This window comes from Microcebus murinus, chromosome 23 (genome assembly GCF_040939455.1).
Source record: "Microcebus murinus isolate Inina chromosome 23, M.murinus_Inina_mat1.0, whole genome shotgun sequence".
NCBI lineage: Eukaryota > Metazoa > Chordata > Mammalia > Primates > Cheirogaleidae > Microcebus > Microcebus murinus.
In genome coordinates, this window is record NC_134126.1 from 24,647,065 (window position 1) to 24,935,422 (window position 288,358).

Here is a 288,358-nt window from a genome sequence, read left to right on the forward strand (position 1 = left end):
AGCCCGCGCTCTTGGAAACGCACAGCCCTGGGTAACGGGGGAGTTTGGGGCCGGTGGAGCCCGGCAGCTCATGTCAGTTCTGTCCTCCCTCTCCGGGAGAGCTGCTTCGGCAGCGGGAGGCAAGGGACTTCTGTCGAGCAGAGGGTGAGGGGGCTCAGAGACACGTCACTCTCAAAAGGAGGAAGCAGGCGCAGCGAGGCGAGGCCCAAGCGCGGGCCCGAGGCACCTGAGGTGCAGCTTCGAGGTCCCCGGGTCCCCTGGTCCCCAGTCTCTGACCGCTGCGCTCCCTCCCGCCCACTCCCAGCCTGCTCCCGGCTGCGCAGCTGCCGACAGCTCCTGGGTGACAGGGAACGGCTGGCTTGTGCTGTCATCCTTCCTTCCTGTAGGGAGGGGTCTGGGAGCAGGAGCCAGGAAAAGGCTGGGCGGGGACCTTTTGCCACGCCGGGGCCCTTTTGCCACGCCGGGGCCCAGGTGGAGAAAAGGACGACCCAGGTCGAAGGTGGCGCAGGAGGACATGTCCCGGGCATTTTCTAGGGACGTCGTCTGGACCTTATCTGCCTCCTCGAGCTGTGGGTCCCGCTGCACCCTAAGTTCCCCTCCCCCACAGTCCTCCCAGGCTCCTTCCAGGGATCTGGTCAGCTCGAGGCCTGGCAGCTCTTGAAAAGCAGCGGGGTATTTGGTTTTGTTTTTTAAATTTTAATTTTTCCATGTTACAATGGAAAGAACACGGGCTTTGGAGTCCAAAGGCACTGGGCTCCAACTCGGTGGGCCGAATCACTAGCTTTTGTGACCTTTGGTGACACTTCACTGAGCCAGCGCTCCCTGACGACTCTTTTCCCAGGGGGCTGCTGCAAGGCTGGCAGGCGTTGGTGGAGGTGAAGTCGCCGGGGTCGCAGGAACCTGCACTTGACCTCAGCCAGTGAGGGCGAAGGACCAATTTCAAGGCCCAAGGCTGGGCCGGCCCTGGCCTCCCTTGCGGTTCCCAGCCCCGCACGTGGCAGTCAACCCGGGCGTTTTAAGAAACACCCACGCGGGGGGACGTCAGCAGAGGCCAGTTAGCCTCGAGACTTTGGGCCGGGGCGGGCCGGGGCCTGAGGGTGTTTTTTTGTAAAAGCTCCCCAAGGGGGTTCCGAAGTGCAGCCAGGATTGAGAACTGGAGATTTAAGGAAGAAATCGACCACCGTTTCGGGGAAGGAATAAACAAAGAGGCCTTCCTGGGGCGGGAAGGAAGGGGGCTGGTGGGGTCCCCTCTTGTCTGCAGGTGACCCGTCCACACCTGCATTCACATGCCCAGGGACAGGGCTGCACGCGCGCTCAGACACACGCGCAGGGCCCCACGCTCGCCCGCGCACACGCCCCCGCGCCCGTTCACGCAGTCTCGGACACTCACGCCCACGGACTTCTCTGGGCGAGTCCCGGCCGCGACCCAGGCAGGGCACGCCCGCCGGGGGCCGGGCTCCGCCGCTCCGAGGGTCTCAGGCCCGGCGGCCCGGGGCGCGCTGCTGCGGGTGACAGCGCGGCTCCTCGGAGCCGAGCCCCCGGCTCTCCGCGGAGCCCCCGCCGGGCCGCGCCGCGCTCGCTCCGGCTCTTTGTTATGCTAATTCCCCTTCCCAGCTGGTGCCAGCTGCCTGCACAATGAGCGCCCCGAGCCCTCGCCAGCCCTCGCTAGCCAGGGAGTGGGGGCGGGGCGGGGGGGCACCTCGCCCTGAGCGCCCCCCATTCGCAGCGCGGCGCGGCCCGGCGGGGTGGTGCGCGGCCCAATAGGCAGCCTCCCCCCTCCCCTCCCCTCCCCTCCCCCCGGCTGGCGGGGCCGCGCCCCTCGGGGCCTGCGGGGCATCCACTGATTCATCCCAGTCGCCGCGCTGCCCGCCCTCCAGGTGCCAGGGCTTGATGAAAAGTAAAAGGCTCCTCGGCGGCTCGAGGGCTGCGCGGATGAAAGAGAAGCAGCCGCCTCCCAGACCACACAGCTAATCCTCCCGTAAACCTCGAGCAAATAAGGGAAGAGGAAGAACAGGCCGGCTACAGATGTGGAGCGCAGCCTCCGGGGATCCCCAAATTAAAACTCGTGCAGGGGAAGCACTTGGACCACCACCAAATGACGCTAATTGGGTTATGGGACCATAATCTTGGCTGGTATGGAAAAAAAACAAAACAGTTATAGTCACAGCTGCGAGGACTGTCTTCATAAAAAGAAGAGGAAAGTCCGCTATTTTATTGCGCACAAGCGCGCGAGAGAAGAGGGTTCGCGGCTCTCCTGCCTGCGTGGTGCAGGCGGGCTGGTTGCTTGAAGGCGAGGACAATCTTGTGCCAGGTGGAGCAGCGTTGTGCCTGGCTGGCTCCGGGTGTGCAGAGCTAATGGGCCACGGGGGGAGGGGGGCGCGCTCCACTGGGGGGAGGGGCGGAGGAACTGCATTGAGGATGGGGAGCATGGCCTATCTGGAGGAATGCATTTCAGACAATAGGTTGGCAGCCATATGCAGAAAACAATCATTCTGGACCGGAAAATTCAGAGATTTATTTTCTAAGAAACATCCAGAAGCAGTTCCTGCGTTTCACTGGGGGGAAAAAAGGCATTCTGGCGAAGGAAAGGAAGGGGTGACATGAAGAAAGCTCAAGTGAAAATCTTCAGTAGATCCCTGGTGGTTAGAATCATGCATGTGAAGGCCAGAAGAGAGCAGTCTTTTAGAGGCCCTTTGAGCCCACCCTCATCACTTGACAGATGGAAAATTAAGACCCAGAGAAGTTAAGGGGTTTGTTCACGGTTAGACAGTTAGTGGGCGGCAGAGTTGGGTGAGAGTCTGTCTCCTAAATCCTAGAGGTCTCACCACTAACTTAGTTATAATTTTGTAGCTAAGAAGCCACAGTCATTTGACCAGAAATAAATACAGTAGACTCTAAAAGAAAAAAAAAAGGAAATTTTAGAATGATTGAGTTAAACCTTGTCTGATCTATAATGAGAATAAGAGTTAGAAACCAATTAATTATTGCAAATCCCATCCCAGGATTCTTCTTAGTATGTATCTGTTTATACATCCCTTAAAACACCCAGATGGACAGGTGACCCCAGGGTTTCTTTAAGAGTTCTTTCTGTGCAGAGACCCAATACTGTTTCCAAACAGAGAGATGTCCCTTGTGTATTAAGTCATCTCGGCTAAAACTAGCGAGGTCAAAGCTGGATTGGTTGAGAATTCTAACTCATCATCCTCACTGGTTGGAATCCTACTCCCTGGAAAATAAAAATATTTATTCCAGCTGCTTGGCTTCCAAACACCTAGAGGATAAGCTTGGGAGATGGCCAGCCTGGATCTCCTCGTGCAGGTTGAGGCCTCCTGGCTATCCAGTGCCTCTCCCAGCTGGCTCAAATGGCAACTATGGTTGCCAATCACAAATTCCAGAGCTCAGGAGGGTAGGAGGAGAACCTGTTGCAGAGAAGCCCTGGGCCCATTATGGTATAACATTGCATTTGCTTTCATTACACTCTGGGGCCCATTTCTTATTCTCAACCCATATGGCTTCATTTTGTTCTCATTTTAGGACCTACCCATCAGCAAGCCTCACCACAAGTGTACCTCACCTTATGGAAAAATACACACTCTTGAAAAATTGAGAGAGATGGAAGTGTAATGTTGTAAATTGGATCCTGTTTTTAAGCTATCAGCTGGGCTCTGAGTTTAATGGAAATGCAGAAAGGGATGAGAGTTCAAAGTAGGGATAACAAACCCCTCATTGATCTGCTTTTTAAACTTAGATCTTGCAAGTGGTAACAGTATCCTAGTTATTTTATGATAGGCCATGTCCTCAGTTATGATGATCCAGAAAATTCTGCTTTGGCCTCCGTTATCAGGTATAGGAACACAAGGTGTTTAGTCTAAATTATCCAATTTTTTTTTTACTCAATATTGTGTTTCTTTCTGAGTAAAAACTAGGTCTAAGAGAATCATTCAATACAGTAACTAAATGAACTTGAACTTTGGCAAATCCTGGGGATGAATCAGAAGTTAGCGGTCTTCAATCTTTTCACTTGCAAGGCACACCTCTTATTCCCTTTAGAACAGCCAATGTTCTGAAAGAGTCTGTCTTTTAAACAAATTGCATTTATTAAGGATAATGCCTTCATTTTCCTGGTCAGAGTATCTTCTTCGTTTGTGATAACTGTGTTAACCCAAAGCTGAAGTCCAGCCAAAGGTAGGGCATCTGACATGGGGTCAGCCTGTGCAATCACTTTCAGAAAATTTGATGATTCACAATAAGCTTTTTGAAATATTAAACACATTTCAGGGCCACCAATGACTACTTTTATAGCTAAGGGACTTGGACCCCAGGTTTGACACTATCCCCCTACTTAATTTCAAGGTCACTGTACAGAACCCAAGAGGCTGGACACTTTCCACCCAAAGGAGGATCAAGCACTGTCAGATCCCACCCTCATGGCATGTAGGGACAGTAGTGGGGAAATCACAAAGGCTCACTCATTGCACATCATGTGCACCGTGGCAAGGTCACTTCCCTGATATTAAATTAGCCTTTAATCCTGACAACCTTATGAGGTGGATACCATGTGCCATCCCATTTTACAGACAAGAAAACTGGGGCACCAGAATGTAAAGTGACTTGTTGGCCAAGTCCAAGGTTGCACTACAGTGACAGAGCTGAGATTTACATCCAGGCAGTCTGACTGCGACCCCCTACTCTCTTAACTCTCGGCTGTATTCCAGTCTCATGAGAAACCCACAACCTCTGTGCTTCTAAACTGAACAGGAGAGAGGAGCCTTGGGCTAATGTATATACCTAGTCACAAGATGGTTTGGTGGCTTTATTGAAAAGCACAGCAATGGATGGGCGAGGTGGTTCACACCTGTAATCCTAGCACTCTGGGAGGCTGAGGTGGGAGGCTCACTTAAGGTCAGGAGTTTGAGGCCAGCCTGAGCAAGAATGAGACCCCATCTCTACTAAAAATAGAAAAGTTAGCAAGGCATGGTGGCATGCACCTGTAGCCCCAGCTACTTGGGCGGCTGAGGCAGGAGGAGGCTAAGAAAGGAGGATTGCTCGAGCCCAGGAGTTTGAGGTTGCAGCGAACTACTTGGAGAATAAGAAACCCTGGAAGCTCCAGAGAGGGCAGATGAGCCATTTCTCTCTTCCTGCAAAAACATAAAGGAAATCCTTTAGTCCTTGAAATGTTTTTTTGCTGTCTTCATAAAGAGGTTTGACAAATGAAAAAAAAAAATTCTGTCTTCGTTTCTTTTTAGTCTTTAAATTTTCCTTAAAGAAAGAGAATTTACTTTCCACTCCATGTGGAGCACTGTATTTCTCAGACTTCCCCCACTCTACTGGGTCAGAGATCAACGTCCTAACCTTTTGCTGAAATACCTTGCAAAGGCTGTCATTCTTTGTCTTTTCGTTATCATGCACACTGGGGTGTTGTGAGTTTTGCAGATGGCGTAGATGACTGGCTGCTGCACCAGGTGCATTTCAGAGACATCTACTGGCCTCTTGGTTTTGAGGGTGCAAAGATCATACCACATCTGAGCTTAGTCCATTGCAATTGCCTTAAAGGGCATCTGCAGAAAAAAAAGCACTGTGTCTAGAAGTATCAGAACTGGTTCCTGTGTGAGCTGGCCAGAGGAGGCAGCGGAGGATCACATGTGTGGTGCATGCACTCATCTGCTCCCATGGAATGACCTGGAAGGAGGCAGTGACTGCCTAAGGTGAGGCTGGTCTGCATAGCACAGACCATGGGGTGTGTTAGGCCCCTTTCCCCCAAAGTTCTGACATTTGCCTGTTGTCTTGGGGACCTTGGCAGAAAGCAAGATCACAACTTACATCTCTGCAAGGTCCTTTCTATGTGCGTTCTCCTCCTCCCCCAAGATATGGCATTTTGTAAGATTTTATAATTTTAAATCAAGGGAATCGTTATACAAATGGAGCTGAGAAATTTCATGAGAAATAACTAACACATTGCCATACGTTCTATCAGTTTCATTGTGGTCAAAAGCAGGTGTTTCCACACTGTAAATAAGTAGTTTGCATTTTCAAAATTAACAAATTGGATCAACACCAAGGGGAAAAAAAAAACCAACCATAGACAGCCCACCAGAGAATTGTTTACCAAAGAAGATGAAGCTCATGGCGATGGTTTGCAAACACCACGACTAGCTTGTATAAATTCCCTTCGTTTAGTCATCATTCTTCAGCCTGTCACAGATATTGAAGGGAAACGCAGAAACAGGAAATTACAGACTATTTTAAACAGCATGTTTTATTAAACTCACTTGCTGATGCACTTTATGGCAGGATGCAAGATCCAAGTGTTCATAACTTACATCTTTGCAAGTGCTTTTCCTAAGTGAGTGCTCCCAGCTAAATTATGGCATGTACCCAGGGCTGGAAACAATCTCTAAACTAGTAACTGTTTCACCCCAGGTCATGTAGCTCTATCACATAACATGGAGAAGTTGTAGCCTGGTGAAGAGAATATACCTTGCTTATGCACCATAACTCTAAGAAAGCAATGGAGGCATCTGGTAGTAACTTAAAAGATGCTTAATGCATTTTATTTTAAACCACAGAATCAAAACACAGTGATCTTAAAATGAATTACTAGAAACCATACATTGTCTCTTCTTTTATTATTTAAATACTGATTTCATTCTTCTCTTCATGGGAGACAGTTCTGCATCTAATTTAAACCATCATTGCTTATGCCATGCTGAATCCTTGTCTTTGCAAAAGCCTAGTAAAATTGGCAGGGATGTGATAACCTTAACTACAAATGCAATGACTTCAAATTTAAGGGGCTGTCATAAAAATGGAATTTAACAACTAATTATTTGCAAAAATGTTTCCTGCTCACAGTAAGTTTGAAGGGCATAAAAGCCTAGCTGCATCACATAAGAATCCTTAAATCCTTGTCTAATATTTGTTTGTGAGGTTGATGTCTCTTAACAACCATGCCTTCTACAAGTTGTTCTCTGCTCTGCTGATACACAAGATACATCAAGAGGAGCTGCAATAGGAGTTCATAATTGGAGAGTCAGCTATGAACTCTAAAAAAATAAATACTTTCACTCAATAGCTTCAGCATTTATTTAACAAAGTGGCATGTAAAATGTTCTAAATTTCTATTGTCTTCACAAAAGATCATGCCAAAGATGCTTTACCTTAATTATAGACTGGCTGTCAGATAGTGGCTTCTACTGGTCTGGGGTTTTTCTGCCTTCCTCCCATGCCCCTGCAATCCCTAGGAGCCCCTCAAGGTGAAGTATAGAATAATAGGATTTTAAGAGTGGAAGCATATACTGATACCTTTGCTTTTTGCAAATGGCTTTGCCAGACCATCTGCTACAATTAGCCCCTTTAGGAAGGAAGGACCAGAGACAAAGGTTAATGATTTGGCTAATGACAGGCACCCATATATCCAGGGGACTAGCAATGAAAGGTATTCTTGGAGAAGGAGGGCCACTTTCTTAAGGGAAAGATTTATTATCTTTTGAAGGTCTGGATTCTGTCATATCAGGTTTTTCCTTAAAGCAGAGCACAGCAATGAGAGAAGGTATTATTTTCCAGGTGGGTAGACAGCAGCGTGGAGTGGAGGTTGTCTTAGCTTTTCCAAGTCTCTCAAGATAAAACTATAGAACCCAGTTAAGAGATTTAAGTTCTTATGAATGGGTGCCTTGGCAACTTTGGAAAAATCTAACTTAATATGTCATGAGTAGAACAACAATGCTGGGTGCACAGGAAGTGAGCATAGGAGGCCCTAAAGTTCTCACCTACTAACAACAAGAAAATTTTTGTAATTTGGATGGGTGTTTAGGGTTTTGTGTGTGTGTGTGTGTGTGTGTGTGTGTGTGTGAAGAAAAAGAATTTTTTTACTATGCTAGAAATGTCCTAGAAACAAAAACATGATGACTAAATATAATCGATTTTTATGCTGCTGGATTTAAAGGCACCACTCATCCTGCAAAACCAATTCTAATGGGTTCTCCTGAACAGGTGCATGGGCCCACAGCTCTGGTGTGTGCTGTTGAAAATCGCCACTTCCGTCATTTTACCGTTTTGGCCATCAAGCAAAACTGTATCTGGTAATGTTGGGGGCTTTTCAAAAGCAAAAAGATAAATCCTTTCTTTCATATTTAAATCTCCATGAGGTATTATACTCATAATAAGAATGCTACATTTGACAAATTAATTAGCTTTCAACTAGCTTCCCCACTTTATCAAAGAAAATATTAGCTTCTAAGAATAACATTAATACAGGATTGTACGGAATACTACTAACAAGAATCTGTAGCTGTTATAAACATTTACATGGGGTCATCTTCTTAACAATTCGACATTTCATAAAGGAATCAGCGAATAGGATTCAGTGTTTATGGTTTCATGTTATGCAATTTTTTTTCAGAGACTTTCTCAAAAATCTTTACATTCGTTCAGATATAACCTTACTGATCACCACATCATCCATTAACATCGTGCTTCTTAATCAACAGAAATTTAAACTTGTAAACTGGGACCATTCTAAAATACTTGCCAGATTGGCTTCTTAAAGTACTCTTTTATTTTGAAAACTCCTGTGTGGCCCCTGTCCGCTACAATTCCTAAACATTTTGAGTTTTTTAAAGGAGAATGATGGAAAAGAGAAAGATAGCCAATCAGCATTAAAATAAAAAAAAATCTTAATAATTTTGATCATTTTAATAAATATATATCAAGAAAACCTCACTTTATTACAACACATTCATATACAAGCATCTATCATCTAAGTTTTCAACATCAAATGTTTATCAAATATTGAAAATAAAGGTCAAAACATTACTAGACTATTTAGCTATAACACAAGAACATATTTTAAAAATTGGTCCTTGTGGACAATTGTCCAAATGATCCTACTCATACACTGTATGAATGAGACCTATATTTAATATTAATAGCAATAATAAAAAAAAAGCTTTATCTTGGAGAAACTGGGAGGACCTACTTATTTCCTCCATTTGGCATTTGGTTCCTGTGAAATATTGTTTAAAGTGGTCCAAGTCAATTAGTGACTTGGAAACTTGAATATAGTTAGTTTAGCAGGAATTGGCTGGAGTGGAAGGGAAGTTGGTAGGAGGGCCATTCTGAACACTTTTCAAGCACACAAATTAAAGATATTATTGAGAAAAATGTTGACCAAATACATAGTAACTATCACAGATTAAGTCCCATTTCTCCAAAATAACTTTCCCCAAACTAAAATCTTTACATTCTTTAAGATAAACCTCATTGATCACCACATCATTTATTAACATTGTGCTTCTTAATCAACAGCAAAAGTCATATATAAAAAACCACATGCTTTTATAATCTAAACGAGTGAAATGATGCAAAACAGATTAAAATATAATGCATGCCACTGGTTCATGAACTTCATTGGACAAGAAACCAAAACAAAATAACCCCAAACCCAGAAAACCCAAACCCCAGCAACAGACCGTTGCCATAGAAAAGCTCAAGCAGCTAGTGCTGGTTTCTAACAGCTCTCTACATCGTTTCCTCCATCCCTATCGAAAAATGCCAAACCCAAAAGCAATTGGGCATCAAAAATAAAGAATAGAGATGTCGAATCAAAGGTTGAACACAACAGTTCAAAGTTAACAGTTTCCAAACCATATCGATCCACCCTGTTTTTTTTTTTTATTCCTGTTTATCAAATCCCTGCTGTAACTCTGATTTATCCTTAATTTTCACACTGGCAAAAATTAAGTGAAAGTAAGGCACCAAAAATCGCCCTGTATAACACCTCTCTAAAAGCCTCATCACCCATCCCAGGCAAGCCGGGAACTTGCAAGGAATACCCCCTCCGCAGACTATTGACTGCCGCCCCTAGACAGGTGTGTTTCATTACGTTACATCCTATTTTCATCTGTCACAAAAGACTGTTAAATATAAATACTTAACAGCACCATGAAGCCATTTCATCTAGCTCCCTGTCTTCAGCCTTTTATTTAAAAAAAAAAAAACTGTATCATATAGAAGCAAACATCTTTGCTGGTTTATACTGATTTGCTTACCAAACGACTACCAAATGAATTGGCAAACATGTTGAAATTTTTTAGCTAGTGACAGGCTCCCTGGGGGGAAGCAATGGAACTATCACAAGGGCACACTGTCGCCCCCCCATCTAATCTATTGATCTTTTCTGTACGAAAACTAAGATATACTTTTAAGCATGAAGTCGACTGTTTTCTTGGTAAAATCACATTTATAAGTAGCTCGCTGATGCCTACTATGCAGATGTTTTATGCAATCTGCTCTCCAGGAGTTAAAATGACACGGCATGTTCATGGCATAATTTTATCAGTTGTACAAAACTATAAAATCCATTCAAAATAAAATTTATGAGAGCTAATTGATCATGCTGTGCATGCTTCAAAGTTTCGGTGAAAAGATGGCTTATATTTTACTTCCTTTGCTGCAGCACAGTTTGTTACTTGGTGAAGGCTCCTTCTTCCTTAAGGACTTTTTCCAAGACTCACTTACATTGTTTCTTTCATTATATCCAGTCTCAAAATAATCATAAAATTGGCCTTTGCACTCAAAAGCAAGGTCATTTCCCGCAGGTTCATGGCTGAGGGGGCCACCTTCTCTGTTGGTGTCATTATTTGCTTTCTCATCATTTAATTTGGCCTTTTCCTGAATACCAAGGGATCTGACATTAGTAACAAAGATTTCATTGGCGGGTATCTGGCCATCACTCTTGTAAATAGGTGCACTGCCTACATCAAAATCCACCTGGTGGGAACAACTTGGCAAAGGCAGAGGGGGAGAGGAAGAGGAAGATGAGGAAGAGGAGGAGGAGGAAGAGGAGGCAGCGGTGGAGGCACTTCCGACATTGGCATTGACAGAAAGGGGCAAATTTAGGTAGTGGCCGCCACATTCTTGGTAAAAGCAGCAGGCATGAAACTTTTCACACTCCTCCTTGGCCGTCCGTGGTCGCTTTCGGTAAGGACAGTCTTGAGCCATAAACCACTCCTGGGCAGAGGCGCCATTGAACGAGCAGGCAGGGAAGCACCAGTTATTCTGCATGATAATTTCTCCGTGGATTCTTTTCATCAGATTGTTTATAAGGACAGATCTTCGGAGGTACACTTCGGGATCATCGATAAACTTTAGCTTTTCTAAGGACATATAAAGGATGTGGGCTCGTTCTTCAAAAATCGAGATGGTCTAAAAACCAAAACAAGGAAGACAAAGCTTAGGAAATGGACTATATAAAAGTATCATCCCAGCACATTTCTTTCTTGGCAGTGACTGGGTGTGGGGATGCTGTGGTCTTTTTTCCCCAGGGTTCCTTCAGAAATGCTGTCCCCAGGGATGCTGACACCCCCCCTTCCTCACCTGGCTGGAGCTCCCACCCCCTTCCTGACTCACTGGGATTCCAGCCCCATGCAGACCCCAGCAAAGATGGGTCAGGTTTTCCATCTTTCCTGGCCCAGTGAGGGAGATGCTCAAACACAAGACTAGTCTAAGCTGTTAGGAGTCAGGACAGCAGTGACTTTGAGGGGCGGGGCAGAGAGGTGGGGACTAGAAGCAGGCACAAGGAAGGGTTCTGGTTGCTTGCTCATGTTTTGGTTGTTGACCTGGACATTAGTTACATTGGTATGATCACTTTGTGACATGTATCAAGCTGTCCTATGATACTTCTACTTTTTCTATGTGTGTGTATATGTATACACATGTACACACAGAGACATACAGTCACATGCTGTACACCCATAAATGTTTTTATAAAGATGTCAAAGTGCGAGTCATAATGAGAATGCTTCAAACCCTGGTCTAACCATCAAGAAGCATGAGTTTTGGCTTTCAGTGCTGTCTCTCTTTTAATGCCCTGGATTTCCCACTTGCAATGATGCTTGCTTAATAAGAGGACAACAGTAATGAAGGAGGCTCAGACCCTGACTGGTTCTGTCAGTTGAAGGACCAAAGTAGGCTTCCTTTTAGGGTAGGGCAGGAGAAGAGATGCAGAGAGGAAATGAGAGGACTCACTCCTGGGCTGTGTGATACTGTCACTGTGTGATAGTTGGTGCAAATCCAGTAGCAATTGGAAAACTGCTACGGCCACAACACAGGAACTACAAAGGAAATCAACTGCCTGTGTCCTGGGGACCCGTTCCTCCAGGTCATAAAGAGAGCAAACTGGCTGCATGACCCAAAGAGCTGTGAACTGAACCAGCCCAGACTGACCAAAGGCAGGAACTACCCATGCAGGGAAAATCTCAGCACCTGCTAGTGGATGCTGATGTCTTTTTATGAGCAAGGTAAAAGCAACATCTAAAGGATGGCGTGGCAGGGTGTGGGAGAGGGCGAGAAGAGACAGAGAAGAATTGAAACTCTCTCTGTGTTTCAGACAACTGTGGTTTGGGGTTATACCCCTCCTTGATTAAATCAGCAGATAGTTAAAAAAAAAAAAAAAGAAGAATCGATATTTTAAAAGCTTAGATGCCCAGATTCATAATTCCATACACTTTCTCCATCCTATTATTTTCTTACTATACATGCAAAAAAAGTTAGCTTTGGTCTTTTCTTGGGAGTGAATTCTATATTTCAGCAAACTTAACATACGTAATGAATGGCCAGTGAAGAGCACGTTCCTACTTGCATGCACACTTTCATGTCTACTCTTAAGAGGTCAGGAAAAGCCCTGTGTCACCAGCCCCATGCAGACACACGTGGAAGTAGCACTGGCCAAGGAAGCCAGAGCCCAGACTGGGGGCAGAAATGACTGGAAAGAACAAGTGCATTCCCCTGCTCATGAAAGTTCGGGAGAACCTTAACCCTAAATGCAACCTGAGAAATATTAAATCATAAGTAAAAAAAAAAATTCCTTGGATTATATAATTTTGTTATTTCTGGGTAGAAGAGCTCTTGCTGGCTTTCTCTTCAAGTACTTGTGAAAAATAACACAGGACCCAAAAAAGTGACAACGATTAATGTGGTTCTACTGAGAAGTGGTTCATTTTCATTGCTTGGGCGAAACAATTTAACTTCTGGAAATGGATCAAGCAACTGTTACTAAGTATCTTAAACTCAATAAAAATAATGACTATTAAAAAAACATACTTTATGGCTACAGCTGCTGAGTGGTGGGTGAAAATCCTCTTCTTCCACATACTTCCTCTTAAAGTATGTGATCTTGGATGTTGTTATAGGATTTGAAATTCCCCTGTAATGTGATCCTGTGGTAATAAATCAGATATGACAAATGACATGTGGTTTGCCAGAGGTTCTTTAAACAAAATACTTTTCTTTCCTTTCCTTATAGAGGATAACTTGGCTACGTATTTGCCTGTACATGTGGTGATTAAAAATAAACATTTGTCTTAATAGTTGCTATCATGCGGAATCCTATAACCTAGGTGAGGCAAAGATTTCTAGGCAATCATAGAGGAAAATGACATATTTCAGCATTTACTGAATACTCAGAATCTTAACTCAATGCACAGGCAAACAGCAAAATTCATAAAGGGGAGGAGTGTGATTACTCTGAAATATATTAATACTTATTCAAATTGTTTAATTAAACCCACGGTCACATACCACCACTGTTCAAATGTGTACATCTTAAACTGTAACCACTGATAATCAAACAACTTAAAAATATTGGCTCTAAGTTAGTAAACCAATGGTTGTCTGCACCTTGGAACTATAATATTCCCTCTTTCAAAACATGAAACTTAAATTTTTGACATTTGCAATTAAAATTTTGGGTAACGCAAGTCCTTTTCACTCTCCAAACAGTAACATGTAAACCACGCATAAAAGTAGGGTCTAATTTTTAAAGATCACAGTTATTAATCCTTTTTTTTTTAAAACAGACTTGATCGAGCATTTGTTTTGTGTTTTAGTTTCTTTTTGAAAGATAGCTAGTACCACACAAAATCCAAAGGAACTTAGTCTAGGAGAAGAAAGAATCAGGAAGAACATATTTCTATTTTCTCAGCTTTAAAAATTTTTTCCTACCATACCAAAGCCAGTTGTGTGCTTAATAAAAAGAAAAGGCACATACGTAGCTGCTGGCCCAAAGTGCAGATTCCTTTTTGTCTCAAGGGATAAAGATTTCATTTTTGAGCCCACCAGGACTCTGGAAACTCTGAGAGAACCATACAGTTCTACAGGGTAGAAAACCAAAACCCAAACTCAAGAGTTTCAATATCTGGTTTGGGTCTCTTATCAATAAAGACACGAGACTTACGTGCAAGTAGTAGCACAGGTAGATGCAGGGTTGAATGCAATTGAAAAATCACCTCTGGTCCTTTCCCCAGAGCCCTGGACTGGCTTAGGGGAGGGGCACAGGCAGTGTGGGATGTACCCAGAGCATTAGCCCTTTTCTCAGCTCAGAAGGGCACCCCAGACACTGCCTCCCGCCCACCAGCCTGGCCACAGAGGGCAGCGGGCAAGGTCAAGGGTAAAATACCTGTCAGTGGGGGACCAGCTCCCCGGTCTCCCTGCAAAGGAGTCTGTGCAGGGCCTGGGGGGCTCGGGCCTCCATAGCTGTCAGCCTCCCATAGTGTCTGGTACCCGGCAATTTCAGCAGCTCCTTCCGAGACAATGGGCTCGCAGAATCTATTCATGGACAGAACCAGAGTCATCTCTGACAGCCTCAGATCTGAAAAAAGAAAAAAAAAAAAAGAAAGGAAAAAAAAAAAAAAAAGAAAACAGAAAACAGCCCTAATGAAGAGCAAGCCTGGGGATGGCCTTGGCATCTTCATTCCTTTGCTTTGGGAAACTTTTACTCCCCGGCCCTCCCCTTCACCCTAAAGCGTTTTATTATTTTTCCAAAGGAAACCTCAGCAAACTCTCCTGCTGCTATTAGCTCAGCCTCTGTGTGCAGCAATCTGCATTTCATGGGCGGATCTTTAAAACCCCATTTCTTATTGTTCTCACATTCCCCTCAGCCCTCTTGCAGACAGCTGCTTTGCCTCCTGAACACATTTTCCTCCTGACCTTCCCGCAGAAAATGTACCGCTAAGAAGCCAAAACCCTTGCGCTTCCTTTCTATTAATAAGGCAAAAATCAATTTTCTAGGCAATCCCCTGGGAGTCTCTTTTGATGAAATCCACTAATCAATCAAAAGAAAAGGGCGGGGGAGGCAGAAATCTCCACCGTAATTCCAAGTGATGCTCTGAGGTTCGGGCTGATCCGCTGCCCCTACGCCCTCCTCCTGTCGTTTCCGCAGGCCAGTTCCTCTACAACATTCTGGGGCTCCCTCCACTTTCCTCTCCCAAAGCAAAGCAGAGAGAGAGAGAGACACTTGGTAGTTGTTTCCACCAGCCCTGATCGGCCTGAACTGGATCTGCCTCCAGTCAAAACACTGCGAGATGAAGACAGAAAATTGGCTCCAGTTTCAAGCCGTGAGTTGCAGTCCCACAGGAGCCAAGCACAACATCAACCGAGCAGGCAGAATATTAAACAGGAGCCAGGGCTCTGGGGCCAGAGGCAGCCAACAACTCTTTACACTGCAAAGCCCAGACACAAGGCAGGAACTTTCCAAGAAGCAACACATCACTGCCCTTCTCTTCGGTTCACTCCCTTCCCTTGGGCCTGCAGGGAGAGATGCTCTCTACTGGGTGATGCCCCCCCTCCCGGCCCAAAACTCAGGCATGGTGCCTCCCCCGCCCTCCCAGCCCAAAACTCAGGCAGCTGGGGCCACTTCCATTGGGGCTCAGTGTCTTTACTTGGTCCAGGGCAGGGCTCAAGGTAGGGTCAAGAGTAGCTTCAAGGGAGAAGAGAGTCTGATGTTAAAGTAAAAGGACTTAGGGGCCATTGGTGACCGCAGCCTCAATGCCTCGTTAACTGCCAATTCCCTCAGGAGACTCAAACCTCCACTATCTCACTTTGCGGTTTAAAGAACTGTCATAAAAGTGATGTCAGGCTTGCTTCCTGAAGATTGATTGTCTTTCACATATACACTAGGGGTCTAGTTCTTGCTTTCTTTTCCAAATTATACAGCTTGTAATGTTTTTGGGGAAAGGGCGAATCTATCATTGTCTTGTGGGAGACTATTATTAACCTACATGCTATCACAAGGGTCTACTTCCAGGTAAAAGGAGGAAGGTCACCAGGGTAAGATGAAATAGCTTCATTACAGTGACAATGTCCTTCTGGCTAACAGAGCAGCTCTTGGCAGCAATGACTCTATCTTTCATCCAGTCTTCTTTCTGAAGTCTCAAATTCTGTCCCAACCCCAATGAATAATGAAGCAAGACCTTATGACAGGCCAGGAAGGTGTCTTGGTCAGTAGGTGGAATTAGGATCCAGCTGATTTGGGCTGCTTAAATCACCTCCCCCTGCTCTAAGATGTTCTCCAAAGAGACATCAGAAGGACTTATTAGAAAATCTTATTACAAGAGAAAAAAAGGAGGTTAAATTAATTTTTCTCTTTGAATCATCAACCAATAAATTTTACCTACATTGCTTTAACAAACTAAGCCATTGTGCCTACCACTCCTCAAATTCCACATCCCAGCAAGGTAAAACATTTCATGATGATTTATTCCCAGGAAGACTCTCATGAAATGGTCCAATTTCCTAACCTGTTCTAAGAGACAATTGTATCAGATATTATTGCCAGGAGCACACGAATTACAGCTTTTTAATACAGTCGGTAGCCTTTTCTTATTGAGAGAAGCAACATTTTCCAGCTAGAAATTTACACTCACTTGTGTGCTGGATTCTGGGAATAAGATCCAAGCCTTTGCCTCTGTAGAATTTTATTACATATAAACAAAAGCAGGTTGACAAACTCGTGTCCCTTAAAAAAGAAAAGCATTTGCAGGCCCCTAGCAGCAATTACCTTTGTTTAATAGGACATTATATGGGCCCTGTGCCGTTTTATGTTAGGCAGAGTTTGTTTACATTTTAATGACTTTTTGGTAGTAGCTTTTTTTGGTTGTTAAGGACTTCAGTGTTTCTATTTGTTAGCATTGTTTCCAGCATATGAAATTCTATCACCATGCATTTGAACTTGAATCGTGGCATAATAGTTCTTATCTTAGCTGTTTCTTTTGTTTACAATATCTAATTTCAGTAAGTTTTTCTTTTTTAAACTGGAAACTGCTACACACAAAATCCTAAACTAGAAAGGCTTGAGTTCTTCAAGTGATTTATGTAAATCTGAATAAAACATGAATGGGTTGGGATTATTTGGGAGTGGGGAGGAGATTTTGCAACTGAGTCTTCCTAGTCTGTTTAGAATTTACACTGGGATGTTAACAAATTAAGAAGGCAAGTTTAATGCTCATGAAAAAATTGGACTGTGCAGTGTTAAGCACCCATGTTTAACATGAATCTTTATTTGTATTATATGTGGAGATCCAAACTGTCATTCTCTGTATGAGCAGATTTACATTATAATTCTGTGACTGAATTCAGAAGTTCAAGTTTACACATTCATGTGCTGTCAATATCAAATATAGACAAAGATGTATATTAAGGCAAATTTTGTTTTCTTAACACCAGAGGTGATCGGATTAAAAAAGAGAGTGTGAAAGTGTGTTTTGTCTATGCGTGGGTTTAAAAAATGTAAAAAGCCCTAACCCTTTATCCTTAGGTTCCTGCAAATCTGTTCTGCCGCCCAAGTAGATGTCGTGGAATGACAGCTCGAGCATTCCCAGAAGGCTGAGGGCTAAAATGTCAAGCCTTCCCAGCAACTGTTCACGGTAAAGTTACCAGGCATTTCTATACGATTTGGTTTTTCAAGAGAGAGTTGGGTTTGCTCTTTCCTCAGAGCCATTATGATGCTAATAGGAGTGGCTGGCACACAGAACTATGGATTCAGTGGCACCTTGAATCTAACAGTGGGCTCCTGGCCAGTCTTTACCTACCCCTCTTCCCACCTGTCTTTGGACATTAGAGAACATTTTATTCAGAGCATTATAGCAGTTAGAAGTCTGATTCCAAACCTGGAAGGCAGGGAAGTAAAGCACTGGTATTTCCAACACACCGCTGATGCTGCCAGTCTTAAATGTTCTGCCCAGGTGGCACCAAGCCCCTGACCTCCGCATGGTCCCTAACGTGATCTCAGCAGCTAGTACTCGAGGTGGAGGCGGTGGAAGGGTCTGGAAGGGCGGAACAAAACCCTTCGCCCCTTCTAGACAGACAGATGTCGCTTTTCTGCCGGTCCCTGCAGTACACCTGTCTGCCCTGGGAAGTGCGTCTCTCAGCTGCAGCCCCGCGAGGCCAAAGGCTTTAGGCGGGTCCCGGGGCTGGGCCTAAGGAGCGCCCAGGGGTGCCCCAGCCCCGCGGCGGCCCTCTCCAGCCAGGCCCAGGAGGGGGTGGGTCGGAGGTCTGGAGGGCCGAGCCCCTGCAGGCGGCGGCAGCCACCGCGTCCGGGCTGCGCGCAGACACAGCCCCGGGGATCGGGGACCGGTGCCGCCGCCCCTCGGCCCGTCTCCCGGGGGCTGGCCGCTGGCCGCAGGAGAAAGTAAACAACACCCCAAGTGTCCGGGAACAAAGGCAAGTTGTCTCCACGGTGCCGGAGCCGTGTGCCTCTTCTGAAGAATAAGAGCTATTATTACTCGTTTTGTCTTATCCTTTTTTTTTTTTTAAACCAAGTTTCCTTCTAAGGGAAATACACAGCAAAGGTAGGATTCCAAGGCAGTGACTCACGGCGGCGGGCAGGGCTCCGGCGAGGCCGACGGGCCCCGCGCTCCAGCCCGCGGCGATGCCCGCCGGCCCGCCCCCCTCGCCGGCCGAGCGCCCCGCGCGCCCGTGGGACCCCGCGGCGTGGACGCCCGCCCGGCCCCGCGGCCGCAGCCGGGCACTCGGGAAAGTTGCGAGGGCCGGAGAGGCGGGAGGGGAGGAAGGGAGGAGAGAGGCGGAGGCGTGGGCCGGGCGGGCAGCAGCCTCAGCCCGCCGGGGAGGTGAGCTGAGGACAGAGGAGCCGCCGCCGCCCGCAGCGCGGCTCGGCTGCCGGGGAGGAGGGTGCGGGGGCGGAGGTGGCGGGGGACAGAAGGTGTCAGCTCCCGCGTCTATTCCTTTTTCTTACAAACGCGCGCTCCTGACATCCACGGTCTCTCCCTCCCCACCTGCCCAGCGCCGCGGCGTCCAGACCTGGGGGCACCCCTTCTGCTCACCCCCGTCCCCTAGGGTGAGGGACTGAGCGGTCACCGAGGACCCCGAGGTCTCGCCCGAGCTGCGGTCCCCGCCCGCCCCTGGAGTCGGCTCGGCGCGCGCGGGTGGCGGCCCGAGCAGCCCCAGGGGAGGCGGCGGTTCCCGCCCCGGAGCGGGCGCCGCGGCGCGCCAGCCCCTGGAAAAGCCCGCGTCGCCTCCGTGTCCAGCTGTGCCCTGGCCCGCACGCCGCGCCCGCCCCGCTCCGGCCGCTGCGAGTCCACTCGGGGACCCCGGCGCTGCCCTCGCGCGGGGAGGCCGCGCGCGCAGGAGCCGGGGGCCTTGCCCTCCTCCCGCCCTGGCCCTGGTCCCCGCGGCCCGCGCGCACCGGCTCTTACCGCGGGGTCAGCGGGGCGGCGGCGGCCGCAGCGCCGGAGCTGCCGCTGGTCCGCCCGGGCTCGGCGCCAGCCCGGCCGCCGGTGCACACTCGCGCCGGTCCCGCCCCGGCGGCCCGGTCGGCGGTGGCCGCTGGAGCGCGGCGGGCGAGGGTCCCGGCAGGTCCCGCCGCTGCGACTGGGGCGCTGCGCCGCCGTCGCCGCAGACGGTTATGGTAATGAGCGGCTCTGTCTAGCGAGGAGCGTGTGAAACCCGTCAATCCTGTTTGCCATTTCCCCGTGGATTTCCGAGGAGAGGTTCTGCAGGATGCCCCCAGGGTGAGAGAGGGAACATGACAAGCGCGCCCGCTCTCCCGCCCTCCCTCTCCTCCCGCCGCCGCCGCTCCTCCGGCTGCACACGGGGCGCCTTCCCGCACCCCCACCCCAGCCCGCCCCCTGCCTCCTTCCCTCCTTCCCGCCCGCCCTCCTCCCTCGCCTCCCCTCCCCTCCCGGTGCCCGGGGACACGCGGGCCCAGCTCCAGCCCGCAGCCCAGACCCCACGCGCTCTGCGGCTCCCGCCCTAGCCCTGGGGGCTCGGCTCCAGCCGAATAATGTATTCGCTCTGCAACCTTCTGGGGTGTCTCGTCTTTTTTTATTTGGTTTAGTTTTGTTGTTGTTGTGTGTGCGTGTGATTAAAAAAAAAAAAAATCTGTGCCTTTCCCACCCTTTGCAAAAGACTTTCTTTTCCTTTGCCACAGCAAACGGAGATGAGAAACAGATGTCTTTGCAGGACCAAGCAGTTACTCTCCCCTCGCCGCCCGCCCCCGCCGGCTCCCCTCCTGAGCTGCATATGTAAGAAAAAGCAACCTTGGTCCTGCTGCAACTTGAATTGGCAACCCTTCCTCTGGGTGGGGATCCTCCAGAGAAAACCTCCAGGAAATAAAAAGTAATAAAGGAGGTTGTCTTTGCTCAAGAGAATGTAATCTGAGCCCCAGAATCAGAGTATTTTGCAAATAGTAATTTTCCCCTGCATTGGGCTCAATTGGAGTTTGTTTTTTAAAACATTAATTCATAACTTCTGTCTAGGGACCGCTCCGCAGCGGAGATGGGTCATTTCAGGTGCAGTGAAGGCAGAGGCTTGGAATAGACCTAATAAAACCGGGAGAAGGCACCTGCACGAAAGTGTCACAAAGACTATAATGTTTGTTTACTGCTACTACGCCAGATGCGCTAAATATAACACTTCTTTAAAACAGTGATCCTCCGACTGTGAAAAACCAAACCTCTGGCTGCCTGGCTCCCTAGGAATCCAGGACCTGCACAGACTGAAAATCAGGGAGGGAAGGAACAAGATCAAGGATGAGGATTAGCATCTGCAAATTGAACTCTATCTAATTTGCATGTTTATTTCTTAGAATTGTAATTAAATTTGTGTAATAAATGTTTTCCATTTCATTTGTACACTTAAAATCTGGGTGACTGACATGCAGTTAAGTGAATTTCCTTTTTTTTTTTTTTTAAAGCAAATGCAGTTTATTCAATAAAGCAGCAAACAAATATTAAACATAATTAGAACTAATCTGTTCCGAAGGTGTTTTTGTTGAACTTTGTACATTAAAGACTCTCAGAGGTTTTGAGGGTATTAGGAAGCTGAGAGACGGCAATTATGCTGAAAACAGACGAACCCAACAGCCTACCAGGAGCTTTATTCCATTTTTTCCAAAAGACATTCCAGGGTTGCATGCCTAAAGTTGGGAATTGGGCATCCATCTTGGCTGTATTCTGAACCATATTAAATTGCATTGGCTCATGCTCCACGTAGGTCATTATGATGACAATTTAAGAATTGTAAAGATGCCATTTTGTATAATCAATGGGAGTTGCATGCGTCCAGATTAAAGGTAGAATATAATTTTCATTTGAGTGGGGGAGCAGAGTAAGGACAGGCAAAGGGCATTTAAAGCAGTCAAAGTACTTAAAAATCTAAATCAGTATCTAAAACTGGTTATTGTCTAAGTCAAATAAAGAACTAAATGTGAGGGCTTGGAGGCATGGCTTATTATGGTTTTTATCTCCCTATATTAAAGTTTTATAGCATTTAAAGGACTATGGGGAAATCCCCACATACACTTGGCTGTGTCAAAATGCATAAAACCAAAAGGAGCAAATTAAGCATAAAATTGAGAAATAACATGAGACTAAGTATCAGCATGGGTGCATTGGCATCTTTGGAGCTTTGGCTCTGACAAATGAGCCTTCTGGGAAATTGGCATTGCCCTTGGGTGGAGAAGACTCTTGGCTTTAATGTTACAACAAAATGACATCACAACACAAGTCTCAAATCATCGTACCTCACAGCACACTTGCAGTTCTGAGTGTAACCTCAACCCTGTCCTGTTCGGATCCATTAGGTTAGCATATTTTACTGACAGCTTTCCCTGCCCTACTTTTAATCCCAAGCTTAATGTTTTCTGAGATTCAGTGCCCAACTGTTGACAACGTGAACCTGTGTCTACAAGTAGAAAAGGCAGTCAAAGGTCTATGGAATGAGAAATATCACTTAAAAATTTAAAGGAAGGGGTGGCTATGGCATGAGAAAAGAACTGACTATAAATCAACAATGAAATATTTGAAATAAGTGAATGTTATTTATAATGAGGTACAATATTCAACTGAGAACTATGATGTCATCGTTTTGGGGTGTGTGTGTGTGTGTGTGTGTGTGTGTGTATGAGAGACAGAGAGAGAGAAGTTCCAAGATAGAAGTTTGGTTGTAAAACTTAAAATACTTTGAGCTGCAAATTTACTGAAGGCAGAGATTGTTTTTCTTCAGTTAACAAAGAGAGTGCCAGACTTAAAACTGCTGAAACCCATTTCACAAAACCTTTTTCTCATTAGATAGGGAGATTTCACAAGTAAAATTTGACTTCTTCAGATTGCTGTGGACACCATGCCCATGTGGATTAATAAAAAGTCTGAATTACTGGCTTTTTCAAAAAAATGCAAGCTTTTTATAGCAAAAGAAGGCATCGACACTCAGTCTCCCCAGTTCCTCTTTTCCTGATCTCAAACCTTTCTTTATTAGACTTTCTTATTCCATTACTCCATTGAAACCCCATTCCAGCCCATGTCACCAGTGACTTCCACATTGCTAAATCCAAAGGTCGATTGACCCAGTTGCTCCCTCCCTCCTCCTTCACACACCTTGTATCCTGGCTTCCAGGACAACAAGCCCACCTGGTTTGCCTCCTACCTCTCTGGTTGTTCCTTCCCAGTCTCCTTTGCTGGTTCTTCCTCTAGGACCTCTGAATGTTGGAATGCCTCAAGCTCAGTGCTTGGACCTTGTCTCTTCTCTACAGCCACTCCCCTGTGGACCTTAGCCAGTCTCTTGGCTTCAAATCCTGTCTACATCCTGATGGCTCCCAAATTTATATCTGCAGCCCAGACTCTCTCTCCTGACTCCAGACTCTGTGTATATGTCTAATAGGTATCACAAGATACCCGTTACAGATCCAAAACTCAACACCCGATCGTCTCTGCTTACCCAACCAAGGCCACCCTTCATTGTCTGCATTAATAAACCAAACTATTTTTCTTGTTTCTCTGGCAAAAAAAACTTTTGAGTCATCCTGAGTCTTTTTTTCCCTTCATACTTTACATCTTAAACATCGGAAATTCCTTGAGACTTTACCTTTAAAATTGTTCTAGAATCTGATGACTTCATCTCTACTACCAGCACCCTGGTACAGCCATCATCATCCTCTCTCATCTGGGATGTTGCAATAGCCTTTTGACTGGTCTTCCTGCTTCAGTCTTTGGCCCTTTGTACAGCTCAGTGTCAGCTCAAGGGCAAATGTTGTCAATTTTTACTAAGACTCTCTGTAAGGCCCCCACCCCCTTTCACTCAAAGAAAAAGCCACATTCTTGCAATTGTCTGCAAAGACCTGAAGCCTGAGGTTTTTTTTTTTTTTTTTTTTTCATCTGACCTCATTCTGCCTCTAAACACTACTCCAGCCACTCTGGCCTCTTTTCTGTTTCTCCACTATATCACGTCTTGGTCACCTCAGGACATTTGTACGGGCTCTTCCCTCTTTTTGTTATGCTCTTTTCCCAGAGAGCTGCATAGGTGAATGTTCACGTCTTCCACATCTTTGCTCAAGTATCCCATTCTTAAGGAGCCCTGGCCAGTCTGCTTAAAATTCCAACATTTTGCCTTGATATCCTGCTTTATTTCTGTCTAGAGGATTGATTGTCTCCTAACAGCCTTTAGTTTATATGTATATTGTATTTATCACTTCTCCTGCTAGAAAGTAAGGTTTATGAGGGCAGGGATTTTCGTCTTTTTTGTATACCCCTGTATCTTTAGCATCTAGCACAGTACAAGTGCCTGGCATACTGAAGACACTTAATAAATAAATGTGTGATGATTGAATGAGCAATTGATCAATAGTTAGTTTTATGTATATACAAACCTAAACAAGGCTAAAATTGTGGTACTCTAGTCTAGTGTATGTAGAATGGTGAAATAGGCAGTTAGTTTTATTGCCTCATTTTCTTCTTCTAGTATTCTCTGGCCCAGTGCTCTCATCTGCCCTGCAGTATTGCAGGACCTGAAGACATCCCCAAGATTCTTGGCACCCAACTGTTCCATGTTGCCCTGCCTGCCTGAGAGTCTCCAGGACACGATTTTAACCAAGTGCACGCTGGTGCTCTGGATTAGCCTTCCTTGCCCCCAATATAGATTTCCATCATTGCCAAGATGCTTGCCCTAAGCTACAAACTTAACACAAAATTACAACGTGTGAAAAGCTGCTCCCCAGGAGCCTATAATGGCATTTCATGGCAAAGCCATCCTTTCAGAAGCCAGGAACTCCTCCACTTTCTTTCTTATCCTCCCTTCCAAACTTGCTCAGAAACACTTCAATAATTATGTGCATTTTATATGCAGGAATTGAGCTAGGCACTGCAGGTGAAGTAGAGATGAATAAGACACTGTTCCTAGACTTATGGAGTTGTCAATATAGTTAGTATCGTAAGACGAGCAGAGGAATAATGGTACTACTTAGTAAGTCATGGCGTAGTGGATGCCATGGGAGTTCAATGGTGGGACGATCACATCCAGCTGGGGGGAGCCAGAAACACTTATTTGAGAAAGCGAAACCTGAAGTTGACCTTGAAGACAGGTAGTGCTCAATGGGTGGAAATGGAGAATGTGTGAAAAGCATTTCAAGTGAAGGAAACAGTTTGAGGAAAGACAGGTAGGTTGGAAAGCAAAGGGTATCTTTAGAGAAGAGTGAGTGTTCTGGTCTTACTAAAGTGTATGCGAAGGTAGAAGGTAGATGAAGCCATATCATAATATACACTGAAAACCAAGATGAGTTTGATTTTAATTTAGTAAGCAATAGGGAGCATTAAACATTTTTGATCTGGAGAATGATCTGATCAAAGCCGAGCTCTAGGAAGAGTAATGTGCAGTGGAGACCTGTGTTGGGAACATTATGTAGGTAGGACACTCTTTTGGCAGTCTGGTGAGGAGTCATTAGTCTTCACTAGGTCTTCATTAGAGAAGTGGATTCTGAATGGGGAGACAAGTGTGAGGTGTCACAAAGTTGGAATCTTTAGGATAGAGTCACTGATTGTAAGGGAGGGAAAACTGAAGAATGCCCTGAGGTTACCTCTTGAGTTACCATGTGGCTAAGTAAACCCAAAACAAATGGGAATATTACCTTTTTTGTTTGTTTATCCTTTTCTTCTTCCAAGGAGAGTTTTCTCCCTATATACTGTTCCTGCCTTTGGCAGTAAGGGCCTAGGCAGTTTTTTCTTGACCAAAAACCCTAAACACATAGGTCCACACTGGGCCAGAGCACTAATTCAGAAGTAGGTTTGAAGGGAATGTGTTGTGTTGGCTCTGAGCATGAGATAGGTGTTCATGGAACAGACGGATGGAGATGTCCAGTTGTCACCTGAATATTCTCGTCTAGCCGAGGATAGAGTATGAGAGCAAATTATAACAATGTATGATTATTTCAATAAACATCAAGCTTGAAGTCTTAAGATTTAATGAAATTATTGAAGACGTTTCAAAGAATTAAAGAGTGAGGGCTGAGGTCATCATCCTGAAGAATCTGATAAATGCATTTGTTCAGAAATGAAAATAACATTTTGGGCTTCGTGTGTGACCTCTTTCAGGGATATCTGTATTTAATGGTGTACAAAGAGCCTTTTGGCTTAAACGTAAAGGAAGACATTGGGATGGGGTGGTGGAGTTTGGGTAGTGGGCATTCTCTTCTAACGGTCCTGCTATCACAACACGGAAGTAGCTATATGCTGTGCTTCCTCATGAGGCTGACTTTTACTTATTTATTGTCACAGGTGGAAAGTGACTTGCTGTTTTATGAGATAATCCTGAAATAATCCCTGAAAAGATGTAAACCATTGATAATGAGCTTGGAGTGGTATCTCTCAGGGATATTTGTATTTTAATAGAAGTGTCATAATGCTACAAAAACTTTAATGAAAGCAATAATTAATGACATGATTTCAGGTGTAGCACAAGCTGGTGTTATTTCCGAATGGAAATCACATAACATATGTGGCCCCTTGCTCAGGGGACTATTTGGAGGGACCTGTATTAATGAATGCATAGGAATGGTTTACAGTAAACATACCAATTATTTGTAAAGAGATGTTATTCTAATATACTTGGTAACTTTTTCAATTACAAATTTTCTATTGAAATACTTTTAAAGCTATTAATATTATATTAATTAAGAGTGTGGTAACCTGGCCTACATCTGCCTCACATTCATCTCAGGCGTCAGGGAAAAGGTGGGTCATAGTTGGGTGGGACCTGGATGACCCAAGAGGAGGAGGAAGGAAACCTCCCAGGCACTAAGGGGCAGCATCCATGAGTCCCACGTGTGGGCAAGAGCACAGAGTGCTCCAGGCACGAGGACACTGAATGAATCAAAACCAACGCTAAACTTTAAAAATCTTTATATCTGTGGGCAGGGCGTGGTGGCTCACGCCTGTAATCCTAGCACTCTGGGAGGCTGAGGCAGGCGGATTGCTGAAGGTCAGGAGTTTGAAACCAGCCTGAGCAAGAGCAAGACCCCGTCTCTACTAAAAATAGAAACAAATTAATTGGCCAACTAAAAATATATTTAGAAAAAATTAGCCAGGCATGGTAGCACATGCCTGTAGTCCCAGCTACTCGGGAGGCTGAGGCAGAAGGATCGCTTGGGCCCAGGAGTTTGAGGTTGCTGTGAGCTAGGCTAACGCCATGGCACTCTAGCCCAGGCAACAGAGTGAGACTCTGTCTCAAAAAAAAAAAAAAAAAAAAGAAAGAAAAATCTTTATATCTGGGTAGATGGCAGTGTTACTGTCAGAAGCACAAAGGTAAAATGAGGAGTTATTTGAGCAAAAGATGGTGAAAGAATGCTCTTCTGTGTGTGTGTGTGTGTGTGTGTGTGTGTGCATTCGTGTGGGTTTAAAATTTTTACATAATGAACTGAGATAATAAGTAAATAAGAAAAAATGGTGACATGAGTATTTTCTGGGAATAGTATCTTTTTTGCTCTATTTTCCTTTTCTTCTTCCAAGGAAAAATTTCCCCCTATATCCTTTCCTGCCTTTGGGAGTAAGGGCCTATACAGTTTTTTCTAGACCCCAAACCTAAACACATGGGTCCATGCTGTGCCAGAACATAAATTCAGAAGTATGCGTGACTGAGTAAAGAGGTGCAGCGTTTGATCTGAAACCCGAAGACAGGTTTTGGTGCAAGGGAGAGACTGTGCAGGGTGGTGTGAGGGGGCCCAGAGCTGGACAGTAGGGCATAGCCCAGGTTAAGCCTAAATATACCTCTCACTATGCAACAGGGAGAGGCTTCAAAAATCATACTTTTGTCTTCCTGTTTAAGAAAAAGATATAAGCCAGGGGAAATGAGATTTTAAAAAGAGGCAGTCTGTGGAGAAACTGTAGCTACTAATAATCTGATTTCAAAACTCCTTTCTCTCTTTGCTTCTTCTGTACGTTGTTATAAAACAGGAAGGCTGAACAGTTATATGAAGCTTAATATTAGGACAATGGGATACATTTATGATACTATGTCATCACAATAAAGAAGCATTTATTAAGTGACTAATAGTTGCATTGACACACAGAGAATTAATCCAACATAGTTTTTTCAGGAGCTGGAAGATTTATAGATACTGGCAGTATTTTCTTGAGTTCACTCTTTACCTTATACATATGTAATTTCTAGAAGTCTTTTTATCTCAATGTATAGCTATTTTTGTTTTTAGCATTTTCAAAAAGATTAGAGCCTCAAAGAAGAGTTTTGGTGGCTGACAAGGGCCAGAATATATTCTGATTAGGTAAAAACATGAGCTATGTAAGAAACTATAGAGATTGAAGTGTGGTCCTATTTATATTTATTAAATATCATTAAATTTATTTCAAATAAAATGCACTTTCTTCTTGACTAAAATAATTAGCACTGGGTTTAAGTGAAACGTGTGTACTTTTCCCAAGCTTTGATTTTCACAGGCCATTTTATAATAGAGAACTAAGATAAGGAAATTAGTGTTAGGAAGGCATAAATCCCTAATTAGAATGAAAATATAAGGGAAACATAGCATTTGCTAATCATTCCTCCCATCGGTAGGCATTAGCCTTGCCTTGATTTAGAGCTCTTTGATATAACGTCCATGTATAGAATGCACGTAGAGTGAACTGACTATATCAATAACTAGTGTCAGGAAAGGGGAGCTAAAAAATCATGTTCTGGCAGAGAGATACCTGGAGACAAATTAATCTTTGAGCATTTCATTTTGCATTCCTATCTTCTGTGTTGTATCAAATGTGCAGGCATATCAAAGTTCACAACAAAAACCACTTATACCATCAGGAAGATGTATTTGTTTTCAACAATGTAAAGGGAAAAGCATACAATTGGGGGGGGGAGAGACAGAGAGGGAGAAAGAGAGAGAGAGACAACCTGCAGTAGACATCACCTGAGTGGAAATTACACATCCTGCACACACAGGCAGGCTCTGCACACACATGCACAGAATTCATCTCTGACAATTTAATTGTTTAATGGTAGGACTAACAAGGAATCCTTTCTAAAGTAATGGCATATAAAGGCTTCCTAGTGAAGTTAATATTCCTGCTGCATTTGATGGGTGTTTCCCATTTGTGCAGTTCTGCCCTAACAGACTCCTGGTGTTTGACGAGGGGAGGAAGGAGGGGCGGTGTGGTGTCTGTATTCAATAGCAGAGTCTGGAGAATGCCTTAGCCTGTGACCTTAGCCATTAAAGCAATAAATCCGAGGCCACGATTGGCACCGGAGCAATGGCTCAGGTCGGTTGTAATGTCTTGGCTTGCAGTCCTCGGATCCGGTCTTCCTGGACTGGAGGCTGGATGTTCTGAGTACAAAGCCCTTGCTTGTCTGTTTTCTCTTAGTTCACCAGAATCAGGGTTTGGCAGCCATTTGTGCTGAGGTTGCGGGACTTCAGTTTGAACAGACTTCTAGATAATGACATGCATGATGCCTTAGAGCAGGCGTCCTCAAACTACGGCCCGCGGGCCACGTGCGGGTGTTTTTGCCCGTTTGTCTTTTTTACATCAAAATAAGATATGTGCAGTGTGCATAGGAATTTGTTCATAGTTTTTTTTTAAACTATAGTCCGGCCCTCCAACGGTCTGAGGGACAGTGAACTGGCCCCCTGTTTAAAAAGTTTGAGGACCCCTGCCTTAGGTGCTACGGTTTCAATTCTCATCCTGAGCTGCATCTCTTTTCATATTTCCTTATGGCTCACCTTGCTCATAGCTGTGCTCTAATTGGATCGCGGCAGCTGCCTGTTATAGCAGAACACATACCAGCATATACTGCTTAGAAGAATAACCGTCTCAAGACACACAAAGTTCTCAAAGCAGACCCTCCTAGCATGTGCTTTCCTTTTTTAGTTTCCATTCTCAAATCTACACATTTTACATTTTTTAACTCTAGTTACTTGGCTTTGAGGGGGAAAAAAATTCCTTGCCTGCAGCAGAGAAACCCAGTGGAGGTGGTTTGACCACAATGGAGAAGTTCTCTGCCCTGGAGCACGGTTTTCCTTCGGTCGTGGAATGACTCCCACCACTCTGTGTTGGCTCCTCTCTCCGAAGCACTATCTGTGTCTTTCAGTCTAGAAAAAGGCTTAGTAGGCAGAGTCGAAAATGACAGACTATTTTTAACACACACTTTCTATCCCACAGTTCTGCTTCTTACTTCTATTATCATTACTTATTCATAGACTTTTATTCCCAAATATCATTACCCTTTACGGTAATAGGATCAGCAAAGCAACCACTTAAAACAAAACAAACAAATGCAGGGATCCAAGTCTCCGCACGCAGAAACGAAACGTCTTCCCGGCTGGTGCCAGCTCTCTGCCTCTCCCCGACTACCTGGGGGAGAAGCAGTTCTTATCAGTCACCGAGAGGCTCTGCTGCCTCAGAGACGCCACTGTAACAAAGGGGCTTGGCAGTGGGGAAGGATTCTCGAAGTCACCAGCAGTCGAAGAGAACAGGAGAGAGGTAACGAAATTGGAGAGAAAACAAGGTAGAAAGTAGGGAGTGGAGGAAGGTAGGAAGCAGGGAGAACATGAAAAAGGATACGCAGCATGCCTTCCCTAAACCCAGTTTCAGCAGAAGAAAACTCACATAAAACACAGTGACTCTAAAGTGGGGGACATATAATCATTACCTGTCTAATAACAATAGCTACAATGGATTGAGGACCTACTATGTGCCAGATGCTCTATGTTATTTGATTTGTACAACTTTTAATAGTGGGTATGATTATCTCCATTCTACGGTTAAGGGGACTGAGACTTAGAAAGGCTAAGTGACTTTTCCAAAGCTGCATGATTTTAATTCAGTGGACCTGGAATGTACATTTAGATCTTATGAGTCCAAAGACTGTGTTTATATCCACTGCAATTGTTTTTTGTGCCGATTCCCGCTGTGTTATACTGCCTTGTATTTTATTCAGTCATTTGTCTCTCCACTCACATATTTATTTATTTATACTCCACCTTGTTCCAGAAATGATTTAAGATGGTGTAAATGCCTTGGAGTTATACACATATCTTAGCAGCTTGCACCGGGCTCCTTCGCTCGACGTTACTACGCGTTTGTTGATGGATTGAGCCGCAGAACCTCATTTGTCAAGAGTTCAGAATTCTTTCACTGTGAAGTCTCCATCCCTTTTTGTCTTTGAAAGTAGGCCAGCCAGAAACTGGATGGCGTAGATACACGGGCAAGAGACTGGACTAACTAATCTTCCAAAGTCTCTTCCAGATCTATGATCCTATGAAAGACTAGGTTATCATGAGTAGTGGGGATTATTTTCTCTTCAGTAATGAATTACAGAAATGTAAAAAGTGAGCTAACAGGGGGCAAAATAACAACTACTATGGAGTCACCTGATGAATCCTACCTCAGCCATGGGATCATCAATAGCGATCACTCACGTTGACAGCACGCACCTTTGACATAATGTATCGAAAATGCACTTTACCTCTGTGATCTTCCTCTCAAAGACCCATCACTGCAGCCTAATCATGTGAAAAAGATCAGCTATATTCCAATAGAGGGACGTTCTACAAAATACCTGGCCAGTACTCCTGCAAACTGTCAAGGTCATCGAAAATGAGGCAAGTCTGAAAGCTGTCACAGTTAAGAGGAGTGTAGGACCCTAACAAGGCAGGATGACTCACTATAATATGGCATCCCGGGAATAGAAAAAGGACATTAAATAAACTAAAGAAATCTGAATAAAGTATGGACTTTAATTATAATGTATCTATTGATATCAGTTCATTAGTTATAGCAAATGGACCATACTAATATGTTAAAAATAAGGGAAAACAAGTGCAGGGTATATGTACTATCTTCTCAATTTTTCTGTAAATCTAAAACTGTTCCAAAGAAATAAAGCCTATAAAAATATTTTGGCAAGCACAAACATACACATACATAGCATTTTCTTGAATTAATGCAATTTTGTTTCTAATTGATCTCTGGATTTTTATGACTGGCTTCTGAATATCTGAAGATAGGGCTAAGTTGCTAAGGAAGCACCCACTCAGTTCCTGGTTACCAGCAGCTAATTCTTGTTGAATGAATGAGTGTCATTGCAGCATACAGTTTCTTGGCTCTAGGATGCATATAACTTAGCATGGGTTTTAGACCTTTTAGTAGTGGCACCCCCGGCCCCGACACACACCCCTGGTCCAATATCAAGCTACTCCAAGGTCTTAGTCTCATTCTTAAGAACCCAACAAGAGTTACTGAATCACTCTAGAAGTTGATCAAATAATTATCTCAATTCAAAACTCTTAATACTGCATCCTGTTTGGATTACTATTAATATTTATTGGTAACTCCCGATGTTTTATATGTAGCAGTATCAATGACTTTGTCACTAACAGAAATCACAGATACTTATATCACATTATAGCTGTTGTAAATATCTTGAATTATTATTTACACTCATCACTACTTTGAAATTATGGTGGTTATTACATTTGCTACAGTATCTTAATATTTAAGGTATTAATAAAGATGCACATGTATTACTGTATCACAAATTTGAAAATACTTTTATAATTGTAGTATAATATAATTGGTTTCCTTTGTAATCCTATGGTATTTTAAAAATACGTTTGAAAACATTTTCTGAGAAGGGGTCCAAAGGCTTCCCCAGATTCCTAAGGAGGCTCATGGCACAAAAATTGTTAAGAGCCCCAGAAGTAGTGGAAAAAACACTGAACCAGGACTCATGAGTCCTAAATTGTGTAATCTCCATCAAATCCCTTGATTTCTAAGATCCTGTCTTATTTCGCTAGTGCCAACTCATCACTGTTATTATTTGTTATGTTTGGCTATTAGACTGAAATAACTTTTTACCAAGGTTTTAAATGCAGTTCATTGCCGGGAACATTTCTCACCCAGTGATTTAGACCATGCTTACATGAGCAAAATGAAATGGAAAATTGAGTCAATTCTCTGGATAATAATTCATGCTAATAAGTTTCTACATTTGCCTGCGACATTCAGATAATCAAAGAAAATGTGTTTTTAACTTGAATTATCAGCATAGCTATATCACAATTCTCAACTCCTCGCTGGATAAATAAATTCAAGTGCCAGAATTGAAGTTCTTTTTTTTTTTTTTTTTTGAGACAGAGTCTTGCTTTGTTGCCCAGGCTAGAGTGAGTGCCGTGGCGTCAGCCTAGCTCACAGCAACCTCACACTCCTGGGCTCGAGCGATCCTTCTGCCTCAGCCTCCCAAGTAGCTGGGACTACAGGCATGTGCCACCATGCCCGGCTAATTTTTTTTTATATATATATCAGTTGGCCAATTAATTTCTTTCTATTTATAGTAGAGACGGAGTCTCGCTCTTGCTCAGGCTGGTTTCGAACTCCTGACCTTGAGCAATCCGCCCGCCTCGGCCTCCCAAGAGCTAGGATTACAGGCGTGAGCCACCGCGCCCGGCCTTGAAGTTCTTAATAACACGAAGAGGAATAGGACTTTTTCAGGCCCTTATTCTAGAGTCACTCCCAATAAGCACATTGAGATAGTACATATATTTCAGAGACATTTGTGGTAGACTGTGCATCAAGACACATGCACACCATTGATTAGAAATTTCTTCTGTGATAGATAAGCATTTTTAACTTCATTTGTATCTATAGATCCCTAAACCAATTGAACTTCTATATAATACATAGGGTTTAGAACAGTGTTGTCTTTTTCAGATCCATAGTAGTTTTTCTGCAGAGAACATTTTTTCCTTTTTATTTAATTATTATTTAAATTTTAATTTTTATATTAAGGTTTTTTATATATTTATGGGGTACAAGTGCAGATTTATTACATGGGTATATTGCCTAGTGGTAGAGTCTGGGCTTTTTGTGTAACCCTCGCCCAATTAGTGTATGTAGTACCCACTAAGTACACAAAAAGCCTAGACTCTATCACTATGCAATATACCCATGTGACAAATCTGCACTAACAGGGAGAAAAATGAGTACATCTCCTGAGGTTTCATCCAGTTATGTATTTGAATGTTCCACTCTCTTCCATAACATCGGCATGTTTTCTAAGATATAAAAAGAAGCCAAGCCTTTCATGAGTTACCCTTGGATAAAGTTGACTCTCTACCTAAAGAGCGGCCATGCTTACACTGTGGTATCTCCTTCGCTCTGGAACACTGTGGTTTTCCTTATCACACAATTTGGGGAGGGTGTCCTTATTGCCAAGGACTTCATGCTTTTAAGAATATGTCCAAAGCAGGGAGATATTCCCTGGGATCAATCTTTAATTGAAATAAACTGAAGAAATACGTTGAACCCAGACCAAAGTTCCAATTCAAACTTAGGAAAGAATTTCCCCTCCATTACTTACTCCCCCCTGATTTTTATTGAAGATGTCCATATGCACAGTTTAAAATGTTAAAGTTCTATGATTCTTATAACTAAAACCAACAATTTCCACCCTACCTCTCCTCATCCCCAATTACTGCTATCCAGAAACAACCACTTAGGACACGTTTAGGTCTTGTGTGTGTGTTTACCTTCATGTTTTAAAATAACCTTTTTGGCCAGGCGTGGTGGCTCACGCCTGTAATCCTAGCACTCTGGGAGGCCGAGGCAGGCGGATCACTCAAGGTCAGAAGTTCGAAACCAGCCTGAGCAAGAGCGAGACCCATCTCTGCTATAAATAGAAATATATTAATTGGCCAACTAATATATATAGAAAAAAATTAGCCGGGCATGGTGGCGCATGCCTGTAGTCCCAGCTACTCGGGAGGCTGAGGCAGTAGGATTGCTTGAGCCCAGGAGTGTGAGGTTGCTGTGAGCTAGGCTGACGCCATGGTCCTCACTCTATCCTGGGCAACAAAGCAAGACTCTGTCTCAATAAAATAAAATAAAGTAACCTTTTTATAGCATTATTCCTTATATTTTTATGTATTGGTTATCATCTATTATTGACGTCCTACTTTGTAAGATGAGGCCTTAGATTTTTATCCCTCCCCTGATGTTTCCCTCCTTCTCACTTCATCTTCCTAATATAGTTGTATCATGATTTTTTATTAGTTCATTATTCAATGTTTGAATTCTTAACACTAAGTATTTTTTCACAAATAGACATGTAGTGACCTACAATGACATTTTTTTTTGAAAATATTTGGTTTTCCCTGGGATGAATAATTGCCAGGTTTTTGTTCATTTCATTTCCTATGTAGCTATCATTCGTTCACCTTAAAACTTATAACAAAGTTATTGCTCAGTTCTGCCTGTCAATTTTTATCTTTATTTTTATTTTTGCATCTTGAATGGTAAAGTCTTGAAAGCCAGGCTTTGTTGAGAGAGAAAATGTCAAATCTTCCCTTCACTTATCAAAACCAAAGCTTGGAGATCTGAATGTGAAATTCTACATAAGAGAGTTTGGAATATGAGCTAGAGCAATGTCCCTTTGCTGTAGAAAAGTGGATGGTACTTCCAGCTCAAGAATGGAGTGGGTGTCAAAAGCACAGACAACAAAGTAAGAATAGACAAATAGGATATAATTAAACCAAAAAGCTTCTTCACAGCAAAAGAAATAATAAACAGAGTGAACATACAACCCATAGAATGGAAGAAAATATTTGCAAACTATTCATCTGACAGGGGACTAATATACAGAATATACAAAGAACTTAAACAACTCAACAGATAAATCATAAATAATCCCATTAAAAAGTGGGCAAAGGGCATGAATAGACATTTTTCAAAAGAAGACATACAAATGGCCAATAGGTATATGACAAAATGCTCAATACCACTAATCATTAGAGAAATGCAAATTAAAACCACAATGAGATATCATCTTACTCCAGTCAGAATGGCTATTATTCAAAAGACAAAAAGTTACAGATGTTGGCAAGGATGCAGAGAAAAGGAAACTCTTATACACTGTTTGTGGGAATGTAAACTAATGCAATCTCTATGGAAAAAGAGTATGGAGATTTCTCAAAGAACTAAAAATAGAACTACCATTCAATCCAGCAATCCTACTACTGGATATATACCCAAAGAAAAGGAAAGCAATATATCAAAAAGATACCTGCACTTGTATGTTTATCACAGTACTATTCAACATATCAAAATATGGAATCAATGGATAAAGAAAATATGGTATATTTATACAATGAAATACTGTTCAGACATTAAAAATAATGAAATCCTGTTTCTTGCGGCAATATGGATGGATGGATGTGAGGTCATTATCTTAAGTGAAACAAGCCAGGCACAGAAAGTCAGATATTACATTATCACATGTTCTCACTCATAAGTGGGTGCTAAAAAATGTGTTCACATGGATGTAGAGTGAATGATAGACAATGGAGACTCAAGGGTGAGGGAGTGGCAAGGAGGTGGTAGATGATGAGAAATTACATAATGGGTACAGTGTACATTATTTGGGTGATGATGATGAATCACCCCATAAATTTATGCAAATAAAACAATGAAAAAAATATATAAAAAAGGATGGAGTGGGTGGAAGAAGGAAGATTCATAAGGTGCAAGATTAGGGTGAAGACCCTCCTAGATCCCTGAGAATGGACTTAGCATTCATACTCCTCTGCTTGGCTACCAGTAGGGGTGTGCATGTGAAATTATAGACAGTCCTAGAGAAACTTCGGGTGGGTTGAAGGAGACTCTGATAATATCTGCACTTGCACTTTGGGTTATGAAGGATAGAGATCTTTCTTCCCAGTTAAGAGTAGATAGGAATATCAATGCAAATTAGTGGCACCTTGAAGTTTTGTCTTCTATTAAAAAATTGCTATTTTAAGTAATAACTGGTCATTTAAAAAACTATTGTATGGGCCTGGTACTATGCTAAATGCTTTATATGGATTATCACTTTGTCTTTTCACAGTAGTCCTATGAAAAGACTTTATTTCACAGAGGCTAAGTGGGGATTAAAAGAAGATAAACACCTTGCCCATGATGGCCTACTAGTAAGTGTTGGAGCCAGATAGGACTCAGATTGGGCTTTCCAAGTTCTTAATGCCTTTGCAAGGCTGTCTCTACCCTGTAACCCCCAATTCTCTTCTATACTCGCCACAATCCCTTCTTCTATCCTTATCTTCTCCCCAAACAAAAGAGGGGAAACTCTACAATTCACCATTTATACTTGTTCAGAGATTGAATAATTGCAGTGTACTCGAAACTCATTCATACTAAACTGTTATCTCAACCAGGCACTTACTTGGATTTTTAAAACTTTATTGAAGTATCATGTACATATCATAAAATTTACCCATTTCAGCGTATAATTCAATGATCTTTAGCAAGTTTACTGAGTTGTGCAGTCACCCCCATAATACAGTTTTAGAACATTTTCATCAATCCCATAGATTCACTCATGCTCATTTATAGTATATCCATGTTCCCACTTTCAGCCCCAGACAACCAGTAATCTACTTTTTGTCTACATAGATTTGCCTGTGTGGAATCATACAGTATGTAACATTTTGTGTCTGGCTTCTTTCACTCAGCATAACATTACTGAGATGTAGCATGTTTCATTCCATTCATTCTTTTTAATTGCTGAATAGTATTTCATTATGTGGATATACCACCATATTTATCCAAATGATAAACAAATGATAGCTGATGGATATTTGGGTTGTTTCCACTTATTGGCTATTACAAATTATGCTGCTATGAACATTTGTTTTCTGGTCTTCATGTGGATATATGTTTTCATTTTTCCTGACTAGATACTTAGGAATAGATACTGGGTCATATGGTAAGTTTATGTTTAACTTTTTAAGAAACAGCCACTTACATTTTAAGCCTCATCTCTGAATGTGAATTTAAAGTGCTTTTGCTCAACTTAAAGAATTTCAACCACCAGTAAGCAATAGAGACATTTATAAAGTCGGAGGGAAAGTGGGCTGTCACTGGAGGGAATTCTGATTTCATTCTTTAAGGGTGATTTGTAGCATGCCTCTGGTTCTCACAGAAGGTGAGACATGCAATCTCTGGACCAGAGAGCCTATTTTTATTTTGGGAAAACTGGGAAAATTCTGCTGAGGTCAAGCCTGGCTTGCTGTAAGGGTTGAAGAAGACTTTTCTGCAAGGGCCAGTATTCTAGGAGATCTGCCAGGAAGCCTTCTCCCTCTGGACAAACTGATGGTCTGTAGATTGAATTCAGCCTGCAGATATATATTATTGGCCTACACACAGTTTTAAAGGTTAAATTTGAAATGTTTATAGGTTGATCATACATTCTCCATTTTACTCACATTTCCCCGTACTCACTACTGTCTAATAACAGGAACAAAGTTAGAGGACTCATGCTATCTGATTTCAAGACTCACTATCAAGTTACAGCGATCAAGACTGTGTGGTATTTGGTGAACATAACAGATAAAAGGAAACAAATGGAGTTCAGAAACAGACCCACTCTTATGCAGTCACTTGATTTTGATGAAAATGCAAAGGCAATTTAATGGAGAAAAGAGTCTTTTCAAGAAATGGTGCTAGAACTATTGGACACTCATATGCCAAAACTCTATCAAAAGAAAACAAAAGCTAAAAACCTCTTGTCTTTAAAAACACTGTTGAGAAAAGGGAAAGAAAGCCACAGACTGGAAGGAAATATTTGCAAAACACATATCTCCTAAAGGACTAGTAACTACAATACATATATAAAGTACGCTTTAAAAAAACACTTCAATAATAAAGAAACAAATAACCCAATAAGAAAATGGGCAAAATATTTGAACATACATTACACCAAAGAACATATACAGATGGCAAATAACCACATTAAAAGATGCTCAGCATTATTAGTCATGAGAGAAATGCAAATTAAAATCGTAATGTGTTACCACTACACCTATTAGAATGGTTTACATTAAAAAACATAACAAAAGCAACTTTCAATATCAAGTGCTAGCAAGAATGCAAAGCAACTCAATGCTTCATATATTTGATGAGAATGCTGCAAAATGTTATAGCCCCTTTGGAAAACAGTTTGGAATTTTCTAATAAAGTTAAACATACACTTACCATATGACCCAGAAATCCTACTCCTAGGCAGTTACCCAAGAGAAATGAAAACTTATGATGTTCACACAAAAGAATTGTACTTGAATGCTTATAGCTGCTTTATTTATAATCACCAAAACCTGGAAACAAATCAAATGTCCATTAACTGGTGAGCAGGTAGAAGAAACTAGAACATCCATACTAGGGAATACTACTCGGCAATAAAAAGGAGCAGGCTACTGACTGATACACCAGCATGGACGAATGTCCAATGCATTATGCAAAGCGAAAGAAACCAGATCCCAAATGCTACTTTGTGTTTTATTCCATTTACATGACATTCTCAAGAGGGAAAAAAATCAAAGAAGAATGATTGGTGGTTGCTCTAGGTTGAAAGTGGGGGAAGAGCTGGAATACAGAGGAGCATGAGGAAAATTCTGGGGAGAAGGAGCTATTCTATACCTTGAATGCAGTGGTGGTTATGACTGTATGCATTTGTTGAAACTCATAGGATTGTATACCATACACTAGAAATGGTGAATTCTCCTGTATGTAAATCAGACCTCAATGTGCCTCACAGAAGAGCCTATAGGGCTACTTTCACCATTAGTATTTATAAATAGTAACCTAATGGTTCCAGCTAACTTGAAAATATGGAGAAAGTATCTCTTTCTTTGGCTAATTATTAAGGATTCAATATGAGGAAAGGCAGCTTACCAAATTTAGCATGTACAGAAGACACTAAAAATTGTGGAGTATTCCTTTAGCACGAATCTAAATAAAGCTTTCCTGGTCATATTTATAGGCATGCTCACATTTTTACCTCTCTAATATAGCTGTTAGGAATATGAAATCTTCTCAATTTCCACTTCAACTATGAGCATTTTTCATTTAAGTTTTCTGGCATGCGTGCAGCATAAATTCTGTTGCATCCCTTTACACCTTTTGTTGTTTCTGACTGCAGCACTTGCAAATCATGTTTAATTTTGTTTTGCCCAGAATAACAATGAAATGCTAAAAAATATATATTCTATTCACACTTCACACTCTTATAGTAACAGAAGAGCCTTAATGCACTTCTGTCCTCTGAGGAAGCTTGTGGTAAAACAGGAGAAACATTATGAATAATTAAAAATATGATATTTACTCCAGGAGAAAGATAAATCTTTGAAAAATCTCTGCTGGCAGAAAGCTTCACACTCAGGTACCACATCCTTATAAATAAATTGCTAGTCTTTTCAGGTGTCAAGAGATTTCACAGTCAGATATTAATGAGATAAAGATGCTCAACTTGATCATTAAGGGTGGGAAGAATGAGGACTGAGTTAGTTCTTATCATGCTTCCTTGTTAGCTAACGTGTAGGTACCAGCTGCTTTGCATTGTGCCAAAACTAGAGCTATAAAAGGGTAAGCAGATCCTAGATGGAGGAGTTTTATTCTGAGAGATTTGATTTCAACATATTCAGACCTTAGGAAATTAATTCCATTTTTTTTCTCCATAGAGTCAGATCTCTGTGTCTTTTATGTGATTGGCCATTCGACCTATCCTTGTTTTGCATATTATTACAGAAGAATCTCTCTATTCTCTAGGTGAGGAATTAAGGTCAACTGCAAAAAGAAGTGGTCAGTTAGTCAATCTGTCCAATCAATGGGTATAGCAATGGCTGGGATTCAGTAGACCTAGGACCTAGCTCCACTGTGACATTAACCAGCTGTGTGACCCTGGATAAGTCACTTAACCTATCTGGGGCCTCAGTTTTCTTATGTGTACAATGATACATTTGAATCTGACAATCTGTAAAATCAACAATAGCTCTAAAATCATTGCGGATTCTGCCTGCAACATCAATTTTCAAATTATTTGAAAACAATGTATAAACCTATATTAAGTATAATTAAATCCTTGTTAATTCAGAATGCATTTCAAAACACTGCATTCTTTAGAATCATTACTATGAACAGCCTAGCAAAGTTCTGGTTAAATAGAAGTTTCAGACTAATGGAATCCTCATTAGATTAGCTTTTACAAGTGTTTCACACAAATATAAAATTCTAATTGTAATGAAAATTTTACCCTCATTTTAATAAAATAAAACCTAATTCTGTAATTAATCAGGAAAGGAAGAGTTGAAACTCCCTTATACATGGGTTGAAGTAGTTCACAGATAGCATTTTGACAATTGTCAACCCGTCCAGACTTTCCCTCATGTGAAATGCAGATTATCAGCTGGTGTTTATAAAAAATTTTGGACAAGAGAGAGTATTCTAATAGGCCCTAAGTAGGCATCTGCAATACATTCTATGCAGATTTTTAATATAGTCAATTGATTTAGAAGCCAACAAATTAATAAAAAAGGCAATGAATACAGTTAACCTCCTTTAATAGGATTATGCTAATTAGAATTTGTGATATTTGGATAAGGACCAAGTTGAAGTTTACATTTCCTTCCCTTCTATCTTCCTTCATTCCAGTCTTCCTTCACCAAACATTTATTGAATGGTTGCTATACCAAACTCTCTAGTTGCAAGGTATTAAAAAGCATATCAAACAAAAATCCCTGCCCTTAAGGAGGGTCATGATCTATCAGGGAAACATAATTTTATCATTATAAAATGATGTGAGAATTTAGTGATAAAGATATACAAAGGCTATTGGGGAGAATTTACTTACCTTGCCACTGTCACATGCACAAATTTGTGTGGAATGACCATTTCATATCAAATTTCAAAGAAAATCTTTCAACCACTCTTAAGCATTTTTGAAGCATTAGGTTTACATATAAATAACATACTCATCCATTTGTGAAAGCAGGTGCTAAAAAAAAAATAACTGAGGGCTGGGCATGGTGGCTCACGCATGTAATCCCAGCACTCTGGGAGGCCGAGGCGGGCGGATCGCTCAAGGTCAAAAGTTCAAGACCAGCCTGAGCAAGAGTGAGAGCCCATCTCTACTAAAAATAGAAAGAAATTAATTGGCCAACTAAAAATATATAGAAAAAATTAGCCAGGCATGGTGGCACGTGCCTGTAGTCCCAGCTACTCGGGAGGCTGAGGCAGGAGGATCGCTTGAGCCCAGGAGTTTGAGGTTGCTGTGAGCTAGGCTGACGCCACATCACTCTAGCCTGGGCAACAGAGTGAGACTCTGTCTCAAAAAAATAAATAAATAAATAAAATAAAATAAAAATGATTGAGGATGAAAGCAAAGATTTAGCTATTAGTGCATACACATTAAGGATTGTTGTACCTTTTTGGTGAATTGACCCTTTTATCATTATACAATGTCCCACTTCATTCCCAACCACTGTGGACCGTGTAATATTTTGACAGTCAGTTAATGGAGGGAAACAAATAAGTAAAATATCTGTTATAAGTAGAAATCTGAAAAAATATATTCTTTAATGTACTATAGAAAGCAGTTGCTTGGATTCTGCTTGAGTCTGAGCAGGTACGTGGTTAGTGATAACATGTATATGTAGAAATAGCTTTTTTATTATTAATAGTCTGAGATGCATGACTTCTAATTAGGCATGAAACAACAGTAAATTTTACACATTATTCATAATCTTATCAGATATTTACTGCCACCTAAATTGTTCCTGTAAAATCCATGTTTTATTATAAAATCCCTTTGGATACATTTTATTGCTTTCCCATGGTTTTGTGCTTTGTCTTAATATTATTTTTGAGCACCCCTTTGAGTTTATATTACAGCATTTAAAAATCATCAGTACTAAATAAATAAGCAGAATGCCTAACACAAAAGAGAGAAACTAATCTACATTGCTGTCTTTGGACCAAATCTTCCTTACCCAGTTATCTGGATATTCTGATGAGAATTAATTGAGCTCAAGGTTGTGCTGACACCTTGTGTCTAAATATATTTGAGAAAAATTTTGCAAATTTAAAAGACTTTGAACATGAAGCCTAATGGGTAGCTGTATCTACTTCACCATTCCTAAGGCACGAATTTTCTCTTGATTATATTCAACCACCCGTTTCACTTTCCATTTGCTTCCACACGATGCACTATTGTTTTTTTTTTTTTTTTTTTTTTGAGACTGAGTCTTGCTTTGTTGTCCAGGCTAGAGTGCTGTGGCATCAGCCTAGCTCGCAGCAACCTCAAACTCCTGGGCTCAAGAGATCCTCCTGCCTCAGCCTCCCGAGTAGCTGAGACTACAGACATGCACCACCATGCCCGGCTCATTTTTTCTATATATTTTTAGTTGGCCAATTAATTTCTATTTATAGTAGAGACGGGGTCTCGCTCTTGCTCAGGCTGGTTTCAAACTCCTGACCTCGAGCGATCCGCCCGCCTCGGCCTTCCAGAGTGCTAGGATTACAGGCGTGAGCCACTGCACCCAGCCATGATGCGCTATTGTTTGGTGTTGTAATACAGAAAAATGTTCATGCTCCAAGTAATGCAATCATATTATAAAGGTAGATCTCTTTAAAACAAAAAGTCTTTCAAATACATTTTTTGCTATTTCTTTCTCTCCTTAACTCATTAACGATTTAGGAAATTACCATTTTAAACGTTTGTTATCTGTTGGTTCAGAACCTCGATGAGAGTAGAAACCACACCTTTTACTGTAATTCTATACAAAATTTAGGAAAGTTTTACATGTAGGTAGTTACTTTCATAAAAAGCATTCAGAGAACTAGCATTTACTGAGCGCTTACAAACTTTATCCTTTAACAAACAAGATTCATAATACGTGGAACCATCATGTGTAGGGCCCATGCATCAACCCTCCGTCAGCACCAGAATCTGTCTGTACATTTTCGGCACATTATAGCCCAGAAGCAATAAGTATTTCTGACCCATCTCTGCTTGAGGTCTCTGAAACTACTAAATCTAAATGAGGGTTCCATTCTCTAAATATTCTTGAGAATCCTTAAGCATGATTATATATGTATCTCCAACTTAACCTTGGGTCTCACTCATCTGTGTGCAGAGAAAGAATGCCAGTATCTTTCTGGAAGCTCAACTTGACATCTATCACTCACCTGATGCCCTATTCCAAGGTCACTGGTTGTTGGTAGAATTCAGTAGAGCTTTGTCAATATTCTAATGGCACTGAATCCACTGGTCACCCAGACATCAACAGTCCATGAGATGAAAGCTCTGTTTTCTTGCTGGCTGTCAACATGAGCTGTTCTCAGCTCTGCAGGCTGTTTGCCATTCCCTGCCACCTTGTGGGCAGTTTGTTCCTTCACGGTCAATAGGAAAGTGTCTCTCTGACTTCCTTTGAGGACTCACCTGATTATCAAGTCAGGCCCACAAAAGATAATATTTATAACTTAAAGGCAACTGAAGAAGGACTTTAATTACATCTGCCAAACCATTCACAGAAACTCCTAGATTAGTGTCTTACTGAATAAGTGGGAGGAGGTGTGTACACCAGGGGAGGGGATCTTAGGGGCCATAATTCTGCCTACCACTACATACCACTAAAACAGCACACTGCCATTTTAGCTGCAGACTGTAGACCCTCTCTCTCTGCCATGGTGCATACCAGAAAAAGGAATGCTCATACCTTGTCTCTCCACTTGCTAAACTTGGTTCACATCTGCAAACCTAACTACAATAGAGAGGGGGAAATGTAGCTTTCAGCTTTCCCACCTCTGTAGTAATGAAGTTAAAATGGACGTGGAGCAAATTGATTCTTGCTATCTGCAACATCCCTTATGAAGATTGAAGATGGCTACAGTTTCTTTGCTACTCCTACCATTTAGAGACGAAGTCTAATTTCACTCCCCTTAAATCTGGGCTGGCTATGGTGACTTGTCCCACAAATAGAACATGGCAGAAGTGACAGTCTAGGGCTTCTGAAGCTAGGTCTTAAGAAGTCTTGCAACATCTGCCCAGACCCCTGATCACGCCCATTGTTGGAGCCCTGAACTACCAATTTTAAAAGTCTGCCTACCTGGGGTGGCTGGGCAGACTCAGGTGTTCCAGCGCTGAAGTTTTGGGATCACCCCATCTGAGACCCCGGGCATTACGGAGCATAGATGAGCCATTCCCTTTTCACCTGCCCTAATTCCTAACTCACAGATTCATGAACAAAATCAATGATTGTTTTTGTATTAAGCTACTGCGTTTGGGAGTTATTTATTATTTATCCACAAATAATTAAAACAACCTCCCCCCCTTCCCTCTTAGGGATCTCACTGTTATTTCCTGGGATCCACACTGGGTTTGGTCCTGCTCCAGTTTATGAGAAACATTGTTTTGTTCTTTAAGCCTCACTAGATGGTAGAGTTATAGTCTCACCCCTTCTCTGATCAAGGGAGTCTCAAAAGGGACACAATGGAAGTCAAACCGAGTGGATCCACACTTAGTACCTCTGAACTTCAACTCAGCTCAAAGAAGATTGCAACAGGGACAGGGGTAAAGAGAAGTTCCTGCCCAAAGACAATGTCCTGTTATAGACAGATATATTCAATTAACACATAAATTACTGAGGCATTTAAAAATAATTATTCAATGAACAGTAAATATAATGAGGGTTATAATAAACATTAAAGCCATACAACAGTTTTTTAGACCTCTGGAGGCCACACATTCACTCAGTCTGAAGATGCTTGAGAGTAGATCCTGCACCTCGAGTTTCTAGGTGACATCCCTATTTAGCCCCAGGTTCCAGCTACTTCAGAAAAAAAGGTGTAGCACTCAGTTGCTATCAACAACAAAATCAAAATCAAAATCAAAGCGAGAATCAGTAATAACTTTGGAAACAAAGTGTTTTCGTAGTGGCAATGAGAAGGAAATGACGCTAATGGGTTTCAAGAAATAAAGACCCAAAAACCCTGGATTATACAAATGATTTTTCTCCCCTTTCTGTGCCTCAAGCCCTTGGCACATCTCTAGAGTTTCTGGTGCACTTGGCACGATTTTAGTTAGTATTTTATTTCCATACCATGAGCCCCCATTTGACATCTTGAAATATAGCCCTGTGACTCCTCTATGATTTTACTCAGAGGTTTTAATGGAATATACATTTTTTTTTGCTTAATATTAATATGGCTGCATTCATAGCTCCAATCAATCCAATTTGGCAGGCATTTTATTTCAAAACTATCATATGGAGCAATTTCCCCTTCAAGACATTTCACTCTGGTGCTGTCAAAGAGAGACCCATTTTGAACAAAAACTTAAAAGTCTGTATCAGTCATGGCCTCCTCTGGATACAGAGTTTAGCAAAAGAGATCCTTAGGACCAACTTTTAAAAGACTACTTCTTGGAAGAATTATGCATACAATTAGATTGTTATGTACTCTTGGGTTATATTCACAGGAAGTATATAGGAGTTGATATTCTTGATAGAAATATGCTAGTGGGGAAGAACAATGAAGCATTCTAATGCTAACAATACCGAAGGTCTCATATAATATTTTCATAAAATTGTTGGCAGGTGTTGGGGAGCTTGAGAAATTAATCTACCCCTTGCCAGCAAAGTTGAATTCTCTTGATAGTGATAATCTAACCATTGTAATTGATAGTCAAAGTAGACAATGCATTCAATTACAGGTATAAATAATCTATTGTAAAGGGCTGATAATTAGAATTACATATAGGTTCAAACAGTCCCTGTAATGATGATGGCTTTGTTAAAAATATTTTTAAAAAATCTAGATTTATGAATGAGATACAGGTTAAAACTAAGTCATATCATTTAACAGGAGCGTGACAGATTTGACTTCTCAAAGACAGCCACCAACATATATCACACCTCTTGCATTCCCTCCACTTGTACCTGAGCAGATCTCTGTGACTGTGTCAACTGGTAGGGACTGGAGGAAGTGGCACGTTGTGACTTACAAGGCTGGGTTACACAAACGCCACACACTTTGCCTTGTTCTCCTGGGGTGCTTGCTCCTGGAACCCAGCCACTATGCTCCTGCGTTGATGTCCCAGCTGACAGCCTGTGTCGACCACTGGACAGGTGAGCGAGCCTTCAGCTGACTCCAACTCAGTCATGCCCAGTCTGTGAGTTATTCCAGTTGATGCTGCATGGAGCAGAGATGACGGGTCTCTGCCAAGCTCTGCTCACTTGCAGATTATGAGCAAAACAAATGACTATTGATCTTTTAAGTCACTTAGTGTGGGATGATTTGTTACTCAGCAAGAGAACTGGTACCTGGAGGTGAGGTGCTACCAGAACAAATCATGTGGCATTGCTGGAAGGGCTTCGAGGAGATAGTGTGTTGGCAGGGACCTAAAGGACTTTGAGGATGCTGCTGTCAGTCAGTGAGGGCTGAAAGGAAACTGAAGGAAGCTATTATTGGAAGCTGAGGGGGGGGGGTGGACCTTTGTTTTATAGTGGTGGAAAGCTGTCCCTAAAGTCATCTGCAGTAATATTGAAAATAGGAAATGTACCTAATGCAGCCAATAGTTTAGTTAAGATGTGCAGGTAAAATATTGAAAATGCTGCCTGACTTCTCACTGGCTATGCGTTAGAAGAGAGGTAAGAGAAAGAACAGTTAAATATAAGGAGCTAGGGCTTGTTGGGTATAAAAATGAACTGTTTCTCATTTCCAGCCTCTCCAGATGGTAAATGATGCTTGAATTAAGAAATGGCTTCTAGGCAAATTGATGTTGCGGCAGAAAAAATGTGGTCTACGTATAAAGCCAAGGGCAGGACTAGAAATCGCTTTGTTAAGACCTCACAAAGACTTAAGGTGCTGTTTTACAGAACTTTTCAGGCAAAAAAAATCTTTCTAAGGATCTTAAGGAAATGTCTCCCTGTTCAAGAATGGGGCATCTAAAGATCTTGGGAGTCTTGGCCCACAGAAGTCAGGCAAAGGTTCCGAGGCAGAGAAGAGCTTCTTTTGAAGAGGTTTGTAGGTGCAGCTTTTATCAAATAGGGTGGATTGGAAATTAACACACAAAAATTCCACAAGGATCTTAAAAACAGTATATTGCTTAGACTGAAATGGAAAAAGCACAAAGTGAAAAGAGGCCACTGGACTCCCAAGCTTCTAGAGGCAGGAACTAGTCTGGCGAAACTGCCGATTTGCAAACGTGCTACGTTTTGTCGAAAAGGAAGAGATCTATCTCAAAGGGCAGAGTCTTTCTGAGCAGCAGGGCATATGATGGTACCCTCTGCCTGTGCTACTGTTTTACGGTGGGTGTGTGTCAAGCACGTCACTTGTCTTTTTAGCCCATGGTTCTTCAGAATGCCATTCAAGGAGATGAACCCAGGAGCTGTTTCCAAGGAGCCTCACCCACACTTAGACCTGATGGACTGTATGTTGACGCCATAATTATAAAATATGAATACTCAGGGCTCTTGGAAGAGAGGCGTGAGCGTATTTCGCATGTGGGAGAGACGTCACCAAGGCCTGTTCAGTGTCCTTGAGTATTTCCTTTATCTACTTTTCTATATTCCCTCTGTTACTACCTTAGTCCGAGCCCTCATCATTTCTTACCTAGATGACTGCAATGGCCTATTTATTTACAGGAGGTCATGCTTCCAGTTTTTCCCCTTGCTCCAATATATCCTCCAAATTGCTGCAAGAATGATCTTAAAAAATGAGAATTTCATCATGTTATTGTGTAGCTTAGAACTCTTTGGGGTTTCTCCATTGTCTACTGATAAATGTGAAACTCTTAGCAAGGTAGGCAAAGCCCTCCACGCTCTGTTCTTTGCGTGTCTCTACAGCTGCAGTCCCCAGTCCCCAGGCAGTGGACAGGTACTGGTCCGTGGCCTGTTAGGAACTGGGCCACGGAGCAGGAGGTGAGTGGTGGCGTGAGCCAGCAAAGCTTCATCTGTATTTATAGCTGCTCCCCATCACTCGCATCACCGCCTGAGTTCTGCCTCCTGTCAGATCAGTGGGGGCGTTAGTTGCAGGAAAACAAGTTGCAGTAAAACAAGCTCAGGGTTCCCACTGATTCTGCATTATGGTAAGTTGTGTACATATTTCAACATATTGCAGATCAAAGGAGTTACAATCCAATTTTTGTAGATGTGCTGATTTTCTGCTGAAATTTTACTTTATATCAATTGGAATTCTCTAAAAGATATAAGCCATGACTAAGATGAAAATTGTTTTTCCCAAGTTCTAAATAATTAATAAATCATCCCTAATTGAGACATTGTTTACAATTCAGAAAATTTTTTTAGCAAACACTTAAGCAAGTCTGTTACTTTTATTTCTTCATCTTTAAATGGAAGTCCCAAATACCTGAGAGAGGGGAAGAACTCAGCAGCCAGTCCTGGGAAAGGACACAAATTCCTTACAGTGTAGTGTAGGTTACATTATGAACCCATTTGTTTTGAGAAGTGTTGCATGTTTTCATTATGTTTCGGTAGAGACAACTCTTTACAAAAAGGAAAAACAAAAGTCAACTAGACCAATTGAGCATTGGTGTTCTACTCTTGAAAAAAAGTTAACTAAAAAAGGCTCTGGTTAATTTATGAAACTAAGGATTCAAAGACAATCAGAGATTAGATGATGTAGCAACTTTAATTTCTGTCAATTTTAGAGCACCAAATGTTTAAATTCTTTTTCATATGCAAAATAGTACTTGTTAAGTCTGTTGTTATAAATCTTTCTTGCTGGAAATAAAATGAGCAAGGTAATGAAATGTGAAAAATATCTAAACTCAAGGTCTTTGGGAAACAGTACAACTACCTAATAAAAAGGAATTAAAAATCAACAAACTACTATTGCCAAAGAGAAAATGATTTCGTTAAACAGAATGACAACACCAATATGAATGATGATAAATTCACATAAAATTAAAGAACAAGCTAAGAACAGGGTATATTCCAGCTTTATATGTTGAGGCCATCTTAAAGCTACTGAGTTTTATTCTTGATTTATATGAACTTTAAAGGAGATTATTTGAAAATGTCTGAATTTATGTCTACGTCTATGTTCTTTGGAGGCTAACTGTGACTTACAATTAAAGAAAATAAAATGACTCAAATATGTTGACAGCAATATTTTATAGCACATTTTCATGAGATTCCTTTCAAATCCAAGATCTTGATAACATTTCCATGTATCCATCTGATATTTCCTTATGTACTCGATATTATTCTATTTTGTGTAGCAGTCCTATTAACATTTATTTGTCAAAGATAAGAAGTAGGGCTGATTTTTATGTGTCACCATCAGTGAAGTCAGATGTTTACCCATCCCCTGCGAGTACTAAAATGTGAACAGATTTCTCACATAAAGGTGAAGAAAAGTTAACTTTTAACCCACACAAAAATTTATTCTCTGGAAAATTAAACTGCCATTAAAATCTCTTGGAATAATAATTTTAACATTGTTTACACTGTTTACACAGAGATCCGCAATTTCTTTACGTAATACAATTATACAAAAGGAGAAAGGCACCGAGACAATCGGTGTACAGACAGTGTTAATAGAAAAGCAGATGAGAATAAAATGCAACATAGAGCACATTTTCAATGACATGAAAATGATTAGATATATATATGTGCTCATTCTATAAAATGGACTGCTTCACACACACACATCTGTTTATATTTTTGACCAAAAATTCAAATTAATATGTGATAATACAACACTGTTGTTAACCACACAGACACTTGTATATATTAATAAGAGCCATTCATGGTTTAGAGTCACTAGCGAATAAGCTGGAAACGATTTCAAACCAAGGGAAATGTTAATCAGCAGTATGTTTCTTCAGGTTGTTTCATAGAGTTTTGCTCACAGAGCATTTAAACTTCATCGCACTGTTAGATCCATTATTAGAAAAATAAGTAAGAAAGCTCTGTAGAAACTATACTATCAAGGAAGCTTCTTGCCTCAAAAAAATGAAAGAAAAAGGAAGGAAGGAAGGAGAAGGGAATATTGAATAAAAAGACTCCGCTAATTGAGTTTTCCATAAAAATTACATTATTTTGAGAAATAAAATATAATGCAAGAGTACTTAGCAGTGATAAACCTCATGAGTTTTAGAAAGAATAAATTTCAACATTTATCAAGACCCTTAAAACTCATATAATATTCTTCCTCAAGACTAATTTAACTGAAAAGCAGTATTTATACACTTTCTTTCTTATTTCAAAACTCAAGTAAAAACCAACCAAAGTTTGGCTGTCTCTTCTAGACAGCTTTAAAGATTCCTCAAAACTGTTGCCACGATATTATTTTCACCACAAAAACAAAAGTCATTTCAACAAAATTATGCAGAAACATAATAAATTAATTTTGTAATACAAGCTACTACTGGAATTTTTCTCTTGGTAAAGTTAAAGTAGTGTTTATAACATCAAAATGATGCTTGGAAGTATCTCTACTAATTTCTAACTGTGCTTCAAATAATTGTTCAAATATACTTAAATAGTAAGAAAGCCAACTAATGTGAAAAAGCTACCCTGATCTCCCCTTGCATGACAAATGTGACATAATTACAGAATATTGTAAGTATTCTTAATATTTATCCAAAAAGATTGCCCAAAACAAAAACAAACACTCTGCCTCCTCCCGCTACTCCACTGCAAAAAACTTATGACTCTAAGGTATTTAGTTCAGTTTTCTATTTTTTGAAATTGCTTGGCTGAAGCAACATGTGAAAATTTAAAAACCAGGTGTTTTTAAAGCCTTCTCACAAAATTTAAAATAATAATAATAAAAAAGAAACGTGCAAGCTAGAAGGGGAAGGGAGAAGACCAAAGGGGGGGATATGACACAATGACCTAAAATTCCTCACTTCCAAGAAGTTGGCTTCTACTCCTCTAACTGCAATTACATTTAGGTACTGGAGGTGCCGTCCTATATCAAGGTTCTGAGATACTGATCCTTTGCACTGTAGGGGCCTTTTCTCCTGTTGGTGCTCATGCATTACTCTCATTAACATTCATGGGGGTTATGAACAGGCATCACTAGAGGACCTTCCCCATGAATGGCTGTAAGAGATTCACAGCCACTCACCTTCAACCAGATGTGAACGCCAAAGAGAAACAATAAATCTCAGGGGTAAGGAAAAATTTCTATTTTCTTATTAGCCAAAATAGTCATATTTAATATTAATTGCTTAGATTTATGGAAATATATACTCTAGCAATATCTGAATATATGAACAAAGTTTGGAAAATTAGTTTTTCAGTATATCATGGAGTATTAATGGAGTACTATATTTTATCTGTTGGATATTCATTTTAAACACATTGTCAGGTGAGAGATCACATGTAAAAGGAATAAACAGAAAAGTGTTAAGGTTTTCTTTTTAACATACTCTTGAATATTTAAAAGAGAAGCTCACATATCAATCAGTATAAAGTGGGTTTACTGATAATCAGAATGATAAAGAGGGTGAAGAAGGGTCCTAAAATAATAAGACAATTTATGATTCAGACTGTCCAACTGACATTGAAACAATGCCAAATATCCTGCACAACTATTACCACAGCAGTGACTTTGTTCTCATAATTAATTAGACATTTTTATGTTCTAAGAGGTTGAAATTCTACAATAAAATTATGTCAAACTTTTGTTAGATTAATAGTCAATTTCCTTCTCTGCTCCCATCCCATACAACATGATTTTAGGGTACTTCACACTATTGATAAGTATACAACAAAAGAAATAACTATCACAACAGCAGCAACAAACCTCTTATGATTAAAGAGTTTTATGCTTTGTTCCTTCTGTAGTCTCTAAGAAAGCCCATCTGCTCCTACTGTCCAGCCCATGCAATTAAGAGAAAAAAAGTCAGGGTAGCATTTTTTGATGGGTATTATTCAGCTTTGATGAACTAACTCTGGTACCTAGTATAAATGCATATGAATAAGAGCAGAAAAAAGGGCAGGGAGGAAGGAAAAAGAAATATTTTTTAAAAGACACATACTAACAGCGAGAGAAGAGAACAATTGTTTTACATTCATTTTTGATAATGGACTAATTAATTCCAGTCCATCAAACACTATCATATTAAAATGATATTAACCAGAATTCAAACTATATGACCAGATCAAGCACAGGTGATACACCAGCAGTCACAAAACAGCCTGATTCCATAACAACATTATTTCAAATAAAACCTTGTTTTTCAGTAGGTTGACCACAGATCTATGTGGGGAGAAAAGAAAACGTTCGAAATATAAAATATATTCATGTGCAATACTACATCGCAGAAGGAAGTACGGCCACATTTTAAATGAGGGACAACAGGGACTCAGATGCACCTTCTCCAGAGCACTGATTCTGAGAGCAAGAGGGTGTCCTGAGGCTGCCCTATTCACTTGCTGTTTGAAATAAAAGACCTCAAGAAAAAACGAAGCAATCGAGGGGCTAGAGATTAGTGCCAGAGACACCACTGTCCCTAGTGAAGCATCCAGGACCAAAGTCCCTCTGATGTGTGTGATGACAACGAGGCCATTTAGGATGATGACAGAGAGCAGGAAAGCTTCCTATACACAAGACCGCACAAGTGCCACCGCCTACGGCTGCTCACACATTTGCTGCACGGTCAGTCTTTCTTCATTTAGAATACGGACAGAGAAGTTATTAGATAAATATCTCCTCAGACTCTCTGTTTGCCTTATCATTGTTAAAAAAAAGCTTAGAAGGAAATATTTAAGCAATAATAAAAAAGAATTTTTTAAAATCATAAACCAGCATATTTACTCATTGTACCAAGGAACACTTTGAAAAAATTATGTTGAATGTGAATGTATAGAAACTCATTATTAAATGTTACTTTTTATGTTTTCATTAAACATCTTTCTTTTTGAGGAAGCACAAGAAAAAGATCAGTATCTTAATCTTAAACTTTCTCGTATTTGTCACTATCACACTTTAAGGTCTAATCTATGGGCACAGAAACATTGCTATCAATAATTCTATGTAATGAGCTCAATCTTCTATACCAATATATCTTAGACAGCATTCCTGGCCAGCTTAATAAAATAGAGATTCTTGGGCTTCCCTCCAGACCAAATGAAATAGAATTTCTGGAGGTGGAGTTTTGGAATAAAAGTTAAACTCCCCAAAATAATTCTAAGTACACTTTAGTTTGGAAACCACTATTTTATCTTTTGCCCTTGGAAAGAGCAAGCGTCCAGGAGTTTGATGGGATCTAACCCATCTTAGATAACCAACTCAGGGATTATCTTCTCCAGGATGATTTTTCTGAACTCTATGTTGTACTCTACACATGCCTCTGTCTAATGCTTCATTATGTTAGACCGAAATGACATCTTTCTGTGGCTATCTTCCTTCCTTAGAATGCAAGTTCCATGAGGGCAAAGACTTTCCTTTAACTAATTTACCTCTGCATCTGTATCACTTAGAACAGGACATGGCATATGGCTGGTACTCTTAAAAATATATTAACATATTAAAAGAAGGAATAAATAAATCCATGTATAACACAAGATTCACGAAAAACTGAGACTCATGTAACAGTATGATTGATTTCTTCCATAGGGAATTTAATATTCAATTCAATATTTATTGTCTAGCTACTATGAGAAAAGGGGCACAGAAAGATAATGACAAGGCATTTACTACTACTTGAGGGGAAAGAGAGACGTATGTAACAAAACTAGCTACAATTCTTATCAAATCTTAATAGAAGGAACATAAATAAATTGCAATGAGAGAACAGTGGAAGACAAGAGTTTTTCCTCTCATTTTGAGTAAGATATGGACTAACAGACGCAGACTGTGTCCTTCACAGGGTAGAAAGCGGGTCATATGCAATTAAAATACCTTGGATTCCCAAAAGTGGTCAAGGAGCAGAACAAATTGATTAATATACTTTCGTAAAGTAAGTATTGGCTAAACTGGAAGAGAAAATTAATCCCAAGTCTTTGAAAGTCAAAGTCACCTACAAAGTATGACACAAAAGTACCCTTTTATATCAAGAAGAAAAAAAATCTCTGATCTTTTCTTCTTTGTCTTTTCTCTTTCCCCAGCTGGTTCTTTACTCCTCAGTTCTGTCATTCAGTTAAGGTGGGTGGGATTACTGATGAATGAAATGTTGCCCTACCTGTTTTTTTTTTTTTTTTTTTGCATCTAGTAAACAGGGATGCACCTGCAATATGCATAGTGTGAGTTTTAGAGTAATTTATGCCCCGGTACCAATCCCACTTCTACTACTTACTTATTGGATGACTTTGGGAAAGTCGGTTAACGTATCTATGCTGCAGTCTCTTCACTGACAAAAGGTTGATAATATTACTTACCTCATAGTATTGTTGTGAAAAATCAAACAAAATAATAAATTATTGTGCTAGATCTTAGTAAATTGTAGCCGTCACCACTATCATTATTCAACACTTTGGGGAGCAAAGATGATGTTTTAAAATTAGCTTTAGAAAATGCTTTGCAGCATGCTTAACCTTGTGCTCAATATTGAGTTTGGTTGGTAATAATGATACTGATGGCTACCTTCCATGCAGGCCACAGATGAATTGGGGACAGTGGATGGACAAGAACTATGAACACTTTTGTTTGAATAATATCAATGTGAAATAACATCATAATAACTACAATAAATCAGTGTGAAAAATCTCAATGGACTGTCTAGTTTATGTAGGCAAATGGCTATTTTATGCAATAAATTTGTATCCTTCCTATTCAAATCTGGAGAGGGACCTTGAAAAATGTTTTTAGTGACTGCTGTTCTTACTCCGTCTAAAATTTACACTTTCAATAGCCTACATTTTTGTTCACTGAAAAGACTATGATATCATTCGATCTCCCCACATACCTTAACCTTGAAGAACATCCTCAATTCTCTTATCTCTTCCCCTGTTGGTACTATCTTGCTTTGCAGTCATTGATCATGCTTCTGATTCACTTGGTAAGTGAAATGAAAATAATAATGATTTCAAGCAAATGATTTAGCATACAGCCCCTGGCACTAGATTAGATGAAGCTGCTCTACCTGGCCCTACATTTAAGCATGTGTATAGTAATCAGAATGGTTTAGATATTTTCTCATTGGTTTTTCTTTTTTTAAATTGTGGTCCAATTTATTATTTTTGTCAGCAAATACAGCATTATTGAGAATTCACCGAATGCACAAGCAAGACAATATGCAAACAGATTTCAAACAAAATGTGGTTAGTACTGAAGACACAAGATTACAGAAGAAAGCTTCTGAAAGGTAAGATGATATTATACTAAGCAAATTCTTTACTGACTTGACATACATTTCTTTCCTGGGCAGCAATAACTATATCCTGCAGCTAATTCGGGAGATAAATAAAGCCTATAATTCCAGACTCACGGGCTCCCATAAATGCCAGTCAATTGTCATATTTGGACTATCTCATTTTATTATAAAATTTAGAAGATTTTAACAGAACAATAAGAAAGTGGGTTGTCATTCTCAAGTTTCTGAGCCAGCACCTGCTGCCCACCCGTGGGCCCCTATTTGCTATAATTACTGAGATATAAAGATTTTGCCTTTAAGCTTTCATGCAAATTCAGGCACACAAAAAACCAGTAGTATTGTCTTCTTGTACATTAGATTCTGAGAGTGAAGTGGGTCTCTTGAGCCCTATTTAATCCTTTTCTAAAAGAACAGACAATTTTGGGGAAGTAATTACTCTAAGTTGTGTCACTCTACAGGAAAAAAGGTGTATATTTTGCTATGTGTGGGGGAGACTGGCAGCAGATAGCACCCAAAACCAAATATAATATCTTGTAAATATATAAAGGAGAAAAATAATTCATAAACTTGAGAAATATTTTTCTATTCAGTAACTGAAAAAGCCAGGGCAGCTTCACCTTTACAAATAAATATACACATACGTAAACATATACATGTATATGCTGTGTGTACAGGTGTTTATACAGACATACACACCAATACAGATAATTTTTAATCTTTGAGGACTTGGCAGCTGGGGTGGAGGTAGGGTCTTTCCTGAAATTTTTAGAAACTGATGATTAATTTTTAGGCCATGAAGGATTTGATACTTATACCAGATAGACCCCTAAGGATATATCAAATCACACAATTCTGGGCATAGTCTGAAAAAAGGTAGATTTAACAAATAACAATTAGTTAGGTCTTTTTCTCACTAAATGTGAAAGCACCAAGCTGGTCTTATTAATGTGTTTGATTAAACTCTGTTATAGCTACAAATGAGACTGATAACTCTTTTTATTAGGAAGATACCAGTTGTTAGCAATGCAGTCAGTTGTTTCAAAGCCAAAAAAGGTAATTGTAGCATCAAATGCCTAAGTCCAATTTCTCAGTAAAATCTACATCCTCCCTTCAAATCTTTTTCCATACTATTGTTGAAAATACTTAAATGAGATATTTTGCCACTTGATTCACGTTCTAACTCTTAATCTAACTCATTTATTTAAATAAACCCTGGGAAAAGCTTATTGATGTAACAACAAAAGGATATATTTTTCCCTTTAATGTAACTCTATAATATACATTCTCAAACCTCATGTCACCCAAGATAGCGTTTGTATTTTTTCTTATAATTCATGTATATGAATACATAGAGCTGCCACCTTTTAAACTAAAAAACACAGGTCTTTTTGGATTTCTTTTAAGGCCTTTCACTACAGCCAAGCTGAAGTAATAATATCTATGCATGGTTTTGTTATTATGGTAATAACAAGTTCTAGTTTACAATAATATATAGTACTCAGTTGGGACTAGGAACAATGATATACTGCATTTTAGGAATTGGTAAATAGTATGTTTTTGTCTAGTTTAACTAGAAATGAGAAAGAAAAAATATTTTCCATATATACAAAACATAGTCTATTTAATAAAGTAGATGCATAAAATTAATTATATATTAGGTAAGAAGCAAAATTAAAAAGAAAACAGCTTATAATATTCCTGATTAGAGTTCCTAAATATAAAAACAACAAATGAAAGTGCCTTGCCATTTTAAAAAATTAGTACATTATACAACTTTTACATACTTCAGAGGAAATAAAGATCTTGTGACACTGTTCTGAGGAATCTTTACATTTATAAAAATCGAAGGCCTAATTTTGCAAATACAACTTTCGAGCTGTATGAGCAAATTTAACTTACATGAAAGGCACAAGATGACATCACGTTGAAGAACGTTATCTGTAAATTTCATAAAATCTAGTCACAAGTCACTAGAAACTTCGTAAGGAATTTCAGAACTGTTTTTAACATGATGTTCTGATTCAAACTGAGCACTGGATAGTCTTTATATCACAAATATAAATTGAAGTAAGAGTGAAGATTTAGAGAGAGAACAGTTTCTTATTTTGAATGCTATCTGCTTTATGCAGTGTTGGTTACTAAATATTCAGAGCAGATAGTTAACATTTTCTTTAACTTGAATTGTTTTCAATTTTCAACAGCTTATCTGTGTTTTCAGTTTGTAAAAAATGTACTTTCACATTACTGTAATTTTAAAGAGTTGATCACTGAAAGAAATTTTAAAGTAAAGTCCTGCTCTATTAGCTTCCTACATTGGAATACAAGAATACAGGAAGTGCTTTCAACAGAAAGTTACATAGTTCTACAGTACAACCTGTCTAAAAGACTTGCAAGGGACCAGTGCAGTGACTTGGTCTCTTTGGATCAGGCAAAAGCAGAGGCAAATGAAGAAATGAACATGTTAAAAAATAACATATTTTTAAAATTCCTGTATGAAAATGAATACTTGTTTGCACTTAGATTTAGTGCTACTGAGAAGAACTGAGGCACGATGAAACTAAGTGCACAAAGGGAACATATTTGAAATAAAACAATTTTCAATCTGACCGAAACCTTCACCAGTACATATGACTTGGAGAACTAAGACCAGTTGGTTGGAGAACTACTTTTTCATATTAAAGAACATTATAAACACCAGGGACTGGCCAGTCAAAATGTTTTATAAATAGTGTGCAGGGTGATACTAAAAGAGTGTTGCAACTAAACTTCTGATCTTTAAAATCACTTCTAATTTTGATTTTGTATGAAATTACTGGCTCTTTTGCTAAATTAAAATTAACTTCAAATCAAAAACATGTTATTGAATCTCTGGAGGATTGTTAGTTTAACAATGATGATGCAAGCTTTTTGGCTTCCCAAACAAGCTCTACCAGAGACATATCTCTTCTTCATTTATGTCAGTATTAGCTGTTCTTTCCACAAAATTGAAAGCATGTTGGTAGAATGTTGAATATGATTCTTCAAAGAATAGCTCTTCTAACGGTGACTAGGTAAAAACAGTAATGTTGCAATCAGAAATATGCTGCCTTGAAGCACAGCCGCTTGCTTATCCTATCCATCAGGACTCTAGTAAGGCATGCCATCTACACACTTGCTGTCCTTTTGACTCTTTCATTTCAGTCCAGTGATTGAGTTCTTCTTCTCCAGAGCTGTTCAGACCTAAAGAAATCCAGCCTATCATCTCTTTTCTTTTCATGCTGCGTTTGTTATACACAGACAGTATGAGTGTCACATCAGAAAGTTGAAATAGGGCCACTTGAAAAACAAAAGTTTCCTTGTATACTGGATTTGGCTGCCCTCTGCGGATGGATGTCTTGCATTTGGACATCTCTTGACCCATGGAATTCAGTAGAGTTAACTTAACATATGTATCTAAGGAAAAAAACAGCAACATACCACCAATATCATTTGAAACAAACTCAAAGCAATTTACTTAAAATATAGGCTAAGAAGATTAAGTATTATACTTTATAAGGATATGGTGTATACCATGCTTAATAGAAATTCAACCAATTCCATTTTGATGTAGATGTTTATAATAATGTGACAAATGCAGAGAATGCTAAGAAGGCCGAAAAAAAAGTTTTTTGGGGGTGATAGTATCTCAACCTCACTATTTCTACATAATAATTAGAATTTAAAGGTATACCTCATAATCCTTCCCCCACCCTCTCTCCCCATCCTTGACCTCCCACTACCCCCCTGCCCGTCATCCCCATTTAGCTTCACTAAGCAGGACGTCATAGCATTAATAGACACTTAGCAAGCTCAATTAGCCACAACACTGTAAAGCATTCCACTGTGTTTTCAGAGAATAAGAATAAACAAACAAATAGAAATGAAGGCAAATGGCGAAGAGGAAAAGAAGACAGGAATGCAAAGATGACATCAAAACAGCTTAGGATGAAATGTCAAAAAAATCTCTGCATGGATGTGGTTTTTAAACATACTTTAAAAACACTGAAGGGCCAAAATGAAGCCAAATGCATTAAGAGTTCAAAGTTTAGCAAATGAAGTAAAACTTTCTCCTGGTTTCATGCAAGAATACATTTAATGTGCTTTTGGGGTAGTTAAAATACTATCGGATTGCTTTTTGGCACAATTTAATGTGAAATTTTAAGTATGATATCTTAACTATTTTCACAAATTATAAAAAAAATTGACGTGATGTTTAGTGTACAAAGTGAAACATGACCCGTTCATTGCCTGTTATTTGGGAGATAAATCCTCTCTTTAGAAGATTGTGTTTTCAAGTTCTTTAGACTCATGCAAATGATCTTCAGCATGTTGATCCATCATGTGTACTTCATATCAAAATTTCAATTAGTTTAAAGTAAATTGCAGTATTGCTCATGAAATATTTATTTCTATTGTATGAATCAAAGTACAAATGAATGAACAAATAAAAACTTTTTAAAAGTTTTACTTATTTTAGAGATACTCTGAATACCATCATCCATAATCAGAGATAAATTCTAAGTTAGTTTTATTTAAAGTACCACAGATAATAAATGTGCATTGTTTTGGAAACCAACATGGTGGACAGCTTCACTGCTGGCAAGTTTTAGGGTATTTTGGTTTTGCATGAAAAGACAACATCCAATTAGCCTCTATAGGAACTCACCTCGGATTATATAAACCTGTCCACCTATCAAGTGTTTTAGACAACAGAACAGTCCATCTGACAACAGGGGGTGGAAAGCAGTAAAAGAAATAATGACCAGATGTCAATCGTTGGGTGAAAGAGGGTCAAAGGTTAGAATTAAAGAGGAAACACTGTTCACTGGAGTGGAAGAACACAAAACTTTAGCATTTTAATTCAGGTAGAGGGTTGAACAAAAGGGTTGTTGGGTAAATTTCATGAAACGAGAATTTTTAAGGTCATTGTGTAATCTTAAACAAAAATTACACTGTTTTAAAGGGGGACATCTTTTGATGATATCCTCTTGGTCTAAAGCACATTGAACATAAAATCATGCAGATTATCAGACTATAAAAGACTGAATAAAAGTCATTATAAGGATCATTATTATGCTAAATTTTAAGTTTAACATAGTTTTATTACTCCTAATCTGATATAAAATTAAGTTTTACAAAATAAAACAGAAGTATCAAAATTTTTGTTCTTGAGTGTTGCTACTATGTTTGGATAAAATTGGGATTATTCAGTCTGTAACATAGTTCAAAGCCTAGAACCTCAGTAAATATGAGGGGCTACAATATTATATATAATATATATACTTTAGGACAAACTGATAAAACTATCTTACATTTTACTTTATAAATATTCTAGTTTCAAATAACATTATTTTTAATGTTGACTTATATTTACTTATAATTACATCCCAACTAACACCATTAATCATCCTTACACTGAAGATCTAATTCTAAAACAATGACAATTGCTATAACCTACTCTTTAACCTGAAAGATCAACTCTCTGCTGTGGATGTTAATAGGTTATTCTAACCTATTATCTGACTCTGTCCCTGGTACCCCTTCATTTTAGTTGTGACTTGTATTTTTCTGTTTCTATCAGAGTGGCTACAGTAAGGATAGAAAGATAAACATTTCATTCTGTTTTTTAGCATCTTCAGTTAAATATTTGTTAAAAAATTTATTAAACTATTAACTAAAGCATGAGTGGCAAACTGATAGCTTTGGGCTCAACGTGACCTAAATGATGTTTTGTTTATCTGGCATGGGGCTCATACATTTGTGAATCAGAATGTCTCAGGGCAGATGTGCACTCTTGGGTTTGTCACAGCCCTAACATGCGCTCCCTATCTTTCATCTACAAATTTTACTTATTTAAGTTCTCAAATTGCAGGCCATTTGAGTTTGCATTCTAAGTGTGTATTAATGAAGATGATCAAGTCACACTTCCTAGTCTGTTTATTCTAGTAATTGCTTCTTTCCTCCCACTGAATTTTTCCTTCTGAAATGAGAAAGTGGACAATAGTAATTCCATCCTTCTTTTATGCACCTTAATCTGATTGGAGTCTCACAATTACCCTGTGAGAGATATTACCTTAATTTTACCTATGAAGAAACAGACTTAGGGGAGGGAGGTCATTTGTCCAAGGGTAGAAATACGAATATATTATAATTTAAACTTTCAGACTTTTAATTTTGGGATAGCTATATTCTACAATATATGTAAGAAAAAGCTTTCCAATATTACTAGGGGCAAGCCAAATATGTTTTTATGACTTTTTACCTCCACTGAATAAAGAATTTTTATGGCATTTAGAAGTAAAGTTGATTTAATTCAAGTTTTCCCTCCTTTAATAATTACTTGCTACTTGGAATAAAAGACTGCATTAAGCAAGTCTGCAAGAAATCTTTAAACAAATTTAAGGTGGCATCACTATTCAAGATTTTTTTTTCAAATTTTTAGTATAGGGCATTAACAGCTTTAAGTTTAGATATATATAAAGAAGCTGCTACTTTCCCAGTTTGCTTCTAATAGATATTAACAGTTTTAGAGGTACACTGGGTAACAATTTCTCTGTACTCCCCTAACCTACCATCCTCTCCTGAATTAAGAGAGAGATGACAGAGGAGTGAGAGGCATATTCAGGACAGAGGTCTGCCATCTAGCTTTCCCTTCCTAGCAACCAAGGTAGATAGAAAACTATCCCTTATCTCTTTGTCCTGGTAACAGCAAAGCCCATTTTATTAATATTAAAGAGAAGGCTCTGCTGGCAGTGTTGGGTTATAATTTCAAAGGAAAAAAATGTGAAGTAACAGTTTCTTCTTAAATTGTTAAGGGAGAAAAAGAAGGGATAATATAGAAGTAAATATAATAGTTCATAGTGTTGCATGCATAGAGAAAACATAGCATTAATCTTCAGTTAACAACAATAGCTATACACATTCCTGTTCACATTTGCGAATACTATTCACTTTTTTTAAACCCTGTAACTTTTTCTGGCATTAAAAGATAATGGCTATGATAGGGATAATTTATTCTGCAGACACTATGAAAATTTAAAAGTTCTGTCACCTTATAATTAATATTTTGAATTTCAAATTTTTCTACTTCCCAAAAGACTGGAAATAGAAAACATGAAACAGATTAGCTGATGATTACACCATTTCATTTTGATTGGTTAAGACTAAATGATAGGATTGAAGCCCCCTAATGCTGAGAGTCCCATAAGTGCAGAAAACATTAGAATTAAAAAAAATTTTTTTCACTCACTGGGTGGTCTGTTTGCTGCCAAGTTTTTGAAGTGGCTGCCTTTTATCACTTCTGCTGATAGTCTTCCAGTTGTGGCATTATAAAGCAGGCCAATGAGAATTTCTGGAACTGAGCCGTGTTCAAGAGACTGACACGAGGATGTACTTTCACTACAGGATACTTCTGACATGCTCATTTGGGAGTCACAGCCCTGTAATAAAAAATGAAATTTTTATAGTATTTTGCAAAAGAAATATATTAAGAGATATGTTGTTTATGACATGTTTTATTGGAATTAGGAAGGTAAATCACAATACAGATAAGAGTTGCAAACCAAACTACCCAAATACCAGATGAGAATTACTATCTTCAGTGTATTTTAGTCCCTGGATCTCTCTTCATTATACAGGAGTCAAGGAAGTAATAGGACATTAGAAGATTTCACAAATCTCTCCATATTTATATATAAATCAGAGAAGATAAATTTCTTACTTAAACTTATAGATTTTAATAAACTATTTTCTGAAAGTAAAAAATTGCTGTTTAAAAACTTATCAACCTCAAAAGACTGGGAAAGATTTAGACTTAACTATGTCTTTAAAGACAAAGATTAGCAAACTTTGATTAAATAAACAAAACAAAACTATCTGCTACTTATAAGCTGACATCTAAAGCCCAGAGATACAGAAAAGTTAAAAAGTATAAAAAAATTTATCATGCAAATAATAACAAAAAGAAAACTGATGTAGGTATTAATATATTAGTATCAATCAGGGTTGGCTTTAAGGCAGCAACTATTATTAGTGATGAAGTAGTATTCTTAAATAATGATAAAACATTCAAATTACTAAGAAGGAAAATAATTCCAAATTTTCATGCATTTAATAATATGGACTCAATACATAGGAAGCAAAAATTGCCAGAACTACAAAGAGAAATAGAGAAACCTGTAATCAGTGGGGATGTTAGCACACTTCTCTCAGTAACTGACCAAATTGGCAGACAAATAAATACAGTAAGGATGCAGCAGATTTGAATATCACAACAAACAAAACTGCCTAATGGTCATATGTAGAACATTATACTCAACAACTAAAGAATATACATTTTCCCAAGGATATAGAATTTTTACAAAAATAAAGTGAATAATAATTTCAAATGATGAAAACTATTCATAATTTTTTTGATTGACAAAATCCAAATTCTTTTCTAGAGGAGAATAAAATCCTTTTATTTTTGGAAATTAAATATACACTTCTAAATAACCCATAGTTAACCAAATGATAATAAAAATAAGTGATTGGAAAAGACAAATGAAAGTGGATAAACTCCTGGAGAATCCAATTTAAAAAAAAAGAAAGAAGGCAATAATACTTATCAAGAATGAAAAAGGAGCTATCACTACATTTTCTACAGATCATGAAAAGATAACAGTATAAGCAACTTTCTTTAACAAAACTGAAATTTGGATGAAATGAACATATCCCTTAAAAACTATCACTAATCAAAAGAGAAAGAAGAGAGGAGAAATAGATTATTTAAACAGTCAATAAGGCAATTGAATTTGTAATTAAAAACTTTTCCGAAACAAACACACATAAAACAAAACAAAAATAAAAAACTTTAAGCCCAGATGGCTTCATTAGTGAACTCTAATTAATACTGCTAGTCTTACACAAACTCTTCCAGATAATAGAGGAAACACTCCTCAACTTCCTTTAAGAATCTAGCAAAATATTGAAACCAAGCTAACAAGAACATTATAAAAAAGAAAAATTACAGAATTTTCTCATTCATAAACCTGGATTCAAAAACCTTAAATATACGATTCACAAAACAAATCCAGCAACATTCAATATCATACTTAATAGGAAAAAAATTTAATGCTTCCCCTTTGAAACTGCCAACTATTAACACTTTTAGTCAACACTGTAGTGAAGACACTAGTCAGTGAAGGTCCTAGCCTTACTAAAGTAAAAAACAAAAAGCATAATGATTTGGAAGAGGAATAGATAAAAAAAGTCTTTATGTGCAGATTGCATAATTATGTACACAGAAAATAAAAACAAATCTACAGATGAACCTTATTTGCATATAAAGATAAAATTAAAAAACCCATATATTACTATATATCAGCAATAAATCTGAATATAAAATGTATTAAGATAGTATTTGTTATAGCATCAAAACATAAAATATCTAGGAATAAATATAGCAATTGATATGGAAGACTTCTATAGAGAAAACTATGAACATTACTGAGATAAACTGAAAAGTGCTATATAAATAAAATATGTTAACATATTAGAAAGCTCAATCTTGTAACAGTCTCTCCAAATTGATCTACAGATTAAACACAATTCCATAAAAATCTCAATAGGTTTCTTTGCATTTGTTCAACTTCATCAGCAATCAGGGAAATATAAATTAAAAGCATGAGATAACACTACACAATAAACAGATGGGGTAAAAGAATACCAAGTGTGGTGAGGACCAGGAAATGGGAATGCTCATATTTCTCTGGTGGAAGTGTAAAGTGTAAAGTTTAAACACTTTTTAAAATGTTAAAAATATAAATATCTTATGATCTGGCAATTCTGCTCCTGCATATATACCCATCAGAAATATGTGCAATGTTTACCAAGAGACATAAGAAAGAATATCCACAGCAGCATTATTCATGCTGGACTCAAACAAGAGAATGGAGACATAATTTGTGCTGAGTTCATGCAATGGTATGCTTCAAACACTGAAAACCAATTATAACTGTATATATAAACATGATTTTGAGTGAAAAATACTGGACCCCAAAGGATACCTAGCTGCATAATTCCATTTATGTAAAATAAAAACAAAAAAACACAAACAAACAAAAACTCAAACCAGGCAAAACTAAACCTAAATCATAGTGTTCCAGATGGATGAATAGGTGGCAAAGTTATCAAGAAAAGCAAGTAATTAACATAAAATGAAAATTGTGGTTAACTCTGGGGGTGGAGAGAAGGAATAGTGATTGGCAAGGGCACAGTGAGGGTTTCCTGGGGGTACTGCCAGTGTTTTACTTCCTGACCTGAATAGTAGTTACATGGGTTATGCTTTGTGATAAATGAGTTGTACGTTTCTGGTTTTTATACTTTTCTAATGTGTGTTGGGTTTCACAAGAAAAAAGATTTCAGAAAAGAATTATGTAATGATCTATCATCTATGATGGATGCCTCTGGGTAAAGAAAAAAGAATTATACGATACAAGGACACAGTGTACACAAATTAATATACAATGATAAAAATAAATATGTAGGACTTTCTTTGAAGATTTCCAAACAGATTCACTCTATGAGTTAAAGACAAAAGAAAAAAAAAAAGACTATAACATTATTACTTCTAATAATGTGATTTAAATTTTTTTTTTTTTTTTTTGAGACAGAGTCTCGCTTTCTTGCCTAGGCTAGAGTGAGTGCCGTGGCGTCAGCCTAGCTCACAGCAACCTCAAACTCCTGGGCTCAAGCGATCCTCCTGCCTCAGCCTCCCGAGTAGCTGGGACTACAGGCACGAGCCACCATGCCTGGCTGATTTTTATATTATATATATTAGTTGGCCAATTAATTTCTTTCTATTTTTATGGTAGAGACGGGGTCTCGCTCAGGCTGGTTTTGAACTCCTGACCTTGAGCAATCCGCCCGCCTCGGCCTCCCAGAGTGCTGGGATTACAGGCGTGAGCCACCGCGCCCGGCCAATTTAAAAATTTTTAAATGTTTTATACAAAGCTTCAAATTTAAATCTACTACTGGCTGTATCAGTAAGGAAGGAGAATTAAAACATACCTTGGAACTGAATTAACTCATTGGACTAATATTCAGAAGGATAAAATCTCATATTTTCAATTTATAACTCTAAACGACAGAGTGAAAGCCAAAAGGAACACACATATTATTCGATCATGGGTACACAAAACACATAGTTGGGTATGTTTTCATGACAGTTGGAGAAGAAAACATAATTTTAGTAAGTTTCAATTAGGATATATCATCACTTATGAAAATAGTGTCAAAAACATGCTTGAGCACATTTGGTGCATTTGTTACATTAGGCTATTATACTAGCAGCATCTGTTAGAATACTGTGAAATACATTTTTCATAATATAGTACTTTTCACATGAACCTACAGTCGGATAATAAGATGTGAACCTAATGGTTGCTTATCAACACAGTGGCCATGCTGCCACTTTTGAGAAACAAAGTGATGCCCAAAGAAAGTGGTAAGAAAGGCCTTTCTCACTCGTTAAGGAAAACACTCCCTATACTTTACTGCTGTGGAAATTCTTATGTCTAAGCCCAAGAAAAAAGCAAGAACATTAAGATCCTTGTTGATCACATTCTATTTTAGTAAGCCCTGCTGAAATACTGTAGTGTTTAAATAACAGAAAAAACTATTCTCTAAAAAGAGTTCATACTGAATGTATACCTTAGGAAAAGTGCTAATCTCATGGCCTGTCCACTGGCATTAGCGTAACTGCCCATTTAATGCTGGTAGAGTTGTGGGAGTCCAAGGAGATCACTTGGCACAACAAGCACAGTATAGAATAACGATGTAAACAGAATAACTGCAGTAAAATAAAATTAAGTACAGACACTGTATGCGTTAGTGGCATCTTTCCTTAGACTGTTCCTCAGGGCATGGTGCTCCGTTCAGTATATATTCAAGAATTTCTACCATCTACCATATTCTCCTTCTGCAGACCCCATCACTAATTTATAACTGGGGCTTGCCTAGGTGGCTGTAACTGCAGGTGATTAACCCAAAGTCAAACAAATTCCAATCATAACTAGGTGTACTGAAAGGAATAGTCCTACAGGCTGCTCCCCAAAGCAAAACTTCCTCCCATCTTGCATAGTATTTTATTTATTTGTAATACTTCTCCTCCTTCCCCATGAGTCTTATGCCCTAGGGTGAAGGATTATAAGCAATTCTGTAAGAGTAGAGAAAATCTAATTTTTCAGAGAAATGAATAAACCCTATGTGTTTACCATAACCAGAATTAGTGCTTAAGGCAGCCATTGCATTTCCTTAATGGTGTTAATAGGTTAAAATTAGGTGGGAACCTGTAAATATATATAGAAAAGCCATACAATTAAAAATGCAACAGAATTCCTATTGGGTAAACATATTGGAATTTTTATTAATATTGAATTTATTCCAGCTCACTTGTAACTACTTATACTCAACAGTTCTCACGTGAAACTGCTGAACTGTACAATGATAATTACTATAAATTTGAATAACTTCTGTGATATTTGTTTTCACTGTGGCTGGAAGATTGCATTCAGTTTTTAATTTTATTTATGTATGAAATGCTCCCATTATACTTTTCTGAAAATGAGGTGGTGAGGGGCAGAGGGTGCTGAAGTGTGAAATGAGGGAAGTCACCTGCTGCAAAGTTGGAGCTGCCACCCATGGTGAGTCTCAGCTCCAGCGGCAGTGCTCCCTCCTCGGGCCCTTTCCTAGCCCAGGGAGCTAGGTAAGCCCAGAGGAGATTTCAGGAGAGAGAAAGAGTAATTGCTCCAAATCCCACCCCCCCTTTCACCCCACAAATCCAGTGTAAAGGAGAGCCAGTCTGTATTTCTATAGGGCTTGTAAAAATACCAGGTGAGTCTAAAGGATAGCCTACTGAGGTGAGCTGTGGATGGATAGATAGTTTAAATTTCATAATGGTGCTGGAAGCTAGTCTGCCTGAAACAGTAAGCTTTATCAGGATACTTTTGGTTGCAAGTGACAGAATATCCAACTTCAACTGGCTAAAGCCAACACATCCTCTTGTGTTGTTTACGTAACACAACAGTTCCAAACAGTGGTACCTTCGAGCACTCATGGATCCAGGCCTCAACCCATGTCACTAGGAACCAGTTCCCCTTTATCTATTTCTCAGGTTTGTTCCCCAAATTTGGCTTCATTCTCAGGAACATTCTTCCTTCCTGGTTGTCAGCAGCTCTGAGTGTTGCAGCAAAGAGGAAGGCAGCTTCTGCTTAAACCAAAACCCCAGAACTTGCTAGTTAGGGCCTCTGAGGTTTAATTCTAGAGCTTTAGAATAAAGTCTGCTTCAGCAGAAATACAGGGGCAGCCTGGCCCAGCAAGCAAAACCTGGGTACTGTGAGCAAAATAAAAAGATACAGATGCTAGGCAAAAAAACAAATGGCAACCACAGTGGCCATGCAACTGGGGAGCTGATGATGCCGCTGTTGCTCCAATTGTGACTACACTACTTGTGCTCTTTGCTGGGTTTGGTGTGTGTCATTAGCCTTGCAGGAGCCACAGAAGAGGAAAAGATGGCTCTATGAAAGGGAATGTTACTACACTCATAGAACATAGCGCTGACATTCAGGTTAAGTAGGGAAGAGCTAAAACAAAAGAAAATGTTCACTTTTTCTTTTATAACCTATTAACACTAAAATATTAATATATCTGAAAAGAAGGTCGAGATAGAAGAAAAATAGTAAAACAAATAAAAACAAAATATTTTACATCACTAGCATTTGACCACAGTATCACGTGGAAATGGTCATGAAAATATCCCTGCTCTGATCAAAATTTATATATATACATATGCACATATTATTTTTTGCTGTATTCAATATGAACATATTTAACTTGGGTTTCTACATATATACTTATAAGTGAGATTGGTTTATAACATTTACAAGTTTCTTTTCTCATGCTTTCCTGAAATAATACCTATTTGAAGAATATATATATGTGTGTGTGGATATGTGTGTGTGTGTGTGTATATATATATATATAGGCATATGTGTATAATTTTTGCTGAATTCAATTTAAAAACGTTTAATTTAGGATTTCTGCATATATGTTTATAAATGAGATTGGTTTATAATTTTCGTTTCTCATGTTATTCTTGTCTAGTTGGTGTCAAAATTAGACAAGCCTAGAAAGAGAAGAAAAGTCGGGAACCTTTCCTTTTCATTCTGTGAAACAGTTCATGGAATATAGAAGTTGTCTATTGAAGTTGGGTAAAACTTGCTTCTAAAACTCAACCACCTCTTTCTTCTTTAAGGAGACATTTTAGTTACTGATTGAATTTATTTAATGATAGAGTCTTTTCATGTTTTTTATTATTCCTAAATCACTTTATAGAAACTTATATTTTTCAAGGAAATCACTTATTTTAGCTACCTTTTCGAATTTATTTTCCTAGAGTTATTCTCTTATGATTTTGAAATCTTCACTGAATTGGTGGCTCTATCTTCCTTTTCATTTGACATAGTTTCTTTATCTTTCCTGCTCAATAACTTTAGGGGCTTATCTATTTTATTAGTAATTTCAAACAACCAGATTTTGTTTTAGTTAAACTCTTTATAATTTTCCTTTAATTAATTTCTACTCTCTTTTTCCTTTTCTAACTTCTCGAGTTGAAGAATGCTTAGCTGACCAATTTACATCATTCTTATATTTCTAATTTTCATTATGGTTTATTCTCTGACCATGAGTTAATTTAGAAAGTTTTTGTTTGTGTGAATGTTCAAAAATACAGGTTTTGGGGGATTGGAGAGGCTGCCTCTTTTTCCTCACCTCCTACTACTCTACCCCTCAATCATGGACTTCCAGCTAAACATGCCTCCTTGCTATTCCTTGAACACAACACACACTGTGGGCTCAGGATGGGCTGTTCCATCTGCTTGCACTGTTCTTTCCCCAGATATGGTTAACTGCCTCACTGCTTCCAAGTCTTTGCTTACATGTCACATTGCCAATGAGCCTTTCCCTGACCCTTATTTAAAATTACATCTCCATTCCCAATTGCATTCTTTCTTTCTTTTTTTTTTTTTTTTGAGACAGAGTCTCACTCTGTTGCCCTGGCTAGAGTGCCGTGGCATCAGCCTCGCTCACAGCAACCTCAAACTCCTGGGCGCAAGCGATCCTCCGGCCTCAGCCTCCTATGTAGCAGGGACCACAGGCATGTGCCACCATGCCCAGCTAATTTTTTCTATGTATTTTTAGTTGTCCAGCTAATTTATTTCTATTTTTAGTAGAGAGGGGGTCTCGCTCTTGCTCAGGCTGGTCTTGAACTCCTGAGCTCAAACGATCCTCCCACCTCGGCCTTCCAGAGTGCCCAATAGCATTTAGATCTTGCTCACCCAGTTTCTTTCTTCTCTTACAGTACTTATCACCACCTTGCATACCACATACTTATTTATTATGTTTATCTGTCCCTCTATCCCTTCCTTACCTAGAATTAAATTTCATGCAGGTCAAAATTTATTTCTGTTTTCCATTAATGTATATTGAATACCTAGAACAATATCTGCCATGTAGTATATGCCTAATAGATACTTGTGGAATGAATTTCTAATTTCATTGTAACGTGGTAAAAAAATGAAGTTCATATGATATTGACTCTTGATATTTGTAGAGAATACCTTTGTGGCCTAGCATATGGTTGACTTGTATAAATGTTCTATGAATGCTTTAAAAAAGTGAATATTTTTTAATTTATCCCATAAAAATCCATTAAGTCAAACATTGAAATTGTCCATATCCTTACTAATATTTTCTGCTTAATCTATCTCTGCTTATTTCATTTTTCTACATGACTATTCTAAATGTTTACCAATCTCTTGGCTCACCACGACTTCTTCCATCTCATTTCTTCCTCTAGAATTCATTATTTTTCTAACAAAAGAATATGCTTTAGTAACTATTCTGGCAATGATGTATAGGTGGTAAACTCTCTTGGTCTTTGAAAATATCTGCAGTTTGCCCTCTCCTTTAAGTGATAATTTAGGTGCTATACTATTCCAAGTTGGTCGTTACTCTGCCTTGGCACCTTAAAGATATTATATTAATACCACTGCACTGCCTTCTGGCCTTCCCTGTCGCTGCTGAGAAGCCTGCTGTTAGTCAAACTGTTGTTCCCTTGCATTTTCTTTGTGGTTGCTTTTATCATTTTGTCTGGTGTTTCACCTTTTCATTGCAATTTTTAGGGGTGTGGATTCATTTTTAATAATCCTGTTGAGGACCTCTGCTTTCTCTCAGTCTGATGATCTATATATTTCAAATACTTTCTCTTATTTTCTCTAGTCTCTTATTCTAAAGTTCTTACTAGAAAATATGCTTAACATTCTCACTCTACCCTCCAAAACTTTCATATATTTCATTGATTCTATTTTTAATATGTTATTTTTCTTTCTAGAAGTTCCATATGGTCATTATTTAAATCTGCCCCTTTTCCCATATTGTCTTTCCTTGTGGTTTCTATGACTTCATTTATCTCTTTATTCTTTTAAAGTATAATCATTTTACAATCTCTCTCACAGTGTTCTATTAATTCTAGAGCTGCCAATACATCCTTCTTTTGGGTCTGCTGACTGTTACTCATGGTCAATCATTTCTTCTTGCTTGTACTTTTTAAAATGTGAGTTCATCAATGGGGGAAAAACTGTGGGAAATGCATGGCCCCAGTTTGGCTTCCTGAACAAAATAGGACTTCATTTAAGGAAAGAAGTAGTGGAGACATTATACTGGTAGAAAACCAACAGTATCTATTATGCTCTAGTACCTAATATTTACGTTTTGTTTGCTTAGTGATTTTTAGAAACACTCATATTCACCATATAATCTTAATTTGTTTTATTTGTGACCAGACTTCAGGCCAGTTGCAAAAAGTAATTAATAGACCATACAGTGTCTAGTAAGATAAAAAATAAGATAAATAATAAGATAATAAGACAAATAATAAGATAAAAAATTATCTTACTGAGGGAAACTGAATAGAATAGAAACAAAATAGTTACTTAGAAACTCAGCAGTGCAACAGTGTGTGGAACGGCATTCCCCACAGGCACTGTCCTAGGGACAGATGAATCAACTTCAAGGTGCACTATGATAAAATGCCTTCAGAGGTTTATGGGACAAAATAGATGGATGTGGTTAACTCTGCATAACAGAAACTATTAATATATCCCTGAGAAGAGATATTTGAAGTTGGCCATAAGTGGTTTTCAATAGACATGGGGAAGGGTATTTCCCACAAAGAGAATTTGGGCTAAGGCTCAAAAGTGGTAGCACATTTGGTAAATGTAAATTGACCTGGTGTGGCTGGTATACATGGGGAGAGGGTAGAAAATGTAGCTGGAAAGGAAGGTTGAAGCCAAATTTTAGTCACCCAGCACTGTGTACATCTTTCTATCAGAGGCTTATTGTATAGCTCTGTAGCTATTGTTTCGTCTGTCTTTCCCACTAGACTGTAAGCCCCTTGAGGGCAGAACCTTTGTTTTATGCATCTTTGTATGTGCCCAAATGAGTATATTACCTGTCACTCAGGTACTTAATAAATATTGCTGAATAAAAAGAATGAATCGTGAGACATGAAACGTGGCGGTAAGAAAAACTGGACCTAGACCTCTACAGGGAGAATGATGAAACACTGAGGAAGGAAATAGCAGAAGGACATAAACAGATGGCAAATCATACCATGCTCATGGATCAGCATAGTAACATTGTTAAAATGTCTATACTACCCAAAGTGATTTACAGATTCAATGCAACCCTTATTAAAATACTCATACCATTTTTTGCAGATCTAGAAAAGATAATGCTCACTTCGTATGGAAACAGAGAAGACCCCATATAACAAAAGCAATCTTAAGCAAAAAGAACAAATTGGGAGGCATCAATTTACCAGACTTTAAGCTAGACTATAAGACTATAGTAACCAAAATAGCATGGTATTGGCACAAGAACAGAGACATAGACCAATGGAACAGAACTGAGAACCCAGATATAAAACCATCTTTATTCTGCCATCGGATCTTTGAGAAAGCAGACAAAAACATACACTGGGGAAAAGAATCCCTAATCAATAAACTGTGCTGGGAACATCAGACAGCCATGTGTAGAAGACTGCAACAGGATCCGCACCTCTCATCTCTCACAAAATCAGCTCACAATGGTTAACAGACTTAAACCTAAGGCATGATATCATAAGAATTCTAGAAGAAAATGTTGGAAAAACTCTTACAGACATTAGCCTAGGCAAAGAATTTATGAATAAGACCTCAAAAGCAATCACAGCAACAACAAAAATAAATAAATGGAACCTGATCAAATTAAAAAGCTTCTGCACAGCCAAGGGAACAACAGAGAGAATAGACAACCTACAGAATGGGAGAACATATTTGCATACTACACATCCAATAAAGGGCTGATAACTGGAATCTATTTAGAACTCAAGAAAATCAGCAAGAAAAAAAAATCAAACAACCCTATCAAAAAGTAGGCAAAGGTCATGAACAGAAACTTTTCAAAAGAAGTTTCTTTTGAACAAACATATGAAAAAATGCTTAACATCTCTAATCATGAGGGAAATACAAATCAAAACCACAATGAGATATCACTTATCTCCAGTGAGAATGGCCTTTATCAAAAAGACCCAAAACAATAAATGTCGGCGTGGATGCGGAGAGATAGAAATGTTCATACACTGCTAGTGGGGCTGCAAACTAGTACAACCTCTGTGGAAAGCAATATGGAGATACCTCAAAGAGATACAAGTAGATCGACCATCTGATCCAGCAATCCCATTACTGGGCATCTACCCAAAAGAACAAAAGACATTCTATAAAAAAGACATCTACACTCGAATGTTTTTAACAGCACAATTCACAATTACAAAAATGTGGAAACAACCCAAGTGCCCAATAATACATAAGTGGATTAATAAAATGTGGTATATGTATACCATGGAATACTACTTGGCCATAAAAAATGGTGAACTACCTCTTGCATTGTCCTGGATGGAGCCAAAGCCCATTCTCCTAAATAAAGTGTCACAAGAATGGAAAACCAAACACCACATATACTCATCATTAAATTGGTACTAACTGATCAAAACTTATGTGTGCATATGAAAGTAACATTCATCGGGTGTTGGGCAGGTGGGGGGATGTGGGGATGGGTAAACTCTCACCTAGTGGGTGTGGTACATGCTATCTGGGGGATGGGCATGTTTGTGGCTCTGACTCGGGAGGTACAAAGGCAATTTATGTAACCAAAGCATTTGTACTCTTGTAATATTCTGAATAAAAAACAAATAAAAAACTGGACCTACTCTAAAAGCAGTGGAAGCAAGGGAGGCATTTTGAACTAGGGAGTAACATGTTCAGATATATGTCTTCAAAAAATAATGTAGGGTGAAATATGTGGCACGACTGAGTGCTTGGGTAGGTATCACAATTAGCTATGCTAGTAATTGATAAGTCTTTACTTGAGATGATACTTGTAGCCTGTCTCTGTGCATATTTTACCTCCTGGGCAAAAAAAAACTGCATTTTTTTTTTACTCAGTAGCAAAACAGATTTTAAAATATCTATTTTATTATAATCAGTCTTAGAGATCTAGACATGTTATAGAAGGAGTGACCATATAAGATTTTTGTAACCGCTTTAGCATATATTACAAATTATGAATTCTGCTTCAAAATTAATATCTGATTCCTTGATTTCTATCAAATTTCTGAAAATTGCAAAAGCTTGGTTTCTGTAAGATATATATCACCGGCAACTCATATTGGGTTATTAAAGTAGTAAAGACTCTGTACCTCAGAAATGTCCTCACATATACATCTGGGGGAGGTGCGAGCTTTTTAAAATTGGTCACCAATTACAGAATCAGTTATTCCTATGCAGGTTGGTATATTTCACATGTGTTAAATATTCTCTTTATTGAATTTGTTTTAAATGACATGATTTGAATCTAGGTTTTTAATATAAATATATATGTTTTCACTATTATAAAACTAAATAGAATGCCAGTTAGACTATAAGAGCCCCAAATTATTTGTAAATGTATTCCATGTTTTAGATTATATTCTATTATCTGTAGCTTACTGGTTTTTCAACTGTGGTTAGTGAAATATATTGAATTTCATTTTCAAAATATAATACTAACAATTTAAAAAGTAAAATAAAAGCAATACAAGTACATAAATGAATAACAAAATAGAGCTTTTGATGGTAAGAAAAAGCAAACTTTGGAGCCATAGTTCTGGAGGGTCTTTCAGTTATGGGAATGTGGCTTTAGCGAAGTATTTAGCATCTCCCTGCTTAAGTTTATCTAAAAAATTTGGAATAACTGTGTTTACTTCTTTAGTAGTTATAGTAGTTGTTAACATTTAGAGAACACTGATGCATTTTATTTGCATTGCATATTTAATATATCTTGGACTAAAGATTCACCTGCCATTTCTGTTTAATTGACAAATATTTGGAGATTGCAAAACAAGCTGTTTAAAAAAGAGTTACCATTTGTAATTTCTTATTTATGTGTATCAGAACTTTTTTCTAAATTGAGTAATTAAGACAAAAGAAATAAATTGGATTGGATTTCAGAATAACAGCAAGACTAAAATGTATTAATCAGCAATTGTACAATTGTAGGTGCCTGTGCTTGGAGTAAGATGGATGAGTTTACGTGTAAGCTCTACCAGTTTGCCATCTGTATGACCTTGGACATGTTTTATAATTTCCTTGAGACTCAGTTTCCTCATTTGTAAAACGAATACAGTAATACTACCCTGTTTTATTCCATTGGGTAGAATAAAAGTTTCATTCATCAAAACAACCCTGTTAATTTCAGTGTTTGATGTTACATATAAATATTGTAAAAATAAGATTTATGTTTAAAATATGAATTTTATCTGCCTTATATATTTGCCTTATATATTTTATCTGCCTTATATATTTCATTTGAAGTAAAGGGTTTGAATGCTTGAAAACCCATGCACCACACTATCTTTAGATCTTGTTTCTAAATGGTCAAATGACCTGATTCTAAGCATTGTAAGATTGTGCTGCCCCCTGCCGGCTCAGTTTCTCTAAAATATTTTGAGTCTTCTGAGAAGTTAAAACTTATCCTTTAGTAGTACAGTTCAGTAACCCTATAGCCTGGTGGACTGTAATAATGTAGATGGTAAAATACCGACTGTAGCTCTAAATAGTATATGACATCTGTCACAATACTGAGGTATAAACAATCTGAAAGTGGGAACAAATGAACATAATATACTCCCAACTGTGTCATATTAACACATTCGATATCCAATTCCAAATAATGACTACAATTGCTATTGTTTAAAGTGCTACTGACGCCTGGTGGAAAATTAACAAAATGTACACATTTTTGGCTTAAATTAAATAACCAGTAAGTATTTCCCTGATTATTTCACTGAATTAACAGCAACTTGATCATTCCCCCACATTAGAATAGCATTTATTTTTTATTTTTTTTATTATTATTATTTTTTATATATATATCAGTTGGCCAATTAATTTCTATTTATAGTAGAGACGGGGTCTCGCTCTTGCTCAGGCTGGTTTTGAACTCCTGACCTTGAGCAATCCACCCGCCTCAGCCTCCCAGAGAGCTAGGATTACAGGCGAGAGCCACCGCGCCCGGCTAGAATAGCATTTATATTGTGGCTGGTTGCAATACATTAAAGTTACATTTTCCATGGATTACATTTTCCAAGTCTTGGGCATCTTCTCTTTTTCAATCTCACATAACCAACCAGATATATCCTGGTAATTTTTCTTCCAGAAAGCATCTCAAAATTGGCTCTTTCTTACTACTAAAGCTCCTCTAATAATCTTATTACCTAATAGTGCAAAGAATATTTGACAAGAAATCAAAAGAGCTAGGAGCAGCTCTACCTGTTGTTAACCCTAAGAATTAGAGGTAATTTACCTATCAAGAGTCAAATTTTTCTCCATTATAAAACAGAGATTCTTGTTCACGTCCTGTCAAGTTATAAGATTATGTGAGCTCACATACATAAGTGCTTTGAAATATGATAACTTTATTTCTATAATGCAGCTGCATCTTAGTTACCTTTTCTTCATTCTAATGCTTCCTGTACACCATTACCTATGCACTCTGTCATGGATGTACACAGTGGAAAACAGAGGATGAGGGAAGTGGAGAGAACTGTCACAGGAGAGGTCTCCTATATGCTCAGTTAGGTCATCCTCCACGTCCACTTCATCTGTTACTTCCTTTTTATTCTTTGAACTTTTGGCCTCTCTCTTTTGATACTGTTCTTAGATCGTTCCTAATTGGATGGTTATTTTGCATCAGCTTATCACACTCTAAGCTCCCCAATGTGCATGCCAAGATAAAGACATCACACACTGGTAAACTAGACTTCCATAAAACTGGCTTTGATAGTGACTCACTTCTATTCAAAAATACAGGGCAGACTGGTGAAGTAGGGGCCTACCTCTGAAAGTCTGCTCTTGCATAAAAGCAACATGAACACTGGCAAAAAAATTGTCAAAATCAACTTTTTCAGAACTCTGAACTAACCAAAGGCTTGCAATAATCCAAGAAATATTTATTCAAGAAAAATGGCTGAATATTGTAAGAACAACACATTTTTTGGCATTTTAAATACACACTAGTCCCATTTCCCTCTCCCTAGTTTCAAGGTAGCCTTAAAAGCCAATGGCCTCACATTTATGGTAGATGTGAAAACCAGCAGCCTTACAGACACTCAGGGGAAGGAATGGTTTTGAAGCCCCATTCCCAGAGAATTGTCATTACTTGACTTGTCTGACAGCTCCATGAAAAGTTCCATTTTTAGGCTTTGTATTGATTTGGCTTGACTCAGAGATTGATCTGTGTGAACAGAATAGTTGTATCCTTAGGATATTTGTTGGAAACAATCAGTGGCAAATGTTTAACATTGCAACCACCAAGGAAGCAGAACTAGTTGAGGCTAACAAGAAGCTGACAAAAACAATAAGAGGAAAATCTGGGGAATGTGATGTTCATAGGGAGTTTTGAAAAGTTCCAACATATTTCTGGGAATCTAAAAGTCTATGCACATGTGTAAGACTAGGTGCATGCCCAGAAAAAACCTGAGAAGGTTCTAATCTCTCACTTCTAGCTGACTTTGTTGCTCTGTGCATACAGAAAGTGAAGGCTAAGGCACAGTTGTAAACTGGCTGCTGGAGCATTGAAGGCATGCCCCAATACACACAGAACCTCTTAGCGAAGACTTAATATATTCAAGGCATTTAAAGAAATCTCTGTCTAATCATTAGCTGACCACTAATCTAACTGAACAGAAACTTCAGTGACTGCACATAATAGATAATACATATTTTACAAAGTTAATTCTAGAAAATTATCAAACAAAGAGCAACAATAAAAACAACAAAGAGCAACAACAAACCATGGGGGAGGGTGTTGATTTCCAGAGTTGGCCTATTGTAATATTTGAAATGTCAAGTTTTCAACAAAAAATTATAAGACATGCAAAAAAAAAAAAAAAAAAAAAAAGGAAAGCATGACTCATAAACAGGAAAAAAGGCAGTCAATAGGAACTGTCTAAAAAAGCTCAGAAATTGGGCTTAACAGACAAGACTTTGAATCAGGTCTTTTAAATATGTTCATAGAACTAATGGAAAACATGTCTAAAGAATTAAAAGAAAGTAGGAGAACACTGTCTTGCCAAGTAGAGAATATGCATAAATATTAGAAGTTATATAAAAAAATAAGCTCTATCAATATTCCATGTAATCAAAGAGAAAAAAAAAATAAGCTCTGGAGTTGAAGAGTATAATAACTGAAATGAGAAATTTAATAGAGTTCAATAGCAGATTTGAATTGGCAGAGAAAAGAATTAGTGAATTTGAAGACAGATCAATTGAGATTATCCAGTCTGAGAAGTAGAAAGAAAAAAATGAAGAAAATGAAGCAAGCCTCAAAGATACCAGCAAGCATATCAACATATGCACAACAAGAATCCCATAAGAAGAGAAAGGGAGAGGTACACAAAACATTTGAAAAAATAATAACCAAAAACTTCCCAAATTCTATAAAAGACATTTATGTGCACATCCAAAAAGATCAAAGAACGTCAAGTAGGATAAAACAAAAGATATTCACACCTAGACACAAAGTCAAACTGTACAAAGTAAAATACAAAGAGGGAATCTTGAAAGTAGTAAAAGAAAAGCAACTCATTACATTTAAGGAATTATGGGAAAGATTAACAGCTAACTTCTTATCAGAAGTCATGGAGGCTAGGAGGAAGTGGGATGACATATCCAAAGTGCTGAATTCAATATCCAGAAAAACTGTGCATCAAAAACGATGGAGGAATGAAGGCATTTCCAGATAAACAAAAATTGAATGAATTAATTACTGGTATACTGCTCTAAAAAATATATTAACAAGAGTCCTTTAGGTTTAAATGAAGGGTCACTAGATAATAATTCTTAAAGCAAATACATGGGTAAATATAGAAGATAGTATAAATGTATTTTGTCTATTACTTATGGTATGCTGAATAATATCCCCCCCACAAGATTTACATATCCTAAGTCCCAGAACCTGTGGATATGTTATCTTATATGGCAAAGGGGACTTTGCAGATGTAATTAAGGATCTTGAAATAGGGAGATTATCCTGTACTACCTGATACCTGAAGGGGCCCAATGTAATCAAATGGGACCTAGTAAGAGGGGAGGCAGGAGAGTCAGAGGGAAGGACAGAAGGAGAGGGAAAGAGAAAAAGGAAGGGGGGAGAGAGAGAGAGAGAGAGATGGATGAAGATGCTATATTGCTGGCTTTGAAGATGGAGAAGAAGGGGTCATGAGTCCAGAAATGCAGGTGGCCTCTAAAAGCTAGAAATGCAAACAAACAAACAAAAAACATCAAAACAAAAAAAACTTCTCTGATGCTTCCAGAAGGAACATATACTTGTTGACATATTTTGGACTTCTGACCCTTAAAACTGTAAGACAATAAATGTGTTGTTTTAAGTTTGTGGTAATTTATTACAGTAGCTACAAGAAATTAATATGTAATTCTTTACTTCAATATCTGACTTTAAATACATGAAATAAAATTATAAAAATTTGTTGATGAACTTATAATGTATGAAAATGTAATTTGTGTAACAATAACGACACACAGAAGGGAGGAAGAGAATAGAAGTATATATTAAAGTTTTTGTACACTATTAAAATTAAGTTGGTGTTAATATGAATATTTTAATTGTAATTCTTAGGAAAACCACTCAGAATATAATTTAAAAAACAGAGTAAAAAATAACCAAGGTAAATAAAGTGGCATACTAGAAAGTAACTATTTAACACAAAAGACTGTAATGGGGAAATAAACAAAAGAGACATAAGATATATGGAAAACAAATAATAAATGTTAGTCTTATTTGTCAGTAATTAAATATAAATGGACTACACAACCCAATCAAAAAGCAGGGATGGGTGAATGATTAAACAATATGACCCAACTATATGTGGTCTATAAGAGGCACATATTAGATTCAAAGACATAAATAGGGTAAAAGTAAAACTAACTGAAAAAAGATGCATGCAGAAATGAAGAGAGCTTAAGTGGTTATACCAATATCAGACAAAAATAGATGTTAAGACAAAAACAGACATTAAGACATTAGATTAGAGACAAAGAATAACATTTTATAATGATAAAAGGGTCAATCCATCAAGAAGATATACAATAAAAAATATATATGTACCCAGTAACAGAGCCGCCAAACATATGAAGCAAACAGACAGAATTAAAAAGAGAAATAGACAAGTAATAATAGACTTCAATGTCTCATTTTCAATATTAAATACAATAACTAGACAGAAGATTAATAAGAAAAGAGAAGACTTGAACATTATAAACCAACTGTATCTAAAAGGTATCTACAGATCATAGGTGAATACACATTCTTTTCAAATGTACACAGAAAATTCTCCATTGGTAGACCAGAATAGACTGCATCATCTACAGTCTCAATATATTTTAAGACAAATCATACAATGTATATTCTCCAACCACAGTGGAATTAAAGTAGAAACCATTAACAAAATTCATGAACATGAAAATTAAACAACACATTCTTAATTAATTAATGGGTCAAAGGAGAAATCGAAAGGGAAATTAGAAAATATTTTGAGATGAATAAAAATGAAACATCATATCAAATCCTACGGGACATAGTAAAATCTTGCTTAGAGGGAAATTTATAGCTATCAATGCCTACTCAGGTTGAGTATCCCTCATCTGAAATGCTTGGCAAGAAGAAGTATTTTGGATTTTGAATTTTTTAGATTTTGGAATATTTGCATTATATTCATTGGTTAAGCATCCCAAATCAAAAAATCCCAAATCCAAAATGCTCCAATGAGCATTTCCTTTGAGTGTCCTTTTGGTACTCAAAATTTTTGAATTTTGATTTTGGATTTTCAAATTTGGGATGTTCAACCTGTATCAAAAAAGAAGAAAGATAGTAAATCAGTAACCTAAGTTTCCATCTTAAGAAACTAGAAAAACAAGAACAAAATAAATGGAGAGCAAAGGCAAGAAAGAAAATAATAAATTTTGGCATGGAAAGACTAGGAAATATAGAGAAAACCTAAAAAATCAAACATTGATTTACTGAAAAATCAGCAGAATTAATAATCCTTTAGCTTCAGTATCCAAGAAAAAAGAGAGAGCATAAAATTACTAAAATCAAGTATAAAAGAGGAGTCATCATTACTGACCTTCCAGAAGTAAAAAAGATTGTAAGGGAATGCTACCTACAATTCAATGAGTTAGACAACCTAAATAAAATGGAAAAATTCCTAGAAAGACATTAACTGCTGAAATGGACTCAAGAAACAGGAAACCTGAATACACCTATAACAGTGAATGAATTAGTAATTTATTCTAAAAACTTCCCACAAAGTAAAGCCCAAGCCCAGGTGGCTTCACTGGTAAGTTCTACCTTTTGTGGGTTGGATGTATTAACCGAAAATAAATTTTCAAGGCAGACAGATCAAGGAATATAATTGAGAGTCCAGAAATAAAAATTTACATTGACTTTCAATTTGTTTTCAACAAAGGATGTCAACATAATTATATAAAAAAGAATAATCTTTTCAACAAATGATGTGACAATATCCACATATAAAACAATTATCTTTAAACCTCTGCCTTACAGCATATAAAAAATTTAATGCATGTCCTAAATTTAAGAACTAAAATCATGATATTAGAAGAAAATATAGGAATAAATCTTTGTCACCTTGTATTAATTTTACAGACATGACACTAAGAGCACAAGTAATAAAAAGAAAAAATAGACAAATTGAACTTGTGCTTCACAGAACATCATCAAGAAAGTAAAATGACAACAAACAGTATGGGAGGAAAATATTTTCCAACCATTTATCTGTTAAAGGAATAGTTTCCAGAATATGTAAAGAACTACTATATCTCAAAAAGAAAGAGGCAAGCCAATTAAAAAATGGGCACCAGATTTTAATAGAAATTTCTTCTAAGAAGATACACAAATGGTCAATAAGCACATGAAAAAATGCTCAACATTCTTTCTGTGTCAGACCAATTTCTTCACCTGCTGTCTGGATCCAATTTTCTCCAGCCTTCTTAAAAACACTACATATCTATATTTGTCTCATATCCTAAATATTACTCTTCACTGAATTTATCTCATTCATATATACAGATGCTCAAGTCTCATTCATATTTAAAAAACCCTTTTTGAACCCCAAACTACCTATGGCCAACGAAAGAAGTGCTGGAAGGAATCAGGCAAAACAATTCCCAGAACACACATAGACCTGGGAATAATTCACACTCTGAACAGCCAAAGTGGAGAAAACCTGTAATATATGGGGCATTGGATTGAGTACTTAGAAGGAAATTGCCTGAGTAGTGGGGTCAAATTAGCCCTAGAATAAAGAATGTCCAGTTTTCCATAGCAAAACTTATAAGCAAGCCTCAAAAGGATCAAACTGTTTTCAAGCAGCCTGACTACATCCCAGAACAACGCTCAAAATTATAAGAAAACAAAGGAATTCACCACCCAACAATGTAAGATCCACAATACCTGGCATCCATTAAGAAATTATCAAGCATGCAAAAAAGGAGGAAAATAAAACCCCTATTAAGGAAAAAAGTCAACTGACAAAAACTGACCCAGAAATGACAGGGGTGATAGAATTTATAGATATAAACATTAAAATAGCTAATTGGATTACCATTGGATTACCAACATGATAGACACTATAGAAGAAAAGATTAATGAACCTGCAGACATAGCAATAGAATCTATCAAAAACTAAGCCAGAGAGAAAACATAAGAAAAAAAATTAAGAACAGAACAACAGTGAGTTGTGAGACAACTTCAAAGCATATCATATATGTGTAATCAGGGACTCAGAAAGGGGCCAGGTGGTCAGAATTAATATTTGAAGAGATAATGGCATAAAAGGCCCCCAATTTAATTAAAACTATAAACCCATAGATCTGAGAAGCTCAATCAATAAGATTTGATATATGTGATAACCTTATAGCTCCCTGCTTTATCAATTATTGTACGGCGGTGCTGTAAAATGATTTAGGGAATGGAGGAGGCACAGGAGCCTGTTTAAGGGTAGGGGCAGAAACGAGGTCAATATCGTGTATGTTGCATTTACACAACATACTAAAGTATGAGACTTTAAAGATATATAGTATGTGAAAGCACTTTGTTATCAGTTAAAGTGTTTCACAAATAGATTTAAGTATAGGTTCCACTAAGGCAAGAAACACAGCTACAGTAGAATCCAGAAGAGCCTGGGGACTTCTCAGTACCATGGATAGCTCCACCAAACACTTTCTTTCAGTCTTTAATCCCAGAAGGCCAAAACTTATACCTAGCTGCAATTCTCTAAAGTTTATGCCTGGTGACCATTTTATAGACACCTGAAAAGGGGAAAATGTCCCCCACCTGCCCCTGGGTAAAGGCTCTCCTCACCCTTACTGTGACAAACAGTATGGCTACATCTATATAAATGGTCAGTATATGTTATTGGCTAGCATTATTATCAGCATACATATAATCATTATCATCATCATCATCTTAGACCTCACTGAGAGACTGCTGAGGAGTCATTAACCTACAAAAATCTATTACGTTCAAGCAGGGCGAGGAGGGCATCCTCACAGAGGAGTGGCACACCAGCCTAAGCAGGGTGAAGAGGGTGTTCACGCTGGGGATGGGAGGGAAGGTATGAAGCAGTGACTTAGTATGGAGAAAGAGCCCAGATGGGTGCCTGGTCGTAGCCATCAGATCCTGAGCAGGATGAGGAGGGCATTTCCACAGACAGGTGTAAGAGACTTAGCAGGGAAGGAAGACATGTCACTGAGGGCACTGACAGATGACTTTATGTCAGTGGGCTGTCAGAGCCTTAGCACCCCCTTAGGGGGAGGCAGCCATCCATTTAGAAGGGTGGTCCAGTGTAGGAGTAAGATCCCAAGTAGTCTAAGTAGAGTGTTTCTCGGAAGGGTGGTCTAGTGCAGGACGTGAGAGCCCAAGCAGGGTAAGGCAGGTGTCCTGCCTCAGAGGCAGCCTGGTATGGGGATTAGAAGCCTGTGCAGGGCGAGGAGAGCCTTTACTCATGGGCGGGTGGGGGTGGGGTGTGCAAACAGAGGCCAAGCACAAGGACTTTATGTAGGAGGAAAAAACTGACACAGGGAGTTGGAAGCTGAGCTTGGGAATGAGAGTATCTATCGATATACAGAAGGAATGGCTGCAATAAAACATTGGTTACGTACAAAGGGACTGATCAAATAAGTTAACATATTAAAAATAACAGGAGCCCTGCTTCTCACTATCAAAGAAGATAGTTAAAAATATAAAAAGGGAGAAAATTAGTATGGACCCTGTAGTGCTGAACTGAAATTAGTAGCCTCAATGTGAACACATGGCTTTCAACATTTAGATAGATATAGAAATAAATGTGTGTAATATGTATTTTATTTTAATAGAAAAATAATTTAAAAAAGAAGAGTAGTATTTCATAACTTTTGCCTCTATGAAAAAGTGTTATAAGCCATTAAAGATACTTATATGGTATATATCTGCAGTCATCAACCCCCGGGCCATGGACTGATAGTGGTCTATGGCCTGTTAGGGACTGAGTCCCACAGCAGGAAGTGAGTGGTAGGTGAGAAAGTGACAGCCACATCTCATCACTCACATCACCACCTGAGCCCTTCCTCCTGTCAGATCAGCGGTGGCATTAGAGTCTCAGAGGAGCATGAACCCTATTGTAAATTGCATCTGCAAGGGATCTAGGTTGCACGCTCCTTATGAGACTCTACTGTCTGATGATCTGAGGTGGAGCTGAGACGGTGATGCTAGCGCTGGGGAGCAGCTGCAAATACGGATTATCAGTAGCCAAGAAGTCTGACTGCACAATAATTGTAATGTGCTTGAGTCATCCTGAAACCATCTCCACTCCCAATCCTGTGGGAAAATTATCTTCCGTGAAACCAGTCCCTGATGCCTAAAAGGTTGGGGACCACAGGCATATATCATTCTGGTGTAAAATTAGGACCTGAAAAACTTACACTTTCCTTTGTATTTTATAACAAGTTCTACTCAAGACTATCCATACAAAAGGGAGAAAATTTTTAAAATTATTCATGCAGAATGTTCATGGGGACAACATGGATTATGAAGATAATGAACTGTGAATTCTCATTAAAAGGAAACGAAATTAAACTATCCTTATGGAAAAAATGGGTAAAAGGTGATAGTAGTAGTGGCGATGGTAGTACGTAATAGTAGTAAGTGATAATATACTAACGTTAGCACGACTGATATTTGAGTGTTTACTAAGTCCCAGGTACTGTGCTAACTACTTTACACAAATTAAAATCTTAAACACATTCTCACTAAGCTATTAGGACAATGATGATTTCAGTTTAAATTTAAAAACACCTTGAGTTTCAAATTTCCTTTCTTAAACTTTAAAATGGTAATAACAATTCTCTATGCCACAAAACAGACTATTTGAAGATTAGTTCTGATTCAAATTTCAAATGTTATGAATAAGTTACTGACAAATGAAATAGCAAAATATGATTTATATGTTCATTAAAATATGAATATAGAAGGATATTTCTAAAAGTCTTAATGCAACTTTATAGTGAATTCTCTAGCCACCTGAGTTATTTAATACGATGTTATTACTGTTGTTTTTGTACATACCCTCATAGAGCATTAAAAGCATTTCTCAGGAAATGAAATGTTAATAGCTATAGAAATAGCAATGCTTTTTTATTTCACTTTTATCACAATGTGCTATTTGGGAACAAATCTTTTAATGCTACCTTCATTTCTTCTGTCATTTTACAGTGTGAATTTTTGTACAGTCCAAGTGGAAATACAACATAAATATGGCCTTGAGGACAGTTAATGAGACATATGGCATATTTTCCCAAATTCCTGTTCCTAAAAGGCTAATAAAGTCCAGGAAATAATGAATTTGTCATTGTCTTTTTCTTCCTTTTTTTTTTTTTTTTTTTTTTTTTTGAGATAGGGTCTCACTCTGTCACCCAGGCTAGAGCGAAGTGGCCTCATCCATCATAGTTCACTGCAACCTTGAACTCCTGGGCTCAAGTTACCCTCCCCCCTCAGCCTCCCGAGTAGGCGTGCACCACCATGTCTGGCTAAGTTTTCTATTTTTTGTAGAGATGGGGTCTTGCTTAGGCTGGTCTCCAACTCCTGGCCTCAAGCGATCCTTCTGCCTCAGCCTTCCAAAGTGCTAGGATTATAGGCATGAGCTACCACTCCGCCCAGCCCCAAAATTGTCAGTTTCTAAAAAATTTATTTCTAATGTCTTCAGTGCCACAATAAACTTCATTTAATTAACTCAGTCCAATCTTATCTATATAAGAAAATCTAATCTATAATAGTGTAGGTTACATATAATGAACACTAGTAAAAAAGACTTTTTTCATGGCTATAATGACTTTAATTCCTCTTAAAATGTTTTTTACCTTTTTCTGTTCGCAAAATATACCAAGAAAAAGCAATATGCCAAGATTCTAATGAATCGAGGAGATAAATAATTTTAATAATTAACAATATATCTGAAATTAAATATTTCGATTAAAATTAAATAATATATAACAATATATCTGAAAAGTAAAATTTTGAAAGAAGCCAAAGGCAATGAAATGGTTAACATTTATTGGTGGTGAATAACTGCTTCTTTTCAATGAGATCTACTTCAAACTACTCAGTAAAATCCAGTTCCTACTAAAATAAAGTATTTTAGTTAGAACTGTTTGTTTTAAATATAATTTTTAATAGTTTAGTTGGCTGCAGTTTGAGCAGAGTATTTTAGAAAAATATTTATACTATTAACAAGTCTTACAGTTTTCTAAATGATAAGGTTTCAAGTTAAATTTTATGGTCAGACTCAACAGATGTCTCAGAACTTGGCAATGACTTATTTTAGTCCTATGGCTATACAGGAAATAACAGTGAAGAATAAGATATGGAGATAATATAGATTCTACAAGGCAATGGCAATCAACACTGTTTAGGCAGTTTCCTGTAGAACTTTGTAAAGAGGATACTTGGACCCCATGATTCAACAGGTCTAAGTAGGAGCCCGACATCTTTATTTTTAAAACTCTCTAAGTCATTCTAGTGTAATCAAGATTGAGAATAAGTTTTCAGGACTTAGGACTTTCAGGACTTTCTTGGCCAATTAAGTATACCTGAAAGATACTAATTGTGTGAAACACAGAACTCAAGGTTGCTAAGGGGATGTACAAAAATGTCTGCCTAATTTTGAGGTAGCATCAAACTGTTTAAAATAGGATTTCATCTATAATATGTCTAACCACTAAAGCTTTAATGAACTTTATTTTTAAGAAATGTAAACAAACATTATATTATACATTATTTGGTTATCTCCCTAGCATTCATTCATCACTTCCTTCCAGTAGAGGTACTGTGAACTTAACTCCTTTCCAACTCTCATCTGATGTGACTTGGGAGGTGATCCATCACCTAGCTCCAGGGTACAAGCTAATCAGCATAGCCTGTCCCGTAGCCACAGTTATTGGTTCTGGAATTGGCATGTAACCCAGTGAGACACAAGGAGTTTCAAGAGGGCCACTATGTGAAACCCAATTTTGAAGCTGACATACGGAAGACAGGGTAGGAGAGCAGTGTAGAGAGAGAAACCAGTACCTTGATAACATTATAATATTTTAGTTATGCCTGAAGAAAGGCCTACACTCTGGGTCCTTCATTATTGCTTAAGCCATTTTGAGTTGGTTTGCATTCGCTTGAAGCTAACAGAATCTTAACTGATGCAAATATTTACCCAATGTAATCTCTTGCTCCTTATGAGTAATGTTAGTTAATTAAATGATGATGTGGGATTTTCTAAAAGGGAAACTTCTCTTCATAGTTTTACTATAATTTCCTTTGTACTTCTTTATAATTCTACTCTTCTTAATTATTTTTTGGATTCCTAATGAACATACATTGCTAAATATTTGGAAAGGAAACCAAAGACAATAAAAGATGGAAAGATCTGAAGAAACACAAAAACAGACAAAAATATATCCTCAGAACGTACGCCAAAATATATCACTCATCTAATTCACATCCACAATGTTCCTTGGAAAAACATTTTATATACTGGTAGCTCTGATATTTTAGTGTATGCAACTATCACTAGGGCAATTTGTTTAAAGCACAGATTCTTAGGCTACTTCCCAGTAATTCTGATTCCGTGGATCTAGCATTGAGCCCAGGGATCAACACTGTTCAAAAGTATTCCAGGAGATTCTAATGCAAATGGTTAGTACAGCTCACTCTGAGAAGTTCTGTAGAAGAGGGTAGTGGATCCACTTCATAACAAATATTTCAGTTTTTAAATACTGACTTTCTGAAGAGTGGCATTTCTAATATAAAATATGAAACAAATATTTTCCAAAGGTAAAGAAGCCTAAGTTCTTATTAAAAGAAGATGAAAATAGATTGGCATGTAGAAGGAAAAAGAAAGAAATATTATGTATGAATTGCAAACTTTTGTTTGCTTTTACAAGATAAGATAGCTGTTCACTAGTCAACAGACTACATATGTAAATCTACCTTGAAAATAATTAATGGTTATATATCAGATCTGATCATCCAATTAAATATAAAATAACATGTATTTGGAAAGAGGGGAGAAATTTAAAGGAGAAATCAGTCATTTTACATACATTCTTCCAAAAGATATTTTAACAGGAAAGCATAAATTTGAATTTATAAATTTCAAGTATAATTATATAAGCTTGAAGCTTGCTACCAAAATCCCTGGTTGTAAGCCAGAGTGAACAGTTGGTTGTCCACTCAACAGCCATTGCCAATCTCTTTATTTCTTGCTGGAAGGGCTCTCCTCCCACTCTGGAGACTAAAAATGCCAGGCACTTGCATTTCCAGTCTCTCTGGCAGAGGCCATGGGCATGTGACCAAATCCTAGCCAATGGAATCTAGGAGGAAGTCTGCTGAGGGGATCACTGATACAGCAATCAGTGATACTGTCACCTCCTCCACCAACTTCCTCACTGAGGGGTCTCCTTATCAACGCCCCAAGGATTCCCATTTCTAGGTTGCTAGAGCCACTGCCATGGGAGTGAGGGTGAGGATGGGAAATGTATCTCTTGTTACCCAGTGGAAATCAAGTTTAAATGGTTCCCCTATAATCTTTAGTGCCTTTGTAATATTTAGCCTTAGTTCAAACTTGCAAACACCGTCCAAACACTGATTTACAAATAAACTTCTGACTTATAAATGAATACAGAAACACAATGCATTCATTAGGTGGGGACTGCCTGTAAAAACACACTTTATCATCTTTCCCATTTTAAATACTAAAGCCCCTACTATGAGAATCCCAATCACTAAGGAGCATAAAATTATCAAATGCTTCTACTTTTCTATATGTAATCAATACAATTTAGTCAACTGTTAATTGATCTGAGGTATGAGATTCTAGGATTGTTAATGAGTTAACCTATTTCATAATACATTCTAGGGTACAGAAAGATTGAGAAAAATATAAGAAACATCCAAAAAACCTAAAATTTAAAAAGAAATGGGAGGGAGCCACAGAGAATCCAGTACTTTTTCATAAAATTATTTTGGTCATAATATATTTTGAGCAGCCAGTACTGATGATGAAAAGAACACTTTTAGTTTTCATTTCTGGATCTATTTTACATTGTATTTTTGTCTTAAAAATCACAATCTTGACATTTTAGAGATTCTGAGAGATTTTTACATCTAATAAAAATAAGTTACATGGGAGTAAAGACATGTTCATACTTTAAACTTGGTTCTGTCAACATTCCTAGACAAATCCAACCTCCTTTTAGGTCAAATTTAGTATGATAAGATACAATGATAAGGTATAGAATAGCTAAACGAACAGACTGTGGAGACAGATGGATTTAAATCCCTACTCTGCAACTCACTATGTATGTGGCCCCGGGCAATTCAGTTAACCTTTCTATGCCTGTTTTTTCAGCTATAAATTGAAGATAACAGTACCAATATCAGAGGGTATCTGAATTAATATACATCAAGTGCTTAAAACTATATATACGGCATGGAATCTCTATTCAAGCTGAAGACAGAAAATGAATGTCACCCTCACCACTTTCTACTAACGTAATCATTCTCAGAAATTACATGTTAAAAACCATTTTAACTAGAATCAAACCCTAGTTATGACTAGCAGTGTCTTAGTATAGCATGGACTGCCTACATATAAATTTTAAAATCTGAAAAATCTCAGACCTTATTCTAACATTAACACTAAACCTTTGAGAACTGCATCAGGGTTCAGTGAAGGAGACAGAAATCACTTTGGGTGTTTTACAATAGATTTAATTCAGAAAATTAGATACTTACAAAATTGTTGGAAGATACGGAGTAGCAGGATTTAGGCTGTTCTGTAGGAACGACTCCTATAACACCAAAAACTAACCTGCTAAAGGAGCTACTACTTTACCAAGAAGGCAGAGAAATACATTAAGAGGTAAAAAACCTTAGCTTGATCAAGGGATGGGGAAGTCATCATTACAATTATCTCTTAGCATTCACGAAGCTGAAAACTAGCTATTAGAATGTTACTGGAGGGAGAAAAACATCTTTCCTTAAACTTGCCTGCCTGAAGCAGTATAAAAATGGCCTCCTCTGCCTCAATTTCACCTTGCAAGTCATGCACAAATACATTTAATTGGTAGAACCTGATTAGCATCCAGAACTCTAGGGAATCTCAGAAATGTATTCCTCTGAAATCCAAGAAAGAAACTAGAAAAGGCTGGGAATATTTGCAGATTGCCAGGCAATGAAATGTAACACAGTAACTCTAAAGTACAGTTTTGTCATCTGTAAATGGGGAAAAAGGATACTCACAATAGTGTTGTACTTATTAGGATTTAAGGAGATTATACACAATATTTAATATGGTGAAAATAACTTTTTCTTTCAATTTTGAAGCGTTAGCTTAACTTTGTCTTCTAGCATCTAGCTTTGTAGTTGAGCAGTCTGATGCCCTTCTGATCTTCATTTATTTTTATGTTGCCTGGGATCTTTTAGGATCTTCTCTTTTACCCCTGGTGTTCTGAACTTTCACAATGATGTGTCTACGTCTGGACTTTCCATTTATTGTTCAAGTCCTTTAACTGGAGACTTAAGCCCTTCAGCTTTGGCAAATTTTCTTGTATTTTTAATACAAATTCCCCCTTCTGTTTCCTTTTTCTTTCTTTATGAATCACCTGTTAGTCATATGATCCTTTTTCTTTTTTTAATCTTTCCATCTGTTTCTTTTCTACTCTATATTCCTTTTTTATTTTCTGAAGACTTTTTTCACTCTATCTTCTAACTAAGGGGTTAGCAAACTTTATCTGTAAAGGGCCAGGTAGTAAATTCTTTGAATTAATGAGCCACATGATCTCTGTTGTAATTACTTACTCTGCTGTTGTAACTTGAAGACAGTCATAGACGATACATAAACGAATGGGAACGGCTGTGTTCCAATAAAACTTTCTTACAAAAACAGGTGGATGGCCATACTTTGCCCATCTCTGTACAGACCTTTCTACAATCTTATGTGTAATTTACAAAAGTCTTTTCTTCTATGATTATTCCTTTTCCTGAGTATTTTCTCTCTTTTTTAAAAATGTATGTATTCTCAAATCTTTCTAAAGACACTAAAAATTAGTTTTTAATTTTCTCGTAATCTTCATACTATAGATTCTTTCTGTTGGGTAATTTTGTTTTCTGTTTATCCTAAGTTTTCTCTTTCCTGGTAGAGGTTTTCTATTCATGTCTTCTGAGCCATGATTATTTGTTTGTATCAATATTTAAGAGTATATCACTAAAACTCTAATCAAAAACTCTATACTTGGCCGGGCGCTGTGGCTCACGCCTGTAATCCTAGCTCTTGGGAGGCCGAGGCGGGCGGATTGCTCAAGGTCAGGAGTTCGAAACCAGCCTGAGCAAGAGTGAGACCCCGTCTCTACTATAAATAGAAAGAAATTAATTGGCCAACTGATATATATAAAAAAAAAAAAAATTAGCCGGGCATGGTGGCGCATGCCTGTAGTCCCAGCTACCCGGGAGGCTGAGGCAGAAGGATCACTCGAGCCCAGGAGTTTGAGGTTGCTGTGAGCTAGGCTGACGCCACGGCACTCACTCTAGCCTGGGCAACAAAGCGAGACTCTGTCTCAAAAAAAAAAAAAAAAAAAAAAAAAAACTCTATACTTTTCAAAAAGGTTTATTCACTGATAGGCATACGTGTGATTCAATGGGATCAAGCAATTTCCCTGGAGGACCCCTAAATGCCAGTATGACATAGTCTTCACTTGGAATCTTGAGTTTTTCCAGAGTATAACAAATGATATTTACTGCCCAAGGGCTAGAGACAAGTCCGCCACTATTTCTCATGCTAGATGGAGATACAAGAAACTTCACAAATTTTTAGTGACTCTCTTACTTTTAATCCTTAGACTCATGGTACCCATGCTTTATATGGAAGTAAGTATGGTTCTGGGGGTCAGATTAGCGCTCTCTTTCATCTATGTGCACTTTATGCTAGGTTATCGCCATTCCACTGAGTCAGTAACCACCATCCATCCAAAATGCTTTCCAGAAGTTGGTATCTCATCCGCTGATACCTTTTTCCAGCTAACTTTGACCTTGTGGGTATAAATGTGAATGGACATATGTGTGTGTGTTTATTTTTGTAAACTATAAAACTATCATTTTAGTGGAAATTATGGGAAGAAAAAGAAATAATTATATGTGCTTAATCCACTATCTTTATAAGAATAAACAAACAATTACTTGCATTTTCTTCTGGCACTGACAGTTTAGGCCAACTTGTTTAATATACTAAAATCTGTCAGATATTAATATTTAAGTTTCTAAAGCTCAATAATATTTTTATGAATTAAGAAACTGGATTCAGAAATTATGATAACTAGATAGAGCTAAGTATATAGGAAAGACCTTGTTATGCAAATCTATTATTTAAATAATATTTAAAAGAGAATGTTTGTACCAAGAGAGCAAATTTATATACTATAAAGAGTACAAATTTATTTGAAAACCACTGATATAGAAAACATAAATGTTAATCTATAGTTAATATTAATCTTAACAATTCTTGGCATGGAATATTGTTCACAATTATTCACTGCCCCACACTGTTGATACCAGGCTTTGCTAAATGACTTGCTTATAGACCATAGGTCGGCAGACAACAGGCTGCAAACTGAATGCTGCATGTAGTCTGTTTTTTGTACAGCCAGTATGTTAAGAATTTTACATTTTTAAAAGAGGTTGTAAAAAAAAAAAATATGTGACTGAGACCATATGTGGCCTATGAAAACTAAAAAAAAAATTAACTCTCTGGCATTTTACAGAAAAAGTTTGCCAACCCCTGCTTTAGACAATGAAATGGAAGTGGAAGTAGGGTATGTCAATTTTAGGCAGAAGCTTTAAGAGACAAGGATTAGTTTGCTATGTTCTCTGCCATGACAACCAGCAAAGTTTCAGAAAGAACCTCCCCTATTGGTCTGGATCTCACAGAGAAGACAAGACAGGGAAGAGAGCCATAACTGGCCCACAATGGACACGGAGCCTAAGTAAGAAAGAAACTTTTGTTGCTTATAAGCCATTTAAAAGTTTCAGGGTTTGCTAGCTCAGAATAACCTAGTCTAAGCTTCTTGATATATTTTAATGGAATAGGAGTTACAATTATGTCTGAAAATAAAACTGCATTTATATTTAAAGGATATTTATGATTCAGACTTCTTAATAATTACTCAGAATATATTTCTAAAAAGTTATATCTTAGAAACATTCAAAGCCTGAATTATAATTAGCTCCTGAAAAAGTTACTTTACTAGCTACTTGTATTGTTGGATTAAATAAAGTGCTTTCACTTTCTTTTTTTTCCAGATTGTTACTTTTCTTCTGATTTTGAAACTTGAAAAATACAATATGAGAATTTTTACTGACTAGTACCTAATTAAGAAATTAGAACATTAAATTTATTCATACATGAATAAGACCAAATAATAGTTAGCATTTATTAAGTTCCTACCCTATGCCAGATGATGTTCTAAGTACTTTACATGGATTAATGCCCTAAATCCTCACAAAAATTTTATGAGGCAAATATATTATCATCACTTTTTACAAATGAAGAAAATCAGGCACAGAGAAGTTGAGTATTTGCTCAAGGACACACAGTTGGGATGGAAGGGTAGCCAAGATGTGAACACAGGGCCTACAGAGCTGCCATGCTCTCAAACCTTAGTCTACACCAACCCTCCTAAATGCAAACATAAACTTGGTCTCGAAAGTCTAACAATTTTGGCATTACAATGGTAGATTTCTATTATCTAGTAATTCTTTAATCTTTTGTGACAAATCACAAATGAATTAGTTTAAAAAACCATTTTTACAACATGAACACAGTTTAAGAAACAATGCCAACTTTCATTTCAGGGAAAAATATAAGCCCCTAAAATAAATTGACTACTATGAAAAATGTACTTCTAATGCATGCTGTCTTTTATAAACTAAAACAGTTCCTTACTCCCTTAAAAGTAAGCCAAATTAAAGTTTAATCAGTTCACTGATTACTTTTTATTGTAAAATACAGAAATATTAAGAGATATGTATGTAATTTTTATTATACAAATTATAGTCGTACGTTACTTAATGGTGGGGATATGTTCTGAGAAATGCACTGTTAGGTGATTTTGTCATTGTGTGAACATCACAGAACACTACTTACACAAACCTAGATGGTGTAGCCTACTACATACCTGGGCTGTATGGTACAGTCTATGGATCCTAGGATACAAACTGTATTATATGGCATATTACTACTGAATACTGTAGGCAACTGTAACACAGTGGTAAGTATTTATGTATCTAAACATAGAGAAGACACAGTGAAAATGCAGTATTATAATCTTATGGGACCACCATCATATATGTGATATGTCGTTGACTGAAATGTTATGCGGCACATGACTGTGTGTGTGTGTGTGTGTGTGTGTGTATATAATAGTTCAAGTACACAACATCAGGTGATTTCAAAATATAACAAAACTATGTGCACCAAACTCATTAAGTTTTCATTTCTATTAGCTTTTTATACTACAAAAAAAATGTAATTTAGTAAGATTCTAATCATTAGTTGCTCCAAAGTAAATGACTATAAAAAGAACACAGGAGGCCGGGCGCTGTGGCTCACGCCTGTAATCCTAGCTCTTGGGAGGCCGAGGCGGGCGGATTGCTCAAGGTCAGGAGTTCAAAACCAGCCTGAGCAAGAGCGAGACCCCGTCTCTACTATAAATAGAAAGAAATTAATTGGCCAACTGATATATATATAAAAAATTAGCCGGGCATGGTGGCGCATGCCTGTAGTCCCAGCTACTCGGGAGGCTGAGGCAGAAGGATCACTGGAGCCCAGGAGTTTGAGGTTGCTGTGAGCTAGGCTGACGCCACGGCACTCACTCTAGCCTGGACAACAAAGCGAGACTCTGTCTCAAAAAAAAAAAAAAAAAAAAAAAAGAACACAGGAAATAGCTAAGATATATAGAACCTATGTAAACAATTCTAAGTCTAAGAGATACAGGAAAGAAAACAATATATATTTTTGATAAGATCAGAGAATATCCTTTCTAGAGAGAAAAACATTTTTGCAATTAGTATTTTCCAGTTCTCTTTAAATTCTCCCTGTTTGCCAAAACAGGCATTACTCTGGAAAAGTAGCATTAAACCCTATCCACCTCAAAATAAACATTTCAGTAAACATAATCACAATGATTTTGGAAGAAACATCCTCAATATATTAAGTCAGAGGAAATACTATAAGCAGTATCATTACTACTGGTTGGTGTATAAAATATATTCTGATAAAACACATGTTCATATGTATCATTTAAAAAAATTAGTACCACTTAAAGCATTTTTCAAATGAATTACCTACTATTGTAAATTATGTATCAAGAATTTAAATATAGTAAAATTTGGGCATGAACCCATCTGGTCTGGGACTTTTTTTATTGGAAGATTTTTTATTGCTGCTTCAATTTCGGTGCTTGATTAGTCTGTTCAGGAATTCTATTTCTTCCTGATTGAGCCTAGGGGGGTTGTGTATTTCTAAGAATTCGTCCATTTCCTCCATGTTTCAAGCTTTTGGGCATAAAGATTGTTATAGTATTCAAAGATGATGTTTTATATTTCTATGATATCAATTGTGAATTCTCTTCTTTTTCATTTTTAATTGAGCTTATTAAAGTTCTTTCCTTTCTGCTTCTGGTCAATCTAGCACCCAAGTTAACTATAATCATGAGATTTCTCCATATAGTTAAAATTAAAACTTAGGCAAAGTGAATATATACATTCTATTGCTATTATATTTTCTATGACAAGTTAATTGATAGACAGAATCACGAGTATTAACCTCACAATTTTGGTGTGCCAGGTTTGGTGTGCCAATGGGATTTTGACAAGGTGTAGAAAGAAGGAAAACAAGGAGGAACAATTAAACATAGCTATTGAATTTGAGAAGTGTGTCAAGGTAGAAAAAAAATTCTCTAAGAGCAGAAGATGGATAGTTTTATTCATATTTAAATGTTATATCTTAAAACCTATTTATTTAGCACTTTTTCCTTTTTGTGAACACTTCTCAGAAATTTATTGTACTAGTTGGTAAAAAAAAGATTATAGAATCAATGACTATAAGCTAATGTACATAGTGTAGATGCATATAAAAATTATTTAGTTTGACCAGAGATAAGACCATATTATTTTCTATAGCTCCATTTTCTTGGTGAAATGAATACAATTAAAACAGAACTGGGAATAATTTGAAGTAAATAAAGCAATACAAAATACGTACCTCTTGATGATATAGTCTTTCTCTTCTCATTTATATCAGTTATTTCCATATAAGAGTGTATTTACCACAGAATAACTAGTGATTGCTCAGACCAAATAATGAGAAAACTTTCAAAATCATGTTAATAATTGCAGATTATTCAATTTTATGAAAAATTTATTTTCCCCCTGAAATACAGCCTGCATGTTATTTAAACATCTCCTCTTATAAACTTTGATATCATTTAAACAAGGTATTTCCCAAAAATGGTAATCCTGAAAATTTAAAAGGATAACAAATTATTAATTTTCCCAATAAAGATTAAATTTATCTTATAAGCTCATATGAATATATTTACCATCATCTTTTTTTTTTTTTTTACCATCTTTTCGTATTTAAAGATGCTAAAATTATCTAGTTAAGATGGCATGGTTCGATTCATTCAAAGGTCCTACAACATCAAACGCTCCCTGGTGTAAATACGGTGAGACCTTAAACTTGGACTTAAGCTTACACATTTAAAAGCTTAAAAACAACCCTATTGCTTTACTAATCATGGGAATTTGGGGGGGAGGGGAAGAAAGACCTAAAATACTATACCTTTATTTTAAAATGTAAATCTATCTAAAATGTAAAGATTTATATTTTGAAAATGCTTTTTATTCAATATAGCAGAGAGGAATAAATATAAGTCATAATTTGCACTTACAGCATATCACAGATTTTTCTCATAATCTAAATATAATAACTATCTGGCATAACGTATCTCTTTGGTTTAAATAAACAGTGCAGACATTTCTCTCCTGTGATTTGCAATACCTGTGGGAATACAGTTAAAAATATGGAGAGAGGGAGATTTGCAGGCGATTATACTCTGGAGGAAAAAGGAGAAAAGAGAGAACTAGCTGAAAGTACCAAGCTTAAGTGTTCTCCCAGCAATACTTCAAAATCTTTGTTTAAAAGGATGGAAAGTATAATGGGGGGCAGATTTTTTTTGAACTTTTAAAATAATTTCACAGCAGCTTTGGAGAGATTATGGAGAGTCACGACCCTGGCAGCAGTACATATTCTGTATGAGAAAATAATTTCTGCAATACAGCAAGTAAGTTATGAGACTAGATAGTTCTAGTTTTATATCATCTAGTTTTTTTTTTTTTTTTTTTTTTTTTTTTTTTTTTTTTGAGACAGAGTCTCGCTTTGTTGTCCAGGCTAGAGTGAGTGCCGTGGCGTCAGCCTAGCTCACAGCAACCTCAAACTCCTGGGCTCCAGTGATCCTTCTGCCTCAGCCTCCCGAGTAGCTGGGACTACAGGCATGCGCCACCATGCCCGGCTAATTTTTTATATATATATCAGTTGGCCAATTAATTTCTTTCTATTTATAGTAGAGACGGGGTCTCGCTCTTGCTCAGGCTGGTTTTGAACTCCTGACCTTGAGCAATCCGCCCGCCTCGGCCTCCCAAGAGCTAGGATTACAGGCGTGAGCCACAGCGCCCGGCCTTATATCATCTAGTTTTAACCTGGAAATAAAATAAGAAATTCTATAAGGAGTTTGGATGATGTCATAATCAACCATTTAATAAATGTTCAACAAAGGAACAAACATGTAAGGTCTTGGGGCTAGAATTCTGTGAAGGAGAAAATAAAATACATAAAACAAATCATGAATCACCTCCAGGGGCAACTTTTATAGACAGGAGAAAATTATACCTACCTATCCAGGGCTCAGAAATTTTTGTAAAGGTATGTTTACTATATAAAAGATGGACTGAGAAAGTTGTTTGGTGGATTATAGATTTTAAAAATTCTGTGTATTATATACCATGAACATAAACTATATTCAGGCCACTTGATGAGATACTCACAGAATGATTGTAAGAAGGTTCCAATATCACAGGCAATGACATTTTCCCTTGAAGATTCAATTTTGTTAAATAAAAAATCTTTTCCCCCACAATCTTTTCTTTTTTCATGCGATGTACACCATACAGTCTAAACCGAACTGCATAATTTCCAATCATCTCAGATTCAACATGATTAAATTTAAATGTTTCTGTGAAGACAGGGCATGGTCCTCTCTGGATGCTGGTTTTTGCTCTCTGTTTCTTTATAGGTAGAAGAACAAGGTGTACTTGCCATGAGTTGCCACCTGTCCTGTTATAAGTTGGGATGTCTGTGACAGCTGTCACTGTTACCAGAAGCTTCTGTTCTTGTGAGTCATAGTCAAAAGTCACATCCAGTGTGCCATATTTAGCTTCTGGCTCAGGATCAAAAGGTTTAGGAAGCTGTGAAGATGATCCTTGAGCTGACATATCCTAAGAAAAGCAAATTTAAATGTTTTTAGTTTTTAACTCTATTCTTTAATCTAACATGTAAATAAATACCTAATATTTCTTTAGGAGGATGATGTAAAAACAATTTTCATATGCTGCCACAAAGAAAGTAATACAATAATAATTAACTATCAACTACAATCAAAAGCTACCCTATAGGGTCAGAGTAGTTTAAGCAGTAAGTTAAACTCAAAAACTTACATATAGATACTTTTAGAATTTACTATTCATCATCATAATTTTTAGAAAGTTGGATATATGTTTTTATAAATGAGAATTTCAAATATATACTTTAATGTATATCTCTGTTTCTTTTGTAGGAACTACTAAGTTTTACTTTCAACATTGTAAATAATGAAACTGACACCTTAATATTATCCTAGAGAGGAAGAGAACATAAATAAAAATATAATGCTATTGAAAAATTTGGTTCCATTCTTAGGGTTTGTTCTAAAATGTTCGCATATGCAATAGAATATAAAGATATTTAGACTTATAAAACAATAGAAATGTGAAATATAGAAGTATAAACACAAAGTATTTGGAGCTAAATGTTTATTCTCCATATTTTAATATTTATGGAGACTATATTTACTTCACAATAACTTAAGCTATTTTTTAACCAGAATTAAAAACATATTACTTTCTAATATTAATTACTATTGAGAATGGCAGAATACACATTTCAAAAGTTCAAGAAAGACTGACACTGTACATTTTAATTGAGAAATTAAAAGAAATTGTACCCATTTTACCTGTAATTGTCTCAAATTCCTGACAGTCTAAGTACCATATAATGAGGGTTTCAGCTAGTTACTGACAATGCCAAACCCGTATCTCTGACCTTTTAACTACACTTCTTTGCCACTTTAGGTATTTTAATAAACCTTAAATGATTTTCATTTTAAAATGTGGACCAATTTTATAAATTTCTATAATTTTCTAAACTTTGATTTAATGCCTAATGTGGCACCAAATACTAAATTTCAGTCTTCCCTTCTTCCATTTACTCAAAAAACCTCCCTGAATTTCAGCTAGAAACACTGCCCAGGAGAGTATACTTCAGAGACTTTCTTATAGCCGATATGACTATGTGACTGTGGCCAAACAGAATTTTGGCTGAGGCAAACAGAATTTATGTGTATAATATCCAGATCAGGTTTACATAAGAAATCACTTGTCCTTCACTCTCTTTCCATCTTGCTCTTCCCACACACAGATACGCAGACAGGATGTGTGGGTCAGCTCAGACCTTGTAGACTAGAACAATATCCTAGGGGATGGCAGAGTAACAAAACGGAAGAAAGTGGGTCCCTGAATGATACTGTAGAGCAAAGCCACCTACTCACCCGGAACTATTGTTAAACAAAAGAGAAATAAGCTTCTGTGTTTCTTAGCCATTTTATTTGGTGGTGGTGGTGTCTCTTTGTTATAGCAGCTTAACATGTACTCTAACTATTGAACCTACTATGTGCTAGGCCTTATCTTAGGTTGGGAGAGTTCTTCTTCCTGCAGAAGAGAACCAAACAGACATGAGTCTTTAATCTTATAAATTTTACATGCTAGTTGGTATCATGTCTGGAAAAAAGGATGATAAAGGAAGAACAATACTTGGGGAGAGGGAACAAACTCACAGACTTCATTTTTTAATGCAGTATGAGGAAATCAGGGTATATGTATTCTTACTGTGTTAAAAAAAACATAGTTATACAGCAAAATGTTTTGATGCATACCACTTCATAGTTCATAATTGAAGATTATTATATGGCTTTGGCATTTTAATAAAATATTTTCTAAAATGATGTAATGACAGCTAAGATTTTCAGTCATAAAATTTTTATAAGGTCCTAGATAGCTATTTCTGAATTGTGTTTCTCTTGGTGCCCCCTAATTTCTTTCTTTCTTAGCATTTTAACAATTCTCATGAAACCCAAGGTTAAAAGGGTGGCACTTTTACAGTCAAAACTACTGGGTGCCTTCTGCAAATAGGCAATAAGAAAACAATCCTTCCTTTCAAGGTGTCTGGATCAAGTTTTAAAAAGTCTTTAGCTAGCAACAAGTCAGCAAGAGTTTATAAACTCCTTGCCATGGAATTCTTCTGAACCCTCTCTTCTCTCTTAGTTCAATCATGTATGTGGGTAGGCTCTAAGATAGAGATAGCCTGTATTAAATCAAGAGGAAAGTAAAAATTTTCTGTTTGACACATAATATCTATTACAAGGATGCAAAATAAACTTGAAAAAAAAAGTAAGAATGAATTTCATACTAGCATAGGCTATCAGTATTCTATATCCAAATATTTACATAATATACATTGCTTTATTGTTTGAATATATTCAGTGCTGCTATAGAAGATACGGAAACAAGCAAGAAGGAGGAAATTCCAAAGAAATGTTTACAGATAGCAAGTTAGCAGCTTCTGAAATATGGGCAAAACTCACAGTGTGTGTTAGCTATAGATAATGAGTAAGGAAGTAGCTTGTGAGACATGGGCAGAATTCAGACTATATATTAAATATAGATAGTAACCAAGTTAGTAACCTTTAAGATATGCCAAAGACAGATGGACTAAATAGAAAATGTGATGGAATAAATGAGTGTCATCTATAGAAAGGGATGAAAAGCCCAAGCCGTATCATGCAGCTCTGGCTGACAGCTTTGTCACTCATGTTCTTAAGAAATGCAGATAAAACCTCCATCTGCTTAGTAGGCTAATTAGCAAGTTTCAGTGGTAGCCAGGTATACTTGCCCCTACATCTCTGCCATAAAACAAGTGTGTGCTATTGGCTCTTGGTACTCTTGTTCGAATCTCAACTCTTGTCCTTGTTACCACATCATACATAGGAATGCTGATGGAACAGAGACAGTCAGACAGGATGTATGGGCGCTGCATACACCAGGACTCACACAGTGTGCCCTTGCTACTTGTACCTACTATAGGTATCCTATCCCTAGAAGTGTTAACCTACCTCATCTTGCTCCTCTTAGTTCTTGCTTTGTATCTGAAATAGATTAACACACACACACACACACACACACACACAAATGCAAGCATAACCTGAGCATCTTAATTTAGTCTGTGATTCCTCTGGAAGAATCTGCCTGATGGTGTACTTGGAGGATACCATTTCATCAAAGTAATTTCCCATGTAACAATTTGGTTCAAGAATGGCAATATGATACAGTTGTGAAGAGCACCGTTTTTGCATTCAGACAGACCTGGGTTTGAATTTCAGTTCCACTGTTTAAGAGCTGCTTATACTTGGCAAATAGCTTAACTGTCTGAATCTTAATGTTTTCATTTATAAAATGGAAATAATAACTTCCTGAAGACATGGTTTTTAGAATTAGATGAGCTGACAGTATATAAAGCTCATAGCAAAATTCCTGGCACAACCGGTGATAGCTATTATTGTAGTTGTTAATTCCATAATCCAGTCTTCACTGTTAACTTGTTAGCTACCTGTATAGTTTGCAAAACTACAAAACAGCTGTCTCAAATTTGTTTAGGTGATAGAACATTCATCATGGAAAATCATAAAATACTGATATAGTAAACTTAAAATATCAATGTAGAATGCTCTTCTAAGTCAGATACTATAATACTAGAAATACTAGAAAAGCCATAATAGATAAAAATTGTTTTTAAAATTTATAGGAGAAAAACCTAAAATTAAGGAACTTATATCCACAGCTTAATTATTCTGTGTACTGGGAAACTACTTCCCTTATTTAATTTTGGGAGCAGATCAGAAAATTTACGTATTGGGCAACTGAACATACTACAGTATTATTGAATGTTGTCTGGAACAAAAGTTGTAAAAACTTGCACTCTAAAATTTGAAAAGTAAATTCTAAAAATAAATACTACCTTACAAAAACCTCTACATTATCTTGATAGCTTTCATAACTATAGAAAGATTAAAACAAATCGTTTTAGAATATGACAATACTTTAAAACAGCAACACAATTATTTTTCATCATTTTCACATTTTTGCTCCAAAAAAGTACTTAAAACTCAACAAACCAACAACCCTGAATGTATGAAGACATGAATTCAAATTTCATTAGTAAAGCTAATCATCATTTATTCTTTCCATATTCTGATATGAAAATACAGTAAGATGATTTTGAATGACTTATGAAAAAGTAATGAGTAACCCCCCAATAGTAAAAATCCCAAAATAAAATAATAAAAATAACATAAATAGTAACCCAAGATGAAAGAAGGTAAATAATTAAATTTTTTTATATAAAATGTTAAATAAAAAAATTATCTTTAGCTACGCATCTTCCTGTAGTGGCAGGGATGGGTGTGTTGTGTGTGTGTGGGGAGTTGAAGACTAGTTGGGACAGTCCCGATAAGTTTGTGGATAAAGATTAAATTAAGGATGGACACTAGTACCATAAGCCACAAAGGAATAAGATAGTGATAAAATCAATTCTTTTTACCAAGAGGAAAAGCAAAGGATTATTAGCCTTCAAATAACATTCGTTTTCAAACTTCTATGTACTTTTACTTACTTCAGGGCTCAGGACTGCAGTGCTGTCACTTGGAACATCTTCTTCATATCCTTTATTATGAAAACTTTCTATTTCATGACCTGCGCTTCCTTCACTTGGGCACTTGTTATATGAGCATCTTGGACTGTTGCTGCAGTGGGAAAACTCACATTTACTGTCCCCAATTTCAGAGGGTGTACATGAGAGATGGGGAGAACCACTGTCATCCTGATAGGGTGGTGGCTGCAGTTCATCCAGTGGGGGTGTTCTTCTCATTCTCTGAATGCAGTTTCCTGATAATGATTAAGAATCTGGTCACTGTTTCCAATTAGCCCCAACATGCAGTACAGTCTATAATGATTGTAAATAACTTTAAACAACTGGATTAAAAAATTTGTGGCAATAAAACTATTATATTTACTAATGAGTTTTCTTCTTCCCTAGTTAACAGGTAGAAATAAAATAATCTGGTTCCTCATTCCTCTCCTCCTGCATAATATGATTAGGAAAAATAAGTCAATACTAAGAGAGACCCTGTTCTATACCATAAAAATGAGAGTGATAAGTATTAGTTAAATAGCTCATTTATGTGGTTCTCTCTCTTGAAACAATACTGCAGCACACATGCTTCGTCTATTCCCTTGTGATCTGTGGCCTTTCTAGCCGAAGTAATAAAAATATGGTAGATAAAACAAACATAAAAATCTCATCTGTTCTCTTCAGTTACTGAGATGAACTTAAACTAGGATTCAGCTAGCAGTGTCAGAACTGTTTTTCTACATCTATCCTGAATCCAGAATCCTAAAATGAGGTGGAGTGTTAATTAGGCCCAATCTCCGTTTGCTAAACTCCATCAGTCGGCTAAGACTGGGGGCTGTATTCTGTCTCTTCTCCACTGTAAGTGCACTTCCCTCCCCACTCCACGACTGTGTCTGTATTCCTTCTAACGCAAGGCTTCCCTTTGTCTACAGGAAGCACCTCCACTTCTAGCGGTAGATTTTCTTTCACCGTTAAATTGCCCTTTTAACTTTTACCTCAAGGATTTATCTCAATGATTGATAATTAACATATCTGTAGAACAAGGATGGAGCTGGGGGCTGAAGGGATGAGGGAATAGAGTCTGGTACACAATTTAAGAACCGCTAAGTCTGTGTAGATAAATCCTGAATGCAGTATCAGATACTAAATTTAATTTTTGTTTTTTTCATTTCTTTCTGTTAATGAACAGTGTATCCTCTTTCTCAAAAGGGGCCCTGAAAAGGGGGGTGGTTTTATTATAATTGTTATAGAGTTCCATTCAATAGTTCCTTTGTTTTTCCTAAGAGAGAAAAGCTTTAAAAATTATAAGCCTCATTTTAAACTTAGCACAATGCCAGGTTCAAATGAAAAATAAAAATTTGTATGAACTTAGCACAAATGTACATATTCATTCAGAAGTCCTAACTTTGATAAATGAACACTCAATGTCTACTTATTGTGTCTAATATACAGCTGTCCCTCAGTATCTGTGGGGGACTGGTTCTAGGCTCCCCACATACCAAATCTGGAGATGCTCAAATCTCTGATATAAAATGGTGTGATATTTGCATAAACCTATATACAGCCTCCATATACTTGAAATACTTATAATACCTAGTACAATGTAAATGTTATATAAATAGTTGTTATATTGTTTAGAGAATAATGACAGGAAAAACATCTGTACGTGTTCAATACAGACATAACCATCCATTTTTTTCCAAATATTTTCCATCTGTGGTTGGTCGAATCCATGGATGCAGAACACATGGATACAGATAGCCAGCTATACTAATTTTAGTTTATAAAACATAAGCAAGAAGTAAAAAAGTTACTGAAATAATATAGGTGAAGCTAAATTAAAGACAGACTAGACCCACTGTAAGTAGTAGCCAAAACCCTTTAACATTCCAGAATAACAGTCAAGTGGCTGTAAGTGATTATCTAGCACAATCCATTTCTGTGGGGTAGGTAAGTAGGTGTGGCTGGCACAGTTGTCAGGCTGACTTGACCTGATCCGTGACCTCTTCATCTCCCAAGCAGCACTCCAATTAGGGATGGCTAATGAGGTCTATACAGAAGATTACAGAGTGGGGCTTCTGGGAAAGCTTTTGTTTTCCTGATAAAAGCGGGCTCGACAGGCATGCCCCTTTGTCCCTTCCCCTTTCCCTTTCCTCCTGCTTGGAGGTGTAACAGCCACCTTGTGACCATGAAGTGACAAGCATAAGAATGAAAGCTAATGATGGAGAAGAGAGCGTGGAGGGTCTGGGTATCTGAAACACTACTTAGCTACCTCCAAACTTCTTGATGCCTGAGATAAATAATTTCTTGTTTGTTAAAAAAAGAAAATCCTGATGGATTTTTTTTTTTTTGAGACAGAGTCTCACTCTGTTGCCCGGGCTAGAGTGCAACAGCAACAGCAACCTCAAACTCCTGGCTCAAGCAATCTTTCTGCCTCAGCCTCCCGAGTAGCTGGGACTATAGGCATGCACCACCATGCCTGGCTAATTTTTTCTATATATTTTTAGTTGGCCAATTAATTTCTTTCTATTTTTAGTAGAGACAGGGTCTCGCTCTTGCTCAGGCTGGTTTCGAACTCCTGACCTTGGGCGATCCTCCCACCTCAGCCTCCCAGGGTGCTAGGATTACAAGCGTGAGCCACCACGCCTAGCCTGATGGATTTTTTATTGTTTCTAAATACATTCTCAACTGATACAGTTTATAAATCATTAAACCAAAATCCCTTTCTCCTTTAAAAATATATATTTAATCAGCTATTGAATTAAATGGTAATACCTAAATACATGAAGTCAAGTAAAAATTACCCAATGTAGTGGTTCTAGGAGTCAGCACACCACCTTTTCCTTTTTCTTAGAGGACAGGTGATCTTTCCTAAAGTCTCTGAGTATATTACCTCATAGATCTCCCTGGATAAAACTGAGTCACATATCTGTTCCTCAACCCATCACTGGTATAAGAAATGGGATTACCATAATTGGCTCAGATCAATCAGCAGCCAGTAAAATTTGAAGCTAGGCATGAGGCCAGCTTCTCTGTTCATATCTATAAGGAAAAGAGTAGATGACTGAACAATGCAGGATCCAAAAGGGAGGATGAAAAAGAAAAACAAACGTGATTCAGTCCTTGCCTTCCTTACCCTTCAATTTGGCAATCTGACCTCAGTTTTTACCTTCCTCAATAGCTGTCCCACTATAATGAACTTTTTCTGAACTTCCTTTTGATATACCAGCACAGTGTAATTTCTGTCTAATAATAATGTTATACTTTATTTCCTCTGGTTTACTTTTTTATATTGGGTCTCTGCCTACCTGCCAGCCACCAAGTATATTTCCACAGCAGAGTTCCAGGCATCTTGTTTAGATGTAGTTCTTGTTTAGATGTAGTGTAGATGTAGTGTAACTCTTGCTCCAGATAGCAAGGAACAAGTTACACAGAATAGATTTGTGATATTTAAAGATGCTAAGTAGGTTCAATGGATAGATCTGACTACAGCTTTCTAGATTTGAGAGAAACAATGTTAAAGCTGTGAATTGGAATATATAATTTATCTTAGCCACACCATATCCTCAAAGTTTTAAAAATAATAATACCACTCTTTTATCTTTACTTTCCACTTTACTTTTGTATTTTACATTTTAAAATGAAAAGGCCTTCACTTCAGGGAGTGGCCAGGAGGGAGGTGTCAGAACTGCAGTAGGGTAAAGGGGACATGCACACACAGGGGCAGTCCTACACAGCGTGTTGTAGCCCGAGCAGGGTGAGGAAGGCCCAGTGAGGGGAGGCAGAGCCTCGGCAGATTGAGGGGGTTCCCATGGAGGAGCAGCCCGTTCCGGGGCCACTGAGTCCAAACAGGATGAGGAGTGTGTCCATACTGAGGAAAAGGGAGCAACTCAGCGGCAGAGTCACAGAGTGAGAAGGATCAGAGCCATGGAGCCAGGTGAATGGTGTGGTTGTGAAAGCCCAGGTAGGGTGAAGAGGGCAGCCACACAGAGGGGTACCTGGTGAAGGATGTCACAGCATGGCCGGGGTGAAGTGTGCGTCTGCACACACAGGTGGCCTGACATAGGAAGCCAGAGCCTGAGCAGGCTGGGTAGGGTGTCTTGTGTGAGGGTGACCTGGAGTGTGGCGTTAAAGCCCAAGTGGGGTGAAGAAGGCTACCATGTGGAGTAAGAGGAAGTCCTGGACTTTGTGTTCAAACTCCAGTAGGAACTCAGAGCTTAGGTAGGGTGATGAGAGCATTCAGTGTGGGGCAAGGCACTCTGGTGTCAGAACCCAGGCTCTGGGGGTCACGAGGATACTCACAGCGGGAGGACATCTACAAGTTGGAAAGGCCGCATGGGATACGAGAACCCAAATGGAGGGGCACGTGTGCAGACTGATCAAATAATAAATATTAATGTGTTAAGGCTAATGGCAGCCAGGTCTCTCATTGTTGGAAAAGGGAGTTACAAACGTGGAAAGGGAAAACATTAGAACAAACTCTACAGTGTTGGATTGGAGTTAGATATGTCAATGTGAACTTATAATTTTTCAATATATGGATAGAAATATAGTGTGCACATATTAACACACATATACATACATAAATATTCTAGCTTTTTTGCTCACTGAGAAGGTTTGAGAACACCACCATTTCAATAGCAGTGAGCCAACCTAGTGCCCAGATCTTGGCTTCTAAACCTATTCTCTACTAAAAGGAACCAGGACTCCTTGAAGAAATGACTAATTCCAGAGCTAAACGAGGGAAAGCACAAGAGGAGCCTAGAAAATCATGTATTGAAAGGGAGGATATGTTCAAAGACTGATGGGGACATGTTAAAAGGACAAAGATGTCAGTTGGAGGAGGCTCCAACTGAACAAACAAATCCCACTAACAATTTGAGCTTCAAAATAAATAACTATAGTAACTATTACTCACTGAAAAAAAGAGGAAACCGTAAGTCCATATACATATAAAGAAATAGATGAATAAATTGAAAGATTTTGAGGAACAGGATATGTATGTAGTTACAAAAAGTACCTTCTCACAAAATGCTTATTAACTACAAAGGATGACTTTACAGTGAAGAAGCCTGGTAGTAGAGATCAAACCTTGACGAAGAGATCAAAGTGAACATTATGAGGAATGGGATAAATCAAAATTGTACATCATCTGATCAAATGCAATGAGAGGAATACTTCTTACAAAATAGAATGCTTCTATAAAATGACTCCATAACCTATCAAAACGGACCCAAAAAGAAACAGGCAAATTATATAAACTTATATCTATTATGGAAATCAAATCTGTGTTTTAAAACTTCCCCAATGAAGAAAATTCCAGGCCCAGATGGCTTCAGTAGTGAATTTACCATTCAAGGAAGGAAAAAATAAAACCCTACCAATCTTATGCAAAATATTTCAAATGATATAAAAAGAGGGAACACTTAGATTATTTTATGAGACCAGCATAACCTTGACACCAGGACCTGAAAAAGTATCTTATAAGAAAAAAAAAGTATATGCCAATCCCTCTAGTGAACATAAGATACTAAAGTTCTATATAAAAGATTAGCAAATAAAACCCAGAGTTATACAAACAGGGCACTATATCATAATCAACTTGAGTCTACACTAGGAATGCAGAGTTATTCTATAAATGCAAGGTGGATTTAACTTTCAAAAATTAATCTAACTCATTACATTAAAAGAACAAAGGAAAAAAGTAATATAACTGTAATAGAGTTTTAAAAAGCATTTGATAAAATTCATTATCCATTAGTGATAAAATCTCTGAGCAAACTAGAAATAGAAGGCAATTTCCTTTATCTCTTTAAGGGTATCTATGAAAGTCCTACAGCAAACATCATATATAATGGTGAAATGTTGAAAGTTTTACCTCTGAGATCGGGAATGAGACAAGGATGCCTGTTATCACCACTTCTATTCAACAATGTACTGGAGGTCCTAGCCAGTGCAATAGGTGAGAAAAAGAAGATGTAAAATGATTGGAAAGAAAGAAATTAAACTATCATTACTCTCAGATGATGATCATGATGTAGAAAATCCAAAATAATTTAGAGATAATCTAAAAGAGTTATTAGTAAGTAAATTTAGCAAGATCACTGTATATGAGACCAATATTTAAAAAAAAATCAGTTGACTTTCTACACACATGCAATAAACAACTAGAAAGTAAAATCTAAAAACAATCCCACATATAATAGCATCAGATAACATCAAATACCTAAGGAATAAATCTAAGAAATCACCTTGCTGTTATTTTTCTAGTTCTTGGGTTCATAATTAGAATGTATACTCTTAGAAATTGGTGGAATCCAAACTTCGGCTTTCTAAGCAGTGACTACATAATACAGCAAGGGACAGCTGGAAATCATCAGAGCTTCCTTTCTCCAGCAACAAGGCATCTTAAAAGAAAAGCAGAGACCAGCCTACCATCAGAGACTTGAGAATTACAAGTTTGGTAAACGCCTCCACTAGTTTGGCTACTGCAGAAAACGAATAGGCTTAAAAATGATGGCAGATCACCATAAACTTTAATTAGAAGATGAATTCAACGGCAGCTGCCACTCCAGATGGAGTGTCCTTTTTGAACAAATTAAGATACCCTTGGGTATCTGACATGTAGCTTTAACCTAGCAAATGCTTTTTCCTTCACAACAATCCAGACAGAACAAAAGTTAACAGGTTGTTTTCACCTGGGAAGGACAGCAATACCTCTACTGTTTCAGGGAAACACAGATAATGTTTGTCCTATGCCACAACCTGCTCTGCAGGGACTGTGGCTGCTTTAACACTCTGTACTACATCTCCTTGATCCTGCTCTGGATGACAACATGCCAATAGGACCAGGAGAGTAGAAGATTGAGAGATGAAGTGCTTTGGTAAGATACACACATGAGACAGAATCAAGAACTAAATCCTACGAAAATACAGGAGGAGCTTGCCATCTCAATAAAGCTCCTAAGGATCCAGGGATATGATGGAATACTCCTTCCAAGGTCAAAGAGAATTTACTACCTCTTGTGTATCGCCCACTCAGATGGAGACAAAAGGCTCAGCTGGCCTCTTTACACTTTGAAAGCAGCACATTCCATATTGATACTAAGGAGCTAAAAGCTGTGAGTAGCGTACAGAGAAAGATGAGTCTCTCCAGATGACTGAGGATGTGTGAAGGAAGTGCTACACTTCACCTTTAAGACTCAGCAAACCAAATGGTGCTCCAACTTCTGTAGCAGGTCACGATGTGAAAAAGTACCATTGGGAAGCTCTGACAGAATTGCAGTGGAGGCCTCAAAAATTATCTTTTTTTTCTGCACCTTTAAATACATTCTATTAGAAAACAAAGTTTATTTTTGTACCATGGCTTGCAACTCTAATCTTTCTTTGGTTTACTTTCCTGATGGTTTGAAATAATCCCTAGTTCAAACCAGACCCCACATACAGCTACCAATTTTCTGCCAGTACAATCTTATTCAGTACATCTATTTCTTGAGTGACAAATCAGTTCACTGCCTCTCATTTCTTGACTCTTAAAGCTTCAAAACAAGAGCATACTCACTCCACTAAGTATAGTGAAAAGTGCTTCTTTTTTGAGAAACAGCTCCTGGTATCAAACAGAGATCCACTGGAAGGTCAGGGGACACCAGGTAGCAATGTTATCCAACCTGTACAGTACGACGGCATGTGACTACTTAGCTATAAAGTTGGTTATGTCCAGCTGCGCTCCATCACCAAGGGAAACTGGCATACATCAGATGAGGATAGACTGGACTTTCAGACTAAGTCGGCTCTGAAGGTACACGTAAGTAACATAGTTATGCCTGTTTTCTCTTGCTTAACTTGTACCCATAACCTCATTAAGAGTACATTATGACTGACTAACTGAGGGTAAAAAAATTATATCTAGCGATATGCCAATACCAACAAAAGTGAAATGTTCTGGTATTACAGTCTCTTTCAGAAGTGGCTCTGAAAGGCAATAAAGGAAGGAAATTTCAGTGGAATTCCTAGTGATCTATTTGGTTTTCAACTTTGCTTAGAGAAAGAGTTAGTCTCAATTACTGGGTAGCTGCCAATGGTCTGGTTGGGTGTAAGGACTTGGGAGGAGAAAGACTAGAAGACTAATTTCACCTAGAATGGCTCTATGGCTTGAAAACATTTACATCCCTAATATAATTTAAAACACAAATATGCACCAAATATCATTCTTTCTAAAATGTAACCCCATGTATTCCAAGTTTCCTTCTAAAATTGAAAAAGTTTCTAAATTTTATAACTGCATTTACTCCACTTCTTTGCATTGCTCCTTAGATTGAATTTCTGTTGTCAAATACCAACTGAAAATCTTAACATTTAACTTTTCTATCGATTCTACAAACAGCATCAAAAAATTTTCACAATTGAGCTCAGCATGACTTCTATCCAAATGAATCTCTAATCCCTATCCTTAATCATATTAATCTTTAATCAAAAGACTTTCCAGATGTTTCACTATCATATGCTTGTCAGGTTCTAATTCAAACCCCCTACAAGCTACAGTAGTATTATGATTATAGTATTATGATTTTGCTTTTTGTGTTTTGTGAAAGTGCTCTGGAGCCAGGTGTTGTGAAATTAAGTGCAGGTTAATACAGTTGGCTAGTTCATGATGCTCATGAAGCTGAGACCATAGGTTTATCCCTCTGGTTGTATTCTTTATATGCCGTATTAAAAACTACAGGCATACCTCGTTTTGTTGTCCTTCACTTTATTGTGGTTCGCAGATATGGTGGTTTTCACAAATTGAAGGTTTGTGGGAACGCTGAGTTGAGCAAATCTATTTGTGCCATTTTTTTCAACAGCATGCACTCATTGTTAGCATTTTTTAGCAGTAGAGTATTTTTAAAGTATGTAAATTGATTTTTTGGTATAATACTATCACACACTTAATAGACTATAATAGAGGGTAAACATAATTTTTATATATACTAGAAAACCAAAAAATCATGTGACTTGCTTTATTGCAATATTTACTTTATTGCAGTGGTCTGGAACCAAACCTGCAATATCTGAGGTATGCCTGTACATCCTTAACTATATCCAGAAGCAGATTTAGCCTTGTTCAGGATCTGGGGGGAAAACATTTTGTTCTTATTACATAGTATTATAGTCCTACAGAGCCAATTCCATAATCTTTAAAGGCCTACACGCCACTTTCAGGACAATATCCTACATATCTTTAGCGTACTTTAAGAAAAGCATTAGGAATCTAGCCTCTGCTCCAGTTTCATCCCTTAGCCCTTCCCCTTCCCAGAATCCTTACATCCTCAATCCAGTCATGGCCATACAATGGCAGTTTCGTCAATGTGCCATGCTCCTTTATGCTGCCTTTCGTACATCCTCCTATCTTGGCCTGGGACACCTGATACCTCCTCCTCCCTTTTACTTAGGTAACTTCACATATTGTCCGGCAAGATTCAGCTTAGTTTATACCTCTTGGAAAAACTGCAAAGATTCACTCTCTCCTATCCTTCCCAGTTGTGTTCACCACCCATCCCCAAACATATCCACTCTCTCCCCCAACACACACACCTATGCATGAAGGTTGGGCTAGGTGTTCCTCAGTAGCACTTTGCTTCCATCATTTACAATGTATTACAATTATTTCTTCAAATGTTTTAACTGAGCTCCCTGAGAGAGCTCCCTGTCTCTTTTCAGGCACTGAACAACATGCTGTGTGAGAAGGAAACTGACCAGCTCCCCATCTGGGGACAGTATCTGGACTACAGGACAGAGGATTACATATAGTCTCAGCAAGGCCAGAACAGTGCAGCTGGGCTGAGGAAGCAGAGATAAGGGTCTGAGGTGGCTGAAGTGCCTGGAAATCATGGAGCAGGGTATTGAAACGGAGAAAGCTGTACAGAGAAGGGGCCCTAGAAGTCTGTGTGGAGGACCCCCAGGGGTCTATACCCAGCAGTTGGCTATATCTGTGCACAGACATACTACCCAAAGCTTATCAGACAGCAGCTGCTATGGAATGAGAGCAACACAGAGATGCTAAAGGCCAGTCAGTGCTGGCGGAAGGGCTATGCTGGGGGAATTCAGAGTTCCTTCTTGTAATGGTTAGACAATGCCAATGAACTAAGTGCTCTATTTAAAAAATCTAGTTTATCGAGGCATAAATTATAGACAACAAAACCCACCCATTTTGATGAGTTTTGACAAATGTATAAAATTGGGTAACTACCACAATGAAGATATAGAACATTTCTTAAGGATTAGTTTAATCTTTTTTTTTTTTTTTGAGACAGAGTCTCTCTTTGTTGCCCAGGCTAGAGTGAATGCCATGGCGTCAGCCTAGCTCACAGCAACCTCAAACTCCTGGGCTCAAGCAATCCTTCTGCCTCAGCCTCCCGAGTAGCTGGGACTACAGGCATGCACCACCATGCCCGGCTAATTTTATATATATATATATATATATTAGTTGGCCAATTAATTTCTTTCTATTTATAGTAGAGACGGGGTCTTGCTCTTGCTCAGGCTGGTTTCGAACTCCTGACCTCGAGCAATCCGCCTGCCTCGGCCTCCCAGAGTGCTAGGATTACAGGCTTGAGCCACCGCGCCCGGCCAAGGATTAGTTTAATCTTTTTGAGGCTTCTTTTTAAGCTTTGTTGGAGTGGGTCCAGAACAGCCTTAACTTTAATTCTCCCTGCTATGAAGGTATGATTCTTCTAATGACTCTACCCAATGTGTCATGTATTATTAATTCAAGGTCTCTCTGCTCTGGGTGGAAGGAATGCAAATTATTTACAGTTCTGTTTAAGTTCTGGGAATTGTTCTATCCACTGCTTTCCCAGTCTTGGGTAATTCCTCACACACATGCACAGATTAGAATTCTGCCAACAACTTAAGGTAACATGCTATAATATGGAAGGACCTTCAAAACATTAAGTGACAGTCACAAAAAGCTACCTTTTGGATTATTCCATTTATGTGAAAGGTGAGGAACAGGTAAAATATATAGAGACAGAAATATATGAGTGGTTACCTAGGGCTGGATGGTGGTATTGATGAGTGACTGCTAGCGGGTACAAGATTTCTTTTTGGGGTGATAAAAATATTATAAAATTATATTATAGTGAGGGCTGTACAACTCTTGAATTATACACTATAAGTGAGTGAATTTTATAGTATGTGAATTACATCTCAATAAAGCTCTCAAAAACATACATATTTCTTCTACTTGTGCCTGAGGTTCCAAGTGGAGAAAATGACTTTTAATATTCCCAAAATCTACAATATAAGGTCTCAATGGGTAAATAAAAGTACCAAATACATGCTAGCTATAGATAACATAAAATCAATAATATGGAGTCTTGCTATCAAAAAGCTTAAAAGTTGTTTTCTGAAGGGATGAACCTATGGGAAAGGAAATTATATAAAACACTTTATACTTAAAAATAAATCCATAATGCAGGTACCATTACAGACAAACTCAAGTCTCATATTAATATCAACAATATACCTTTGATACCAGAAAATCTATACAGAGGAAACATTGTGGAGAGTTAGAAGAAATGTATTGCTTTCTGGAAGATGTTTTCTTTTGATAGTAAAAAATTTACTGAACTTGAACCAAAGTCACCTGAGAACATCCTAACAAATTTTTTAAAGAGTGAAATATACTTCTTCCAATAGTATAAACAATGTAAACAACAGGGCAGTGGTTGTAGGCTAACAAAGAGATGCCTATATTTGTAACATAACAGTAGGCTCATATAATAATTTATCACCCATACAACCCTTAACTAGAATTAACATTGTAGGCTTTGGTATTAGACTGCCTGGTTCTAATTCTACCTCTGTAATTCACTAGTTATTTGACTATGGAAAATTTATTTATACCTCCAATGCCTTTATTTGCTCATCTGTAAATCAGAATGATTTATGAGGATTAACTCAGTTAATGTTTTAAGTGCTTTGCACAGTGCTTCATAGTAACAGTCAGTAAAAGTTATTATTATTATAGTTATTATATTAGCATTAATACAATAACCCTCTGATGTGGGTGAAGCTCAGAAAGGATAAATGAATTAGATTTTTTTCACTTTTTATTTAGTGTTCTTGAGAAAAAGCAACAGAACTTCTAAATTTGTTTTCAGATTAATTTTGGAGAAATTCTACCCTGTTAAACTGCACAGAATGTTATGTCATCTTACTCCAACTTTATAGGAAGGCTTAACAAAAAGTATTCAAACAAGGATTTTTCAAAAAGCATGATACAGAATTATGGCTCATATCAAAAGTCATTTAGTAAAATGTGGTATACATAAACGAAAAATAATGGTGATCCAGCACCTCTTGTATTATCCTGGATATAGCCAGAGCCCATTCTACTAAGTGAAGTATCAAAAGAATGGAAAAACAAGCACCACATGTACTCACCATCAAATTGGTATTAACTGATTTAACTGACCAACACTTAAGTGCACATATAGTAGTAACATTCACTGGGTGTTGGGCAGGTGGGAGGCAGGAGAAGGGGATGGGTTTATTCACACCTAATGGGTGTGGTGCACACCGTCTGGAGGATGGACACGCTTGAAGCTCTGACTCAAGTGGAGCAAAGGCAATATATGTAATCTAAACATTTGTAACCCCGTAACATGTTGAAATAAAAAAGAAGTGATTTAGTAATATATACTATGCCATCTATATTAGGGTGAGTATCTTAATTTGCAACTTTTACTTTGGTTCCATCTAATAATCCATATTAATCATGACCCAAAATTATTATTGAAGATTCAATTAAGCTAAGTATAAAGTATGAATGAGAAAGATTTCCATAAAATAAATAGAATTCTCATGCCTACAGAATGAATTCCCAGATTTCTTTGAGGTATATAGTCAAGGGTTTACAGTATTCAAATTACATCAGAGATGCAACAAATTTAATAAAATATAGCTGACTGTATTTCCGGGTACAAATTTTACATATCTGGTACTTTCTTAAGTATGTAACATTTTATATGCTCCTAGAATTTTATATACTCATGTTAATCAAAATATAAAATATGCTTATCCGTAAATAAAAGTAAAAAAAATACAATTATTGTATTAAATCATATCTACTATTTGTTCCATTGTGGTTTATTTAGTTGATAACAAAGATAAATAGAAATAGAAAAATTTTATATGAGTTTCCATTTAAATCAATCAATAATTTGAAATAATAAATTTCACCTGTCTTACTTTATATACCAAATCAGAAAATAAAATGTTATGATAGCATATGAAAATAATATATGTAATTGATACTATAGCACATACCAAAGATTTAATATTAGATTTAGCTTAAGCCCTGTTGAGAGTATGTGTGTGTGTATAGTACATTTTTGCAATGAATAAATTGGTTATAAGTTTTTATATTTGTTTTATGAAATGGAAAATAATCAATATTCTTAAAAAGGCAAAAAATGCAACTCCTTTTTGGCCTGTAAAATATACATAGATTTATATTGGATGATGTTAACAGGGTTGTTTTTGGAGGGTTCTATACCAATAAAAGTAAGACTGAGAACAACCAATTAACTTTTACTTATTACATAAATTGGGGATGAGATCTCAATTCTTTGAGAATAAAACAATAAGGAAGCTTTATTTCCATTTTGTGTTAAAAGACTTCAGGCATTCTAAGGACTTTTTATTTTTTCATTTTTATAACACCAAGTTACCAGACACTTTAAAAATAGATGGCTGAAATAGTAGCAATTTAGGATTATGAAGCAGTTAAGTGCTTCACAATGTTGATGTAATATAGCAATTATAGACCTCTGTAATTCAGCAAAAAGCCTTTGTTTTCTTGTTGCTCATATTGAAACTATACAATAAGAATACTTCCTTATTGTCACAGGAAAGGGCTCAAATTTTAAAAAATCTTTGTATTAATGTTTTGACCACTGTTATGAGCTCACCATAGAAATTTATTATTTTGTAACTAAAAATAAAATGAAGCACTAAGGGGAAAAAGGTTGTATAATGTTAGAATTTTGATTAGCAATCACAGCTGCACCAGAATTAGTTTCTATAGCAACAGGAAGAAATAATGTGTTGAACTGCAATGCAATACAAGATTATATTCTACAGATTGCAATTCAAAAGGAAATCTTTAAAGAATTTTGTCTTAAGAGTTATTAATCTTTTATCCATCATAATTCTCTAACAGAAAATACTTAATTATTCGAGTCTTTTTTTCTGAATCCTGTTTTAACTCATTCAAATTTAGCATGTTCCAAAAAAGACTGAAAATTTAATATACCTGAATAATAAGAATTTTGGCTACTGTCTCATTTACATTTTAAAACAAAAATGCATGGGAGTCATTCCGGTGTATTGTGTATATACTACGTTCCTGGGGTAATTCAGAACCTAGAAGGAAAAGCCTAAAATGTGCCTTTCTGAATAAACTATGTTGTAGGGGTAAGAATTAAAAATGATAAGCAAATACTATATTTGTGTCAGTATGAAGCTAAGTCTGTTTTTTATCAATGTATACCCCTGTGTACAAATTGTGAGTAAGGAACTATACTACTATACTACTAGACTATTTACAGTGTATCTCTCTCCTACTTTAGTTAACAAAAAGACAATCATTAAATTTAAAATGCTGCCCATACTATTTCTAACAGTAAAAAATACTATTTCACTGTGTCTTCTCTAGTTCTAGGTATTTTGGGCAACTAATTAAAAGCATATGCCTGAACCTTTTATGTATTTTGCCCTCATAATGAGACCTATTACTGTGGCTTACTCTATGCCTCTGAGTTCCAAAGTATCTTTGGAGTTTCCATGGATACCAGTGACAAGCATTCTCTCACAACTGCTTTATGTGTCTCATCAAACACAAGAAAACTGACATGGCAGGAATCAAGCCATCCAGATACTATGAATTTATAATTGTACCATTATTCATGCTTTAAAAAAACCATATATATATATACATATATATATGTAAAATCTTTAATTAAACAAACCAGCTAAACAGCAAATTATTTTTAAAAATCTGAATAAACATCAAATCACTGGGTAGAAAACATAAGTTATTATAAAAGAAAAGGTATAAACACTAAAATAAGCCAATGTGACAATCCATCAGCAATTCATAGAATCCAGAGTAAAACCTGTAACCCATAGTAAACTCAGGTTTAGTAATGAGAACTTCTAACTATATTAAAGACAATATCTGAGAGGGATATTCATCTTATATAGCCCATAAAAAGACTTCAGAAGAGCTCATTTATAAGAACACGTAGATTGCCCAAGATTAAGTACTGACTTGTAACAAAAACATCGTTGCAAACTAGACTAAAATTTTTTTATTATTGTTATCAGGAAAAATCACTAAAAATTATGTTGACTTAAAAAAATTATGTTGACTAGGTCAGAATAATTTGAACTATGTCAGAATCATTTCATTCTACATATACTTCTTTCTTTCATACTTTAACAATCAAATATTCCTTATTTAAAATCTTTTACTAGATAGGAAATCTTTTCTAAAAATAAGAAACTGAATAGTAAACTCAACTTCTACAAAAAATATTTTTTCAACATCTCCTTTTGCGACTTATCCTTTTAAAACAGTACAAATGTGTATGGGGTAGGGAGCCAGACTTCCTATCAGAGATGTGTAATTTTACTTTTAAGACAAATATACCTACATAAATCCATAAATCACAAGTTTCAGTCTCTTTACATTACTTCACAGGAATGATATTATCAAAGTGGCCAGATATGCCTTTTTAATGAATGTTTAATTATTTTAAATTTTATGATTAAGAAACATCAAGTTTACATATTACATCTAGTAATACATATTATTCCTTCCACATAGACTTCTTTTTTTTTTTTTTTTTTTTTTGAGACAGAGTCTCGCTTTGTTGCCCAGGCTAGAGTGAGTGCCGTGGCATCAGCCTAGCTCACAGCAACTTCAAACTCCTGGGCTCGAGTGATCCTTCTGCCTCAGCCTCCCGGGTAGCTGGGACTACAGGCATGCGCCACCATGCCCGGCTAATTTTTTTTTTTTTATATATATATCAGTTGGCCAATTAATTTCTTTCTATTTATAGTAGAGACGGGGTCTCGCTCTTGCTCAGGCTGGTTTTGAACTCCTGACCTTGAGCAATCCGCCCGCCTCGGCCTCCCAAGAGCTAGGATTACAGGCGTGAGCCACAGCGCCCGGCCTCACATAGACTTCTATATGACCTAAAGATCATATAGATTGGATAAACACAAAAATTTTTATTACCTAATATGTAAATATATTATTTACTAAAAAAAAAGCTTTTGAATTTATTAGTAGCACATATAATACATAAATTTAATCTGATACAGAGAATTCCACACAGTGTTCTAAGTCAAACCTCGAAATGCCTGAATTTCTCCATCCGTGTATGTGGAAGAAGTATCTTGTGCAGTTACTGAAAGATTATGAAATGTTTCTAAATAAAAACCACAAGAATAGTTAAAGGAAATGGGATTACTCAGTTTAAATGAGAATTAGCTGGGAGAAAAATAATACATCTTTGATATTCTTATTAAGACTTATAGGGAATGTTTAGTATCTGTTTTTCCTCATCACAAAAAGATTATAGCAAAAGCCTAGACAAAAAAAAAAAAATACACACACACACACACACACACACACACACACACACAAACTATCCTTGTTGAATTGAGTTGACTAGCAGAGAAAATTTATCCACCTAAATCAGCTTCCCTCCTGACTGCCACTGGAGACTCAATGTCATGTTCTGTTAAGAGTGGTTTGGGCAAATGGCATAAGGACCTATTCTAAAAAGCTGCAGTGTCCAACCCCCAGGAACTGGGCCGCACAGCAGGAGGTGAGCAGTGGGGAGAGTCACCCAAGCTTCATCTGTATTTAAGCCACTCCCCATCGCTGGCATAACCACCTGAGCTCCGCCTCCTGTCAGATCAGCAGCAGCATTAGATTCTTGTAGGAGCGCAAACCCTGCTGTAAACTGCGCATGCGAGGGATCTAGGCCGTGCTCCTTACTGAGGCTCTAATGTTTTATGATCTGAAGTGGAGCTGAGGTGGTGATGCTAGTGCTGGGGAGCAGCTGCAAATACAGATTATCATTAGCAGAGAGGTTTGACTGCACAATAAATGTAATGCGCTTGAGTCACCCCCAAACCATCCCCCCACCCCCCCTCCGTCCGTGGAAAAACTGTCCTCCATGAAACTGGTCCCTGATGCCAAAAAGGTTGGGGACTGTTGCAAAAAAGCACTCATCTGATTTCAGTGTGCCCCTTCTGTGCCTACATATAACAAAATACAAGCCACTTAAAATTCCAAGTTTACCTGTTTTTCCTCTCACAGGAAATGGTAAACAACAGGCATTTATAAATAGTACCTATTTGTGCTAGGCATTATGCAAGTTACTGAAACTCCACAGGCCTTCAAGAAGAAAACCTAATTTGTGAAGCTTTTATATCAGGGACAAGGAAAATCAATAAAGCACACTGAATGGGGAAGGAGGAAATCTGAGTCTGAACTCATGATTTGTTATTAAGAAGTGAGCATTTAAACTCTCTGGGACTGTGTCTGTAAAATGAAGAAAATAAGCCAGATCACTAAGATCTTTACAATTTTAACTATAATGAGTCCAGAATATTTAACAGTTCCATTGTCAAACCGGAATAGAATAAGGGATTAATTTTCTAAAAGTGAAAATGGCTAATGCTGTAATGGATTGTTAAAGGGAACTAGAGAATCTCCTTTCTTGGAAGTCTATTTACTCTAATAGAATTTTATCTTTGAATGTTTGAGATGTAGGTCTTCCTGCATGACTACATAAAGCTCTCAAGATCCTTAAACATATGGTGGTTGTACAATGAAGAAAGAGATGGAGAGGAGCAGGAGAAGGAAAACGCAGCACAGAAAAAGTAGGGTAAATATAATAAAATAATATGGTAGAAATAAATTCGAATACAAGGATAACTATAAAAGTACTGCAGTAAATATATATTTGGGAAGGATATAACAGATTTGAGCACAATAAGCTTGACTAAGGGACATTCACAGAACCTAGTAACCAAGAATTAAAGAATACATACTCTTTTGATGAACATATTAGACATTCACCTCCCAGACACACAAATACACTAGGCACAAAAAGCACGTTTTAACAAATGGCAAGTTGTATTATACAGATTTTGTTATCTGGTCACAACATACTTAATTTAGAATTCAGAAACAAAAGGAGATCTTTTCCAGCTTAATACATTTAGATATTTTTATCCAAACTCAGGAACTGAAAAAAAATCATGATAAACATTAGAAAAATCATAAAAACAAATGAAAATATAAATATTGCATATTAAAATGTATAAGATACAACTAAAATGGTATTTAAAAAGGAAGCTATAGTCTTAAATGCATTTAGAAAACAAAAAGATTGAAAAATAATAAAAGTAAGCATCTAGGCTTAAGAAGTTAAAGAAAATATGAATCTAAAGACAAGAGAAAAGAAAAAATGAAGACAAAAATTAATTAAATTAAAAAAAAACTATTTAATAAAGCAGACTAACAAAACCCAAACCAATTTCCTTGGAAGAAACTAAAAAAATTTTTTATTAAAGCCTGATATGATTAAGCAAAGAAAAGAATACTATTGACAACTTTATAACCATAATTCTGAAAACTTCTACAATAAAAAATTCCTGGGAAAATATAATTTATCAAAACTGACTCATGAAGAAATAGAGAACCTAATCACACCTACAAGATTTAAGTGTTAAAAAATCTACCTACAAAAAACTCATATATAAATGATTACAGATTGATTCTACCAAACATTTACAGAACAGATATTCTTATATCATGTTCTAGAGAAATAAAAAAGAGAAAATAATCCAAAACTCATTGTATAATTTTAGTAAAACCTTGATTCTAAAAGTAAATAAGGGCAGTATGAGAAGGGAAAAATGTATAGCAAGCTCCTATAGAAACACAGTTGCAAAACTTCTAAAGGGAACAAAAGAGTAAATCAAATATACCATAACCAATGTGGTTTTATTCTCAGGAATGTGAAGTTGGTTTAGAAAAACAATGTCTTTTAATAAAATTCACAACACTAACAGATCAAAAGATAAAATCTATGTAATTTTAAATATTATAAAGAGAAAATGATAAAAACTAAATATCAATTAATGACTAAAAATAATTTTAGCAAATGGGAACAAAGAGAATTTCCTTAATTCAATAAACCATATTTTTTAAATATCCAGAAAAAATCATTAAAGGAAAACATTAGAAGCGTTCCCTTTAAAACAGGAACAAGAGCCACTTTCACTAGTATTAAACATTGTACAAAGTTCTTCACCAGAGCTAGAGACAAATTATTACAATTTATTAGAATGATAAACAAGGTTGCTAGATAAAATACCTTTTCTAATAATTTGCCTGTAGAATCCCTTTCCTTTTCTAGGTAGACAATCAAATCATTTCCAGGCAATGCCTGTTTTATTTCTTCCTTTTCAATCTTTACACTTTACATTTCTTTTTCTCTCTTATCTGCTCTTCTTAGGAACTCCACAACAATGTTGAATACCACCCACCAGACTGCCAGAAATGCACAAGTCTGGCAACTATAAGCATTGATAAAGACATAAAAGATTAGAAACAATGCTTATACATTGTTAATGGGAAAGTAAATTTTAAAAATATGTATAAAATACATGCACAAATACCAACTTATAGAATATGAGGATATATAGAGAGTGGCCTTAAAATCTACCTAATATTTCATTTCCTAAAAAAAGTTCTTAGAATATAGTAAATTGTCAGAACCTAACAAAGCTAGATCTCAGGCATCTACACAATAAACACTCAGTTCCTAGAGTAGTAATGTTAGAGAGAAGCTTGCCACTGTCCCCAATTCCATCTCCAAAGCCCTGGCTGGTTCAAAGATGTTTGCCTATGGGGAGAAACAGACCAAAAAAACAGGCCTCCTATTCTCTTCCCAAGAACTGACTTCTTTTGCAACAGAGTGTGAGGAAGTTCAAGGCTAAAGGAGCTACCAAGAACAGTGGAGGTTATGTTGAAAAGCAATGAAGAGCTTTGTAGATTTAATGAGGATACAGGCTAAAATCCAGGCTAGCTAGTTCTTCGGGGAACTAGCAGGAAAGAGCAGGGAAATAAGATAACTGAGAGAAGACCTCCTACCATCAGAACAGAAATCAAACACTGACCTCAGAAACTGTTCCTTCAAAGGAGGCAGAATTTCACTGGATTAGTTTACAGAGCAATTTATGCCTCCGGGTATTGTTGAAAGCACCAGAACAATCAGCTGGCAATTAATGGAGTTTAACAGCTTAGCTGTGGTTAGAGAAAGAGAGCATTACCAAAACCATTATCATCCCAGGATGACTGTGGGCATATCCCAAACTGCGCCTTCCTGAAGAAGAAGAGCAGAGGTGAATACTATGGCAGAGAAATAGACTTCACTAGAACAATCTAGTCAGTTACTAAACAAGTAAATAGCAATAACAAGCTTCAGGCTAGAGGTACCAGTTTCTAGATCTGCCACAATATTATCTAAAGTGTTCAGTTTTCTACAAAAAAATTAAGAGGCATTCGAAGAAACAGGAAATTATGACTCATATACCAGGAAAAAAAGGAGGCTAACAGAAACTATCCATGAGAGAGAACATACGTCATATTTATCAGTAAACGACCTTCAAGTAGCCATTATAAACATCTACACAGAATTAAAGGAAACCATGATTAAAGAAACAAAGGAAGGTACAATCACAATGTTGCATCATGTAGAGAATATCATCAAAAGATTAGCAACTTTTTAAAAAAGAATCAAGTGGAAATTACAGAATTGAAAAGTATAACTGAAAAGTTTCACTAGAAGGTCTCAACAGTAGATTTGAACTGGAAAAAGAAAGAATAAGTGAACTAAAGGGCAGATTAATAGAGATTATGCAAACTGGGAGAAAAAATGATGCAGAGAAATAAACAGAGCTTTGGAGACATGTAGGACATCATTATGCTCACCAACTTATGAGTAATGGGAGTACCCAAAGAAGATGAGAGAAAAAGAGCATGTAGTTTAAAAAAACTATCCAATTTTATTAAAAACCAATAACCTACACATCCAGGAAGCTCAACAAAATCCACATAGGATAAAGTCAAAGAGATGCACAAGGAAACAACAGAGCAAAAATGCTAAAGTCAAAAGCAGAACAAGAAAAACAACTCAAAATACAAGGGAACCCAATAAGATTAACAGCTGACTTCTCAGCAAGAAAGAATGAAGGCCAGAAGGCAGTGTGATAACATATTTAGACAGCTCAAGATAAAAACATGTCCACTAAAAATCCCATATCCAGCAAAGCTATCTTTTAAAAATGAAGGTAAATCCTGAGTAAAAGGAACAAAACTCAAGGAATCATATTACCTGACTTCAAATTATACTACAGACCTATAGTAACCAACACAGCATGGTATTGGCAAAAAAACAGACACATAAACCAATGAAACACAACAGAGAACCCATAAATAAATTCATACATCTGCAGTAAACTGATCTTTGACAAATTTGCCAAGAACATACAGTAGAGAAAGAACAGTCTCTTCAAAAAATGGTGCTGGGAAAACTGGATATCCATATGCAGAAGAATGAAACTAGAGCCTTATTTCTCACCATATGCAAAGATCAAATCAAATTGATTAAAGACTTAAATTTAAGACCTGAAACTATGAAACTACTAAAAGACAACATTGGGAAAATGCTTCAGGACATTGTCTGTGCAAGGACTTCTTCAATACCCTCAAAGCATAGGTAACCAAAGCAAAAGTGGACAAATGGGATTACATCAAGCTAAAAATCTTCTGCATAGCAAAGGAAACAACCAATAAAAAGAAGAAACAACCCACAGGATCTGAGAAAATATTTGAAAACTACCCATCTAACAAGGGACTAATAACTAGAATATATAAAGAGCTCCGACGACTCAATAGGAAAAAAATCAAATCATTTGACTAAAATATGGGCAAAGGATCTGAATAGACATACAAATGGCCAACAAATATATGAAAAAATGCTCAACATCATTAGTTTTCAGAGAAATGCAAATCAGACTACAAAGAGATGTCATCTCACCCCAGTTGGAATTACTTTTATCAAAAAGGTAATAATAGGACGGGCGCTGTGGCTCACACCTGTAATCCTAGCTCTTGGGAGGCCGAGGCAGGCGGATTGCTCAAGGTCAGGAGTTCAAAACCAGCCTGAGCAAGAGCGAGACCCTGTCTCTACTATAAACAGAAAGAAATTAATTGGCCAACTGATATATATATATATAAAAAATTAGCCGGGCATAGTGGCACATGCCTGTAGTCCCAGCTACTCGGGAGGCTGAGGCAGAAGGATCACTCGAGCCCAGGAGTTTGAGGTTGCTGTGAGCTAGGCTGACGCCACGGCACTCACTCTAGCCTGGACAACAAAGTGAGACTCTGTCTCAAAAAAAAAAAAAAAAAAAAAAAAGGTAATAATGAATGCTAGCAAGGATGTGGGAAAAGGCAAACTATCACACACTGTTGGGGGGAATGTAAATTAATACAACCACTATGAAGAACAGTATGGAGGTTCCTCAAAAAACTAAAAATAGAACTATCATATATACCTAGCAATCCTACTGCTGGGTATATACCCAAAGGAGGGGATATCAGTATATTAAAAAGATATCTGCACTCCAATGTTTATTATAGCACTATTCACAATAGCCAATGACTGGAATCAACCTAAGTGTCCATCACTAGCGAACGGATAAAGAAAATGTAGTACATACACACAAAGAAATATTATATAGTCATAAAAGAATGAAATCTGTCACTTGCAACAACATAAATGTAACCAGAGAACATTATGTTAAGTGAAATAAGCCAAGCAGAGAAAGACAAACCTCACATGTTCTCACTAATATATAGGGGCTAAATATTGAAACAACTGATCTCATGGAAACAGAGAGCAGAGGGATGGTTACCAGAAGCTGGGAAGGGCAGTGGGGAGAGAGAAGGTGATTAAGGGGGGATGGTTAATGGGTGCAAAGATATAGTTAGATTGTTAAATAGAATGAACAATATTTGATAACACAACAAAGTGACTACAGTCAACTATAAGTTATAGTATACTTTAAAATAACTAAAAGAGTGAAACTGGAATGTTCCTAATACAAAGAAATGATAAATGCTTGAGGTGATGGATACCCCTAAGTACTCTAAGTGTGTGTGTGTGTGTGTGTGTATGCATACACACACAACTATTATGTACCCATAATAATTAAAAACACACAAAAAATTTAAAAACATAAATAAACTTTTCCAAGATAACAAAACTGAGAGAATTTGTTTCTGGCAGATTTATGTTATATAAAATACTAAAGAAACTTCTTTGGGATGAAAGTAAGTGCCCCCAAATGATAATCTGAATCCATAAGAAAAAACATAGAGCAACAAAAACAGGAAAATAATTATAAAAGATAGTAGAAATGCATTTTTTTCTTTTTTCTATTAACTGATTCAAAAAGCAGTAGTATAAAACAATATGTACATAATATATCACTGGGCTTATAACATATAAAAATACAATATATGTGTAATATATTTGTAGTGATAATACAAAGGAGGTACATGGGAACAAAGCTGTATTGGGCTAAGGAAAAGACTATAATGGTAAAGTAATAATTTATAAAAATGTATTGTTTGGTTTTTAACATTAATAGGTGTAACATGTATCATAATAAAATAGCAAAAAAGGAGAAAAGAGAATAGAACTATATAAGAGTAATGATTCTATATATCACTGGAATTAAGCTAGTATAAATCTCTAGTTGATTTATTAGGTCATTAAATATGAAATGTCCAATTTTGAGTCAAAAGCTTAGTTTATTATATATCAAACAAGAAGCAGCACAATTAATCAAAGTGTGTGCCTAAACTGCGAACACAGCTCCGCCACCCTAGCAACAGCTTATTTAAGCAAGCAGCGAATCAGCCTGGAGAGCAAGCGGTGATAAAACTGCAAAAGGCGTTTTCCACAGCTTGTTGAGAACTGAATAATTTCCCTTGCAAGAAGTGGTCCAAAACCTAGAAAAAGAGATAGCTGGTGCAAAGTCTGGTGAATATGGTGGATAACAAAGAGTTTCCAAGTCCAGCCACTGTAGTTTGAGCAATGTTGTTTGTGCAACATGTGGCCCAACATTGCCTTACAGGAGGATTGGTCTGTCTCTATTGACCAATCTTGGCTGCTTAATCTCAAGTACCCTCATAATTTCATCCAACTGTCTGCAGTACACATCTGCTGTAATCACTTCACCAGGTTTCCAGAAGCTATAGTGGATAATACCAGCACTGGACCACCAAACAGACACCATTAGCTTTTTTTGATGAATATTCGGTTTTGGACTGTGTTTAGGCACTTCATCTTTATCCAACCACTGTGCCAAATGCTTGAAATTGTCTAAAAGAATCCAATCTTCATCACCCATAATAATATGTGTAGAAATGGTTTACCTTTATGTTGTGACAGCAAAGAAAAGCAAGCTTTGAGACAATTTCTCTTCTGGTGCTCGTTTAATTCATGTGGTACCCATGTATGCAGCTTCTTTACCTTGCTGATTTGTTTCAAATGGTCCAATATTGCAGGAGTAGTAACATCAAACCTTGCTGATAATTCATGCATAGGTTGAGATGGATTCACTTCTACTACAGGTGTCAGCTGATCATTATTCACACCTTGGGTCTCAGGTTACCACATGGTTCATTTTCAAGATTAAAATCACCAGAATGGAACTTCTGGAACCATCGACATACTCTGTATTCATTAGCCACATCCTTCCCAAACACTTCACTGATATTTTGAACTGCATAGCAGCCACAAGAAAGGAGAGGTTATATTGGTATCAGAAAAATAGACTTAAAAACAAAAAAGAATGTTACAAGAGATACAGAGACTTGAAGACATTATGCTAAGTGAAATAAACCAAATACAAAAGGACAAATATTGTTATGATTCCACTTACATGAGTTATCTTGAATAGGCAAGTTCATAGAGACAGAAAGTTAGAAAAGGGGTTACCAGGAACAGGGAAGGGGAAATGAGTTATTCTTTAATGAGTACAATGTTTCTATTTGGGATGATGAAAAAGTTCTGGAAATGGATAATGGTGATAGTTGTACAACACTGTGAATGTACCTAGGGCCAAACAACTGTACACTTAAAAATGGTTAAAATGGCAAATTTTATGTTTTACATATTTTACCACAATTAAAAATAAATAAGTACCAGATTAAAAAAAGAAGGAAATTCTGATATATGTCATAACATGAATGGACCTTAAAAATTTTATGTTAAGTGAAATAAACCAGACTTAAAAAGGCAAATATTATATGATTTGACTTATATGAGATCCCACTTATATGGAGTAAATTTTATACCATGTACGTTTTATTACAGTTAAAAAATTTACTGGAGTGAGAGAACTAAAATCCAGCTTTCAAATGATTTGGAAAAAAATGGAAGATAAAGATAAGAGGGCACTGTCAACTAGCCCTTAAGGAGAATTTATAAGGAAAGGAAAGAAGGTGTTAGTACAGAGTAAACAAAAAGATTGGAAGGATATTATATCTCAAGTCAATTTCTAAAAAAATAATAAACAAAAAAGATGATTAGAGGAGAGGACATTGTTCATACAAGGAGATCTAGGAGTGTTTAAGAATAGAAGGAAGTGAATTGTAGAAAGAAGTCATGAAATAAAAAAGAGTAAGTGATTGCTGTAACTAATCCCAAAGGAAGCCAAATGAAGAAAGCAGTAAAGACACAGGAAAATTATCTGACCTCAAAAATACAGAGATGATAGATATAAATAAAAAGTTATTTTGAAATGGAAAGAAGGGACATCAAAAAACTTCATGTTGGTAATTAAAATCTGCATTAAAAAATAATCAAGTTTTACATAGGGTGAATGTTGGAGAAGAAAGAGAAAAAATAAACAAGAAACATTCAATATAAGTTGAATGTGTTATATTATTCAAAATAGCTGGAGAGTTGTTCTAAAGTTCATTTAAAAGAAATAAGGCACAAGAATACTCATAAAAAACTGGATATGGAATATGTTACTGTATTAGACATTGTAATTGAGAAATTAATTGGAACAGAATAAAGTTCAGAAATAGATACAAGTCCAGAAAGGAGTTTAATATATGATAATAGGAGCATTTCAAATCCATGATTAAAAAACTGGATTTTTCAGCAAACAACATAGTGATAAACGACTAGTAATTTGGAGAGGACAAAGCTAGATCTCAATCTCGGTCCTTGCAAGAAAACAAATTATAGCTGGATCAAAGATTTACAGGTAAAAGATTAAGCCGTAAAGATATCAAAAGAAAACATGAAACATTTTTCCAGACCTCAAAACAGAAAAGGTCTTTCTGAATATAACATAAAAATCCAGAAGCCATAAATGAAAAAAACTGAAAAATCTGACATAATTTTAAAATTCCAGATCAGCAAAATCATCAATACAAAAAAACTAGAAGAAAAAATATTTATAATATACAATAAAAGTTAATATTCTTAATATCCGTAAGTCTTATGAATCAATAAGAAAAATATTATCAATGCAAAAGAAAAATGGGTCAAATTTACCAACAATCTCAAATACACATATATACATATACACATCATTGTAATATAAGCACATAATATACAATATAATTTAATAATGCAAGTACATAAAGTATAAAAACTATAAAAACCATAATTATAAAACTATAAACTATAAAATTACAAAAACTATAAAAATAAAAACATTTAATATCAAAATCTAATGCTAGCAATTATTTGCACAATTAAAGAACTATTATAACTTCAGGAGAATGTACAACTAGAAATGTAAATTGAAATATAAGTGTCAAAGATACAGATTGTACTTAGAATTGACTATTTTTTCCCAATTTGAAATGAGAGCAAAAGATACAGGATTTTATGAGACTAGAATGTCAAATTTCACTTGTAAACTACATTTAGTTGTACCCACTGCAATTCTAGAATTCAAAATGGCTGCACTGATCGCAAGGTGGTAAAAAACTAGCATCAAAAGCTCCCTGACTATTTAAAAATATGTTAGAAACAGCATGTCTGAGCAATCAACTAATAATCTGTGAAAGGTATTCCTTATTCACTTGCACATTATTGTGTTTTTGTTTTCTACTGCCAAAAGTTCACAAATTAGAAAAAAAATCACTGACCTAGTACATTTATCAGACAGTATCTTTTATATTTGTAGAATACAAAACAAGTTATTATATTTGCAGTCAACCATTTGCAGAGATCATCCCTGTATAGTTTTACACTGTAAGAATCAAATTTCCAAATATGCACTTGGTTATTAGTTCTATTTTTAACCTGCCACTCATATACTGTCATGTAGTTAAAATTCAGAACATGTTTACGTTATCCATCCAGCAGGCTAATGCAACTGCACACCAGACAGTCATGCATAATTCAAATCAACATCCTCAGGCTTGGAACGCTAAGTCAAAGCTGCCTTTAAAAAAGCTAGGGTGTGACTTTAACATGAATAAAGTATATCTAATTTTTCTTTTTATGTGACAAATTGATACTTTCTGCAATGGAATGCCAGAAATGCAAAGCCACCGTAATAGATCTTAACACCATTGAAAAAAGAGATAATTGAAAAAATAAATAAGGTAAGTATAGTAGTTTTAGAAAATTAATTCTAAATAGTGAAAAAGACAAAGCCAAATAAGATTCAAATAGCAAAGCTCACATTATAACAACAGATTATATGAAGTTTTAGCCAACAAACAAAATGTACATAAAATTACAAAATCAAAGCTCTACGTTATGCCGTGAACTGGTCATTTTTTTTATACTTAAATTCAGATTATGGTTCTATATCAGTAAAGTTAGTTTCATTTAAATTCCTTAAATATTTAATACAAACACCACTACTAAATTTCTAAAATGAATAATACGTCTAGATGGCCCAGGCCTAGAAAAGCTTGAGTCTATCAAAATTAGATTGAGGTTTATTGGCTAATCATGTTAAGACACAACACTAAATATCCATTATTCCAGACTTTAGTCTCTGTTACCTTTACAGTAGATATTTGCTTTTAAAAGAATAAGAAAAATAACTGCGTCTTAGTTTATAAACTTATTTAGGCTCCTAAAAAAATATATATTTACCAATAACTTGAAATGGGACACATAAGTGATAAGCCTCTGGATTAAAATTCTCATAAGCAAGAATAAATGTATATATTTTGATAATTTTTCTTCCTAGAAGCTTCAAATTTGACTCGTCATTTAAAGAAACCCTCCAGATATGAACGACATCATTGCTCGTGCAACCCAACTCAATTATGAAAATTTCATATTAGTCCTATTCAATATTACAGACATACCAAACATAATATCCTCTACAATGACAGTCCATTAATGTCAAAGTGCAGTAATATGAAAGATGAAATTAATGGGATAGAGAGAAAGGATTCAATGGTATCTGAGATAATGAAAAAAAGATTAAATGGCAGGCCTTTGGGAAATACAGTAAAGGCATGGAAATCCTCTCAATGAAAGCAGAGAATCTAGTTCAGGTACACAAAATATATCTTTTCAGTTTTCTTGTAGAGATGAAAAACTTAAACAAATGTTCAGATGACAGAGTGAATAAATCAAAGATGTCTTCATTGATTAAGACCTGAATTTAATTAGGAACTTATAGGTAACACTGTTGACCAATTCTGTTCAGTAAGTATTGTGTAAGAAAGTAGTAGAAAAACATGTTTTGTAGCAATTCAACCACCAATTAAAGGTAGCGAAACTGATGCATGGAAATTCAAAATAATAATAATAACAACAGCAAATGGAAAACTTCCCTTAAAAAGGAAGTCTGATCTCACTTAGCAATAACAGCAGCATAGATCATGGATTGGATATTTTTTCTCTTTTAGAGGCATATTTCCCTCCAAATTTCCATATTTCTTGCCTACAAATACAACCAAGTAATATTTAAAGCTCTCTAAAGATAAATTTAGAGTTTTCTTCCTTTATTTACAAACCTACTTTGGAATATTTGTAGTATTACACCAAAGTTCAAAGAGCATAGTATTGTCGTCTTAATTTTGACATAGAGACAAATGGTAAGTTTCAGAAAAGTAGCCAACACAAAAGAACTAAATGAAAGATTATGAAGTATAAACTGCATACATAGCTTATTTGTTGTAAATAACTTTGCATATCATACTGGAAATTATCAAAGCAATAAAACGAAATTTTAACAGTTTTACTTAGGACTATAGGACCTCAGAATGTGAGAATTGGAATGAACCTTAGATCATATTGCCTAATTCTAACATTTCTGTAAAAGGAAGCACAGAGAGCCTGTGACAAAGTAACAGTTTACAGGAAGGGTAAGATGAGAAGCCATGTCTGCCACTTACAAGGCTGCTGACTACAGACCTGTACAACTGCACGGTGGCTCTAACAACTTACCTTAAGTTTAAGGAAAAAAATGATGTTGCACACAAAGTTTCAATGTAGATGTAGCAGAGGCCAAAGCTAGACTAGAGCTGAAATTTAGATACATCTCCTACATGGAATTAGATGATCCCTTTATCCCTCAATTTCCCACCTCCCAGTCCCTACCTCCATTTCCCCACTCTTCACCCCCGGTAGATCTACTTGTACCCACTGATTTATATGGGAAAGTAAAAAGCCTCCAGGGAAAGTACCTTAAGTAAAGACTATATGCAAGCATGTCTGGCAAACTAGAGGGCAAAGTGAATGAGAGAACCTAAATTTCTGAAAAGAGCAATGACACTTTGGACATTCACAATAAGGGAAGGAGGTATCTTCTATAGGGCCTAGGGTAGTGACACCTAGTACAAAATGGTGGCCAGTAAATGATTCCACCTGCCAATTCTGGCAATGCATTCATACCCTGGGGAAAATAAACACATGCTGTGCATGAACTGAAAGAACAGCCTCCTTAAACTCTGTTAACACCTTAGAGCCCACAACTCTGACAGAGGATTCTTCAAACTAAGTATAATGCAGAAGAAGAATTCTTTTTCTCACTTGCAAAAGAATGCTAAGCTGTCATGTCACAGCAATAACTGAGTGCCATGGTGGAAGACGCCAAACAGTACAGTTTAGAACAGTGCTGACAATGTGTTTTAGGTAGCAGCAGTGGCCAAAAAAGAACACATTAGAACAACAGAGGTCAAAAAGTATGAAGCAGCATGGCCTAACTTGTCAGTTAACAAATGGTACCCTCTGAGGGTTTCCTAAAATAGAAGGAATGAGAAATGCAAGAGATTAGAGTGTATGAGTAGGCAAAGCTGGCATTATTAAGAATTATTTATATTATTAATTCCCATTATTTAGAATTTACATATATATATAAAATTTCTCTTATTGAGGTTACTAGGGGTAAATTTATCAATCCTTAACCACCAAATTAATTCCCCAGTTACTAATTATATATTCTCTATAGCTTTAATTCTAGTCTCCATTAACTATAGAATATGGTTGATACTTTATGATGTATATCTTTATGATACCCTATATGTTTATATATACTACATATATTATAAACATACTAAAGCTGAATCCAACTGATTTCAAATGTGTAAGCAGTTTACTAAACAGTCTACACTCAACAGAGTATAACATGAAGCAGCTTAATTTTTATTCTAATCTCTTTTAATTGTATGATGTTGAATTTCCCTCATCCTGTCCTTAATTTGATCTCAAGCTAGAGTTCATTCATTCCCAGTCACTTTCTATTACTAAAGAATCTCAAGCTAGTAGAATTTAAAACTCCATTCCCAGGTCTAACTCAAATCTTGTCTTTATTCCTAAGTTTCTAACTTGTAAAACAGAGTTAATAATAGTTCAAAGCTCACAGATCTGTCAAAACATTAAATGAATTAATATAAGTAAAGGGCTTAAAACAGTGCCTGTTACATAGCAAGTACTATATAAGTATTAGCTTTTATTATTCCCTCCCTCTGATGCCAACTAAGCTTCTGCTCATAGAACTTTGAGTGGGAGACAAAATGAGCTCTGCACTTTTAATCCAAGTTACTCCTGCATCTTGGTGACTTAGTTCTAGGATACCTTCTTCCCATCTCTTTTGCATCTCTAATTACTCTGATGAGTTGGGGTAAGGAAAAGGAATAGCAGAAACTGCTGGAATTGCTTTATGACTGCCTAGGAAGGTACCATAAACGTCACTCTACTTCTGGAAGGCTGTGGTAGCTTTTGCTGATATGGTGGCTTCTTCATGAATGATGCATATAATTCATCTGGGTGATGTTCAGCTTCATGTCAGCCTCCTCCATTACTGAAAACTTCTCAGAATAAGGCAGCCAAGTCTCCCTTTCCCTGTGGTCAGCAATTCATGCTTCCAATCTCCTAATTGGGTAGAGCATCTGCTGGCTTGCTGGTTGCCAGGTCAATCCAATAGCTCTTACAACTTCCTGGACTTTCCACGTTCCTTCACATGAAGTCTCAGAAACATACACATGTTGTTTACAAAGAGCTGTTAACATACTGTATCCCAACTTTCAAACTCCAAGTTTTTTGTTTTCCTTCCCCTGTCTCCCATTTATTTATTATGGGATGGGAGTGGGGGCATGGCAGTTGGAATGATATCTAGGAGGAATAAAACCAGTTTGGGCTACCTCATAATACTTAGGGAAGTGCCTGATCCAGACTGTCAGTGGTTAGCCCAAGATTTGGGATAGAGGGTGGGGAGATGGAGTACTATCACCTCCCCATTCCAGTTTTGAGTCCTTATTACTACTTCCAGAATAATGAAAGCTCCAGGAAAAGTCCCATTAGACATCCCAATTACAAAATTAATAAAATTAATATAGGGATAAATAATCTTCCCCAAACATCACTGTAATCTTTTGTAGGTATAGACCTTGAGGCACTACCTAGTTAAATGCCCATGTAAGAAGAGACAGGGACTGATAGTGTATGTATTCTATATATTCTGAAGGACGACCCTCGGTACCCTGAGTCACAAGAAATCTGCATATGTGAAAGAGAATTCTGTTGTCACACTATAAGGAACTAGGAGTATAGCTAACTGTCAAACACAAATGATTTATTATCCCATTTTGTGGCAAATCAGGATGAATGTAAAATTAGGGCGAGCATAAAGCATGTTAAAGAATCAAACTCAAGTAGTCCAAATATATAAATCATTAACAAAATTAATACTTCATGGTAATGAGGGCAAAAGAGCTTTTAATTACAAAAATGAGGTTCACGACTGTCTCAATTAAATATAAAAATTATTGATTTATTAAATTTGTAACTAGCAAGTACTATGTAAAATACCAGGAATTTACATTGATGTGGTGAGATAAGTTAATGCATATAACAAAAGAGTACCCAAAGCAATCTAGGGCTACAGAAATTCTGAGAACAGAAAGAACAATCTGTGGGGGTGTTGGCAAGAAAGTTTCATGGCAGGAGTTGGCCTTAATTTTGGCCTTGAAATGCAAAACTAAATAGGCAGAAAGAGGGTGCAATGTTCCAAACTGGAGTACAGGATCAACAAAGGTACAAAGCCAGGAATAGGCATGATGACCACAGGGAACTAGCTAACTAGAGAAGGTGTTAAACAATGGGAGAACAGGGAAAGGTTAATTTAGATATTTATACCAGCTCATGCTCGAGTTTGTCTCCAATCTTGTGATTTCAACTATCAATACTATTAACTAGAGGCTTTCAAAAGAAAACTTTTTAGTATTATAGAACCCTTTGGTCTAATTTATTTAAACAAGAGAAGAAATAAGGAGCTAGATCTCTCCCTTCATTTTTATTGCCTGCCCTTCATTTTATCTTATTACTAAAGCAGTGGTCCCCAACCTTTCAGGCACCAGGTACCAGTTTCATAGAAGACAATTTTTCCATGGACCCAGGGTGGGGGCGGGGTTGGTGTGGTGCAGAGCTCAGGCAGTGATGTGTAGCCCGTTTCCTACACTGACCAGTACCGGGCCACAGCTGAGGGTTAAGGAGCAAACCACTACACCAAGGATCCACAAAACTCATTAATGGCCAACTACTGTGGAATTTCGGGGGGGATTTCTAAACTGCCTTTTATTTTGTTTGATTCTCTAACTGCATACCCTATTGCTTCCTTTACCCATGGTGTCACTGAAAGCTCTTGAGAGGCAATAGCTTCATAAGGCTAAATGCTGGAAATATTTAAGTGAGTACACTTTTTGTAATACTATGTCATCAAATGTACTTTAAAGAACATAACCCTAGGAAAATACAGCACTATGTGTTAATTTATATCAATATTTTAAGTGAATTTAAAATAAGCAAACTTTGCCTCTAATTGTTTAATTACAGTTTTAAATTTAAATCGAAGATTAGCCTTAAGCAAAAGAAACCTTTTAAAATATAGTATAAAAAATCTTATTTATATGGTATTTTTAAATGTTCAGTAAGAAGTGAAATACCTTTGTTTAGAAGTGGTTACCAAAAGGTTTGTTAAAGGTGAACTGGTGATGATAAGTGGGAAGTCATTTTTTAACATATATTGTTTTATTTCAGAATAGGGGTACAAACACTCTGGTTACATATATTGCCTTTGTACCACCCCAGTCTGAGCTACAAGCATGCCCATCCCCGAGAAAGTGTGCACCGCACCCATTAGGTGTGAATTTAGCCATCCTACCCTCCCCACTCCCACCTGCTGGATTTCTGACAAATGTTATTTCCGTATGTGCACACAGTGTTGATAGATTAGTTCCAATGTAATGATGAGTACATGTGGTGTTTGTTTTTCCATTCTTGTGATACTTTGCTTATAAGAATGGTTTCCAGTTCTATCCAGGAACACAAGAGGTATTAGTTCACCATTATTTTATGGCTGATTAGTACTCCATGGTATATATATATATACCACATCTTCTTAATCCACTCATGTACTGGGAAGTCATTTTAATTTAAATTTTAATTGATATCTAACCAATAACTATAACTGGAATTAACTTTTTTTTTTTTTTTTTTTTTGAGACAGTGTCTTGCTTTGTTGCCTAGGCTAGAGTGAGTGCCGTGGCGTCAGCCTAGCTCACAGCAACCTCAAACTCCTGGGCTCAAGCAATCCTTCTGCCTCAGCCTCCCAAGTAGCTGGGACTACAGGCATGTGCTACCATGCCCGGCTAATTTTTTCTATATATATTAGTTGGCCAATTAATTTCTTTCTATTTATAGTAGAGACAGGGTCTCACTCTTGCTCAGGCTGGTTTCGAACTCCTGACCTTGAGCAATCCGCCCGCCTCGGCCTCCCAGAGAGCTAGGATTACAGGCGTGAGCCACCGCGCCCGGCCTGGAATTAACTTTTTATATGGGAGACAATCCTATTTTTAAGGGTAACATCTGATAGGAAAAAAGATATTTTGTCCTCTTGACCAATCAAATATCAATAAAAATTGATATTCCTTTCAAGGCCAAATTCCTATTCCATTTCTTAATATAGTTTAAGTTATGAACTCTTATTTTTTTCAACAAATTAAAATTAGCAATGTCTAAACCTATAGATTAATTGCATAAATACCTTTCATACATACAAATATATTAATAGCTACCATTAATTCAGAACCATTATATTCTAAGACATGTAGTGTTTCCAGTCCTCAGAATAACTCTTTAGGATAGGTATGATTAGTCACACTTTACATTTAAGAAAAGACTCAGAGAAGTTAACTATGTCATGCAGATAATAATCATTGAAGATGGGATCTGAATTAAGTTTGTCCACAGCTTATTTATTTCATGACTCAGGTGAACAAATCAGAATATGATGAGAAACAAGGTCACTCCACAGAGTTCCAGGAAGGCTCAGGAATTGAAGGCATCCGGTACCATGAAAGGTAGTGGGTGAGTTGTGTGCTGAAGACAAGAGCAGGCACAAGAAAGCCTGTACAATAACAATAACAACACCCTGCCCCAAACTATGTCCTCCATACTAAGCATCAAGGCATCCAAGTAAGGAACATCAGGAATGGGAGAGAGAGGACGAGGCATCAGACTAAAAGCAGAACTGAGAATTTATGCAACAAATGGTGAAACCTTCAGCTACCTTTTATTACTCTGTTCCAAGAGTGCTAGCAGTCAAACACCACATTTCTCACCAAAGCAGAATAATGAGAATAATGGAGAGTTCTTCTGAAAAATTAAAAACACTGACAAGTGAGGATCTCAAAGGAAATGATCATATTCCTTCCCAATCAACTAACAGTGAAGACCACCACTGACAAACTCAGCCCTGCCACGCAGTTTCTAATCTGCTTTTCTATTACACGAATCACTCTTAAACATGACAAAGAATCTGAAAACTTCCAACATGAAAGAGAATAAAACAAAACAAAAGGGAACAGATAACATAACAAACAAACAAAAAAAGCTTCTAATAGATAAAAGAAAAAAATATCCTTAGTGATGAAAAGATATTATGATCATAAAATCACAACAAATACTGTAAGAAAGTAACCATCAGAGACTGAGAAACAATGCTTGATATTTTAAAATGTGATAGCAGAAAGTCAAAGTACTGGAAGAAACTAGGATATTCAATACCAAACTAATAGGCATGTCAGAAAAAAGAGATAATGGAAGGAAACTAAAAGAAAAGATTCAAAAAATTTTCTCCTATCTGAAAAAAATGAGTATTCAGACTGAAAGGGCCCACCAAGTGCAGGAGCATTAAGAATGACAGAAGTTGCACCCAAGGTACCTTGCCACAAAATCTCACAATACAGGGGACAAGAAGAATATACTTAAAACTTGCAGAGAAAATAAAATAGCATCTAAAAACGAATGAGAACCAAAACAGCACAGGTTTTTCATAGCAACACTGTGAGAAGACAATAGAGCAATGACTTCAAAATTCTAAAGGAAAATCATTTCCAAACTAACATTCTATACCTAGCCAATCATCAACCAATTATAAGTCAGAACAGAGATATTTTCATATGTGCAGCATCTCAAAAAGCTCATTTCCAATACACTATTTCTCTGGAAGATATGCTCCATACCAAAATGAGGAAGTAAACAAAAAAAGAAGACTGTTGGCTTTTTATATATTTATTAATAGGTACATGAATTACTTTAATAAATTCCTTTCTGAACAGTTAACTAATCCTCCTACCTCTCACTTCTCACATCTTCAATCCATTCTTCATAGACTTTATAGTATTATCTTCCTAAAACAAGAGTCAGGTCATATAATATTTTTACTTAAAAATTTTCTAATGGCCTTCATTGTCGAAAAAAAAAAAAAATTCAAATTGCTTAGCCCAGCAGCTAAGACCCTAAATGATCTATACTAATCTAACTTTTCAGTCTCATATTTTACTACTACGGCTACTACTACTACTACTACAGCACACAAACCACCTGCTGCTTTTCAGACTCAGCAGAAAGTTTATTTTCTCTTACACAATTATTTTTCTATCTCTGTGCGTAACATAACAGGCATCAAAAAAATACTATGGCATAAATTTGTGATTCACTGTAATAAAAGAACAAAAAAGATTCTTCTACAATACAATACTAACTTCTATGTATGAACATAAAAAGTTAAAGTTAAATAAAATTTTATATCAATAGTGTATGGATGGATATCAAATTTCCATATTTTTGTGTGACATGGACATCTTTGATCTCAGCTATGTCTTTATGTGTCAATAAAGGAAAGAAAGGAAAGAAAACTTGTAGTCATGTAGGATATTGTATAAAACTGTAATACTAGTAGCAGTCACAAGAAAATGTAGAGAATATGACAGAATGACCTTGGCATTTAATACTACACTTAAAACTTAAAGGTAAACATTAAAGGTCAATTAAATTTTCATAAAAGGGAAACATAAACTTAACAGGCATGTGGAACTATTTTTTATTTTAAAAATTTAATTAATACAGCTCATTAATTTCCTGTTAGCAACCTACTGAATGGACTCCTAAGCATTTATAATGTTTCCTGCCTGTTAACAGTTTATTAATTTTTAAATTGCCTTAGAATGCCATTGTTTCTGTTCTTAGAGAGCTTTTAAAACCTAAAATTGGCTCCAAACAGTTTACCATGAGAAGAGGGAACTAAAGAGTCTGAATATACTGAAAATTCTATAATTAGAATCCAAATAAATTGCTTAACTTCATTTATTAAAGGGTAATTTAACCAAGAACTTGAACAGAATTCAAGGAGTTACTATTAGCATTGTGTTTGACAACAGTGTTCCTGATTGATTTAAGTACAGACCACAAACCAAGAAATTTGACTATACACAAAAAGGGTTCAAAATTTAACATAAGTAGCAGACAACAAGAAAATTCAATAATCTTCTAAAAACAACTAAGATATAATTAGCACTCTCAGTTATATTAAGGATAAAGTAAAGGAAATAAAAGCATAGATATGGAGCTACTTATAATTACTCTTTCAAAGAAAGACTCACATGGGAATGTTTACAGCAGCATTAATAGCAAAAACTAGAAATGTCCTAAATGTTCATCAGTGGGGAAATGGATAGACAATAGGTGGTATATCTACATAATGAAGTACTATTTAGTAATAAAAAGGAAAAGCTGATATGCTACTTCAACAGATAAACCTCAAAAACATGCTAAGTGAAAGCAGCAGACACAAGAGACTTCATATTGCATGATTCCAATTATATAAAATATCCAGAATAGGCAAATTTATAGAGAGTAAATAAGTGGTTGCTTGGTACTAACAGTAATAGCGATGATTAACTAACTGTAAATGGGCATGAGAGATCTGACTGGCTATGAAAATGTTCCAAAAATAATTTATGGTGATTGTTACACCATTCAGTAAAGTTACTAAAAATATCACTGAATTATATACTTGAAATGAGTAAATTTTACATGTAAAACATAATTCAATAAAGCAGTTTTTAAAAAAATACTTACTTAGTGAAGAATATGCTTAGTATATGTTAGCAATTATTAAGATAAGTCAAGTAATTTTCTTTGTACTATGTGATTTATATTACCAAATATAATCAAGATATAAAAATAATATAGTCCTCTAGGACAAATAAAAAATACAATAAAATTTGCCAAACACTTCAGAATTAAAGAAAATATAATGATGATTTTCCAAAGATTCAGAAGTTAAATATTCTAGCCTAAAAATATTCTACCTAGACTAGAAATAAAGATTATAAAATATTCCCTAAAGACTTACAAAATGTTGTTTTAACATAATATGATTTTACTCATTTATTAAATTCACTGGATTTCATACAGTCTACTATTTATTACTGATAAATACACCTCCAAACTACTACCTCCAAATGTTATTCTGAACCAAAACATGATGCTAAGAAGTTGCATTTCATTTGATTAAAATCGTTCTTGTTTATTAAGTACCTTTACTATTACTTCAGAGATAAGAAATGGCTAGAGGAGGCTTTTGTTCACAGCCTTCATCTTTTAGGAAAAAGTATTCCTTCAAAAATGCTGGTAGCATTATTCTGTTTTTAAAGCTCATTTCATATGAATGCAAAAATAACAAAAAAGAATGTATTCTCCCTGAAAGTGTACTAAACTTATGAATTTTTAAATGTGTTAATTTGAAACGTAAGGGTCTGAAATAAATGAACTATAAATTAAATGTATTCAAAGCATCTCATTTTTTTAATATAAATCTAATTAATTTGGGAAAAGCACTTACTTTGTATTTAGCACTGTTTTGAATAAACAGATTCTGGTTTGACAAGGTTTTATAATACATTAAGATTTTGTTGACTAATTTACACTGATCAAATTAATTTCCACATTTTTCACCAAATTAGAAGCTTTCAACCAAATGTGTATAGCACTGAATATTCTTTTAAAATCTAAACACGTTGAAAATTTAGAAATATTCAGTAAGTAGATTTTTTTATTATTAAAGAGAATCATTTCCTGGAAATTTCAAGGAAGCGGAAAACCTTATAGATTTCGCACTGTCAGCCCTCGTACTGAATCCAAACTTTGTTACTTCTGGTTCTAAAATTTATCTCAAATCTCCCTACTTCCATCCCAACTGCTACCATTGCAGTAGAGACAATCATTTGGATTACCATGACAACAACCTCCTGTTAACCCAACTTCCACATTTTTTAAGTTAGACATCCCTCTCTATATGGCTAAGCTAAATCAATATATGGTTAGGTTCATTATTTCATTGTGCTTTTCGGTTTTAGGCAATGTGTTTTTAAATTTAATTTTGTTTTATTACTACATAATACAAGGTTTGTCAGAGAAGTCTGGCTTCCATCCCTGTCCCTGCAGGACAGACCCTGATGGCCCTGGCCCACCCATTCCTTCTCTGTGCCTCCTGCTCATTTGTTCTCACAATAAACAGGGGTCCTCAAACTTTTTAAACAGGGGGCCAGTTCACTGTCCCCCAGACTGTTGGAGAGTGTGCACTGTGGGCCCAGGAGGAGTCAGCTGCTAAGCAGGACAGGCAGTGGTGGCAAAAACACCCGGACCAGATAAATGTCCTAGGCGGGCGGCATGTGGCCCACGGGCCGTAGTTTGAGGAATCCTGTGTAGAATGTACATAAAATGCAACATCCTGAGACAAGAAGGAACTGTCCAGAACCAGGGCTACTTTCTCAGTTCCTCCTAGAATAGGAGGCTAGCAATGCTTGGCTCAGAGATCCCAGTATCCCTGGAGTATAAAACCCAGAGTGCGGTGTGTTTGGGGTCCCCCCTATATGTAAGTGGTGGGGGAACACGTAAACGAGATTCCATCACCCCTGGGCAGCTATCCTGAGCCTTTGAGGACAGGCTCACCATGGATCCTAGGCTTCTGCTTATCTTGTTGCCAATCTGTGAGTAATAAAGTTGCTCTGCCTAACTTGTGAGAGTGTTCTATCTCACCAGACCCAAGTAGCAGAGAACCTTTACAATCTCCTCTACCTTGTCCCTCCCTCCCTCATGGGTAATAATTTTTTAAGCTTTTGTTTTTTCTTCCATTGTTTTCAAATATAAGCAAATATAAATAGATGCCCCCTTTCTTAGATAAAAGGCAGTATAGTATACAAATTGTTCTATACCTTGATATTAAGCATTCATGTACTGCATATACTCACCCCCCATAACACATGCACACTTCCTCCTCTAGGAAAGAATATTTTTGTAAATTACAGGGTTTCACCTATTTTAAAAATAATCAAACCAAAATCAGGGATCAGCTCAGGAATGACATTCAGCCATACAGCACCAGTATCTCTTTGGTTTCCTCATTTGGAAACCTTTGAAGCTGTTTGGCACCTAAGCAAGTAGCCAAAACAAGTTCCGCTTCCTGAACTCCACAAAGACTTGAGAGGGTTGGCCTAAAGCCTCCTATCTGGCTCCCTTAGGGGCCCTGGGCAGGGCCTGCTGTAGCACCCACCACTTCTCTAGTCCTTACATGTCCCCACAGACTCCAAAGGAGACAGCCTAGGCACTGGCATCCCAGTGGACAAATGGTCAATGCCTATCTGAGACCACCTACTGCCTGCCCACATTTCTCTTGTATAGCTCCTCATAATAACTGTGGCCTCTACAGGACTGGTTCTGAAAGAACTAAGAGAGTAATGGAAGTCACCACAGGCATCAACTTCGTGTTGCACTGTAGACACTCCCATAGCAGGATAAAAATCATGGAAACCCACCAATTTGGGGCTGGAAAGATGTCCCTAGATAGGGACCCCTTTTTAATGTTCTGAGTTTCACAAACTCATTGAATGCCTGGTCAACACCATCATAATAGTATTAAATTTTATTGATAAAAAAGACAGCTAACACTTACCTATCACTTACCCAATGGCTGGCATTGTCATAAAAGAATATTTGTGGGGGGTTTTTGGGTATTAAAGTATCATCGTGACAATTTACCAGATAAGCAGAAAACATTAGCACAGAGAAGATGGCAGAACCAGGATTCAAACCTACAAAGCTCAACAACAAAGCTTCCACATCTTCAGCAAAACATACTTTTATAAAAAAAAAAAAAAAAAAAAAAAAAAGCTTCCACATCTTTCTCTCTCTTTTTGTGCCTGTCTGCTCTGTCCCTCTGCCTCTTACACACACCCATCTATTCTGAAACATTAAGTTCAGCATTACTAAATATCCTTCCAATAAATTATTTTTGTGCATTAGGTAGTACTAGTGATAGCGAATATAGAAAAAAATAGGACAGTTTTTTTTTTTTTTTTTTTTTGAGACAGAGTCTCGCTTTCTTGCCTAGGCTAGTGTGAGTGCCGTGGCGTCAGCCTAGCTCACAGCAACCTCAAACTCCTGGGCTCAAGCAATCCTACTGCCTCAGCCTCCCGAGTTGCTGGGACTACAGGCACGAGCCACCATGCCCGGCTAATTTTTTTATATATATATATTAGTTGGCCAATTGATTTCTTTCTATTTTTATAGTAGAGACGGGGTCTCGCTCAGGCTGGTTTTGAACTCCTGACCTTGAGCGATCCGCCCGCCTCGGCCTCCCAGAGTGCTAGGATTACAAGCGTGAGCCACCGCGCCCGGCCAAAAAATAGGACAGTTTTATACAGTCTAGAAAACATTTCCATATAATTGTTGTTTAGTCCAGCAGAAGCTGATAAAGCTGACCAATACCATTAACATTAAGAGAAGGTTTCTAGTTGTTGAGATTACAAGTCAAGTAATGGCAGAAAATGTAATAAGGAATTATTTGGAAGAGTTTGAGATAGTTCCTAATGTCAAATCAAGGTTCAGAAAAGCATATCATTTATCTAGCAGTAGCAAACATAAGACTGCATCAACACTTCCTAAAAATTGTTAAATGATTTTGAAATTACAAGAATAATTTGATTTATTACAATTAACCCTTTGGTAATTAGTTTTATAATAGATGAACCCTAATTTATCTACAGAGTAAAATGAATATATTGTTCAATTTTTATTTACTCTTGACTCATATATTAATTTATAGTATTATACCAGTTGTTAAATATTTTCAATATCTCCTCTGGGTTAGCATAATCCCCTCAAAAATGTATGGCACCTTGAATTATTTTCACCACAATACAAAACACAAACACATAAAAATCACAGGAAGAACTCTTATATAAAAAACACAGAATGAAAAAAACACCTTTGAGCAGTGAAGTTCAAGTCAGAGTCTTGCAGGAAAGAGAATGCCAAGGAACATGGTAGAAAAGAAGTCAAGTTTTAGAAAATTATTAAGAACATCCTTATCCATGAGGAAAAATCAGAAACAAACTAAATATCAGTAATTAAAAATTACTAATATGTTATATCATATAATAATATGTTGTACAATTTGTATATTTGATATTAAAGATATATACTGGCATAGAAAACTATATATTTGAGTAGCATAAATGCAGATTAAAACACACTATGTAAAATAGAAACCCATTTGGATTTTAAAATATATATGCAAAGAAAAATGTCTATATAAGTATAAAAAGTAGAAGCAACGGTGTTCTCATGGTGGGAATATGAGTAATTATTCTCTTTTTTGTTCACCTATAAGTTCTGATTTTTCTATAATGAACATGTATTAGTTACACAATAAAAGTAGCAATAAAGAATTTATTTGGGTGTAAAATTTACACAAAAAGACATTTTCTCACATTACATTATCTAAGGTATTTCAGTGGAGGAATTTGGTGTATTAGTTCTGAGGACAGATGCCCTATATTTAAATCTTGACTCTTGCATATACTTGCAATTAACCTTAGACAAGTTTCTTAACTTCACTGTGTTTCAGTTTCCTCATCTGCAAAATATGGATACTAACAGAACTTGTCTCTTAGGATTATTATGAAGATTAAAAGTTAATTTATGTAAAGTATGTAAAATAGTGTTTACCATATAATCATCAATAAATTATAGCTATAGATATTTATAGAACTGTAATTAACCTTTTATCAATGTACTAAAATACAGATTTTTTCAGACTTCCAAAATATTTTAATCAATCACCTTTAAAAAGCTGTTTACTATGAAACTATATAAAAGCTTAAGGGTATAAATATTTTCCTCATAGACTGTTGATGCTTAATTAAATTTATACTTAATGAAAGAAGCATTTCCAAAGTTACCAACAACCAAAATCCCATGATATGTTCTTCACTCAACTACTGAAATAAGGCATGATGACCAAAAGATTGTTTAAATTGTAAAAATCAAAGGACTTTTTCATAACTATTATACCTAGATATTAAATAACTGCTTTACTATGACTCAAAATCCATTTAAATGATCTTACTTTTGGTAGATGGCATTACTCAACAACTCACAGATTTAAATATAAACAGATTTTCTAAGAAAATCTTTATCCTTATGAGTACATATCAAGCAAGATGAAAGAGATTCTAAGGCATCAAAACACCTCTTAGATTCTTAAGGTAATTTATGACTCACACATCAGAAATTTCAACATAATTTATTTTCTCAAAGGCACAAAGTCTCAAAAAGAGAGCTCCACATTAAGATTGCTTAGATGAGAGATTTTTCATAATTTCAAAATTAAAATAAATAGAATGTCAGCTTCACTTCACCAAAAACTGATAATTCAGTTGATATTCACCTCCTAGATATGGCTTAGTAATTATTCAACATGAATGCAACAAGAATATCTACATTACCATAATTTATAATTTGTATAGTTACATCTCTAACTCAAGTTGCATCGTCTAACCCCATTATTCAATGAAAGTTTGTATTCAGTCAATCTCTTTTCCTTTCATTTCTCAAAACTCAAACCATGATTAATATCTGCCCAAATATGGGACAGACAGAACATGTCCTTCTGGCATCATCATCCAAACAATTCAGTCTATGCTTTTACTATTACAATTGACTTCTACTTTTTTTTTTCTCCCTTAATTCTTATTCTAGCCTGTACTGTATAGTGGAAACTGGAGAGAAAGGATATTTGAGTGATCCTTGTCCAGGCTAAAGCTCAGTTTTAAAGTAAACTCTAAAAAAGTGCTGTAATTTTAGAAGTGTTACGATAAATTTAGAGAATAGATAAAAAGAGTTCGAATGCATAGGTAAGTTTGTACCACATGTAATGTGTAGAATGGGAAACATGGAAGAGCAAAATGGGAGAACAGTGTTGGAAATTAATCAGTTTCTAACTATAGTCTTCACAATAATTTTTTTAAAAATAAGAAACCAATAGCATTGATACATTCTTCAGTTCCAGTATTTATTTGTAAGTATTTATACTCTATTTCTCAGTGATTGGCTTTTTTATCAAGTAGCAGAGTCAAAATTACTTATAAGAAAAATGAAAGAAGCAAATATGATGAATACTATAAACAAATAATTATGATTTCATGTTTTAATGTTCTGATTAACTAGGTTTTCCTCTGCCTCCTTTTGTTTACTTCCTTTTTTAGAAATAAAATAATGATAACTTAGAAACTTTTAATGGTAAAGAATCTTTCTACTGGTGAGAGAAGAAAACAAGATTTGAGAATAAGAGATACTTGAGTAGGATAAACCTGATGAAATACTTAGGGCAACCTAAGGGTAATAGATGGTGGTAGAAAGGTAATAGAAGAGACAAAGGAAGAACTGGTAGAAAACGCTGCTCATTTGGCTATTTTTCTAAGACTGTGGTAGCAGCTGGTTGGTATGCCACTGAAATTCCTTTGTGTGGATGTCACTCTATTATGTTGGTACTATACAAAAATACTTGAGTTAGATACAAATGACAGCAGTGTACTTAATCTTTCATAATCTAGCATCTTCATTTGATTCCAATGGCATTATTCTTCAGGAAAAGGAATGACAATATGAGAAAGAAAAATGGGAGAGACTAAACTCCACCATGGCAACTAAGTTCTCCACTAAGTATTACTGTCCTACTGTACTTCCACACATAGTTATTCTCTGCTACTTGCCCCTAAAGTGCATGGTAGTCCATAGTAAAGAGGAAAAGAATGGTTTTCTCTCCTTTACATTATTTATTCTCACTTAGAAAGTAAAACAACTTAGACACAGAAAGACAAATACTGCATGCTCTCACCTATAAGTGGGAGCTAAATAACGTGTACACATGGAAGCAAGTGTGGAATGATAGACAATCACCACAATGTAACATGTATCAATGAAGCAAAACTGTACTGATATCCCATAAATATATACAAATAAAAAATAAATTTACAAAAAGATCCTGTGGAAATTAATAGCACAATCTTTATAAAACAGTTAAAATGCACTTAAAGGAAATATAAACATCAAGAATTTATTACTCTTAAGTATTAATTATAAAAGTAAAATTTAAATAAAAGGAATAAATAAATACATTTTAGTAGCCCTAACTTTAAGATAACATCAAAATTAATAGAACAGAGCTTCTGATGTAGCCATAAAGAGAATGAGATGTCTGTGTATGTGTGTATGTGTGTGTGTGTGTGTGTGTGTGTATATATATGAGCTATATAAACTATGACATAGATGATGCTGGAAATTATTTTTTAATGACATTTTAAGTTAACATGCCCCAAAAATAACATCACATAATTCTGATAATATAGCTTGCCATAATATATAAAGCTTGGTAATCTCCATGGTAAACCACAAATGAAAAGCTATAAATATTGTTGACTTGATTATTTTGGACTAGAACTTACTTTGGAAAGAAATGCTGACATTCATTTGTCAGAGAAAATTTCCAATAATGACATGGATCCTTTCCCTTATCAATATTTATTCTAAACTGGATTTAGACATTTTTTTAGCCAAGTAATTCTAGGAAACAATATATCAACAATATTTCAAATAAAAAACTTTAAACCACACAATTTTTCAAGGCTAAGAATCATTGAAAGGGGATCTAAAGCTTTTAGACTTTGTTACTTAGTGGAATGAGAATCATTAATATCTCACTCAGAGGAGGCCAGGTCATCTGAGCAGTTTAACCTCCTCTGAGCTTCCCATGTTCTCTCTCTGTGAAGACTACCTGAAATCCCTTCAGGAGGCCAGTCTTTATGAAACTAGTATGATTTTTCTTCAGCTCTTGTCCTACTTAGCTTCATGTGACAACAAGAGTCAACTCTCCATATTTACAAATACTCTGTCACTGCTTTGGCTGTATCTTAATTGTACAACATTTCTTTAATCTGTATTTTAATATTTATGTGAGTGGCAGTGTTGATATAATCTTTTGGTTATAAGCTTATCTAGGGGCTAGAGGCCAGCACTCTTTTACATTTTCTGATAAGGCAATAATAGGTCACCACAATCAAAATGGAATGGCACATTATGGTAGATATATGGATAATTCATATAGTCCCTTAAAAAACCAAAGATTGTAGAAAGAGGTGACTAAACAATTATGTATGACACACTGCATGCTTTTTCTGACCCCTCAGCTCTGGAATGAACTTTACCAAATCTTCAGGCCTCAAAAATTTCCCACTCCATTTGTTATGGGCTAAACATGTCTCCCCAAAATTCACATGTGGAAGTCCTAACTCCTAGTACCTCAGAATGTGACCTTATTTGGAAATAGGGTTGTTGCAGATATAATTAGTTAAGATGAACTCTTACTGGAGTAAAATTAACCCCTAATCCAACATGACTGGTGTCCTTATAAAAAGGAGAATTTTGTCCATAGAAACATGCACAGGAAGAATTCTATCTGAAGATTGGAGTTATGCTGCCATAAACCATGAAATTACCAGAAGCTAGGAGAGGATCTTGAATAGATCTTTCCCTAGAGCCTTGATGGAGAGCATAGCCCTGCCAACTCCTTGATGTCAGACTTCTAGCCCCAGGAACTATCAGACAATAAACTTCTGTTTTTAAGCCCTCCTCCAAAAAAAGAAAAGCTATAAATAATATGAAGACATTCTAATAATTTTACACTAACTCTGATCTTTACATAGAATCATCTTTAATAGACTTCTATAAAAATGGAAAGTATTAATTAGCATGAATGGAATTTCAAAGGTTAGTCTAGTTCAGCAATTAAACGAGATATCCACAAACTATATTTGACTCTGACCTTTTTATAATAAGAGACATTTATCAGAAAATGTTCTTAATTTTAAGCACAACACAGTAAAAATAAAGCTGTGAACAAATGGAATTTGATATATTATTTTAATGTTTATTTTTCCTAGAAAAATTTCTTACAGATGTCTTCCCTTTTTGTAGTTCCAAAAACACTGAAGATTAATATGGCCACCTAGAGGAGAAAACATGATCAACAAATATGCTATCACATTTTCATACTTTTTCTAGAATATCTGTATTTCAGATTTATAACATACAAACTGCTCTAAAGGATCAACCAAAGAGGTTCATGTTGTATGAAATAGACTTGAGGAGAATATTAAATAAAGTAGCAGTGATGACCTAACAAAAGCCAAACAATATTAATTTTGCAGTCAACTTGACAGGCACAGTTTTTATAACTTGCTGTGTACCTTTAGGTTAAAAATTACTTAATCAACCTAAAGTCTCTTTCTTTTTTGCAAAATGGGAATAACCTTACCTCCACAATGAACTGCAATGAAGACTAAACATGACAATGTGTACAGAAACTAACAGAGTCAGGCACATAGTAGGAGTTCAATAAATGGTAGATCTTACTACCGGATCAAAGTTCTCCTGCACTGGTCTCACCTAATCCTGATTCAGGCCCTCTCTAACCTTCCCTATCTTGCACATTTGTTTCTAATATTAGCTGCTCTAAAGCTTCTCTACTGGAATTAATTAGGGTGTTGTGAAATGAACTAAATAAACCTTTCTGAGCAGCACTAATGAGATAACACCATGCCATGTAAAAAAATGTATATTTTAAAATATTTTTCTACCTTCTAATTCCTTTTATATACTTCAACCTTCATCAGTCAAATCTGACCTTTATAAATGTCTGTGATGGTAACATGCACAATAAAGGGTCAGAGAGCAGTAAGAAGTGTTACCTACTCTATTCATCCCTTTACTTGTGCCTCAGGAAAATGAACCAAATCCTTACAAAAGAACTGTACCCAGTGGTCCTCTCAGGTGAGCAGCCATGCAGTGAGCATGTTTCTGCAGAGGCAGCTGTGCTGAGGGGCAACCCTCTGGTGGAGAGCCACATGTATATTAGAAACAAATTCCCCTCCTTCCCAAATCTATATCAGAGGAGTGTGACTATCCGTGTGGGTAGGAGGCAGAGGTGAACAGTTGGGTTACGAACTGCTTCAACAACCTCTTTCTTGACTCTCGAAGTTGATAAGGAAAGAGTAGGTGAGTAGGTTGTTAAGAAAATGTAGGCAGCAAATGTACTTTCTTACCACTTTTTCTTTCCTTAACAACATTCAATCTGACTTACCTCCTTATTACTCTACTCTAGTAAACCTTCAATTGAAAATTATTGATCAACTTCTATTTGACAAAGGGGCTTGTTCAATTCTCATCCTCCTCAATCTCTTTGCCCTCCTTAAAACTCTTCTTCCATGGCTGGTAAAATATAACATTCTCCTGATTCTTCTCTTTATCTCTTTTACTATTTCTTCTGTTTATTTACATGATACCTTTAATTCTCTTATCAAAGGAAATGATCTTCTAATCTTTCCTCTCCACACATTCTCCCTCATCAACTTAATCCATTCCCATGGTTTCTATTCTTTAAGCATATATGATCTGAAAATTTCTCCCCCATCTGTGTTCATGATTGCAAGATTAATAGCCATTTTCAATTGCTTAAATATTCTGCCTTATCACATGCATAAAATCACTTATTATATCTCTTACTCACTCCTCACTTCCAACAAAAAATATATCCCCCTCTGGGTTTCATATTTATGTTAATGACCCCATCATTTTCCTAGTCATACATGATGGAAACCAGCATCATCTTTCATACTTCCTTTCTTTTTCTACTGTTCCAAATACATTCAGTTCCTAAATCCAGTAAATTCTACCCCTATAATACCTCTTCTATATTCTTGTATTCCTATTGCCACTACTGTAATTCAGATTTTATCATTTTCCACATAGACTACTCCAAAGACCTCTTTAACTGATGTCTGTCTCCCTTTCTAATCAAATTATCCTGTTCTTTCCCCACCCCACTGAGCCTATTTCTCACTTTGAGCTTTTAATAAGCAATAACCTGTGATACACAAGCTATTCTCTCAGGCAATTGTCATTTTACATCATCAGTTGGTCTCTCCCCATTCTAAACCTCCATAACAGCATTTTAACAAGGATATTCTACAGACACATCAAACTCACCACAGTGAAACTAAATGATCTTCTCCCAGAAACTTCTCTAATGCTCTCTTAATTAAATATCTTGATTCCTCACTCACTGCACACATTCAGTCATTCATCAAGATATGCTAAGTCCATCCCTAAATCTATGTATTCTTCATCCCTAAATTCATTGCTAATGAGGATCTCATCATTACCTAACTGGTCCTTTCTGCCTCCTGTATTTCCTACTTCCAATTCATCTTCTGTTACAAGAGTTAGATAATGTTTCTTTAAAGCACTGATCTGAAAGTGCCTCACTTTCCTGCAAAAACCTATGAAGGCTCTATATTTCCTGTGAGACAATATCCAAACTCCTGAGCAGGGCATTCAGTCCTATTAACTGCCCCTTTTTCAAACACAGATCCTAAGTTAGAGGCACTGAAATAAACTTTCCTTTGGTTTCGCTATTTCATCAAACACCATTCCATGCTTGCTTAAGTAGCTCTCAAATCCAGTTCATCTAATCTGTAAAGACTCCATTAGATTTCCCCATATCTCTCCCTCCCTCTGTCATTCTACAATACTTTCTTCATGTAACTAACAGGCCTCTCAGCATATTGCATATATACTCACCAGTCTTCCTCCCCAAGTTTGTAGCCTCTTTGAGAGAAACAAGCTTGTTTTATTCACCTTTATATTGCACTATCTAGCACAGTGTATGGCACATAAAAAGCTTTCAATAAATGTTTATGAAATAAATGAATCTAATTAAAGGATGCCTAAAAATCAATCTCTCTGGAGGTTTTATCAAATAATTTAGGATGGAAATTTGTAGAAAAGTGCAGGATGGGTCCTAAATATACACATAAAATGAAATGAGAAAGCAATTCTGGGACACCTAGACCAGTTCCGGAGGTTAAGGCAAGAACAGCAGAGCCACCTAGGCTGTACCTCTCTCCTCACAGCTCTTCCCATAGGCTATAAAGTCATGCTAGAATAACAAAACTACAGAGAAGAAGCTGTCAAGACAACAGAGGGGCACAGGGGTGAGAGGAAAGGAGGAGTGAGGGGGGAAAAATCCTGAATGTATATACAAAAAGAGAAGTGTTTAGGGTTGCAGATGGCAAACTCATGAGTACCCATTATCATCACCATCACTGTTTTCACTACCATCATCTTCAACTGCATTTACTGACCACTTACCTATCAGATACCAGACACTACAGTAAAAACTGTACCATATATATCATTTAATTTTCAAGGTCAGTATTATCTACACTTTAGAGAAAATAAAATAAACCTAAAAACAATTAACTATACTTCCATAGTTAATATGCTAAGAGATAGAGCCAGAATGTCAACAAGGATCAGCTTTCAAAACCTATTCTCTTCCTGTTCTACTATTCATGTGCTAAAGGTGTACAAAAGTTGGGTACTAGTTTTACTGCTTTGCATTATTTATCTTTATAAGCACATGTCTTGTTTTTCCTAGTAAGAAAAATGTATTTCTGAGAACAGACTACATATCTAATATTTTTCACTTATTTCCATGCATCTCATCATGACCATTCTATACAGTAATACTATAGCATTTGATTATTATTATACCTGTATACAAGCAGAAATAAAAATGAGCTGTTATCAATCAGTTGGCATAAAGCCAAATAGAAAAACAGATGGGCTGGGCACAGTGGCTCATACCTGTAATCCTAGCACTCTGGGAGGCTGAGGCGGGTGGATCTTTCAAGCTCAGGAGTTTGAGACCAGCCTGAGCAAGAGCGAGACCCAGTCTCTACTACAAAATAGAAAAAATTAGTCAGGCATGGTGGCACATGCCTGTAGTCCCAGCTACTCGGGAGGCTGAGGCAGGATCTACTCTAACCCGGCAACAGAGTGAGACTCTGTCTCAAAAAAAAGAAAGAAAAACAAATGATTTGGTCTTTGACAACTGCATGTACTGCGATACAACTTTAATTAATCAATAGTAATAGGCCCTAAAACACAAATCATCACTACAAAATCAAGAACAGTTGTGTTTCTGTATAATAATAAATATGATATCTAGGATATACTGTTCTTTCCTTCATTTATGGGTATAAAGATAATAATTACAAAGAGTAGTCATACATTGTACCAAGCAAGTGAACAATTTATTAATGTGGAAATACACTTTAATTAATGGCAAAACCTTTTTTATGTTACAGAAAGATGTAAAAATATGCAAGAATGGACTTGTATCTTCTACGTAGGTTGAGTTCTAAAGTCAGTTTTAGCACGTAAGGCAAAATCAATTAGAGATAAAATAATCCTTGAAATTGCTAAAATCCTTGAAAAAGCCTTAAATTGCCTTTAAAGCATAGCACGATACAGTGCCAGCTCTCAATAAATCCACCTCAGACAGTTTTTCCTCCCACACAGAACAGATTACCATTTCTTCTGCTGTGTGCCATGTGAAGCACTTGGCTGATGTTTCGGGGCCATATTGAATGGAAAAGCATACATTTACACACTGGAATCATATTCAACACCATGAGACACTTAGACTCTATCAGTTCCTATAACAGGTACAGAAACTGATTCCACCTGAGAGAATAGCAGATTCACATCTTCCACCTCATCCTTGTTAGGCACATGTTCGCTGTGAAATGAGAGCTACCATGATCGCATTATTTAAATTATTTTGTGCTTTGCTTTTGGATGTTTTGGTATTGGTTTTGATTTTGGCTTGAGCCCAAAGATTTGAATTTGAATAAATTACATTCCCAGAAACTTGACTCTACTCTATGTGCTCTCTTGTTTATTATGGAACAACAGATGCCTAGAATTTCAGGCACAAGTAATCTAATAATACAGTGTGTAATGTAAAAAAATAAAATAACCTATCTTACCTTCATCTATTGATGCTTCACTACTGTATCCATCATACTCTGCAGACAGAGGACTGTATTTTTGTCTTGTTTCCCAAGCATAGTTCTTTTGTCTAGCATCTGCCAATGGTAGTCTGGAATTGTGTGTTCTGGATAAGGCCTCATGATATTTACCCAGTGCTTCATCTTCACTTTCAGAGGATGAGCCATGCTCATCTTTGTCCATGTAGGAATTATCTATTTGGAATAAGGAGAACAAATGATCATTTTTTTGGCCCTCCCTTCATTTACTTACCCTAGTGGGCCTCTCCCAATAATAATTTTAATGCAATGAAGAATGTCAAATTTGCTAAAGTTATAATACACACACACACACACATATACATATGCACACAACAAATATATATGCACATATATACACATATACATATAACATGAATATTTAGCTTTAAAGAAATATAATTTTGTCCTGTAAGAAGTCTAAAATTTAGATTTTTATGCTTTAATTAAAAAAATCAGGTTGTATACTCCAATTATACAAATAATGTTAGTCACAGGGATTTTTCAACTATGGTACATATAAAGGAAATTATAGTATTTGCCATTTTACAAAAGTTTTTAAAGGATCAGTAACACATACAAATTAAGTTATAAAAACTGCCAGGACATATGGACCAGATTCATATTTGATAATAATTTGTGTTACATGACACATTTTTTTTTTTTTTTTTTTTTTGAGACAGAGTCTAACTTTGTTGCCCGGGCTAGAGTGAGTGCCGTGGCGTCAGCCTAGCTCACAGCAACCTCAATCTCCTGGGCTCGAGTGATCCTTCTGCCTCAGCCTCCTGGGTAGCTGGGACTACAGGCATGCGCCACCATGCCCGGCTAATTTTTTATATATATATCAGTTGGCCAATTAATTCCTTTCTATTTATAGTAGAGACGGGGTCTCGCTCAGGCTGGTTTTGAACTCCTGACCTTGAGCAATCCGCCCGCCTCGGCCTCCCAAGAGCTAGGATTACAGGCGTGAGCCACAGCGCCCGCCCCTACATGACACATTTTTTGATTCTCATTTTGGCCAAAATTTTCAAAACTGACAATGCTCAGTGCTAGCAGTGAAACATAGAAATGGACATATAGTTTTCTCTCTAGGAAAGTTATAATTGGTACAACTTTCCTAGAGAGCAATTTGGCAAAATATATCAAACTTTTAAATCCTCATAATCTTTGATCCATTTGTAGGAATTTATCAATTCCATTTCTAAGCATTCAACCTAAGGAAATAATTAATAGATGACCAAAGATATATTTTTAAATCAATTCACTGCATTGTGTTTACTAGTAAAAGAACACCAAAATAAGATTATAACCTAAATGTCCATTGGTGGGCCTTGGTTAAGTAAACTATCATATATCTACTCAATGATATACTATATAGTCTTTAAAAGTGAGGAGATGGGCCTAGTGTGGTGGCTCACTCCTATAACCCTAGCACTCTGGGAGGCCGAGGTGGTGGATAGTTTCGGCTCAGGAGTTCGAGACCAGCCTGAGCAAGAGTGAGACCCCCGTTTCTACTAAAAAAAAATAGAAAGAAATTAGCTGGACAACTAAAAATATATAGAAAAAATTGGCCGGGCATGGTGGCACATGCCTGTAGTCCCAGCTACTCGAGAGGCTGAAACAGAAGAATTGTTTCAGCCCAGGAGCTTGAGGTTGCTGTGAGCTAGGCTGACGCCACGGCACTCTAGCCCAGGCAACAGAGTGAGATTCTGTCTCAAAAAAGAAATGAGATGAACTTAGAAGTATTCACAGGGAAAGAATAACTACACCACCAGGTTAAGAGAAAAGGTTATAAAGCAGAAGGTATAATTATATTCCCATTGAAATACACACACACACACACATGCAGTATGTACACACACACTGCAGCATATGTATGCACATACAAAAATGTCTGGAAGGATATACATCAAACTTTTAACACTTATTACCTGTGAAAGATGGGATTACTAGGAAAACTTTACTTAAATACATCTAAAGTTCAAACAAAATTTTCAGGAGATATAAATTGTATATTATTTTTAAAAGGACTAATTATTATCATCTTTTTTAAAAAAGATAAACATTTTGAAACTGAACCATGTTGACTTTCACTTAAACCAAGATGCAACTTTCCTAGAATTATAAAACAATTCTAGAAAGGTGAAGAAATCACAGTAATTAGAATTCATTAGTTCAATCAGTTTATTTTTCTCTTTATACTCAGTTGAGATCAGTAAAGGAATCAAAGTTGAAATTTGGATGGGAAGCACAGAATATGAAATTTTTAAAATACAGAACAGAAATTAAATATTTTGAGTTAGGAACTTAGATGTTATATAGTCTAAGTCCCATTTTTTAATTCAGTAAAATAAAGCCATGAAAGGGTAACACTATAACCAGTGTCACATTCTGCACTGCCCAGTATGTATCAAATAGTCACCTGTGGCTATTTCAATTTACACTAATTACAATTAAATAAAACTTAAAATCCAGTTTCCATGCTACTAGCCACATGTCAAGTGCTCAATAGCCAAGTGGCTGTATGGAACAATGCAGACATGTAAAACTTTTCCATTGCTGTAGAAAGTTCTATTGGGCAGCACTGAGATGATGGCAGAGCTGGTCTAGAACCAAGGCCCTCTTGGCTCTCAGTTCAGAGCTGTTAGCCCTTTGTGGTATGTCACGGTGGTAATCTTAAGGCAGCACAGGGGCTCTGAGTCCCTTGAGGCGGGTAACTTTCTACAGTCAAACTTCACCTATTACAAAATGTTACCTAAAGTGTCCCTGCATTCAGAAATAAAGAAGAAATCTCTTCTTTTTCTTTCTATAGCTTATAATCCCTATGTCAGAACCTAGAACACAGGTACTAGTAATATTACAGTTCAGCTATATGAAGGGTTAATCTATGGGTCAAACATCTTTTGGAACAATTTCTGGAACACTGCATGTTTTATTACTAAGTATATTCTCAAATACTGATATTGGTTTCTTTAGTTATCAACATGCTTCTTAATGAAAACAAATAAAAAATTTAAAACTCTGTACTGCTATTTCTAATGTATTTATTACTACTACCTATTCTAATGTTACTTTCTGAATAAAATAATGTATAAACTATTTCACTTTATATCTTTATTTTTGCTACTTCAAGTAATAACACTACATACTACCAAAACTAAACAATGGCTACCAAAAAACAGTAAATCTGACATTCAGAAACTGCTAGTAGACTCCAAAATGGATAATTTTCAAAAGTGGCATCCCTTTGTAATTAGTTCATTCATCCTGGATCAGCCTCTCCTACATCATTTAAAAACCATCCATGTACTTGATAAATAGCAGATCCCTATTATTTATGCAGTCAGGTAGCAGAACTGAGAAAGTCGTCTTCATTTCTACTGCCACTCAATTTCTTGTTATTTTACAAGAATCTGAACTTATAAAAAAATTCCAAATGTGTATTTTATAAATAAGTGACTTTATTTTTGGACTTGTGATCAGATTAGCAATACATGAAATAACTAAAGAATTACCAGAAGTAAGTACTAGCAGTATAAACTGCTGGTAATGCTTTGAAAATTATCACAAATATTGTAGTTGAAAACTATAGATGCTTAGTCAGAATCTTTTTTTTTTATTTTGGTATATTATGGGGGTACAGATTTTAAGGTTTCAATAAATGCCCATTCTCTCCCTCCCCCCACAAGTCTGAGTTTCCAGCATGACCATCCTCCTGATGGTGCACACATACATATACATACATAATCTTAATTCTATATAGAGAACTCATGAATAATAATAGATTGTTTATATATACTCACTGTAAACAGAGTAGTCATATACAATTTTTAATGTATGGATAAATAAAGACATACCCTGAAGCATGTTATTCAATAAAATAAAATCTATTGCTCTCAAGGAAAAATATAAAGCATTTGATATAGATCTTATTAGGACAGATTTGAAGAGCAAATTGTATAAGGGACTTAGGAGTTAGTTATAAAACATAAAATTTGGCTGGGTATGGGGGCTTACGCCTATAATCCCAGCACTTTGGGAGCCCCAAGCAAGAGTATCACTTGAGGTCAGGAGTTTGAGACCAGCCTGGGCAATATAGTAAGAACCCATCACTACAAAAAATTAAAACCTAGCTGGACATAGTGGTACATGCCTATAGTCCCAGATACTTAGGAAGCAATGAAGTGAGGTGATTGAGCCCAGGAGTTCGAGGCTGCAGTAAGCTACAATCATGCCACTGCACTCCAGCCTGGGTGACAAAGGCAAGACCTGTCTCTTAAAAAAACAAACAAATATATATACATATAAACTTTAAAATGCAACTATAGCACACCAAATAAACTCAAACTAAAGTATGCATACTACTTAAAAAAATCATGGCGTTTCTGGCTATAAAATAAATGGACATTAAGAAAAATTAGTACTGCTGAAAAATTGGCCAAATAATTCAGGGATCATGGCCAATACTTAGTGGTGTACAAATAACATAAATGCTTTTGAAATGATTTTAGAAAAAATAATGAATGACTTTAAAAATGCTTTCCAGTAAGAGGATTCAAGAAAGTCTTACATTAGACACATAGACGTGTATAGGAAAGTCGAGAAATTTGTCTGATGTTTTACTAATTAAAAAAAAAATCAAGAGAAAATATAATCACTCAAACCAACATTAGGAGACCTCACCTTTTTCTGGTATTATCTTAGAATATTTTTCATCTTTACTCTTTGCTGTTCTTTTCTTGGCAAAAATGGTTTCATTTTTCTTTGTTTCTATTTCTCCTTTCACTTTGTAGTGTTTTGCTGGATTTATCTGTTCCTTGATTTTTCCAGATAACTTATCTTTAGAATTAGTTGATGATGCCGGATGTGTATGTTCTTTCATAAAGGATTTCTGTATCATACGTCTATTGCTTGTCCAAGTATCTTTTGTAGAATATTCATTTCCTGAACACTCATTCCCTGTAAATCCTTTACTTTTAATATGTTTTTCAGCTTTCTTTAAATGATCAGAATGCCCTAAATGAGTAAGATGCTTATATTTATTGAAATACCCCATTTTCTCTTTATTTCCTCCCAAAAATACATGTTGAGGTTTACTATATTCTTCTAGTTCATGATTATCTGGATCAATGCATTTCTTTTGCTCATATATGTTTATCCCGTTGGAATTCTTCTGATTTCCTTTTATTTCTCGGTATCTTACCTCCTCTAAACCATTCTTACCATTATTGGAGATTCCTAATCCAATTTTTTCACATCTGTCACTACCAACTTCTTGACAAGTAGATCCAGCCCTTGTATTCTGTTTCATAACTGATATCCCACCATTACTCATGTGGCCTTTCAAAGAAGAATCACTAATATTACTGGTTTCTTGATATTCTGACAGAGTCTGTTGCCTATCATTAATATGTTTAAATACTCTTTCTTCAGGCATTCCTTGATCTTGCTTTTGTGAAACTAAAGTATTATAAGAATTTATTTGCTTTGCTCTGTGCTCTAAACTGGATTGTGTTTTCTGACAATTAGTGTTTTGAGAGACTTCTGTTAACATGGTATTTTTTTGTTTAGAAGTATCTACAGCTTCTTCTGTTGCGGAGGTTTCCTCTTCTGGGTGAAAGCCACTTATCAAACTTGTTACCTGCTCAGCAACTGAGTCAGTTAAAGCATAGCTGACCTCCCCAACAGCAGTGGTCAAATCTTCTACAGCACTACTGATCGTGTCTACCAGAGACGACACTGAAGGCAGATTCTGCTGAAAATTTTTGAAAAATGCCATTTTCTAATTCCTTGTTCCTAAAATGTATAACAGAATTTTCTCTTCTCAAAATATCAACCACTGGGGAACTTGAATTTATCATTTACTTCAATGTTGCTATTCATCAGCTCAGTATTAGCATTTCACATTGCAGCTTTTAATCTTTCTGTAAATGCATTATGCATTGAAAAAAAAATATGCTGAAGTAAAGACTCTTCAAAAAAAAAAAAAAGAAAATCAAACCACTTGGTTTAAATGAACTGACATCTTTTCCTACTCCACAGCTATCATAACAGCAGCAAGACAATATTTTCCCCTCAAATACTATTGGTTTTTTATTCTATACCTGAAAGAAGAAGTATAAAAACAATTTTTATTATATACTTTTAGCTTGCTTATTAATAGTCTATGTAAGGGAACTACCTTATTAACAAACTACCAATATCACTTCAAGTTAAGAAAAATACTAAGGGGAAAATATCTAAATAATTTTGCATAGAGGTTAGAATAGGGGAGAGAGCAGGTGTGGACATCTGCTGAGTGTAAGACGTTGTGATTGACACATTTTATCTTACCTGATCTTACAAGAACTCTAGGAAGTCAAATATTATTATTCCTATTTAATAAATAAAAGGCTCAGAAAAATTAAGAAGGTCCCTGAGACCTTTTCAAGGGATTTTCAAAGTCAAAACTAGTTTTATCAAAATAGTAAAGGGATATTTAACTTTTGTATTCTCATTTACTCACAAGTAAACACTGGGGTTTCCCAGAGGCTACATGACAGAGTGAATGTAGAAGCATATATGAGAATCCAGCTGCCTCGTATTATTCTAGGCATTAAAGAGATTTGCAACAAGTGTAAAACAGCATCACTCTTCTCATTATTTTTTGTTCCAAACTTTTTTTGGTTTTGGAAATACATAGTTTTTAAAATTAGAAATGATATTTATATTAACATGTAATAGTTTTTGTTTTTAAGCTGATTAAAATATTTTTAAAACTTTTCAGTTTTAACTTCTAATATGGTACATATCAATATATACAACCCACATAAAAAGTTTTTTGGGGTCCTCAATAATTTTTAAGACTGTAAAGGGGTCATTAAACCAAAGAAAAAGCACAAATGCTAACCTAGAGAATTACCGAAGGCTGCTAAAAAAAACTTTAACCAGCTCATTCTACACAAATGATCAAAAAGCAGAATTGGAGTACGAGAATCACTAAACTTAACCAAATAAAAACCATATAAAATACTATAGTTTCCTAATGCAAAAGTCACAGAATATAATTCAGTAACTAAGATTCTTATAGGAATGGGGCTAGCACCTTTAAGGGATTAGAAAAGCATCTCTCCAACATGCACAGAAAAAAAGGAGCAAAATTTCTTGGCTACTGTTCCTCAAAATTCTTCTAAATTAAAACTTTGCTTTTATAATTCTCAACTTGCTCCTGCTACTATTTATATAAGCTAATCTTTGAAAATAGTAAATAAAAAATTCTTGTAATAATTAAAAAAAATAACTCCCCAAAAAATGTTTCTGTAAGAGAAAGAATGATATCACAGCCCTCATCTTTCCTGGTATCTAGTAATACTAAGTAACATATGGTGCCAAGGGAGAGGGTGGAATACTATTTTTTTATAATCAGAATTTATATATAAATTACTAGGTAAAATCACTTCCTCCAAACAAAATTATCTATCAGCTAAGATTTAAACAGCAGGTAAAGGAAAAGGGTGAATACTTTCTAAAGTTCTCTAGGTACATGGGGAAAAAACTCTCTAGAGAGCTATTGGACATGGATTTAGGCTACATAAAGTACCAATACATGCCCTTCTTCTTAAAGCATATCTGCTCATATTATAGGCTCAAAAAATACCTTATATATGAAAAATTAAAATGTCATTTTGTGATAGTAGACAATTCACCTTTATGCAATATCTTAGCAATTTGTGGGCAACAGAAGGATACTTGAACATAATTTACTTAAGCGTAGGATTCTTTACTCTTACAAATATTAGTTTACTCTATGTCAAAAACCAACCTTTTTATTGCATATATTAAAATAAATTAATAAAAGAATAGTAAATAACAATAAACAAAGGAAGCAGTAATATGATACTTACAAATTTTATCTTGTGAATTCTTCCTTGTACTGTATTCTGAACCAAGATCTGGAAACCCGCCAACATTTTCAAAACAGAACTTCTTATTAATATAGAGAAAAAGGAGCAGCATCAAGATAATAAACACCCCAACAGCTGACAAAAATCCAACTGCCTCTGGAGATACTAGAGAAAAAAAAGTCACAGCTGTAAGCATTTATTTTTCTTTAAGTGACAAATAAGAAGGAAACCCCATACATAAGTTAATTACTTCCTTATCTGAATTATATTTTTAAATGATGATAGTTTAAAATAGTTTAGTTTATAAGAAAAACAAACTGCAAAGTTTAATGACAGTCACTCAATTTATTCAACAACATTCATTCAAATTTTCTAAAAGTTTCTTTATAAATTGTTGGAACATAGCACTGAGATTTGAGAACAAAAAAAAATATATAAATTGTTGGAACAATCTTACAAAAGACAGGAGTCTACAAAATAGGCAGTTGTCCTATGTTTAATCCATTGAAGAGTATTATAAAGATTTCAACGCAAGAATTAGAAAAAATTATTTCCCTGCATGGGCATATCAAGCAAATTTATGAGAACATGTATTATTATTCTCTCTAAATGCTTCAATGGCCCTTTCTTATTAAATAACCTCTGCACTCCCTAATCTGGCATTTCATGCTCCAGCCTCTGTTTTCAATATTACACTCCAGTCCACTCATTACCTCAGAATCAGCAATATTTAACACCAGACTCCTTGTTCTTGATCATTCTCTTCCCCTCGCCTAGAATGACCAACTCTTCTCTCTACCCTATCTCACTTGTTCACTCAACCAGTGAATATTTTTGGAGCATCAACTATATATCAGGCATTGTTATATACACAGTTTCTGTTTTCCTTGAACGATCTGGTAAAGGCAGGTACGACACAGTGTAGTAAAGGCTATTTACTGGGGAAGAACAGGGACTATGAGAACCACAGGAACACTTAATCAAATGTTGAAGGGTCAACTAAGCTTTTCTGAAAAGTTATGGACCCTATGACTATATTTTAAGAATTAGTAAGAATTATTCCAGGCAGAAGGAACATGCACAAAGACCCAGAGACAGGAGATCACCATATATTACACAAACTGAATGAAATTTTGTTATGATAATCTACCAGGTTCTCAAGAGAATTTGGCCTCAAGAAAATACATGAAATTCACCCAGAGAGGTTTTATAGAGTGAGAATAGACAAATCTTCAATTTCATCAATCCTTAGCAATCTCTCTTTCCTTTCACCTTTTGCATTATTTGTCACTACACTAATCATTTGGAGTTAAATAGGAAGTGAATGTTTGTATCCCCAGCCTTACATATAATATTTGTCACTACACCAGTCATTTGGAGTTAAATAAGAACTAAATGTTTGTATCCCCAGCCTTACATATGGTATTCATGTATAGTTGAGAATGAATCCTAAGCTTCAAACATCCCTACGTCCTATAACCTACTCTTTCTTCCTCCATCACTCAAGCAGCAAGTAAAATGTCATCTCCTCTAAGAATCTTTCTTTAATCAGAAGAGCCATGGCAGTTAGTATCTAACTCATTTGTTTAAAAATGAAATCACCAACTGGTCAATGATGAGTGCTTTAATCTCCTATCATTTCACTATTTATGAAAGCTAGGCATATTTGGCAGAGAAGTGAATACTACATTAGTCTATTCAAAAAGATGGGTCAAAGGTATTGCAGTAGAAGACAGTGCAGAGTGACACTGTAAGGAAGAGGCAATAACAGTGAGAAGACAAGGTGGTATGAATTGTAGATGTGCTAGCTGGATATCAGGTTGGTGCTGAGGAACAGTTCCTGCTACCAGAACCAAGAAGTTATATCCAGACATCAGCCTTGCCTGTCCTGTCCTCAAACTGCAGCATAGCCAAGGGAAGAAAACAATATTTTAATAAAAGAAGCTAAAGTATATGATATACAAGCAGTGGAGTGCATCAAGCCTGAAGGATGAAGTCAAAAATGAAAACAGAATAATTATCATCAGCATTTCTAACAGCTAGGAAGGAAGGTCAGAAGTGGAACAGAATCTGGTAGGAAGACGGACATAAGATCACTACTTCAATATTATACTATAACTTGCAAATACATACAGGAGTTCCTCTTTTAGCCCAGGCTCAAAACACTCAGAAATTTAACACCTTAAGTGGCTACACAAGATTAGATATTAAGAAGCTTGAAAATCTCCCAACTCTTAGAAAACTAAATGAGAAAGAAAATCTAGTTCATATTATACTTAAGAAACCTAGTTATCACTAATAAAAACAGCAACAAACACATATAGCATACACTATGTTTTAAGCACTTTACATATATTAACTCATTTCATCTTCACAGTGATCCTATTATCATCCTCATTATAATTTGAGACACAGAGATATTAATATTAAACCGTGTGCCTGGCTAGTAAGTGGAAGAGTCAGGGTTCAAACCCTGCCTGGCTTCAGTGTCTGTTTTCACTACTGCTCATACTGCTTCTCCTGTCTTCCTTTTCTCCTTCTCTTGCCTCTTTGTATTCCTTGCCTCAATCCTTACTTCTGTTTTTCTCTTTTACCTTCCTCATTCCCATTATTTTTAATTCAACCTAGTGGGAAAGATCAACTATAAGCAGTAAGTACAATATATACTAAGATATAGACACACACACACAGTAAATACTATAACAGACGTATGAATATGAATTATTACCAGAACACAAGGAAGCACTAACTGAGAAAGTCACAAAATGTCTTAGAAAGAAGATGCCACTAATCTCTTTGTTTCCCATTGGCCACTGTTATAATTGCTTTCATTTTAAAATTTAATGCTCAGAACAATTTTATGATAGGTAAGTACTATAATATTAGTATCTTAGTCTTTAGATTAATAAACTGTGGCCCAGAGAATAATTAATTTGTCCAAGGTCACAAATCTATGAAGTGGTAGAACCTGGATTTGAACCCAGACATTCAGACTCCAAGGTTAAAGGCCTTAAACACCAAGCAATATTATTCATTATATGCCAATCTGCATTTAAAAGATAAGGGAAAGCTGCCAGGCACAGTGGCTCAAATGAGGCAAGAAGATTGTTTGAGGCCAGGAGTTCAAGACCAGCCTGGGCAACATAGCAAGATCTCATCTCTACAAAAAAATTTTTTTAAAAGTTAGCCAGATGCGGTGGTGTGTGCCTCTAGTCCTAGCTACCTTGGAGCCTGAGGCAGGAAGATTACTTGAGGCTGTGAGTATGAGATTACAGTGAGCTATGATTGTACAACAGCCTGGGTAACAGAATAAGACCCTGTCTCTAGAAAAAAAAAGAGGGATGAGAGGGGAAGTCACACTGCTTGCTACATATATTATAAGCAAATATGCTATTGTTTAGCTTTAATATATGTTTAAAAAAGCAACTGATTTCCACTTTCTCAAAATAAATATATGAATTGTAAAATGGAAATTATAATTTTTTCTATTCAAGATACTATTCAAAATATTTTAGAATATTAGAACTACACTTAGATACCAAAATCATATCCTTATAACATATCCTTATGTTACATGCCACATTTGAAAAGTTAATAAAATAAGAATTTAAAACTAAAGGTATTCTATACAATAAGCTTGATCTTCATTAGTAGTGCTCAATAAATAATGTAATTAAACTCTCTGTGAGCTATATGATCCTCTATATGAATTATCTAAAGACCATACTGCAAAGTGAAAAATGGCACAAGTCACACACAGAAAATACAGAAAGTTTAGTTTGTCCAATATTAATTATTTTTTATATTACAGATAGATACTGAATTGGTTTTGGTAGCTATCTTTACTCTATATTTAGAAATGAATATATGTATTTACCAAAAACACTTTAAAATATCATTGTATCAAAATTCGAGCTTCAATAATAGTGGTAAATTTTATTTTAATTTCTACAGATGAGTTGGACATTTGAAAAAAAGTTAAAATTATAGTCTTATAAAGGTCAAGGCAAGAGCAAATCAATTTTGACTTTGAAAGTATTGCAGAATTCACTGAAATTGTACTTTATATTTTGCTGCCAAAGAAAATTTCTATGTAAAGTTTCTGAGAAAAATATTAGGATACACATAAAAATAAATATAAGGAGCATACTTATTATACTAACATATTTTTAATTTTGATTTACTCATACCACAATAATACTCTAAATAAAATTTACTTGTATCAAAACAAATTAATTATAACTTCTAAAATAAATTTTACAAGAGTATCCGATTCATTATGTTTTATGTGTAAAATTAAACAAAAAGTACCTATGCTTCCTATAATTCTTTAAAAAGAAAAAAATAAAAAGGAACAACTTACAATTTGCTTTACAGGGGATGTACTGCTGATTTATCCCGCTGGGCATGAAACACTAATCCTCCAACTCCATGTCATGGATACTTTAATAATTCATTTAATAGATGCAATTCTATCTCTTGACCAAAATGTGAACTAGATAAGAAATCAACTTTCATTTTAAAATAACTACTTGTTTTCTATTCAATTAGCTCTAAATATTTTTTCACGTATTTTAATCAGAAAAATTCTATAGTCTGTTTGCTCTGGTTAGACATAAAATAGAGAATTATCAGTAATTCTGAGAGATAATTTGGGCAAATAAAAGATTAATTTAATATGTTTAAGTTTCCTTTATAACATTTCAATTACTTCACAAATAAAATCTCCCTTGAAATTTTGTTACAAATGATGCAAAACTGTAAAGATTATATGTAAATCAAAAAAGAATTATAATACATAGCTATTAACTCTAGACTTTCTTAAAAACAATCATTAAAAAGAGCATTTACTGATAAAAGTAATATAATCCACTGCTGAGTAACTTGAAGGGGTCCTTTTTGGAGCCTACCTACTCCCTACAACAGAAGAGAAGGCATAGATGGCAGTGATGTGGAACACTGTCTAAGATCTTGGGGAAAAATGCCTTCTGAAAGAAACAGTTACCTGGCCAGGTTGATCAAATAGATGCTACTCAATTTGTCTCACATTTTAATCAATAGATAGAACCTGTATTTCCTATAAGTAGAATGTAACAAATTGAAATTTCATTCAAATATCATAACAAAAAAATTCTTAATTTTGAAAAAAATTGGAAAAAGGAAAACCTAAAAATTCATTAGATGTGGAAAACCAAATAAATAATATATGTAAACCATACTCAGACTTAATAATACTTAATAAACTTATAATAATATATTTAAACCAAATAATATAAAAGCTCTGTCAAACATTCTCTGGCAGAAATTTTTATTCAAGGACAGTCTTGATTGAGGTTTCAGAATTACAACTCTACTGAAACGTTTAGACCAAGACAATCTTATTTTCTGGCAAATATCCCTATAGCAAGGCACAGTCACTCTTTGAACAACAAATTAGGGTTAAATGCCTCAAAATTTTTCATTGCCTAGACAATGTGTATGAATTCCTTCCAAATTATCTAAATAGTAAGTGGCACAGGCAATATCTAAGGCCACTTCTTGTTCTCCTTCACTTTTTCAATGATTCTTTGCTCTTCCTTTTCAATAAGATCTTCATATAAGAATCTAGAAGTCAGTCAGTCTATAAGTAAGATTTTGGAAATTCAACACCAACTGCCGGAGAAGCTTCTAGTTAAAGCCAATCCATGATGTCAACCATAGTATCAGATATGATTATTTCAGGATTTAGTTCAGTCTGCTAAATACAAAGCAGCTTCTTCTCAATTTCTTAGAGACACAGCATCTTCTTCCTAAATTTTAATGTTAGGCCAACTAGTTCTCTTCTTGAAGTAATATCAAAACATCCTTTGCTCACTCTAAAAACAGCTCTCTCGCCCCCAAACCTGATCCATTTTAAAGAGATGTGGCCTTTGCTGAAAACACTGAATGGTTCAAAGCACACGGATTTACTGTGTCTGAAAACATATGTATGTAATCAAACGCTCATCTATCTTACCAGCATATAATGTTTTCCTATCCAATAAATAAACAGGTCCAGCACACTTCAGGTAGTGATGACAAGTGCTCAACATCATATTGTGCCCCTACTTGAATACAGCAATTGGAATGTGGCATTCCCAAATGCATACAGAATAAAAAATGTCAAGCTCTCTTGCAAAGTGATATCTTTCCCCATTTTTTGTGGATATGTCTGTATCAGATATGGTGAAAGCAAAAAGATTTCAAATTTTAAAGAAAAATTACTCTAAAAGCTTCACAAAGAAGATACAATCCTCTAATTTCAGCCACAGACGGAGTTACTGAGAAACCACTGAATAAGCATGGCAGTGCTGGAGCAGAATCAAGTGGGAAATGATTTTTGAGTCTTGGTGCTTATATGTTGTAAATACAAATTTTAAGTCATTAAAGTAGGGGCTAATTTCAATAAGCAAGGTTTTATAAAGTAAGGAGTAGTGCTACAAGTTAAAGGTCACCTGCAACCAAATCAGCATTAATCACATAGCTGAAGAAAGACTACGTCAACAAAAAAGAGAAAGGCAATGAAATGATGAAATTGAGAGAAGTAAAATTTGGTGGTATACCATGACACATCTTTCAGTAGTATCCATTTTATAGTTGGAGATCTAGGAAGGTATTATTATGTAATTAGATGAACAAGAAATATTTTTATATTTTAAATTGATAAAAATAAAAGACAATTTGCTGAAATTTAAAATACTTTCATTCATTTAGCAGGTATCCTTGTGCTACCCAGAAGTGACAGGTCTGTTCTATCAATGGAAATGTCTGAGGAGTACTAATTGTAAAACAATTTATTCAATAAATAGTTATAGGAAGCTGAGCAAAACAAATGTGGTCCCTGAACTCAGAAATTTAATAAAGTAATATAGGGGCACCTAATTCTGACTTGGGAGATCAGGGAAGATTCACTGGAGGAAGTAACTCCTAAACTGAAACATGAAGACTCTAGAATGTAGAAATATGAAGAATCTAGAATAAGAAAGAGGGGGCAAAGCAAAAAGAAAGAAGAGTATTTATAGTAAAAAGTCCCAGAGACAAAAGATAAAGGCCCAATACAGGAATCGAATAAAAGGTATAAAATGGCAAAAGAGAAAGTTGGAAAGTAAGCAAGGGCAAAATCATGAAAGACCTTATAAAAACTGTTAAGGGGTTTGAATTTTATCCTGAAGGCAATGTGGACTCTGTAAAGTATTTTAGGCATGAGAGTGATAAGATCATTTTGATGCAGAAATGAGGCTGGGAGTGGAGGAAGACTGGTAAGACACAGTTTAGTAAGTAACTGCAGTAATCCAGGCAAGGAATGAGGATGGCCTACATGCCAGCTGCCTCAAATGAAGAGGCTGGAACAGTCTACGGCAGGCGTCCTCAAACTACGGCCCACAGGCCACATGCAAGTGTTTTTGCCCGTTTGTTTTTTTACTTCAAAATAAGATATGTGCAGTGTGCATAGGAATTTGTTCATAGTTTTCTTTAAACTATAGCCCGGCCCTCCAATGGTCTGAGGGACAGTGAACTGGCCCGCTGTTTAAAAAGTTTGAGGACCTCTGCCCTAAGGCCCTACCACCCTGAACACACCTGATCTCATTTGAAGAGGCTGGAATAAAGAGGTTCTATATGGAGCCTATCTTTTAGGCTGTCTTACACACACAAACTAGTAAATGTATATACACACATAGAATGTCTTACATTAATTTTTAAATGCTTTTTCTTTACTTGCTCCATTGATGCTTCTATTTCCAATGATCAAGAGGCATTAGATCACAATCATCTAACAAAATATAAATTACTTATTGGCTTTATGAATATATTTTAAAAGGTAGCAGTCCATGCACATGCTTTACCAAACAATCTTCTTCCAACAAAGGTCATACTGATATTCAAGTAAATGAAATATAGACTGTGGATTAAATGCCAAATGCTAATTATTTTTTAAAAACCACAATAGTGGTTACATAGGAAAATATTAGTACAAGTTATTAAAACACCAACTTTCAATTATCTAGGAAAAGATGTGACACCAAGGAGCAATCCTGAAATCTCAGTGAAGCATGTCAAGATAACTTATTAATTTTGTTTTTGAAATAATGGCTAGTTATATAAACAAGGATAACATTTACAATGTCTATCTTTCTCGAATAAACCTCAAACTTGTCTCTAATATGAACTGTCAGTCTAATCAACAAACTTACAGATAGCTTCTACATCCTAGATGAAGACTTGAACCCAACAAGTAAGTTATTAAGCTTCATGGTAAGCTGTACTTCCTAAGACATCTCTCAGGCATGTGCCAGTTTTGCTTTTTAGCCTTATGCCAATCTCTCTAGTTTATCATATTTGCCTTTACTGGTTGGTGACTATGCCAAAGAGGCCATAAGCATCACACTTCTCCCTAACTGAATGTACTCTTTTTCTGGAGGAGGTACTTGAAGTCAGGGAATAGTCACAGTTGTCTATGGGATTGAGTGATGAGATAGATAGATGAAAGAATATAAGATTGTATCCAAAACTCAATGACTCAGAATCAGCTTAAAGAGAACCACTCTATAGACTTGTGTTAATACCTTTACCAATGAACTGAATGAAAGAACTGAGACTATGTTCATTAATTTTGCAGATGGTCCTAGAAATACTAGGTTGGACATGAGTGCTAATTTACTGAAAAAAAAGAATGTAGGGATCTCAATATGTTAAATAATACATCAAAACAAAATGAAGTTCAATATGAATAATTACAAGGTTACTACCCTACCAAAAGTCAAGCACGAAAAATGCTAATGAAAACATTGGCTCAGTAAAATGTGTCAGGTAAAAATAGAAAATAATAATATAATACGAATCAAACAAATCAGCATCTAATGTTTCTAACAGGTGAAAACTAAGCCTTCTATTATTCTATTAGATTCTGATTAAAGCAATTATGGTCTCCGATTTCAAAATAAAATTGAGAACACCTAGTAAAGGACAAATTTGGAGACTATTTCACAATAAGGAACAAAAAACAGAAGGAAACAAAAAGTATTTGCACATAAAATTAAGTTTATAAAGAAAACAGTATTTAAAAAGAAAACTATTTATAAGGCTTTGGCAATAGTCAATGAATTTTAGAAGGGAAAGTGGCTTCTAACCCTGCTAAAGAGTGAAATGCATTGGTTTAACGGGAGCAAGTTGAGCAGCATTGTCAGCAAGCGACTGGGCAACAAGCAGCTTTGCAAAATAGCATTATCTTTCATGAGTTCATCATTGTCTAATGTCTAGTCTTCACTTTTAGAAGTCCAAACACTTGTCTTTTCTCAGGGCCTACAGGGCCTATATGAGGGAAAAAATGAATTTAGGCATAGAGGTAATCAAGCTATCTTTCAGATCCTGTTACACAGCAGCCAGATTCAAATGGGAAAGGATATATGAACACCTTTTAAATTTTACACTGGAGAACACTCTCTTAGAAAAACAGAAATGTTAACAGAATGTCAAATCAGGACACACATCTTCCTGGTATTAGAGAACCTGAAAAGCTGAAACAGTAATTAAAAGGTTGCTTGGCAAGCACAGAATAAAAACTAAAGGGAGAGAACTGCTATACCAGACATCAAGAATTATTTTAAAACTAGAGTAATTAAAACAAGGAGATATTGGCACAAGAATAGACAATAGACCAACAGGCCAGAAACACACATGTATACATGGATTCTGATGTATGACTAAGTGGGGGAGGATCATGTTTTCAATACATCGTGCTTGGAAAATTGAGAATATAAGGGAAAAATAAATTAACACACAATTAATGCTAGATAGATTACAGATCTAAATGTAATGTAAATTAACACTTTTGCCAGTAAATATTATAGGGAGAAAAAAAGATTATTCTTCATGATCCCAGGGTAAAGAAGGATTTCTTAGTAACAAGACATAAAAAGCACAAACCACAAAAGAGAATACTGATAAAAGTGACTACATTAAAATTTAGAATTTCTGATCATCAAAAGATAGTATATAATGCACAGGCAAGCCAAAGAATTGAATAATATATTTGCAACACATATAGGAGGGAAAGAGTTCATATCTAAAATATTTAAGGAATGTGTACAAACTTTTTTTTAAAAAGACAGCACAATAAAAAAAATGGTCAAAGTCATGAACAGGCTTATCAAAAGGTATAAAATAAAAATGGCCAATAAATGTATGAAAAGGTGTTCAATTTTGTTATGAATCAGGAAAATACAAATTAAATCATAATGAAATATCACCATTCCAGAATGACCAAAATTTAAGTCTGTCAATATCAAGTGTTTGTAAGGAAATACAGCAATTAGAAATCTTGCAGACAACTAGTAATAATCCAAGAATCAACAGAATAGGAAAAAAATGGTATATTCATACACCAGAATACTATGCAGTCATAAAATGATTGAATCCCAGTTACATGCAACAAAATGAATATTGAAAACATGAGGTTAAGTAAAAGGAACAAGGCAGAGAGTATATACTGCAAGATTCCAATATAAAATTTAAAATAGGCAAAACTGATCTTTCAGGGATGCATATTTAGGTCATAAAACAAAAAGAAAAAGGATGTGGTGTTCATAAAAGCAAGCAGAGAAACAGTGGCCTTCAGGAAGAGGACATGGGGGCTTCTGGAGAAATGGCAGCATTCTACTTGTTTACCTGGGTTGTAGTTAATAGCTGCTTGCTTTAAAATACTATTATTTGTGCCTATTTTGCTTCAAAATTTAAAAAAGAATTTTAAAAATTAGTTATTATCAAATAACCCCATTAAAAAGTGGGCTAAGGACTTGAACAGAAACTTTTCTAAAGAAGACAGAAGAATGGCCAACAAACATATGAAAAAATGCTCAACATCTCTAATCATCAGGGAAATGCAAATCAAAACCACAATGAGATATCACTTAACTCCAGTGAGAATGGCCTTTATCAAAAAGTCTCCAAACAATAAATGCTGGCGTGGATGCGGAGAGAGAGGAACACTCCTACATTGCTGGTGGGACTGCAAACTAGTTCAACCTCTGTGGAAAGCAATATGGAGGTACCTTAAAGTGATACAAGTGAATCTACCATTTGATCCAGCAATCCCATTGCTGGGCATCTACCCAAAAGATCCAATGACACTCTATAAAAAAGACACCTGCACTCGAATGTTTATAGCAGCACAATTCATAATTGCAAGGCTGTGGAAACAGCCCAAGTGCCCATCAATCCAAGAATGGGTTAATAAAATGTGGTATATGTATACCATGGAGTACTATTCAGCTCTAAGAAACAATGGTGACATAGCACATCTTATATATTCCTGGAACCCATACTATTAAGTGAAGTTTCCCAAGAATGGAAAAACAAGCACCACATATACTCACCAGCAAATTGGTATTAACTGAACAGCACCTAAGTGGTCACATAGGTACTACAGTAATAGGGTATTGGGCAGGGGGGAGGGGGGCGGGTATATACATATATAATGAGTGAGATGTGCACCATCTGGGGGATGGGCATGATGGAGACTCAGACTTGTGGGGGGAGGGGGGAAATGGGCATTTATTGAAACCTTAAAATCTGTACCCCCATAATATGCCAAAAAAAAAAAAAAAACCTTTCTGGAAAAAAAAAAATAAAAAGAGAAAAAAAAAATAGTTATTAGGGGCACTTTATCTCAGTTACAGTGATACTTGATGAGTCACTCCAGTCTTCAAGAGCTCCTATCTGCACCAACTACTTCCAACCTTGGAATTGTCTCTAATTGTCTCTAAATTGTCTCTACTTGTCTCTCTCAGTCTATCCTCATCACAGGGTCCAGAATGAGCCCTGAGGACACTCTGCTCAAAACCTCATTCCTGCATGATCTGGCTTTCAATGACACGTCTGACCTCATCTCCTGCCACTTCCCTACTAGTTCAGTCCACAGTCTGCCATGATGTTTCTCAAATATTGTGATAATGCTGTTTTTCCCTGGCTGTTCCCTCTGCTTGGATGGCATTTTCCCAGGTATTCAAATAGCTGATTCTTAACATTCTTCAAGTCAGTGCTTAAGTTTTACCTTCTTAAAAAGAAAAACTGTGCCTACCCTGTTTAAAAATACAACCCATTACCAACCATATCTCTCCTTTTCCCTAATCTATTCTCCATATCTATCTTCTAAGACACCAAATAAATTTGTTAATTGTTTTATCGTTGATTATCTGTCTTCCCCTACTAGAATGTAAATTTCAAAAAGGAAGCCAGTTGACCCTCAGATCTAGGAAAATAAATGATATGTTGCTGAGATTTGGGATGGACTGATATGCAGCTTCACTGAGGCAATAATGATGAATATCAATGTAATTTAGGAACACGGCAAAGCTGCTTGATATATTTTCAGCACTGACGTGTAGGCTTTGGGTTGCCTTGGATTCAAAACAACATTCAATTTCTAGTCTCCATGAGTCTCAGTGAAAACAAGAGTCTTTTATTAGTCTAACAATAAAACTTCATTCTTTGCAGGCTAATGAAAAACATAATTCAGTCTTAGATGATGTGCTTTTAATCACAAAAGGATGAAAATTATGAAGTATGCACTAAAGAAGTCTTAAAAGAAGGCATAAAATAGCCATAAAGAAAGTAGGAGGAGGAAATAATAAAAGTAAAAGAAGCAATAAATTAAAATAGTTTAAAGCAACAGAAGAATCTAGGAACTTTTCTTAAGATTGTGTGTGCATGTGTGTTGGTGGGGGACTAAAATAAGATGGACAAAACTTTAGCAAGTCTAATCAATAATTACAAGAAAAATAACATTAATACAGGATTAACTCTGTATCATGCATGATGCCAAGTATTTTACATGTATGATTTCATTCAAGTTTCACAACTTTACTGCCCTTCCAGAAAAGGAAACGGAAACTTCATGCTATTCAATACTTTATCCAAGTTCACAGTCAGGATTCAAACAAATGTTTAACTCAGATCGCATTGTCTAAACCAATATATTGTCTGCAAATACAGAATATTACACATGAGAACAGGGATATAACCATAGATACAGATATTTAAAATTTTTAAACAATACTTTGCATGCCTCAGTACAGATACATTCCCAAATATCAATAAAGAATAAAATTAAAACATTTTTTATTTTATTGACACATAATATTTGTACATATTCATGGGGTACATGTGATATTTTGTTATATGCACAGAATGTGTAATGATCAAGTTAGGGTATTTAGGATATCCATCATCTTAAGTATTTGTCATTTCTTTGTTGGAAACATTTCAAGTCCTCTTTTCCAACTATTCTGAAATACACAATATGTTGTTAACGATACATATCCTATTCTGATATCAAACATTAGAACTATACTTTCTATCTAACAGTATATTTGTACCGATTAATCAACCTCTCTTCAACAACAACCTACACCCTCCATGGCCTCTAATATCTATCATTCCACTCTCTACCACTATGAGATCAATTTTGCTGGCTCCCACATGTGGATGGGAACACATAATATCTGTCTTTCTGTGCCTGGCTTATTTCACATAACATAATGACCTCCACTTCCATCCATGTTGCTGTAAAAGACAGGCTTTTATTATTTTTATGGCCAAATAGTATGCCATAGTTTATACATACATTTTTTTATCCATTTATCTGATGATGGACACTTAGGTTGATTCCATATCTTTGCTACTGTGAATAGTAGCAAATAAACATGGTGGTGCAGGTATCCCTTTGATGTACTCATTTCCTTTCCTTTGAATAAATACCAAATAGTGGGACTGCTGGATTGCATGGTAGTTCTATTTTTAGTTTGTTGAGAAATGACCATAGTGTTTTCCATAGTGGCTATACTAATTTACATTCTCACCAACAGTGTACAGAGTTCTCTTTTCTCCACATCCTCACCATCTGTTATTTTTTGTCTTTTTGATAATAGCCATTCTAACTGGGATAAGATGGTATCTCATTGTGGTCACTAGGAGTAGGTCAACAGTATGTTAATGTAGGATTTTAAAAAAAAGAAAGGGACATGATGAAATGTGTTTAGGAAAATTGGGCTAAACAGAGATGAACAGTTTTCTTCAGTGCAGGGCTTCTAGAGCCTTCAATATGATAATTTTCTAACTTTAGCCACCTCCATGACAACCTCTGAGTGGCTCCAGAGAACACCTAAAAATCTGGAACAGCACTTCAAAAACCCCAATCTAATCAAATAATCTCACATTTTAGATATATTTTGTAAAATGTATAAAGTGAGGGAGGGAGAAAAGGAGGAAAAAAGAATTCTGTTTACAATAAAACTGAGGTTCTACAAGGCACAATTTATAACTGCACACTGGAACTAGGATGAGGGAACAAGATCTACAAAAGACAGCAGATAGGAGGTTTGTAAATTTGACTTGTTTATTAAAGCTAGATTTATATGCAAATTTTATATTGAATATACTTTAAAATATGCTAATTGCATATATATGACTTGATGAAAAATCAGACATTGATGTAGCTGAATTAAAAAAACTATAAATACACTATATATATACATACATATATCATACTATACATATATCATAGTGTTTAAACAAAAACCATAAATTGAACATTTGAAGCAACAAAGATTTCACTGTTAAATTTAATCAGTATATACCAATAATACTAAATATATTTTCATATTAGCCATTAGATGGCACCATATATCTACTAGTTGTCATAACTATACCAAACTCTAATTCCCCCATATATTCAAAAGTATAAAATATATTTAACTTTCATGTAAATATAATACACATTGTCTTTTATCATTGTTAAAATTTAAATTTTAAAGTGAAGAATGCTATAAGCAACTTTCTGGAATGTTAAAACTTGAAATAAGTAATCTCATTCAGAAATCAAATGGAGTGTTCTAAGACAAATGTTCAAAAGTTAAATATTAGATGGCTAGAGAATACACCTTTCCTTAAGATAAATCTAAGACAAAAATAATTTTCTACTTTAATAAATTTTTTAACTTTTCATTCATAAACCTATATTGTTTGGTTTCTACTTCTCGATGATCAAATTTCTGTCTCTTCTTCTTAGTTAAATTTCATCACATCTTGTTCTCTCAGCCAGGACTCTCATTTCCTGTGTAGTTTCAGAGTCTCTATCCTGAAATCTCTGCTCCAGATTTTTGTTTAGTCTATTTCAATACCCAAAATGACCCCATTATGACAATCACTTTTTCCACTTCCAGTTAAGATAGAGTAACAAGGAACTGATTTACCCCCCCATACCTGAAAACACTAAAACACCAGGCAACATATATGCAACAATGGCACTGAAGACATGTACACAGGCCATAAAGGCAGGGATCATTCAGAGAAAGAAAAAAAATGAGATGAGCAACATGATTATGACTTTCCAAGCTTCCTGCCTGGAGAAAGGGTGTAGTAAGCTTACTGTACAGAGAGGGGTAACCCACGTACATCCCAGTGGTCTCCCTGAATTGAGAAGATAAAGCTGGAAGTATAAAGAAACCAAGAGAGCTAAAGTCCACAAAACGGATAATAAAAAGCTGTGCAGATAGAGAACTCCAGATTTCTGCACTGAGTCACCCATATTATAAAGTTGAGTATTTCTTAGCACATACAGGTAAGGAAACAATCAGAGGCTGGGAAAAAACTGCCTGAGAGGAGTAGAGGGAAGTATAATCAAATCCTATACAGAGCAAGAAATTGTGACTATTCCCAAGATCTAGATTAAAAAAGATCCAGACCTTACGGGATACTGACTATTGTACTACGAAGGACCTTGACTCAGGAAATTAACCTTACACTAAATGCAGGTCTTGTCCTTCCTAACAAAAGTGAAAAGCAAAACCAAAGGGAACAAACTGTTCCCAGGTAACTTAACCTATTTCAGAATAAAGCTCAAAAACTAATCGAAATTATCCAACAGTCATAAAAGGAAACTTCACAATGTTTTGCATACAACAAAAAAATTATCAGGCACATAAAGCAGCAGAAAAAAAAAAAAGGAAAGGAAAGGAAAAAGGGGAAAGGAAAAAAGGGGAGAGGGGAGAAGGGAGAGGGGAGAGGGGAGAGGAGAGAGGAGAGAAAACGTCAGTCAAAACTGACACAGAAAGGTGACCAAATTAACAGATAAGGACACTAAGAGTTACTATGATATACTCCATGGGTTCAAGAAACTAGAGGAAAGACTGAATGAGTTAAGATGAGACACAGAAATATATCTTTTTAAAAAGCCTAATTCGAATTTAGAAAGTGAAATCTACGATGTCTGAGATTTAAAAAAAAATACATTGAAAGAAACTAATGGCAGATTAGACACTGCAAAAGAAAATGTTATTGAACTTGAAGACATATTAACAGAAAGCATCCGAACTAAAACACAAAAAGAAAAAATGATTAAAAAGTGAACAAAGAATTCATAAACTGTGGGACATTAAGTGGACAAATATATGTGTAACTGGAGTCCAGAAAAAGAGGCAAGTAAAGGGTAAATCAGAAAACATTTCAGGAAATAATGGTCAAATGTTTTCCAAATGTAATGAAAACCACAAATCAAAAGCAGCTCAATAAACCCAAAGTATAAGAAAAATGAAGAAAACTACACAAAGGAACATTACACTCAAGGTTAGGCTTAAGGTTAAAAAGATAAAATTTTAAAAGTAGCCAGAAAAAAATACAGATTATGTACAAAGGAAAAAAAATAAGCTTGATAAGAGATTATCAGAAATAATACAAGCTAGAAAAAAAGAAAAAAGGGGAGCACAATCTTTAAAGTATTAAAAGAAGAAAATTAAACAATTGCTAATCTAGAATTCCTTATCAATAAAACTATCTGTAAAACAAAGGTGAAATTAAAGAAAAAAACTTTGAGATATACAAAAGTTGAAAGAATTCATCACCAGCAAACCTGCTGTAAGAAATGTTAAAGTCCAAAAAAAAAAAAAAAAAGAAAGAAACAAATGTTAAAAGTCCTTCGTTCAAAAAGAAAATGGTACCAGATGGAAATCCAGATCTACAAAAAAAGGAATACCAAACGCTAAAAAAGGTAAATGTGTGGGCAAATATTTTTTTGTCTTACTGTTCAAATCGTGATATCTAGAGAGTGATATCACAGAAAATGACAGAGTAGGAAGCCCCAAGGATTTGTCCCTCCACTGAAACAACCATTAAACTGGGAAAAAAAAATTATCAGAATCAACTATTTCAAAACCCTGGACCCTGATCAGACAATTACAGCCACTAGGGACATGCTTGATGAAGGCTGTTAGCACTCAATAAGAGAACAGTATGCATGCAATGACCACCATCCCCCATTCATCAGCCCTGCAGTGGCAGTGAGAACAGCAGCTAATGTTCTCAGAGAGGCTAGCTGGTGCTAGGACCAGCAGCAAGGACCTTGACCTCCAAAAACTGGGGGTTGTGCATTCTGGTCTTTTTGGCAATTCCCTGAAGGACTGGTGAAGATGTTTGCTTTTGTTTAGGCAGTCTCTGACAGTAGTGACTTCCCAGCAGTGGCTACTAAAGATGTAAAGACATGTACATCTTTGTTGTGTTCAGTTTTTTTGATCCAGACATTTAAAAAAACCTTTAAGAAGTCAATGACTGACCACAGATATATTAAAAAGGAAACTTCAGTGCCCACACACAAGAATGAATACAAACTTTTCAAAAATAGTCTAGACAAGTCACCAAATAGATGACTGCAGTGCTTACAAAAAAAAAAAAAAATCAGAAATCCCCAAGGAGCAGGAGAATCTGATTTCCACAGTTATAACATTATAGTATTAAATATGTTCACATCTCAACAAAAAATGACAAAGCATACAAAAAACCAGGAAAGTATAGCCCATTTCCAGGAAAAAAAGAATTTCACAGAAACCACTCTGAGGAAGTCCAGAAATTAGAAGTACTAGTCAAAGATGTTAAATCAACTATCTTAGATACGTTCAATGAGCTAAAGTAAGCATGGACAAAGAAACAAAGAAAATCAAGAGAACAATATATGAATAGGGAATTTCAATAAAGAGACAGAAATTATAAAAAGGAACCAAACAGAAATTGTGAAGGTGAAAAGTATAAGATATTAAATGAAAAGTTCACTACAGAAACACAATGGCAGATTTGAGCAGGCAGATGAAAGACTCAGCAAACTTCACTGAAATTATCCAGTTTGAGGAGTAGAAAGAAAAAAGAATGTAAAAAAATGAACAGAATCTGAGGGACTTGTGGGATGTTACGAAGCATACCAATGAATATATTATAGGAGTCCCAGAAGGAGAAGAGAGAAAAAAAACAGAAAAATATTTGAAGAAGTAATGGCCAAAAAGATACTGTAAATATAACACCAAAGGCACAACCCATGAAAAACATAATTGATAAACTGGCTCACACTTATAATCCCAGCTACTTGGGAGGCTGAGGTAGGAAGATCACTTGAAGCCAGACCTTTGAGACCAGCCTGGGCAACATAGTGAGACTCCATCCCTAAAAATACAATTTTTAAAAACTACACCAAAGGGCTTAACAGACACCTCACCAAATAAGATATACAGATGGCAAATAAGCATACAAAAAGATGTTCCACATCCAAGTCATCAGAGAAATGCAAATTAAGACAACAGAGATACCACAACACATCTGTTAGAATGGCCAAAGTCCAGAACATTGACACCACCAAATACTGGTGAGGGTGGTGTAGAGCAACAGAAACTCTTATTCATTGCTAGTGGGAATATAAAATGGCACAGCCACTGCAGAAGATACTCTGGCAGTTTCTTGCAAAGCTAAACATGATCTTACCATACGATCCAGCAATTGCACTCCTTGGTATTTTTACCTAAAGGAGCTGAAAACTTATGTCCACACAAAAACCTGCACACGGAGGTTAACAGCAGCTTGATTCACAATTGCCAGAACTTGGAAGGAACCAAGATGTCCCTCAGCATGTGAACAGATAGATAAAACTGTGGCATATCTAGACAATGAAATATTATTCAGCTCTAAAAAGAAATGAGCTGTTCAGCCAAGAAATGACACAGAGAAACCTTAAATGCGTATTACTAAGTGAAAGAAACTAATCTAAAAAGTCTACATACTATATGATTCCAACTGGATGATACTGTGGAAAAGAAAAACCTATGAGAGAATAAAAAGATTAGTACTTGCCAGGGGTTAGGGGGAGGTGGGAAAGGGATGAACAGGTGGAGAACAGAGGACTTTTAGGGTGCTGAAACTACTCCATATGATACAATACTAGTGAACACATGTCATTATACATTTGTTAAAACCCTTAAAATGTAGAACACCAAGAGTGAACTCTTGATGTGCCGATGTAGGTTCATCAGTTGTATCATCAGTTGTAACGAAAGTACCATTCTAGTGCTGGATGTTGATAATGGGTGAAGTTATGTATGTGTGGGACAGAGGGTATATGGGAAATCTCTGTACCTTCTATATACATTTTGCTGTGAACCCAAAACTGCTCTAAAGAAATTAAATCTTTAATATTAGAAAAAAGAAAACTGCAACAGTTATATTTATATCAGATAAAGTACATTTCAAAGTAAAGAACATTACCAGAGATAAAATGGTTGCTTTATAATGATAAAGGGGCCCATTCATCAGGGGGTCATAACAATTCTAAATGTTTATATTAATAACAGAGTTTCAATATAGGTGAAACAATAAACAACAGAATTGCAAGGAGAAGTATACTAATCCACAACCATCTTCAGAGATTTCAGTACCTCCCTTTCAATAACTAATAGAGCAAGTACACAGAAAATAATTAAGGTCACGAAAAATTGAAACACTATCAACCAACTTGACATAATTGACATTTATAAAATACTCTACCCAACATAGAATACACATTCTTTCCAGTGTACATAAAATATTTACCCAGATATATCATATTTTGAGTATAAAACAATTCCCAATAAATTTAAAAGGATTCCAGTCATATAAAGTATATTTTATGACCACAATAAAATTAAATTAAAAATCAAAATCAGAAATATACATGGAAGATACCCCAAAATTTGGAAACTAAATAATAGACTTCTAAATAACCAACCTACAAGTCAACAAAGAAATCAAAAGAGAAATATGACAGCATTTTTAACTGCAAGAAAATGAAAACAACATATCAAAATATGTGAGATGTAGCTTAAACAGTATTGCAAAGAAAGTTTATAGTACTCAATGCCTATTTTAGAAAACAAGGTCTCTGTCAATGACCTAAGATCAGGCTACATTCTAACTGTCACAATTCACATGAACTTATGTACCAATGCAAGCACCTGATTGTGCTATTGTGTCTTACCATAGTACGGTCTCACCTGGTTGTTTACATATCGAAATAGCTATCACTGCATTATAAATTCCTTTCCTTTTATTCCTCAGTTACATTATAGTTAGTTCAATATACTAATTTATTTTAATTTAGTGTGAAAGCAGGTTATATTATCTATGAATTTAATTTCAGAATTCTAGAGTGGGAATTATAAAATATTTGCTACTTGATAAAGTTGAAAAACATCTACCTTAAGAAACCAGAAAAAAAAAAAAGCAAAGAAAACCCTAAGTAAGCAGAAGGGATGAAATAATGAAGATCAGAACAGAAAGCGATGAACTAGAAAACAGACAAAATAAGGAAAAATCAATGAAACAAAAACCTGGCTCTTTAAGAATACCAAGGAAACTGATATACCTCTAGTTAGAATGATCACAGTAAAAGACAGAGAAGACAGGCCAGATCCCATATCACTAGGACTTGATCTTACTTGGGGGCACAGAGGAGAGAATTGTAAACTAATCTTAGGAGGTGAGGGATTTGACATGGGCAGAACTGAAAAGAGAGCGCCAACCCAGTCCCACCCTACTTCTCAGGAGCTAGAGCCAGTCACAGGTCCCCAAAACAACACTGCAGTGTGTTCCTTCTGGCAAGCCCAACCTACTGACAGGGAGGTCAATTTCCACACTCATTTTTAGCATTTACTGACTCAATCATATGGGAACATGGATGACTCTTACCAACAAGTGACACCTACTGTCTCAAAGATTAAACTGGGCATGTCATCTAAACAAAAGAAAATTCAAAAGAAAGAAGCAACAGCTATTCCAGATGAGAAGTAATCAGCAAAAGAACTCTGGAAGTATAAAAATCATAGCAAAAAGACACCAACAAAAAGCAACATCAGGCCGGGCGCAGTGGCTCACGCCTGTAATCCTAGCACTCTGGGAGGCCGAGGCGGGCGGATTGCTCAAGGTCAGGAGTTCGAAACCACCCTGAGCAAGAGCGAGACCCCCGTCTCTACTATAAATGGAAACAAATTAATTGGCCAACTAATATATATAGAAAAAATTAGCCGGGCATGGTGGTGCATGCCTGTAGTCCCAGCTACTCGGGAGGCTGAGGCAGGAGGATTGCTTGAACCCAGGAGTTTGAGGTTGCTGTGAGCTAGGCTGACGCCATGGCACTCACTCTAGCCTGGGCAACAAAGCGAGACTCTGTCTCAAAAAAAAAAAAAAACAACAAAAAAAAAGCAACATCAGCTCTCAAGCAATAGAACCAACCAAAATGAAAACATTGAAATGATAGATAAAGAATTCCAAATGTAAATTATAAGCAGGCTCAATGAAATCCAAGAGAAAAAAGAAAACTTAACTCAGTGAAACCAGAAAAACAATTCAGGAAATGAATGAAAAATTCACTAAAGAGATCAACATATTTTTAAAAAACCAAATGGAACTTCAGAACTGAAAAATTCATTTAAGGAAATAAAAAACAGTGGACAATTTTAAGAATACACTAGACCAGGCAGAACAAAAAATCTCAGAGCTTCAAGACAACTATTTTAAATTAAATAGCTGAGTCAAAAATAAAGAAGAAGGAATTAAGAGGAATGAACAAAGCCTACAAGAAATATGGGATTATGTAAAATGCCCAAATATAAGAATTATAGACATTGCTAAAGGTGAGGAAGAAAATGCACAGGACTGGAAAACCTATCTAAGGGAATAATTGAGGAAAATTTTCCTGGTCTTACTAGAGATTTAGACATCCAGGTGCAGGAAGCCCAATGAACACCTGAAAGTTTTACTGCAAAGAAGCAATCACCAAAACACATAGTTATCATCAGACTGCTCAAAGTCAACACAAAGGAGGAACTCCTGTGAGCCATGAGGCAAAAACATCAAGTAATTTACAAAGGAAAACCCATCAGGCTAACACTGCAGACTTTTCAACCAAGACCTCACAAGGCAAAAGGGACTGGGGACCCATCTTAAGTTTTCTTCAACAGAACAACTGTCAGCCTAGAATTTTGTAACCTGCAAAACTAAGTTTTATATATGAAGGAAAAATAAAGACTTTTCCAGACAAGCAAACACTGAAGGAATTTGTCAATACCAGATCTGTCCTGTAGGAAATACTCAGAATTGCAGTATACCTCAACCAGCACAACAGACACATACCAGTGTAAAACCACTCAAAAGCTAAAGCTCAGATCTCATATAGAACAATAACACCAGAGGTAAAACAAAGCAATAAGGTACTATTCAACAGGATGAACAGAACAGCATCCCACAAATCAATTCTGTCAATCAATGTGAATGGTCTGAATGCCCCACTCAAGAGACATACGCTGACTGAATGGATGAAAAAATATAACTCAACTATCTGCTATCTCCAGGAAACACATCTAATCCACAAGTACTCATACAGACTCAATGTGAAGGGATGGAAAATATTCCATGCAAATACAAACCAAAAGAAACCAGGTAGCCATTCTCTTATCAGATAAAACTGACTTTAAATCAACACTAGTAAAGAAAGACAAAGATGGTCATTATATATTATTGGTAAAGGGAGCAATTCAACAAGACATAACAATTCTAAATATTTATGGACCTAACATAGGAGCACCCATATTCATAAAGCAAACCCTACTAGATCTAAGCAAAGAGATAAATAGCAGCACCATAAGTGCCAGAGACTCTAACACTCCACTGACAGAACTGGACAGATCATCCACACAGAATATAAATAAATAAACATTGGACTTAAATGGGAATCTAGAACAAATGGGCCTAACAGACATTTACAGAACATTTTAAACAAAAACTATTGAATAATACATTCTTCTCATAAACACATGGAACATTTTCCAAGATTGATCATGTCTTAGGCCACAAAACATGCCTCAAAAATTCAAAAAAATAGAAATCATACAATGCACCCTCTAAGACGACAGAGAAATAAAACTAGAAATCAACTCCAAGAGAAACACTCAATTCTACACAAAGTCATGGAAATGAAACAACCTGATACTGAGTGATTATTGAGTCAATAACAAAATTAAGATGGAAAACAAAAGATTCCAAAATGTCCGATTTCAAATCAAAAGTTTAGTTTATTATATCTCAAACAAGAAGCACTACACTTAATCAAAGTATGAGCCAAAACTATCGATATAGTTTTACTACCTTAACAGTAGATTGTTTATGCCAGCAGTGAAGAAGCCTGGAGCGTGAGTGGCAATGAAATAGCAAAAGGCGTTTTCCATAGCTTCCATATCATTTCCTTGCAAGAAGCTGTCCAAAGCCCAGAAGAAGTGGTAGTCAGTTGGTGCAAAGTTTGGTGAGTAAGGTGGATGACAGAGAGCTTCCAAGTCGTCTCTGTAGTTTGAGCAGCATCGTCTGTGTGACATGTAGTCAAGTGTTGTCCTTCAAGAGGATCAGTCTGTCTCCATTGACCAATCTGTGCTGCTTAATTGCAAGCATCCTCATCATTTCATCCAGCTGATTGCAGTAGACATATACTATAATCAACTAACCAGGTTTCATGAAGCTATAGTGGATAATACCAGTGCTGGACCACCAGACAGACACCATTAGCCTTTTTTGATGAATATTTGGTCTTGGACTGTGTTTTGGCACTTCATCTTTATCCAACCATTATGCCAAACACTTGCAATTGTCAAAAAGAATCCATTATTCATCACACATAACAATATAGTGTAGAAATGGTTTGGCTTTATGTTGTGACAGCAAAGAAAGGCAAGCTTCGAGACAATTTCTCTTCTGATGCTCATTTAATTCATGCAGAGTCCATCTATGCAATTTCTTTACCTTGTTGATTTGTTTCAAATTGTCCAATATTGTTGGAATAGTAACATCAAAGCTTGCTGCTAATTCACATATAGGCTGAGATGGATTGACTTCCATGACAGCTTTCAGCTCATTGCTATCCACTTTGGTCTCGGGTCATCCACTTACCTCATTTTCAAGATTAAAATCACCAGAATGGAACTTCTTAAACCACTGATGTACTGTGCATTCATTAGCCACATCCTTCCCAAACACTTCATTGATACATTGAGCTGTCTGCACTGCATTGGTTCCACAAGGGAACTCATATTCAAAAATAACACACATTTTTGACTTATCCATGGTTTCACAAAAATTGCTCTAAAAAATTTTGAAAGATAATCACAAGCTAAACCATGTTTGAAAGAATGAGGATGCATCTTTACAAGAAAAATGAAACAAAAAGTGTCAAAGTGAAATGTCAGAAATATCAACTGTCTAACTTAGTGCTTAAGGAAATCAGACGTTTCATACTTAATAACCTAATATATTCACAAAACTCTAATATAGCCATAAGAAAAAGAAATAATGGAAGAGAGAAAATGATACTTTTAGACACAAGTATTTCAGAGAAAGGTAGACCTTAGTGAGGTACAGGATTGGCTCTCACATAGCACATAGCACCCACTGTGCTCTCCATTTTTATTGAGATTACTCCAGATTCTGGTATTCCTATGACCTTTATAATATAGTCTTTCCCTATATCTCTTGAATTTCACTCCTCTTCAAATGCTGAGGGTCTACTTTACTCATTTAGTGTTATATTAACTTACAGCAGCCTTGTTTTAGAATATAAATCTGAAAATAACAAGCATGAGTCAATGCAGTAGGCTCTTTCCCTCTGGGTGCACATAAGCCTCTCATTAAGAAGTTCAAGGAAGCTGAGAATGAATCGAAGAAAATATAGCTCCATGATTTCTACTTTCTATTAAATTGTAAATGAAGGTGTCATTTTAATTATAGTAGCTAAAGCCCTATTCTTTGCTACTATCAAGGCTCTATAAATTCAAAACCTAATTGAAATTTCTTGAGTCAGGGGGTAAAAAAGCTTAAAATGTACTCCAACAGAGCAGTTACAAAAAACTAATGGTCCCTCAATTCAAAAATATCTCTTATTAGTACTGTCTAGAAGTCACTGAGCTATAGCAAATGGAAAGATATCTACGTACCCTAAGAATCATAAAAAATGAAAATAGCATAAAATAGAGAACTATAATACAACCCTAGATATTTTTTAAATAAATTCAACCTAAATTATATGTTGAGAAAAAGAGCATTTCATCCATTACATACTATTTAGTCACAACAAAAAAATAAAAGGAATAAGACAAAATTATGATTTTTACATAATTTTTAGTATTTCATGTTTGTATGTTGCTCTAACAATAGCAGAAGAATGATTTTACTGAATTTGCATAGAAATTGAACATGGAGGTCTGTTTATATGCCAATACCCAAAGATAAGTGGTCAGAATTTTTCATACTAAGAGCTACTTCCCTGTTCAGAGATCAGCAAATTGCTTCCTATATATTTCACCATAAACATATGCAGGGCATGTAAGACAATGGAAAGGGATATGAAAATCTGAATGACACTGAATCCTTTATTAAGTTAAAGAAATTTGTTTACATTCTTCGTTTGCCAAGAACTTTTATTATAAATGAATGATAAATTTTATCAAATGCTTTTCCTGCTTCCATTAAGATTAACATAGTATAATTAACATATGATTAACATAGTAAACTATTATATATCAACAGATTCACATTCAACATTCTTGGGATAAACCAACTTATTGTCATATGTTTGTCATTTTTTTTCCTTAAAACATTGCTGGATTTGGTATGCTAATTCTTTCATTTACATTTCTAAGTAAGATTTGCATGTCTTTTCCTCTCTCATACTGTCCTACTCTGGTATTAGTAAAATACAAGGTTATATTGTAACCTCATGAAATAATCTGGGGTAATGTTCCATATTAGTTTCCAAAATAGTGTTTATAAGACCAGTTCCTTTTTTCTTTGAAGGCTGGATAGTTATTGTGTAAAAAAAAAAATCAACTAATCAAAAAACTTAATGATTAATTCAAGTTTTCTGAGTTCAAATTAAATTATATTTTTCTCTGACATGGTCCATTTCATCTTTGATTTCAAATTTACTATCAAAAAGTCATCACTATTATTAGGATTTTAAAAATCTTGCTCATAACTGTAATTATATCCCCTTTTACATGCCTAATATTATTTATAAGTGGCTTCTAAATTAGTAATGCTAGAGATCTTTCTATTTCATAAGCCTTTTCAAAGTACTGCATTTTGGGTCTGTGGGCCTTTATTGGATCTCTGTTTTCTATTTCATTAATTTTTTTTCTAACTCTATTCTTTCCTTCTCTATGCTTTCTTGAGTTTATGAAATGACTCTAACTTCCTGCACTGAATGCTTATATGATAAATTTTCATTCGCTTCTTTCCTAGCATGAGCACATAAGATAAAGCTTTTTCAAAAACATGGCTGCATTCTGTCTGAATTTGCAGGGTTGTAAAAACAAAACAAAACAAAAAAGAAGCAAAATTAAAAACATGGCTGCAAATTCTTTGACACAACTCACAGGGAAAAGTAGGGCTTTTAACCCTCCCCTGGAATCTAGGCAGGCTTGAAACTGCTTGTGACAACATCCTATGGCAAAAGTCATACCATGTGCCTCCCTTTAAAGTCATTTTAAAAAATCACACAGCACCTGCCTTTACATGCCCTTCATATGCTCTACTCTATGAAAGTCTGGCTTAAAATACAAAAGGTTTAGCCCTGAGAATTAATTCTGAGAATATTCAAATACTTATGAAACATCCACTAGATTAGGACACTGTACTGAATGCTGACAGGATACAAAGATAAACAGAGCTTCAGATACTTTTCCATGACACGGCTACAGGGTGAATAAATTTTTAATCACGCAATTAAAATTCTACAGAAAAATGGAATGAAGTAAAAACGGAGACTAACAGAGAAATCTGGGCAAAGCATACTGTGAGAACCACCTGGATAGGAACGGAGATAGAAACAAAGAACAGCAATTACAGCCATAATAAAAAGGTGTATTCAGATCACCATCTATCCTAATCTACACTATTTTCTCCACTGTAGATTCTGCTTGCATGGTAGCCGCAAAAGACCCTCTGCACATTTTAGTTTTCTTCCTTCTAGCTGTTTCTATTCTTATCTTGATTCTTTCTTCACCTGACCACAGCTTTAACAGTTTCTGATTCCAACTAATCTGTACAGAATTTTTTGCTGTCCCATCAAATAAAAAGTTTTTCACAAGTTTTAGTAAGACTAGGTAACAACTATAAAATTACTTAACACATTTTTAGTAATTCTGGATTAATATATCAGAAGACTAAAAATATTTACACAGAGAAAGAAAACAATATATAAATTTGTCCCCCTCCCCGAATTTTAGATAAGAAGCACAAATCAACAATGTAATGTAAGAATCAAAATCCTTAATTTGACATTTCAGGGAACTGACTTCAATTTCCTCCTTTGCAGTACCAGAGGAAAGATATATAGATAAGCTACACTTTAATAAAGACAGATTGTTTTTAAATGAACAGTAGGTATAGGCAGTGATTCACAGATAAACTGGTACAACTATGTCAATAGTAGTCACATAAATTCACCTAAGAAGGATTAAAAAACATTGTTTTTAACTCTAAAGAAGCTGAGGCTTTTCAGAACTGTTAACGACTTACTAAAAATATGCTGACATTTCCCTGGCATGCCAATCATACTCATGTATCAGAAATACTGACACTGCTTCAAACCTCCTAAGGGTGATATATTAGAGCAGGGAGTGCTGCTAGTTGGCCAGACTCAGAGGGCCAAGTGAGTTTTCAAGAGAGATGAAAGAAATAGAAAGTGCCTCAAGTTTTAAAAGAGCTAAGAGTAGTAAATTTATGAGAATTTCTTCCCCTGACCTCCCCAAGTATATCTTTCCCTTTCTTCAAACCATTTCACAGATTTGCGATTACTAATAAGGAGTTGCGGAGACTCCCAAGGTTTTCCTAGATTCTTCCAAATCTAGAGAATACCTGATTCCTTGCCTCCCACCTAGTAACTGAATTACCTTTCCTGGGGCCACCTTGTTGAACCACCCAGTTGTCAGGTGGCTCCTTCTAAGGAAGCATAGACAGTTGTTGGTGTCAAAGGATGTTGTGGTCTTTGGATATGTTCCCGATATGAATTTCAACCAACTCCTCACATCTCTCTGATGGGGTACAGTAATAGAACAGAAGTCAATGGGAGATCAGCATGCACTCAGATTCCAGATTCTGAAAGGGAACAAAAATCAAACCCTCCATTCTTTGCCTCTTCACCATGTCTAATAACCAATATGCTAGACTCCAGGCTTTATCAGCCCATCAAAACTAAATATAAAATAACAACTTTCAATAGCCACATAATAAGCAATAGGTACTCTATGAATGCTTATCTATAATACAAATAATATTAATATTTATTAAATGTTATGCTTTATAAATCCAAGGTATCTGCCATCCTACTAAAATTTATTATACATCATTAAGCATTCATTTAGTATTTAAATATCCATGCAGAGACTAACTTACCTTTTCTAATACAGATAAGTTCATGTACTCCACAGGTTCTCTCTCCACCTGTTAAAAAAAGGTTTATGAGAAGTTAAAAAGATAGGAAATAATGTGAATTTGTTACAAACAACCATTTTAAATTAGCACCTCCAGCTACTCGGGAGGCTGAGGCAGAACGATTGCTTGAGTCCAGGAGTTCGAGGTTACAGTGAGCTATGCACTGCACTCCAGCCTAGGTGATAGAGCGAGGCTCTGTTTCTAAAAAATAAAATAAATAAAATAAAATAAAAATGAATTAACACCTACAAATGACCCCCCCAAAAAAGTTCCCTGATTCTTCTTTTTAAGCTTAACTATGATAAATGATTATGATAGCCTGATGTTCAGAATTTTCCTAAACCCAGAAGGTAAAGTCTTATGAAGCCTTAGAATGAAGAAGTTTCATTCAAGTAAGTTATTTTCAATGGCAAGCTTCTCAAAAGCAGAAATCACATCACCATTTCCCAAGTACCTCTTCACATCATCTAGAAATGCAGACTGCAAGGGAGGACCCACTTTTGTATCTGAGACCTAACATACACAGGCAAGTTATCACACAAAGGTCAATTCTGTAAAGGCACTATTTATATTTTATCACCTATACTCATATTATGTAAAATAAAACATGACCCTTTCTTCACTCTCCAGCTACCTACTCTTATAAGTTTATAACAAGATAAATTTAATAGACAGCATGATGATAAAAACTAACAAATTTAACCAAAAAATTACTTTGATTATTCTTTTTTAGAAAGAGCCTTTTGTAATGCTTCATTTTAAAAAAATTCTATTTATTACACAGAAAAATACAAAAAAGTGTACAAATCTATAAAAGTTCTATGCAATTATCACAAAGCAAGCACTTGAGTTACTACAAACTAAGGCAAGAAGCAGAACTTTGCCAGTATACCCAGAGTCTCCTTACGCAGCCTCCCAGGTACTACCTTACTGCCCCAGAAGTAACCACTCTCCTGAGTTCTAACAATATAGCTTAGTTTCACTTGTTTAAAAAATTCACATAAATGGAATTGTTCAGAGAGCATTTTTGAGTCTTGCTTCTTTCAATATTATGTTTGTTAGATTAATCATTCTATGAGTTGTGGTTGTGATTCATTCCTTTTCATTTCTGTATTGAATTTCACTGTTTATAAATATGCATACATATACATTTATACACACACATATATATGTGTAATGTATCTATATAACTACATAAGTTTCAATTCTACTGTTAATAAACATTTGGATTGGTTTGGGGGTTGTTGTGAATAATTTTGCTATGAATCTTTTTATACATGCCTCTCTGCTGCCAACATGTATGCTTTTCTCCTGGATGTACACCCAGGAGAGGAACTGCCAGGTTATGGGGTAAGTGTAAGTTTAACTTTACAAGATAATGGCAAATGGTGAAATGGATAAAGAAAATGTGGTAAATATATACATCAGAATACTCTACAGTCCTTAAAAACAAGGAAATTCTGTCATTTGCAACAACATGGATGAACCTGAAGGACATTTTGATAAGTGAAATAAGATAAGCACAAAAAGACAAACACTTGTATGTGGGATCTAAAAAAGTCAAACTTAACCACAGAGAGTACAATAGTAGTTACCAGAGGCAGGGGTTGTGGGGTGAGAGTGAAGATGGGCAAGATGGGAAAAGGGGGCATGTTGGTCACAGGGTACAAAGTTTCAGATAAACAAGAAGAATACATATTAGTGAACACAGCATGGTGACTATAGTTAATAATAATATTCTACAGGCCAGGCGCAGTGGCTCACACCTCTAATCCTAGCACTCTAGGAAGCCAAGGCAGGAGGATCACTCAAGGTCAGGAGTTCGAAATCAGCCTGAGCAAGAGCAAGACCCCATCTCTACTAAAAATAGAAAGAAATTAATTGGCCAACTAAAAATATATAGAAAAAATTAGCCAGCCATGGTGGCGTATGCCTGTAGTCCCAGCTACTTGGGAGGCTGAGGCAGTAGGATCGCTTGAGCCCAAGAGTTTGAGGTTGCTGTGAGCAAGGCTGATGCCACAGCACTCTAGCCTGGGCAACAGAGTGAGACTCTGACTCAAAATAATAATAATAATAAAAATAATATTCTATATATTTCAAAATTGCTAAAAGAGTAGATTCTAAATGTTCTCACCACAAAACAATAGTAAGTAGTTGAGGTGATGGATATGTTAATTAGCTTGATTTAATTATCCCATAATGTATACATATATTAAAACACCACACTGTACTCCATAAATATATACTTTGATTATTCTAATCTATCCTTAGAGTAATTTTATTAGTTATTACTACATAAATATATGTTTGCTTCACTCAGAAACATAATGTCACTAATGTAAGCTGAATAAAATTTTATAGTGTTCTGTATATGTATGCATGGCTTTGTAATTAAGCTGTGAATTACTTTTAAACTTTGCATAATAAAAATATTAAATAATCATTTTAGTTCATTATAGAAGCTTATTATGAACAGCTCAGTTATAAGAAACAGAAATATCTCAGACAACTGACTTGTTTGGAAAAAAAAAAAAAAAGAAACAGAAATATCTTATGGCAATAACATGAGAAATAAAAACCACAATATCCACTAAAATAAAGTAGGTCATCTGGGAAGCAAGCTAAAAAAACTAGAAAATAATATTTCTACCACTAAAGTAGGTTAGAGCTGCATTCTAACTTGGTTCTGACAATGCCATTGCTTCTTTATTATCAACAATACAGACTAATCACTAACAAGCAGGAAGACAAGCTTAACAAGAAGAAACTCCTAACTTAAGGCTATGATTATTAAAAAATTATTATTCAGCAAAACCCTGGTGTAAAATACAGTATGAACTGGAGTATTATCAATGAACAACCACAGATCACTTCCTAAATTGTGAGAATGAATTATAGCTATGTACTACATAGCTTTAAATGACTAGATATTTACCAAATTATGAGAAGGAAGTATTTCCAAGGTGTTAGAAAAATCATGCAATGATAATAATATAACTACAATGTATATTGAGGCCTATGATGTTTTCATAGGTTACTCAAAAATATTTCTTATCCATATTAAGGTGCATTCTTTACAAGTTACATTGATAACTTAGTTTGAGTTATGTAATTAATTCATGTAAGAAGGCTGTACTTTTTAGAGCCTGTAATTAAAACTAGATTCTCCCCCATATTTAATATAAATTGGTTAGGTTTTACTACATATACCTAATCTTAAATATAACAGCATAATTTTTATAAGGCTTAGTATTAACAATAACAATAAAAACTACTATATTCTAACACTTTTCTCAGAACTGCAGAATGGCAATGAAATGCTTCTAAAGGCATTCAATTTATCTATATCAAAAGAAAGAACCTCACAAATTAAAAAAAAAAAGCCAGTCAAGTGGTGGCAGGTGGGAGGGGGCTAAAAAAGCCACTCAAATAATTACTCTATATTTTAGACTTATAGAGTCTATTTATTTGTCAAAGTACTCACAAAAATTACAAAACTAGAAAAAGCAAGTAAGACTACGCACTACTGTTCTTGGTACTTGTCCCCAAAATTCTAACCAACAAATAAGATTTCACCGATGTTCATGTAGAACTCAAGAGCAATCACTATGATTACTAAAATGGAAAGGAATGTTAAGGATAACTAAATGCCAGATAATAAAGTAAAAAATTTTTTTAAAACCATGCTTTTAAAAAATGCAAAAGAAGAACTATAAAAAAGATAAATGAACTTTATTACATTATTAGATACCGAAGTTCAATGCTCCTTTTGTCCCCAAACCTTCTAAACCAGGGAGAGTATAAGGGAAAAGTATGCACTCTACATGTTAAATGTCTGTCTGTTTGGAAGTAAAAGGCTTAAATACTGTTTTAATTAGCGATATGGTGAACTTTGTAAAAATTTTATGCCTTATTTTATCTCTAAAAGTAAATCTGAAAAGTTTCCAGAAGAAATGTCAAATTTGTAAACAAAGGCAAGATATTGCAGGCATACCTTGACTTAGATATAGTGGTAATCCAAAAAGTGGTATGGTGATTTTTTTTTTAATTTCAGGAAAATATGAGAGTACAAACATTTTGGTTACATTTTACATCTTTGCCTCTCCCTAGCAAGGGTTAGAGGTATGCCCCTCAGTATGGTGATTTTAATAGTATAATGCACAAGAGGGAATAATTATTTAAAGTAGTTAGTCAATATCTTTAGAAAGAGATGAATCTTCACTAAGATGAATAATCACTCCCAAAATAAACTCCTCTATATATACAATTTTTCACGCATCAAATTTACTTCAAAAAAATGAAGACTTGGAGACCATTTTAGAATAACAGAAGAAGAGATTAGAATTTAGAAATAAAGTTGTCTAGCTCACTCTATTATAGATAAACAAACTGAGACACCAAAGGTTAAAGTTACCCATGGTCACTAGTTAATCCTCAGGGAAAAAAATTAGAACACTATGGTTAATAGATTTAGGAAAATAAAAGTCGATTTTTCTTTTTATAAAAAAATGAAAAATATGAAATTGTTTTCTGATCCTTTTAGACAATTCAAATAAAAGTGAATTTCACAAAAACTATACTTGGAGATAATACTAGCAATGCTCTCGAAATAATCAACTCAGCAACACAGGAATGACAGATAGAAAATGACAAGCTTAGTCAAAGTTACCATCTTTTCCCTCAGGCAAACCCATGTAGGAGCATACTATAAACTGGCATAATCCTCTACAATTGGCATACGTAAGGAGTACGAGAGAAAATAGATATGTGTGGGCAAACACACATGCGTGCTGTGATTAGGTGCATATGTGTGTCTGTACACAAATGTACACATAATTTTGAGTGCACCTGGGAACTGGAAAATTTTTTTAAAAGGAAAGAAGGGGATCATTACAAAATATGCACTTGTCCACATGTCTACAGAAGGAAAATCTGTAGTGATATTGTAGTCCCATGAAAATACATCCAGGTACAGGCATACCTCAACAGATATTGCAGGTTCGGTTCCAGACCACCGCAATAAAGCAAAAATCACAATAAATTGAGTCGGACAAATTTTTTGGCCTCCCAGTGCATATAAAAGTTATGTTTATACTACGCTGTAGCCTATTGTTTGCAATAGCATTATGCCTAATAAAACAATGTACATACCTTAGTTTAAAAATACTTTATCGCTAAAAAATGTTAAAAAGCATTATGACCAAAAAACAATGTACATACCTTAATTTAAAAAAGTTTCCTTGCTAAAAAAAACTAGTGATCATCTGCGCCTTCAGTAAGTCGTAATCTTTTTGCTGGTGGAGGTTCCTGCCTCAATGTTGATGGCTGCTGACTGATCAGCGTGGTGGCTGCTGAAGGCTGGAAAGGCTGTGGCAATTTCTTAAAATAAGACAACAATGAAATTTGCTGCATCCATTGACTCTTCCTTTCACGAAATATTTCTTTGTGCTATGCGATGCTGTTTGACAGCATTTTTGCCCACATTAGAACTTCTTTCAAAATCAGAGTCAATCCTCTCAAATGCTGCAGCTGCTTTATCAGCTAAGTGTATGTTATATTCTATATCCTTTTTTGTCATTTAAACAGTATTCACAGTATCTTCACCAGGAGTGGACTGCATCTCAAGAAACCACTTTCTTTTGCTCATCCATCCATTTAAGTTTTATCATGAGATTGCAGCAATTCAGTCACATCCTCAGGTTCCAATTCTAATTCTAGTTCTCTTTCATCTGTTACCACATCTGCAGGTACTTCTTCCACTGAACTCTTGAACCCCTCAAAGTCATCCATAAGGACTGGAATCAATTTCTTTTGAATTCATCTTAATATTGATATTTTGGCTTCCTTCTATGAATCACGAATGTTCTTAATGGCATTTAGAATGATGAATCCTTTCCAGAAGGTTTTCAACTACTTTGCCAGATCCATGAGAGGAATCACTACCTATGGCAGCTAACAGCCTTATAAAATGTATTTCTTAAATATATGAATTGAAAGTCTAAATTACTCCTTGATTTGTGGGCTGCAGAATGGATGTTATGTTAGCAAGCATGAAAACAACATTCATCTCCTCCTCCTTGTATGTCTCCATCAGAACTCTTGGGTTACTAGGGTATTGTCAATGAGCAGTAATATTTTGAAAGGAATCTTTTTTTCTGAGCAATAGGTCTCAACAGTGAGCTTAAAATATTCAGTAAACCATGAGGTAAACAGATGTGCTGACATTCAGGCTTTGTTGTTCCACTGATAGAGCACAGGCAGAGTAGATTTAGCAAACTTCTTAAGGGGTCTAGGATTTTTGGAATGGTCAATGAGCATTGACTTCAACTTAAAATCACCAGCTGCATTAGCCCCTAACAAGAGGGTCAGCCTGTCCTTTGAACCCAGACATGGACTTCTTCTAGCTATGAAAGTCCCACATGGCATCTTCTTCCAATATAAAACTGCTTCATCTACATTGAAAATCTGTTGTTTAGTGTAGCCATCTTAATGAATTATCCTAGCTAGATCTTGTAAATAACTTGCTGCAGTTTCTACATCAACTCTTGCTACTTTATCTTGTACTTTTATGTTCTGGAAAGTGCTTCTTTCCTTAAACTTCATGAGCCAATCTCTGCTAGCTTTCTTTTTTTTTTCCTTCTTCATTTTTTAGAGACGGGGTCTCATTCTATCACCCATGCGGGAGTGCAATGGTGAGACCTTAGCTCACTGCAGCCTCAAATTCCTGGGCTCAAGCAATCCTTCCAGCTCAGCCTCCTGAGTATCTGGGACTACAGGCACACAAGCAATACACCCAGCTAATTTTTTAATTTTTTTGTAGAGATGAGGTCTTGCTTTGTTGCCCAGGCTTGTCTCAAACTCCTGGACTCAAGTAATCCACCCACCTCAACCTCCCAAAGTGCCAAGATTATAGATAGGCATGAGCCACTGTACCCAGCCTCCGCTAGCCTCCAACTTTTCTTCCACAGCTTCCTCACCTCTCTCAGCCTTCACAGAATTGAAGAGAATTAGAGACTTGCTCTGTTTCCTTTTTGTTGTTGTTACTGAGACAGAGTCTTGCTCTGTCACCCTGGGTAGAGTGCAGTGGCATCATCATAGCTCATTGCAACCTTCAATTCCTGGGTTCAAGGGATCCTCCTGCCTCAGCCTTCTGAGTAGCTGGGACTACAGGTGTGTGGCTAATTTTTATATTTTTTAGTAGATATGGGATCTCACTCTTGCTCAGGTTGGTCTTGAACTACTGAGCTCAAGCAATCCTCCTGTCTTGGCCTCCCAGAGTGCTAGGATTGATTATAGGCATGAGCCGAGGTGCCCAGCCTGGAGCGTTGCTCTGGATTAGGTTTTGGTTTAAGGGAATGTTGTAGCTGGTTTGATCTTGTATCCAGACCACTAAAAGTTTCTCCATATAAACAATAAAGTTGTTTTGCTTTCTTAACAATCCGTGTGTTCACTGCAGTTTGCACTTTTAATTTCCTTCAAGAACTTTTCCCTTGTATTTACAATTTAGCTAACTGTTTGACACAAGAGGCCTGGCTTTTGACAAGCCTTCCTCACTAAGCTTGATCATTTCTAGCTTTTGACTTAAAGTGAGAGATATGTGACTCTTCCTTTCACTTAAAATACTTAGAGGTCACTATAGAGTTATTAATTGGCCTAATTTCAACATTGTTGTGTCTCAGGGAATAGGGAGGCCTGAAGAGAGAGAGATGGGGGAACAGCCAGTCTGGGAAGCAGTCATAACACACGCATTTATGGATTAAGTTCACTGTCTGATATGGGCACAGTTCATGGCACCAAAAACAATAACAACAGTAACATCAAAGATCACTGATCATCATAATAGATATAATAATAATGAAAAAAGTGCAAATACTGGGAGAATTACCAAAATGGCAAACAGAAGCAAGCACATGTTGTTGGAAAATTGTCATTGACAGACTTGCTTGACTCAGGGTTGCCAAAAATCTTCAATTTGTAAAAAATGCAATATCTGTGAGGCACAATAAAGTGAAGCACAATAAAATGAAGTATGTCTATATAAAAAAGGGAATTAAACCAAAGATTTAGTTCCTTTAAGATGGATCTAAAATTCCTTTTCAAAATTAACTTTGTCTACCATGTTTATTTTGACCATTAGCATAAATCACAGTTTCAGGTTCTATTTATTTATTCTTGGTCAAACACTGAAAAGCTACTTTAGACATGTCTTAAGTTCCATCTCATCTAAAGATTCGTCTTGAAGGCACATCTATTAAAATGGGCAAAGCCTTTTTAACATCTACCTTATACTTATAAACTGTTATAGTTGATTTTAAACAGACACCTATATTGTACATAATAAGCATGAAATTTTAATATTTCCTATTAATTCTGCCAACTCCCCCTGACCAATTCAATCCACTTAGACCACAGTCATTAACCTCTATACACGTTTTAGTTTGTCCCTAATTAAGCCCTTCAAGAAATAATACCAATTTTGGTCACCAATTTAAAACATAGTGTTGCATAAAGATCACGGTTTCTGAATTGAGCTAGACTTCAATTCTAAAGTCAGCATCACCTACTACTGTCTTTGCAAACCTTGTGCTTGTTACTTAATCTTTCAAATAAGAAAAAATAATAACTAAAGTCTTTTGTAGTAGTAATATTAACCTCAGGACAGAAAATAGCTTTCATCTTGTATACTAATTCTGGCAGATTAGTAGTAGCTGCTGGAGGGCAGTGTTGCCAAGGATCCTGAAACCAAGCCCACATCCAGTAAGAAAAAAAGATGCCTTCATAAGACAGAAGTCTGCTTACAGTCAAGAGAAAGAGAAGTGGTACTATCCACGTCTGGGATAATGGATATATTAATGTGATGCCTGGGCCATGGCGAGCACCCAAAACTGTTGATTCCCTTTGCATTCCTTACCAAGTAGAATACAAAATTCAAAGAAAACTTTGAGTTTGGGCTCTGGAAACAAACAAGAGTCCTGTATAGTATCTTCTCTTCTACAGAACACATTATCATTCAATTTCAAACACTCTCCCATGCAAATAGTCCAAAATAAATGTTAATTTTCTCATAGTTCTTAACTTGTCCTCTTTTTGAAAGTTTTCCTAAAAAAAGAAAAAGAAGAAAAAAAAAAAAACCTTCAGGCCTCCAACCCTCTGGGAATTATCCCCCCAAATTGGAATTCCTTTCTTTTTGCTGTTGCTATGCAATTACTGTAGAGTTAAAATAGTCTGAATAAGTACTTTCTATACTTTTATGGAACTCATTTTATCTACAATATTCCTATTCAATAGCAGCCTAAACTCTGAAACACACACTCACTACCACTCCAGCATCACACAGAATAACCAACTATTTCTCTGCTCATAACAATACCTTAGTGCACTTTATAATTTGCAAAGCATGCTAAATACAGTATCTCATTTGATCCATACATATTCCTATGCATTTATTCAATAATTTTTTTCTAAGAGGCATAAATTTTATCTCATAAAATTGAATTTACTGTGCATGAATTAATCCATTTTATAAGTTTTAAGCTACTTAATTCAGTTTGTTTAGATAACTATGTTTTTGACTATTAGGAGCTTGTCAATGTAACACAATAAAACCCTGAATAAATAAGTGGTCACAAAAAGTGTTTTAATTAATTGAATTTTCTTGTTAACTGAGAATAAAACCAAAGCTTTTTGTTTTAACTACTGTACCAGATCATTTTTTAAAGCTACTAACATGCATGACTGCATTGGTTAGTTCAGAATACTGAAGATAATTTAATATTTCATGAGATTCTTCTATCTTATGACTCAAAATATTATTTTAGATGTCATTTCTAATATAGTCCTAAAAATGTAAAAATAAAAAATTGTTCTGAATATATGCATGGCTCTTAGAAATTTGTTTGTAAATAAGTTCCTAATAACAGCTTTCTATGTTGGCACTATTTTCCTCCCTCTAAAAGATGGCAATTCAAGGGTTCCAATTTGTTAGGTTTAAAGTAATTATTACTACATACACACACAAAATATGCATATAATCCTTTAACTCAAAAGTCTGCAATGTCTCATTTATAGCAGTTTGTCCAATCTTACATTAACTGTATATAGGTGCTTTCACATTATGTATTAATCAGCTAGGATTCGGGACTGGGAGAAGAATGAAGTCAGCTAAATGGAAATCAAATTCATGAAGACAATCTACTATACTTCTACATATATACTATGTACAAACATAATATTTTCAAAGAAACTGATAATGCAAACAGTATTACTCAACAAATTATACAAATTAAGCCAATATATGGTTCTCTCTGCTTTCCCCATTGGCATGCACTATTGCGCTCTAAATACTACCTTAAAACAACAAAAAATGAAATACAAGTATGTCTCTAGTGTTCCCTACTTGCTTCTAATTTTGTGTAGTGAATTAGAAATGGAACCTTGAAAAAACTGTAAATTACTCAGAAGTACTTCCAGAAGTCTCTGAACAAATCTACCTAAATATACAAACATGTCTTACTTAAGTCTCTATAAAAACATCAGAAATATTATCCTGCCATAAGTTGAAGTGTCCCTTTTAAGAATATCACTGATTAAACTGAACTGTAATTCTTCCAAAAATAAAACATTCAATAAATTACCTCATTCTGCCAGACTGTGGACAGGTGTGACACTCTAATTATATTATTCCCTATATACATAATAATGATATCTCTCTAACAATAACATGGGAAACACGAAAGAAGTGTGATGCTTTCCCTCAGGACTAATAATATAACATGTTTCTATTGGATTTTTTAATTCAACATTTCAAACAGCTTTTGAAAATCCAAATTCTGCCTTAGAAATCTTAGCCCCAAAACAAGTCCTAAAGAACATCTCAGAATTCTACTAAATGATTTTAAATATAAAATATAAGTGAAAGTGTGTGGCAAACTATAAGGTACACTAGGAATAAAAAGTATATAGTGTATATACACATATATACATTCATAGATTCTCTCTAGTTTAAACTTCCATAATTTTTAAAAATGCTGCTCAGATTAAGTAAAGTTAATACAGCTGTTTAACAATAAAGATATGTATTTTTTAGTTTAGAGAACAGTTTGCAAAGAGTCTTCTGATATTCTTACAGAAGAAACAGAAATACCTGGACCAGATGATGGACAGACATGGGCCAGATCATTAAGGACCAGCTTTATCCTGAGATTTTAAAAAATTCAGATTTCATTGTACAAAGGTGGTTAGCACTAGTTTGGAAGATGAACTAGAAAGAAACTTAAAACTGGAGATTAGATTAGTTAAGAAACTAATGCAAGTCTCTTAATGAGAGATAAGGGCATAAACTAAAGTTAAGGCACTACGCAGCATAAATTAATTTGAAATGTAGACTTGGCAGGACTTAGGGATCAACAGGATGTGTGGGGGGGGGTGAATTATAAGACAGGGCTGATGTCCAGGTTTCTAACTCAGATGTCCAGTTATTTTGAAATGCCACTCAGATGGTAAATTTGCAGGGAGTACGGCAGTATGAAGGCTGGATTTGCTGACAGTGATGACAATTTTAGGACACTCTTAATATCCTAAGCTAAACATTTTGGATTGCTATAGGACATCCAAGTAAAGGTATCTAGCTACTATTTGGAATTATAAGTCAAGAAAATTCTGTGTTAGAGATATTCTTCTGGGCAATGGGAATAATCTGTGAAGATAACAGATAGAATTCCACGAAACAATTCAAGAAACTTGAGTTGAGGCTGGGCACGGTGGCTCACGCCTGTAATCCTAGCACTCTGGGAGGCCGAGGCAGGTGGATCACTCAAGGTCAGGAGTTCGAAATCAGCCAGAGTAAGAGCGAGACCCCGTCTCTACTAAAAATAGAAAGAAATTAATTGGCTAACTTATATAGAAAAAATTAGCCGGGCATGGTGGTGCATGCCTGTAGTCCCACCCACTTGGGAGGCTGAGGCAGTAGGATTGCTTGAGCCCAGGAGTTTGAGGTTGCTGTGAGCTAGGCTGACGCCATGGCACTCACTCTAGCCTGAGCAACAAAGCGAGACTCTGTCTCTAAAAAAAAAAAAAAAAAAGGAAAAAAGAAAAGAAACTTGAGTTAAGTATGCACTATACAGTAAGCCCTCCATATCCATGGGTTCCACATCCATGAATTCAACCAGCCGTGGATCAAAATGTAGTTAGGCTACAATGGATGCATCTGTACTGAATATGTACAGATTTTTTTTGTCATTATTCCCTAAACAATGCAACAACTATTAATATAACATTTACATTGTAATAGATATTATAAGTAATCTAGAGATGATTTAAAGTATACTGGAGGATGTGTGTAGATAATATGCAAATATTAACACTATGCCATTTTATATAATGGACTTGAGCATCCTCAAATTGTGATATCATGTAGGGCCTGGAACAAATCTTCCATGGTTACCAAGGCGTAACTATATTCAGGTACTATAAAAATCTAAGGCATAAAAAAATGAATCAGACATTATCCTCTAGGCATTTACAGTTGGACTGGGAAAACAAATTTGTAAACAAGTAGATTACAAAATTGTTCAGTGTTAGCAATTACGGCAGTATGTATAAAATAGAGAATGGCAATAGGGTTGAGAGTGGCACTAAGAACTTTAGGTCAGGCAGATGATGAGAAGACTGAGAAGTATGTAATCAAGAGAGGAGAAAACTTCAAAAACAGAAAAGAGCCAACACCGTCAGACCAACAAAGGCCAGCACTAGAAGAGTTAATATGCTGAATAACAATTACATGTCTTGATAGGCTAGGCTAGAACAATGATTCCCAACCTGGTATTGCCAGACCACCAAGGAAACAATAAGGATCTGTAAATTATTCTTAATATTTCAGAATGCCTTCTAAAAACTATACCTTTATCTAAGATAGACTAACTTCTTCACCTCTGCCTGGAATTATATTAGCTCAGTGTGGTAAATCCATCATCTTATATTTGTCGGAAATCCTGATTAGCAGTTATGTGTCTGACTGATAAAAGGAGAAAATGAGTGATTATTTAGTAGAAATTATTTGGTGTTGTAAAATAAGGGTTTTACAAAAGAGGAAGAGATAAAAGCAATCCTTAGTTCTTAAAAGGCTAGAGTGAATAAGAATATGACTAACAGTTATAAATGACCTATTCAATTCAAAACACTGCTTAGCTATGGAAGGTACCACAGGCAAGAGACCATGGTTTTGGTTGATTACAGCCTCAACTTGAGCCAACATAAAGCTTCAAAAAGGCTATTCTAATGTTAAGCTACATAATAGGATTATGCACAAGTCAAGAAGTGGTACAACAGTTTCAATGTACGCTATTCAACAGTACAACTGGAATGAAATGGCCCACTACTATATTGCAAATATTAAAACATACCACTACAGATCATCCAAAGGAAGGACTTGAATATTTTGTCTAGAAAACACTGTAGTCAAGTGGTAGAAGGGATGTCATATACACAGAAAATACACACAGAAGTAGCATGGGTAGACAGAAGTTACTGAATGGCAGACTTTTGGCCAAATATGAAGAATTATTGCTTCAGAAACAGTGTCAAACTCATCATTGAATGTTTTTATAAAAGGAAGGATGATCCATCTCTTGATGGATCATTACACTATATTGTAATTAGGCATTTAGAATTACCTGTCTCTACCACTAGACCATGAACTCTTTGAGGGAAGGAATATGGTCTTAGCCATCTTTATGGCCCCACAGAGTCTAGCACAGAACCCCATGTACAGCTAGTGTACAATAAATGCCCACTGAATTAACAGGTGAATGAAGGAACTGTACATTTTAAGAACTACTTCACTGAAAAAAATGTTGGACAAGATGTCCCCTTGGGCTCCTAAAATTCTAAGATGTCCCTAGTACCAAGTCCTCCTCCAGAGCTCATTTTACTCCATAACATGGTATGTATAAAGAAACTGCTTTAATATGTGACAAGCAGCACAGCAGACTAACTTGACTTGACATTTTCATCTGAAATGCTCATATTAACTATAGCTTCTTTGCTGAACTAGAAATGACATAATTCCTGATCTTTATATTATAAAACCTTAAATGCTAAGTTTTGATTTTGAAAATATTTAAGAGTGTCTGAAACACAGAAGAATGTCTAGAATATGAGGATTTAAAAAATCTTGTTCTTTAAATGTTCTAGTAGGCAGAGCAAAATCTCATCAGTTGACATAGAAAAGGATCAGTAACATTTAGCTGCCAGAGGAAAGAATGAAAGAACTAAAGAGGAAAAACTGGAAATACTTTAAGAAATGACAAGTTATAGGATCATATCTGAATGCTATCTGGGGAACCCTTCCTCATGTTCTGCCTTTTCCTCTAAACCTTTTCGCCTTCACCACTTCACAAGAAATTCTACCACAGGTTGGCTGGGAAAACAAAGTACACAATGTAAATCAGTGGATTTGATTTCTTGATTTTTAACCTTTGGTAAAAAGTATAGTGGGGGAAAAAAGGTTGAACGTACTGCTCCAGATAACGAGATTAGCAAAGATTATAGGTAGATGTCATTTTACATCATTTTAGCTAAAGCTGATATTTGAAACTGTCTGAATGTGTGTCTTGCATATAATAGGTAATCAATTTCTTACATAAATGAGATAAATGTAAACACACAACTAAAGCAATTTTGGAGTCCACAGGAGCTCACAAAAAGAACCCCTCAGAGATGCATGCTACCAGTGACTGGCCACCTAGAAGGGAAACCGCTTTGAAAACTTTTACTTAGGAGGAACGCCCATATAATTTAGACAAATAATGATACAGCCCTGCACATCTGTACAGATGAATATACACACACAGGGAAATTTTACAAATTACTTCCACTGTCTGAGTTAAGCTGAGAGTGAGACAGGGCTGGAAGGAAGATGTAGTCTTTCACATAAATAGCCTAGATGTGTGATACCAATTTTCACAATATGCTCCTTAACAACAAGACAAAATACAGACCCTTCATCCTAGTTACATGTTTTTGGAACCTGAGAAAAACACACTTTGGTGTCAGCTCCCTTACCTAGGAACTCAATTTTTCTTAAGCTACTTTTTGAAAATCTGCACTTAATAGACTGATATTTGAAGGAGTGTGCGTTTGAGTGTGCGTTTGTTGCAAAGACGTGTTTACTTCTCTTTCACGGAGACAAGCAGTTTTGAGTTTGGTTGAGGGGCAATGGCACTTAAAGAGGATGTTAAGCTCACCCCAAATTTGCTGGTCCCCTACAACAGCAAACAGAAGGGGAAAGAGCGGAGAGCGCGACACAGCGTTAGCCCCAAAGTAGGGTCGGGGAAGGGGAAGGAAGGAGACAGCAAAACTGGACTCCCAGTTTGGCAGGAAGGCAGGTATCAAGGAGACGGTTTGCTGGGGCGGGGGCAACGGAGGAGGCGGCACCCCCTGTGCCCCTCACTCCCCTCAGCCCGTCCCGCGGAGACTGCAGGGCCGCAGCCGGAGCCCCAGCCCGCGCCGCCGGCAAGAGGTACTTACTGTCCCCGCCCGCGCCGCCAGCTCTTCCCCGCGCGCGGCCACCGGCCGAGGCCGACGACACCGCGAGGGCCGGAGCGAGCCCGAGAGCCGAGTCCGGCGTCCCCGCCGCGCCGCTCCGCCCACCGCCTCCCCAGACGCGGCCGGGACCCCGGCGCCTCGCCGCGCCCCGGCCCTCAGGACCTGCCCCGTCCGCGCGCCGGCCTCCGGCGCCTCCCAGCCCCCGCCGGCCGGGGTCCCCCTCCTCGCCCGCCGCCGTCGGCCTCCACTTACCTTCAATCGCCATGATGTGCTCGCCATGGACCGCACCAACTGGGTGGCGGGGGCGGCGGTGGGAGGGCGCGGAGGACGCGCCGAGTCCTCCGGCGGGAGGGGCGGGGCCCGGCCCCGGAGTCGCCCGGCTGCTCGGCCGCGAGGGGCGCCGCGGGCGCGGCGGGCTGGGGCGGGGCGGAGGAGGGGCCCGAGCGCCGGGCGTGCGGGCCGCCGAAGCAATGGAACCTTCCCCGGGCGGCCGCCGACGCCGCCGCCGGCACGTGACGCCGCCCCGCCCCCACCCCGCCCGCCGCCCCCGCCGGGCCTCGCGCGGGGATTCAAAACCGGCGCCCGGCCGGGAAAGCCGCGGCGCGCGACACAGGCCCGGGCTCGCGGAGCTCGCCGGGGCGGCCCGGGCCCGAGCCTCCCGGGAGCCCAGGGCCGCGCCGGGCGCCCTCCCCTCGGGTGCTCGCACCGTCCTGAGGCGATGGAGCGGGGCGGCGGGAAAGGATGTGGGCAGGACCATGGACAGGTCTCCTTGCTTGACAAGGGCTCCCGGGTTCCCAGGGACTCTGAGATTTGGTCATATGAAGGTCTATTTTGTTTTTGTTTTCTTTTGCCCGAATCAGCCGAATACTCGCCTCAGATCTCCGCTGTGCAGCGGAGAGAAAGCTAGTGGGCAAAAAGCAAACAGGAGAGAGAGATCCTGAGGACAGCGGCGCTCTCTCTCTCTGTCTCTCTCACTCTCTGTCTCTCTCTGTCTCTCTGTCTCTGTCACACACACACACACTTCACTTAGGCTCGCTCCCGATAAGCCTTACCAACCCCCTGAGCTTGGTTTCCCCCTTGGAAGTATGAGTTGGCATCTGTCCACACAGTGCAAACACACATTAGAGGCCACGCTAAATTAGGGGTCAGACAGACGTTTTGACAAAGGACCTGGAAAGCGTGTCACATGCGGGTTTTTAAAATGTGCAAGCCTATGAGCGTTGTGAACAGTCACAGGCCAACCAAGATCACAGCAACAATTGGCTGCTTAATTTGTACTTTAAGGAACTTGAACTCTCAACTGCATTTGGTACTTTGAGGACCTGGACAATCAAGGAATAAACAACATTGAGGAACAGGAAGTTAGTGTTTCTCACTTGTGGAGAAAATGCAAACTGCTGGTGGGAATTATCTATGTTATGGAATGACAAAAAGAAAATATTTCACGCCAATGTGAAGTTAGACTGTAAATCTGAAGCAGAAACTGTCTTCCATTGCTTTTATATAACCTCTCCCTCAGTCACAGTTCATGTTCAACAGACATTCATTCTTTACCATTTTCATTACTTCAATGAATATCTATTGAGCCAGGCATTATGATGAAAGCTGGCTACAAGCAAGAATTACACACCAAAATGCCTGTACTTTAGGGAAGCTCCGAGTGTGTGTGTGTGTGTGTATGTGTGTGTGTGTGTGTGTGTGTGTTCACCATAGATATCTGTAGGATTCAGGTAAAATATGTTTGGTTAATGACATTTTTCCCAGGCAACTTCCCTTAAAATAGTCTTGAACTCCAAGACATTGATTGAACTTAAAACCACAGTTCTAGGGTTGTGGTTTCTGGCTGGCTGAGAGTAATTCAATTGTTCAACCTTTTTAAGAATTTCATATTGAAAGCCAGAAAAATTTAATCATCATTTCATCACCAATTACACAGTTGCTACATATATGACCAAGTTTTGTGACCTTCCAGGTTAATATCACTATAACCCAGGTTAATATCACTATAGTTTGCTCAGAAAATCTATTTGTGTGTGTGTGTGCATGTCTGTGTGTCTGTGTGTGTGGTGAACTTGAGCTTCAAACTTGTCAAATCCGGGAATTGAGTCCAAGGCTATTCAGTATTGATGACATTTCCTTCTAAATTAGAATGAAGAATTCTTCCTACCATCAATTACCTTAAAAAAAAATGTTTTCCAGATGCTAATTGGAAAATTTATATGAGACTAATATTGGAAAATATCATATGGATTACCTCAACTTCCCAACATTTCATGTAGATTCTGGGATTTCTTAGCAACCACTGGAATTATGTTTTTTGTTTGTTTGTTTGTTTGTTTTTTTGAGACAGAGTCTCACTTTGTTGTCCAGGCTAGAGTGAGTGCCGTGGCGTCAGCCTAGCTCACAGCAACCTCAAACTCCTGGGCTCGAGCGATCCTTCTGCCTCAGCCTCCCGAGTAGCTGGGACTACAGGCATGAGCCACCATGCCCGGCTAATTTTTTTATATATATATCAGTTGGCCAATTAATTTCTTTCTATTTATAGTAGAGACGGGGTCTCGCTCTTGCTCAGGGTGGTTTTGAACTCCTGACCTTGAGCAATCCGCCCGCCTCGGCCTCCCAAGAGCTAGGATTACAGGCGTGAGCCACCGCGCCCGGCCTTGGAATTATGTTTTTAATTTGTCATATATATTCCTATTTCTAAAGTACAATTTTAGGGAGTGTCAATTATTTATACTTTAAATGTTTATATTTTATTAATTATACATCCTGTCTAATGACACAAATTATTTCTAATCTTGACCTCATACCTCCAAACTACCTTTAGTCTATACACCTTATGCATTAAAGATGTTCAAGTGCTTCTTCATTTTTAATTCTTCATTCTTCTTTATAATGAATTATTTTCAAAATAGTTTCCACACATATAATTCAAGCAATTACCTAATTTTCACAATATGTGTTATGGAGATTGTTAGGAGCTGAGATAAGAATAGAAGAAGTCAAAGTAATTTCTTTCTTGTGACTATGAAATGGAAATGTTTTTGGTATTTTGAATTTCAAATGAGTGTTTCATAGAAATATTATTTAATGATAATTTGATTTCCAGGAGGCCCACAAAGCTTAATTAACCAGTGATGTGGCTGAACATCAGTGGAAAAATTGAACACTGAAGGTTTATGTGGGAAGGCCAATTCAAAGGGGAAGTGAAAAGTAATTTCACCTACATTAGCTAAGCAGTCTTCATGTTCCAAACAAAAACTAACCAACATAAATGCCAATATAATCTTAATAGGAAAGTATGTTCAATGTTACAAAAGTTCCCAGTGTACTTTTAAGAAACAGTCTATTTTTATTTTTTTAACTTCAAAATATTAAGGGAGTACAAATGTTTTTGGTTACATGAATCACTTTTGTAATACTTGAGTGATAGCTATAGGTATGGCCATCACCCAAATGCTATTCATTGTACCCATTAGGTAGGTTTTTGCCCCCTCCCTTCTTCCTCCTCCTCCCTGCTTGTTTTCCACTGAGGTTTACTTCCCTCTGTGCACATGTGTGCTCATTGGTTAGTTCCAGTTAAATAATGAGTACATGTGGTGTTTGTTTTTCCATTCTTGAGATACTTCACTTAGGATAATGGTCTCCAATTCTATCCAAATTGTTGCAAATAGCATTAAGTTATCCTTTTTATGGCTGAGTAGTACTCCATAATATACATATACCACATTTTATTAATCCACTCATGAATTTATGGGCACTTGTGTTGATTCCACATCTTTGCAATTGTGAATTGTGCAGCAATAAACATTTGACTTCAGGTGTTTTTTTGATAGAAAGACTTATTTTCCTTTGGCTAGATACCCAGTAGTGGGATTGGTGGATCAAATGGTAGCTCAACTTTTAGTTCTTTGAGGAATCTCCATACTGTTTTCTATAGAGGTTATACTAATTTGCAGTCCCATCAACAGTGTAGAAGCGTTCCTTTCTCTATTCATCCATGCCAGCATCTATTGTTTTGGGCTTTTTTTTTTTTTTTAAGATACTCAAATGTCAATTTTATTGCTTATGCACACATTTATTTGCTACTAGGAAGTAAAAATACAGCACATCAAAATTTCCTTTCATTGCAATTTTTGAAAACCAGAAAATCTAATCAATTAATCTCTAGCCAAAACTACCCAATGTTTCCTTCAGATTCTTCTCCCACAAGTCATGGCTGCAAATTCTTGATGTTGAGTTTTATCGCACTGACTTTAGGTTACTAAAACACATGGGAATACTTCAGACCTATTGGGGATTCTTTGGGTGAAATCAAAAAGTAGAGCTAAAGTATACTGAAGTTATTCAAATACATTCAAACTACACAGATCCCTTATAAATTACTAGTATCAAGGTAATAGGTAAAAGATATCAGAACTCATCATAGATTATTATTATTGATTAATTAGATTATTATAGATTATATAATTCTCAAGATTATTGCTACAGTTTATCATAACAAAGTAGCTTTCTCAACTTGCTTCATAAAATTACCAGCAAAAAAAGAAAAGCATAAGAATAAGGTTCATGGTAAAATGGGCAGGATGTCATTACAATTCCCTATTCTAGCATTTTCCGAAGGATCCCATTTGTGAAGCATGCAGAAATCGCACCCACATCTGAATGATTTACTTCTTGATTCACCCTAAGTTTCCTTAAGTCCAGTGTCTGCTACCTCTCTTTCAGGCGGAGCAAATCTGTTGATTAAAATATATCGCAGTCTTGCCAGCCTGCTTCTCTGCTCAGATAACAGCGTCCTCACTCCTCTTCTCCTATAAGGCATAAAAACGCCACCTCTCATAGCCTGGGAGACTGTTTGTCTTCTACACGGTGGTTGGAGTTGGGGTAAATCCTCTGGTGGAGGGGAATGGATATTGGTGCCAGCGCTGATAGTCAACTGACTAAGGTTCCTTATTAAAGTTTCAGAGAAGTTATGAGACTCTGAATTGTCTTGAGAATTTTCTTCAGTGAGCATGTAAGACTCTGGGGTCAAGGTTGAGTCAGGCATTTCTGAGAGGTCCATCGCAGTCTAGTCACAGCTGTAAGCTCCTCCTGGATCTTTGGGTCCCAGCAGAACGACAGGGAAACCTGGAAGGAACCCTGTTGCTTAGAAAGAGCCTGAAAAGCCGAACTCCAACAGACAGTGCTGGAAGAACTGAACTTGTTTTGGGCTTTTTAATAAAAGCTATTCTAACAAGGGTAAAGTGATATTTCATTGTGGTTTTAATTTGCATTTCCCTGATGATTAGTGACATTGAGCATTTTTCATATGTTTATTGGCCATTTGTCTATCTTTTGAGAAGCTTCTGTTCATGTCTTTTGCCCACTCTTTAATGAGATTGTTTGGATTTTTTTCTTCCTGATTTGCTTGAGTTCTTTGCAGATTCTGGTTACTGGCCCTTTATCAGATGTATAGCTTGTGAATTTTTTCTCCACGCTATCTTCTGTATATCTCCATTGTCTATTTGCTCTGTTTATTGTTTCCTTAGCTGTGCAGAAGCTTTTTAGTTTAATCAAATCCCATTTATTTATTTTTGTCGTGCTGTGATTGCCATTGGGATCTTCTTCATAAATTCTTTGCCTAGGCTAATATCTAGAAGAGTTTTTCCTACACTTGCCTCTTGAATTCCTATGGTTTCATTTAAGTCTTTTATCCACCTTGAATTAACATTTGTAAGTGGTGGGGGCAGGGGTCCTGTTTCATTCTTCTGTATGTGGCTATACCATTTTCCCAGCACCATGTATTGAGTGGGGCTTTTTTTGCCCAGTGCATGTTGTTGTCTGTTTTATCAAAGAAGTAACACAACCTCTACCAAAGAAAAGAAAGAAGAGAGAAAATGGCACAGACACTAATTTATTGCCCTACACTTTCCTTCTGTGATATCTTCTGAACCTTTCATGCAAACAGCAGGGCCAACTACACACACTTCTCTTCCTTTTCCTCTGTAAATATGATGTTCTTCCTGTAAAATCTGTGTTATAATTTTCTTATTGCTCAATGGGTTTATTGTTATTGGCTAACTGCATGAAGCAGCACACAGAAGTCTTTTGAGAGAACAATATCACAGCATGATACTGGCTTGTCAGCATGGAGGAGTGTACAGAACTTCTGAACATATAGAACAATTTAACACAAAATGATCAACAAATACATGGTTAGTAGGATATAGGTTACTGTCGCTAAGCATTCTTATTTACAACAGGAAGTATAATCTTTTATCCAAGGTACAAGTATTTGACTATATTTAAAACCTTTTTTTCACAGCTGACTGTTTTCATGATAATGACTGGTGACATTTATATGACAACTTTCACTCAAAGGTCAAAAAGTATGCTACAAACCTTTTAAATGACATAAAGATATCACCCAAGAGAAATGCAACCACCTATCATGTAAAAAGCAGGAAGCGACTTTAAGAAGCCCTCAAGAATATGTATACAGGAAGGAAACTGAATTTTACACCTAAAATAAATTGATAAGCTGATTTGGTGAGCAAATGATCTTCTACTGCAAAAAAAAAAAACAAAAAAAAACATTCAAATGTCCTTAGTTTATATGTGTGTGGGCCTGATTCAGAGCATAAATGCTATAAAGGTCACTAAGAGCTTTTAATGCTCACATTCCTCAATTACAAGAATGTTAAACATTATTCTTTGTATAAAAGAATGCTCAGTCAATTTTTGTTAAGTGAATAAATAAATTGTAACAGGCTTGGGTGTCATGTGTCTGTTATATTAGTAGTCCTTACACTTTGATGTGCATCTGCACAGCAATCAGATAGCATAGCCATTGATAATTTCCACAAAGAGAAACTAAAAATGGATGAAGAACTCTTTATCTAGAATAGTATTTCTCATTATCATCTTCTTAATCATTTTTGTCTAATACAGAATTTCTCTTTGCTTAACTATTTACTTACTGTTATGCGTGAAAGGGAAAATTTTATAGAGGTTAGCATGGTATAACATGCCGCACTCTGACATTTAAATAGTTTATTAGTGTTTTTTTTTTAAGATGGGGCAATTTACTAAAGGAATTCTGGAACATGCTTTGAGGATTTAGAAAGATGGGCTACAACATCAGTTATAGAACAGTAATTTGTAAGAGCACAATTTCTGAACTTTAAATGATATGCTAAGGTTTGGAAGTGCATTGTGAAACTCTGAGCACAATGTATGTTTCAATTGCTATGGTAAACTTTTCATTTAATGAAGATGCTCACTGAATTTAAAAACATTACAAAATCTGATTTAAAGAAGAACACTTGCAGCCGGGCGAGGTGGCTCACGTCTGTAATCCTAGCACTCTGAGAGGCCGAGGCCAGAAGATAGCTTGAGCTCAGGAGTTTGAGACCAGCCTGAGCAAGAGTGAGCCTCTGTCTCTACTAAAAATAGAAACAATTAGCCAGACGTGATGGCACACACCTGTAGTCCCAGCTACACAGAAGGCTGAGGCAGAAGGATTGCTTGAGCTCAGGAGTTTGAGGTTGCTGTGAGATAGGCTGACACCACGGCACTCTAGCCCGCAGGACAGAGCAATACTCTGTCTCAAAAAAATAAAATAAAATTGATGGAAGATAACTAGAAATTTTATTATATTTTAAAAGTGATATAAATGAACAATAGAGCATACATATATATGTATTGAAGAATATATATATATATTCTTCTATAGTATAGCATATATATTCAGGAGGAGAGGAAGAAAGGAGAAGAGGTGGGAAATAGCCCTAGTCATCTCTCAGTGTCCCCAGAAGAATGTTCCAGAACTCCCTTCCCCATACCAAAATCCACGATATGCAAGTCTCTTACATAAAATGGTGTAGTATTTGGATATGACCTACGCATATCCTCCTGTATAGTTTTAATCATCTCTAGGTTATTTATAATACCTAATAAATGTAAATGCTATGCAATTAGTTGTTATATTAATACTATATTGTTTTTTGTTTGCATTATTTTTTATTGTTGTATTGTTATTTTTATTTTTTTTTCAAATATTTTCGATCTGTGTTGATTGAATCCATGGATGCAGAATCCTCGGATACAGAGGACTAACTGGATATGAGCCAAATTCCTCTTCTTTCATAACCTGGAGTCAATAGATGTTGTCTAAACTTATAAATAAAAAACAGAATTATAAGCATATTCGTTAGAATTATGAGGATAATCATAAGAACTAAAACCAGAAACATATGAAAGAAGTTTACCTCTTGGGAATATGATGAGTGGAGTGGAGTCTCAACTGGAATATATTTATTTTTGTTTTGTTTTATACAATTGCCTGTGTGAGTATGTTTTACTTTTATTAAAGTAAAAACATAAGTTCCATGGCTCCCACTTCCACTGCCCTCAGGATAAAATTCATATTCCTTAGCATGCCTTTCAAGATTCTTGACAATCTAGTTTCAAATGACATTTTCCTGGTTGTCTCCTACAATTCATGCATCTGACCAGCTCACTTTTTCCTGAATGTGCCCTGATCTTTCACTCCTTCTGTCTTTTGCACATAATTATCTTTCTGTCTTCAGATGGAAAAATAGGGATCTTTTTTCCTGGGGAAATTTCTATTCATTGTTTAAGAATAAGATCAGCAAGAAATCATTTTTCAAAAAGGATACATTTCACAACATAAAAAGTTAAAACTTTTGTATGGAAGAAAGACACCAAAACAAAGTTTAAAGATGAATACAAAGTAGGAGAAGACACACTTGTAGCATATATGATAAAATATTGAAAGGCAGTAGAGAGAGAGTGATTAAGAGCATGATTCCAGAGCTAAACTTCGTAGATACAACTGGCTCTGCCATGTGCCAGCTGCAAGACTTGGGCAAGTTATTTAGCCTTTATGGGCATAGGTTTTTTTCATCTCTGAAATGAGAATAATAATAACAGTACCAACTTCATAGGATATTTTTGAAGAATAATTGTGTTAGTACACATAAAACATTTGAAAAACACCTCGCATAAACTAAATGCCATGTGTTAGATATTATTATATTGTTGAGGATTATAAAGAACCCTTAAAATTGAATTTTTAAAAAACCCAGTATATTAGCATCTAATATAAAAAAGGGCTGTAGATATGAAAGGTCACTTCACAAAATAAATATTAATGAGCACTAAGTATGTAAAATTGCTCATTTACCATTTATAAAAGCAATGGAAACTAAAACAAGTAAGACTTTTTTAAAAAAACACTAACAGCTTGGCAAAGATTTAAATGGTTGACAGTGATTAGTATTGGCAAGGCACGGGCAAATGGGCATGTTCCCAAATGTTGGGGCTGATGAGGGGAGCAACAGGAATAAATTGAGCTAACCAGTTTGGCAATATTTGTCAAAATTAAAGATATGCAGTATATTTTTTATCCAGCCATTCTAATTTTATAAATTTCTCCTAAAGAGATAATCAACTTGGCAAGTATAATACAATTGTTTAGAAGAGTAACAATTAGAAATAATCTAAATGTCCATCAGTAGAAGGCAATTAAATAAATCAAGATTCAGCCCTACAATAGAATACTATGCATTTATCAAATGTGGATATGGTCAAGCCATATTTATTGACATACAAAGGTATCCATGAGATATTAAGATCTTTGTAAAAATCTGACATTTTGAGAGTTTACTCTCTACTAGGCACATCATATGCAATATTTCATTTAATTCTCATCACAACTCTGTAAAGTATACCATATTATTAGACCAGTACTACAAATATGGAGACTGAAGTACAGAGTCATTTGGTGACTTACCAAGGTCACGGCTCAAACCCAAGCCCACTGGCTCCAAAGCCCGTGTTCTTAATGTCAACGCCATAATGAATGCATGTTATAAATCAGTTTATACACTATGAGCCCATTGATTGTACATAATAAATACATGTTGTGATGGTTAATTTCACATGTCAATGTGACTGGCCCATAGGGTACCCAGACATTTGGTCAAACATTGTCTGGGTGTATCTGAGAGTGTTCGTGGATGAGATTAACATTGGCAGCAGTAGACTGAGTAAAGCAGATTGCCCTCCCTAACACAGATGGGCCTCATAGAACAAAGACACTGAGTAAAACAGAGCTCCTCCTGCCTGGCTGCCTTGTGTTGGGATATTGATACATTCCTGCTTTCAGACTTGAGTTGAAACAGTAGCTCTTCTTGGGTCTTGAACCTACCAGTTTGGGGGCTGAAACTTACACCATCTACTCTCCTGGGTCTCCAGCTTGCCTACTGCAGATCTTGGGACTTCTCGTCCTCCATAATCACATGACCCAATTCCCTATAATAAATCTTTTTATATATAATCATATACATAATACCATCATATACATACACATACATGCATACACACACATTCTATAGGTTCTGTTTCTCTTGAGAACTCTAATATGTAAACTGTTAACAGTTGTTTTTCTTTGGGACCAGGAATATGGAATAGACTTTCGCCATATATTTTATCTTTCTGTGGTCTTTGAATTGTTCACAGCTAATTTTAATAGCATTTGGAATCAAAGGTATATACTTATATTCTGAAAATAGAGAAAGGTTCATATTGCTCCTCCCTGCTCCATGATGCCTCCCAAATCCTCCTTGCAGCAGAGCTAAGAACCCTGGTGACATTTTGCATTTGTATATATTATAGAATTGAGAGTGTCTCTTCCTAATGGAATGGGCCCTAAACTGAGCCCCAAATTAGTAACCCTGTTTCATTCATCTCCCTGGCCCCCTTTCACTGAGGAGGCTTCAGTGGGGAGCTCCTCAAATAGAATTGGTTTGAGCTAGACAGGGCAACCCTGCCTGAGAGAGGAGGTGCATATTCGACCCATTTTGACTTGTGGTGTCTTCCTCTTTGTTTTCCTGGAAAAGGTTTTACTGCTGTCTCTTAGAGGCCATTGCCTTTTGATTTAGCCTCCTTTTATGTCTGAGGGTTAGTTATATAAGCACAGATGAAATTCTTTCTTTTCTCCAAATTTTCTATGGAGAGCTTTTCTATTGGTGCTAGTCATTGGCAAGGCATTTAACGTTCTGAGCTGTATCTCTGCAGATGAGAGAATCTGGATCTTGGTGATCATTTTAAAGAAAATTTTAGACAATGAAGTCAAGGATCCACAAACCAAAGGAGACCCCCGAGCATAAACACCTACAAACTACAGGCAAAAGTTGGATTTGCATGTTTCTCCTCTCTCCTTACAGTGATGTGTGGGAAGCTCTTGGAAAAAGCCCAATTTTATGTCCCGAATTCCCTCACCCTGAAAATATAGCACATAACAACTGTCATTTTCCCCATGTATATTAAATAAGGGTATGTTTGTGGGGTCCTTTATGCAGAATATAAAAGTACTAACTCTAAAATCTTGGTTTGTATACTATGAGCCCTATGAGTGTACAAACCAAAATGGCCAACACCTACACTGTCCCACCCATCTACATTCTCAGTTTACCCAAAATAATAAACCAGCGAGGGGACTGGATAAGAACGCTGTCCAGAATAGCACACTATTTATGCTGTGCTTGCAAAATCCTGAGAATGCCTCCTTAAATTTTTCACCCTGGGTGACCCACTTACCTTCCCATTAGTCCTGACCCTGGATTCCTGCTATCCTTAGCTTCCCTGGGCCACAGCAAGGGGAGAGGATGCCATTAGTGGTAACATTTCTCCACTCCCAGTGCCTAGCCCAGTTATCCCTCATTAGGGAAACTGTATTTAGTTAATGAGAAATCCTCTATAAAGCCCTCCCATAAATGAATGAAAACAGAATAGAGAAAACCTAGGCCAGAAGCAGCACAAATGGAATGGACCTGGAGTTTTAATTGAGAGTAAGTTCATTGTGTGTATATATAGGACGCCTACGAAAATCATTAATGTGATTTCAGACTGCAGTTTTAGATACCTATTATCTATCGCAAAGAAAGCAGTAATCTCACTCTTCTCTGCCCTAGTAAGAAAATACCCGGAGTGGATTCGGCAGCAAGCTATTTCTAATTATGTTCTATGAGAAAAAGGCTAAAAAGCTGATAATGTTTAGTCTGAGAAAGAAATGACTCAGGGACTTCGTGATAATTGTTTTCAAATATTTGAATGCCTGCCAGATGAAAAGGGATCAGGCTTACTCTGTATGGTCACGAGGATTAGAGCCAAAACCAGTGGGTGGCAGCTGCACAGAAACAGATCTGGGCTTGTTATAAGCTCTGGTGCTGAGATTATTACTGTTATGAACAGTCCCTCTTGGTTTAGTGTGCATAATAATTGGATTTTTTTTACCACAATAAACCAGATTGTAATCATACCCTACATGCAAGCTCTTTTGGAACAGAATCATGCTAACAGGCCTAGTTAACAAAAACATTAAGTGGATGGCAGATTTGGGAAGCTGCCATCCCTTTCCCCTCCTCCTTACTTGGCATTTTTTATGTTTGTTTGTTTGTTTGTTTCACTCTGTGTTGGTGGAGGCACTTGGGGCAGTTGAGGATGATGTTTTCCCATGTTGGCTTTCTTCTTGCTAAGGACCTTTCCAGGAACTTGTGCTATCTCTCCATCCCTCCCTCTTCCACAGTCCAACTCCCCAGTAGCTTTTATTTTATCCCAGCCTCCTGCTCTCAAAATCCTAACTAAGCACTGCATGCTAGTTTTGTCAGAGGGACTAGACCATAGGTTTCTCTCTGTCTCTCCTCACTGCTCCTCATTTATACTTTTGCTTTAATCCCCAAAGATTCACCTCAAATCTTCTTAAGGTCAAGAAGCTAAATGGAGAACAATTAATGCTCCTATAGAGATTTTCCAACTCTGAGATTCAATGAGTCTAAGACAAGCCTGGGTTGGAAATGAGCATGGTGTGCCTGAAGGATGGGGAAATGGGCAAGAGTGAAGAAGTAGCACTAGGGGACAGTAAGAATTGTATGAGAAGGTTCTGAATGACAGACGGGGGATTTGAGACTGCCCAAAAATCTTGTAAGGCTTTTAGCAAGAAAGTGATATCTTCGAAGCAATGTTCTAGGCAGAAAATGTTATGGTGGGGCACAGAATAAAGGCAGAAGCTATTTGGAAGATGCTGTGGCATCCAAGAATAAAACAGTGAGAGCACGGACAATGGGAGCAGCTGTGGGAAATGGAAAGGAAGAGCTAGCCAGGAGAGGCACGTTAAAAGAATTTTGACAATACTTAGTGTACTAGACGTTATTAATTAATTGATGGCCAGAAAAATATATCCCTTCTTTTTTGGAAGTTGTCCCTCTCCTGCTCCAGCCATGTGACCTGGAGGGAACTGCTGTGCAGCCATGACAGTGCCGGTGAGACACCTCGGACTGCAGAGAGCACAGTGGACAACGGCCCATGGGGTAGCAGCTGCTGCACCCGGAAACCCATCCCCACGTTGGCACTGAGGCCGCGCCTCCTGCGGGCTGCTCCCGCCAGAGACTGAGTGTGGCAGGGGTACCGGGGCAGACCCATGCCAGGGACACAAAGGATGCCTTTTTCAGCCACCTCTGCCTCAAGAACTACCCAACACCCTTGCAGAAACTTCCACAGACGGCAATCTAGGCTCGCCCTCTCCTTCACTCAGGGTCAGGTGCATCATGGTCTGATGGCTTCCCAGGCATTTCCAGCTCGCTCGCTGTGTGTTTCCGTTCACACTGGCATTCCCCCTTATAAAATCCTCACACGCTTAATCCTGTTTTGGCATCTGCTTGTTAGAGGAGATGAACTAATACAACTGCCAATCCCAATCTCTCTCTGTCTTTCTCTGTCTCTCTGACTCTGTCCCTCTCTCTCTCTTTCTCTGTCTCTCTCTCTCTCTGTCTCTCTCTGTCTCTCTCTCTGTCTGTCTCTCTCTCTCTTTCTCTGTCTCTTTCTCTGTCTCTCTCTCTTTCTCTGTCTCTCTCTGTCTCTCTCTCTGTCTTTCTCTGTCTCTCTGACTCTGTCTCTCTCTCTCTTTCTCTGTCTCTCTGACTCTGTCTCTCTCTCTGTCTTTCTCTGTCTCTCTCTCTCTGTCTGTCTCTCTCTGTCTCTCTCTCTGTCTCTCTCTCTCTTTCTCTCTCTCTGTCTGTCTCTCTCTCTTTCTCTGTCTGTCTCTCTCTCTCTGTCTCTGTCTCTTTCTCTCTCACACACGCACACACACGCACATATCCCCAGAGGTAACACATGATCCATGCTGGGCCAATCACATAATGCAGCATCCCACTACCCACAGTCATTGGTCCAAGGAATATGCACATGACCAGAGCTGGACCAATAAGAATGCCTCCCTGAGACTGTCTGAATTTAAACTAGGAGCCAAACTCAAGGTTTTGTTTTTGTTTTTGTTTTTTTTTAATGCACATGATGCTGACTGGGTGTGACCTGAATCTGCTATTAGAACTCAAGCCTAGTAGAAAATACCCGGGAAGTATAGCTATCATCCAGATAGGAAGAGAGCACACTCTGGTGGCACCAGTGTGCTGGTTCTGGTTCCTAAGATTCCTAGACCTGCTCTAGTTCCTGCAGCTTTCTTTTTGACTCCATAAGCCACCCCAGGATCCTGCCGGGGAATTCCCTTTTCTCCTTAAGCTAGTTGGAGTTTCAAACTCTGTCACTTGAAACCAACAGAGTCCTAATTAATACACACAGTGACAAAACAGATACAGGATTAAGTGGAGAATATAAAGCAAAGTTAGTTCTTATGTTATAAGCATATGATACAAAAAATAATGGTGCTGTTTACAGAAATATAGTGATTAGAAACACTTAGGGGAGATGATTGAATCACAACAGGCTATCCAAATTAAAATGTAATGAGGTTATTGAGGTTAATAAAAGATTGAAGCTTCAGTGAGAGGTTTCAGGCATGAGATAGATACAGCATAGACTTGCTACTTGAAACTAGATGGTAAAATCAGTTTTACATTTACATTTACATTTATAATATATCATGGTAGTATATTAGGCATTTCGCCAAGTAATGAGATGATAATTTCCTGTATTTTTATTTTGTATTCTTGTATATAACCTAAATGAAATTTCTACTAACATACATATCCTTCATTAATGTAATTTGCTAATTAGTTCAATTAACTATATTTTTACTTGTTATAACAAAGGCTAAGCAAGGTTAAAGTCAAAATAATGGTTAAACTACACAAACAATAGGATGTATTACAGGTGTTTCCTTTAAAAAAGGAAAAGCCAAATCCAGCTGGTATGGTGGCTGATGCCTATAATCCTAGCACCTTGGGACAGGTAGGGTGATTGCTTAAGCCCAGGAGTTTGAGATTACAGTGAGCTATGATGACACCACTGCTCTCTAGCCTGGGTGACAGAGTGAGATTCTGTCTCAAAAAAAATCTGCCTGAGACCTGGAGGTAAAAGAAAAAAGAAAATTAAAAAAAAAAAAAAAGCCAAGTTATAGTTACTTTAAACAATAATTTTATATATCTAAAAGAATTTGAATACAGAACCAAAAGAAAATATTCTATTGATGTGTCATTACAATTATTTTTTGAAAACTAGGAAAAGAAGGAAATTGAATGCTAAATTGTCCTGAAAACTATGTCAACAATTAAGTTTTAAAAAATGTTACTCCATGAGTCCCTTCCTGAGACACATGATAACATATCTTACACTTGCCTTAAAAAAATTAACTCCAATGTCATTGGTATAACAGTGATACATTTAAGGATAGAAAGAATTCAAAAATAAGACTTTTTTTGAGAGATAAGAGAGCTCTTTCCCAGAAAACTGATTAGGCAGTTGAGGAGGTGGCTGTGATAATTATGATATTGTGCCATGCCTTTATTGATCTGAATGCTCAATTTACATTTTTCACTAAGAACTTTTGGCAGCAACTGCATAAACTTTGCCAAGAAGAGTTTGCTCTGGTGGCCATCCAAACTAGTGAGTTAAGCAAAATGTCCCCCAACAGGTTATTAAATTCCTAAGTCTTTCTTTTAAATACCTGATTTAATTCGTTAATATATATTCTTCTTGGCTCCTGAAATAAAACCATAATTTTAAAAAATTATTCTTTTTTTAACAAAGCATAAAAAACCCTTCCCTATCGGTGTTTCTCAAAGTATGGTCTTTAACACTGCATTAGTGTCAACTGGGATTTTTTAAAAACACAAATTTCCAAATTACATCTTACATCAAATGAATCAAAATCTCTAAAGGCAAGGCCTGAGAATCTATATATTTTATTTTATTTTATTGAGACAGAGTCTTACTCTGTCACCTGGGCTAGTGTGCAGTGGCACGATACTAGCTGTCAAACTCCTGGGCTCAAGCAATCCTCCTGGCTCAGCCTCCCAAGTAGCTGGGACTATAGGTGCGTGCCACCACACCTGGCCAATTTTTCTGTTTCTAGTCGAGATAGGATCTCACTCATGCTTGGGCTGATCTTGAACTCCTGGCCTCAAGTGATCCTCCCACTTTGGCCTCCCATGACTATGGGTGCTAGGGTTACAGGCTTGTACAGCCACCGTGCCCAGTCCCTCTCAGGCATTTTTAATTTCACTTATTGTGAACTGTCACTTTCTGAAGGTTTCTAAGAGCCACCCCTTCTTCCACTGAGAAGTGGCTCTGAGTCAGTGAACTCTTGCCTATTTAGTCTTATTCTCTAGCTTCTGTGCCCAAGCACCCTGACTCCTGCCAGTACATGCTAACTAATGTTTGCAGCTTCTTTAGGGTTTAGTATCTTTCCTCCCTTTTCAGGTATAGTGTGTGCAGTTAAACATGCTAGGATTTAAGCGTAGTGATTTAACCTAGCAGCCAGGAGGAGAAGAGGGAGTAGCCCTTCAGGGGGTACTTGTTGCCTTGTTGGGGAACAGACTCTGCTATCTTCCCATATGGCGGACGTGCTATCCTAAAAGTTGAGATCGGCTACTCTAGCAGGCCAGGACACTTCTTAGTTCTCCTTATGAGTTTATATTTTCTTGACAATTTCCTCTAAAACATTGATATTGATAAAAGTTCTACCCATGATCTTGCTTGATTAAAACCCATAAATGTCATATATTTAATATTTTATAAAATAAATTCTGTAGAACACCATGAAGATGAGAGGGGAGGGAATATTTGGGGTCTCAGTAATTGTCACTGCAAAATACATCACACAGGTATGTTCCCTGTTGATAAAAGATTTTTCTAATTACCTGAAAGCTCTGCTACCTGCTGTTATCATGCACCACAACTGACAAATTAAGATACTCCTCTTGGATGAGCATCTTTATCTTCTTTCCTTAGCAATTGATACAATGACTCCGAGAAAAACAAAGGGACAGTGTCAATGCCAAGTATTCCCTTTTCTCCTCATTCTGCTTTCACAGCTCTGCAACAAACATGCGTCTAAACAGAAGATGTTCTGCCATAGAAAAAATCAACCCCAAACTACCCTACTGTGTAGACACAGGGGATTCTGACAATCTGCCTTCTAAATGTGTGCAACAGTGTTCTAAGACAAGGATAAAATATTAGAAAAGCTTCACATAATGCTCATTGGGCCTACATCTCTGGTCCCTAAATTCCACATTGCTTCTTAGTGCAACGTCCCTACTAATGACAACCAGAATAACCATGGGTCATTATCTCTCCTATCGATCATAGTCCTTCCACTGGGGTACTCCCGAGGCCTGTGGGCATGTGTTCTGAATTTTTATTTCTGTGTTCAGTACAATAGCTATCTTTCTTCAAGACCTGGCATATTTATATTCTTTAACTCTGAGTACCATGTAATATTATTATACCCGTTATACCAATAAGGAAATGGAAGCTCAGAAAAACAATGTAAATTACTTTCTCAAAGTCATTCAACTAGCAAGTAACAGTCTAATTCACTAGAAAAGGATGTGCTCTGAATTTCTGCATGATATTCTGCATATTATAAGTACTGCCAAAAATAACCCGATCTGATCATTTCTTCCACGGGTTTCTTTTTGCTGAGACTTAACCTTCCCCAGGCCAACTACAAATCAGTTATGGTCTCTTCCTTTTCCTGTACCCTTCTTAAACATACACAGGTAAAGAATAAAAGGTAGGAAAAGAAAAATGATAAACAGAGCTCAAAGTTTAATCTGATAAATAAATGTACCTATTATATAAATAGCATATCCTATATTATTGGACATATAACACATATAGAAATGTAATATTAACATTAACATGGAGTGCAGTGGCTCACTGCCTATAATCCTATTACTCTGGAAGGCTGAGGCAGGAGTATCGCTTGAGCTCAGGAGTTCGAGACCAGCCTGAGCAAGAGACCTCCATCTCTACTAAAAATAGAAGAATTAGCTGGATGTCATGGCACACTCTGGTAGTCCCACCTACTTGGGAGACTGAAGCAAGGTATGAGGTTTTCTTTTGAAATGCTGAAAATATTCTAAAATTGACTTTGGTGGTGGTTGCACATATCAGTGAATATGCTAAAAACCATCCAATTGTATACTTTAAATTGGGGAACTTCATGGTATATGAATTATTAATATATCTCAGTAAGCCGTTATTCTAAAAACTGGCAATAACACAAAGATGTATGCTGTCACTGCTTCCACGTAGCATTGCACCAGGGAGTCTAGCCAGTGTAGTAGAAACAGGGCAAAAAAATAAATGACATAAAAATTCAGGGGAAAAAACCCTAACTACTCTACTGTATCATAAACTTCCTGAGAGTTCTGTTTTATTCCTCTTTGTAACCTTCAAAATGCCTAAAATGAGACATTTTATAAGTAGGCCTCAAAAATGTCTTAATTAAACTCAACTGAAACTGAAAGGGATTTGCAGTAGATAGACTAGACAGTCTCTTGCCTTTAACATGAATCTGTAGCCAAGGATGACCAGATATTTGAATAACAAACACTTCCACAATAAAAGAGAAACCTAAAGGAACAGAGAAAAGGAATGCTGGAGAAACATAAATGATACCAAAAGCAGAGTGTTTTAAAAAAAAATCCTTCAGATTAATGTCCACAGACAGGAAAGAGAAATATTTGATCCATGGGGAAAAAAGAATAGGATCTTATTTGAAAGGTAGAATCAAAGAACAAGACAGAGCTCTTTGAAGTTAGATATCTGATACCTGAAATTAAAAATTCAATATCAAGTTTGGAAGAGAAGTAGAAAAAAGGATGAACAAAAGGAAAGAGAATTAGAAAATCAATCCAGGAGATTCAATTTGTCTCATATGAGGTCCACAAAGAACTGACAAAATTAAGGGGAGAAAATTACCAAAGGAAGATTACCAAGGATATTCCCCAGAACTAAAGGATGTTCTTTTTTTTATTGAAAAGGATCACCAACTGCCAGAAAAAAAGAAAGGAAGAAAGGAAAGAAGGGAAAAAGGAAATTAAGAGAAAAGGAAAGGGAAGTAAAAAGATATTAACATTAAATTTCATGAGAGATAAAAGAAAGATCCTAAATTTCTCAAGAGACAGAAAAAAAAGATTTACATAGAAAGGATCGAGTATTAGTGTTCTAGTTACCTACTGTTGCATTATAAACCAACTTAGTGACTTAAAATAACAACAATAATTTATTTAGTTCATGAATTGGCTGGAGGACTCACTTCCAAGACGGTTCACCTACACAGCTGGCAGTTTGGTGCTGGTTGTCAGCTGGCAGCTCAGCTGGAGTTGAGGACCAGAGGCCTGGATTCCTCTCTGTGCAGCTCTATTCATGAGCTGCTTGGGCTTCCTCACAGCATGGTGGCTGTGTTCCCAAAGCAACTTCCTGTCCTGAGAGACAGGAAGTAGGAGCTGCCAGTTTCTACTAAAGTAAATGTCAATTCTGCCACATTCTACTGGTCAAGAAATCAAAGAGCCCAGATTTAAGGCGAGGAGGCACAGATTCTACTTCTCAATAGAGAAGCTGTAGAAGAGTTTTGGGGGCATGTTTTAAAACTGCTGAAAGGTTCTATGTTCTTGCTTTGAAAGATGAGTATGACCCTGATTGAGTTAGACTAATCAAGACCCTCCCACCCTTGGATCTGGAAATGTGGTCAATTTTCTCCCAGTTACATGGAGGAGGGGTGCATACCAAAACAAAAACTATTAAAGGTACAAAAGTGAAGAGGGACTAGTTACTGTGTGTCCAAGAAATGCCAGCACACTGGTTGTTTTTTTGTTTTAATTCAACTTTTCCACTTCATTGTATATATAATTCTGGAAAGTCTCCCCAAACTCACTGTAGACCGAGGAGCAGTGTAAATACACACACACACAAAAATATACACATATACACACAAATGTATCAGAGAGGTGGTTTTTTCTATTTGTCTGTTTGTTTTTGGTTTTGGTTTTTTTCCAGCATATTATGGGGGTACAAATGTTGAGGTTACGTATGTTTCCCTTGCCCCCCTCCCCCCTGAGTCAAAGCTTCAAGTGTGTCCGTCCCCCAGTTGGTGCGCATTGCACTCATTATGTATGTATGTACCCATCCCCTCCCCCCCACCTGCCTGACACCTGATAGATGTTATTCCTATATGTCCACTTATGTGTTGATCAGTTAATACCAATTTGCTGGTGAGTACATGTGGTGCTTGTTTTTCCATTCTTGGGATACTTCACTTAGTAGAATGGGTTCCAGCTCTATCCAGGAAAATACAAGAGGTGCTATATCACCATTGCTTCTTATAGCTGAGTAGTACTCCATATCAGAGAGTTTTAAACACAGTTCAAGGACTTAGTTACAGTTACTTATACATCCTGCTTAGCTAGCTGGGCCTAGTTGCTATGAAGCATTTTAACAAGTATGTATTTAATCTTGTAATTGTATATACATTTAGATTTCGGTTGGTTAAAATATTAAACTCTGCTAATATGTGGTCAGCCCTCTTAGTTTGTTACTCTTTGAGAATTTCTGCCCTTCCACACGTTTCTAAATGTTAGAGAAGTCAGAGGAAGTCAGAGAAAACACCCCATTGCCCACTGTGCCCATGCCAAGACTTCTTGTCGTTCCTTCCTTCCTCCCTCTCATTCAATGAGTTTTCTTTTTTCCTCTTACTGAACAGTTTATCAACACACATATATAAACAAAATTCAAATTTGTCAATAAAAATTTATAAATCTATTCAAAGTAAATTACAAGGAAGAAGTAAGCATTACCTTACACACAAATTTATTAAATCTGCTTGCAACACTGTAATGAGTCTTTTACATGAGTGAATTGCTGAAGAAACCATTTCCTGTTGATTATGGTTCAGAGAAGAACCAAAAGTGGAGGAAGTCAAGAAAATCAAAGGTTATTGTGAAAAGAAAATGTGAAGAAATGGAAAATAGGAAAATCAAGAAACCATTATTTGGAGAATATTTATGATCCAATTTAAAATAGAAAAAAAAACCTCCCAGGGAATATAATCCATGCTATAAACAAGCACATGTAAAATATACCCAAACAAAACGTAGGGTTTTTTTTCTTTTTTTCTTTTTGAGACAGAGTCTCACTATGTCGCCCTGGGTAGAGTGCAGTGGCATCATCATAGCTCACTGCAACCTCAAACTCTTGCCTCAGCCTCCCGAGTAGCTGGGACTACAGGTGCATGCCACAACACCTGGCTAATTTTTCTATGTTTGGTAGAGACGGAATCTTGCTCTTGCTCAGGCTGATCTTGGAACTCTTGAGCTCAAGTGATCCTCCCACCTCAGCCTCTCAGAGGGCTAGGATTATAGACATGAGCCACTGTGCCTGGCCCAAGATGTAGGTTTTACAAAAATATACAAATGAGACTTTCACAGCACTATTTTAAGGCCTTAAGGAAGACTCCAGGAATAACCTATTAGGTTAAATAAAGCACAAGAATTTACCACTATACCTAGGATTTAATTGATATTTCCCCCCCCCAGTTATTGATTTTAAGTGACGTATCAAATTTTTTCAGATAACCAAACTTTTAGTGGGTAAATATTAGTTGTTACAAATGTTTACCTCCCTAAAACAAAATGTAGTTATAGCTTACAATGATATTAAAAATAAGCCCAAAATAGTCAATTCTCTTGAAATATCTCAGGGAGGCTTTATTCATTGCTTGAGGTATAAGGCATACTACTAATTGAAGAATATTTTATCTTCTTTGTATAAATTTCCTTTCATTAAAAACTAATTGAATATTGTATCAAAACTGCAGGATATAATTTTAATGACATTTATGAACATTTAAATTTATTTGCAGACTAAGAAAATTAGTTCATGGGTAAGTCTTTGAAAAATTCAAGTAGCAACTTCTTAGAATACATAATGTTATGGGGGATGACTATTTTGTTCATTAGCATTTTTAGGGTTTTAATAATTTAAACAAATTCCTTCTTTCCCAAAAGCTAATGTTTTTCTGTATAATGTGAACTGAAGATCTAATTTCATATACTACTTTCCCCTTTATTTATGGAATTACAAGCAGTGGAAAAGAAAATAAGATATGCAGATTTCTAGTGCCAATGCAGCAGATGTATTCTGAACTGGCCGCAGGGCAGCAAGGCAATTTGACTTGTTACAGCTAAAAACTAGTGAAAACACAAAACAACAAGAATATCCTGCAAATGCTACTGGAATGTGACCACCCACACCCTCCCTGCATTCGGCTATTTTTCAGGAATTGTAGTCCTATATAATGTTTTTATTTTGCTTTGAGTTTGTGGAAATGGGGATTATGAACTGTTTCTGTAGCTATAGCTCAGATTTGCTCTCTACCCCTCCAAGCTCAATCGTGGTGCCCACCTAAATCTCCACAGACCCCACTAATTTGTGACGCCAGGTGTCACTTATTTAGGTCAGCATATTGGGAATACCAAAAAAAAAAAAAGACTGAGCTAGACAGCTATCTACAGAAGGTTAAATGGGAGTACTCTAAGGAGACACACCTGGAAGGAAGTGAGGAAGGCAGGATTGAGCAGAGGGAGAAAGTAACCCACAATGAGGTAGCTCCTGGGGCCTCGGCTGACCCTACAGGGAGTCTGGAGCACAAATTAGGGCAAGAGTGGTTGGCCTTTATATTGCATTATTCAGTCTTTGGCCATGAGCCACTCCTGACAAGTGACGTAGCCTTGGATGAGGCAGTTCTGTGAACCTGAGGGCACTTCCACAGGGGGGTGCAGCTGTGAGTCGGCAGCCACTGACACGCCCGGCAGCCGGAAGACGGACGCTTTGGCCCTGAAGAGGGGAGCTGTGCGGAGGACACCATGTCCAGCACCTTTCCCTCCTTGCATTACTCAGGTTTACTTGTTCCTGGAGTAAGTTCCTCCTAGCAACAGCTTCTCCAGAATTTTTAATGCGGTACAAAGTTGTTAATTAGAGACGTGAACAGGTAAAAGAGAATTCTAAGGTATTAGGAAGTTAGCCACAAGAGGAAACACCACCACCCCTAGGGCCGAGGGGACAAAAGAGAGCAGTTGGAATTATTAAATCCTGAAGCCTGAAAAGAAGTGGCTCTGGGGAGCTGAAGTTCACTCAGACTGGAGGAAGAGACGCTGCTGGACTGGTCTCTGAGCTGGCAAGAGCGACCCAAGTCTCAGAAAAGCGGCACCAGCTGGGGCTGGGGCTGTCTCCGAGGGGCTGGGATGCAACTCATTCTGCACATGCTGGAAAAACTGAAAACCGCAGTTAGCTTCTGCTGTGGGATGGAACTGCTGCTGCCGGGGTGAAGACTTACTGCAGGGATGATGCTCATAGCAACTTAGACCTGAAGCTGGGAAGGAGGAGAAAGTCCTTTCTCCAGCCCTGAATTCTCCCTCTGGCGCCCCCTATTGGCAGAGCCCAACATAGAGCCAACTGGCAAAGCAGAATGTGGTTTGTGGAGTCCCAGCTGAGCATCACAAAGCCAGGAATAAAAGGAGGGGTTTGAAGCTAAGGGACGATGACTTACTAACAAATACAAAAATGTATAAAATAGGTTAGAAGACTGATTAGAGACATGTTTCAATGAGGACACAGGTTTTGGCACCAGTCAGACTCAGGTTAAAATATTTGCTCTTCCACTTAATGGTTGTGTAAGTTCAGCGATTATCTTAATTTTCTAAGTTTCAGTTTCCTCATCTGTAAAATGGAGTTAATACCTGCCTAATGGGGTGGCTGCAGGAAATAACATCTATAAAACACCTAGAAGTCAGCCTGGCTCATAGTAGTTGCTCAGTAAATGAGCTATGATTATTACCATGGGGAAGACAGAAGCCAGGGAGACAACTGCAGGAGCACAGGACTTAAGCATCATGCACTACGGACTGTGCTGATGGCAGTGGGAATAAAAATATAGGATAGATACATGTACGAGACCTTCGAAAGAGAGATGCAAAAGAACTCAATGACTCTACACGTTGATTCTTATGGGGGATGAAGAAAAGGGAGAAGTCTTCAAATTGGTGACAACACCCTATTCAAATAGAATGTTCCAGTGCTTTGTGCCAGCCTAAAGAGATAACTCCAGTAATCAAAGAAAGGCATGTGAAACCATTGTTGAGGTACTGTTTGGAATATACTAAATCATCGATTATTCACTCAGTAACTTACTTTTGCTATACGTGGTGGAGGTTGTGGTGAATCTAGTATATGTGTACCCAGCTGGTGGTATTGTAAATCAATGCAGCTCTTTGGATAAACAATTTGAGATGATTATCAAAAGTGGTTTAAATGCTTATCACTTTTGATTCAGTAATTTAAAAACTGAAATTCACAGGAAGAAGTTGGAAATGTGGTACCTCTAACAGATAATCTTAGGGGCAGCTACTACTGATCCCTTGAAGTGTTCTTTGGCAACCAAATCAGTTTGACCCAGAATACCAAGTTGCATATCTTGTTCTTATTTTTTGCTCTAAGTCCTGCAAAGGAACCAATGGGCATTTTGCAATAGCCTATTTTACACAGCCAATCTCTGCCAGAAGTCAGCCTTCTTCTAGCTCCTTGACTGTGTAATTAATCACTGCCTTGTAATTTATAAGTCATATGGGTTTTCGACACTAAATTACGTGCTTTTCCAGAAACATCATGATGGACCCACTTAAAAAAAAAAAAAAATCCCTGAATGACTCAGGCTCCAGGCGTCACCACTCTCTAGCTTTAGGCTTGCTCTGGGCTCTTTCCCCTGTTTGCCTGCTGTGCTTCCTTCAGCTTCTCTCAGACAGCCTCTAGGTTCCAGATCACAAGACCACCAGCTTCCGCACGGGGTGGAAGCCTCTCATTCAGAACTCCCTCCTGATACATTGTTACCATTCTTTTAGTCCTTGTTTGCCAGCCTCTGTTGACACTTATGAAAAAGTAGGTCAAAGAATAGAAATGCATGCAGTAATCATTTGGTATGGCCCAAATAATGCCACTAAAAGCAACTGTCCTGTTATATTTTTGAATATTATTCCAATTATACTGATGATGTGGTTGAAATCTGGAAAATGTATTTCTCTTGCAAGTCGTGCCTTGGTCCCCATCCTCCGTGTCATGTCACCTTCTTCACAAAGCCTTCCCTGTCCTCTTTGGACTGCCAGACAAGCAGTCCCTGTATTCCCTCAGTACACAGAATATTGCACATACCTTTATTATGGCATTTCTTCTTTTGAAGTAATGATGTTTACATGGTTTTATTCCCCTCTATACTATGAGTATGTCAAGGTGGCATACTTAATAAGTGTTTGCTGAATGTATTTTTTTTTCTTCTTTTTGGAGACAGAGTCTCGCTCTGTTGCCTGGGCTAGAGTGCCGTGGCGTCAGCCTAGCTCACAGCAACCTCAAACTCCTGGGCTGAGGCAATCCTCCTGCCTCAGCCTCCCAAGTAGCTGGGACTATAGGGATGTGCCACCATGCCTGGCTAATTTTTTTTCTATATATTTTTAGTTGTCCAGCTAATTTCTTTCTATATTTAGTAGAGACAGGGGTTTCGCTCTTGCTCAGGCTGGTCTCGAACTCCTGAGCTCAAACAATCCTCCCGCCTCGGTCTCCCAGAGTGCTAGGATTACTGGTGTGAGCCACCGCACCTGGCCGAATGAATTTATGTTCCTGTGTAACCCTAACACTCAGTCAGCTTCCAGTTATCCACGCTAATGGAAGGGAGGCGAGGCTTAGGATGATATAAAATAATTGACGATTCTGGAATCTAAGATCCCTGATGCGAAAAGCTCATGTACTCAGTAATGCAGTCACATGCTCACACACAAACAGCTCGGCAGCTAGGAAGGTTTTAGAAGAAGTAGTCAACTGATTCAGACTCTCTATAGGGTCAATTAGCCAGTGATGGAAGACAGTAAAACCGATGTGGAGGAATTTGCTCTGCCAGAACGCATTTCCATCAGATTCCCTGTGGTAAAATGCCTTTTCCTGTCACACCTGCAAGCCAGCAGCTTCACTGCATTAAAATTGCAGGCAGTTAGTTATATCCTGTATGCTTGGACATCAGTTTAATTCTAGGACGCCTAGAACAAGTCTGAAGAGGTAAGCAGGCATTGTGCTTGGGGAGGGCCTTGAATACCATTCTCAGGAATGTGGGTTTGAGGAGCTAGAGAATAAGGGAGCAAAACACATGCACGTGGCTTATTGGTGACCCTTGGGTGGCAGCGTGAAGTGTGGCTCCCAGGCAGGGGAAGATCAGTTGGGAAGGGGTTAAGAGAACAAGGGAAGAAGAAAATCTTTGAATGGAAGTGGGGCCAATCTCCCTTTCCTTTAGGGAGAAAGGAAAAAGCAAAGGATTGCTGATTGTGGAAACTGCAGAGAGGCCAGGGAAGGTAAGAGAGTTTGGATTATTAATAGCTGCTCTTCTACTTCTCAAGTAAGAGGGGATGTGAGGAGAGGAGCATAAGATTTCATCTCTGGGAGCACAATCTGGTTTGAAACTGGCATCGTGAGCTGGAGCAGTACTCTTTGTGATTTTTATCCAGCAAGAACTGTTTACCTTAACAATGCAGTCAAGAGGCATCTGCTTTGGATAAAAAGTGAAAAAAGGCAAAGGCTGGGGCTGTGCGACCAAAGGTAAATGCTAGAAGCTTCTCTGCTCCCCTCATGAAAGTGCTTCTTTGTTTCTCTTGATCTCTAGTCCCCTTTTAATGACTCAGCAAGAACTGAGAGTCTATATTCAACATTTATTCAATGCATATTTATAGAGTGCCTACTAGGTACATTATTCAAGGTGCTGGGGTTAAAGCAGTGAACAAATCACATTGGTGAACAAATCCTGCTCTCAGGGAACCTACATTATAGTTGAGGAAACAAACAATAGAGAAGTAAAAAGTAATAATAATTCCAGATATTGATTAGCACTATAAAAAAAGTAAATGAGGGCGATAGGATGATTTGGAAGAGGCACCATTCAGGCCCATGGTCAGGGAAGGCCTTTCTGAGATGGCAACAGCTGAGCGGAGATCTGGGACAGGAAGCTCTAGCGTGTGAAAACCCAAGGCAAGGCCCTTATGGGCAGAGGGACCAGTGTGAGGGCTCTGAGGCAGGAATGAACTAGAGTGTTTGAGGAACAGCAAAAGAGCCAATGTGGCTGGGAAGCAGCAAGCAACGGGGACAGGGCAGGAGATGAGTCTGGGCAAGTAGGAAGCAGGGAGGTGCGGTAGCCCGAGCTTTGGCCAAGCCACTGGGAGATGGCACTCTCCTGCGGAGATTTCCTGGGTGACCCAAGGCCCCTCCCCTATGTCTTAGCTTCCCTGTTGCAAGATGAGAGGCCTGGGCAAGATGACATGAACTCTGGCCTGCCATGGGGCAGGCACTTAATGCTGTTTGCTTAAAAGGTGATTGTCAAGGTTTTGCAGCCTATGTTCTGAGCCTAGTGCCGCTCAGCACCTGTCAGGCCTCTCTGCAAGCTGGCTCCAGGTTTCCTTTCTAACAGCATTTGCCTCTACCCTTTAGGGTGCTTTTTTTTTTTTTTTTTTGAGACAGGGTCTTCCTTTGCTGCCAAGGCTGGAGTGCAGTGGCGTGGTAACAGTGCACAGCAACCATGAACTCCCAGGCTCAAGCAATCCTTTTGCCTTAGCCTCCCAAGTAGCTAAGACTATAAGGGTATGTGCCACCATGCCCGGCTAACCTTTTAGGACTCTTTAACTGGGCTGTTCTTTTTCCTGTTCCCAAAACACAACAGACTCCCTGAAGCATTGATGTTGCAGATTGAAGTCTGAAAGCATAGTCTGGAAGTGGAGAATTCCTTCTTCCTCAGGGAACCTCAGCCATTTCTCTTAAAGCCTCCAATTGATTGGATGAGGCTCACCCACATTATAGAGGATCATCAGCTTTACTCAAATTCCACTGATCTAAATGTTAATTAAATCTAAAAAATACCTTGGCAGCAGCATCTAGATTAGTCTTTTTTTTTTTTTTTTTTTTTTTTTTTGAGACAGAGTCTCGCTTTGTTGCCCAGGCTAGAGTGAGTGCCGTGGCGTCAGCCTAGCTCACAGCAACCTCAAACTCCTGGGCTCAAGTGATCCTTCTGCCTCAGCCTCCCGAGTAGCTGGGACTACAGGCATGCGCCACCATGCCCGGCTAATTTTTTATATATATATCAGTTGGCCAATTAATTTCTTTCTATTTATAGTAGAGACGGGGTCTCACTCTTGCTCAGGCTGGTTTTGAACTCCTGACCTTGAGCAATCCGCCCGCCTCGGCCTCCCAAGAGCTAGGATTACAGGCGTGAGCCACAGCGCCCGGCCTTAGATTAGTCTTTGACCAAACAACTGGGCACCACAGCCTAACTGAATTGACAGATAAAAGTAACCATCACAAGTGGGAATGGATGGAGCCTTAGGATTCTCCACTATACTCAGCACAATTGTACCGTGTCCAGTAAGCACTTGATGAAGAGTTAACTAAAGGGTTCTAATCAGTCCTGTATATCTACTCATTGAGCAAATAGTATATTTAATGAGCACATATTTTGTGCTGCACTCTGTTCTAAGAGCTGGGAAAACAGCACTGAACAGGACTGAAAATAATTAAATTTGACTATTTCTCACTCATATGCTTTGGCATCTTGCAAATTCAGACTGGAAAGTGGTTTTGTTGTTTTGTTGGCTAGTGCTGAAAAGTTGTAAGCATAATCCCTTCGTAGGTCTACTCATCAAAGCTGTCAGAGTAGGTTTCAAAAAAGAAAAAAGAAAAAAAAGAGAGAGGTTAATTTGCTTAATTGTGTTAGAGTACACTCAGGGCTCTGCATGTGTTGGTTCTGCATCCATGAATTCAAACAACTGCAGATTGAAAATAATTTGGGGGAAAAAAATTGCATCTGTACTGAAGATGTACAGACCTTTTATTCCTTGTCATTATTCCCTAAACAATGCAATATACCGACTATTTACATAGATTCACATTTTATTAAGTATTATAAGTAATCTAGACTTGATTTGAAGTATACAGGAGGGGGTTGGGCACGGTGGCTCACATCTGTAATCCTAGCACTCTAGGAGGCTGAAGCAGGATGATTGCTTGAGATCAGGAGGTCGAGACCATCCTGAGCAAGAGCAAGACTTTGCTTCTACAAAAAAAAAAAAAAGCATACAGGAGGATGTGCATATGTTGTAGGCAAGCACTATGTCATTTTATATCAGGGACTTGAACATCTGTGGATTTGGGTATCTGTGGAGGTCCTGGAACCAATCCCCCATAGATACTGAGGAATAACTATATATGGTAAAGGCAATTTTAAAAATGGTTCATAGAGATTTTTTTTCCCCTAGTTATTAAGTCAAACGCTAATCTACTTAATGTTGAGAATGGATTTTGCAGATGTGATTAAAGTCCCGAACCAGTTGCTATTGAGATATGGAGATTATCCAGGTGGGCCTGACCCAGTAGATGAACCCTTTGAAAGCAGAGAGTTTTCTTTGGCTAGCAGCAGAAGAGTAAGTCAGAGATTCAGAGCACAAGGGGGATTCTATGCATCATTGCTGGCTCGAAGAAGGAAGAGGTCACCTGCCAAGTAATATGAGTGACCTCAGGGAACCAAGATCAGCCCCCCACCAACAGCCAGCAAGGTTGTGGGACTTCAGTCTGATGACCACAGGAATAGAATTCTGCCAACAAGCTGAATGATCTTGAAAGCAGGTTCTTGCAGAGAAGAATCCTCCAGATAAGACCAGCAGGCAAATACCTTGATTTTGGCCTTGTTAAATCCTATATCCAAAACCCAGCAGAGATGGGTACAGAGGCTCATGCCTGTAATCCTAGCACTTTGGGAGGCCAAGCAGGGGGATCACTTGAGACCAGGAGTTTGAGACCAGTGTGGGCAATAGCAAGACCCCCGTCTCTGCAAAAAAGAAAAAGAAAATCCAGCAAAGCCCACACTTTGACACAAAGAGCTGTGAGCTAATCAATGGATGTTGCTTTAAGCCTCTAAGTTTGTGGTAATTTATTATGCAGCAACAGAAAACCAATACAGAGTATACAGCTAAATAGTGATATGACTTGTCCTAAAATCTTGTTTAAGTATCTGAGAAAGTAAAACTTTTTCTCATGTTAATAATCTTTGACACACATTTGCATAAAGGAAGAATGCTTTTGTTATGTGGTCAGTGGTATTTATTTATGAAAATACTGCAAATCTAAGACACACTGGTCTTGTTTTGGGTCTAAAAAAAGCCTAGGTAAAGTATTAAGCTATTATGCTAAAAGCAAAATAAATTAATGAGGCTCTATAAGCCATACACACTGGCATTTGTGTAAAATATTTAGCATCGTCTTTATGATGTGTTTGAGGGTAAGTCATAATATGGTCAAATTCCTGGTGTAAAATACCCCAAGGACTAAAGAACTTATGAAGGAAATGAATAATTTGTTAATGCTTCAGAAATGAAAGCTCTGGGCAAGCATAGCTGTGTTTCCTGTTCTTAATAAATGTAGATAGATGTGGTTCTTGATAATTTAATATGCCTGGAATAAACTCCCACTTTGCATCTGGCAAGTTTCTCCCATTTTATTCATTAGATTTTTCCTCTAGATCCACTCATCTCCCCGAAACTTCTCAGAACCAGCAAAACACACCCTGAAGGCAATTCAGGCCTAAATACTAACTTCTGAGTATAAATAGAATATGGGAGCAGGAAGGGTGTCAGTGATGGTCTGGATCAAAACACCCACGGCTCAGATGAGGAAATGGAAGCCCAGAAGTGACAGAGCCCAAGTGACAGAGCAATTGGTGGTGGGGTTGGAGCTGAAACTTTATTTTTAAGATGGTGAGTAGAAATATAAGTGTAAGTCTACCTACAATGACTTTTTTTCAAAATTGTTAACATGTATGAGCTATTTCTGATAAAATTAGAATATGTAGTTTTTAGTTTTAAATTCTGGGTCCCTAAACAAATATTCCTGAAGATGGCTCCATCTTCCTACTTTGTTAACTGTAAAATGAATAGATTTCTGATCACAGGCCATCTTTGAGGGCTGTTAGGTAGTATGTATGTATATGGCTTAAAATCACTGACAAGTCCTGCTGGTTAGCTGATCTATGAAAATAAGATTAGCTTTGACATAAAAAAGATTAAGATGCAAAAATCCCCTATCCCAGCAATGTAGCCAGGGGTCCTGAACCTAAAACTACCTTCTTTTCCCCTCTGGATTCTGAATGTTAAATTATATATATATAAGAACCACTAGCCAAAAAGAGATAAAAATATCTGCTTTATTGATGGCTTGGCAAGCGCTCAATATCTCCACAATGTGGGGATCTGTGGTACAACTCGGAATAGGAAAGAGCTGCTTGTAACTGATGCCAAAGTGGGGGCCTCTCACCTCCGCATTGGAATCTGGGCCTTGGGACAGGCACCAGCCTTCCGGGAGGTGGGGGAGGACTCCGTGTCTGAAATGAATCCAAGAAGGCAAACTGCCTCTCTTTGCCTTGGTGTCTACCTAGGAAGAAGACAGACATATGTGGAAGCCTGGACCAGGTCACCTGCTAGGCCTGGACCCTGTTTTCGAGACCAATAGTCTTGCCATAAAAAATCAGGAATTAACCGTTTTTTCCTATCCGGAGAGGAACCCGTAGAGAGTGGAGACCTGAACAGTTGGTGGAAGTTATAATGTCTCTTCTATAGGAACAGGGGGGAATATAGGAAGAGTACTGTGAAGTCTCCCTCCAACTAAAAATATTACTACCTCTTTAGACAGGTTTTGAAATCAACTTTGTTTCAATATTTCAGAGAACTCTGAAACCAAAAGAGCTACTATAGGAACTTCTGAGACATGGATAGACCAAATAATTATTTCTAACTTTGGCCTGGCATTTGAGATGCCTCTCCAACAGAAGATTCTACCATTTACAGGCTATATGGAAAATACCATACTGTTTTGAGTCTTTCTCTTCACCGATAAAATGGAGACCAGCTAATGTACCTTAAGAAGTTGTCTCTTCCTCCAGTCTGGTCTCCTCTTCCTTATCCGGTCTCGTCTTCTCTTCCTCTTCCGGTCTCCTCCCGTCTCCTCATCTGGTTTTGTCTCCTCTTCCGGTCTCGTCTCCTCTCATAATCTGGTCTCATCTCCTCCTCCTCTTCCGGTCTGGTCTCCTCCTCCTCATCCGAGACTTCCGGTTTCATCTCCTCTTTTGGTCTAGTCCAATCTCCTCCTTCGGTCTCGTCTCACAGGTCTCATCTCCTCTTCCGGTCTCCTTCCGTTTCCTCTTCCGGCCTCCTCCCATTTCCTCATCCCGTCTCGTCTCCTCTTCTGCTTTCGTCTGGTCATTGGGTCTGGTCTCCTCCTCCTTATCCGGTCTCGTCTCCTTTTCCTCTTCTGGTCAAGTCTCCTCTGCCTCATCTGGTGTGGTCTGATCTGGTCTCCTCCTCCTCTTCCGATCTGCTCTCCTCTCCCTCGTCTGATCTCATCTCTTCCTCGTCCGGTCTGGTCTCCTGTTCCCATCTGGTCTCGTCTTCCTTGTCCAGTCTTGTCTCCTCTTCCGAGTGTGCCTTTTTTTTTTTTTTTTTTTTTTGAGACAGAGCCTCACTCTGTTCCCCAGGCTAGAGAGCTGTAGCATCAGCCTAGCTCACAGCAACCTCCAACTCCTGGGCTCAAGCAATCCTTCTGCCTCAGACTCCCAAGTAGCTGGGACTATAGGCATGCGCCACCACACCCGGCTAATTTTTTCTATATATTTTTAGTTGGCCAATTAATTTCTTTCTATTTTTAGTAGAGGCAGGGTCTCACTCTTGCTCAGGTTGGTTTTGAACTCCTGACCTTAAGCGATCCTCCTGCCTCAGCCTCCCAGAGTGCTAGGATTATAGGCGTGAGCCACGGTGCCCGGCCCCTCGTGTGCTCTTGTCTCCTCTTCCTCATCAAGTCTGGTCTCTTCTTCATCTGGTCTGGCCTGGTCTGGTCTGCTTTCCTTTTCCTTGTCTAGTCTCTTCTAGTTTCAAGGTTCTTTTGGGGGGAGGGGGGGTTCTTTGAGATAGAGCTTCATTCTGTTGCCCGGGCTACAGTGCCGTGGCATCAGCCTAGCTCACAGCAACCTCAAACTCCTGGGCTCAAGGAATCCTTCTGCCTCAGCCTCCTGAGTAAGTGGGACTACAGGCATGCACCACCATGCCCGGCTAATTTTTTATATATATATTTTTTTAGTTGGCCAGCTAATTTCTTTATTTTTTAGTAGTGACGGGGTCTTGCTCTTGATCAGGCTGGTCTCGAACTCCTAAGCTCAAATGATCCACCCGTCTCAGCCTCCCAGAGTGCTAGGATTACAGATGTGAGCCACAACACCCGGCCTGGTCTCAAGTTTTAATTTCAATAATGTTATTTTTATTTTTAGAATATCTATGTTGTTATTTTGCAAAGCCACACATCTGGCTAATAATGTCTTGTTATTTTCTGTTTTCTTTTGTTTTTAATATTGTTTGGCATATTAACTAATCTAGAGAACTTGTTTTTAATTTTATACACAGTATCAGAGAGATTTATTACCTGAAGTTTCTTGGCATATTAAAAAAATAATAATTATTATTATTTTGTCCTTAAAGGAACTTTTAAGATCATTTACCCACTTTCTTAAATCAATTTGTTCTGAAACAATTTTAAAAATGTATTTTCAAAGGCAGCTCTTCCTGATAGGAAACTGCCTATGTCTGTCTGAAGGCAAAGTCTGGACTAAATTAACAATTTCTTAACAAGCACAAAGACGAAAGTACTGATTTTTGTAAGAAAATAAATATTTGGTTTTTTTTCAAATAGGTCATGCTAATGACCTCCAGGAATCTTTAGCTTGGATAAAAATATAAACAAATAAAATAAAAAAGAAAAAGTGTTGTTATAAGATCAATATCCCATAGTAGATAGACACTGGCTAAATGGTATTCTTAACGGCTCCTGATTTTTTCCATGGGTATGGGTGCTAAGAACTAAATGGAAAAGACATATTCAAGCTAACTGGAGAAGAAAAAGCTCCAGGATAAAGAGTAAGACTGTGTTTCCCTCTGTCCAGATTTTAAAATAAGACTCTTAGTTGGTACACATAGCTCTATCTGTGTATACGTGTATGTGTAAGAGAGTAGCTGCTCTAATATTACTCTAATTGCTCTAATGCTAAATGCTAAACATATTACTAGGCACTTTGGTAAATATACTATGTATGTTATTTTGTTTCTACCAGGTACATAGTAAACACTCAGTAAATATGTGTTGATGAAATGGATAAATTATCCTCATAATAACATTATAAACTGTATATTGTTATCTCTATTTTACAAATGAGGAAATGAAGTTAGATATGCAGAGTAACTTGTCCAAGATCACATAGCTCTCAAGCGTTAGAGCTAGGACTAGAAGCCTGCCCTGTATGACTTCAGAACACTGCACCACTGTATTACACGGCCACACACACATGCACATACACACACACACACATACATGTACACGTATCAGGCTGTCCATATGACACAAACTTCTGACCTTTTCATGTCTCTTTTATAAATCTCTTCTATCAGTAGGGACTCTCTTCATGTTGCTAGATTTTTGCTCTTCATGTATGCTAGGGGTTTTTTGGCCTGTATTATTATTTTTAATTGACACACAATAATTATACATACTTATGGGGGCAGTGTGAGATTTTGATACATATGTGTAATGATCAAACAGGGTAATTAGCATATCCATCACCTCAAGCATTTATCATTGTGTTGGGGATATTCAAAATCTGCTCTTCTAGCTATTTGGGAATATACAATAAATTGTCAATTATAGTCACCCTATAGTGCTATAGAATACTAGAACTTCTTCTTCCTATCTAGTTGTCCTTTTGTATCTGTTAACTAACCTTTGGCTAACTACCCTACCTCCCTGATTTTTTTTTTAAACTATTATCAAGTTTAGTTAGATAATTAGGTAAATAGATAGGAGTTCCATGGGGGACAAATAAGTATGGCAGTTAATATGGCAGTTTATATGGCCTCTGTATACCAGGTAAATATATATTATACTTGGCCCAACCCCGTGGAAGATACAAAAATCAATCTGTACATATTGGATCTTCCTGGAGCCTCAAGTTCATTGGGAGATATGAAATGAATACATAGACATTTATGACACAAGTGGAAAGATACAAATGCCATACAATAAGTGAAGATCAAGTGCAGTAAGAGTTCAGAGATGAGAGAATACAGTCGGCTCTCCACGTCCATGGTTTCACATCTGTAGCTTCAACCAACCACGGATCAAAATTATTTGAAAAATATATATAACAATAAAAAATAATACAAATAAAATATAGTATAAACTATACAGCATTTGCATTGTATTAGGCATTAAGAGTAATTTAGAGCCGGGTGCGGTGGCTCACGCCTGTAATCCTAGCTCTTGGGAGGCTGAGGCGGGCGGATTGCTCAAGGTCAGGAGTTCAAAACCAGCCTGAGCAAGAGCGAGACCCCGTCTCTACTATAAATACAAAGAAATTAATTGGCCAACTGATATATATATAAAAAATTAGCCGGGCATGGTGGCGCATGCCTGTAGTCCCAGCTACTTGGGAGGCTGAGGCAGGAGGATGGCTTGAGCCCAGGAGTTTGAGGTTGCTGTGAGCTAGGCTGACGCCATGGCACTCACTCTAGCCTGGGCAACAAAGCGAGACTCTGTCTCAAAAAAAAAAAAAAAAAAAAAAAAAGAGTAATTTAGAGACAATTTAAAGTATATGGGACTCTTAGGTCCTGTATTATACGAAAAAAAAAAAAAATCTTAGGTCCTGTATTATACGAAAAAAAAAAAAAAGTATATGGGAGGATATTCATAGGTTATATGCAAATACTGTACCATTTTATATAAGGGACTTAAGCATCCATGGATTTTGGTATCCGTGGGGGGCTAGCCCTAGAGTCAATACCCCGTGGATCTCGAGGGACAACTGTGCATGTTAATCAGGAATGTGAGGTCAGGCTTGGTGAAGGAAATGAACAAGTGAAGTAGGCCTTAAGGGATGGGTAGAAATAGGATGCGTGGATTCAGGAAGGGAATCCCAGGAAGTGAATAGCACTAGCAAAGGGCATTGTGGGAAACAAGGTGTGTGTGTGTATGAAACTGCATGTTTAGCTTGATAAGAGATAAGAAGCACAATGGGAATTAAGATTAGGAAGATAGGTTGGAGCCAGATAGTGGGGAGTAGGGGAGAGGATGGCATTTAATAGTAGGCCGAGAAGTTTAGATTTGGGGCTGGGGAGCCAGTGAAAGGTTTTTCAAAAGTGAGAATGACCATGTCAGTGCTGTTTTAGGACATTCATCTGACAGTGTTGTGTAACACGGATTGGACTGGGGAGAGCTTGGAGCCAGGAAGACCAATGAGGAGGTTCTCACAGGACATTGGGTGGGCAGCATTGAGGGCTGGCCATGAATTAGGGCAGTAGCAAGGAGAGTGGCGGGGTGACACCCGATGGACAGAAGGGCCAGGTGCAGGGGATGCCATCCAGCATCAGAGAAAGAGCCCCGGACGCCAGCCCTTCGCTGACATGGGGGCAGACAGGATTACCCAGACCACGCCGTGATAGGCCAGCTCACAACTCATTAAGGCGCGTGGTGTTTTCCTTACTTTACCATTAAGGAAATTAGACTCAGAGTCAGCTGCCCAAGGTCACGCCCTAGACCTCCATCGGGCTTCCGTTTCCTCATCCATAAAAGGGTAGTGACGGACTCAGTTCCCTTTCAGTGCTCACAGCAGGTGAATGCATGGCACTTCAAGGAAGAGAACTGAAACTGAACTGGCCAACCAAATAGCCAATCTGGTGTTACAGACTGGAGAGGGTTTGGAAGGGCGTCCTTTTAACAGCACTGGCATGGTCATTCTCACTTTTGAAAACCCTTTCCCTGGCTCCCCAGCCCCAAATCTAAACTTCTTAGCCTACTATTAAATGCCATCCTCTCCTTCTACTCCCCACCACCTGGTTCCAACCTATCTTCTTAATCTTAATTTCCCACTGTGCTTCTCATTTCTTATCAAGCTAAAAATGCAGTTTCGCATACATTTCCAGACTTAGGTCACTGGGTGGGTGGTGAGGTCAGTCACTAAAACTGGAACCACAAAGAAGGAGCCTGTTTGCAGGGAAACCTGCCGAGTTCAGTGTTGAACACGTTGAGAGGGAGGGGCCGGCGGCACAGGCAGGTGGAGACGCTCTCACCGGCCATCCCACAAATTCACAGACCCCTTCCACTGTTCCTTTGTTATTGAGTGTCTACCCTGCTTCATCTCTTTGCACTCTTTGTGTTCTCTCCCTCCCTTCCCTTTCCCTCTTCTGATCTTTTTCATCCTCCCCCCACCTTTTCCTTTTCCCCAACTGAGTTAAAACATGCGGAAGCCTTTTTACACTGAAAAGCTGTGAAAATATAAGGGACTATTATTAATATTCTCTTTTCTCTGTATCAGCAGTTCTCAACTAGGGGCAGTTTCACTTCCAGGGGACATCTGGCAATGACTGAAGACATTTTTGGTTGTCACAATTGGAAGGGGGCTAATACTGGTATCTACTGGGTAGAAGCCAGGAACACTGCTATCCCACGATGCACAACAGGACCCCCAAGATGTCAATAGTGCCGCAGTCAGGAAACAAACGCTGCTTGCTCTGTGCCTGAGGTCTGGCAGTGGCCACGGCAACATTGCTGAGTTCTGCCAGGGTCTCTGGTTTTTAAGACAGGCATGATTGGCTTGTTCAGTCAGAATTCAGGCCATTACAGATGGAGGCATTTAGGGAATCTGAAATTTTTGCAGTGGATTGTTTTTAATATGCAAATATAAGAACATTTATGAATGCCTATGTGCTAGGCATTTTTAAAAGTACTTAACATATATTAATATAGTTAATCCTCCCAACCATCCTTTTAGATAGGAACTATCGAGTTCACATAGCAAATAGGTGGCCAACCAAGGAAACAAACCCAGGAAGTCTAGCTCCCATGATACAGTGAAACACTTTACCATAGGCCTATAGCTCAATAGAGCAAAGATGACACCCCTAAAATGTCACCAGTATGGTCTATGCCTTTCATGGTTTTTCTACAGAGACCTGGGTAATAAAACTATTCATTCTTTCTCACTGAGTTTGCTTTTCTTACGCTCCTCTTAATTTTACAATGGCCAGTTGGGATACTCGTCTATGATCTGGAAATAGAGATTTTTCTCCTTGCAAAACTAATTGACTAGGCTGGACGTGGTGACTCATGCCTGTAATCCTAGCACTCTAGGAGGCCAAAGCGGGAAGACTGCTTGAGCTCAGGAGTTCGAGACCAGCCTGAGCAAGAGCGAGACCCCGTCTCTGCTATAAATAGAAAGAAATTAGCCAAACAACTAAAAATAGAAAAAATTAGCCAGGCACGGTGGCGCGTGTCTATAGTCCCAGCTACCCAGGAGACTGAGGCAGGTGGATCATGTGAGACCAGGAGTTTGAGGTTGCTGTGAGCTAGGCTGATGCCATGGTACTCTAGCCCAGGTACTCAACTCTGCCTCAAAACAAAACAAAACAAAACAAAAAAACTAATCGACTGCTAAAAGATCTAATTTGGCCTCAGTAGCAAGATAGCTGCTTTGTGCCTCAGTTTCCCCATCTATAGAATGCAGACGTTAACTACATCGTAAATTTTTTAATGAGGGTTAAATGAGTTAATACAATGCTCTTCAGTACGTGGTCTGTACACTTATGCCAGTTGGTGAAGGTTTGTTACTGGTTCGTGGGGAATTAAGTATAGATAGCAATGAAAAGGTAAGCATTTAGAAACTTTTATAGCGATTTGCCAGAGTAATTTTATGTCAAATCTCACAGTTAAAAAAAAAAGTTTGAATTTTATGTGTTTTTAAATTTTTTTCACTTTAGAAAGTAATAAATTTTTATTGAATTCTACAAAAGCATTTGTCCATGACAGATTGGAGATTTTAAAAATACTCGTTCATCATCACAGACAGCATGAGGAGCATCAAGTTAACATATGTAAAACACTTAAAGCAGCGCCTGACACTTAGTCAGCACTTAATAAATGTTAGCTAATAATCATAATAGCACTCTATTCTAACGAAACGAGCTATCTCTCTCAAAGATGTATGTTCCGGAGATTTATCTTCTATGTCACTTTAAGTTCATCTTCAATTCTATTACATCTCTTTCCTACAGTGTGACCCATTAAAGGAAGTGCTACTGTACTTCTTACCCATTAATCATATATTATCAGATGCTAAATATTTTAACAGCCAGTGTCTGCCATTGGTCTCAAGGGGAGTATAACCAGCATAGTGCAAGGCTGCTGTGGCTGTCACTCTGCCACAAAAGGTGACCTGGTCTTGCACTGTGCCCCAGCAGCTAAGGGATCAGTCTCCCTGACTCACCATCTTACTCACTGTAGCCTCACTGACCTTCTAACGCCCTCCCAGGAGGAGGAAGGATCCTTTTCTTAAGAAATTACACCTTATAACAGACTAGGAATTCTTAGGTCGCCCCAGTTAGTCCTCAGTTTCCTTCCATCAGGCCCTGAAATCTCATATTTCCAATAAAACAAATTCCTAGGTAACAGAAATATTAGTATCAAAATGGTTATACTTCTCCCTGATATTATTGACTGCCTGTAAGTTTTCATTTAGTGCATAAATGAAAGAGGTGGGAGAAGTGAAAAGAAATACCCAGTCCATCCAAGAGGTCTTAGTGCATCTGAGCAGAGTTCCCACTGACTTCCTCATTGCATGTTTTCCTCCCTCTTTCTTCCCCACTCCATGCTTTTTTTTTTTTTTTTTTAATTGAGACAGGGTCTCGCTCTGTCATCCCAGCTAGAGTGCAGTGGCGTCATCATAGCTCACTGCAACCTCCAACTCCTGGGCTCAAGCGATCCTCCTGCCTCAGCCTCCCGAGTAGCTGGGACTACAGGCATGTGCCACCATGCCCGGCTGATTTTTCTATTTCTCGTAGAGATGGGATCTCTCTCTTGCTCAGGCTGGACTTGAACTCCTGGCCTCAAGCAATCCTCCCTTCTTGGATGCCCAGAGTGCTAGGATGACAAGTGTGAGCCACCAGGTCCAACCAGCAAGCTATTTTTTCTTTCCTCTCTTGAACCAAGAATGTTAGATTCATATCACCTTCTCCTTTTGAAAAAAATTTCAGAATATTATGGGGGTACAAATCTTTGGGTCACATAAATTGCCTTTGCACTGCCCGAGTCACAGCTACAAGCATGCCCATCCCCCAGACAGTGCACACTGCTCCTATTAGGTGTGAATATACCTATTTCCTCCTCCCCGCTCCTAGCTGATGAATGTTACTTCCGTATGTGCCAATGTGTTGATTGATTAATACCATTTTAATGGTGATTACATGTGGTGTTTGTTTTTCCATTCTTGTGATACCTCACTTAGAAGAAAGGGCTCCAGCTCCATCCAGGATAATACAAGAGGTATTAGTTCAGTACTACTCACCTTCTGTTTTGAAACCCCAGTGGTTGTACAAGATTGTGGGCTGGCAAGTCCTGACTCCAGCTACCCTCATTGTTCCTGCAAATTAATGTTGCAGCTGCATCCTCTGACTTAATCTCTTGAGAATTTCATGACGTCCTTCAGAATAATCAAAAGCACAAACTATTGGAATGACAACACAGTTGTTTGTGTTTTTTTTTTTTTTTAAAGACTCGCTGTGGCTTACCAGGTCATATTCTAAACTAAAACTCCTTCCGGAATGGTGTTACCTGCATCCTTTTCTCTGAGAGATTTTCATCTGGAATGGCCGCCAGAGCTCCTTGGAGAGGCAGGACCCAGGGCTCACACTTTTCCTCTTTATTGGAGCTCCGAGGGAGCCTTTTACCTGCTTAACCACTCACACGATAATAAAATCTCTTTGCCTCAGAGGAACGCAACTAGATCTCTTTTGTTAAAATCTCATTAAAGCCTGATTCAGCCTGTAATAATTTGTTAATAGATGGCAGTGCTGTTTGGCTGAGATTGGGTTTTCTTTCATTGTCTTCTCAGTTCTCATAATTGTTGCCTTATCTCCAAGGCATTTTGGTTGTCACTGAGCTGCAGCAGATGCTATAGCCACTGCAAACCACTGGGTGCGCCTCCCATATCATCGGTGAGGAAAGAGATGTCTCAGGAGTTTCCCTCCTTCTGTGTTTTCCTTTTTAAGCTGCTTCCTATTCAGCTGGAAAAAAAAAAGATGGCCCTTTTTCTAAAACCAGGCCAGATTCCCAGATATTTTCCTGCCCGGTGATGGAGTTAAACATCTCTGCCTCTGGTTGCCTCTACACAAAACCACCAAAGCAAACCATTTAGATTTTTAAGAGCTGTTTGCTGAGTGTCCATCCAAATGGCAGCAACTAAAGCATTTTCCGAGCCATGTGACAGAGTCTGTCTGAGGGTGGAGAGGTCTGCTACCTCAGGGGTTCACTGCGGGAATCACATGAAATCGTGGAGGTAGAAGTGCTTTATTAACTGTAGCCTGCAGAGACGGAGGGTCACAAAGTGATGTGGAGTGCCCTAAGTTCCAGCTGAATTGTGGGGGACTCCAGTGGCCTTAAGCCTAAATAGAGGCAGGAAGTACTTTTACCCAACCCTGTATCTAACAGGCTGTGAATTCCCTTTATATAATACAAAGCAGGGTAGGGTGGGGGAATGGGTTTTTTAATATTTTTTTTTGACACAGAGTCTCGCTCTGTGGCGTCAGCCTAGCTTACAGCAACCTCAAACTCAAGCGATCCTCCTGCTTCAGCCTCCCAAGTAGCTGGGACTACAGGCATGCACCACTATGCCCGGCTAATTATTTTTTCTCTATGTTTTTAGTTGTCCAACTAATTTCTTTCTATTTTTAGTAGAGACGGGGTCTCACTCTTGCTCAGAGCTGGTCTTGAACTCCCGAGCTCAAAAGATCCTCCCGCCTCAGACTCCTAGAGTGCTAGGATTACAGGTGTGAGCCACCAGGCCCGGCTGAGGAATGGGTTTGATGTCTTCATTAGCCCGTTGCACCTGTCAGTCAGCTTCTGCCACCAATCAAAATGCAAGCGTGACTGCTGAATCACACCAACATCTCTCAGACAATTGTGGGGGGGAATCCTTCTGATGATTTGATAGGGAAAATGGGATTCTATAAATACTACTCCTAATAACATCAATAGCTAATATTTATTAAGCACTTACTCTCTGCCAGGCATTGCACTATTTCCTTTACTTCTCACAACCTTATGAGATAGATATTGTTGTTAGTCAACCCTCCTTTTTTTTGAGTCTCACTCTGTCACCTGGGTTAGAGTGCCGTGGCGTCAGCCTAGCTCACAGCAACCTCAAACTCCTGGGCTCAAGCGATCCTCCTGCCTCAGCCTCCCGAGTAGCTGGGACTACTTGTGTGCACCACCATGCCCAGCTAATTTTTCTATTTTTAGTAGAGACTGGGTCTCGCTCTTGCTCAGGCTGGTTTTGAACTCCTGACCTCAAGAGATCCTCCTGCCTTGGCATCCCAGAGTGCTAGGGTTACAAGCGAGAGCCACCATGCCCGGCTGTTATTCCCATTTTTAAAATGAGAAAACTAAGGGTTAAATGATGAGCTAGCATTTGAACCCAAGAATTCAGAGTCCAGAGCTTGCTTCCTTATCTATTTAAGCTCTTTATATTAGCTGTGCTAAAATGTATTCTATTTATATTAGAAACAGAGGATCAACCCACCTTCATGATCTCAACCACCATAATGGTCCTTAGATTGGGAAGGTAGTTGAATTGTTCTGAGTTATTGACCATGTAAATCAGATTTATCTTTCTACCCTAAATCTAACTTCAGACCTACCTGCTAGAGAGGGGTCCCCTCTTGAAAAAAGAGACTTACTAATATTGGGGTCAATGAGTTGCCGTGGCCTGTTTACAGGATGGGGGATGAACACAGAACAAAGAGACACAAAAGGAGGACACAGACACATACAAAGATGGTTACATGACTCGAGTGACGAATGCACTAGGTCAGTTTATTTTTATACTGTAAAAAATTAAAGTTAGTTTTTTATACGTGACCACCCAGGCATTACAGCAATGGCCATAAATTCCAGAACACATAGCCTTAAGGACACAGATGTCCCCTGACTCCAGGTTTCTAGCTGGTTGCTCTAGGCGCCAGGCATAGACCACAGACTGAGATTAGCAAGGTTGGGCAAGGCAGCCATGGGGGGAGTTTTCCATCCCCAGTTCCTCTTAGGCTGATCCCCTGAGGCTGTGCTGTGACTGTCTTAGGTCGCCTCTCTCTTGAGGGATCTTACCCAACATAGACTAACCAGCCACCTTATGGGGCTAAGGAGCAATCAAAGGAACAATGTGTCTATCATGTGGACTCTAGACCCCTGCTGCTATGGGGCTGGGCAGCTCTTGCCTTAGTGCAGAAACTCAGGTCCTTTGTTATGCCTCTAGGTAACAACCTTGTTTGTCACAAGGATCCTGTCCGGAACACATTACTCTCAAATGCTCTGGGCAGAGCACGTACATTACTGACTAAATTTAATTCTTAAACCAAGAAAATATAATGTCAGTCCCCAACAGTGAGTGGCAGAGGCCAGGCCATGAATGAAGCATGGAGGTATTCAGCACTCAAATATTAATATATAGTATTTTGATGTGTATGGATGTCCTGTTAATTTGTACCATACATGGCAAGGGAGGAGTGAGGTAAGGCAGGTGGGCAGCTTCACCAGAGATAAGGTTGGAGAGTTCATCAGAGATACTTCACAGGCTGCCTCTCAGGTGATTCTAGGAAGCTTGAATATATGCCCAGGGCAAAGGGGCATCCACTGGAGAGTTTCAAGCAGGAGGATAATAATCATATGTGCTTCTTGGGAACCAATTTGCAGTAGCATTGCAAAAGATGGATTAGGGACCGGCCAGCCCAGAGGCAGGGACAACTCTTAGCATTGGAGTGCAGCAAGAGAGAGATGGTGAGGGCCTACATTGGGGTGGGGTGGGAGGATAGTGTAGAGAAGAAGGGAAGGGTCAGGAGTGGAGGTGTTAAGAAGGCGTAGACTTTGCAGTGGGTGTGGAGGCCCAAGGATAAAGAAGTTGCCTGGGAATGTTCCCAGGTATAGAGTTAAGTGATTGGGTGGATGCTGAAGCCAATATAGACAATGCAGGTGGAAGATCAGATTCTGAGGGAATGTCTTAATGAATTCTGTTTGGATGTGCTGCATGGGTCCTGCCTGGAGAAGACTGAAGTGAGACCATTGACCATGTAGCTGGCTGTGGAAGTTTCCTACTCAGCGAAAGAGTTGAGACCACAGACAGAGACTTGGAAGGCTTCCATCTAAAGATGGCAGATGAATGGGATCATGTGATTGTCCCCATGCAGATTAAGAAGAAACGAGGGCCAAGGACTGAGCAGTAGTGAGAGGATGAGCTGGCATCTGCAGCGTGGGACAGTGGCCAGAAGAACTGAGTAAAATTCTAGAATCTTTGTGTTCACCCCATGACTGCAACATCTTTTCACTCTAGCTATTTCTTCCTGGTGGTAAGTGGTCAAAGCAAGGACCTGTGTTTGTCCTCAGGATAGCAAAGAAGGGCGTAGCTGATGAGCTGGTAACCTGCTCAGAAGTTAGTCTTGAGGGAAAAGAGGTCTAAGAGGTCGAGTAGGGGAGAGGGGCATGTGTGAAGGGCAAGGCAGGGAAGCTGATCCCTGGAGAGTCACGTGGGGGCTTGCAAAAGGGGAGCCACGGCCACTGGAGCTGGGCTGCAGAGGTGACAGCCCCCTGTGTTTTCTAACCTGGTGATCTGAGCCAAAGGAATTACCTCACTGTCTTCCAGGCCAGTTTCACCAGATCACGAAAAGCTGACTACTGCAAATGCCAAGCTGGGGCCAGGGGGACCTTCCTTCTATAACAAACATGTTTGACAGACTCACGGAGCAGCAGGGAATCATGCAACATCCCCTCCCCAGGACTGCCTGGGAAAGAAGAGGTGGGGTCGCCTCACCTCTGAACATTCACCTTCATGTCTGATTTTTCCTTCCCAACTGGGAGAAAGTATATCACAATGATGCTTTTAAGCTATCACTTTGGTTTTGTGGACAGCAGTTGGCTGGGCTGCATGGGATGTACCTTGTGAGTGTTCTAGATTTGTAAACTCCTGAATGGCAAAAGATTGGAACTTCTATTTATTGTTTCCCTTTGCAAGACTGTGAAATAGGCAGAATTTCTTTTCAAATCCACTTTTCCTTTTTTTTTTTCTTCTGAGATGTGGTCTCACTATGTTGCCCAGGCTGGCCTTGAACTCCTGACCTCAAATGATCCTCCTGCCTCAGTCTCCCAAGTAGATGGAACTACAGATACCAAATCCACTTTTTCTTGCCTTTCTGGAACTATTGCTCATCCCTCTCTACCTTGTCTACATTCTCTTTCCCCTCCACCAGGTTCCAGAGCCTTCCAATTTTCACCTTCCCTCCCATCAAAACTCATTCACGAGAAAAGATTTCGAATCGCTCAAGCTGATAATGCCTAACAGGGCCACCATGGACAGTGTGGGGGCTGGCACTGTACAATTCCAAGAGGCTTCATTTGTGGCACTTCCTAGAGATCTGTCTCATGGGACAGAGGCAAATCTCCAGGCAAGGAATGAGGGTGAAATGGTGGGAGTTTAGCCATAGTTGAGCTGATTTTTTTTGAGCAAGATGAAAGGAACTTGCCTCCAGTCCCTGAAATCAAGTAGGCAGCTGCTTCTGCTGATGGCTTAGAAGTCTGCTCTTGCTCTCAGTGTAACCTCATAGGCAATTAAAGTCATTCTCATGTTGCCATTTAAAAAAAGCCAATCGACATTACATTGAAAGACAGCATTTGTCAGCCATTTCCCCTGGGTTGCCTTCTCTGCAGACCTACGGCTTTTCTCCTCCACTAAGGTTAACTTGCCCGTAGAGATTTTCTATAAGGCAGAATCATTGGAGCTCATTAAGCTTGTGGGATTTTTCTACTTCTCAAGTAAATACTTTTGGTGAAATAGGTCCAGCTCTTTGGAATACAAATCCTTAGTTCGAAGTCGCTTGAGTGGAAATTTTTAACAAGCAGCTCCCTCTGCTACAGAGCCACACAAAATGTGATTTTCTTAATGTGTGTGTTCCTGCAAAAGCTAATAAATGGACATTACTCTGGGATGGACACATGCTATTACTCAGCTTGATCTTAACATCACTGGCAAAAACCCATTTGCTACACTCGCAAACAGCTGAATTCACTATGTCCGGCTACATGAGTAATGCCCAGACGGATCCTTGTTGACACAGACAGAGCACCAGTCTCTGAGGCATGACAGGGCTGCCAGGTGGAGCAGCCAGTGTTGCTGCGTCCCCTCCTGCTGCTGTCGGGTGTCCCACTAATCAGAAGTCACCACTTGCTGCTAATAGGGTGATGTATGGCAGACTCATGAGACCTTATTATTTCTGAGACAAAGGGGAAAAAAGGACATCATAAAGGAGTCATCTCTAGGTTTAGTTTGGGGAGGGAGGTAATGTGCAAAAGAGGATGAAAGACTATTGAGTGAACCACACCTGCAATTGTTCGGGGCAGTGAAAAGTAGGTGGGATTATGCAGCCAGTCAAACATGGTCATCACGGATTCTAGGGCTGAGCTGAATGGGATACCTGAAGGACATTTGGTCTCCTCCCTGCCTTTGGGCAGAATCATCCCCACACCGGTGCCAGCCTGAGTTGAGAAGACTTCCCTGGAAAGAGACTGCATAGTCACTTGTCACTTATTCTGGATAGGTTCGCCCTGTAGAACAAATCTGGAGAGGATTCCTGGATTCAAGGAGGGAAAATCGTTGAGAAAGAGAGAACTTTGAGAAGCCCAGTGGTCCATGGAGCCTTCAATGAGGGGCTTTGCCCTATGGAACATGAAGGGACCCTGTAGGACCACCAGGCAGTTCCCTTGGCAATCCCTTCTTGGCCCGAAGTTTCCTCCATCTATCTTCCTGACAATTCCCAGATTGCTCAGAAGGGAAGTAAAATCTTTCCACCAACCCAACATGCACACAATCTGACTATAATTTCCATTGTCCTCTAGAACAAGTTCATTGTTAAAAGTATTCATTCTTTTGAAGTGTTATTGCTCCAACTGGGTAAGTTTCCTGTTGGTTCTCAGCAAAGTTATTTTCTTCCTCTGTTGTCTTTGAGATCTAGGCAAATGGTCCATGAGATCTTCATTGAAAACCCTTCCCCATGAAGCTCTTTCTAAACCAAACCCGTCAACAGGATACAATCCCCCCCCCAGCTTTGTACTCCTATAGTAGTTTGTATCCAATTGTCACTTCATTCATTCATTCATCAAGTACTCTTGAGTACCTACTATATGTGGACCAGACAGTTCTAGGAAGTGAGGACACAGTTATGAAGGAGACAGATAATGTCCTGACCCCATGGAGCTTACAGCTTAGTGGAAAAGACACTCAGAAAAAAGTTCTGCCAATTGCTGCTGAGGGTAGGGTCAAGGATTTTTATAGCTGGAGGAACAAAAATCATAATCCCTCCAAAGTCTCTGACTCAGCCTTGGTTCAAATTAAAACTGTAAGTTACAGAAGTGTTTGACAAGCATTGGATAAGAAGAATCTCTATTTGATGAACAGTGTTCTTATGCCTTTCTAAGTGCTTTCCTAAAGCTGCCAACCCCTAAAAAATTTTTCGTGATCCCAAATTCCCTATTTCTCTTTCTCTAATCAGGATCTTTATTCTTACAGGGCAGCTGCTTAACTAGGTATGAAAGAGAAATCAATCTTATTAAACTAATTCATGATAATGTGTGAGTGACTAAGCCAGAATTCTCAAAAAGTTTTCAACTTATTTTTGAAACAGAGTCCTGCTCTGTCGCCCAGGCTAGAGTGCAGTGGCATCATCATAGCTCACTGCAACCTCAAACTCCTGGGCTCAAATAATCCTTTTGCCTCAGCCTCCTGAGTAGCTGGGACTACAGACATGTGCCCAGCTAATTTTTCTATTTTTAGTAGAGTTGGGTCTCACTCTTGCTCAAGCTGATGTTCAACTTCTTGTAAGTGAGTTTTTTGGTTTTTTTTGTAAGTGAGTTTTTACTAACGCTAAATAATACCTAGATTTTCAGGCTTCAATATAAATTTGAAAAAAGAGGCAATAGAGAAAAGATTTCTACTAGGTTGTAAGCTGTGAGTTCTTTGAGGTCAGAGACCATCTCATTTTGGGGTGCTTAGTTACCTAGCCCAATCAATTGAGTGCCTAATTAATATTTATGGAATTGAGAAGAACATTGAAGTACAGATAAGATAGGAGGTGGAAAGGAGAGGGGACAGGGAGGGAAGTGAGGGAAAAGGAGTGGAAAGGAAGGAGGAAGAAAAGAAGAGCAAGGAAATCCAAATGAGAGAGAAAAGAGAATTAACACAGCCCAAATTGTGGCACTGTTTGTGGTTTCTTTTGCAGTGAAGGCCCTCAGAGAAACTGTAGCAAGGAGGTGTTTATTTCCAACATAAAGAAAAAAAAAAAAAACAACTGCTGCTGTTTCAGAGTGCCAACAAGAGAATGAAGCCAAGAGATGCTGAGCCCTAAGGAACGATATTGATCAAAGCCATAAATTTCTGTTTTCTAGCACGATAGCAATGACTCATGACAGATAACTGGCCACTGTCAATTAGCCTCCCCAGGGGCCCCTGTACCCATCGGAATGGATCTGTGACCATCAACAGTCACAGGAACTCAGGGACTAACCCTGTTAGGTTATAAAAATGGATCTCTGCAGATTCAATATAATTAAAGAGTCCACATTCATCCATAGAAGGCTGCAGTGGAATATTCCACTGAAGCTAAACTAAAATGGAAACTAGAGCAAGACGCGGAGGTCAGAAGGCAAGAGCCAGGACCACCGATTTTCTTTAGGGTCTCAGGAAATATGGGAGGAAATCTTTTTCAGCTGCAGGGAAGACTCTGGCTACCGGGAACCCAGGAGACCAAATGTTCCTGAATGTGGAGAGAAATGGGCTCAGGGGCTCCGGGCAAACAGACTCTTTGAGCAAGATCAGCCCAAGAACTAAAAGGGATGGCATCACTTTTGCCAAAAGATACCTCGGGGAACAGAGTCCACAGCCTCTGCCTGTGCAGATTTCCCTCTCCAGCTGCCCTAAAACCACGGAGTTGAGCGAAGATGGGAATTTTCCACGCTTCTGTTCGAAGACAGCTGAAGAGGCGCTCTCTTCCTCCATCCCAGCAGGATCTCCGAAAGGAAAGTCCTCCCTGTTTAGTTTTCAGTCAACAAAAGGCACAGGGTTTTTTTTCTGTTGTTGTTTTTTAATCTTGTTGGCATAGAATTATCCTAAACCCACAGGCTGGGACGCATCCATCCCGGCCCCCAGGTCTCCAGTGAGCAGAGCCATTACAAGGCACGGCCATTTGTCAGCTTCCCTGGTACCCTCGACAGGGCAAGGGCATTGCCAAAACGCGCTCCCTGTTTCTGTGGACTGTCAGCAGCTGCAACCTTGGAATTCAACCTCTCCAGCTTATTAAAACAACAAATTACCCACCGAGAGAACTGCAGAGTGCATTCAGATGGAAAATGGTCCCTTTTTTTTTATGAAGTGATTTAATTAGGAGCAATTTTCCCATCAGCTCAGTTGTCAGAGCATGGCTGAGGCAGCCATTGAGACGAGCATTTGGCCTCTGCCTTCCCGCTCCTTCCTTTCTGCTGCCGCCTCTTGGAGAAGGAAGAAAGTGAAACCATTTGGGGGAAAAAAAAAAAACAATTCAAGCTGGGAAAGGAGATGATCAGCCCTGAAGGCCATTTGTTGTAAGGTCTCCAGAGAGACCACTGTTTCAGGCTGTGGGTCTACCATGTGTGCAGTGATTCCCTCTACAAGGAGTTTTAAAGCTTTTCGCTCCCTCTGCATCTTCCTTCTGCTCCTTGTCCCCAGCCATGGTCCCCTGCAGCTCTGGTGGCTAACGAAACACAATGAATTTCAAAGGGATCCTTGCTGGAAGTGTGTAACTCTGAAGGATGTTTGGGAGGAGGACTAATCCAGTTGGGTTTGTGCTTTCCACAGGCGGAACAGTTTCTAAAATTGCATTAGAAATCTGTTTTATAAAGCCCAATTTCCATCTTGGATCACTTGATTTAGACATTTCTGTTGCATTCCCGTCTCGCTTGCAGCACTCAAATATACAGTATGTTGACACATATGGATGCTCTGTCACTCTGTACCGTGCCCGGAGCCTCCACCCCCACCCTCTCAGATTTAGCAATAAGCAGGTAAGAGTCTCCCACATGCCAATGGGATTTTAAAAAATGCATGTGCAGTTTTTCTAGAAGGGGTTAAAGATGAAGTTTAGGATGCACGACTAAATGTTTTGCAAAAATGTACACTAGTGTTGAGAAGATCAGAGCTCAATGAGTTTAGTCTGAAGAGAATTTATAGAAAAGGTTAGTTTTGAACATGGTTTGAAAATACTTGACAAATTTGTGGCTCCCTTTACGCACATTTAATTTTTTCCTAAGAAAACTAAATAATCATAAATTCTTTCTATTCACTGATGACAAATGGCAGTCGAAACGTAATGTTTCAAAGGGAAGTATTTTTTCCCACTATTGTCAGAAAGTATCCTTTTCCATTTGGTGTGTGGTTAGGATGGCTTATGAGTAACTCTGTGACCCGCAACAGTGTGTGCAAATGCCGGCTGACACCTTGTAGTGGGTTGTCAAGTCGATTTGCCAGCATTCTTTAAAAAGGAAATAATCAAGTAAAAGAGAAAAGAACAAAATAGAAAACATCAGTTTTATGCTCATAGATGTGATATTTCATACACCCTGGGTACCAGTGTAAGATGTCGTTCTTAGAGTGGTTCATGGAGCTTGAAATTTGGCATCAGAAGACCTAGGTTCTAATTTTGGTTCTTCCATTAACTAATTAACTATGTGGCCTTAGGCAAGAACTTAATTTCTTTAAACTTCCCTTTTGTCATCTGTGCAATGAAGGCTCGGGTAAAATTCTAAGCTTTTGTGAGTCTATACAATGTGAAACATACAAATATATTCCTGCAAAAATGTCCTGCCCTCCATGGTCAACTAGGAATGGGTTGAGGGTGTTTTGGGTTATCTGCGTCGTTGCTCTCCCAGTGATATCCCAGTGGCTACTCAAGATTTGACAAAGATAAGCCTTTTGATCCATCTAGCAACACCGTCAGAGGAACTTTTAAGTTTATTGCAGGTTTTATGGAAAGGATATATCAAGTCATTTCAGAAATAAATACGTCAAAGACAAAAATCTTGGCACAGTAACTTGCTCGTAGTCCAAGCAAGCATCTCCTCTACCAGCATCTCAACTCCCTGGGGATGGGGGTAGGGGGTGGAAACTCAACTGAGAAATGCAAAGCTTTGTGCAACTGGGATTCATGCCTTGTCAGAGTGAAAGCACAGATCTCTCTGATGTTCATCGTTCAAATGGAATGTCACGTACCGCCTTCCAGATCAAGAAGTTCTCTTCTTAAGTTCTGTGCCATAAGCTGTCCGCCCTGCTTCTTTGCAACTGAACAAAGGTCTGACTTTTTACCACGGATGGCCACGCCTCAGGCCTCAAGTGTAATCCGTCACGGCATTGCTCTGCAGACAAATCTTAGTCTGAGTCAGGACCTCCCTGAAAAGTCACGGCCATCACTTCTCACAGGAATGAATGCACTTCAGGTGGCCCACTCGAGCCTCTGCATATCCTACCCACCTTCCGTTGCAGTATCCTTGAACCTGGTCTGCTCTAGCATCTGAAATTTGGATGTAACGGAACTTGATTTAAGTCTTCATCATGGGTTATAGCATGATTATAGCAATTACTGTAATGTTTTGTAATTATGTATTTATGCATATGTCTCATTATATTGTGAGCAATCTGGGGTCTAGGTTTAGTCATCTATCCTGTTAGATTCCTCAGCAGCAAGAGCATCGCCTGGAACATTCTAGCCACTAAAAAAAATGCTACTGGCCGGGCGCTGTGGCTCACGCCTGTAATCCTAGCTCTTGGGAGGCCGAGGCGGGCGGATTGCTCAAGGTCAGGAGTTCAAAACCAGCCTGAGCAAGAGTGAGACCCCGTCTCTACTATAAATACAAAGAAATTAATTGGCCAACTGATATACATATAAAAAATTAGCCGGGCATGGTGGCGCATGCCTGTAGTCCCAGCTACCCGGGAGGCTGAGGCAGAAGGATCACTCGAGCCCAGGAGTTTGAGGTTGCTGTGAGCTAGGCTGACGCCACGGCACTCACTCTAGCCTGGGCAACAAAGTGAGACTCTGTCTCAAAAAAAAAAAAAAAAAAAAAAAAAAAAAAAAAAAATGCTACTGAGATTCTGTTTATCACTAGAAGAGAGAAGAAAAGACGTTATCCAAAGCAACAACTAAAGTGTTGGTGTTATTATGTTTGCAACCTTACATTTAAATGAATTGTATGTGGGGTATCCATGAAATTTACTTCGAACCTAAAGGAATTATTGTGAAGAGGCTTTGAAGATTATCTAGACCCGGGGTTGGGTCTAGATAAGCTTCTCTTTTAGAATATTCCTCTGTTTCTTCCCCTGAATAGCAAATGCTCACTTTGAAGATTGGGTTCAGAAGGAGCCAGGAAACTGTCCCCTGTGTTTCTTTGCTTTGCTAAGGAAATATTTGTAAACTTCCTCTCCCAGCGGATGGGTAGTGTCCTATTTTCCCATCTATGTCCATTTTGAAGAGTGACAGGGTCTCAGCCTGAACCTCAACTTTGCTCACTTTGGATTCAGATGTCCCTTGGGCATGTTTGGAGAACCATGGCGTGGGCATGCTAAGAGGCCTTTCCTGTAAGTCCCCCAGGAAAAAGTTCATCTTAAGGAGCAAAAAGTAGATTGCACAAATCTAGGTCCATGTGAGAGGAGCAGAGGAACCCAGATGGCACTAAGGACACCTGCCTGAGTCCTAGGAAGAAAGTGCTACAGCAAGGAACGAATGGAATGAGTTGTTCCTTTGAGCCCGGCAGGGACATGGAGGGCATTAGACAGCACAGGGCATTTGTGGCCCTGGTGCCAGTGGCTTGGGCACCAATGAGTGGTGGTGGCTGTGGTTGTTTCCAGGTGGCCTCACAGCTATATGTGATCTCTGGAATAGAGCTCAGTCCAGCAATCCAGGGCAGAACTGGAGATGAATGCTAGTGACAACCCAGGGGTCTGTTCTATTACTATGTACCCATGGGAAATGCTCTTTAGGGTGCCCTAGAACCAGCAAGGGAGAACATGAAAAGACTGGAGGGTTCAAATAGTAAATGGGAATGAACCAGAAAAGTGCTCTTTTTTGATTCTGGGCTGGGATAGCAGGTGACAGTACCAGTTACAAGTGTTAATCCTCTCGTCTGCCTCTGCCAGTTTTAGAGTGTCACAGAGGCAAATTTGGGCTCTTCCCAAGCCATATCCCCTGAGGTCCACAGTAAAAGTCTCCGAAGTTCCAATGCTGAGTTTATTAATCCTGGTTCAATAGGGCAGGGATATACTCCAAGTCATTCAACAAGCAATTCTCTCACTGTCAGATACCACTTGCCTATAAATAAAGTCCATGAGTTGATGATATTGGCACAGCCAACCTAAACTTAAGCGTGATCCAGAGAGATGGCTTCCAACCTGTGAGGAGGAAAGCAAAAGAGAAAACAAACACGTGTTTATCAAGTGTGAATCCCGTTCCTAAATAGAAAATACCAGCTTATGAATCTTCGATTTAAAATAAGTTAGACAGGGAGAGGTAAGTCTATTCTTCGCATATGCGATGGCTATTTCCACCTTCCACCTAAAGAACAAGGAGGGAGATGTCAAAATTGCAGAGTCCGGGGAGGAAAAGTAGGCAGGATTTGCAGTTTGGATTAGATCACTTCTGACAATCATTTTCTGGGCTTACATGTGATCATGTGTTGTGACTTTATTTATAGGCATGTGATATCTTACCAAAAGTGAAACTGTATGTTAAGAAAAATTATCCAAAACTTGGAAATAAGACAAACATATTGCATGTACCATTTAATGTCATGCCATAGCATCATCTAAACCAGCCCACCTGAGGGATTATCTAATACTCTAGGGGAGGTAACTGAGTTAGGTTTACTAATTTTTAATGAGTAGGGTCTACACTTTGTAAAGTTAGATGTTAACTTGAGAAGATTGCTAAGTTGCAAATGACTTTTGTTCAGTAGAAATGCAAATGAATTCTGGCAAATAGAAAACAAAACAAACTCGAGTCTGATCTTATTCCCATGTAGGACATTAACCAGTTTTGAATCTAGCTTTGCAAACCTACTTCTCCAACCTCACCTTCATAGACAGCATTCTCTTATATTCTCCTTTCATTTGGCTTTGTCATCTGCTGCTTCCCTCACTAATGAGTCAGATAAATCTCTGACAATATATCTGCATGAGAATCATGTTTTTAACATTGTATAGAAACCCCCTTCTCCAAAATTCTCTGTGGGCTTCCCTGTTTATAATTATCCATCTTATTCTCTATGCATCGTAGTGAATGGGACTCATCTGGCTTTCATTTCTCAGCTGGCATTAGACAAAGTCTGTTTTTTGTTTTTTTGGTTTTTTTTTAAAACAAAGTTCCTTTCATGTCTACTTTAAGCCAATTCACTTCAGCAAGTTGCTTGGTGACCTTTTCGGCCCAGCATTGTGCTGGTTAGGCAATAAATTACAGAAGAAAAGGTCATAGTATCCTTAGGTATCTTACAGACCAAGTGGAGAGATGCATCATGTGCATTTTTTTTATAACAGTCATCTGTTTTGAGGCATTGCTACGGTATGTGCAGACCAGTTAGCTACCTTGAGCTCTAAGGTTAATCTGATTTTATTCTAGTATCTAGAAAAAAAAAGTAGCAAGAAAGATGACTGTAGCTATAACAAGTTTCAGCCCCCGTTGGCTCCCTCCCAAGCTAATCGGCCCGGGAGATTGATTTCCCCTCCAGCCAGCATCTTGTTCAGCATTTCTGCTCATCATGCTTCTGGCATTGCTTCCTCGGAGGACTGTCCATCATTCCTAAACCGTCTCTGGTCCTCTTGATAAATCAGCAGGCAGATGCTGGGGATGCAGAATGGAAATTCGGAAAATAGGACCGGATTCACAGACACCTTCCCTCCTTCTTGTTACCTTGGCTTCTCACATCAGAGACAATCAGCAGGCAGTCTGGCAGTGAATCGGGAAAGGCGTGTGCACGTGCATGTGTGTGTGTGTGTGTTGAGGGTGGGGGTAGGAGCCCTTGGAGTAAAAGGGAGAAGATGCCAGGAATGGGTTTGAGGGGAGAAAGCTTCTCAGCTGGGGTCTGCTAACCTTTCTGAATTCTTATACTCCCAACTTTGAGGAATATTTTGGAGAATGATGTTAATCGTACTGTCTCTTCAAGGTTGGAAACAAAGGCCAGTGTGTTCAATGTTGGTACAAAGAGAGAGAGAGGAAAGAACAGGCTTTGGTGCCCACATGTTCTTTGGATAAAAGGCTAAGAACTGGGGGTAGCAGGGGGAGCAGGCGGCCAGACTTCTGTCAAACTGCTTTTTAAATGAAACCCAGCTGAAGGTCTCCCAGGCCCTTCAGATCCAGATAAGGTTTGTTTGAACTGTCTGGACTGTGCAAAAGCTAGAGCCCTCTCCCACAATTCTGTGAATTATTAAGGGATCTATATGATCTGATTAGCTCTGGCTCCAGCTTTCTGCCACAGCTGAGTTCTTGTTCTCTGCCCTATATCTTGTGGCTGTTCCTTTATTTTCACTCTGGCTTTAACCCAAACATGAAAGAACTTGGCCCTCTTTCCTTGCTTTCCACAAAATAACCATTCGCACATGGAGATGAAAGAGATGTATATGCAGCACCATAAAACTATTTAAAATTGAGTAGTGGATATTCCTCTTCTTGAAAGTCCTTTGACCACCCTGCCTTCTTGCTCTGCCGTCCCCCAGACCTTCTTATTCTTTTACGTAGAGGCAGTGTGGTTCCATAGTCAGGAGCGCGAAGACCGACTGCTAGACTTCATATCCTAGTCTAATCCCCACTAGCTGTGTGCCTTAGGTAAGTCGCCTCACCTCTCCATGCCTCATTCTTCCCATCTGTAAAATGGAGATAATGGCCCACCCACCTCACGAAGTTGTGAGCATAAGAGGAGATATATATTGCCAATGAGCACGTTAAAAGATGCTCAACATCATGATTTATCAGGGAAATGTAAGCCAAAATCACAACGAGATACCATTTTACCCTCACTGGGGCAGCCAGAATAAAAAATTCTGATAACAATAGGAGAGGGTGAGGATGTGAAGAAATCACAACCCTCATACACTGCTGGTGGGAATGTAAAATGAGGCCAGCTGCTTTGGAAAACTGTCTGGCAAGTTCTCAAATGCTTAAACACAGAGTTACTATATGACTCAGCAATTCCACTCCTAGGTATATACCCCAGAGCAGCAGGGGTATATCTACCCTTTTTGGCACCAGGGACTGGTTTCATGGAAAACAATTTTTCCACGGAAGTGGGAGGAGGCGGTGCTTAGATGGTGATGTGAGTGACGGGGGAGCGGCTGTAAATACAGATGAAGCTTCGGGCTCACCTGCCGCTCACCTCCTGCTGTGCAACCCCTGGAACCTGAGTTTCATGGAAGACGATTTTTCCTGGATGGGGGTGGGGAGGGTAAGGTGGAGCTGTGTGGCCCGGTCCTAACAGGCCATGGACCACCACTGGTCCGTGGCCCAGGGGTTGGGGACCGAAGCCCTAGAGGAGTGAAAACATATGTCCGCACAAAAACTTGTACGCAAATGCTCATTGTAGCATCATTATTCATAATAGCCAAAAGGTGGAAACAATCCAAAGTCCATTAACTGACAGATGGATAAACAGAATGTGTTGCATCCATACAGTAGATATTATTCAGCCACAAAAAAGAATGACATACTGATATAAGCTATAACGTGAAAGAATCTTGAAAACATCCTGCTACGTGAAAAGAAGCGAGTCATAAAAGACCATGCACTGCATCACTCTATTTGTACGGAAGGTCCAGAATAGGGAAACCTACCAAAAGTAGATTAGTGATTGCTTAGAACTGAGGGATGGGGTGTGGGAACAGGAGGGTAATAACTAAAGGATATGGGGTTTCTTTTTGAGGAGGTGCAATGTTCTAAAATCGACTGTAGTGATGCTTGTACATATCTGTGAATATTCTAAAAACCATTGGTTGCACCCCTTAAATGGGTAAATTGTATGGCATGTGAATTCTATCTCAACAAAGCTTTTTTATTTTTTAAAGAGGCGATGTGTATTTATATTTACGACAGAAAGTTCAGGTCCTGAGAGGAAAGAGATGGCACATTCCAACTATTCAGGAGAGATCAGTGAAGGTCTATTCACAAAGGTGGTGCAGGGTTGGGGGGAAACTAGAGAAGGTGGAGTGTCCCGTGTGCAAAGAAGGGGATCCAGAGAGGGGGCTGTAGTAGAAACGGTGGCCCCAAATGGGCTGTGGCTGTCACAGAGAAAGCAGCCACTGCCTACCCGCAGCCTAGCAGGGAGGAGCCAGGAGAACCAACGCCTCAACACGGTCACTCTTCATCTGCTGGGGCTGCCTTCTCGGGACCCACCGTGAGCCTGCGGAGCCCACTGAGGAGCTCTTAGATGCAGCCCATTCAAGTCACCCTCCTTGGGCACAATTACCATGATGTGCACTAACTCAGCCTTTTTTTGTTTTGTCACCTCTTGACAGCCCCACCCTAGGGCCAATTTTCTAGGACCAGGCCTTTCTCACTAAAGAGTCTAATAAGCTAGGTTCTTAGCTAAGATGTTTGCTCACTAAGAGGTTTGGGGGCCGGGCGCAGTGGCTCAGGGCCAGGCGCGGTGGCTCACGCCTGTAATCCTAGCTCTCTGGGAGGCTGAGGCGGGCGGATCATTTGAGCTCAGGAGTTCGAAACCAACCTGAGCAAGAGCGAGACCCCCATATCTAATATAAATAGAAAAAAATTAATTGGCCAACTAGTATATATAGAAAAAATTAGTCGGGCATGGTGGTGCATGCCTGTAGTCCCAGCTACTCGGGAGGCTGAGGCAGTAGGATCACTTGAGCCCAGGAGTTGGAGGTTGCTGTGAGCTAGGCTGATACCACGGCACTCACTCTAGCCTGGGCAACAAAGTGAGACTCTGTCTCAAAAAAGAAAAAAAAAAAAAAAGAGGTTTGGGTACTTTTCTCTAGCAAGATATTTGCAGCCTTCTGCAAAGATGCCCCATAGACTTTCTCTGAGAGTAGCTGGAGAAAGAAAACTACGACATGAGAATGCTTTCCCCAAGCTATATGCAGAGAGTGGGCGTGGGGGCCAGGGGACAAACAAGCTGAACTGTGGGGTGGCACTCTTGCCTCACAGCTCAGGTGTAGGAAGTGTCACAAGTATATGCTGATAAGAGACAGATTTCCCACTTCCACTTCCCCTTCTATTCATATTGATAGTAACCACACCTCCACAGGCCTGTTCATGTTATGTCCTCCCAGAAGCATGGCCCCCTTTTTCTGATAGATCGGGGAATCTATACTCGGACTAAGAAATGGGCAGAAAGGGGTATGACTACCTATTATGGGATGAATTACATTCCCCAAAAATCCATATAGTGAAGCCCTAACCCCTGGTAGTTCAGAATGTGACTATATTTGGAGATAGGGTCTTTAAAAAGATAATTAAGGTAAAATGGAGCCATTAGAGTGGGCCCTAATCCCATCGGATTTGTGTCCTTGTAAGAAAAGAAGACCAGGACACAGACAAACACAGAGGAAGACCATGTGAAGACACAGGGAGAAGATGGCATCTACAAGCCATGGAGAAAGGCCTCAGAAGGAAACACCCTGCTCACACCTTGATCTTGGACTTTGAGCCTCCAGAATTGAAAATACTTTTTCGTTTTTGAAGCTACCCAGTCTGTAGTACTATGTTATGCAGCCCTAGAAAATGCTATTTCCAGAATGTCAGCTGCACACCCTTCTCCTCCAACTCATGCCTTTAGAAGGTTGAGAACAAGGCCACTAGAGTCCTGCCTGGGGTTTTGCTTCCCAGCTCTGCCCTATTGTTTACTCACAAGAAGAGTGTCGGGTGCTATATTAATATTTTGATTCAAGTATGCATTCTGCTCCATAAAACTTAGTAATATAAGAAATATCAATTTCATTTTCTTTCCTTAAAACAGATTTAATCAGTTCTCAACCTCATCCCTCCTAGTTGACCAGAAACTCAATCTCAGGCATATCCTTCCAGATTTGTGCAAAGGTCCTGGAGGTCTTACAGCATCTGCAGCATTTAGGGAAGTGCTTCTGATCTGGTCTTCAGTTACTCTGGTCTCCGTTCACTTGCTTATTTTTCAAACTTTCGTGAGCTCTTTGAGGAAGCAATTTCATTGCTTTTGTGCCATGCTTGGGCATGGGAGTATCTGCAATTCCTGTCCTTCCTGTTCTAGAAGCAGCCTTCAAAATTCCTTTCCTTTGGCTGCTTCCATCTCCTCTCCTGCAACTCTAGCCTCAATGTTCTCACCTCCAGGACAAGCCAACAAAGTTTTCTCTTGGCCTGGAAAGTGCTGCTTGACCTCCCCCCACAAAGTTCCCCAAGGCAAGGAACACAAAGACTGGCTAACTTCTTGGTGCAAATCTGTAGGAACACCTACAGCAATAAAAACAGCATAAATCAGTATCTTAGTAAGTCACCCTGCTTTGCTCTACGGAGTATAAGTAAGCCATCAAACTCTCCGAGCCAGATTTCTATCAGAGTACAGCTGGAATTCTGTCACTGAAGGAGCAAGAACTCAGCTGTCACTTCCTCCAAGTTCAGGTCTCTGTGGGGCATAAAGGCAACCCTACACACGACAGCTGCTGAGTTCGATTCCTTTTTGTGCCCAAGAGTCTCAAGCAGCTTTTTTCCGACCAGGGGAGTGAAATCAATGCAGCCAGATTTAGTCTTCGCCTCAGGCTTCACAGCAGACAGAACAAAGCTGGGAAACCTCCCTGCCCACCCACAGTGGCTGGGAAGAGCTCCGTGACAGGTGTACACAGCCATTCCCCTCCCGCCGGCACCTCCTCTCCGAGTTGTGGCTGGAAGTCAAAAGGGAAACAGATCAAAAACTCCAATGCCAAGTGCGGCCACTTACTGGGGAATGAGTAGGACCCCAGGGAGGAGCTGGGCTCACTCTGAGTATCTCATTGAGGACAAACCTGCCGCTCAGGTGCTGGAGGCCGGGTGATGCAGGTGCCCAGGCCTCACTCAGCCTCTGCATGCCCTTCATTTGCAAAACAGCTTCATTCAAGCGACTCGCAGAAATCCAGCCTCCTTCTTCAGGAAGCCTTCCTGGGCTTTCTGGAAAAAAGAGAACCAGTATCCCTCCTACTAGAAAATGTAGGTCTTTCCCTATCAGCCTTCATCCCTGCCTCTCAGACAGACAGACAGACACAGACATGTACACACACACACACCCTGTATGAATGTTTAATTTTGTTTGGAAGTTTGTCTCTGTCTGGAGGTGCCAGGATGACTGTCCCTGTTGGGCCTCCTCTCCACGCCCACACTGAGGATTTGCTACTTGTAAACTGACACTAGTTGTATGGGGTGACAGCGTCTGTTCTCCTCTTCAGTGTATTTGAGGAGCTTTTCGTGCGGGTGGACAGTGGAGTGGAGAATGCAACAATGAGTGAGGTAAGAGTGAATGTCCTCAGCCTCGCAGGGGGATTTAGACAACCAGTGGGGAAGTCTAGAGCAGGGCGTGATTGAAGTTGATGGTGAACGGTGATGATTTCCCAGAGATTATCATTTGAAGGGGGACTTGAAAGAGGAGTAGGAGTTCAACAGGGGAGAAGTGGCGACTGGGCATCTGGCAAAGGAAACAGGATGGTGGAAGATCTCTATTATCTGACCTTGCTTTCTTCTCTCCCAGCATTTAGCACCGTCTGAAACTGTCCTTTTATCTAGCTTCTAAGTGTTTCTTTTCTGTCTACCCTATGCACTCTATGAGTGCAGGAAACAAGCCTGTCTCATTCTCTGCTGTGTCCTAAATGCCTAAAATAACTCCTGGCACATTGTGGCTGCTCAGCACATATATGTAGAATGAATGAATCAACGAGGAGTCCAAGGAAAAGGGAGAGAAGGGAACTCTTATGAGCTCCAAAATTACGTAAGTGTTCTCATTTCATCCTTACAATATCACCCAAGAGAGATATCATCATCTCCACCTTACGAGGAAGAAAAGTGAGGTAAGACAAAGGCAAGCAACTTGCCAGAGGCACACCCAGTAAAAGGTAAAGGTGGGATTCCAAGCCCAGGTTATCCATTTGCAAAGTCAGAACCAAGTAAAGCTGTGGAAGGGAAGTTAGAGAGAGGAGCTCGTGGTTTGGGGCAGTGTGCTGATAAAACTGACAAGACTTGGACCCAGACTAAAAGGGAGAAATCCCTTTGCAGACTCGGCTCCATCCGAGTGGCTTGTCCTGACCTCCCGCCCCACTGCAGCTAATCACATGGGGATTGCAGGAAAAACATGTGGCGCTAGGTGAGGCAGAGCCAGGGACCACTTGTCTTGGGCCTTATATTTATAAATTTGGGTATGAATAACCAAATTTGGGTATGAATAACCAAATAACCAAATGAAGTTATTCATAATTTTATTATAATTTGGGGTTTGTGTTAAAAGTTAATTTTTTAAAAATTTTGAGTGTTAATATGCCATAGCACCTACTAGAGATTTTCCATTTCTTAAAGCATTAATGTTCACTACTCTATAAAGTTGTTTCCTGAAATAAACACACTATCTATGGAATAATTTTAATAGGTGTTAACTTATAAACAATTAAATTGTATCACAACTTTTTATAACTGCTTTTGAATTTCATTTCCTATGTGTTGGAGTTGTACAAAAGAAAAAAAAAAAAGAGGGCTGGGTCTCTGGGTCCCTCCAACTCTGGAAGCTGCTAAGAGGGACACCTGAGGGGAGGTGAAGACCTTGTTACTGTACTTGTTTACAGCGCCACCTGCTGTTTATAATATATAAAAGTGTCAAGCTGCTTCTTTTTTTTTGAGAGTCTCACTCTGTTGCCCAGGCTAGAGTGCCGTGGCATCAGCCTAGCTCACAGCAACCTCAAACTCCTGGGCTCAAGCAATCCTCTTGCCTCAGCCTCCCAAGTAGCTGGGACTACAGGCATGTGCCACCATGCCCGGCTAATGTTTTCTATATACTTTTAGTTGGCCAATTAATTTCTTTCTACTTTTAGTAGAGACGCTGGTTTCGAACTCCTCACCTTGAGTGATCCTCCCGCCTCAGCCTCCCAGAGTGCTAAGATTACAGGCGTGTTTCCTACTTCTTAAGAGTTGGAATTTGCAGAGTAAAATCCCCACAGCTTTTATCTGAAGCATTCTCTCTCAAAATCTTCCTTTCTTTCACTTGAAAAGTATGAAGCATATAAGAATAATCCCAAATAACTGTTAATGTCCTAAGACTCCCCCCTGCTTTTTTTTTTTTAGCTTTGTAATGTGGAAGAGAAGGTCTGTATGCAATAAGATTTACTGAGCATTTACTATGTGCCAGGTACTAAGTGCACTGCATGGATTAAGTTACTTAACTATTATAACTCTAAAGGTAGGTATTAGTACTATCCTCATTCTACAGATAACAACAGAGGCACAGAGAGCTTAAGGAATTTGCTCAAAGTCACACAGCTAGAAAGTAGCAAAGATGTAAACCAGCCTGGCTTCAATGTCCATGATTTTAGCCACCGTTATGCTTCTTCTCTTTGTGTTTCAAGAAAAAAGATCTTTTTATTTGGACTGATATTAAGAATTTAATTTCTCTGGGTAACACTCAATAAGCCAGGGCAGCAAAGGAGTGAAAAATGTGCTTTAAGTAATACTCGGATATGAGACATTATGCTTTTTAGACGCATAGATTCCTCTTTACAAAGTCATATAATCCAGATGGATGGCACAGAAAATAACTCGGTATTTGTTTATAAAACTCTCCCCAAGAAAATATTATAATCTCCCTTAGTCCTTCTTTTAAGGACTTAAAAAAAGTTCAACAATTTAGGAGATTTCCTTTATTTTTTTTTTTTTATTTTTTTTTTCTTTTTTTTTTTTAACGAAAAACAGTCCATCCTGAGGGAGATTTCCTTTTTAAAAAAGGCTTAATCTAGCTACTATTTATTGAGTGCTTCCTTTTCTCTTTGTTTTTAGGGAATTAATGATCTAGTGAGCAACAATGCAGGTTCCAAGGGTCACATTACCTGTGTTCAAATCTCCATGGTGCTCTTGACTGAGCAGGTTACTTCACATCTAAGAGTCAGATTCCTTCCCTATAGAATGGGGGAAAATAATACCTGAAGTGGGTATTAGGGTTAAGTGATTTAATACATGTAAAGAACTTGGAAGAGTTTCTGGCACTTAATAAAGTGCTCCAAAAAAGGTTACCTGGTATGATCATGTGCCGGGCACTGTGCTAAGCAGATTATTAACAAAACACCTTTTGGCCAGGCACAGTGGCTCACGCCTGTAATCCTAGCACTCTTGGAGGCCGAGGCAGGCGGATCGTTCAAGGTCAGGAGTTCGAAACCAGCCTGAGCAAGAGCGAGACCCGTCTCTACTATAAATAGAAACAAATTAATTGGCCAACTAATATATATACAAAAAATTAGCCGGGCATGGTGGTGCACGCCTGTAGTCCCAGCTACTCAGGAGGCTGAGGCAGGAGGATCGCTTGAGCCCAGGAGTTTGAGGTTGCTGTGAGCTAGGCTGACGCCACAGCACCGCACTCACTCTAGCCTGGGCAACAAAGTGAGACTCTGTCTCAAAAAAAAAAAAAAAAAAAAAAAACCTTTTAATGCAAAACTCTGTAAGTCTATATTTATATATAAATTGTTGGCTATTATTATTACCATTTATGCAGAAAAGAATCTGGGAGGAAACATTAACAAGATATTAATAGTAGTTATCACCAAATACATGTAATTTTGATTTTTTTAAATTCTTTTTTATATTTTTTCTTTTTTTGCTTACTCTTCAGCATGTAGTTTTGATTTTTGTTTTTCACTGTTTTACTTGCTGAATGAGCATTAGTTGGTTTTTAATAAATAAGACTAAAAGTAAAGAATAACTTCCCAGGAAAAAAAAAAAAAAGTCGAAGGAACTAACGATTGGCCCGGAGAAGAGAAGTCTCAGAGGACATGGCTGATATCTTCAAATAGTTGAGAGTTAACAAGTGGAAAGGAAACCCCAGAAACAGAACTAGGACCGATGGATGGAAGTTTCACGGCATCCCCAACAATCAGAGCTGATTAGAAAAGCCGCAGTGAGCACCCCATCCTTGAAGGCATTCAAGCAGTGGCTGGAGGCCACCTCTCAGAGATGACCTGCAGGTAATTCATGCACCAAGTGGCAGACTGGATCAAAAGACCTCTAAATTTCTACCAAATTGGGGGTTCTCATTCTTTCCCTGATTTTGCTTTGAAATACACTAGAAAAGATGAAAAACAGGTGGTCACCAGCTTTCAGAGAGTTGAAGTCTGCTCTCTTGCCAATTATTTTTCTGCTACTATTGTTTCCATAAATCCTATGAGAAGACACTTGTCCTCCCTCATTGTTTGGATCCAGTGTGGATCGGAGATGCCAGAAGTGACAGCACAGAGACTCCTGACTGTTCACTATTCACTGCCACCAAATGGCCAGGCATCAACCCTGATGTACATACAGTCTCAGTGCTGGTGCCTGCAGAGAACAGAAGAAAGAACAGGCACCACCTTTGGATTTCAAGTGTCTGTGATGCCATTTTTGTCAATTACTTTGAATTTGTAATTCCTAACTAATGCAACTGTGATGCATTAGTTAGGAATTACTAATAGAGGCCTGGCCTCAGTGGCTTCAATGAATTAGAGGTTTATGTGTTCACGTGAAAGGAATGCACAGGGATACTGTGCCGGACTGGTATGGCAGCGCCGAATGTGCTTGGAGAACCAGGCTCCTTCTCTTCTGCACCTCCATCCTCCGTGCAGAGCTTCCAGCCTCAGGAGCTTCAGGCTCACTTCCGCATTCCAAGCATGAAAAGAGGAAGAACAAGAGGTAAAGGGGGTGTTCCTCTCAGTTTTAAAGAACTCTCCTATAGTCTAGGATATTCTGGAGGCTAAAACAAAAAACAAACACACAAACATAAAGAACTGTCCTAGAAGTCCCACTCAATAGTGTCTATGTCTCAGTGGCCACATCTTACTGCAACGGGGGATGGGGTGGGGATTGGGCTGGAAAATTGTAGTGCTTTCACTTGGTAACTTGTCACCCCATGAAAAATCAGGGATCTGGCAGTAGGGAAGTAGGTGGACGTAGGAAAAATGGTAGCAGTCTCTTCCCCTTTCTCTCAGTCTCCCTGGAAGGATAGCAGGGATTATTCTCTACAAAGATGAGAAAACTGAGAAGTGGCCGTGAGGACTTGCTCAGAGCCACAGGATGTCAGTGGCGATGTTGGCCCCAACACCCAGCTCCAGGCTGGCATTGAAAAATGAGAGAACACAAGACAGAAACCCATGGACATCTGTGGACAAACACCAGTTGTGAGCCCAGGGCCGTCTCTCTCCGCAGAGGTCAGTGAGGACGAGGGCTGCAGGACACCAGCGCGGACGCTCAGTGGTGGTGCTCTGTGTCACTCCCTGGGTTGGCATGAGGTAGACGGCTTTGGCCTTGGCTCAGCTGGGAGAACAGATGGGCAGGAATTCAGCACAGCTTCCAAACCAGCCAAGCGGCAGACTGCCTTCCTACCCTCTCTGGGTCAGCTGAGGCTACAGTTGCCACCTGGTCACTGCCAGCTGCAGAGGCCCAAGACTGAAGACCACGAAAGCTTGGCCAGGGGCACCAAGGAATGTGCCACCCCTCACCTGACTGTGAGGGGCCATCATGAAGACAGGCAAGTGAGGTATTTCTCCCAGCAGTGAGTGGACACCTGCATTGAGCTGCCCAGTAGGGGCAGGCTCAGATTTCCCTGTGCAGAGAACACGACTGCTTGTGACAAGCAGATCATAGTCTGGACTCCTTGAGCACAGGGCTCTAACTATTGAGAAAACCAGTCCATTTGTTTGAAAAAGGCCTGGAGCTCTGTTCATTCTCATGCCATTACTTCCCCTAGGAATAATGCCAATGAGGCCAGAGGTGTGAGGAGAACCCAGGACTTACTACTCTTAAATACATGCAATGCCAGCACTGGCAACTCCTTCCCACGTCTGAAGAGGGAAGGTCCTTGTAGAAGGGAAACAGAAACAAAGCAAACTTGATGAATGGAGAGATAGGAATGCATGTTTAGCTTTAGAAACAGGACAAAAAATAACCAGAGTTTTATTGCAATTCTCCTTAGAGCACGCGGTATAGGAGGAGGAGATGTAAAGTTTTTAGAAAGAAACATACTTTCTCCTGTCAGCTGAACATGGTGGGGTTCATTTGGGAGGAAGTGACTAGACTTAGAGGGAAAGGAGAGTGAATTCTCATCTCTCTTTTTCACCTTCCAAAGATTACATAAATTTTGAATTATCTATGTATCTACTCCCCATTCACTGACTATATAATTATGGGCTGATTGACAATTATTTTAGAGTTCTATGTGGCCAAGCTTCCAGAAAAGCTTTTCAAAATGAGAAATCTGGAGTAGAAATTCGGTGATGAATATCACTACCATACTCCTTTAAGAGAGAGAAACTGGGGAAGGGACTGGAAGGGGAGGAGAGGAGGGGGGAGGGCGGCCAGCTGTGAAGGCCCTGACAGCAGCAGTGGAGACATTTCCATGACATTCCTCTTCCACAAAGCTTCTGGCACCTCACAGCCACCTGCAGGTTGCACAATGAGGCTCTTCAGATGATTATAAAGAACTTCCAACTCCTGCTCTCTCGCCCCAGGCCTTCTGCAATCTTGAGACCCTGGACTCATCAAATCTGAACTCTGGCAGCCTGAAGATCCGCGTGGCCTTGGGAAGGCCGGGCAGAAGGCGGCCAGCGGGCTCTCGCACCACCTGCCTCTCCCTCCCCTCCCTCGGCGGCCTGGCTCCTTGCCCCCGCGAGGGCACAATCAAGGCTGAGAGCCTTCATGAGCCCCCCTCGATCCTCTGGGGTGTGAGGAGTCAGCAGGGACACACTCCCCACCCTGCCGAGGCCATCTGCACTCAATTATAAGCCCTTTGGAAGCCAGCAGAGGGCTGTTTAGCTGCTGCTGGTTCTCTATGATTAGCTTGTTCTTGTTTTTTGAATATTGCACATGGTGCAGCCAGCTGTGAGAAGCGTTTTCCTCTTCAAAAAGAAAAGCGCTAAGCTAGTTATTATTACTACGGGGAAAGGAAAAAGTTGAAAAGTCTTACTTTCTGGAAAAGTTCCTGTCCTCACCTTATAATTCCACTCTTTCCAGTATTGGGACCATTCCTTTGTCTACTTTCTACAGTTACTACATAGGCACTTGCTTGCTGCAAATAAGACTTACTAAAAAATATCAAGACAGCGTGTAATTCCAATCTATGCATTATTATCCATATTCCAGTAGTCTCTCCTCTCTCCCTTGTGTGTATATGAGAAACTGGATGTTAAGGCATCCTTTTTCAAGTCTTTGCACTGCACTCAAAAGCCAGGGCCAACTGCTGAGGCTTACCTTCTTTCCAGATGACGAGCCAGGAACAGGGCAATGCTGCCTTGTTCACATTTGAAATCCTCAGTGTTCTCTGCAGGCAAGAAGCAGTTGGCTGGGTTTGGCTCCCAGCCAGCATGAAAATAATTAGGGATGCTTAATAAAATGCACATTTCCAGGGCTACTTGAAATCAGGTTCACATATGAGTGGACAGCCAGAGAAGTTGGAGATCAGGGAGTCTTGTGAATAGTGATAATAAAAGCCATGAGATGAGCTACAATTCACAGGCAAAAGAATAAGCAAATAGAAGAAGATGGGGGTGATCATAGTCCCTTTGCCTCATATTTCTGAACTAGGCACATGAACTCATTTCTTTTTCTATAATACATAGGATCTATGGTAGACAGCAGCATAAATATGCCAATACCCACAGGGCACATCTATAGATGTGAACACATCTAGCACTCAAATCTTAACTTTTAAAATAATTTTCCACTAAAAGAAAGCAGGGTTGGAGTAGAGAAACCTGAATATTCTATTGTCAAAAAATACAGCCATGCCCAAGTAGAAAGGGAACCTGTCAAAAGGACACAGAAGCCGGCTTGACGGTGCTCCCACTGGCCGTCTCAGAGACCAGCTACACCCCTGAAGAAATACTGACAGTAATGGAATGGCACTCGCTGAACACAGGAAAATACAAGTCCATACTCATACAGGTTGAATATCTCTTAGCTGAAATGTTTGAGACCAGAAGTGTTTCCGATTTTGGATTTTTTTTTTTTTAAATTTTGAAATATCTGCATTATTTTGCAATGCAATCCAAAATGCTCCAATGAGCATTTCCTTTGAGCTCAGGTTGCTGCTCAAATAGTTTTGAATTTTAGAGCACCTTGTATTTCAAATTTTTGGATTAGAGAGGTTCAATCTGTATAAATTAATACATGAAGCGTAAAACAGTCGCTCTATAGTAGAAAAGTCTTGCAAACATCACCTTAAACAAGCGGTCAAAGTTAGCGTCATCAGCGACGGACAAATGGATGTCTTGTGCCACCTGACACATGGAGGACATGCAGGGAGGACTCATGTATCACTTCTGGGATGTCCCTGCCAAAGATGCATAACCTGAATCTAATCGTAAGGAAACATCATCCTACAAAATAACTGGCCAATAAAATTTAAAAGTGTCAAAGTCAAGAAAGCCACAAAAAGCTGAGGTACCTATTCTAGAATAAAGGACACTAAAACACACATGGCACCTAAAGGCAATATGTAACTGTGAACTGCATTCTTTTGCTATAAAGAACATTATTGGGACATTTGGCAAAACCTGAATTGGGTCCAAGGATTAGATGGCAGTAAGGTATTAATGGCAATTTCCTTATTTTGATAAGCTATTCTGTGGTTATATAGAGCAATATCCTTGTTTATAGGAAATACACACTAACGTATTTGGGGTGATCGGCCTATTGGGTCAGCAACCTACTCTCAAATGGTTTAGGTTCTGTATTTGTAATTTTTCTATCTGTTTGAGAATGTTTCAAAATAAAAATGTTTTAAAAAGCACCATTTCTTTTTTTATCTAACTCAAAAAATGACTACAGTAACTACAAAGACACTGATGTTGAAGACTGATGTTTCAACACAGCTTCAACAAATTTCTGGAAATAGAGTAGAAGTCACTGTTTATCTTATATAATGTAATCTGAAACATATGTTTTAACTAAATGAAAACTATTTTTTTCCCCTATAGAAGCCTCTACCACATTTTGCATTATTTTCCAGTACTGTTTGATAATTTTTACAAGGAAATGAAAAAACCACGAGGACATAAAATTTTAAATAAAATGAAATAAATAAAATAATCTTTGGAGCAGGCCTAATCCCTTTCCTTACTTTAAGCTGAATGAGGTGGAACAGCAGGGAAATGTAGGTAAGGGCAGGGTCAGGAAGGAAATCATGATCCTGGCGCAGTCTGTGGACAGTAGGATACCGTTTTTCCTTCTCTTAGCAGCAGCTAGATATCCTGGAACCTCCCAGTTTCCCCTCCCAGCCCTGATGATAATAAGGTGGGCAACCACCTGCCACTCGGAGCCTCAGTTTCCCCATGTGTTGAATGGTTATAAGGATAGTTTCTCAATTAGAGTTAATAATTCAAGTTAAGCCTTACCTGGCCAGCCATAAATTGTTCTTTTAAAACGTGATTGTTACCTTATGAGAATCAAGGCCATCCTTTCACTGTATTCAGCCCCTCCCAAAACCAATATTTATGGAATCAACCCAGGCTCTAATTCCAAAGGACAACCCAACCCTGCCCTGGCCTCCTCTGCCCTGAGGGACAGTTTTGACCCTCTGGAGGGGAGCAGGTCAATTTCTGCCCCTGCTGAAGGAGGAAGACAGCTTTGTCAGCCCACTTCCTGTATGCAAAGTCAGTCCTGGCTCTGCTCACTCATAAAAGCAAGTACCTTCCCAAGCAAAGCAAAGACCCTTCCCAAGCTAGGGAGGGGTCAACTGGTGCCCAACTCCACTCAGAGAGTCGTGGAAGGAGCAGCTGGGATTTGAAACATTTACTATTATGAGTTAAAAAAAAAAAAAAGATCAGTGAATGAATGTACTCTTCTGGATTGAACTGAAGTAGAATAAGGTTTAAAAAAGTTTGGCTGGCAGAAAGTAACAGTTTTATAAAACCTATGCCATCCAAAATTAAGATGACATGCAGCAGCAAAAAGCATTCCAATTTCTCATAACCAGTTTTCACAAGCAATGATGTGTATGTCTTACTTTAAGAAAGTGTGAAACAAATAGGCAAATCTCAAAGAATTTACCAAGCGAAATAAGTCAGAGATAAAATCATAATAAAAGAATTTATAGCTTACAAAAAGGTTTACAAGTGGAAGTTGCCTTCTATCATCTTCTCAGAGTCCTTCTAACCCCCTCTTCACCTCTGAAAGATATGACTCACCAAAATGTGGTTTACATGTAACTTTTCAGGGACAAATGACCTGAAAAGAAAGAAGTATCAGATAATATACTGACATTGGCTAGTGCTCTTGTATCACTCCAATACTTGTATCAATCCCTCTCCTGTATAAATAATCAGAATTGGGGCCAAGTGGCAGAGAACCAAGCACTATGTATCATGCCAAACGCTATTTCCTGTCTAACAGAATCTCAGTTTTCTCCAGTAATAAAGAGGTGAACATTCTTCTTAGACTGTAGCATCTGTGCTGCTCGCTCCACGCCAACCACGGCAGCTAACCTCTGGGCATCGTACTTGGAGTAGAGGGCGGTGCAGGTCCACGTGGCTTCTTCTCCTCTGTCGGTAGCTCTCAGCATATTACAGATTTCACTGTAGAAGTGCGGATATGTTGGCAGTTCATAGAAAATCAGGTTCCTGATGCCTTTTATTGTATATCTGTTAGGATGGGAAAGAAAGAGACTATGTCTACCTGAGAAACGATTTATGGAAAAGCTACCTAAGAGCTGTACAGAGGCATAGTTCACTCTTGTTGCTTCATGCTAAAGGAGGCAAATAACGGCACAAATAACAGAATAAATGTTATTTTAATTTGGGTTGGAAGGACTTATTTTTGTGGCAATGTATTTGAATTTCTAATGTTTGGCTTAAGACAATAACAAAATAAATTTGCACTTCTTGAGCCTGCTCTATGCAGGCTGAGGTATGGTGGGAAAGAATAGTAGACCAGGATGAAAGACCTGTCACAGAAAACTTCAAAGGCAGGCATTTATAATTTAACATTATCCTTATTACAAGGACAAAAAGAATGTTGCATATAGGAGATCAGGGCAGGCCCAGTTACATACAATACACCGCACAATTGTAAATGCATTCCCCTTAGACATGTTAACTCCATGGCAGATGTCGCAAGTTCATCCATGTACAAAACCCTGCCTGTGGACCCATTAGGCATCATGGGAAAGCAGTTAGTTTCAATAGCTTACGCATTTCCACCCCCTTCCCTGCTGCACAGTGGTGGTGGGGTTTAGACTCAAGGGACTCACCGTATGGTCTGGGTTGATGTCAAATGTTCCCTCTGGTACTCCACAACAAAAGGTTTTATCCATTGACAACATTCTGATTTTTCCTGTTAGACTCACTCATACATGGAAAATGGTAGCCTCCCTTGGGAATTTTATTTTATTCACAGAGGGGGATTAAGCTTTTCTTGTCTTTTTATCTCACAGCACATCCTGATCTCTCTGGAAACTCTGCTCTTCCAAACTATAACTGTGACCCATTATGTGGTTTGCCTTTCAACTCATCTTTTTATAAAGAAGGAATTCTAATGGCTAATAAACTTGAATAAGCAGTTCTACTTCACTAGTTATCAAAACAAAAACAAACATTGAGTTCCACTTCTGCTTAGTAAATATAACACTCAAGAGAATGTTTCTCCCATATTAACTAGATAATCTACAAAAACATTCCTTTTCTTATGCCCAGAAAACTGCTGTCAAGAGGCAATCAGAAGAACTGAGTTCAGTGCTGGGTTGGTGTATGTTTAATAGCTGGCTCTCAGTGGGAAAAGCAAGGTGCTGATTTGAAGAATTCACTACTTTCTGTGGTGTAAATACTCCCAGCACAGCCAATTTCAAGCTAGCAATGTCGTGTTGCTGAACGTAGCGCTGAGAAAAGACACGCAACCAGATATCATAAGCCAGCTTCAGCCCACCACTGACTCAATTCCAAAGAACGACCAAGCCCTTTTAAGGAAAAATAGGACCACAAACCACCATACCCTTGGCAGACCACAGGAGAAACAGGGTGGCTGCCAAAACAGTGGGTAGGAAGAAATAGCTGAACTTCTAACAAATTCTTAAAGGGCAAGTACGGGCTTGACTGGGATCCCTGGTCGCTCCTTGTGTTCACATCCACCAGGAGCCAGGAGAGAGACTGGAGGCGAGGCAGAAAACCCAAGAGAGACCCCATTGGTGGTGTGGACATGAAAGCCCCCCTACTTCCCAGATCCATATCGTGAAAACCAAGGCAAAAGCCTGAAACAGAAGCTACTGGTAGGGGGAGGATAAGCAGAAGCAAAAGTTGTCTGTCCTTAAGGGAGGGGAAGCAAACACCCCACCCTCCCATGTCTCCCGACCACATGACTTGCACCTAGTAGCAAGAAGCCATAGCATTCTGCCCCTGGAAAGGGGCAAGAAACCTGTTCAGCCCAAGACCCTGCACTGATACAGAGTTCTGCCACCACTACAGGAGAAGCAGGATCCTCCTTTCCACCAAATCCCCTCACAGATCCAAGGCAGAGGTTTTGCTGCCATGGGAGGTGGTGGGGCAGGAACCCTGAGGAAAGGTCCCACCCTCCAAAGCCTGGAAGGAACAGGGCCTGCCTAAAACTGAGCTGGACCAGGAGAACCCTCCCTCCCAGCTCATGCCTTGCAAAGAGTAACAAGCAAGAGCGGCCTGGTGCTGGGAGAGAGACCCTCCTCTGGCACAGGAGTGCAGGGCTCAGTGACAGCTGAGAGGAGATCTCAGCTAAGAGGAAGCTTTCCAAAGCTTCCCAAGGGGATTCTAATGGATAGCAAAGTTTGGGAACCACTGACCCAAATATTAATGATTAAAAAACCCCAGATAAATCCAGGCTGTGGGACATTCTACAGGAAACTAGATTGGACTCTTCAAAACATGTCAATGTTATGGGGAAAAAAAAAAAGCCAGAGTATTATTCTAGATCAGGGTTTCTCAATCTCAATGCTACCGACATTTTGAGCCAGACAATCCTTTCTTGTGGCTGTCCTGTGCACTAGGATGTTTAGCAGCACTCTGGCCTTGACCCACCAGAAAGAACCACTAGAATAACTCTTCAGCTGTGACAGCCTAAAATGTCTGACGATATTGCCAAATGTTCCTTGGGGAGCAAAACTGTTCCCCAGTTGAGGACTATGCTAGATTAAAGAAACAAAGAAGTAAGTTAACCAAATGAAATTTATGATCCTTAACCCTAAATTGGGGTAAAGAGCTATAATGATCATTTTAGGGGCAACTAGGGAAATTTAAATATAGACTGTATATTAGATAATATTATTGTAGTAACATCAAGTGGTATGATAATGACATTGTGGTTAGATAAAAGAATGTTTGTTTTCAGGAGCTACATGCTGAAATAGTTAGAAGTGCCGTGTCGTGAAGGCTCCTGCAACTTACTTTAAAATGGTTCAGGAAAGAAAAAAATAAGAGATGTGAGTGGAGAGAGAGAACATGGATATATGCAAATGTGGTAATTCACAGATGTTTACTGTTAGAGTATTAAAATTTTCTTTTGAAATGAAATCTTCCCAAACAAAAAGCTGGGGGGAGGCAGGATGTAATAGAGCTATACATGTTAACTTAAAAATATATCCCTGATATGCAAATATATATGCCAAAATATTAACATGTTTGAATTTTTTTTCAATGAGCACATAAAACATTTAACATAAGGGGAAAAAAAAACCCCAATGTGTACATTGTGATCCCAATTTTGGTATTATTAAAAAAACAGGGCCGGGCCCTGTGGCTCACGCCTGTAATCCTAGCTCTTGGGAGGCCGAGGCGGGCGGATTGCTCAAGGTCAGGAGTTCAAAACCAGCCTGAGCAAGAGCGAGACCCCGTCTCTACTATAAATAGAAAGAAATTAATTGGCCAACTGATATATATATAAAAAAAAAAAAAAATTAGCCGGGCATGGTGGCGCATGCCTGTAGTCCCAGCTACCCGGGAGGCTGAGGCAGAAGGATCACTTGAGCCCAGGAGTTTGAGGTTGCTGTGAGCTAGGCTGACGCCACGGCACTCACTCTAGCCTGGGCAACAAAGCGAGACTCTGTCTCAAAAAAAAAAAATAAAATAAAAAAACAGCTGTATATATGTCTGTGTGTGCACTCACATGCATGCACATATTTTTCATATAATACAGAAAAAAAAATACACCAAAAAGGATATCTGTATCAGGGCAGTGAGATTATAGGTCATTCCCTATTCCTTTTTATAACGTAGATTTTCCAAGTTCTCTAAAGTAATTGTGTAATACCTTTGTAATCAGGAAAAACAAAACAACAAAACCAATGTAAATGTTATATTAAAAAACAAAACAAAACAAACCCACAAGAACATCTATCTCAATCCCAATTCACCCACCCTAGAGACTAAGTATCTCCCGGAAGTAGGAACATGACCAGGGCCTCCTCATAGGGGCAGTTAGTGTCCATTCTCACCCCTTCCCCTGCCTTCTTCCTCTCTTGTATATGTTTTGGGTCTTTAGCGACCCTACAAATATGGCTTAACCACCCTGACAAGACCTAAAACTAAGGACATTCCAGATGTTGATTTTACCTGACAAATGTTAAAGATAAATGAGGCAACTCCAACTGACTTGAAAGGCTGGCTCCTCCTTGTGGTCTATAAAGACTAAAAACTGAGATTCTCTTATAGGGGCAGGGCGTACCCAGGAACACCCCAGCAGCCTTTCCAAACTCCATAAATCCCACCTCCAGAGTTTCTAACTCGCCCCTTGGCTGAGATCCTCTCTGCTGTGGTAACCTACTGATAATGCACAGGAAAAGAGCTGCAACCCATCCCTGGGAGGGCAATCATGACCAAATGTACAACCAATTCTAAGAGTCTACTAGTTTCATCTTCCCCAAAGAAAACAAATCTTCAGGCTGAAAAATGTTTGCTAGCTCAAAAATGAATTCTAATCTTCCTAATACTGCCAACTGTCATAGAGAATATAAAAATGGAATTTCAGAGTCGGAAACTACAGTTTAAAATATGTGAACTTTTTCCAAGGTCAAATAAAAAATCAAATCACAAAGGCAATGCAGACCAAAAGACCCATCATCACCTTGGTGATCGCTCAAGCAAAAAATTCTGTGGCTGGAAACCTTGAGATAATTGGATGTTGCAGAATTCTGAAGCAGGAAACACCAATTAACCTGGTCCAGGGCATAAAGCAAATGGCATATGCTAAGATTTGTCTTTATAATGACTTGGAGGGCAACAAGGCTTGGTAAATAAATGAACAGTGTAAGACAGGGGACTGTCCTGCTTACGAAGGAGCGCCAGGCCCTATCCTTGAAAAGCTAGGGATATTTGAGATCAGTCTTCATCCCAGCTTAATTCACACTTGCTATACAAACAATCACACTGGGGTGTTTTTAAATCCATCCATTTCACTTGAAGGGCTTACTTTCACTTGTCGAGATGATAGAAAGCAAAGGGCTTTTAAGACCTTGATGTGTGCAACTCCCCCAAATACTTTCCAACATGAATGACAACACAACTTACTAGAACAGGGCAAATAATGATGCCAACAGCAGGCATTCATTAACACTCTTTGGCCAAACAGCCTTGTCTAGGTAGCCAAGAATGGAGCCGGGGAAACACAAATATAGTCAATTCTCAACTCTCTACTCACAGACGAATTAATCAGCAGAATACCTAAAAAGGTCACGTCATGACAGCTCTGCTGTGCCCAAGCAGACTGCTGAGATTCCTCCACCCCCATCCTGGCAAGAAGAACATATCTGGGGAGCACCACCCTAAAGTTTGCATAAACTAAAAGGCAACACAATGCCAAGGTGAATCATCTACTGTTCTCCAAAGCCTGGAAGGCTTCTGGCTTATCTGTTTGGGATTCTCTGAGAAAATGTACCCTTCCTCAGTGTACATGACTGCAAGTTCAGAAAACAGTACAGTCAGAACTTAAATTCACTGGACATTATTGTGAAATCAATAAGGAAGATGTAATAGGATGCAATTTCCATCTCTCTATAGGTAAAGGCTTTAAAAAGGCATTTTCATTTGTCAACAAAATAGTACAACGCATGAGCTCTGGGGCCACAAAGTGCTGCCACTATCCCAAATGGTAACAGAAGGCTCAATGTTACTAACCCTCTTATTAGAATTAAAAAAAAAAACAATAACAAAAAGGCCAATCAACTTACTTTGTCAAAGTCCCCTAGTGGGGAATCTAAGTAAACACTGAAATATTAAATATTCAACTCTAAGCCCCTTACTCCTTTTCCTCCTGCAAACCTCAAGGGGCCCACAGTCCTGGCTCTCCTTATGAGGAAGTAACTGTGCACACCTCTCCTCAGGAACAATGTTAACTGACTGAGTACTGATGACATGCTCAGCCTCCATCTCCCCAGACTGCACAGCCCTCGATGCTTCTGTCTGGGCTTCAAAGACAGGTCCCTCTGCTTCCTGTATGCACTCGAGTTGTCCCTGTGTAGAGTTCCTCAGCTCTGTAATGTCTTTCGTGAAGTTCACAACCACAGCTACACTCCAGGTATATGTGTAGGTTATGTTTTCATTTTCACTACCTTTTCCAATACCCATCTTGGGAGGAAACCAACCAACCAACCAACCAACCAACCAACCAACCAACCAACCAAGAAGGGTCTCTTCGGCCCCAAAACTCTTTGGCTTCTCTATAAGAGTGGGGGAGTGAGGGATGACCTTATAACCCCACAAAGCCTCCCAAGCGCTCAGAAGCAGGCCATGATTTGTACTGCATTTCCCCTTCAGAGAGGAGGTGAAACCTGGCACTACTTTACCTTTTGTAGAAATGGAACCGCTCTGTGAGGAGCAGAAACTGCTTCTCTCCTTGAAGGAAAAAGTGTCTGGCCCTGGAGACGCCAGACTTCTGGGTATACTCGCAGATGTGGGTGAAGTTCAGTTCCTCCTTCTTAAAGAAATTTCGGAGACGCACGAAATCAAAGTAGGAGGGGATGTAGATGAGCGTGTGAGACATGACTGCATCGCGATACTGAGGCAGAATCTTATTCACAAAAAAGTTAAACCTGATTTGGAACAGCAAAGCGCAAAATCAGTGTTCTAGAATTGAGCTTGGGTGTCTATTAACTGAGCGACCCAGGGCAAGTCACAATCTCATGTTAAAAGATTACCTCTACAGACGCCAATATGACTTACCTCCTCTCAAAGAGATTATGTAAGGATCAAACTTGATAAGCACACCAAAAAACAAATGTTAACACTATTCACTGTAAAAATACATGTAGTCTGGGCACAGTGGCTTGTGTCTGTAATCCCAGCACTTTGGGAGGCTGAGGCAGGAGGATCATTTGAGGCCAGGAGTTTGAGATCAGCCTGAACAACACACTGGGACCTCATCTCTACAAAAAATTAAAAATATTGGCCAGGCGTGGTGGTCATTGGCCTGGAGTCCCAGCTACTTGGGAAGCTGAGAGGCAGGAAGATCACTTGAGCCCAGAAGTTTGAGGTTGCTGTGAGCTATGATGACACCACTGTACTTTAGCCTGGGAGTCCAGGTGATAGGGCAAGGCTCTGTCTCCAAAAACAAACAAAACCCAAAAACAAACATGTAATGCTATTATATCCTAGAGAATTATTCTAGGATGTATACGCCACACCATTTATTCATTCAGTCAACAAATAATCACTGAACATCTACCATACACTAAGTACCCGTACGTTACCCCAACTAAACATAATGAGGCAAAGGGGAAAAATATCTACAGAATAAGACAAATAGGCCTTGCCCTGGGGAGCTTACAGTAAGTTGCTGACATGGGACACTTTGTAGCATGAAGCAGTGTAATATCATTTTAAAAATGCCACAGTTGAGAGGGAAGGAGTCCTGATTTATAGTACTAACCCTGCCACTAACTAGCTATGAGACCTAGGCCAAGTCACCATTTCTGGGTGTCAGCTTCCTTCCAGGTTAAATGGCATGACTGAATTCAATTATCTCATCTAATTTGGTAAACAGTAGCTGATAGAGGCAAAATGTAACGTAA

The 288,358-nt window shown here is 38.0% G+C and overlaps 3 protein-coding genes and 1 long non-coding RNA gene across 9 annotated transcripts in view; 1 reads left to right on the plus strand and 3 right to left on the minus strand.

The window, feature by feature from the left end:
• Positions 1 to 7,825: 7,825 nt before the first annotated feature.
• SERTAD4 (SERTA domain containing 4) lies at positions 7,826 to 19,623 on the minus strand. Its single transcript, XM_012781706.2, has 4 exons — positions 19,485 to 19,623; positions 14,453 to 14,644; positions 13,099 to 13,214; positions 7,826 to 11,202 (listed from the first exon to the last, which is right to left on the minus strand). The coding sequence occupies exons 2-4, from the start codon at positions 14,625 to 14,627 to the stop codon at positions 10,429 to 10,431; spliced, it is 1,065 nt and encodes a 354-aa protein (XP_012637160.1). The 5' UTR covers positions 14,628 to 14,644; positions 19,485 to 19,623; the 3' UTR covers positions 7,826 to 10,428.
• On the plus strand, positions 18,537 to 73,987 carry LOC142863894 (uncharacterized). Its single transcript, XR_012914559.1, has 3 exons — positions 18,537 to 18,620; positions 55,545 to 55,662; positions 73,506 to 73,987. It is a non-coding gene; the product is annotated as an uncharacterized LOC142863894 (long non-coding RNA).
• On the minus strand, positions 55,656 to 209,991 carry SYT14 (synaptotagmin 14). Of its 6 annotated transcripts, XM_012781714.3 has the most exons (10): positions 209,864 to 209,950; positions 194,030 to 194,077; positions 193,528 to 193,732; positions 165,236 to 165,400; positions 157,314 to 157,529; positions 105,074 to 105,345; positions 100,081 to 100,530; positions 62,939 to 63,128; positions 60,356 to 60,412; positions 55,656 to 59,103 (listed from the first exon to the last, which is right to left on the minus strand). In XM_012781714.3, the coding sequence occupies exons 4-10, from the start codon at positions 165,345 to 165,347 to the stop codon at positions 58,790 to 58,792; spliced, it is 1,611 nt and encodes a 536-aa protein (XP_012637168.1). In that variant the 5' UTR covers positions 165,348 to 165,400; positions 193,528 to 193,732; positions 194,030 to 194,077; positions 209,864 to 209,950; the 3' UTR covers positions 55,656 to 58,789. The 6 variants fall into 6 exon arrangements, with proteins under 6 accessions (XP_012637168.1, XP_012637166.1, XP_075853201.1 ...); XM_012781712.2 differs by lacking the exon at positions 193,528 to 193,732 and having other exon boundaries at positions 209,864 to 209,991; XM_075997086.1 differs by having other exon boundaries at positions 193,528 to 194,077; positions 209,864 to 209,925.
• A 70,411-nt stretch (positions 209,992 to 280,402) lies between these two features.
• The window catches only part of UTP25 (UTP25 small subunit processome component), a 22,485-nt gene continuing 14,529 nt past the window's right edge, over positions 280,403 to 288,358 (minus strand). The window contains exons 11-12 of the mRNA XM_012781721.3: positions 287,135 to 287,380; positions 280,403 to 280,979 (exon numbers count right to left, since the gene is read on the minus strand). Of these exons, the coding sequence (XP_012637175.2) occupies positions 280,736 to 280,979; positions 287,135 to 287,380 (490 nt within the window). The 3' untranslated portion in view covers positions 280,403 to 280,735. The remainder of the gene's footprint in view (positions 280,980 to 287,134; positions 287,381 to 288,358) is intronic.

What these genes read in the sequence shown, in the direction of transcription:
- SERTAD4 (XM_012781706.2), bottom strand. Translation starts at nt 14,627, where the DNA reads ATGACTCTGGTTCTGTCCATGAATAGATTCTGCGAGCCCATTGTCTCG. An exon ending in AGCTGGTCCCCCACTGACAG is followed by an intron (nt 13,215 to 14,452) that starts GTATTTTACCCT and finishes TTATTACCACAG; the next exon opens with GATCACATTACAGGGGAATT. An exon ending in TCAGCAGCTGTAGCCATAAA is followed by an intron (nt 11,203 to 13,098) that starts GTATGTTTTTTT and finishes TTTGGTTTTTAG; the next exon opens with ACCATCTCGATTTTTGAAGA.
- SYT14 (XM_012781708.2), bottom strand. Translation starts at nt 163,131, where the DNA reads ATGGCATTTTTCAAAAATTTTCAGCAGAATCTGCCTTCAGTGTCGTCT. An exon ending in CTGCAGTCCTGAGCCCTGAA is followed by an intron (nt 100,531 to 105,073) that starts GTAAGTAAAAGT and finishes TGCTTTTCTTAG; the next exon opens with GATATGTCAGCTCAAGGATC. An exon ending in AACCTTCTTACAATCATTCT is followed by an intron (nt 63,129 to 100,080) that starts GTGAGTATCTCA and finishes TTTTTATTACAG; the next exon opens with GGCTGTGACTCCCAAATGAG.